This window comes from Trichosurus vulpecula, chromosome 8 (genome assembly GCF_011100635.1).
Source record: "Trichosurus vulpecula isolate mTriVul1 chromosome 8, mTriVul1.pri, whole genome shotgun sequence".
Lineage (NCBI taxonomy): Eukaryota > Metazoa > Chordata > Mammalia > Diprotodontia > Phalangeridae > Trichosurus > Trichosurus vulpecula.
The window spans coordinates 153,365,450-153,643,139 of NC_050580.1; the positions used below are offsets into that span (position 1 = coordinate 153,365,450).

Sequence of the window (277,690 nt, forward strand, 5' to 3'; positions counted from 1 at the left end):
CATTTGGCCACACGTGGCCTTGAGGCCACAGGTTCCCCACCCCTATGCCTTTCTAAATTAAGGTCTTTCACACTGCTTCTAGATTCTGCCCCTATCAGTTAACTGGAAAGCTTGCTTATTCAGAATGGCAGAATTATAGACTCCCCTTTGGTCTGTGACTCCCAAGCAGGTTATTCCTTTGCAGGCTGGGCAAGATATTAGAAGTGAGACCCTGCTTTGGGCCTGAGGTCTAAGTCATAACACTGCTGTTGCTGCTACAGCTGCTGGCTTCTGAACTTCCTCCTTTCTCTGTATACAGCCCAGGGCCTCCTTACTGGAGACAACCCTGCTGTGCACAGGTCCCCTTAACCCTCTGCCCTGGATCTGTGTCCTGGGACTGCGTGGTGGGTGACAAAGCTTCCAGTTGGCACTCATCACCCTGGCTGTAGCCATGGTGTGAGTTTGGGGGTGCCTCATTATGGATCTGAGACCTCTCATCCTGGTGCACACTTTCCCCTGAGTTCTGGAGGGTTCTGCTAGCAGAGTACTTCTGGCCTGGCTTGGCCTTGCCTGGCCTGGCCCTCCAGGATCCAAAGACCTCCCTGGCTATCTCTCTATGCCAAGATGAGCTGGACAAATGACTCACTGTGATTTTTTCTGGATTTCCCCCTCACCATTTGGTCTGGTACATTTTCTTGCTCTGTTAGGAAGATTTTGTGTAGAGCAGCTTGGCTACATTGCTTCCTATAAGTCTGTTGGCTTATTCTCCTCCATTCTACCTTTTAAAGTTCACAGAGTACTTTTCTATGCCCCAATTCTTTTGAATTATCGTTCAGCTTGTCAGCCTATCCTTTGTCTACCATCCAACCCAATCCAACAAGCTTTTATTAAGAGTATATTTCTACTATGTGCCAGGCCTGGGGAATATATAGTAAAAAATGGAACAATCTCTGCCCTTAAAAAGGGATGTCATCTACTTGAAGGTTTAGCTATTTCCTTTAGCCCTTTCTCTTGGTCTCTGGAGGAGCAAAGTCTTGTTCTGTTTGGGACTCAGGGCATCTACACTTTTTAGCCTCTGACCAGAATTATTATTTGATCAGCTGGCATCCTTTCAACTCAGCTGGTAACTCAGAGGTTCTGACCTTTCTTTCAGCTATATCCTTCCTGTTACATCCCTCCCTCCCTTTCTCCTCTCTTTCTCTCTCTCTTTCTCTCTCTCTCTCTCTCTCTCTCTCTCTCTCTCTCTCTCTCTCTCTCTCTCTCTCTCTTTCTCTCCCTCTCCTATTTATTCATTCATCAACTATTTGTTGAATGGTCTTCTATTGTGCTAGGCCCTGAAGGATAAAGATAATAATATATAGCTCCTGTGGTCAAGTTGCTTACAATCTTAAAGAGGAAAGAAGCCATATACAAAAATAACTAGAATTTAAGGGGAAAATGTGATAAATACCATTTGAATAGTATATATGAGGCTCTGCATTAGGGAGTTTTAACCTTTTTTGTGTCATGGACCCCTTTGACAATTTGACAAAAATCTACCGACCTCTTCAAATACATAAAATAAAATATATAGGATTACAAAAGAAACTGATCATATTAAAATTGTTATCAAAATATTTTTAAAAACAAGTTCATGAACTACAGGCTAAGAACCTTTGCTTTATAGGCTTTTAAAAGGAAACATCACTTCTGGTTCAGGGTATCAAGAAAGGCCTGATGAAAGAGGCTGCCTTTGAGCTAGGATTTTAAGAATGTATAGGATTTTAAAAAGCTAAGGTTGGGGGAATGAGATAGAGAATTCTTGGAAGAACACATGGTATAACCAAAGGTTCAGAGAGTGGAAATTGAAAGTTTTGGGGAATGAGTAAACAGTTTGGTGTTAACATGGCTACATAAAAGGAAGTCTAAGGAGCTAGGACTGGGAAAGGTAGATTAAGGCTAGATCATGGTGGATTTTCAATGGTTAGACTAGATGAACTCTAGGTCCCTTCTGGCTCTAGATGTATTATCTTGTGAATGACACAATAAAACGTTTAGACTTTATTCCCCATGTGTCACTGAAGGTTTCAGAGCAGGGCAGTGACATAATCAGAACATGTTTTAGGCCCATTAATCAATTGGGGAATGGCTGAACTATTTGTGGTATATGAATGTGATGGAATACTGTGCTATAAGAAATAATGAAGGGAATGGTTTCAGAGAAATCTGAGAAGACCTCTATGAACTGATGTAGAATAAAGTAAGTAGAACCAGGAAAACAACTTATACTATAACAACATTGTAAAAACCATACAACTTTGAAAGATAAGAACTCTGATCTATACAATTATAATTCCTGATTTCAGAACACTGATGATAATACTTCCTGAGAGAGAGGTGAGAGACTGAGTATGCAGAATGAAACGTGTTTTTTTAAACATGGTCATTATGGAAATTTGCTATACTTGACTATGCATATTCATTACAAGGGTTTTTTTAAATTCCTTTTTTTTTTTTTTTTACTGAGGGAGCAGTGGGAGGAAGGAGAGTAAACAAATGCCTGTTAATTTAAAAAACAAAATTTAATTTAAAAACTTTTAAGTATGTGGGGGGGGAACCTTGTGTTTTAGGCATATTAATCTGTCAGCTATGTGTATGAAGGGGCAGACACTGGAGGTAGGGAAACTGAAGTCTGCTGTAAGTAATCTAGACAAAAGGTAACAAGAGACTGACTCAGAGCAGTGAGAAGTAGAGGAGGGAACAGATCACAGTAACATCCTGGGGACAGAGTCTAGGACTTCCTTACTTACTTAAGTTAAGGATCAGTGTAGTCTGGGCAACCCAAAAAAGGGGATTACTGAAGAAGGCTTTAATGTTGAAAGACTTGATGCCTTGAAAAATGTGGTCCATTAACAAAATTGGATAAATCAGAAGGAGGAAGAGGGTTAAAGAGAAAAGGGGTTTGGTTTTGGCTTTCCTCGCTCCACTACCCTTATCTTACACTCTTATTAATTTGGATCATCTCCTTTTGTCTTCTTAGTTCAGCCCCTCTGCTGTCTGAGCAATTTTCCCAAGAACTTCTCTTCGTCCTTCATGAATCCATTCCTTTCATCATCAACTTACCTGCTCCAGAGAAAGATCCCATAGCCTTAAGGCATAGGACTATTGATTTGGGGCTAAAAGGGACCTTGGTAGACCTCTAGTCTAAATTATTCATTTTACAGATGAAGCTGAGACCTACTCAGGGAACATAAGTTGCCCAAGGTTTTCATAGCCTAAATCCTTGATAATTATCACAACATACCCTTTCTAGTATTAAAAATATTTATTTGCCTCTAAGTTATGCTTATCATAAGGAGTGTGGTATAATAAAAAGAGCAATGAACTTGGAATCTGGAAACCTGAGGTCAAATCCTAGTTCCAGTAATTAATAACTGTGTGATCATGGACAAATCACAGTGACTTTGAACATCAGTGTCCTCATGCATAAAATGGGGATTAATAATACTTCCACTACCCTATCATACTGGGTTGCTAAGAGGAAAGCATTTTGGAAGAAAGTATTATATAAATGTAATTTATTACGAGTCTTTTGACAAAAATCACAGGTCCTAGATATTTACTGGTATATTTTGAAAAGAATTAGAGTGTTATAAATATAAATTATTATGATGATGTCTTCTTTAAAAAACCCACCATTGTGTCTTATGTTTCAAAATCCTTAAGACAGCACACTTACATTTTGTCTACTCTAATGGTTCCTCAACCTACCATAACATTTTTTTGGGGGGGGGTGGAGTGAGGGAGAGTTCCTTTTATTAGTTTTTTGAAAAAAATCAAACCGTTCTTGCAATTTTATTCAAAAATTAAGCTTTCCTGGAGAGTTTTTAGCCTAGAAAAAAATAGTTTTTACATGCTAGAACTGCTCACTTAGGCTGGATGCCTCATAGACCTCTGTGGCATTGACTCAAGCCATTAATTTCATAAGCACCCACATAATGTTATGGGGGGGATATTTAAAAAGCCATAAAAAACCATGTAATTGCTATACATGTCCCTACAGTCCTGACACAGTAATAACTTGTCTACAAACAAATTCTTTGATAAGGCGTGTGCTACAGGCAAAGTGTATGAAGGGTGGCGTAGGGAGGCGAGCAGAGCTCAAGAAGTCAGAAGACCTAGGTTCCACACTTTCTTTTCACCACTCGCAGTGGCAGATATCTTCCAGTGCCTTGTATTTTGGTTATTTGTGTTCATCTTATCTTACCAACCAGACATTAAACTCCTTGAAAGCTGATTATATTTTAAATGTAATTGGAGGTGGGGGAGAAATAAAATATTATTTTTAAAAAAGAAAGCAGATGATATGTTTTATACATATAACCAGTAACCCAAGACCCTAAGCTCTGGTTTTACACAAACTGGGTTTAGTCTTGGAAGCTTCCTACAAATCCTGTCTTTGACTTGTTCTTCTATGCAGGTTCCCCCCTGGGAATATCAGACTACTCATGGTTAGGTTTCCAAAGTAAAATGTCCCTCATTGCTTGTGTAATCACTGGAACTATCATTCTATCTCTCAGTCTATCAACTATCTATCATCTATCTCAGCTCACATATATATTAATATATATGTATATATAGCTATATTCTGGTAAACGTTTAACAACCAGCTCTCTGAAAAAAAATGAACACGACACAATTTTACATTTAATCTTCATTATTAACACTTTCTCCATCACTTATCTAAATCTAGATAATCAACAAAACAATAACTCAAGTCGATTTTCTGAGCCTGGTTGGAGCTGACTCGGGCAGACCCCTGCTGATGGGGGTTGAAAGTACATTTAGCCTGAGTACTTGTTAGCCAGTCAGCATTTGGTTAGGTTAGGGTTATTGAAGTTTTTTTTTCCAGCACAAAGGTGAGAAAATCATCCATTTCTTTTGCTCTACTCACATAGCCTCTGCTCTCATTCAGATTCTCATCATTTTTTTCTCAGAGATTATTATAAAAGCCTCCTAATAGGTCTCCGGGCTTCTAGTTGGTCTCCTCTCTGACCTAACTTCTAATGCACCTGCCAAATTGATATTCCTAAAACACAGATCCAACCTAGTCACTTTCCTACTCAAAAATGTTCAGCAGTTCCCTAGGATCATTAGGCAAAATCTGCTGATGTACATTGAGACACAGATCACACTTCCCTGGAGAAAATAATAACAACAACTGACATTTGTACCATGCTTCAAAGTTGTAAATTTGCACAGCACTTCTAAATGCATTTCCTTACTTGAGCCTCACAACAACCTTGTGAGATAGTATCCCATTTTAAGATGAGAAAACCAAGCCTTAAAGAGATTAAGTGACTTTTCTGTGGTCATACAGCTGACTCAAGTCTTCTGAACTCCAAGTCCACTACACTATGACCTTCCAGGGAATTATGTGTTTCAAGGAGTCATATGGCCTCAGGAAAGGAAAAGAAAACCAGAATCTGTGTGTCTCTCTCTTATTTTTGTCTTTTTAAGCTGTTATTCTTTCCTGTAGGATCTGTACCTTGTAAAGTCTAAGTTTCAGGGTGTGGTTCAAGTATATAGTAGCCAGATTCAGTCAATTATTCTCTAAGGCAATGATTCAATCAGTCATTCTCCAATGCCAAAATTTAATTCCTCAATGAGGTATCAATCACGGTGCCTTGCTTTACACATACATGACACTTAAACAAAGGCATAGCGTAGTGAATAAAATTGATAGGTGCTGAATTGAGAATCTGAAAAAATCTGTGCTTAAATCCTGCTTCTGATAATAGTTATTTGATCATAGACAAGTCCCTTATCTTCCCTAAGCCTCAGTTTCTTCATCTGTAAAATGAAGGTTTAAACTAATTAACCTCTACAAAGCCTTTCTAGCTCTACATCATTGATCTTGTAAAAGTCAACCAGCCTCCTTCTGGCCACAACCTCAACATTTAAAGCACTTTGCTTGATTGGTAGTGCAATCATTCCCATTATTATCCCCACTTGACAGAGGAGAAAACTGAGGACCAGAGATGTTAAGTGACTTATCAAAGCTAATTAGTGGCTCAACTTAGAGTACAACCCAGGTTTCTTGATTCCTAGTTCATTGCTTTTTCTACCATAATATATTGTCTGCTGAATAGATAGGTTTTCCCCTTCCTTTCCCCAAACATACTGCATTGAATAGTTTTTTCTTCAGCATGGAGAAGCTTTCATGTTATCCTCTCCATTCATACAACCTCCAACTATACTACTCTGAGTCCTCATTACCTCTGTTGGGAGAGAAATACTGAGAGACAATTTCCAAGTGCTATCCATTTATTAGCAAGGGTAACAATTGCCAACAAACGGAGCAAATAGCATCTCAATGAACAAAGATCCCAAATTAGGGATGATAGGATCATTTATGGTGATTAACAAGATGACAGAGCCAAATTTCTAGCAACATAGATGTGTCTTCTCATTGTCTAGATGTTTCAATGAGGAAGTAGGATGAGTCATCTCAGCTTCTCCTTATTACATCACTGGAAGACGAGATTAATTTTTAGATGATAGGTTTAGTCTAGCAGGGGTTCCCAAAGTGGGCAATACTGTCCCCTGGGGGGTGCTGGAATGATCCAGGAGGCCAATAGTAGCCCAGGGTGCAATTGGGATTCCAAGAGGGTACATCTCATTCAATTCAATTCAGTTGTTGGAACAGGAAGCCAACTATGAGGTCAGAAGAATTGTACATCAGCTGTGTTTGGACATTTATTGTGGATGAATAGGGACATAATTCAATATGTCAAGAGCAAGGAGGTCTTGCACCTGGCGGGACAGGTGACATGTCTATCTGCCGTGTTGTGAATAAAAATAAGGGGGTGGTAGAAGCATAAGGAAAGAAGAAAAGAGGAGAAAATTTTGAAAAACCGTTCATGCATGTTTTATCTATTATGTTACAAAGTCATAATGATTACATTATTTTCCCAAAAATAAAACCAAACAAAATGCAAATTATAACTGATCAGTGGTCAAGCCCTCTGACAGTTCTTAACAAGCAAGTGTCAGCAGGCAAGCCTGTCATGCTTTATTGGTAAGTCCAGCATGCATAGGCAGGAATATGTGCATATAATGACTGGTTTACAGTATGATACTATACAGTTACATGACATAATATGGCATCATTAAAATTTCAATGCAGAAAAAAATACAAATTTAGAATAAATTATTAAATTTAAGATGTGTCATTTTTTAAAAAAATATTTTATACTTTTTTGAAATAATGCAAATTTTAAAATGTTAAAGGAGTGAAGATTTCTAGGGGTTGCTAAGCAATTTTTTTTGAAAGGGGATGGTAGGCCAAAGTAAGGAGTAGTTTGCCATTTCCTTTTCCTTTGCAGATGAGGAAACTGAGGCAAACAGGGTTAAATGACTTGCCCAGAGTCAAACAGCTAGTAAATATCTGAGGCTGGACTTGAATTCAGATCTTTCTGATTCCAGGCATGGTACTCTATCCACTGTGCCACCTAGCTGCCACTAAGGGTGGGGGTATAAGTCACAAGAGTAGAATCATGACCCAAGTGATCTGAGGTAACCTGGGTGAACTTTAAAGAGTGAGGAATTTAGGCATATATAATGAGAGAGAATATTAAATCTGTGCTAGCTTGACTAAGTCTTAACAAAATAGAATTGAAATCAATTTTCAATTTTGTACCTCTTTCCTGGATCTCCTAATTGATCTGCCTCTAGCCTCTTCCCTCTCCAATCTGCCCTCCATAAAGCTGCCAGGGTGATAATTCTATAATATAGATCTTTCCCATTCTCTCCTCTCCTCAGAAATCTTGAATAGCTCCAGTCAACATATAAAATTCTCAATCCAACATCTAAAGCTGTCAGCAGTATGGCTCCCACCTCCATTTCCAGTGTTATTTTATATTACTCTCCCTCATCTTAGTCTCCCAGCTGTTCCTGGTAAACAACATTCCATCCCTCTCCCCCATGCCTTTTGTACATGTAAGTGGTCCCTACCTCTTAGAATCCCTAGATTCCTTCTGAGCTCAGGTGCCATTTTCTATACAAAGTCTTTCCTGATTCCCCACAACTGTTAATACTCTGTCCCTGTTAAAATTACTTTGTATTTATTTGTCCCTGAACAGATTGTATACCCTGTCCCAGAATGTAATCTCCCTGATGAGAGGAACTTTTTTTCTCCTTTGTATTTCCGACATCAAGAGGTAGAGAGAGAGAGAGAGACAGACAGAGTGACAGAGAGACAGAGACAGAGTGACAGAGACAGAGACAGACACACAGAGAGACAGAGACAGAGAGAGAGAGAAGACAGAGAAAGAGTATAAAGCACTTACTATGTGCCCGTCTCTGCTATTTACAAATACAAGCAAGTAAAACAAAGCCCTGATTTTTCACATTATAGGGGAAGACGGCACAAAAATAGGAGTTGGAATGGGGAGGGGGTTGAGGATGACGGTGGGAGTGCAGGAAATATGGAAGAAACATGTAGAAAGAGGAAGGACATGATAGATTCCTATTAAATTTTGGTGAAACTGAATTGAATTATTAAAACGATTTAAAATCCTCTGAGGGGTGATCTATTTTTTTTGTATTGTGAAAAATTTAGATTATCTGAATTTTAGTAGCTCTATTCTGAGTTGAATAGTTTTGAATTTCTCAAACACCCTTATTTAAATGAACCCCTAACTTTTGCTATGGTACAGGGATGTTTATCAATTTTACAGAGACTTTGCCATAATTTTACCTTAAGAACAAAAATATCCTAGGGGTATTTTTGCTTTTGAACTCCTTCAAAAGTCTGTTCACTGATCAGATCCCACCACGAAGCCAACCACATAAATCCCTCTGATATCAGGACATCAGGTAGAATTTCTGAGGGTTGCAGACCACAGCTGTTTGTTGTACTTGTTCTGTGCCCTTAAAAAAAAGTGCAGAACGTGCAGACACCTCCACATGTCACCCTCCAAGCGCCCCATTGCTGTGAGTGTGGGGGTTATCTGAAATTGTTCAGATCCACCTTCTTACTATTGGCCCTATACCTAAGGGAATGACATCATGGAGAGAGAGGCTTTCAAGGGGGTACATCTCATTCAATTCAATTCAGTTGTTGGAACAGGAAGCCAATTATGAGGTCAGAAGAATTGTACATCAGCTGTGTTTGGACATTCGCTGTGGATGAATAAGGACATAATTCAATATGCCATGAGCAAGGAGGTCTTGCACCTGGCAGGGCAGGTGATACGTCTATCTGCTCTGTTGTGATTTCAGGGGTAACAGGGAAAGGAGCAGGCTTACGTTTCCTAATCAATCAATCAACATGTCCTATATTGTTTTAACTTGGAACAAAGCTTTTCATCCCATAATTAGAAATAAGGCTTAAAATGCCACACTGCTGAGAAGACAGCATTTTGCTTAAACTCATTCATGGTAATTATGTGTCATTGACTGATACCTCTTCAACAATTAATGCTCTCTCCTTACTAAATTAACTTTATGTAACTTTGTGCATAATTTGTATTTATCCATATATTTGTTATATTCCCCCTAGTAGAACATAAACTTCTTAAAAGTAGGAATTGTTTTGTGTGCCTGCATCTTTGGAGGACAATCTCCTCCACACCCTCCTGGATCACCACTTCTTGCCCATTCCAGAGTTGCCCTTGATGAAGGGGTTCATAACCTGGGATCCATGCATACATTTTAAGGGGTCTATGAACTTAAGGAAAAAAATACACATTTATTTTCACTAACTTCTAGCTGAAATTTAGCATTTCTTCTAATTATTAATAGGCAGCTAGGCGGCAAAGTGGATAGGGCAATGGGGTTGATAGGGCAAGAAAGCTCATTTTTATGAGTTCAAATCTAGCTTTGGACACTAGCTATGTGACCCTGGGCAAGTCACTTAACTCTGTTTGCCTTAGTTCCTCATCTGTGAAATGAGCTGAAGGAGGAAATGGCAAACCATTCTAGTATCTTTCCCAATAAAACCCCAAGGTGGGGTCATAAGAGTTGAACATGACTGAACAACCAATTGTTAATATATGCAACAAAACATTATTATAAGACAAGTATATAGTGTGTGTGTGTGTGTGTGTGTGTGTGTGTGTGTGTGTGTGTGTATATATATACATATGTATATAGGCTTCACAAGACTGCCCAAAGGGTCCATGACACCAAAAATGTTAAGAACCCCTGGCCCAGAGGAAATTCTGCCCAGTGGTTCCCTCTCCCTCCTGTCTGACTGGTACCTATTTTAGGAAAGCCCTAGTTATGATTTGCTTTGATCCTTTCCTGCTAATTCCTCTATAGTCTCCTCATCTTCAGCATTTCACCCTTCCCTCCTCTCTGTAGTTCCAGAATCTTGAACCATGTGGTCAAATCAACTCTGCCATTTTTCCTATTATTCTGTTGTATCAATAGAATATATGTGTCAATCTATCTTTTTTTAAACATTTCATTTTTTAATATTTAATTACTTATAAAAGTTTTTAACATTTGTTTTCTAAAATTTTGAGATCTAAATTCCCTCCCTCACTCTCCACCCCCCTCTTTGAGAAGGCAAGCAATTTGATATAGGTTATATATGTGCAGTCATGTAAAACATTTCTATATTAGACATGCTGTGAAAGAAAACATAGACCAAAAAAACCCCCCAAACCTCAAACCAAACCCCCAAAAAATAGAATTGAAAAAAAGTATACTTCTATTGTATTCAGATTCCATCAGTTCTTTCTTTGGAGGTAGATACCAATTATCAGTTGGGGAATGACTTGTATTTTTATAAATTTGATTTGGTTCTCCATATGCTTGAGAAATAAGGCCTTTATCAGAGAAACTTGCTATAATCTTTTCCCCCAAGTTTTCTGTTGGCTGCATTGGTATTATTTGTGCAAAAAATTTTAAATTTAATGTAACCAAAATTATCCATTTTACAACCCATAATACTCTCTATCTCTTGTTCGGTCATAAATTCTTCCCTTATCCATACATCTGACATGTAAATTATTCCATGCTCCCCCAATATGCTTATAGTATCACCTTTTATGTCTAAATTATGTACCCATTTTGACCTTATCTTGGTATATGGTGTGAGATGTTGGTGACAGTCTTTCTTTATGTATGTCAGTCTAGTTCCCTTACTTGCCATCTCATTACTTTTATGAATCAAAGTGCACCTGCCTGGTCACCAGCTTCTCCAGTAGAATGTGAGCTCCTTGAGGGCAGCAAGGAGCCAAGCCATCCTGTAACCTTCCCCTCTGCTGGGGCCTTCCTGTAAAACATTCACTCACAAATCCTGCTTGCCTTCATCCTCTCCTCCCGAAGTTCTGAGAGCTCGCAGTTTTCAGAACCCTTGCAGTTCTCTCTCTCAGTCTCTCCATCTCTCTGTCTTTCCATCTCTGAGCTTAACGGCTACCCTCAGTGTATATAGACCCTTCTTAGGGCCTGAGGGTTTCACACCTAATCAGCAAAAGGGTGTGGGCCTTGGGCCTCACACCTAGTTAGCAAAAAGCCTGGGGCTTCACTGCTTGTTAGAAAAAGGGTGTGGGCCTTCCTACAAACAAGCCTCCCCTAATCAAGCTTCCCTTAACTAGCTTCATCTAAGGCCTATTAAATGGGCAGGGAAGATCTTTAATCACATTAACACCACAGGCACATAGTAAGGACCCAATAAATGTTTTTCATTCATTCATTCTTTGTACTCCCATCATGGAACACAGTGCCTTGCATGTATTAGATGCCTAATAAATATTTATTGAATTGTTGAATGACATTAGCTCATAGGCAAAAAGTTAGCACAGAAAGATTAAGAAAGAGCAGAAGCAGGGTACTGGCAGAAGAGGTTGAAGACCAGAGAAAGGGGAAAAGGTAATGTAGGGAAAACTTGGGGGAAAACTTTATTGACTTTACAAGAACAAAGAATTCATTTCAGAAGTATTTGTAGAGAAACTTAACTTCCTTGCTTCCTTCATGTCCTAGCTAAAATCCCAAGTTCTGCCAGAAACATTACCTGATTTTCATTAATCCTAGTGCCTTCCTTCTATTGATTATCTACAATTTGTCCTGTATATGCCTTATTTGTACATAATAGTTTTCATGTTGTCTCCCCAATTAGACCGTGAGCTCCTTGAAAGCAGGAACTTTTTGTCTTTCTTTGTATTCCCAGCTCTTAGCACAGTGTCTGGTATAACATATTATAATAAGCTTAATAAATGTTTATTGACTAACTGCATGATCTCATTTCCAGGATTGTGGAGAACCGAAAAGGTGTATAGGTAGAAAAGGAATAACAGACAACATTCCAGTTTCCCTAAAATATCTCTTTGGTATGACCAGCCACATTTAAGAAAAATTTAAATAACAAAGAGCAGCACGATGTTGTTCAGTTCCTGGGACTCTTTAACACTCCATTTAGGGTTTTCTGGAGTGATTTGACATCTTCTTCCTGAGCACATTTTATAGATGAGGAAACTGAGGCAAACAGGGTTAAGTGACTTGCTCAGGGTCACATATCTAGTGTCTAAGGCTGGATCTGAACTCCATCCGTCCTGACTCTGGGCCTGGTGATCTAGCCACTGTTATCACTTGGCTGCCCCAGAAAGCAGTATGACACTATGTAATTAAAGGAGAATTAGAGGCACACAGGTACTATGTGGGAGATAGTTAATATAGTTAGAGGCAGTGAGGTATGCTAAAAAAGGGTCTGGAATCAGAAGACCCAAATTTGAATCCAGGTTGATTCCTGTGCTATGAGGGAAGCTTTTACTTAGGAAACCATAATCAAAACTCTTCTGTTAATACAATGACCTCACTTACATCTTAACATCTTCAATTTGTGTTCTGACTAACCCTTCCCACTCTGAGATTCTGTGATTGTGTATTCTATATTCAATTCTCCAAAAAGCTTGCTAAGCACCGACCACCTGGGTGGGCAAAGGCATTATGCTAGTTAGGTCCTGAAATTTAAAACAATAGAAAACTGCCAGGTCTCTGGCTCTTTAAGGTGTTCAAAGCTCCTCTGAGCAGTTATGCAGAGAGAACAGAGAACCGTGCATAGTGAGCTCCCCAAAACGACGGTTCGAGTCTTGCCACTGAAACATGTTGGCTGTGTGACCCTGGGCGGGTGCCTTTGTGAGTCTCCCTCCATCCCCCCCTTCCTGGAAAGTGGAAGCTCTTGGCCCCATGACAGCGGGAGTGATTAAGACTAGGGATGCCTCTAATTTTCAGAAAGCCTTCCCCACTCCCGGCCACGCAAGTCCTGATGTCTCTGCTACTGACGGAGGAGTCATTGATGTTCCCTTCCTGACATTATGGTTATTTTCATAGGACTTGCATGGTGACTTGTGAGTCCCAAAAACCAGCATCAGGGTTCACGTCCAAGGGAAGAAGCGGGGGGAGGAGAAAGGGGGGGGTTGCGCTCAGGACCTACACTCAGTCCCCCCACCCAGAACAGACTGATTACCTGGGGGGCGGGGCGGGGAGGAGAGGGGAGGGGGGAGTAACTGTCAAACCAGTCCTCTTGGCGCCATTATTTAAATAGTACGTGCCACACTCGTTGCTATGCGTGCCGGGGGCGGGGCTCCGAACGCATTGGGTGGGTCCGGGAGGTGGAGGGAAAGAGAAGGGGCGGTGACAAGGGCGGGGCCAGGCTAGGGGAGGGAGAGGGACTAGCCGCGGCCCCCGGCGGGGTTCATTGCGCCTGCGCTGACAGTCGCAAGATGGCGGACAGTGCGGAACTAAAGGTAAAGCGCAGCTCGAATTCACTTCTAATATTCGACTGCGGAGATGGCGCTGCGTGTGCCGGGGGGAATGGGGCCAAGCCCCAGGGCCCGTCCGGACCAGGCACACCTGAGCCTGGAGTGGGGCGGGCTCGGATCCGGCGGAGGGGGCCGGGCAGCGGCGGGCCGCGGGCCCCGGGCGGCTCGGGGGCGCTGACGGGTCCGGTCCCCGGCGTGTTATTGTTGTGGGCGCCTCGGGCGGGGGTGGCCGGGGAAGGAGGCGGGCAGTCCGAGAGCGGGGTGCGGAGGCGCCGGAGCGGGGAGCTTGGCCGCGGCGCTGCCAGCCCTCCTCTCCCCCACCCCCCCCGCTCCCGGGCGGCCGGGGTTCGGGGGTGGCGGGTCCGGCGGGGGTGGCTGCGGGTTTGGGGAAGCTCCCCGCCGCTTCCTCTTCCTCCTTCCCAGCCCCGGGCTCCTGTCAGGAGCTCGGCTCCGGCCCCTCTCCCCTCCCACGGGGAACTTGTCTCCGGCCGCCCCGCCCCTCTCCTCGCCTCCCCCTCAACCCGGGACGCGGCTCTCCCCGGCCCGCCCGCTGCCTGAGGAGGCGCCTCGCTCGGCCCCCTCGGATGCGGAGAAACGGTGCGTGGGGGAAAAGGAGATCCTCCAGCAAAGTTTAGCGAGCGCCAGGGCCCGCGCCGCCCGCCCCTTCCCTTCCTCCCTCGGGCCGGGGATTCCTGCCTGCTGTGGGCGAGCCCCCCGCGAAGGGTGCCTGCCTCCCCGGGGGGGGCGCGGCGACGCGACCCCCCCATCCTCCTCCTCCTTCCCCTTCTCCATCCCCCAGTCCCACTCGTGGTCCTCAGGGCGAGGTCAGCCTTTGGGGCGTGGGGGTCTGCGCCCACCATGATGGCGATGCTCTTGCTGGATGGAGGTGAATGGTCGGTGTTTATATCCCCGGTTGCCTTTTGTTTGTTGGGGACATCTTGCTGGCCATGTTGGTTGGAACGAGCTCCTCTCCTCCTCCCCTCGCCAGCCCCCTCGTCAACAGCGCCTCCTCCGCGCTCCCCCTCCCACCTGTGTCAATTCCTCCAGCTGCGCGAAATGAAAGGCGAAAGCTTGACTTTTTCACGTCATTATTTTCCCGATAGACCTCCCCACTCTGCATCTACTTCTTTACCTGGTGATTACTCCTGCACGGGAGCCAGTACAATGCTGCTCGAGGGGGTGGGAGGGGGTCGGTGGGTAGGTAGGTGGTGAGTAACCGGCTCCTGATTGGGTTTGGACTTATGCGGTTCTGCTCGAATAATTGTGTTTTAGCAGCTAGCCGTATTTAAGTTACAGAGCTGTATTTTGAGGCGTCGAACCGGATACTCCCTTTTCATAAGTGGCTTTGCGTATGCAAACCAAGAAGCCGGCTCTCCCCCGGCTCGGAGAGGGAGGCTGACAGTTTCTGTCAAAGAGTTAATATTGGGATGTATAATGGTAAAATCTTTGGTGGAAGCCTTATTTAGAATAATTGATGAGGTGAATTCCAGTCTGAGGTGAGAGACCAAGGGGTTACACTTATGTTTTTACTTATAAAATTAAGCTTAAAAAAGTCAAATCCTGTAATTGTTTTTTCCACTGACCAAAACCCTTGCTAGAAAATAATTCCCTCTCCCCTCCCCAAATTACTTGTCAGAATAAAACTTCCAAGTACATGTTGAGACATTAGGTTTGAGTTATCATTACATTCTTGAGTTTATTTCTGATCTTAAATTTATTTGAAAATGTCTGAATTAGAGAATGCTTTATGCTTTCAAATTAGGAGGAATTTGTGTTATGGGAACATCTAAAAGACTAATCAGGAAGTCTTGGGAATTTGAACATTTGGAGAACTTTAACTGTAAAAAGTATACTTGAGACCAAATTCTCAGAAATTTTTCTGTAGGTTTATATATTTGAAAGTATAGTCATTAGGTTGCCGTGATCTTTGCCTTCTATTCATCATTTGGGAACCCTTTTGAATGTTGGCTAATGAGTTCTTTTATATATGGATCACAGAATAAAGCAGGAAAGCTTGTGCTCTCTATATTGTCACCCTTGATGCTGTCCTAAGAAGCTAGTATGGAAAGCACATGCTGGGGAGGTTTCCTTCTTTGTTCTTTCCCATTTTAAGAAAATGCCTTTGGGGATAGAGCAGATCCCTGGTGTGATTCCTGTTAGGTAAAATCTCTATTTACAAAAATGAACCGGTATTTGATTGGAGCTAAATACCTGAAAAGGAACTGTCATTTCCACACCAAAAGAAAGGTATAAAATCTCTCTATGATCCCAGATATAAATTTCAGACTCATTTTGTGCAAAGGAATTGATGGTGCCATGATGCCTCTATTGTTTAATTTTAAGGAATTAATTGTTAGGATAAACTATTTGTCTTTGTAAGAAATACAGGAGCCTTAAAAATTGCAAATGCTTCATTGATGTAAAATCACACAGACAAATCATGTTAATATTTGATTACAGTTTAATTTGTCGACATTTTGGGGACTATCCAACCATGGTGTTCCTTCAACAGAAAAATTTCTGTGAATTGACATTCAGACTACTTTTAGGAGAAATCTTGATTTATTTTTAATGCTGGAGTTTTTAGAAAATGTTTCTTGATATTCTGTTTTTTGAGAATGTGCAATTAAATTTATGGCTTTCTGATAAGTCAAGGGACTTTTTTGGAATTCTGGGCAAAAATACTTTCTTAACAGAGTTCAAAACCTGAGGAGGTTTTGAGCCCAATTCCTTAACTCACAAACCCATGATAAATTTTTCTATTGACTATAGTCATGGTTATTTTTTCACCTTTCTCTTTTCAGTGACCTCTTTTTAACTTATAATGGACTTAAAAGATCAAATGGTTAAACCAGACAGATCTACATCACCATCGATATTGATATAATACAAGCTACAACACTTCAGAGTATTGCCAATAAAAATTAGATTGCAAATTGTTCTACACATCAAAATGAATCTTGTCTTCACATTTGTTCATGAAAGTTTCAGTCTTTCATTGGATGTCACTCATAAAAGATACTTGCAAAAATGTTGGGGGAGTGGTGAGAATTTTATGATACGGGCTCTTAGATCAGGAGGTTATAAGGGCCAGATTATTTTGGCAGTTAATAATCTGACAGCTTCATGTATCTCTACTTTGTACTTTAAAAATATTTGTACAGATGTTTTCAACTTTAAAACTCAAACCAAATAGTATTACTACTTTAACTCAGGAAAAGTAGTAGAAAAGGCAAGGCTTAACAATTTTTTTTAAAGGATAGAAAAATGTATGCATTTGGTGACAAAATTAGAGAATCTTTTTAGGACGACCTGTAGGAGTAGGAGTACGTTCTGTTGCTCAAACTCTTTTAAAGTAGTAGCCACTTAATTTTAATCTTTGTGGTTTTAACTTACTTGCTTTTAGTTTAGCTAGAAACATACATGTACATCTGACAACATTCATGGATTTTATTTAAATTTTCATAACTTGCTTTTAAGTACCACATTTGATCATTTTTATTCTGTCATCATTGTTAAGAACAATATTTAAAACAATTTCTAAAAACACTTTACTTTTCAAGTATTTCACATAATTGTTTTGAAATACCTCTTTTCCTTTCCTCCCCCTTTCTCCTCCTTGGTGATTGTATTGTCTTTCTCTTCAATGAGACTCTTGTAATCCCTGTTGATTGCAGTAGTGCTTAGTGCTGGGTCCATAGCTGATTAACCTTGGGTTTCTGCTGGTGAACTCCATCAACATGCTGCTCCAGGGTTTCTTGCTGAAGCTTTTGAAAGTTCAGGGTAATTGTACCCTTTCTTGTTGGTAGCTAGGGATAAAAATAAAGTGAGTCTGGTTGAAGTAGGAATTAGAAAGAATTATTGAGACCCCAGATTTGAGAGAGTCTGTGCTGGGATATAATGTTTTTAAACCTGCATTTTGCTTCTTCGTGATAATAGCTTATATTTCTTTAACGTTGCTCTGTATTATTTTATTTGATCCTCAGAACAAACCTGTGACACTGATTGAACAGATTGTTAATCTTTATATTACAAGTGAGGAAACTGAGGGCCAGAAAATTTTTTGACTTGCCCAAGATCCTGAGATAGTCATCTCCTTTTTCTGGACTGTTATAACATCTACCAAAACTGGTCTCTCTGCTTCTAAACCATCCTTCTTTTCCTGAAGTTCCCAAAGTGGGCCATACTGCCCCCTGGGGGGTGCTGGAATGATCCAGGGGCCAGTAGTAGCCTTGGGTGCAGTTGGAGGGCATTGAATAAAAATACGGCCTGTGGAAGCATATGGAAAGAAGATAAAAAAATTTTGAAAAACCATTCATACATGTTTCATCTGTTGTGTTGTAGAGTTAAGTCATAGTGATCACATTATTTTCCCCCCAACATACACAAAATATAAGTTATAACTGATCAGTGGTCAGGTCCCTGTCAGGTCTTAACAAGCAAGTGTTGGCAGGCAAACATGTTTTGCATTCCCAGGAAGTACAGGATGCCTAGGCAGGAAAATGTTCGTGTAATGACTTGTTTATCATACAGTTACAGGATACAATATTGCATCATCAAAATTTCAATGTAGGAAAAACCTCACAAAATTACAATAAATTATAAAATTTAAGATGTATCGTTTAAAAAATATAATTTTTTTGAAGTGACGCAAATTTCCAAAAAAAGTTAAAGGGTTAAAAAAAAATAGATTTCTAGAGGGGTGTTGAATAATTTTTTTTAAAGGAGGTGATAGGCCAAATAATTTTGGGAACCTCTGCTTTGTGTTTATACTCAGTAGATTGGTGGCATAGTGGGTAGAGGGATAGGCCTGGGGTCAGGAAGTCCTGAGTTCAAATTTGGCCTCAGACACTCTTGCTTTAATTTCTTCAAATGTAAAATGGGATAATAATAGCACTATTTCTCGGGCTTGTTGTTAAGATCAGATAATATTTGTAAAGCACTTAGCACAATGCTTATTAAATCCTTGTTCCTTTTCTCTTACTGGCACTTCCTTCCCCCCTGTTCCCTTAATAATGGACTAATTTTTCTAATGAACCACTATGATCAAGTCCTTCACCTGCTCTAATAGCATCAGTGAGTCTGCTAAACTCCTTAAGCTGACTTTCAAGACCCCTACAATCGGCTTCCCTATCTGAGGATTTTAGTGGGCTAAAAGCTCCATGTGGATCAGTAGTATAATATGACAGTAAAAAAGAATTAATATGACCATTTTTTGTATGGGCCATGAACTAAGAATGGTTTTTACATTTTTAAATACAATAAAATTTTCTTTCCTCTCAGGCTGTGCAAAATTGGGGGCAGCAGGCCAAAATGGGCTGCAGTTTGCTGACCCCTCTGTTCTTAGTCATAGAAGACAAAACTGAGTAAATGTGGAAGTTGCAAAGGTGGAAGGGCTGCCTTAACTGGCAGGGGTAACTGATGTTCAGTTGCAATCTGAGAGCTAGGTCTTCATGACCATTTATTAGGTATTATAGTAGAGATTCTAGGTTAGTTATGGGTTGGACTTGATGGCTGCTGAGGCTTCTGTAGCCCCAAAAGTTGGTGATTCTTGTGATTGTTCAGGCTTCTTTTCTGTTCTTTCCACTGACCCTGCACTACTTTCCAAAACACAAAACCTGTTTCCAACAATGGGCCTCCCCACCATGAAATAACACCCAAGCAACCATAGTGTCATAGGATGTAAAGCCAAAAAGGGACTTTAGATAATTGAGTCCAGGACTTCTTGACCTTCATCTTTAAATACACATGCGCGCGCACACACACACACTTGTGTTTCAGTATAATTGATTCCTTTTGTAGCCCTATGTATTTATTTTATGTATTAAAAAATATTAGTCTGAGAAGGGTTTACCAGATTATGAAAGGGGGTTTATGACACAAAAAAGGTTAAGAACTCCTAATATTGTTCAGGTCTTTCATTTTACAGATGAAGAAACAAAAGCCTGGAAATGTGAAAAGGAATAGTAGTGGTAAGAAGCAGAAGCGGGATTCTTTGACATTCATCATCCCACTTTTTATTGTTTAAGAAGATCCTGAATAATGGCTGTAAGGAGAAATAAAACTAACAATTTCTACTCTTCTCCTTGGACAGGCGTGCTGTATGCTCGTTGCATTGTAGCAATAAAATAGCCTTAAATCCCTGCTTTGGCTCAGGGACTCAAATCAGAGTAAAAAAAAATCCTGTATAAAAAGAATATTTAATGCATTACCTTCCAAAGTTTCTTTTTGGTTAACTTTTCATGGGAATCTGAGTAATCTCTACTTCTGGTTTGTTTGATTTTTTTTTTTCCCTGAGGTTGGAAGCTAGTAGTGTGTATGTGTATACATATACACATATATGTCTGGGTGGGTTGAAGTAAAGAAGAAAAATTAGTAAATGTTGATGGAGCTAATACAGAATTTGGGATATGAATGGAATTTTTGTGGGCCCAGTGACTTTGAAATTGATTAAAAGATGACTTTACAATATTTCTGCAAGTACATGTATTTTGAAGGTCCTTTTTTTCTGAACCCTTAGGGGTGCAAAAAAACTGGAACCATAAATAGAAGTGGTGGTCCAAGTGGCATGAACAGTGCTTCCCAATTGCCAAAGCCATTATGGACATTTCTTGAGCTGTCTTCACAAGAAAGGCCATGTGAATTTATAAGCAATAATCAGATTTTTCTATTTTTACATATGTGTGTCTCGTTTTAGGAGACTCAATGAGACTTTTTGGGAAGTATTGGTGGATGAATATTTTAATTAGATGAAATATTCTTGATGAGACTGAAGAATTTTCCTTAACTCTTGTTTTGCATATGGTGGTTTAACATTGTTGTTTCTACTACCTCTAAATAAGCCTGAGCTTTTAAAAATTATGAAGAAAAGCAACATTACAGAAGGTAAAAATAAACTTCCTTTATCATTTGGATGTACTTGACAGATTAAAAGAAAATTGAAATTGGCTTATTTAAGTTTATGTTAGCTTTGGAAAATTATTTAGTCAGGCATAGCAAGGTGTTTGTTTACTGTGTCTTAGATCAATTGATCAGTAAGCATTTATTAAGTGCTTACTATGTATCAGTCACTAAGGAACTGAAATAAAAAATTAAACGGTCTGCCCTCAAGGAGCTTATGTTCTATAGCAGACAACAGGTACATATAAAATATATATACAGAACAGATGTGTATGGCCCTTTCAGGATGTGTGCTCAGAATTTTTTTTAAGGCAGACGTTTAAGTACTCAGTCACAAAAGATGTTCTTTTAATCATATGGAAGAAATTAAAGCTTGATGAAACTTTATTTAAAAAATTAGTAGCTAAACTTTATTTTTAAAATATACTTTAAAAATGAGACACTGCCTTTTTTGAGGGAGGTAGTGGTGGTGGGGTGTAACAGAAGTTCTAAGCCTTTTTTTATGTCCTAGATCCCTTTGGCAATCTGTTGAAGCCTATATCGACTCATGAGAATAATGTTGTTAAATGCATAAAGTGAAATGCATAGGATTACAAAGGAAACCAGTTATGTTGAAATGCATTTAATCAGAATATTTTAAAAATGAGTTCATGAACCCCAGGTTAAGAACCTTTGCATTAGGAGTTGACTGAGCACATCCTGTATTCACACCTATCTACAAAACAAAATTAATTTAAGGTAATTTTAGTGGGGAGGCACTAGCCCCTGGGGTGGGTGGTATCTGGAAATGCCTCCCCATAAGGAGAAGTGGCAGTTGATCCAAGTTTTAAAGGAAAAGAGAGATTCTTTTTTTTTTCCATGCAAAACGTAATTCCATACTATCCATGTTGCACGCCCCCCGCTCCCCTCCCCCCCCCCCCCCCCCCCCCCCCCCCCGCCAAAAAAAGACCCAACAACAAAAAAAAAACAAAAGGTAATAAAATAAAGTGGAAAAAGTATGTTTCAGTCTGCACCGAGAGTTTATTAGGTCTCTCTCTGGAAATCAATAGCTTTTTTCATCATGGTTTCCTTTGGAATTGGATCGTTGTCTTGATGCAGTTGTCTTGTGATTGTCTTCTGAAAGCTTTGCATCTTTCACAATTGATCACTGTTACAATATTGTTACTGTGTCCAATGCTCTCCTGGTTTCTGCTCAGTTCATATGTATCTTCCCAGGTTTTTCTGAAACTATCCTTTTGTCATTTCTTGGTGCAATAGTGTTTCATCACAATTATATACCACAACTTGTTCAGTCATTCCCCACTTGATGGGTATCCCCTCAATTTCCAATTCTTTACCACCAAGAGCTGCTATAAAAATTTTTGTGCATCTAGGTGGAAGGAAGGATTCCAAGAGTCAGAGCTGAGGAGCCTAGGGTACAATTGCCTATACAAAGGTATTGAGATGAGAAATGATGGAATGTTCTGTCCAGTTGAGGTGAACCATATAAGTGTAGTAAGTCAACATGGAAAGTTAAAAGGGGAGCCAGGTTGTGAAATGCCAAACAAAAGGAGTTTGTATTTGGTCGTAGAGAAAATAAGGAGCCACTACAATTTTTTGTAGCTGTGTGGAGGATGAATTGGAAAATAGAGAGACTGGAAACAGGGAGATTAATTTGGAGGCAAATCTAGTCCTACCAAAAGGTGATCTGAGCTAGTGTAGTGGCCATGTGAGTGGAAAGAATTGACTAAATCCAAGGTGTATTGGCAAAAGACAGGGCAAATAATTGGATATATAGGGTGAGGGACAATGAGGAGTCAAGGATGAGGTTGTGAACCAGGATGTCACTGGTAATGCTCTTGATAGAAATAGGGAAATTTGGAAGAGGATTCCGAAGGCATGTATAAATGTGAAGAAGATGTGGGTTACTTTGGCATTTTAGATATTTACAGGACATCCAGTTTGAATGGGCAGTTGATGATGTGGAACTGGAGTAGAGAAACTAAGTAAGGTTGCATACATAAATGTGGAAATTATTTTTACCTCTCTGTTCCTCTATTTCTTATCTCTGTGACTTGGCTGTTTTCCATGATTGAAAATTTCCCCTCCTCTATCTCATAGAATCCTTGTCTTCTAACTATTTGCCAAAAGATAAATGGTAAGAGAACATAAAAAGGCAGTTTTCAAAGGAAGAAATTCAAGCTATGGATAACCATATGAAAAACGCTACAAATCACTAATAACTAGAGAAATGCAAATTAACGAAAGCTACTTTTTGGTTCTACCTCACACTCATCAGATAGGCAAAGATGGTGTACTCTTTGATCTAGTGACTCTGGCCTTCTTGCTGTTCCTTGAATAATATTTCATCTCCTCACATTACTCCTCCCAACCCCCTAGCATTTTCACTGTCTTCCAGCTTCCTTGGCTTCCTTCAGGTCTCAGCTAAAGTCCCATATTCTGCAAGAAGCCTTTTCTAGTCCTCCTCAATTTTGGTGCCTTTCCTCTGAGATTATCCCTAGTTTATCGTGTATATACATAATTGTTCACAAGTTGTTTTTCCCAATTAGACTTGAGCCTCTTAAGAACAGGGACTTTTTTTTTTTTTTGCCTTCACTCCCCAGTTGCCAAAGCCATTATGGATATTTCTTGAGCTGTCTTCACAAGAAAGCCCATGTAAATTTATAAGCAATAATCAGATTTTTCCGTTTTTACATGTGTGCCTCTCATTTTAGGAGACTCAGTGAGACTTTGTGGGAAGTATAATGGGTAAATATTTTCATTAGATGAAATATTCTTGATGAGACTGAAGAATTTTCTTTAACTCTTGTTTTGCATATGTGGTTTAACATTGTTATTTCCTCTACCTCTAAATAAGCCTAGCTTTTAAAAATTATGAAGAAAAGCAACATTACAGAAGGTAAAAATAAACTTCCTTCATCGTTATCATTTGGATATACTTGATAGATTAAAAGAAAATTGTGAAATTGGCTTATTTAAGTTTATGTTAGCTTTGGAAAATTATTAAGTCAGGCATAGCAAGGTGCTTATCCCTACTGCTTATTAGCACATAGTAAGTGCTTAAAGCTAACTGACAAATGTTGTAGGGGCATTGAGAAAATAGGCACACTGATACACTGTTGTTGGAGCTGTTAATGGGTCCAGCCATTCCGAAAAGCAGTTTGGAACTATGCCTCAGATGTCACTAAATTGTGCATACTCCTCCAATAACTAGGCCTGTACCCTGAAGAGATTTAAAAAACAAAAAAGAGAAAAAGGACCTATATATATATACAAAAATATTTATAGTAGTGCTTCTTATATTAGCAAAAAACCCCAGGAAATGAAAATGTCCACCTATGGAAGGATATCTAAATAACTTACACGTATGAATGGAATGGATTATTATTATGTCCTAAGAAATGACAAAAGGGATTGTTTCAAAGAAAGCTGGGAAGACATATATGAGTTGATGCAGAGTGAAATGAGCAGAACCAAGTAAAATAATTTCTACACTGACATCATTATTATAAAGAAAATCTTTGAAAGATTTCAGAACTCTTATCTATAACAAACCTTGATTCTGGAGGAACAAAGATGAAGCATGCTACCTACCTGACATGGAGATGAGAGACTCTAAAGGCAGAATGATACATAGCCAATGAGGAATTTGCTTGATTCTGCATACTTGTTATAGAGGTTCAATTTAGCTATTTGTTCAATTAGGTAGAATGAAAAGGAGAGAAAATAAATACTTGTTATTTGGGGGAGGGGGAAGGAAATATAGAAAGCAGAACATCTTTGGCAGTGAGAAAAAAAAATAGCTCTAGCTTCAAGAAGTAGCTCGAACAACATCTACATTTAGACTTTCCTAATTCCCTAGCTACTTTGTATTCATTTTGTATTTTATGTGCTGATATGTATATGTTTCCTTAGATAAAGTATAAGTTCCTTGAGAGAAGGGATAGTTTTATTCTTTGTATGGGGTGGGGTGGGATAGAATCAAGAGCTTCACAGAAAAAGCTGGAATCTAAGATGAATCAGGAAAGATAAAGATTCCGAGAGGCAGAGGTGTAGAGAGAGAGGGAGTATATTCCAGAGATGAAAAAAGTCTTGTGTAGTTCATGGAATTCCAGAAAATAGCTAGAGGCTAGTTTGACTACATGCATTTAAAATATGTGATTAGGAATAGTGTGAACTAAGGATGTAAATTTAGAATGGAGCCATATTATGAAGGGCCTTAAGAACCAGGCTGAGAATTTTATGTTTTGACCAGGAAGCAAGCAATAGAAAGGCTTTGAAGTGTTTTGACCAAAGCAGTGACGTGGTCAATCCTTTGTCACAAGAAGATTATTTTGGCAGCTATGTGCAAACTTTTTGATTGTGTCTTCCTAGCAGTAAAACATTTTGAACACAGGCCTCAAATATGTATGTGTACATTTACTTATTTATAAATTATTTCATGTAGTGCTATACTAATAATTGTGCACATCGTAAAACTTACACAAAAATAGTAGATGTTAAAGGATAAGATAATCCTAGAGTGAGTAGGGAAGCAACATGGACGAACATTGCTTTAGGAAATTCGTTTTGGCAACCATATGAAGGATGTATTGCATTGAGAACCTATTGCAGTAGTCCAAGAAAGAGGTAATGAAGGACTCAACTAAGGTGCTGGCTGTGTAAGTAGAAGGAAGGGATGTGGAGAGAGAAAAGAAAAGATGTAGCAACTGATTGAATCTGTGGGTTGAGGAGATAGTAAGGTGACAACAAAGTTGTGAACTTGACTAGCTCGTAGGATAGTGGGGCTCTGTACAGAAATAGGAAAGTTCAGAAGAATGGTAGGTTTTTAATGCTGATCCTGTAATAACACATCCATGTTTGTTCATCATATGGTACTCATTCTATTCCACCTAAAATAAAAGGGGAAGGCTCTAACCTGGTTACTTCCCCAGAGATCAACGTTCACTGCTTTTCAAGGGGTACCCACTGCAGTCAGCCAGGTGATTTAGGGAACAGGGGGTGTGTATGATTGGGGGAGGGGAGGATTTCCCCAATGGCATGTGCGTAACTGGTGCTGTGGGTTCCTGGGTGAAGAACTAGGGGATAACTGCCCTCTATGGCTGACTGGGCTCAAAAGCAAGAGACTGGGGGCCTTGCAGGAGAAGGAGAAAAGCGAAAGAGTAGAGGAGTATATGGAGGATAAGAATAGTAGGGTTGTATTAGAGACATCCCATGTTTGGGGATTGTGGGAAGGGTTGAATGCAACCCTCATTCCCATACTCCTCTTGGTTGGTTACATACTCCTTGGGGGGTTAGTCAGGTCACCCCCAAACAGCTTCCCAAGTCCATTTTGGAGACTATTGGTATAGAATAGTGGTTTTCGAAGTGTGGTCCTCAGATCCTTACAGGTCCCTGAGACTCAAAGGGTCCTTAAGGTCAAAACTATTTTCGTAGTAATACTAAGAAGCTATTTGTCTATTAAAATACTCCTTTCTTTTTCCATCCACCTATCTATGTGAGGCTTCTAAATAACTTATTGAGCATATACTTCAAAATAACATATTGAAACAGATTGAATATAGAAGTGTATAGGAAAATGTAGCTATCTTCTATTAAGCCGGACATTAAACAGATTTGCAAAAATATATAAGATAGTGCCACATTTCTCACTGGCTTATTTTGGAAAATAGTCAATTATACTATAATACATATTCTTTAAAATTGCACATAGAGCATGTGGAAAAATGAAATTAGGACTACAGCCTTCAAAAGCTTTATCAGCGACAAAGAAAGAGAGGAACCTAATAGCAATGGCAACACAGTTTTATACATGTTAAATGGTTAAGACATACATTATTACCATAGTAAATAGTGGTGGCAGGCCTTCAGGCTGGCAGAGTCAAAGTCAACATTGATAGCAAGAATAGAGGGCTCTGGGTTGGGGGAGGGGTGTGTGTTGGGCCTACCTTTCTTCCTGCCTACATCTCCTACTGCATCAGAAGATACATATTACCTTGATAAAGACCTGAAGTTTGCTTGTGGGAGAGGACATGGGAAGTGTTACACGTTGTGAGTTATTGTAAAGCGGTATAGCTATTTCTTGAGGAGGAAATCCTTCACATGCAAATGCAAAAATCACTTACACACATTATTTCCTACTGTATCAGTTGGGTTAGAACAAATTTAAGTTTTTAAAACAAATCTTATAGCATAAATGACTGTCGTTATTTTTTATAAAAAAATTAATGTTAACGGGTAGTGGGTTTATTGTTATTTTTAAATAAATAAAATTTCTTTTAAAATTGATCAGCTTTGGGGCAGCTAGGTGGCGCAGTCAGTAGAGCACCAGCCCTGGAGTCAGCAGGACCTGAGTTCAAATCCAGCCTCAGACACTTGACACATGTACTAGCTGTGTGACCTTGGGCAAGTCACTTAACCCCAACTGCCCTGCCAAAAAGCAAAAAAAAAAAAAAATTGATCAGCTTTAATTTCTAATACAGTTAAATATTTATTAGATATAATTCAAGTAAACAAAAGCTCTCAATTTTTTAGAATATAAAGGGGTCCTGAAACCAAAACATTTGAGAGCTGCTGGTATAGAGGATTAGATTGAAGAAAGGAGATACTGAAAGCTGAGAGCCTTGTCACCATAGGAAAGGTCTAGTTCTAATTTGAGGTCTGGTTAAGTCACTGAGTGAATAACTGAGTAGGTGCCTTACCCTTCTCTGACCCTCAGTTTTCTCAATTGTAAGATGAGAACTTTGGAATGATAACTTCAGAAAGTAAAAATGTTTTGAATTACTTTACTATACATAATCACTGACAAGCTATGAGGTACTCATTACTTACAATATAGGTTATTCAATTTTGACATGTTAGAGATGCATTGTACTTATGGCTTTATTTTTTCAATTTTATTCTATTAGGTATTATGAACTTAGTCATTAACAAACATGAACATTTCAGTATTCATAGAAGAGCAAAAGGCATATATGAAATTGTACAATATAAATTAACATAATTTTACCAAAATTGCTGTGTCCATTTCTGACCTTTTTGTTTTCTGTACTCTTAAGATATTTTATCAATATTCTTTTGAAATAATTTTTTTTAACATTTCTGTAGCCACTCAGTAATAAATATAGTCAAGCAAAGCAGTTTAATGCATTGGCCTGAAAATGTCTCATTCTGCACCTCTAGTCCATCAATTTTTGCCCAAAAATGGTGTTATAGTCTTATCAGTCCTCTGAAGTTATGACTTGTCACTACATTAACCAGTGTTGTTGATTTTTTTTCACAATTTTTAGAATGTTCCAGAGTTGCTTTTCTTTGCAATTTGTTATCAACACAAAAGTGTTCTCATATATCTGCTCATTTCACTCTGCATCAGTTCATATAGTTCTTCCCAGTTTTCATTGAATTTTCATTTTTCCCATTTCTAATGGCTATGGTTGGTTATTGTCCTTTGTTCTCAAAAAGGACCAAAATGACGTCACTATGCTTGAGTCAAGATTCAATGTGTCCGACTATGGCTGATCAGGCCAATACAGGCTTGGAAATGCTCTACCACAGGTTGGGCACAAGTAGTCCATGTGAACATTTGGAGTGGATACTCCAGACTTGAGCATCTTGTGTTTCCTTTCAGCTGTTTCAATTCTGCTTTGCTCATAGAGCACCTTCTCTGATGTGGGAATGTCATGCTGAACGGTCCTGTGGCAGCATCTTCTAAATCACACAATCAATTCCAAAGTTCTTGAGAGAAACCTTAGAGTGTCCTTGTATCACTTCTTCTGACCACCATGTGAATGCTTGCCCTGTGTGAGTTCTCCATGAAATAGTCTTTCTGGCAAGCATACATACGTTTTGCATTTGAACAACGTGGCCAGTCCATTGGAGTTGTGCTCTCTGAAGCATAGAGTTTGAATGCTTGGCAGTTTAGACACCTCAGTGTCTGGTACCTTGTCCTGCCAGGTGATCTTCAGAATCTTCCTAGGACAGTTCAAATGGAAGTGATTCAGTTTCCTGGCATGGTGCTGGCAGACTCTCTGGGTTTCATAGGTATACAACAATGAGGTCAGAACCACAGCTCTGTAGACCTTCAGTTTGGTAATCAGCATAATACTTCTTTTCTCTCGTACTTTTCCTTCCAAGCCTCCCAAACACTGAGCTAGCTCTAGCAATGCGTGCATCAACCTCATTATTAATGTGTACGTCCGTGGGAAGTACACTACCAAGGTAAGTGAACTTATCTACAGCATTCAAAACTTCTCCATTTGCTGTAACTGCTGGTTCCACCTAAGGGTGGTGTGGTGGTGGCTGATGGAGCACCTGTGTTTTCTTGGTGTTAATCGATAAGCCAGAATTAGCACAAGCAGCAGAGAATTGATCTATGCTTTGTTGCCTCTCAGCTTCAGAGGCTACATTGAGTCAAAATTTGGTCATCAGGAGAAGTTCATCAGCATTGTATGTCAATTTCATGGCCGCATGCTTGCCTGGTTCTAGATAATGGACAATGCTCTCCTGCCTTCTCAGTCACCGATGGAGTGAAACAAGGCTGTGTGCTTGCTCCCATGCTTTTTAGCATCATGATTTCAGCCATGTTGTCAAATGCTTTCAGTAAGTATGAACACGGCATCAAGGTCAGCTACTGAATTGATGGTAAATTCTTCAGCTTGAAAAGGCTACAAGCCAAGACCAAAGTGGAGGGAGTGTTGCATGATTTTCTATTTTCCCATATTTGAACTCAGGTCCTCCTGACTGTAGGTCTGGTGCTTGTGCCACCTAGCTGCCCCTAAAATAAATTTTTTTTTGAGCTTGGAATATAGAGGCGATGTGGCACAATAGAAGCCAGTAATACCTCTTTAGCTTGAGGAACTTTCAATTAGAAAACTCACACATTACCTAAACATAAAAGTTAATCACTACTGCCTGGAACTAGACTGGTATGAACATATTACTGTAGCAGATCACGGTGGCTGTAGTGATCAGAGAAAGCTTAGATTGGAACTTAAAACAGGTAGGATCTGATTAGGCCCAAAGGGAGAAGATATATTCCAGAAAGTGGACACAGCGTAAGTAAATGTGAGGAGACAGAAATGCACTAGTCAATCAGCAGGCTTTACTAAACACTTGTTATGTGCCAGACAACTTGCTACGCCTTGGGGATATGAAGACAAAGAATGAAACAGCTCTGACTAGTGTAGAAAGATTCCTAGTTCAGGTAATGAGTTAGACTAAATGGTCTCTGATTTCCTGTAATTCAAAAAGGACCATGCTGGAATATAGTATACATAGAATCTCTCAGAATTTGAGAGATTTAGTCAATTTCATCATACAGTTGAAGCAGCTGAGGCCTGGAGAGGCAAATTAACTCAAATACCAAATGAATGGTAGAAATGGAATGAGAACCCAGGTATCCTGATTACCTTGTAGTCCAGTGCCTTACTACTACTTTGACTCCCCCAGTGTGAGGTAAAATAGGAAAGATGAATGGGATTAAAATGTCGAGGCTTTAAATGCCAGACTATAGAGTATAGAATTTACCCTATCAGCCCTGGTAAAAAATTGAAAGTTTTTGAGCATTAAGAATTGAAAGAGAAAAGCAGCCTTTTAAGGTTTATCTGATAGTTTAATGGACTAGAAGAGTAAGAGCCAAGAAGCCCAATTATTATTACAATGATCTATCATAGATGGCATCAAAAATAATTTTGTGGTTTGTTTTTTATTTTTGGAGAACTACAAGTATTACCCATGTTTTACAGATGAGAAAACTGAGGCCAGAAGAGGTTAAATTGATTTGCACAAGGGAATATTTAGATTCAGGAAAGACCTGAAATTCAATTCTGCATGTAAATTAGCATCTAAAAGGGAACTCAAATGTCTTAACTGATAAATCGGGAGTCAAACTGTCCAGATTTATTACAGATTACCTCACAGATTCTGGTATAGCAAAACTAGACATGACATTTCAATCACCAGCTTTGCACGAGCTTTCCTCTAGGCCTAGAATCCATAACCTCTTCATTTCTGCCTCTGAGGATCCCTTTTTCCTTCAAAATTTACCATAAATGTCCCTTTTCTATGTGCATATCTTTCCTGATGGCTATCCCCACCAGATGTTAATGCCTTCCCCTAAAAGTTAACTTTGGCTCTTTCCCTGTTGCTGCTGAGTCGAGCGGGAGGCGGAGGCTCCCGGGTGTTTTCAAGATTTAGCTTCACCCGTGAACCGCTGCCATGGCTGAGGAAGGCATTGCTGCTGGAGGTGTGATGAATGTTAACACTGCTCTACAAGAAGTGCTGAAGACCGCACTCATCCATGATGGCCTAGCTCGTGGAATTCGTGAAGCTGCCAAAGCCTTGGACAAATGCCAAGCCTATCTTTGTGTTCTTGCTTCCAACTGTGATGAACCTATGTATGTAAAGTTGGTTGAAGCCCTGTGTGTGGAGCATCAGATCAACTTGATCAAGGTTGATGACAACAAGAAGCTGGGCGAATGGGTAGGCCTTGGTAAAATTGACAGAGAGGGAAAGCCCCGTAAAGTGGTTGGCTGCAGCTGCATTGTTGTTAAGGACTATGGCAAGGAATCTCAGGCCAAAGATGTCATCGAAGAATATTTTAAATGCAAGAAGTGAATAAATAAAAGCCTTGGTCTGATTTGGGGGGAAAAAAAAGTTAACCTTGAATTTACTTTGTATATGCTTAATAATCGCTAGGCAGCTAGGTGGCACAGTGAATAGAGTGCTGGGCCAAGTCAAGAATACTTACCTTCCTGAGTTCAAATGTGGCTTCAGACACTTCCTAGCCTTGTAACCTTGAGAAAGTCATTTAACCCCTTTTGCCTCAATTTCCAATCTATAAAATGAGCTAGAGAAGGAAATAGCAAACCACTTTTGGCCAAGAGAACTTCAAGTTGGGTCATGAAGAGTCGGACACAAATGAAAATGAATAACAGTAGAAAATATTAACTAACATTTCTATGGCACTTGCTATGTGCCAGGTGCTGTGCTAAGTGCTTTACAATTATTATCTCATTTGACCTTCACAAGAACCCTGGGAGATAGATGCTGTTATTCTCATTTTACAAATGAAGATATTGAGGCAAATGGGTTAAATGACTTGCCCAGGGTCACACAGCTAATGTCTGAGACTGGATTTGAAACTTAGAGCTTCCTGACTCTGTTGCTGTGCCACCTAGTTTGTATGTGTATGAGTTGTATCCCTGTAAACTCCTTGAAGGTTTGAGTGTTTGATTGCTCTTTTTATTCCCCACTTCCTAGCACAGTGTGCAGCATTTAGTAGATGTTTGTTAATTTATTTGTGTGTGTGTGTGTGTGTGTGTGTGTGTGTGTGTGTGTGTGAAAGAGAGAGAGAGAGCGAGCAGCAGTATTTAAGGTACTTAAGGGTAGGAATTTTTTCCTTTTTTCCTTTTGTAGCCCCAATATGTGATAGTACCTTACGTGTAGTAAGCATTTAATGTTTTTTTTTTTAATTTTAAGACTTTTTTTACCCCAGTTAACAGATATTTAATTCCCTCTCCTTCCCTCTCTTCCCCTTTGAAAAAAAGAAAAATAAATCCTTATAACAAATATGCATAGCCAAGCAAAAGAAATTCCTACTTTGGCTATGTCCAAAAACAGATCTTATTCTGAATCTTGTCAGGAGGTGGGTAGCATGTATCATCCTTGGTCCCCTGGAATTTTCATTACATTGATTGAGTACTTAAGTCTTTCAGAATTGTTTGTCTTTACAGTATTGCTATCCTTGTATAAGTTGTTTTGGTTCTGCTCACTTTACCCTTCAACAGAGTACAGCTTGGCAGCTAGGCGACACAGTGGATAGAGACTTGGACCTGGAGTCAGGAAGATCTGAGTTCAAATATGGCTGCAGACACTAGCTATATGATTCTGGAGCAAGTCACTTAACTTCTGTTTGCCTCAGTTTCCTTAACTATAAAATGAAGATAACAATAGCATCTACTTCCCAGGGGCTCGAGAAAAGAGACACTTTTTCTAAAGCACTTAGCGCAGTGCCTGGCACATACTAGGCACTATATAAATGCTTATTCCCCACTTAATAACAATTTTCCCAGGTTTCTCTGAGACAATCTCTTCCATCATTTCTTTTGGCCACTTGATAAATGTTTAAGCTGAATGGAATTAATTAAACTCTTTTATTTTCCTTGATAGCAAGGGATGAAATAGAATGGATCAATATAAATTCAAAGCTATACCTGACTTAATTTTAATAATAATTCAAACTAATGTTGTGTTTTTCCTGCATTAACTTGGTGAGGTAGGGGGTAAAAATATTATTGCCATTTTACAAATGGAAAAATTGATGTGCAGAGATGTTGTATTAACAATCCAGCTAGCAGCTTCTGTGGGGGCGTAAGATCCCTCCACAGCCAGCACCCAGGAGGCTACCGGGCACGCCGGAAAGGCACAGGTTCTTTTATCTGCTTAAACAAGGAAAGCACGGTGAAGGGGTTGACCAGCTTACTTTAATCCAGCATTCAGTTAGCATACAGACAACATTTATTTAGTTCAGGGGAAAAACGCCAGCATTCAGTTAGCATTCAATTAGTTCAGGGGAGCAAAGAGACAAGCATCAACAGACAGGCCAAATACAGATTACAGTCAGCTAGTTCAGGGGAACAAACAGACAGACCCAATACAATTCATAGTTACCAACATCTGGGCTCGGCCTGAGAGCAAGGACTGGCCCAGAGTCACTCTTCCCACCTGCCGCACCAACCGGAAGAGGAAAAAGAGCTCTTCAAGCTGTCCTCTCCCCTCCTACAGAGTTTTTGACATCATCAAGGGCCGCCTGAATGACCAGGGCCAATTGGTTCTTGAGTTGGCCTCTCCTCCTAGCGTAGACTAGGTTAACACCCAATAGGGCATGGCTCTGGAGTCAACACCTCCCCTCAGCCAGCCCCATGACTCATCACACAGGAAGTTCTCTGCTTCCAGGCATGGGTTTCTGGGCTTCCTGCCCTGGAAGAGGTCACACAGGAAGTTCTCTGCTCCCAGGCATGGCCCAGCAATGCTCAATGAGATAAACTGAGTCACTCAAAGAAAACAAAGGCCACTCTTGCTACAGATGTTAATAGATTTGCTAATGGTTCTCCTGGTTAAGTGTCAACATGGCATTTGTATCCCTTTCTTCTGACTTCAAGTCCAGGGCTCTTTCCACTTCACCAGTTTAATTCCCATTAAATTTGGGAGAAGGAAAATAAGGTAGAAGGCAAATTAGTCATTTTAACTTCTTGGTACTAGCTCTGGCTTAAAGCTCATAATTTAAGAAGGTGACTCACAGATCTTGAGAACACCACCATCTTTTCAGTGAGCCAGGCTCCCAACTTCACTCAATCCTTGACCTTTATCTGTTCTCTCAACCTGTTATCCAATCAGCTGCCAATTTTGTTGATTCTCCCTCCAGAATGTCTCCATCATCTATCCTAATTCAGACCTTGATAGCCTCCTAAGTGGTCTCTCTGTCTCCAGGCTTTCCCCTCTGCAGTTATTCTTCCACACAGGTGTCAAATTGATATTCCTAGAACACAGGTTTGACCATGTCACCTGCTTAAGAAGCTTCAGTGCCATTTCAAGCCTCTCACATCTTTGCTGCAGCCTACCTTTCTTGTATTTCTGTATTATTCTTTCCTTCACCCACTCTACATTCCACCCAAACATAGCCCCTGACTATGGCATTCAATCTCCCATCTTTGTGCCTTTGCACTGCCTATCTACTGTACATAAAATGAACTCCCTCCTCACCTCTGCCCTGCAGGAACTATATGGCTTTGGTTTTTATATTCACACATTATAGGGTAGTACCTAGCTATATTAAGACTTAAATGCTTTGTTGAATTAAATTCATTTTCCCCAATTTTACCAGTAAGGAAACTGAAGCCCATCTTTAAAATAAAAGGGTTTGGCTACACACACACACACACACACACACACACACACACACACGCGTACATATATTTCCCATGTAAATGCAAGTTATATGTACTTAGTCTTAGAGATTATATGTCTTACAGCAGGAAGTGATAAATTCCGTTCAGAATAATTAAAGAATGTACAACGTATTTAGGAGTCTATCAAGCCACACAGTAACTGTGAATACAATTACAAAACATTCATTACAGAAAGACAGATCCAGATAATTAGAAGAATATTAATTGCTCATGGTCAGGCTGTTCTAATATAAGAAAGTACTACTTAAATTAATTGACTTATTCAGTACCATATCAAAGTACCAAATAATTACTTTCTAGAACTAGACAAAGTAATAACAATTCTGGGGGAACAAAAGGTCAAAAATCTCAAAGAAAATAAAAAAAGTTGAGTAGGATGGGGACATGAACACCCCACAACATTTTCTAAGATAAGTTCTAAATAGATTTGTGACTTGAATATAAAAAGTCACATCATAAACATATTAATGGCACAAGGAAGAAAATAGCTTTTGCGACTTAGGATGGGGAAGAAGTCATGACCAAACAAGGGGTAGCTAGGATCACACAAGAGAAAATGGACAATTTTGATGACATGAAAAGCTTTTTGTACAAACCAAACCTGTTAAAGTTAAGAGAGAAACAATTAATTGGGGCATAAAAAATCTTTGCAACAAAGGTATCATATTCAAGATACATCTTTGTTTTTTATTTAAGAACTAGAGCCATTCCTAAGTGGCTAGATTGTTCGGAATGCTGGACCTGGAATCAGGAAGACCTGAATTCACATGAGGCCTTTGTTCGCCTAAGTTTCCTCAGTTATAAAATGGGGATGATGATAGCACCTGCCTCCCCACAGGATTGCTGTAAAGTGTTTAGCACAATGCCTAGCACATGCTGTTCTTCAGACATTTCTGTTGTGTCCGATTCTTTGAGACTCCATTTGGGGTTTTCTTGGCAAAGATGCTGGAGTAGTTTGCTGTTTCCTTCTTCAGCTTATTTTACAGTTGAGGAAACTGAGGCAAATAGGGTAAAGTGACTTGCCTGAGGTCACACAGTTGGTTCTAGTCTGAGGCTAAATTTGAACTCAGGTCTTCCTGACTCCAGGTCTGGCGTTTTATCCACCTCACCACCTAGCAGCCATCTGGCACATAGGTGCTTAATAAAATGTTTATTGATTGATAGATAAATCCTAGCCATCATCATCATTATTATTATCCAACAAATAAATGGTCAAAGGATATGGACCTGCAGTTCTCAAAGGAAGAAATTTCGTTTTCAACAACCATATAAAGATGCTCCAAATCTCTAATAAGATAAATATAAATTAAAACTCTGAGGTTCTATTTCACACCCATCAAATTGGCAAAAAAAAAAAAAGTTGGAAAGGCTGTGATAAGGCAAGTGATTTACCCAAAAAATCAGAGTTGTAAACTGTTCATGCCCTTGGTTCCAGTACTATCACCACCAGTTCCATTGCCCCAAAGAGATAAGAGAAAGAGGAAAAGGACCCATAGGACAAAAATATTTTAGAAGCTTTTTGTTATTGCAAAGAACTAGAAATTGAATAGGGTTGCCCATCAACTGGGGAATGGTTGACCAAATTATGGTTTCTAACGTAATGAGATAATGCGATGTGAGAAAGAATGGGGAACGTTTCAGAGAAACCTGGGATAATGAACTGATGCAGAATAAAGTAGGCAGGACCAGGCAAAAAAAAGAACATTATAAAACAATAATACCATTGTAAAGAACAACTTACTATCATCAGTGAAGTGACCATGGTTCTAAAAAACTGACAGAAGCATCATATGCACCTCCTGACAAAGAAGTGTTATTGAGGTGCAGAATGAGATGTATATTTTCTGATACTGCTAATGTGAGATTTTTGCTTGATGCTGCATACTTACTATAAGAATTTTTTTAAATGAGGGATGTGTAAGATGGGGGTGGGTTGGGATTGGGTTGCCAGAAAGAAAAGAAAGTATTTGGAGCAGTTTTTTTAACGTACAGAAGAAATCAGAAGGAAGGCTGGAAGGAAATAGACACAAGTAGAAGAGCTTGGAAAGTTATGTGTTGAATTCATTATATACTTAAAAGGAAAAGGAAACTATTTGATAAAGATTTGCAATTTCATGTACAGTCCTCTTCTATACAATTTTGCATATGAAAATGCTCATTTTATTAGGTAAGTTTATATGTCTTTTAAGTCTCTTTCTTGCTGCAGCATTTTTAGACTCTTAACATCTTAGACCTTAAAGCTGCTACTAAAGAGGTGAATTAATTCAACTACAGTCTCCCTTCTTTTTGCCTTTCTCCTCCTTCTTTCCAACATGCGAAGATACTGCCTTTTCTATCATTTTTGAACAAGTATCACTTTCTAATTCCTTATGTTTGTGCTTTGCTCTATAAAGTGAGTTCTTATTATTCCCCCATATCTTTCCCTTCTGGTTGGTGTGAGCAAAAACAGTAGAGGAAGGAAGGAAAAATGAAGCTGGGAAGGTAGCAGGATAAGGTCATACAGAGGAACTGTGAATATTATTGTATTTTGCAGGAAAAAAAATGCTCATCCCAAAGGTGAAAAACACTTTCTTAATATGGATTTTAGTCCTAGATGTTCAATTGCCTGAAGTCCTGACTTTAGAATACAGACACTTTTCAGTAATTCAGGTGACTTGAAAGGATGACAGGTTAAATAGTACTTGGAAACTTGGAATTTGTGATTTCATGAACCTGGGTACTCTGGTCATCCTGTGGATGTCCATCCATAATCCATTGTGGATGATCTCCAAATCATAATCCATGCCCACCTTCTTCTCTGGTCTGACTTCCTTTAAGTCTTCCACACTTCAGTAACTTGGTTGGAGGTGACTGTGTATTTTCACAGACTATCATTATAGTACAAAAAATTTTTTTAAAGGTTCTACTGTTTTGGAAGGACTACAGGCATCTAGCGGATTGTCTTCTTTCTGAGGACCAGCATAGCTAAAAACGGAGAGGCTTATCTTTAGTAGCCTAGCCACTTGTTGATGAATTCTTTAAGCCTTTGAAATTTGTAGAATCATAAATATGTTATTTCAATTATTATGGCAGCCGATTTTTAAAAAAGTTCTTCTCTCTCCAAATAGCAGATCTGCTATGCTGAAGTAAAAGAATGACTTACTTGTAATTAGTTTGAGTACAGTGCTACTGCCAAAATCTTTGAACTATTTATTCTTTTAAAAGTACCTTAAATAGTTTCTTTTGCAGTAATTTGCTTAGCCAATCCTTTCTTGAGGTACAAAAGCAAATTTTAACTTAAAATTAAATTCTGAATTAGAGACTTTAGTGTATTATGTATTGTTTTCTTGAATCAACAACTTTTCCTGAATGGTTGACTAATATTAATTGGGTGGTAGTGTTAGGATAATGTGGTTTTTCAGTGACTTTTTTTCAAGCAGATTTTTAAAATATGTAGCTTTTTGTAACTTTTCTAGGTTAGTCAAAGTACTTAACCTGGTGTTTGTTCATTATCAAAGCATATTTACTCCTGTAGCTGAATAAACTGGAGGAGGAACAGAATTCAAAAAGGTAGGGGTAGGTTCTGTTATCTTTTTGGTGATTGGGAAACTGAAAACAAATCTTAAGTGTGACCACAATTTAAGGCTGTTTCACAAATAGGTGAAATAGGTATAAATAGGTACCAAAAAATTATGCAAATTTAAACTACAAACAGGTAAACTGCAGCTTCTGTTAATTGTGGAGCTTAGAATGTTTAAATGTAGAAGTAGATATTTCCCTGCAGATGGTCAAATGCTTGCTTTTCTCTTGTTTAAAACTAGCTTTTCCTTAAATCCTTTGACTAGCATTTTTATCTTTGATAACTTATGGGAAAACATCCCTCGGAGGTAAAAATTGTGGGAACTAAGTGCCATTTTGACTATTCATTACTGCTCTAGCTCCCTACTGAGGCTGTTGATAGTGTTCTAGGTATTTTTGGTTAACTGGAAATAGCGATAGAGATGAGAGAGAGGAAACATGTTTAGCAGTGTCCGTCTCAGATTCTTTGCCATAGTAATAATAGGTAACTTTAAGCACCTATTACATGCCAGGCACTATGCTAAGCACTTTACAGATATTATCAATTTGATCCTTACAGCAACCTGGGAGATAGGTGCTGTTATTTTTCCCCATTTTACAGATGAGAAAACTGAGGCAAACAGGTTAAGTGATTTGCCCACAGACACACAGCCAAGAAGATACTAAAGCTGTATTTGAACTCAGGTCTTCCTATTTCCCAGTGTCTAGAACATTGTAAACAGTCAATAAATGCGTGAATCGGTTAGTTAACTGACTGACTGAAGTGCATATACATGTTAGCTCTTAAGTGGAAGACAGTATGCACCTTCTGACTCTGCATTTGCCCAGGTTGGTTCCTGGCCTAGCATACAGTCTTTCTCTGCTTCTTAGGATGCATTCTTTTCCAGGACTCAGCCCATCTGCTTCCTCCTGCTAGATAACTTTCCTGACAGTCTATTCCCAAATTACCTTATAAATGTATGTGTACACATTGTTTCCTCCTATAAAATATAAGCTCCTTTTGGGTATTGGGCTGTGTGTGGTCGTGCTGTCACTATTGTCTTTGTTTCTCTAGCACAGTACTTGGCATGTAGTGGTTTCTTAATAAATGTTTATTGATTGATTGGTAGTGCTGTGGGAAATACAAATCTAAATTAGAATTAACTTGAGGTCTTACGAAAGGGTTGTATTTCTAGCTGAAACCATATGGGGCAAATGGAGATAGTTATAGAATTTTAGTAAGTGTACTTCATACCCTATCTGTGGTAGGAGTTTAAAGGAGAGACAAATCACTTTTGAATAGGGTGATTCTGGGAAAGCTTAATGGGGTAGAAGCTGGGTCTTAAAGAACTGATATTGATGTGTGGCAAATCTCATTCTACTAGCATCAACAAGAACTCAGAGGTTGGGGGTGGGAGGGAGGGCTGTGAATAATCCAATTTAGCTGGATGTATATAGACAATAGTAAGAAATAAAAGTTGGTGATTTTGGTAATGTTACATGCCAAGTGAAGAAGCCTAGACTTAATTTGGCAGGTAATGAAGATTCTTGAAGACAAATGAGTTGGGAAATAACATGATCAGAATAAACTTAAGGAAGATTAATCAGTCATTATATGCAGGATAAATTGGGAGGGGAAGAAACTACAACTAGGGAGATGAGTTATTGTAATAGTTCAGATGCAAGGTAATGGGGGCATGAACCCAGAGTATTAACAGTAGGAAGAGAAAGAAAGGGCTGGATGTGAGACACTGAAGCAAGTAAAAGTGCTGCCTTGGTGCTTCTGGAAGACATACTATGATGAGAGTCAGTAGATTAGATGTGAGGAATGGAGACAGTGTTAGAGCCCAAATGCTTGGGGATAGGGTGGTACCACGAACAGAAATAGAGGAGGAGGAGCTAATTTTGTTTAAGAGATACTGAGAATGAAGGGTTTGGTTTTAGTCTTCGAATTTTTGAGGTGCTAGTGAGATCTCCAAATGACCCTGAAGACAGTTGAAAATGCCTTACTTTTAGTTATGTTGCCTGGAAAAAGAAACTAGGAGTTAATGCTCCTTGTCCTATTCCTAGACCGTTGAATTTGTGAATTATCTGGCACTTAGAGGGAATACCCCATTAGCACATACTTTAAAATTAGAACCATACAGAGAAGATTATCATGGCTCCTACACAAAGATGACATGAAAGTTCCTAAACTAGGTTATCTTTTTGAAAGAGGCAGCCTGATGAGTATTGAATGCTTTGTTGGAAAATTAGGAAGACTTGGGTCCCCGACAATTACTAGATGTGTGACCCTGGGCAAGTCACTTAACACTCTGAGAGCTTCAAGCATTTAAGACTTAACCCTCTATATTATAAACAGTTTGGAGGGAGTTCTCACTAATTAAATCATATTGATATGTAGGGATTAGGAAATTTTGAAAATTATTTTTCTAATTGTGGACACAGAATAATTTTATTCAATTGTTGGGTTACTTAGATACTTGGCTTTGAAATTTTCTCTTAACTTGAATCTATTTCCCACATTTTGTTAGATTGCCTTATATGAATGTATAATTGGAAAAAACAAAAACAGAAACCTAGCATTTTGAGGCAGCTAGGTGGTGCAGAGGATAGAGCACTGGCCCTGGACTCAGGAGGACCTGAGTTCAAATCCACCTTCAGATATTAGTTGTGTGACCCCGGGCAAATCACTTAACTCCGAGTGCCTTCCCTCCCCCCGCCCCCAAAAGGGAAAGAAACCTAGCATATCATTCAACATGGGTTCAAGTCTTTGCTTTGCTACTTCACTCGCTGTGACTGTGAGCAAATTACTTTATCCCTCCCTTGGCTTCAGTTTCCTCACCTGTAAAATGGGAATAATGCTATCTTTACTTAATTATGCTTACTATTACCTTTATCATAGAATTGTTGTGAAGAAGTTACTTAACTGTATAAATGAAATGTAGACGTTATTAACTACATTGGAGGAAATTGTATGCTTTAAAAATTTTTTCTATATCTTATTTTTATTGATAGCTTTTGTTTTTAGATTACTTTCATATATACTAGTAAGCATTTATTAGGCACCTGCTATGTGTAGGCATTGCGCATAGTTCTGGGGATACAAAGACAAAAAGCTGAAACAGTGCCTTCTCTCAGGGAGCTTATTTCTATCAGACAGACATGTTTATATATCACTATAGACAGAATACATTTATGCAAAATAAGGTTTTTTAAGTACAAGAGAGAAAAGGAATTGAATCTGGATTTGAATTCTTAGGTCTTCCTGACTTCAGCCCCAGTGTTCCATTCCCCTGGGGTCTCAGGAAGAGCAGAAAAGATTTAATAAAAGGTAAGGTGGGGCTTGAGATTTGAAGGTAAGGGAATTCTTTGAGTTGGAGATGAAGAGAGAATGCATTCCAAGAATGGGTTGTAGCTAGTGCAAGGCTTAGCTGATGTCATGTCTGTGAAGAACAGAAAGAAGCCCAGTTTGTCTCTGGAACATACAGTATGTGAAGGAGAGCTGTGTAATGTGTATGGTATATAATGTATAGAGTATGTATAATGAGGCTGGAAACTGCCTGACTTCTTGAAAAATTACCGTTCTTTCTCTCTTCAACCCCTTTGCAGCCTTTTACCCCCATCATTTACTAAAAGTGTTTTAGTTTTTTTTTTAGTTTATCAGAGATCGGTTAATCATCACATTTAATGGCTTAATTCCATTGACTTTCCTCCCTTGGCTTCAGAGCAGGATGTTTTCCTGATTTTTTTCCTTCCTTTCTAAACTGCTTTTTCTTTGTTACTTTGCCTTCTTCCTGATCCTTTAGGAGAGGTGCTTAAAAGGTTTCTGACCCTTTTTTTTTTGACAACTGTATTTCAATATAGTTGCTTTCCTTTGTAGTCCTGTATGTTTTGTACGTTTTAAAACATTGTTTTGAGGACCATAGACTTTATCAGATGACCAAAAGCTTCATGACACACAAAAAATTAAAAAAATTTTGCTTTGAGGTGTGTGTTTCCAGTTCTTTTTTTGGTTGTTTGCACTTCACATTCTCTTGATTAGTAACTTCGTTTATTCCAATGGATGAGTCTATGTAGATGACTTATCTATATAGCCTATATCTCTAAATCAGCATTGCCATCCAGGTGTTCACTATGCCTAAAAACCAAGGTGCTTATCTTTCCCACAAAATCTGGTCCTTCCTTTTTAGTTTTGCTATTTCTCTTAGCACTACTATTGAGCCAGTCTCCAGTGTCCAAAATCTTAGGTTTTATTTGACTGGGCTTCATTCAGTCCAAAACTTTATCAGTTCTCTACCTCCGCAATAGCTTTCAAATCTCTTCTATCCTTGCCTCTCACTCTGGCCACTACCCTAGTACAAACCTTCATTAACTACCCACTGTGGATTATTGCTGTAACTGTCTCAAATTTCTTCAAAACCCCTTCAGTCCATTTTTCATAGGGCCCCTAGGCTGACTGGAAACATAAATTGGGGCATGTCATACTGCCTACCAAGTAAAGTTCAGACTCCTTGACCTCATAGTACCTCCATAGGCTGATAGCACCCTACCTTTCCGCCTTATCTCAGCTATTTCCCTGTTCCACTCCCAGGAACAAGATGCCCCTCCCAGGATCAGCTCATCACCTTTAATCACCATGCTGCTAATTCAGACTTTGACTTGTCAGTCTCTTCAGCCTTACTTAGCCTCCTCTCCTCTCTGATTGGAGGGGCTGGAGAGTGGAGCACCAAACTCCAATGCCTTCCTTTTTCAAGGACAGAAACTGGACTTTTAAAAAGCTCATTCCATCTGCTACTCTCCTTGGTTTCTACTCCGCAGAACAAAATGCCCCCACTGCCTGGTACCCCCTTATGTGTCCCTACACCTCTGTCTTTCTTTTGTATTTTATTCGCCCTCTCCTCCCCTGCCCCCAATTAGATTATATGCTCCTTGAGTGCAGGGACTTTTCTTTTTATTAATTGTATCCCCAGAGGTTAGTTAAATTATTTTACCAAGGTCACAGGTAGTAATTAATTAGCAGATTAGATTAAAACCCAAGTTCTCTTGACTTCAAATTGGCATACTTTCCAGCGTACTAAAACTAGTAATGTTTGTTGAATTGCTAAATTGTTACAAGCCTAATTTGGTTTAAAATAATTGACATGCCAAAGACTTGAGAAATGTTGAGCTGTACTTTTTTTCCAGTCTATAGTAATAAGTAATACCTAGCATTTTAAGGTTTTCAAAGCATGTGAGATGGCTTACATGATATTTTGTGGTTACAAAGTGCTTTACAGACTTGGTTCTTTGTAGTAAATAATGAGGTGTAAATAATACAAGTCTTATCATTTACCCTTATTTCACAGACCAGGAAACTGAAACTACTTGAGGGCAAGTGGTTTATTTGAATCTAAGTCTTCTGACAGAGTTCAAGGCTCTTTGCATTTTACCATACTGTCTATACTTATTTTAAAGTAACAGATATTAACATTTCAGCATCTTTTTGTAATCCTTTTTAAAATTTGCAAATGACAAGTTGGCATGGCAACAGTTTGATTTCCTTGGTTTACTTGCATGTGCATAGGGAATGTTTTGTTTGCATTTTCTTCCATTTTAGAAATGCTGGATTTTCATTAATGTGGTTAGGGCTTAGCATAGATTTAGAAGTGAAAAGATCTCAGAGGGCACCCTAGTCCAACTTGCTCAATATTACAGATAAGGAAGAATTGCCCAAACTAGAATTTGAACCCATGTTTTCTGATTCAAAATCTGGCATTGTATCATACTGTCCTGGAGCACAACTGCTAAAAGAAGTGTCCTTTCAGAAATGTAAGAAAAGGGTTAGAAATGAATAATGTGAAAACAACACTGATTATTCGTGATAAATTTGTCATATAGTAAAGTCATATAGTAAAGTATTTCTTACATGATTTGTGGTGTACACTTTCAGTTTTAGCCTAGTCTACTTTAAAATGAGATCCATTTAATTTCAGGACAGCTTGTCTTCCAGATTAAATTTAGCCTATGATGTCAGGATCTAACTATCAGCAGTAAAAATAAGCAGTTTTGGTAAAGAAGTAAGTAATGTTGGTAGAGGGATTTTCCACTATCCGTGAAATCCCAGATTCAGTCCCTATCCCTAATCTCAAAGTTGGAATTTTTTAAACATGTCTGAAAATATTTCAGATTGTTCTTAGGGAGGACAGTTGTTTTAAATTTTTCTGCTTCTTAGTTCTTTGAAGGCAGGGGCTATGTCTTATTCTCATTTGTTTCCTCTTTAGCTCCTTATAGAGTACTTTACTTAGAAAGGGATTGGGAGAGAAAGTTAGCCTGTAAGGATTTATGATTTCCTGCTAAGGAAACACCGGAAGGAACCTCTTATCCTTCACAGGAATTCGCATGTTTATTGCATAAATGCATGATTACAGTTTAAATTAAAATTTTTTTTATTCTGAACTTAAACATCCCAAAAAAGATTTCTATGAGCATAGCAGAACGACAAATTTACACATTTACCATGTTTCCCCAAAAAAGCAAGAAAAAGAAAGAAAAGAATATAAACTTCAGCCTGCATGCTTTTTTTCTTTTTTAAAAATTTGTTTAGTATTTTATTTTCCCTAGGTACATGTAAAAAGTTTTAACATTCATTTTTAAAACTTTGCGTTCCAAATGCTCTCTCTTCCTTCCTCACCCCTGCCCCCCATTGAGAAGGCAAGCAATTTGATATAGGTTATACATGTGTACTTATGCAAAACACTTCTGTAATAGTCATGTTGTGAAATCAAACATGGACAAAAAAACTCAAGAAAAATAAAGTTAAAAAATAGTATGCTTCAATCTACATTCAGACACCATCAGTTCTTTGTCTGGGGATGGATAACATTTTTTATAAGTCCTTCAGAGCTGTCTTGGATCATTGTATTGTTGAGAATAGCCAAGTCATTCACAGCTGATCCTCCTGCAACATTGCTGTTACTTTGTACACATTTCACTTTGCATCAGCTCACATAAGTCTTTCTAGGTTTTTCCGAAACATCCTGCTCATCATTTCCTTTATATGCTTCTCTTGAGTCTTGTATTTGAAAGTCAAATTTTCTGTTCGGCTTTGGCCATTTCTCAAGAATGCTTGAAATTCTTCTATCTCATTGAATATCCATTTTTTCCCTCATGGATTATACTTAGTTTTGTTGGGTAGGTGATTCTTGGTTATAATCCTAACTCATTTGCCTTTTGGAACATCATATTCAAAGCCCTCCAATCCTTTAATGTAGAAGCTGCTAAATCTTGTGTTATCCTGATTGTGTTTCCACAATACTTGAATTGTTTCTTTCTGGATGCTTGCTATATTTTTTCTTTGACCTGGGAACTCTAGAATTTGGCTACAATATTCTCAGGAGTTTTCATTTTGAGATCTCTCTCAGGAGGTGTTCAGTGGATTCTTTCCATTTCTATTTTTGCCCTCTGGTTCTAGAATATCAGGGCAGTTTTCCTTGATAATTTCTTGAAAGATGATGTCTGGGCTCTTTTTTTGATCATGACTTTCAGGTAGTCCAGTAATTTTTCAATTGTCTTTCCAATGAGATATTTCACATTGTCTTATTTTTTCATTCTTATGGTTTTGTTTTATTGTTTCTTGATTTCTCATAAAGGCATTAGCTTCCATTTGCTCCATTCTAATTTTTAAGGAATTATTTTTTTCAGCGAGCTTTTGGGCCTCCTTTTCTGTTTGGCCAGTTCTGCTTTTTAAGGCATTCTTCTCATTGGCTTTTTGGACCTCTTTTACCATTTGGCGTAGTTTGTTTTTCAAGGTCTTATTTTCTTCAGTATTCTTTCAGTATTTCTTCAGTATTTATCAAGATTTTGACTCATTTTTTTCATGATTTTCTTGTATCACTCTGATTTTTCTTCCCAATTTTTCTACTATTTCTCTTACTTGATTTTCAAAATTCTTTTTGAGCTCTTCCATGGCCTGAGAACAATTCATATTTTTCTTGGAAGCTTTGGGTGTAGGAGCTTTGACTTTGTTGTCATCTTCTGAGTGTGTGTTCTGAGCTTCCCCATTACCATAGTAACTTTAGTACCGCAGAGTTTTTTTTTTCATTGTTTGCTCTTTTTCCCAGCCTGTTACTTGACTTTTTAACTCTTTATTAAGATAGGGCTCTGCTTCTAGGGTGGAAGGCATACTGTTCCAAGCTTTAGGGTTTTTGTGCAGCTGTTTTCAGAGATACTTCTACAGACCTGTATTTTTTTTGCTTCTTCCAAGTTGATATGATCTAAGGAGAGGTGTTTGCTACTCCCCCTGGCCTGTGTTCTGGTCTGTGAGTGGCCACAAGCTCTGCTGTGTTAGTGCTCCTCCTTGCCCTGGGACTGCCACCCAGGACTGTGACCTGGATCCAAGTATGGGCAAAGTAACAGAGTCCTGCTCCAGTGCTAGCAAAAAGACCTCTGTAATCGCCTTCTAACCAGTTATTTGACCCCCTTACCATCTGTGGGCTGAGAGCCGCTCCCTCTGCCCTGTTGATTCAGTCACTCTCTGTTGTAACAACTAGGCTAGCAGCTGCTGTGGGGGTGTAAAACCAACAACAACCAGCTCACGGAATGCTGCAAGCCCAGGTTCTTTTGATCTGTTTTACTAAGGAAAGAAATGTTAAGGGGTTAATGATCTCAGTTTACAGCATACAAATATCATTCACTTAGTTGAGGGGAAAAAGCCAGCACCCTGAACTCAGAGCAAATACAAACAAATTACAAACATACATTTATAAACAGACCAAATACAATTCATAATTACCAACATCTGAGTTCAGCCAGGAGCTTGACAACAGCTGGCTCAGAGTCACGTGTCACTATTGCTGCAGCTCAGAGCTCCGAAAAAAGAAAGCTAACCTCTGGTTTTATATATCTTGTTCATGGTCAAAGGCAAGTCACAAGTGCGACTCACCCATGTGACCTAAAATTGTCACGAAAATGCGACTTAAACCCGTGTGGTCTAAAAGCCTCTGATGTCACAAACATGTCCCTCAAACCTGTGTAAACTAGGCTTTCCCTTGAGGCAAGGAGGTCATTGAAGACTCCAAATTTAATCAAGGAAACAAAGACCAAATTCTTCAAGGGCACTTGGTTGAGTAAGTGCTAAGAGCCCATCTTGATTCCCAATACATTCCCAAGGCCTGCTCCTGGTTCACTGGGGCTGGGTCTGTGCTGGCATGGCCTGCACTGGACTGTGCGCTACTCCACTCACCCAGGTGTGATAGATATTTCCTGCTGACCTTCTAAATTGTCTTTGGCATCTGTGGGCTGAGAGGCTTGGAAACTGCCATTGCTTCCAGTGATTCATTTGCCCCAAGGCCTGCTTCTGGTTTGCTGGAATCCAGTCTTCTGTGCTCCTCATTCACCTTGGTGCAACAGACTTTCCTGCCAATCTTCCAAGCTGTCTTGGGCCGGAAATTTGTTATTCTATCATTTTGTAGTTTCTGTTGCTCCAGAATTTGTGTAGAGTCATTTTTTAAAGGCATTTGGAGGAGCTTGAGGAAGAGCTAAAACAAGTCCCTACCTTTACTCTGCCTTCTTGGCTCTGCCCCGCTTCAACCTGCATTCTTGAATCCATCAGTTCTCTATCAGGAGGTGGATGGCGTGTTCCATCATGAGTCCTTTGGTCATTGTATTGATCAGAGTTTCTAAGGCTTTCAAAGTAGATTGTCTGTATGATATTGTTGTTACAGTATAAATTCTTCTGTTTCTGTTTATTTCACATTGTATCAATTCATACAACTCTCATTAGGTTTTTCTGAAACTGTCATCATTTCTTATAGTACGATAGTATTTTGTATTCATATATTATCTCGTGTTTAGCCATTCCTCAGTTGGTGGACATCCCATCAGTTACCAATTCTTTGCTACCTCAAAAAGAGCTGCTATAAATATTTTTGTACATATGGGTCTTTTCACCCTTTCTTTGATCTCTTTGGGGTATGCTTCTACTAATGGTATTACTGGGTCAAAGGGTATGTACAGTTTAATAGCTTTCTGGGCATAGTTCCAAATTGTTCATCAAAATGACTGGACTAGTTCACAGCTCCACCAGCAGTGCATTGATATACCTGTTTTCCCATATCCCCTTCAGTATTTATCATTTTCCTTTTTTTATCATCTTGGCCAGTGTGATGAGTGTGAAATGTATCTCCATAGCTTGCTTTTAAAAAAATGTAATAAAATTTACATATTACTTTCAAAACTGGCCTGCTTGTCTGTGCTTCATTCTGACCTTCCTTCTGTTCTCTTCTGTGTATTTTTTTAAATGTTTCAATTTTCCTTGGCAGAAGAAACAGAAAGAAAAGAACAACCATCTTAGTCTTTTTTATTATTATTATTATCTGTTCTCTTTGTCCCATCCACAAACAAAGGTCTTGTCCCTTTTTTGATCCTACTTTTTGTCCCAATACAGCTTAAAAGTCCCATTTTGTTTCTGGCCTTTCCTTTTTCTGAGCTTTTGTTCTTAACACTATTTTTACAAGATGGCACCACACTCTTAAATTCAGCCTCTGTTACCTACTCTGGCTTCCATTTTCAATATACATTTCTTTTAAACACTTGATTGGTTGGTGAATTTCATGTGCTTCTACATCAGTCTTTTCACATAAATGCCATTTTTCCTCCACATGGAAATTTTTTCCCAGTGTCTTCAGCATTTCGGTCTTGAGCATCTGTCATTCTTCTTGGACTGATTTTTTTGTGTAGTAACAACAATGTTAGCATATGGTATTTTCAAGTTTTTCTTTTTCTTTTTGTGTGTGAGGCAATCAGGGTTAAGTAACTTGCTGAGGGTCACATAGCTAGTAAATGTCAAATGTCTGAGGTCACATTTGAACTCAGGTCCTTCTGACTCCAAGGCTGGTGCTCTATCCATTGCACCACTGCGATGCTGCTTGCTTTATGTTTTTCACAGCACGTATATTATCTCATTTGATCCTCAACAACCTTGTGGTGTAGGTGCTATTATTATCCTCATTTTACAAATGAGGAAACTGAGGGTGAGAGAGAAGTTAAGTGACTTGCCTGTTAGTAAGCATCTGATCTGGACTTCAAACTCAGATCTTCTGACCTGTGCTGCTTTATCCATTTACAATATGGGATCCTGCCAGTCTTTTCTTCTCTCCTCTAGCTCTACATTACTCTAGTGTAGGCCCTCATTATCTCATGCCTGGATTACTGCAACAGCTTGCTGGTGGGTCAGCCTGCCTCAATTTTCTCTTCCCTCCAATCCATTCTCCATTCAGCTACTAAAGTTGTTTTCCTAGAACATAGGTCCAGCCATGTCACTCATCTACTCAGTAAGCTCCAGTGGCTTCTTGTTGCCTCCAGGAGCAAATACAAAATGTTCTGTTTGACATTCAAAGCTCTTCATAACCTAGCCCCTTCCTGTCTTTCCAATTTTCTTATACCTTACTCCCCAAAACATACTCTCTTCAATCCAGTGATACTGGCCTCCTGGCTGTTGTGCAAACAAGACCTTCACCCATTGACTCCTGGCATTTTCTCTGACTGTCTCTCATGTCTGGAAATGCTCTCATTCCTCTCCCCTAACTACTGACCACCTTGACTTCCTTTTAAGTACCAACTAAAATCTCACCTCAGGAAGCCTTCCCTTGCCCTTTTTAATTACACTGCTTTCCCTTTTTAAATTATTTCCTACTTAACCTATATATAATGTTTGTTTCCTGTATATTTGTTTGCATGTTATTTCCCCCATTAGATTGTAAGCTCCTTGAGGACAAAGACTGTATTTCACCTCTTTTTGTGTCCCCGCTGCTTAGCACAGTGCCTGGCCCATAATAGGGGCTTAATAAAGGTTTATTGATTGTTTGATTGGACCCTTTGACATCTCCTTTCCCCAAATGTATACTCATATTTCCTCTCCTCTATTACAAACTTAAGATTACTCTTACCCTCCCCCCCGCCCCTCCCCACCACAGAGTTCCTAACACTGCCACCTAGCAACCAGTGTTTCCCAATTAGTAAGAAGCAGGTCCAGAATAGCATTTCCCCTTGTTGGGCTTCCTCCTTTTGAAGAATAAAATTATCACTAAGACAAATCAAGAAGTTATAATTGTTCTATTTTTGATGAGGAGAGAGAATTCCAGCAGATTTCTGGATAATTAAAAATTCACCTCACTATTATATTCTGGCTCTGCTCCACACTTGTGATGTTTCCCAAATGCTTCATCTGTTTCCTCTTTCTGTCCAGGTAGTCTGTTGTATGTTGCAATGTGACAAATGACAAAGTAAACAAAAATTACTTGTTTCTCTTCCCATTGATCATTACCATGCTTCTCTCTCTCTCTCTCTCCCCCTCCCTCCCCCCCACCCTCCATCTTTTCCCCCTCCCTCTTTCTCCCTCTCTCCCCCCACCCCCAACCCCATTTCCTCACATGAAAATGCCTATGTGATTATTTGGAAAACCGTAAGAGGTTTGAATCTTGCTTTACTGTGGTTTTTACATGAAAAATAAATACCTTAGGTATGAGTTATTTATTGTTTTTTAACTACATTATATGGTTCTATTTTGCTGTATGTTAGAGTTCCAACAAGCTATATTGTTCTCTTTTCAGCATAAGATGCATTCCTTTTTATTTTACTGTAACTTATACTTTAGGAATAAGTGCTGAAGAAAGAAGAAATCTGGAAAACTCAGTTATCTAGAAAACAGATAAAGTGCAGATAGCTGGTATTAAAAAAAATAGTAATATGATATTGTATGGCAACATTATTGATCCAGATAATAGTGAGTGACCTTGAAGGCTTTGTAATGTCCTGAAATCTTTTGATTGAATTACCAAAAATTGAATTATGTTTAACAGTTTGTTTTTAGTGTAAGTATAATGTTACATTCTTATTTTTTAAAAATTATTGTTCAATGTATATTATATCGTGAGTACCTCTCCCTTAATCAAAATGAGCCATTTTGAATAAGTTAATGTTTATTGTGTCATAATTAAAATTCTTCCTGATATATTGGAATTTTTGGTATGTGTTTTAAATAAAGCATGTAAGATTTTATCAGGTTAGTGATGAACTGGTTTTGGTGGCTAGTGTTATCTCTACTATATATTACAAAGCTCTGTTACAGTTTTAAAGGAAGAAGTGATCATACTTCTTTATGTACAAACATTTTTTTAATAGGCCTGAAATGGTAAGACTTAATCTTGCAACCAATGACACATTAAAATATAAGGAACTGTGACATTAATAAGAAAAGGTAAAAGTTCTTTTTTGAAAAAAAAATGGAAAAAGAAGTCTTTAGCCTCATTTTATGAAATTTTATATTATAATTTGTAGTATGGAAAAGATATGATAGGAAACAAGACACATTCTAACTGTTTTTCATGTAGGTTTGGTTTTAGAAAACTAGATAAATCTAAATGGAAGACATAAATAAATTTGAGCATTTTCCCACCTAATAGGTTTTCTTTTTTTATTGAGAATTTTTTTTGTACAGAATAAAGTTTTTTTAAAAAGTACATTTGACATATTTCCTTTTTTAAGTAGCAACAGGCTTTTCACCCATATTTGTACTTTTAATAATTAATCGTTAAATGCAGATTAATTTTAATTAGTAAAGGAATCTTTCTTAAATCCTATTCTGTGATCCCTGTCTTGCTGGGCTGTGTGCCCTTGAGGCCAAAAGGGTTTAGAGAATTCATTTCCACTCACCTTCTGCCTGGGTGGCAGTGCCAGACTGAAGAGTTCCTTAATTTCTATCCTATTCTTTGAACTGTTTGACCCCTAGATTTATTTTACTCCATTTGTAGTTCATCATCAAGCTCTGGAGCATCTCAGGGATTTAGTTTTCTTACGATTAATTAATCTTAGATTTCTTACGATTATCAAGGGGAATCTGCAATTCTGCCCCTCTAAACGAGCAGAACTTCCTAGCTGGCTGATAGAGGCAGAGTTCGGTAGCAGTCTTCTCTGATTGCTCAGACCAGGGGGATAGCCATCAGACTTTGCCCTGACTGAGAGCTTGCAAATCTCCACCTTGAATTGTTTCTGAAATCCTGGAATAACATAACACTCAATACCCTAGGAAAACCGCAACAGGAAAACAGCCCAGAGATTCCCTCCAGAAGTACACAGAATCCAGCCCTAATATCAAATCCAAAGTCAGAAAGTAGGCTGGAAGAATAAGCAACAGCCAAAAAATCTGACCGCAAAGAGCTGTAATGGAGGCAGGGTCATGTAAGAAATAAATCCAGAAGAGAATGACTTTAAAACATCTACAAATAAAATTTGAGAAAAACACAGCTTGAGCACAAATTAATTAGAATTCTAAGAGAGATGAAGCAAGTTAAAAATGTTTTTAGAAATGAAACAGGCTAGAGGAAGAAATTGGAAAATAAATGAAAACTATGGAAGAAAAAGATGGATAGAGAATTAATAGTTTGACTCACAAGGTGTACAAAACCTTGACAAAACATCAAACTCCCTAAAATTAGAATGGACCAAATAGAAGCCAAGAAAACAAGAAATTATATTAAAACAAATGCCCCCCAAAAGGCTGAAAAAAATAGAAGAAAATGTAAGGTATCTCACAGTAAAAGCAGCTGATCTGGAAACAGATCAAGGAGAGAAAATTTAAGAATTATTGAACTATCAGAACACCATGACCTAAAATAGTCCCCAGATACCATATTTCAAGAAGTCACAAGAGAAAACTGCCAGACCTCTTAAAACAATAGGGCATTGTGGAAACAGAAGCCCCCAAAATGAAAACTCCCAGGAAAATGATACCAAAATCTAAGGCTTCCTGGTCAAAGAAAAAAAAAATACTGCACACAGCTAGAAAGAAAGAATCCAAGTATAGAGGAATCACAGTCAGGATCACACATGATTCATCAACTACTACTGTAAAGGAACAGATAGCTTAAAGTACAGTATTCCAGAAGGTAAAGAATATAGACTTAAAGCCAAGTATAACTTACTTAGAAAACTGAGCATAATCCTTAAGGAGATAAAATGTATTTTTATGGAAATAGAGGCCTTCTATGCATTCCTGGTGAAAAGACCAGAGCTATGTAGAATCTTTGCTATTCAAACACAGGAGTTAAGAGAAACATGAAAGGTAAATGAGAACAATGATAAAAAAGGTTAAAGGGTAAATTGCTTACATTCAAATGTGGAGATATGATATGTGTGTCACCTCTAGCATTGTCCGGGGTCATAGTGGGAGGCCAGATACACGAGGCCTGAGAACGGTTCTCTTATGCCTTGGTGATCTTAAGGGGAGAAGAATACACTGGGGGTAGAGAGTAGAAAAGGAGAAAGAAGGTTAAGGGGGGGAAAAATGCCATAATTGGAGTGTGCAAGTACACATCTAGAAAATTGAGAGAGTAGGATTGAGGGGAGCTGCTGACAGTTGAAACCTCATTCTCATCTGAACTGGTCAGAGAAGTTGGGTTCAGAAATAGATTTCATTCAACAGGGAAACAGGAAAGAAAGAGAAGGGTAAATTACAGAGAGAATAGAATAAGGGAGGGATTAGCCCTGAACAAACTAAATCTCTTAAAGATGTATAAAACTATGTCCAACTCTTTTTGAGTTAGCACATAATGGGAATCTGAGGGGAATGACTGAATAAGTTATGGTATATAAGTATGATAAAACATTGTGCTGTAAGAAATGAAGAAATGTTGAAAATGGCAACAATAACAAAGAAATGATGAAGGGGATTGTATCAGAAAAACCTAGGAAGACTTCTGTGGACTGCTGCAGTGTGACATGAGTAGAACCAGGAGAACAGTTTACACAAAGCATGGTAAAGATAAATGACCTTGAAAGAATTAGGAGCTCTGATCAACCGTCATTCCAGAGCACCAGTGATAAAATATATTAATTTACCTCCTGATAGATTAAAGACTCAGAATGCAGAATGAGACTTTTTTTTTGACATGGCCAATGTAGAAATTTGTTTTGCTTGATAATACATGTTTGTAACAGGGATTTTATTTTTCTTTTCTTCTCAATGGTGAGGTTAGGGGCAGCCGGAAGATGAGAAGGAAGATTTTTCCGGCTTGAAAAAAATATAATTGAAATGCTGAAATAGTGTGATCTTCAAGTGTCATGGATGTTATTGCCGTGTTTATTTGACTTTTCTTGGTTGTTGCGTCCTTTATGTATTGAATTATAGCAACATTCTGTCAGTGAGAGACATTTAACTTTAAATTTTTGGTTCTTGGTTTACCTTTCTGTTCATGAATTTCAAGGAGAGTGATTTTAGCTTTATGGGTCTAGCTTACTAATACATTTATTCTTCTATTAAAGGAATTAACCAAGAAATTAACTTTTCTTATATCTTTTGTCATAATTTGGTTATTAGTGGTACAAATCTAAATGCTGTTACGTTTTATTAAGTTTAGTGTTATAATCACTTAAACCTTTATTCAAGGCAGCTAAGTATGTGCAGTGATAAGGTGCAGGACTTAGAATCAGAAAGATGTGGGTCCTTGTTTCAGATACTCCCTAGGTATATGACTGGGCAAGTCACTTAACCTTATGCCCCAGCTTCCTCCTCTGTAAAATGAGGAAAATAATAACACCTACTTCACACAGTTCTTGGGAGGATCAAATGAGTTACCTACCATATGTAAAGCACTCTATAAATCTTTAACCCACTCATTCTTTAGGATTAGATTATTTAGTTTCCAATTAATTTTTAGTCTATGCTTCTACAACCCTTTGGGATATAATTTTTATTCCACTATGGTCTGAAAGAGATGTATATAATATGCCTGCTTCTCTGCATTTGCTTGTGAGGTTTTTATGCCCTAATGCATGGTCAATTTTTGTGACGGTACCATGTGTAGAAGCTAAGAAAAAAAAGTATGCTCCTTTTTATTGCCATTAAGTTTTCTCCAGAGTCTATCATATCTAACTTTTTCCGAGATTCTATTTCTCTCTTTAACTTCTTATTTATTTTGTGGTTGAATTTATCTAGCTCTGAAAGAGGGAAAGTTGAAGTCCCCCCTCTAGTATAGTTTTATTGTTTATTTCCTCCTGTTATTCATTTAACTTTTCCTTTAAGAGTTTGGATGCTGTACCATATGGCGCATATATGTTTAGTATTTATATTACTTCGGTGTGGTACCTTTTAGCAAGATGTAGGTTTCCCACTTATCTCTTTTAATTAGGTCTGGTTTTGCTTTTGCTTTTGTCTGAGATCATGATTGTTACTTCCTGTCTTTACTACTTCAGCTAAAGCATAATAGATTCTGATCTGGCCCCATATTTAACTCTGTTAAAAGACAACTCTGTTGTCTTTCTGTTTTAAGTGAGTTTCTTGTAAACAGCATATTGTTGGATTCTAGTTTCTAATCCATCCTGTTATCCACTTCCATTTTATAGGTGAATTCATTCTATTCACATTGTTATGATTACTGTGTGTTTCTTTTCATCCCGTTTTCTTCTGTTTATCCTCTTTTTATCCTGTCACTCCTCTAAAGTTTGTTTTGCTTCTAACCACTGCCTTCCTTTATTTGCCTCCCTTTTTATTGCCACTCCCCCCATCCCTCCTTTCTTTTATCCCCTTTCCCTTTTTCTTCCCTATTTGGCAAGATAGATTTCTATACACAATTGAGAGAGACAGAGTGTAAGTGTGTGTGCGTATGTGTGTGTATTTCTCCTTTTTGGACCAATTTAGATGAGAGGTCATGTTGCCTGCCCCCCACCATTTCCCCCTCCATTGTAAAACCTCTTCCTTTTATGTCTCTTTTATATGAGATCGTTTTCCCCATTCTTTCTCTTCATTCCCCCTTCTCCCATGGCATCCTTCGTTCTCACCATTAATTAATCAATCAATTAATTAATTTGCATCATCCCAACATAATTGGCTCATTTTTGTGCCCTCTATGTAGAATCCTTCTTACTGCTCTAATGATGATAAAATTCTTAAGAGAAGTTATATGAGCATCTTCCCATATAAGAATATAAGCAGTTTAATTTTATTGAATCCCTTATGATTTCTCTTTCATGTTTACCTTTTTATGCTTCTCTTGAGTTTTGTGTTTCGATGCTTGGAACATTTTCTCTTTGCCCTGGGAGCTCTGGAATTTGGCTCCAGTACTCCTGGGAATTTTCATTTTGAGATCGCTTTCAGGTGATAGTTGGTGGCTTTTGGTTTCTATTTTACCCTCTGGTTCTAGGATGTTGGGACAGTTTTTCTTGATAATTTCTTGAAATATAATGACTAGGTAATTTCTTTGATTATGGCCTTCAGGTGATCCAAAATTCTCTCTTCTTGATCTGTTTTCCACCACTGGTATTGCATCCATGTGGACTCTAGGCTAACTTTCTCCACTTCCATGCCACAAGTCTCTCCTTCCTACCTCTTAAGTTGTCTTAGATTGGAAGAATGTCTCACCCTGACCTTTTGTCGGCTCTTCCACTCCAGAATTTTATTTGAGGCATGATCCCCATGGAGGGGAATGTTGGGAGAACTCACCTGAGTGCTTCCTCTTCTCTGCCATTTTGGCTCTGTCCCCAACACTCTACAGATTTTAAAGTGCTATATAAATACTAGCTGTTACTATTATTATTGTTGTTACAATTTTAATTAGGCTTCTACTATGTACAAATTGTAATAGGTGCTGGAGATGAAAATATAAAAGTGAAACAGTCCCAGCCTTCAGAGGGTTTGCATTACTCTAGGAAGGCACGACTTCTTTCCAGTTTTATAAATGTAAGATACATGCAAAATAAATAAGTTGTAAGACCCCTTGTTGTAGGTAGCGCTTTACCTGAGCCTTGAGGAGATCTACAGGATTCTAGGAGGCTGCAATGATATGAGAGCATTTTAGACATGATATGCACAATCATAGAGGCAAGTAATAGAATGTTGTCATCTGTCAGTCAACAAGCTTTTAAGTGCCTACTGTGTGCCAGACACTGTGCTAAGTGCTAGGGAATCGAAGTCAAAAAGGTCTCCGGACTCATGGAACTCATAGTCTAAGGGGGAGACAACATGCAAACAACTATGTACAAACTAAATAGATACAGGATAGATCGGCAATAATCTCAGAAGGAAAATGCTAGCATTAAAGAAGGATCGGAAAGGCTTCTGGCAGAAGGCAGGATTTTTATCTGACTTGAAGTATGTAAGCTAGGGAAACCAAGATGTGGAAACTAGGAGAGAACCCATTCTAGACATGGGGGACAGGACATGAAAAAGCACACAGTCGAGAGATAGAACATTTTATGTGAGAAATCACAAGGAGGCCATTGCCATTAGATCATAGACTATGTCAGTGGTTCTCAAATTCTGCCACCTCAGGACCCCTTTACACTCTTAAAAATTAATAAGTATCCCTTTAGATGTTTCTTGATAGGTTATACCTATAGATATTTACTATATTAGATATTAAAAGATCTTAGTATTATTACAAAAATAGGGTTGACTTTCAGACTCCCTGAAAGGGTACCCTAAGTACCCCCAGGCCACACTTTGCGAATTGTTGAATTATGTGGAGAGAAATTAGGAAAAGTGAGAGGAAGCCAAGTTATAAAGGACTTAAAAAACCAAATGTAGAATTTTATATTTGATCCTGGAGGTAATAGGGAGCTGCTGAAATTTATTGAATGGGGGATGGGGGAGTGTAAAACATGGTCAGACTTGTGTTTTAGGAAGATCCATTAAACAGCCGAGTGGAGGATGGACTGGAGCGGAGAGAGACATAAGGCAGGGAAGCCTTTTGTCTGTCTAGAAGGCTTTTGCAGTTATATAGACTTTACATGATAAAGGCCTGCATTAGGATGGAGGCAGTGTCAGAGAAGAGATGTCGATGTAGGTGAGAGATGTTATAAAAGTGGAATGGGACAGTATATGGTAACAGATTGGATACGGATTGGGGAGGTGAAAGTGAGAAGTTGAGCATGACATCTAGGTTGTGAGCTTTGGTGATCATGAGGATGTTGGCACCCTTCTCAGCAATAGGAATGTTAGGGATGTAGAAATACTGAGTTCAGTTTTGGACATGTTGAGTTTAAGATGTTTATAGGACATCCAGTTTGAGGTGTCCAGTAGGCAATTGGGGTGCAAAGATGTAGGCCTAAAGAAGGGGCAACTCCTAGTTATCCTTAGCTACCCTTCATGGTTCTATTAGGCAGCTAGGTGGCACAGTGGATAGAGTGCCAGACCTGGAGTCAGGAAGACTCATCTTCCTGAGTTCAGATATGGGTTCAGATACTTACTAGCTCTGTGACCCTGGGCAAGTTACTTTACCCTGTTTGCTTCAGTTTCCTTACCTGTAAAATGAGCTGGAGAAGGAAATGGCAAACCCCTTCGGTATCTTTGCCAAGAAAACCCCAAATGGGGCCATGAAGAGTCAGACATGACTGAAAGTATTGAACAACAACAAATGGAGACTAAGAGAGGGGTTATAGCTACGTAAGTAGATCTGAGAGTCATCAGCATAGAGATGATAATTTAGTCTGTGGGAGCTGGTGACATTGACAAGTTAAATAGTATAGAGGAGGAAGAGAAGAAGGCCCAGGATACAACCTTGGGGGACATCCAAAGATCTAGTAAAGGAGACTGAGAGGGAGTGGTCAGGCAGGTAGAAGAACTAGGACAGAGCACTGTAGAAAAAACCTGGAAGAGAGTAGCAAGGAAAAGAGGATGATCAATAGCATTAAATGCTACAGAGATCAGGAAGGATGAGGATTGAGAAGAGGCCATGATTTAGCAATTAAGAAGAAGCCATTGGCAATTTTGGAGAGAACAGTTTCTGTTGAATGTTGGAAGCTAGACTGCAGAGTTAAGAGAATGAGAGGAAAGAAAATGGAGGCACCCATTGTAGGCAACCTTCTCTTTTCTTTTTTTTTCAGAGGGGGGAGGCAGGGCAATTGGGGTTAAGTGACTTGCCCAGGGTCACACAGCTAGTAAGTTATGTGAAGTGTCTGAGGCTGGATTTGAACTCACATCTTCCTCCTGACTCCAGGGCCTGTGCTCCACTCACTGTGCCACCCAACTGCCCCAGTAGACAACCTTCTCAAGACTAACCAGGAAAATTGGGAGAGATAAAGGACTATAATTAGAGATGGGTGCATCAAGTAAGAGTTTTTTGAAGGTGGGAGAGACATGAGCATGTTCATAAGCAGTAGGGAGCAGTAGAAAAAGAGAAATTGAAGATGAGTGAGAAAGATGTGATAATAGAGAAGAAAGGTGTTGTGTGCAGGGATAAGTAGGCCAGTTAGGCAGGAATGCAGAATTGCTGAGTGGCAGTGATGTATAATCACCCTGAAAATATAGGCTTGGAGCCATATTGTGGCAGGCTTTAAATGGAAAACAGAGAAGTTTGTATTTTAGCCAAAACAGATTTGGTAGCCACTGAGGCTTCTTACATAGTCATTCATGATCAGATATGTGCTTTAGGAATATCATTTTGGCAGCTGTTTGGATTATGTATTGGAACTGGTTACAAGGAGACCAATTAAAAAGCTATTTCAACAGTCCAGTTAAGAGGTCATTAGGGATTAGACTGGGATGGTTGTGGTGTGAGTGGAGAGCAGGGGGTAAAGGTGGGGGGGGGTGGGGGGGCCGGGGAGGATGCTGAGAAGGTTATATAGACAAAATTTTGTAAATAATTAGATATGTAGAAAAAGAAGGAATGAGGTCATGTGATTCCTTGAATTTCAGAGTACGTTTTCTAGCTCTTTTGAGGCCAACTCTCAAGAGATCTTAGATTGGTCACATGAGATGTAAATTAAGCTTTGGACAAGAACAGTAAAAGAATTGGATAACCAAGGGAAATACTGGAAAGAAACTTCATATCTAATTTATTTATCTACTCTTCCATAATAGCATAGTTTAAAATTATGCCATGCTTCTGTAATTCTGAATTTTAGATCATAGTTTGAAATCTGTTGTATGAAACATTTCTTTTTAAATCTCTTAACATTAGCTTATATTTATGTAGTGCCTTATGGTTACAAAGCCCTTTATATACATTGTCTAATTTGATCCTTAAAATATCCTTTTGAGGTGGGGAGGTATTATAAATATTATTCTCATTTTATAAAAACAACCTCATAGAAACTATGATTTGCCTAGTGGTCTCGTGGCTGGTAGATGATAGGGCTTGCTCTTGAATTCAGGTTTTCTGAGTCCAACTGTCTCAGACTCCTCATATCAGACTGCTTCTGAAATCTAATAATTTTAGTAGAAAAATAAAAGCTCAGAAATCGGACCTTATTGGCATGTTTCTTCTGCTACATATTCTTTCATTTAATCTCTTGTAGTCCTGACTACAGGTATGTCTGTGTCTGACCCTTCCCCCAGCCCTAGAATTTACCTTATTTTTCACTCTATGATTTTTTTTTTTTTGCAAATACTTGGCCTCTTCCTTTTTCTAGGATTTTCCTCCCTAACGTTATCTATTTTATTTTTATTGCCTTTTGTTTTGTCTTTAGCATATATTAGATGGCATCTCAGTATTACAAATCCAGATTTCTTTTGAGGTTGACCTATGAAAGATTGTAAAATAAACCCCGATGCCTTAGAATTGTGCCTTGGGTATCATTTTCATATTCCAGAATTCATTCTAGAATAAATCTACGGTTAAAAAACTCAAGGAACAAAGCAACAAGCCAATAGAAAAAGAAATAAATAACTAAGATCAGATCAGGGGTAAATATAATTGAATGTTAGAAAATAATTGAAACTATAAATCAGGAACTTTAAAAAAAAAGTACTAACAATTTTAATAAACAGCTAAAAAAAACCAACAACACTCTTTCAAATTATCAGAATTAGAAATAAGAATAGAGCAATTTCAGAGAGGCAAAAGAAATTAAGAGAATTACCAGTAGTTACTATATGCTAATAAATTTGGTCATCTAAAAATTGAAATTATTGAAATGACAAAACAAATTGTAGATGGCCTAAAAACACCATTCTCAGGTTTAGATGTCTGACTAACTTTTTAAAAGTTACTCTGTGCCAAGTTGTTAGTTGTAAGAGAACTGCAAATGAAAATAACTCCTGAATTTCTCCTCATTTTTAGCAGATTGCCAAAGATGGAGACGTGATAGGAAGAGTCAATTTTGGAGGGGCTCTGAAAGACAAATATAATGAGTGGCATGTATCTTAAGTAGGAAGACCTGAATTCAAGTGTGGTCTCAGATACATACTAGCCATGTGATCCTGGACAAGTCATTTAACCTCTGTTTGCCCTCGTTTCCTCATCTGTGAAATAGGACTAATTGTAGCACCTACCTGCCAGGGTTGTAATGAAGATCAAAAGAGGTAATAATTGTAAAGTGCTTAGCACAGTACCTGACATGTTGTAGGCATTTAATAAGTGCATGTTTCTTACCCTTCCCCTCCCTCCCACCACCCCCGTCCATGTACTGAAAGTAGTGCTGTGAAGTACTTCCCAAGAAAGTAAAAAATGAACCAAAGTTTATGCCAGAATATTCAGAGTAACACTCTTTGTGGTAGCAAAGAATGTAATCGAATAGTATTGTGAAATCAGAAAGGATAAATATGAGGAATTTAGAAAAGCATGGGAAGATTTGTATTGATGCAGAGTAAGATGAGGAGAACCGGTTCCATGTTGTATGTACAATGACTACAACATTGTAAATGTTTTAAAAATTCCTAAAATGAAACTGAACTACCTTCCAGCTCTCGTGCTGGCTCTGGTGATCCAGTTGAAAAACTAATCAAGACACGAAGGACTGATGATAAAATATACTTCTTTCCTCACTGCAAAGAGGTGTAGAGGAGGGGCATTATTTGGGCAGAATATCATGTACAATGGCAGATACAGTTTATATATTGAAGGTTTTTGTCACTAAAGAGGGTTCAGTCTGATGGGAGGAGAGAATAATAACTGATATTTAGACAAAAGGCATCAATGAAACTTCTTAAAAACTGCCTTGCACAAAAAATTTGGCTAAGATAGAATCCCTAAAATTAATAATTGTTCTGTTTTGTGATCAAAAACTAATTTTATAAAGCCCCAAGTGATAGCTAAATTCCAAATTTTTGTAGTTTCTTCCTTCTCTTCATATCAATAAACATGTATTAAATTGCTTTTTGTTGCTCAGCCCAGAAGGGGAGAAAGAGATCGAAAGTTGAAATAAGACTCCATCCCATATTTATTAAGCTTGTGGTCTGGGGGAGGGTGGGAGAAACTGACTATAATACACAGTATTACCCAGTTATATTAGGTATAAAGTAGTGTTAAATGAAATTTGAATGGAAAGATATTACCAATAAGGAAGTCCTCCTGGAAGAAATGTAATTTGAGTTGGGTTTTAAAAAATGAATTTGGACTTTAGACTGAGCTTCCTATCTTGATAACCTGAGTGATCTTGGGACAAGACAGAACCATTCTGGGCCTCAGTTTCTTCATGTATAAAAGGAAGGAGTTGACATAAATAACGTCTAAGACCTTTCCAGGTCTATATTTGTGATCTTAAACCAAGCAAATTTTCTTTGGAATTTGACCACTTTCTTTGTTTCCATGGCAACCCTGCTCCAGGGCCTTATCACTTCACATCTAGAAACTGCCATAGCCTTTTAGCTATTCTCCTTACTTTCCGTTTTTCTCTGCTTTAAAAGATCTAATGTACAGTTGCTAGAATAATCCTCATATACTTCCTCATATTAAAGAATACATATTTTAGTCACTATGTGTAATCTAAAAATCTAGGATAGTACTGAAAGCCGTCTTGTTAACTGCTTGTTCTCTTTCACATCTCTTTTTATTCCCCAATGTAGAAAACCCCATTCCATGCAAAATAAACCTACATTATTATAATGGCCCTGGTTCTTACTTCTTTGCCTTTCCATAAATTAGTCCCTGATCCTATAGAGTGTCCTACTTAATGTATCTTGCCAATATGTGAGAAACCCTCAGAACTGAGGTCAGAACATGACTATTCCAGAAAGGATTTGTCAAGATAAGCATTCTGTATTCCCCAATACTTACATACATTTAGTGGCAGCATTAGATCATGGTATCCTAGGATATTAGAGCTAGAAGGGAACCTGGCCCAATTGTTTAAGTGATTTGCTGAAGATCATAGAAGTAGTTTAGGGTAAAGTTCTTATAAACTGATTCTGTTTTATAATTTAATATTATAAACTATTTCAGAGGAGTGTATGAATGAGAAATATTATGTGGTGCAACAGGAGATGTTTAATTTTTATTTAAAATTTTGGCTTGACCTTTAATATTTAAGGTCATAACTAATGAGTCAATAAAAGTGGCATTTTCTATTTAATAATGGGATGACACCGCCCCTAAAGCTTAAATTTACACTAAGACTTTTGGGGCAACGTATATATTGCTAAGACTTTTAACTTGTTTTACCTTTTGGTCTAGCGTGGAATACTGTTTTCTGCTCATAAATTTCTATCAATAGAATTTCACATATAGGAAAAATTATTTAGGAAGAATTATGCCTTAAAAAGAATCTTAGTTTTAAAATGATTTTTACATCATCACGTGAGTCTGCTCAGCTTGTTAGTTTATTTTACACATGATTTAGTTTTTAGTTTTGGTTGGTAAAGTGAACATTTTTAAAATATCTTAAATTTCCAAAAAGCAAAAAAGTATGAGATATGAGAAAGTAAAGAAACTGATTTTTGAATGTGATTAGTAGATTTAAATCAAGACTTATTTAAAGGGATACATTTTTTATATACTTTATATTAAGTACCAGGGACTGATACTAGAGAATGAAAAGACAAAGGAAAACAATTCCTGCTCTCATGGACCTTACTATGTATAGTCTTATTGAGGGTGACATGTACACATATAGGTATGTACTAAATAGATACAAAGTGATTTTCAGGAATTTGTTAGCAACTTGGGGGAGGATGAGACCAAAAAAGGTTTCTATAGGAGGAGATGTTTGAGCTGAGCCTTGAAAGCAACCATCATTTAATTCTAAGGGGTGACGGGGAGGAGAGAGATGCTTCCCAAAACTGGAGGACAGTCAGTGCAAAGGAACAGAAATAAGAGTGTTCTGTGTGAAAACAGTAAGGACAGTTTGACTGTGTGAAGGATTTAAAATGCCCAACATTTGATCCTAGAAGTAATAGGAAGCCCCCAGAGTCTCTTTGAGTAGAGGAGACATATGGTCACTTCACAAAATGCCTTTGGCAGTTGTGTGGAGGATGGATTGGGGCATGAAGAGAGTTCGAAGTAGGAAGACCAATTAGGAGTCTATTGCAATAATTCTGGCAGGAGCTGATGAAGGACTGAACTGTGTTGTACAACTGTTTTACATATGTATATTGTTTTGGGGCTCATAAGTATTTCTTGTTAGTGATTCAATATTGTATTATTTTGTGTTTCACCTCATCTCTGCCTTGAAGACTCTTAATTCTTAGAGGCACATTTCAAGAATCAGTTTACTTTCTACAAGAGGCCTATCTTGATTTTTCCTCTCCCTTAGAAATCACATTGTATTTGCTTTTTTCGTACTTGGCATTTTCTTGTCTATGTTTGTGTTGTTTCTTCCTAATGTAATGTAAGCCCGTGGAAGGACAGAGACTCTGTGGTTGTTGTCTTTATGTTTCCAGCACCTAGCATAGTGCCTAGTACATGGAATTTGTTTAATAAATGCTTGTTGAATTGGATTGTTTTTACTTTAGTTAAACTAATGCTGGATTGCTTGCCAGTTTTTTTCTTTATCTTTTATTTCCTTTTAACAATAGGCTAATATCCAAATAACATCAGGCCTTTATTAAAAATCTTCATAACAATTATAAAACCATTAAATTCACAAACATGGTTCCTGGTCTTTTGTTGTTCTTCCTCTGAAATAGAGGTGACCCTTTCACCCTTCATCATTTCTGCAAAGCAGCATTTCTCCTTCCAGATGTATTGGCCAGCATTTTACCTTGACTCCTGTTTGCCTACATCTCTTTATCTTACCTTAGTCTGGTTTGATTTTATATTTGTAAGCTGGGAGTAGGTATACATGTGCTTAGTAGTATGGTATAATGGAAACAACCTAAGATTTTAATTCAGAAGATCTTGGGCCAACCCTAGCCTTGACACACATTAGCCCTGTGATCTGAGGCAAGTTATTGAGCTTCTCTGAGGTTTTCTCATTAGTATGATAAACATAATATCTTAGTCTGTTTACTTCATAGAGTTCTGAGGCAAGCCCTCTGTAAACCTCAGTGCTATAATTTATGATGTACTGGGATTTGCCATCACCTCAGCTGGGTACACACATCTACCTATTCATATATGTAACAAATGAGAAAAAATTTTGCAAGTAGAATTTCACAATTTGACAGAAAAAAAGTCTTGCAGTACATACAGTACCCTGTGTGACCATGAATTTCCCTACCAGGAGTTCCCCGCATGGATAAAATTACATAGCCCAACAACAAAAAAACAAATATAGTGCATCTGTTAATGTATATAATCTTTCTTACCACATAAAATGACTTGACCTTATTGCTAAAACATTAGTGTTCAACTCTTGTGCTTTTTCTAAATTGAAAAATGTAAAATGTTCTATTAATTTAGTATTTTCTTGATGAGTTGGCAGAAAATAAAGTTTTCCTCTGGAGTTCCTATTGTCCAGCCCCTTCCTACCACCATTCCATTTATAGATGGCACCACTACCACATATGCCTAAATCATGAGAAAAAGCACTATCAAGTCAGAGGGCTTGACTTCAAATCCATCTCTGAAGATAATACTATCTATATGACCTTCGGCAAATCATTTAATAACCTCTTTGGACCTCAGCTTATTCACCTGTAGAAGACTGCCCATTCTGTTGTCCTATGACCTTACAGAACCCTAATTTTAGATAGTCTTGTTGATCTTGACTAAAACAGAGTGTCACAGGCTTCTTTGTAATTCCTAACCTGCCCAAACCACTGACTAGTGGAGAGAAAGGAAAAAGATGAAGAGTAGGCAGACAGGTGGCCCTGTTTTCCCCTACTCCAAGTATTGGTGCATAATCAACCCTGCTTGTGTTATTAGGTATTTATTGCATATTCTTACTAATGTGATATAAAGAGGATGGTTTTTTTAGTCACCAAATGCTCTTCCATTTAGAGTATATAAACTGCTCAGGCATTCTGATTTACCACCTCAAACATCAGGATTCTGAGAACTACATCAGTTGAGGCCATAGCATCAGCAGAATGCTGAGAAATTCTGGTTGCTGAGTTAATGATTTATTACGTAGTAGGTTGGTGTTATTCTTCAGTTGTAAATACTCATGTTATCCTAATAAATGGAGTTTTTAAACACATGACAATAAAATGCACATTGCATTTCAGTGTCCAAAATGGACTTGAATGTTTAATTTTCCTCTTTTAGATATTTATATTGTGAACTGACTGCTGAATATTTTTCTGTAGGTTTTAATGTTATAGATTTTTAGCACTACCTATTCCCCCCCTTTTTAATTAAAAGGTATATTTTTAATAAACAAAGATATACTTCCTCTTCCTTGTACCGCCCCCCCCCCTTCTCCCCACTGACAAAGAAAAATAAAACCCATGTAACAAAGGCAAAACAAATTGCGTCATTGGCCATGTCCAAAAAAAATGTCTCAACCTGTACTTCTTTGTCAGGAGATGTATCCTCTTTTATTTATTTTTTTTTTTTAAATGGCTTTTTACAGTCTTCTTAGAAGAATATAGAGGGAGCCGTCCTTGGAAAGGAATATTTCACCTGTGACTAACTACAGTGGCTAATTGAAATCCAGACATAACCCTTTCTTTATACTAATACAAAGTTTTCTTGTAGCCAAAATGTTGAACATTGAAATAGAGGCTACATATTAAATTAAACTCTACAGTAAAAGTTGTTTTCACTCCAGTTTAAATGTTATTTATTTTTGTTTATCTCATACTTCAGAGGCAACTAGAAGTATATTTTAATATTGTCAGGTTGCTACATTTAGTTCCTTTTACCTGGGCATCCGAACAAAAAAGGTCAACTTTGGAGTTTATTCTAATCACTGAATTTTGTATGGTAGTGTGTAATTCAAAATAATTGAATGGCAAGACATTGTTCTCTATACAAATTATATATTGTACTTGTTATTACAAATGAATCAGACCAATGCCTATTTAAATGCATTTTTAGCCCTTATTTGCTCTTTGGAACATATTTTGTGTAGTTATTTCATTAAAGAATAAGTTATCTAGTTTAATATCCTTTATTTCTAATCTGAAGGTTTTACTTCTTTCAAAATCATTTACTGAGGTTTTCAGCAAACATGTCTTTTTTTCCCCAAAAACTAAATAACATTTTGCAATTTGAATATCAAGGCTTGATTTCTAGCTAGTTCTAAATTGTAGATGATTTCATTATTCAATCAAATTATTTTCTAAGAAGGGCAGATTTATAGGTTTTTGGTGACACTTTAAGTTCTGCTACTCTCTTTGCCTTGATCATTCATGGCAGAAATACCAAAACTAAAGATATGCTTGAGTATGCCCGTTGGCTCCGTAAACCCCGGTCCTGTACTGTCTTGAATATGTTTGTATTATTCTCAAGATTATAGTCATTGCTCTTTGTCTTTCACTTATCACTGTCACCACCTGAGAGAGAACTATTAAGGATCTCAGTGCTGGGTTTTGGAGAGTGTTAGCAAGGGAAGAATTGGTAGGAGAGGAAGTAGTGAGCTTCGAGCCAAGCCCACAGTGTGTGAGGTCTACAAAGTTTGTCCTCAGTTTGTGATTCCATGTCTCTGGCTTTAGTTTTGACTTTTAAGTGTGGTCACTTGAGGGCTAGAGTATGGGAAATACACTGAAGTTTAAACTGTTCTATATATTTTTCTCCAACTTTTCACTTTGGTGAATTCTCTGCACTCTCATAGTCTATACCAGTGGTTCTCAAAGTGTGTTCTGTGGGAGTTTCTCTAGGTGTGCCATGAAATTTTTCATATATTACTACAGAGAAGAGAAAAATTTATAATAAGTAATTTTGTTTAATATAAATTTTACTTGTCCAGCATACATAGTATGATAAGTATAGTGTTCAGAAAATAAACAAAACTTGCCTATTACAGGTACACAATATCCTCAAAATACGCCAGACCTTGAACTCGCAAAGAACTCAACAAAAACAGCTGCTCTTTCTGAAGGGAAACTGCGCATTTGTGAGTCTCTAGACTCTCCCATAGTGTTGCCAACTTAAACAGTGTGCTTCTTATGAAAGAATACAGTGCCATGCCACCCTCCCCCCCCCCAAAAAAAGTTTGAGAAACATTGGCCTATGCCATGTAATCTAGCTCTTGGTTATATATTTTTCTGTATCTTTTCTTTGTTTTCTCTACTTATTTTCTAAGTTCTGTGAGGACATGTGGTTATCTCTTTTGTAATCCCCATAGCACCTAGCACTGTGCTAGACACTAATGTCTACTTAAATAGTTGATGGCTTGATTGTAACAGGGAAATATAGGAGAGATAGTGATGTTTTATATTAATGCTTGGTTTAAAATCTCTAGTTCTGGGCAGAAGCAGTATCTTTAAAAATATTAATTAAAGATTTTAAACATTTAAGTACTTGAATTTTAAGTTTGACTTTTCAATTCATCGTAAATAAACAACTCTTTTAAACAAACTGCAAATAGTAGGATTAATGAGGAAACAAAGCTTAATGTTGCAAATAAAGTTATTGCTATACTAATATTCTTTGCATTTTGTTTGTCTTCAAGCAAATGGTTATGAGCCTTAGAGTTTCTGAACTGCAAGTACTTTTGGGCTACGCCGGAAGGAACAAGCACGGGCGTAAACACGAACTTCTCACAAAAGCACTGCATTTGTTAAAGGCTGGCTGCAGTCCTGCTGTACAAATGAAAATTAAAGAACTCTATAGGCGGAGATTTCCCCAGAAAATTATGACACCTGCTGACTTATCTATCCCCAATGTACACTCAAGTCCCATGCCAGCAACTTTGTCTCCGTCTACCATTCCACAACTTACTTATGATGGTCATCCTGCAACATCACCATTACTTCCTGTTTCTCTTCTGGGACCTAAACATGAACTGGAACTACCCCATCTTACGTCTGCTCTTCACCCTGTCCATCCGGATATAAAACTTCAGAAATTACCATTTTATGATTTGCTGGATGAACTGATTAAACCCACCAGTCTAGGTAAGGTCTCAGTGGTCTTTAATAATGATTTGGATTATTTTGATTGCTTCTTTCTGTGATCATGATTAATTATCCATGAAAAATTATTTGGTTAACTTTTAACACCTAGCACAAGTATCAGAATTTCTCTTTTCATTTATGTAAAAATAAATGCATAAAAAAAGTTTTAAGGATTTTTATTCTTTAGTTTGGCAGTTTGACTTAGATATAATCAAGTTGTTGAGAGTGGTAGTTGATGACAAAAGAAAACACTAAAAAGATTAAATACAGGAAGAAAACCAAGCTAGAGCTTAATATTTAAAACTGCTTATTAAAATATTTACATATGTAAGCTTTACTGATTAAAAAGCTTGACTAAATAATATTTAAAATCAGTTTCCGCTGATACCAGTTTCTGTATTCATTTTTTCCTTTTTAAGATTTCATGACATCTATCACATATGGTAAATGGTTTTGATTATTCAAATAGGTAAATGGTTTCAGTTATGTGATAGAAGTTTTTATATTTACATATATGATCTAAAAAACTTGTGATCCATTGGAGCGTCTGTATTAACAAAAGAAATATTTCAAGTTAGTTCTCAAATTGTATGTGTGGATTCGTAGGTAGATGTATCCATATGTTGGCTTCTTATACAGAGTCATAATTATATATAACAAGTACGGTGAAATTTCATCCATTGAATTTTTTAGTCTTTTTTTATCATGCCCATCATATCATAGTTTATAGAATCTGAATTTGGAATTTTGATTTGTATAATACTGTTCTATATTAAATATAGCTGGTTTTATTTGATTGCCTTACCTAGGTAGATTACTAAAATATTTTTTTTATATCATTAAACAGTTGTTATTCTATAATACTGATAATTAGATTTAAGAAATATTAAAGTGCTATCTTTTAGCTGGGTAGGGTTTTATTTTAAGTTATAATGCATTTGAATGAATGAAGATTCCAGGAACTATTTTTAACATAATTTCTGCCCTCTTTCCTACTCAATCTTAAAATTGTTCAAGTACCAGGGTTTGTTGTTGTTGTTTGTTTTTTGTTTGTTAAGTATAACTGCGCTTAATTTTTCCTTTAACTCCCAGCCTTCAAATAATTTGCTGGTCTTTGTGTAAAACAAGATTCGATTCATTATTGTTGTAAATACCAGTTGACAATATAATCAGTTGATCTTTGACCCTAATATTTGGTATGTATATAGTAGAAATCTAATGTAATTATAGATTATGGGTTTTTAAACATTTTTCAACTAATTGTTAATAAAAGAAATAGATCCTATTTGCTTAAAAGTTACTACAAGTACAATTTTTCGGAATCCGAAAGGGGATTAAAAGGAGGATCATAAGACTGAGATTGCAGTTGCATATTGATTATCCTTTAGTGTCTAAATAGTTTAAAAAATCTATTAAGCTAATAGGAGCTGCATCCCAAAACAAGTAAAAAATATCCAAAAAGTCATAGGTGTAAACCTAGAAAGAACCTCAGAGGCAATCTATTCTGCAGTCCCCTAATTTTATAGGTGAGGAAACTGAGATACAGGCAGGTGAAGTGACCTTGCTCAAGGTCACACAGAATTAGAGTTGGGATTCAAACTCAGGTCTTATATCTCCAAGTTTCTTGTTTTTTTCCATTATACGGCATCAGCTCTCTAAAATTCATAGGATCATAGATCTAGACCTGAGAGGGACTTTAGAATCATCTGGTCCAGCCCTCTCAATATTACAAATGAGGAAGCTGAGGCTAAGAAACATTAACTTTCCTAAGATCATACAGTAATAAGTAGTAGAGCTGGGGTTCATACCCAAATCCTCTGACTCCACATGCATCGAGCTTTCTACTGTACTACATGCTTCATCCCTCTAGCCAATTTTTACTAAAATATTTTAATTATGCATATTGTGACTTCTGGTTGTGTTAAAGGCGTTGTGCATTTTTTATTTTCATGCATTAATGTAGCAGCAAGTACCCTAGCATACGCAAGATGGCCTGCTAGCACAGGTTCTTTAATCTGCTTTTAAGGAAAGCAATTTTAAAGAGGTCAAAATTACATTCACCAGTGCAGGGGAAAAGTCAGCACCCTGAACATCAGAGAAAATACAAGCAGAGAAATTAGCATAAAGACCAACAGACAGGGCTCTGACTGCCTGAACCAAAGCAATATTGCTATACACTTTACATACACCACTGGATCGAGAGAGCCTTTATATCTGAGCAGTGGAGGTCTGAACATATGGCTACTCAGAGTCTTGACCAGGGAATCACAAGGTCCTTCCCCCAAAGCAAAATCCCTACTCAGAGTGTATATGCACTTCTCAGAGCAAGAAAGCATCACAACCCTCCTGACTCAGTGCCTAATCAACTTAGTACCAAAAGGTATGAAAGCCTTCCTACAAGCAAGCCTCCCCTAAGCAAGCTTCCCTTATTGGCTCCACATGAGGCCTGATAATGGGTGGGGAAGATCTTCATATCCTATTAACATTATAATTAGCCAATGTAGCCTGACTTAATCATAATTACTGTCTTGCCATGTTACATTGCTTAAATAATACCACAAGTTACTTTTATTGGTTTGAACTTTTAATATCTTTAGAATATAATAGTAAGAAATCTAAAGCAAACATCCCATGAGAGTCTATTTTGATATTTCTGAAAGCATTTTTACTTTCTGTTCCTGTTAGAATTTTCTGTTTAATATTCTTGTATATGCCCTTATGGTGAGTTGGTAGCATACTTAACTTTTTCTTTTCATCTTATTTATCAGGAGAGATGGGAAAAAATCCATGAGGAGATGTCCACATATATAGGGCCTTAATGGATGCTTGTTGAATTGACTTGAATTGTAATGTATTGGGTTAGTCATTGGAGAAACAGAAATGAAAAGATAACCTGCTCTCTGTCCTCAAAGAACTTTGCAGTCAAGGAGGGAATTAAGGCATTTATACAGATCCATTATCTAGCATTAAGTGCTTGCTATGTGCCAGGCATTGTGCTAAGTAAGCACTGGGGATACAAAAGAAAGCAAAAAGAGTCTCTGTTCTCTGGAACTTGCAAACTAATGAAGAAGATAACATGCAAATAAATGGCTACATACATGAATAGGAAGGCATAATAAGCTTGATTGAAATAAAGGAGAAGTCAAACAGTGATAAATGAGAAATTGGAAAGGGAGGAGGCACTTCTAGGGCAATTAAAGAAGGGTTCTTGGAGGAAGTGGCTCCTGAAGTTATCTTGAAAGAAGAAAACAATTCCAATGGGATAACTTTCAGAAATATAGGCAGATAGAAGGGGGTAGGGAGGAGGATAAGATTGGAAAATGACCAGCAGTCCAATTTGGCCAGAACATAGTGTTTTTAGAGTATTTTGAGATGGAATCAGCAGGTTTTCAATACCTGGAAATACTCTGATATTAGACATTTTTTTAAAGAAAGATTTAATGGAAAACTCAATTAGAAAAATGTTTAAGGAAAAAAAAATTGTGTTGCCTAAGTATATATACATACAGAAAATATACTTACTTGCTCAAATGATCCCATTCCATCCCATCTCCTCCAACAAATTGCCTTATATGTCGTCTCCAGTCTTTCTCTTATTTTCTATCTCTACCTCTTTACTTGTTCATTTCCTACTGTCTCTAAACATTCCCATGTCTCCCCTATCCTGAAAAAACCCTCACTTGATCTTTCTGTACCCACTATCATCCTATATCTCTTCTGCCTTTTTATCTAAACTCCTTGAAAAGGCCATCCATAAAAGATACCTCCACTTTCCTTCCTCTCAACCTCTTATAGTCCTGCTTCCAGCCTTCTCATTCCACCAAAATTCCTCTATCTTCATTGCCAAATTCAATGGCCTTTTCTCCACTCTCATTCTCCTTGACTTCTCTGTAGCCTTTAATACTATTAATCACACTCACCTCGATATTCTCTTTTCTCACTGTTTTCTGGATACCACTTTCTCCTGGCTTTCCCCTACCCATCTGCATAGAGATGACATTTGGACCCACGGGAATTAATGAGTTCAGAGGGCATAATGAGCATGTAGAGAGAATGGAGCTCAGGACGAAATTGTGGAGGGCCATTCACAGTTAAGCATTGTGACATGGATGATGATGACCCAGAAAAGGAGACTGAGAGGTAATGGTCAGGTAGTTTGGAGGAGATCTAAGAGATAAAAGGAGGAAGGGGGTTGGGAAACAAGCATTTATTTAACATCTTCTGTGCGCCAGGCACTGAGCTAAACACTTTACAATATTATCTCATTTGTCACATCTCAGCAGCGTCACAAAAACTCAGAAAGTAGAGAATATCCAGGAGTGGAGAGTAGTTAGCAGTGTCAGATGCTACTGAGAAGTCTAGAAGAAAGATGAGAATTGAGAAAAGATCGTTAGATTTGGCATTCATAAGTCAGTGGCAACTTTAGAAAGAGCAGAAGCAGTTGACTAAGGTTGGAAGCCAAATTGCAGAGAGTTCACAATAGAGGAAGTAGAGAAATGGAGACATTGCCTCCACAACTTCCAAGGAGTTTGATTGAGAAAGGAAGATGTTTTTATTACAGCATACCAGATTTCTTAGAAACATAGATTTAGGGTTGAAAAGTTTAGCTGCCATTCACTTCAAGTCAATAATAATATATTAAATACCTATTATGTTGTAGACACTGTTAATCACTGCTCTCAAGGAGCTCACAGCCTACTGGTAGAGACAGCATACAGACAGCTCTGTACAAATAAGATATATACAGGATAAATTGCCAGTAATCTCAAAGGAAACCAGAAAGGCGTCTTGCAGAAGATAGGATTTTTAACTGAGACTTTACAGGAAACTAGGAAAGCCAAATGGTAGAGCTTAGGAGGGAGACCATTCCAAGCATGGGGGATAGTCAGTGAAAGTCCACCGTCAGGAGGTGGAATGAATGTCCTGTGCAAGGAACAACAAAGTCAGTGTCATTAGATCATAGAGAAATAAGGTATAAGAAAACTGGAATGATAGGAAGGGGGCAGGTTATAAAGAGCTTTAAATGCTAAACAAGGTTTTATATTTTTTCCTGGAGGTGATAGATAACAGCTGATATTTGTTTATTGAATAGGGAGGTGACATGGTCAGACCTGTGCTTTAGGAAAATAAATTTAACAGCTGAGTGGAGGAGGGGCTTGAGGCAGGGAGGCCAACCATCTTGTAGTAGTCCAGACATGAAGTGATTCAACTGCTAGGATGCCTGCTAGGATGGTGGCAGTGTCAAGAGAGAGGAGGGGATATGTATAAGAGATGTCATGAAGGTAAAAGAGACAGGATTGGCAACAAATTGGATATGGTGGAGTAGAGAAAGTGTAATGAGTTAAGGCTTGATGATAGCTGGATGGTGAGTTTGGGTGAATGGGAAGATGATAAGTGCCCTCTTTTCTCCATTAATGGGGAAGCTAGGAAGAGGGTTTCCATTTGCTATATCATTTGTTTCCCTGTCCTAAGGATCTCTTTCTTGCTCCAGTCCATACTCTGCACAACTACCGCAATGATTTCCCTTAGGTGTGAAGATATGACCGTGTCACTCCCTTACTGAATAAACTCCAGTGGCTCCCTATTGCTTCCAGAATAGAATTTGAATTCCTCTGTTTAGCTTTAAAAACCCTCACAATATGGCTGCAATCTATTTTTCCAGCCTCATTCTGTATTACTTCCCTTCCTATACTCTGTGATCTAGCCAGTTGATCTTCTCTCTCTTCTTCACATGTACCGTTCTCTCTCCCTTTTTTATACCTTTGTACTGATCATCCTTCTGTATATGGAGTATACTCCTTTCTCACTTCTGGCTCATAGAGTAAGATGTAGCTCAAACATCACTTTTTCTATGAAGCCTCTCCTGATGTCTCTCCAGCTGCTAGTGCCTACTCCCAAACTACTTTGTGTTTATTTACATTTTATTCTCTTTATATTATGTATATGCTCGTATATGTTCTTGTCACCTCCCGCATTAGAATGTAAACCTTCAGTTAGGTTTATTTAATTCTTTGTATTTGCTTCCATTGCCAGCACTCAGAATAGTGCCTGAAACGGAGTAGGTGATTAGTAAATGCTTGTTTATTTGAATGATTGTTTTTGTCATTGTATGCGTATCTATCTCCTGATTCTACTTAACTGCACTGACTAGTTCATACAGGCTTTGCCATGCTTGTGAATCCTACTCCATTACATATATACAGTGTTTGTTACCAGCTTAGTGATTTTTTTCTTGCATAATTCCAAATTTTTTTTCCAAAACTGCTAGAACAGCTCAGTTTTACCAGCAGCGCATTGGTGTGCCTGTTGTCCTGCAAACCTTCAATATTGACTATTTCCATCTTTCAACTTTGATAACTTGAGTATGAGGAAGAACCCCAGAGTTATTTCAATTTTAGTTTCTCTTGTTTTTAGTGATTTAGATCCCTTTTTATATATAACTGATAGTTTGTTATTTTCTTTTGGAAATCTTTTTGAGCAATCTGACTTATTTTTTATGTACTCTTAGTGATTCTTAGTGATCTCCATTTTCCTTTTTAAATACAAGAAATTATTTTAATCACAGTATTTCAGTTTTGCCATGAATTGAATTCAATCTCACCAGTTCAAATTTTTTACCACCCTCTGCTCTTTAAAACAAAAACAAAGCAAAATCAAACACTCTTTGTTTATGGTTCTGTGATACTTTCACCATTTACCATGATTTTTCAAAGATTACCGGCAACAGCTCAGTAATCACATCTGCCAATTCACTGAGTAGCCTGCCCCCTCCCCCCGTCAAATTGTTACATATCTGTGTGTGTGTGTGTGTGTGTGTGTACAGTGTCTGACATCCATACAGGCATATATACATGCATATATACACAGATCTGTGTTAATAATATGTCATTCCACTTCCTCCGTATGAAATCTATTCCTTTTGAATATTCTAACCATCAAGTGTCATTTATACCTAGAAGAAAACTAAAGTTCACAGATTTTAGGTATCTTTAGGTAATTAGAGCATCAAATGTTTTATGGTATTTTTTAGTTAGTCAACAAACATTTATTAAGCATCTACTGTGTGCCTGGCATTATGCTAGGTACTGAAGGCATAAAGAAAAAAATGACTCCTTCCTTCAAGGAGTTTATTCTATTGAGGGAGATAACCTGCACACATATAAGTATATGCAAAATAGTTACAAGGTAATGAAGAGGAAGACAAGCTAGTTGGGATCAGGAAAGACCTAATATGGGAGAGCATTAGAGCTGAGTTTTGAAGGAAGCTAGTAATTCTAAGAAGTAGAGGTGAGGAGACCATGCGTTCTATGCATTAGGGACAAACTATCCAAAGGCACAGCCAAACAGTAACTGGAATGTCATATGTGAGGATGAAGGTTAGTTTAGCTTAAGAGTACATGAAGGGAAGAATGATGTGTGATTAGGATGGTAAGGTAAGATGAGGCTGGAATGTAAAAGGCTTTAAACACCATATTAGGCTCTAGAATTCGTAAGAGGTAATGAGGACCTGAATTAAAGTGATAGCTTTGTGAGTAATAGGGAAAAAACTGATATGAGAGATGTTGTGCAGGTTAAATCAATAAGATTTATCAACTGATTGGATGTGAGAGGTGAAGTGAGGGACAGAAAGGATAATTTAGTTTACCAACCAACATTACTAGGACTAACCACCACCATGACTGGTGGCTTAGATAGAGAAAGGAAAGTCTGGAAGAAAGGTTTTCTGGGAAAGAGAATGAGTTCTGTTTTAGACATATTTGAACAACGTTTATTTCTTAGAGTAATTTGAATTCATCTATTAAAATACAGGTTGCCACTGATAGATTATATTAATTGGTTTATATATTTTGGAATCATATTTTGATGAGAATTTCATCAGCTCTTTTGAATTTGAAAAATACAGAGATGAATGCAGTTTTAAAATAAAACTCTTGCTTCATTTTGAGCCAATAACTTGACGCTCCCATGGCTTATAGGTGGGAATCCAAATTTTATTTCAAAGCCCATTTTAACCTCACTGCTATATGTGGGATTGAATCCACTCTTAGGTCTGTATCTACTTTTGTATGGCAATTAATTACATGAACTTAAGGGTACAGGGAATAATCAACAGTTCTGGCTGCTATCAGTATCCATTTGGTCATAAGGACTCTGGAACTATTTTTTTTTAATTAATGTATTTTTAGTTTTCAGCATTCACTTCCATAAGATTTTTGAGTTCCAAATTTTCTCCCCATCTCTCCCTTCCCCCACCACAAGACAGTATGTAATTTAATATAGGCTCTACATATACACTCATATTGAACCTATTTTCACATTAGTCATGTTGTAAAGAAGAATTAGAACCAATGGGAGAAGCCATGAGAAAGAAAAAGAAAAAAAAAGAGAGGGCAAATAATATGGTTCAATCTGCATTCAGACTCCATAATTCTTTTTCTGGATGTGGACAGCATTTTCCATCATGAGTCCTTTGGAGTTATCTTAAATCCTTGCATTACCAAGAAGAGATAAGTCTATCAAAGTTTGGAACTAGTTTTTTAAAGACAAAACTGGAAATGTTTTCATAGCATCTTATTAAGCAGTTTGGACTGGTTTGAGTAATTAGAGATATTTAAGTACCTGCTGTGTGCAGCATACTATGCTGAAGATACAAAGCAAAACTAAAGTCCCTCTTTTTATTAAGTTATATTTTACTGGAGAGAAAAGTCTAGACAGATACTAATAGTTCAGGTAGAATTGAGGTGGCGAAGAGAACACTAATGGGATAAGGGGAGTCTTTTTTTAATTTTTTTCTTTCTCAATATTTACTTTACGTTTTAACACTTTTTAAAACAAATTTTGAGTACCAAATTATCTCCTTTCCTCCAAATCTTCCCACACCCATTGAGAAGGCAAGCAGTATGATACCATTATACGTATGAAGTGTCGTGCAAAACATATTTTTGTATTAATCATGTTGCCTTCCCTTCCCAGCGTGCCCCCCCCCCAAGGCAGGGAAAAAAATAAGGAAAATGGGGGTGGGGAGATGCCTCAGTCTTTACTTGGAATTCATCAGTTCTCTCTCTCTCTCTCTCTCTCTCTCTCTCTCTCTCTCTCTCTCTCTCTCTCTCTCTCTCTCTCTCTCTCTCTCTCTCTCTCTCTGGAGTTGTATAGCATTTTTCATCATGAATCCTTTGGAATCATCATGGATCATTGTATTGATCAGAGTAGCTAAGTCATTGACCATTGATCATTGTTACATTATTGCTGTTGCTATGTACCCTGTTCTCCTGGTTCTTCCTACTTGGCTTTGCATCAGAAACCAAATAGAGGAGGCAGTGGAGGAAGGACAAATATTCTTAGAGGTAGAAATGAGGAAGAGAGTATATTCCAGGCATAGAGGAAGACTCGTACAAGTGTACAAAAGAAGTGGAATATCAAATTTAGGTAATGACTAATAATCTATATTTTCATAATGTATAATTTGTAAAGTAGAGTATTATAGAACACTAAGAATGCCAGGGTTTTTTTAGTGTTTTTTTTTAAAGAGATGGATTCTTAGGCAAGGATGGGGGTGGAGAAGGAATATATTTGAAAAGAAAAGTGATATTAAATGAAAGATAGCAATAATTTTTTTCAAAGCAGTATTTTGGTCTAAGTATTTTATTTCATAGGTCATCTTTATGTGTTACATAGCTATGTAATTTACAGCATATATTCCAAGAAGCACAATAAAAACTTTTGCTACCTTTTTTAAAAACACTTTTAAGCCTGTCTTAAAGAATATAGTGGCATTACTATTATGAGCAAAGGTTATGAAATATTGCATTTGCCTCCATGATTATCTTTTTCTATTCATAATGATAGGCTATTAATAATTTAAACTTGGACATACTCTCTTTTATCTTTTCTTATGTGATAGCATGGTGTAGACCAGACCTCTTATATAACAACCAAAATAACTGATGGCTCTTCTGGAAACAAGTGATTTGATTTAGATATGGGAGAACCTAATAACTAAATTTAGTACAGAATACTAAAATTGACTTGGTCCTTTTTTTTCCCTACTTGAAAGCAGAAGGTTCTCAAAGAGAATAGCAAAAGGGAGCTTTCATGTAAAATTGTATGATTTTTAAAGGCTACTCTGTGAAATCCTCTTCCATCAATCATGTGAAAAATGGCCTGTTTCAGGTTTTGCTAAGCTTTTAACCCATCAAGTGCAAAGTGTCAGCCCTTCAGGTTCTAAGGTACCTGAAGCAGATGGTAGATCTGAATTTGTTGGGAGTCATTTCAGTTTAGAAATGTAAGTTAACAGTCATGGACATAAACCACAGCACTTTATGAGTTGAGTGACATTTCATATTCTTTAATTAGGCTTTCTTCTAGTTGCCTTTGCAAGGTCTGTTACACATCATTCTTTGCTTTACCTCTAAAATTAATTGAAAACGTAATGATGATGAATGAAGCAGTGCCATTTGAAAAAATTACTCTCTTGATACAAGAGTAATTTAAAGTGATTCTTATGTCAGTGACAACCATTTATGACCAGAACACCATTTCCCCCCTGAAAGCACTGTGGATTGCCTTAACTGTGTGCTCTGTTTCCATAGCCCTACAAAAAATCTTTTCAAGTACCTACTATGTTACAGCGCAGTAATATTCCATTCCTTCCGTATACCTAACTGGGGAATGTTTAGCCATTCTACAGTTGGTGAGCATCTATTTCGTAGTTTTTTCTTGAATATTGAATTGAAATATTTCTTGAAAATATTCGGGTGTAGTAGACTGGGAAATCTAAAGAATTGTGCAATTTTTATTGACCATGTTTGAGTTTTCCTCAGCAGTGGAATATGTCTGTCTGTAACTGTGATATTTATCTATTTGACCTCTTAACCTTCCATTCTCTCCGGGCCTCACCCCTTCTAAAACTTTTCTTACCACATCCTCCAGTGAGTCATTCTTCCCTTTCCTGTTTTCCCAAGGACATCATCTTCTGGTTTCATTTTGCTCCCTTTGAAATCTTGACCCAGTAGTTAACCAGTTCACTTTTACACTTTTGAGTCTCTCCTTTTCCTATAACTACTTTCCCTTTTGTAAACTTAAAACAGATTATTCCCACACCTACTTTCTCTGTTTCTAATGTAGAAAAAAGAAAGAAGTCACATAACTGTGTTCCTTTACCTTCTCCCCAATCTATGCAGTATTAATTCACTTTCTACTGTATTCCTTCATACTCTACAGCTAAAGTCTTTGCCTTATACGCTACAAAAAAAAAGGGAGGCCATTCACTGAGAGTACTCTCTTTTATCGTTTCCTCTTCATCTTATGTCACTTAGACATCTTCCTCCACTATCCCCTTATTTATTCTTGTCTCTGATGAGAAGGTGGAGCTTTTTGCCAGATCCATCTTTTACGTGTACCCTTTTCCCCATTCCCCTCTCTGCCTTGCACCCTTTTTTCCATTCCCTTCCCTGCCTTGCCTCCATTATCATCTTTACTCTGATTAATTTTCAGTATCTCCCTATCTGCTAGGTTCTTCCTTGATGCCTACAAAAAAGGGTCATATCTTCCCACCCTTAAAAGAAACCTTCACAAAGCTTTCGTCCTAGATCTTTTCTCCCCTATGTAGCTAAGCTTTGACAAAGCTGTCTATAATAGTCACCTCTACTGCTTCTCTCACTGACTTGTGAATCCACTTTAAGTTGGCTTCCTACCTCATTATTCAACTAAAACCATCCTCTCAAAGTTACCAATGATCTCTTAATTGCCATAAAGCCAAGTGATGAGAGGTAGATAGGTGATATTCACATTTTACAAGTGGGAAACTGGGACTTGGAGTTAATGTAACTTGCTTAAAGGTCATCATATAGGTAGTAACTGCCAGAGACTGAGGTGCTTGATTCTAAATTTATTGTTCTTCCCGCTATACTATACAACCTAGATTTTGGGCCCATTTCTTTTCTATAGGTTATACATATATGTATGTGTGTGTGTGTGTGTGTGTGTGTGTGTGTGTGTGTGTATACACACATACATACATACACACACACATACACACACACACACACACACACACACATATATATATATACACATATATATATATATAATGGAGATTACTGAGAGATAAATGGATTATTGGAGTCATTATTGGGTCATAGGATTCGTTATGCAGAAATTTCAACTTTTCTGGGATAATACTTCACAAGTCCAAAGAAAACCTTAATTTTTTTCACTATGAGAAGTCTCTGAGCCACTTGAAAGAGAAGGAGCAAAAATTGGTAACTGTTAGTAATGCAGACTTTCACTTTTAACAGGACTGGACATATGTATAATTTATAAATGATGCAAACAATTCTGATGCATGATTTTTGGAGTGTTAGATTTTTGAAAGTATTAACATGCCAAATAAAATTGTTTCTCTTTTCTCATTGGTTCTGTCTCATGAAGGGAATCGAATATAAAATACATTCCATTTTAGCAAAAATGTAGGTCCTGCCATCTCTAGACTTTTCAAACTGATCTAAATCTCATGTTTCTACAGATATGATTCCTCAGGCTACAGATACTTATTTTTGTAAAGTTTTTTTTTTTTTTGTAAAAAATGTTTTGAACAGTATGCGTGCACAAGCAAGTAAAATCCTCCCTTGTAATTTCAGTATATTGTCTTATAGAATCCAGAAATTTTCAGAATGAAAAACCAAAACCAAACATAATTTCTAAACATAGAGACTTTATGGAGTTTCAGAAATTAATGTCAGAGCATAAGACTAACCACCAGGATGCCAAGGTTTTAACCCCATTTCTGGCACTGACTTGGTGTATTAAATCTAAACAAGTAGTTTAACCTGTCTAGGTCTTAGTTTTCCCACCTATAAATGGGCATAATGCTAAGATCTTTTAAGGTCCTTTCCAAACTTCATGACTAAGGTTCTTTAGAGAAGACAGACAGCAGTCGGTCAACTAGAATTTACTAAATGCCTACTTTATGCCAGACAATGTGCTAAGCATAGGAATATGAAAAAAAGACAAAAAATAGTCTCTGCTATCAAGAAGCTTAAGATCTAATGGAGGAGACTGCGCAAGCAATTGTGTACAAATGAAACATACAGATATATACAGGACCAATTATGGATAATTAACCAAGGGACGGCATTAGCGTAAAGGGATACTGGAAAAGGCTTCTTGTAGAAGGTTGGACTAGCAGAGACTTGAAGGAAAACAGGGGAAGCTGGCGGACAGAGATAAAGGAGAGAAAGAGATATGAAGAATAGCCAGTGAAGTAGCGCAGAGTCAGGAGTTGGAGTGTCTCATTCTAGTGACAGTATGGCCTGTCAGCCACATGTGGCCCTCCAGGTCCTCAAGTGTGGCCCTTTGAATCCAAACTTTACAGAACAAATCCCCTTAATAAAAGGATTTGTTCTGTAAAACTTGGACTTTGTCAAAGGCTGTACCCGAGGACCTAGAAGGCCACATGTGACCTCGAGGTCACAGATCCCCACCCCTGCTCTAGACAATACCCTAAGACTCCTAAGTTGCAGAGAAGGTACTAACTTGCTTTGGGTAGAGAGAATTTCCGCACTCAAGAATTCCTTAAACCAATGAAATTACCAGTAAAGTCTCTATCCCCATATAAGACCAAAAGCCATTCCTTAATGGATGTCAAAGAATATGAGCAAACAGTTCTCAAAAGAATTACAGGGGCAGCTAGGTGGCACAGTGAGTAGAGCACTGGTCCTGGAATCGGGAGGACCTGAGTTCAAATGTGGCCTCAGACACTTGACACATGTACTAGCTGTGTGACCTTGGGCAAGTCACTTAACCCCAAATGCCATGCCTCCCCACTCCAAAGACAAAAAACAAAAAAAAAATTACAAACCATTAACCGTACTGAAAGAATATTCCAAACCATTAATAATAATAATAAGAGAGATGCAAGTCAAAACAATAACGAAATTTCACCCAGCAAATTTACAAGAATGACAAGATAGGAATATTCAGTATTGAAGGAGTTGTAAAAGACAGGCATAGTAATATATTGCTAGAGATGTGAAATTGTTTCATTCTGGAAAAAAATTTGGAATTATGCAAAGAAAGTGACTAAACTATCCATACCCTGTCACCCAGCTATTCCACGTACCTCAGAGGTGTCAGTGATAAAAAGAAATGATCCATGTATACCAAAATCTTAATTTTTAACCCTTCATTGCAATAGTAGCCAAAATCTGGAAACAAAATAGATATGACATAATACATGCCAACCAGTTGGAGAACAGCAAAAAAAATTAGTATGAGAATGTAATGGAACATTGCGGGGCCTTATAAATAATAAATATAATGAATACAGAGAAGCATGGGAAAACTTATGAACTGAATTAAGCAGACCTAGGAAAACAACATAAGCAGTGGCTACAACAATGTACTTAAATGGAAGGAACAACAGGATAGTCAAAACTGCTGCCAGATGAAAAGTTCCAGGGGTGGGGAACCTGCAGCCTTCTCGAGTTTGGGTTCAGTCAAAGGGCCACACTTGTGGACCTAGAGGGCCACATGTGGCCTTGAGGCCCCTAGTTCCCCACCCCTGAGACTGTTAATTTGTCCAATGGTAACTGATATAGAAGAGGTTTTAGAAGGGAAGATATGCATTCATAGTCACTTCTAATTATTGCAAACTCATACTAACATGTAGAAACTTGAAGCTACAAAGAAGCATTTGCCAACTTGAAGGGAAAATAATAAAAGTCACTTAGAATATTTTTTAAATTAGCACAACACATGAGTTCCAAGTTATAACATATTCAGTGGGCCAAGCCTCCTTATTGGGAGGGATTTGTACGGTGGATAGACAGTGTTATGGTGACAATAATAGCTAACATATATGGTGCTTTAAGGTTTGGAAATCCCCTTTACATATTATCTGATTTGATCCTCAGAACAACTCTGTGAGATGCATGCTGCTGTTATTCTCATTTTACAAATGAGTAAGCTGAGAATGAGAGATTACATGACTTGCTTCCAAGGACACGGCAAAATTTGAATTCAAGTCTTCCTGATTCTTTATTGTTATCACTACTATCATTTTTTTTCTTTTTAATCTTTTTCAGTAGAGTTCAGATAGAATGGTCATGGGACAAGTCATTATCCTATTATCCTTTTATGTTTGTGTTGTATGAACTATTACATGGTTGGATAAAATAGCAGCTTTTTGTTGTTGAGTAAAAGTATTAGGATATAAATTTATTGTCTGCAGGCTCACTGAAAGCATTCTGTCAGTACAACTCCAGTAATTGTCCTCATCCTGTTCCTACATGAATTTTATTTCTTCTGGCAGGTCTCTGTTAGAGAACTTTTTTCAAGCAGCTTGGAGATTTGAATATTTGGTACGGCGACATTTCTTTTAAAAGCTCTTGTGTCATTTCTAGGATCAGTGTCATTTCTAGGTGATAATGGGCAACAGTTCATTTTTATAATATTCCAGTTCCCGTGCAGTTCATTGGTTGAGTTCTCCAGGATATTTTTAGTTCTGTAACTGTATGATGGGTGTCTGCTTGTCTGTCAGTCTATGAAAGATGTTGTTTGTCTGTTGTACAACTTTAGACACTAGGTTGTGTCTTGCTAGATTTTAAATTGGTGCTAAATTTTTACAGCCTAAAGTATGGTAACATTTCTACTGTTTTCTTATGTAGTCTTCATTGGTCACTATTCTTTAAGGATAGCACTTTTGTAATTTCTAGTGACAATTATCTGGCCCTAAATTGCTGTCATAAACCCTTTTTCTCCAAATGCTCTGTGATTGGCATTTACTTATTGCTTCTTTATTAGCTTATTTGTTGCCTGAGTTCATGCATATGTTGCCCATGGAAGGTCTTTTGACCTCATTCTTGGATCTTAGCTATTTTATAGGTTCTGTCCAGAGATAAACAACTTCAAGTTAATTTGACAAATCCTCCAGTGTCTTTTATTTGTCTTTATTACTATATAGTAAAGTGACATCTGCTTATTCCAAAAGTATTTCTTTAGGTTTTGGGGTTTTTTAACCTATTTATCATGTGCCCTAAAAAAAGTTTCTGCAACCTTTTCTTCCTTTTTGGCAAGGAAAGGTTCCCTTTCCCACATTAATTTATTTATAGAATTTTTAAAAAATATTTTTAGTTCCAAATTCTCTCCCACCCACCCACAAAGAAGACAAGTAATATGAGATCAATTATACATGTGAAGTCATGTAAAACATATTTCCATGTTAGACATGATGCAAAACAAGAAATATAAAGAAAGTGAAAAAATTATGCTTCAGTCTACTCTCAGAGTTCATCATGTGTCTCTATGGAGGCAGATAGCATTTTTCATCGTGGGTTCTTTGGAATTGTCTTGGAACATTTTATTGATCAGAGTAGCTAAGACTTTCAATCATTGTTACAATATTGTTACTGTATACAATGTTCTGCTAGTTCTGCTCACTTTACTTTAGTTCATATGCCTTCCCAGGTTTTTTCTGAAACCGATGCTGCTCATCATTTCTTATAGGACAGTAGTATTTCATCACAATCGTGTGTCACAACTTGTTCAGCCATTCTCCAATTGATGAGCATCGCCTCAACCTCTAATTTTTTGCCAACACTAAAAGAGCCACTATAAATATTTTTATACAAAGAGATCCTTTTCCTTTTTCTTTGATCTCTTTGGGATACAGACCTAATTAGTGATGTTGCTAGGTCAAAGGATATGCACAATTTTATAACTCTTTGCATATAGTTCCAAATTTTTCTCCAGAATGGTTGAGCCTGTTCCCAACTCTAGCAGCAGTGCATTAGTGTCCCTGTTTTTCCACACCTCTTCTAGCATTTGTCATTTTCCTTTTCTATCATGTTAACCAATTTGATAGGTATGAGGTGATACCTCAGAGTAGTTTTAATTTGCATTTCTCTGATCAAGAGTGATTTAGAGCATTTTCAATGTGACTGTTGATAGCTTTGATTTCTTCTGAAAACCTTGGTGAGGAAATGTTCATCTCAGCTGCCCTAGGATGATATATTTGGTGTTTCATTATTATCGTACAGGATATTGTGAGGATATTTGTTCAAATCTGCTATGATCCATTTTACAGTTCCAAAAATATATAACTAATTTGTATTGCATAGGTGTTTGTTGCTTTTTAACAAATTATAATCCATTCAGCTTTGATTTTAGGATGTTAATAAGTCTTAATATATTCAATCACAGCCACCTGATGATTTTATTTTCTTTGTGTCTTGCATGGAAGAGACCAAGGGATTTGTATGTAGGTATTACTTTGATGCACTGAATGATATAGCGTGTGCTCTATATTTAAACTAAAAGCTTTACTGTCTTCTTCCTAGGAGCACAGTAAGAGTTCTATACCTATCAAGGTAATAATGACATTTTGACATCATTGGAGAAAGATTCCGTGAGATAAAAGATTTGTTTAATGTGGTTTTTGTAGAGACTTAAGAGTTTGATATCATTTAAGTACATCAAATGATAAAATGTTTTGGTTCAACTTCCTTTTTAATTTGAAAATCATATTTAGTTCTCTTTAGGAAAGATGATAATGGATTTAAAGCAAGGTGGAACTGGGCTTAAATTGTCATGTTGAAAAATACCAATTTTTTTTTATCATTTTCTAATGTCATCGTACTGGTAGTGTGTTTTAAATGGAGAACAGTTTTCTATGTATATGTTAAACATTCCACCTTTCTTGGCATACTTGGGTCTATTTAATATATCTATAGTTAATGAATAAGTAATGAGTGCAGAACTGAGTCAAAAGCTTTCAGGAAATTAACAGATAGTATAAATGTTATGGTAGTTTTGAGCAGTTTGTCACTAATTACCACATTGATAATAATCTTTATATCCTCTGAAACTCTTTGGTACACTCATTTTGCTGCTTAGCTAAAATTTTTTCTTGTGTGGTAGAGTTTTTTTTTTAATGGTATAAGCTGTGAGTGCTTTATGTAAAGCACACAAATATATAATTGCCCTATATTTAGAAGATTCACTGGTGTTTTTGTCTTGGTTATTGAAATGTAATGCCTTCTTTTAAGAAAGATGAAATTAGATTTATATATGAAAGATGTTGCTTTGCTACTATTATTATTTATCATTTTTTAAAAATTTTATTGATAATTTTTGGTTTTATATCTTTAATTTCCCAACATATTTTTCCTTTCCTACAACTTTCCTTGTTATATACTTTCTCAAAAGGCAAACTGTTAGCTTTCTATTCGGTGGAATGATATCTTTCATTAAAGACTTGCTAACATAACATGAATTTAAACTTTAGGTTTCTGGTCTTTTCTTGAATCTTTCTCTGGGTTCATTATATTTAAATAGATCACAGCCTATATATAAACTGTGTGTTTCTTTTAAAAATTATTTATTTTAGTTGTCAACATTTGCTTTTATGAGATTCTGAGTTCTAAACCCCCCCCCACTTCCCCACCCCAAAATAGCATACAATCTGATATAGCCTGTATATGTATGATTATATCCACATTAGTCATTTTGTGAAAGAAGAATCAGAACAAAAGGGAACAATCATAAGAAAGACAAAACAAAAAACAACAAAAAATGTATGCTTTGATCTGCATTCAGACGCCATAGTTCTCTCTCTGGATGTGGATAGCATTTTCCATCATGTGTCTTTTGGAATTGTCTTAGATCACTGGATTGCTAAGAAGAGCTAAGTCTAACAAAGTACATTGCACAATGTTTCTATTACTGTGTACACTTAAACTGTGGGGTTTTTTTAAATTTATTTTTTTATTTTTAGTTTACAACACTCAGTTCCACAAGTTTTTGAGTTCCAAATTTTCTCCCCTTCTTTCTCCTCCCCTCTCCCCCCGCCAAGATGGCATGTAATCCGATATAGATTCTACATAAACCTTCACTTTAAATTTATTTACACAATAGTCAAGTTATAAAGAAGAATTATAACTAATGGAATGAATCATGAGAAAGAAGAAACAAAACCAAAAAAGAGAGAGCAAATAGTTCACCTCAATCTGCATTCAAACTCCATACCGTATTTCCCCATGTATAAGACACACCTTAATTTTGGGGCGTGAAATTTGGGGGAAAAATGTATTACATAAAGTTATTGAACTCAAGTTTTATTCATCTACTCATAGCTTTCAGGCATCTTTTGGGCAAGTCTGGTGTGTGTACACATGCTTAGTCCATTGCACTTCATGAACCTGAGGCACCAATTGTGTCCTCCTTTGAAATCAGTAACTTCTTTTTCATCAGCAATTCTTGCCTCATGCTGAACCATCTTTGTGGACACAGGAACTCTAATTGCCCTTTACTCTTCAATCCATATCTTCACTTCCCTCTCTAAATCAGGCCATTTTGCTGACTTGCCTCTCATAGCCGCCTTCTGCCGTGGCGTTTTCAGTAGGGTTTCTTCTTCCCATAGCCAGTCTCAGATTGTTTTCTCAATTGGAGGAGGACCAAATTTACATTCAGCAGCACAATTTCCATTCATTTTTGCAAACTGGATCACTTTTAACTTGAATTCAACCCTGTACGAAAATCTTTTCTGAGCCATTTCTGGGCAGAACATGGCAAAACATAACCTAGTATACCAGTAACAAATGCGAAACAATGAGTGCAAAGACAACAAGCTCAAAAAAGCGGGAACTGCAAGTAAAAAAAAAATCTACAACCACTGTATAAGATGCACCCAGTTTTTAGACCCCAAATTTTTCGGAAAAGGATGTGTTTCATACATGGGGAAATACGGTAATTCTTTCTCTGGATATGGATAGCTTTTTCCATCGTGAGTCTTTTGGAGCTGTTTTTGAACCTTGTATTGCTGAGAAGAGCCAAGTCTATCAAAATTAGCCATCACAGATACTGTGTGTTTGTAATGATCTCCTGGTTCTGCTCCCCTCACTCTGCATCAGATCACGTCTTTCCAGGTTATTATGAAGTCTGTCTGCTCCCCATTTCTTACGACACAATAATATTCCATTACATTCATATACCACAACTTGTTTAGCCATTCCCCAATTGATGGGCATCCCCTTGATTTCCAATTCTTTGCCACCACAAAAAGAGCTGCTATAAATATTTTTGTACCTATGGGTCCCTTTCCCACTTGTGTGATCTCTTTGGGATACAGCCCAGTATTGCTGGGTCAAAGGGTACATTTTTATAGTGCTTTGGGCATAGTTCCAAATTGCTTTCCAGAATGGCTGGATCAGTTCACAACTCCACCAACAATGGAACAGTGTTGTCATTTTTCCACATCTCCAGCATTTATCATTTTCCTGTTTTGTCATGTTAGCCAATCTGACAAGTGAGATGTGGTACCCAAGAGTTGTTTTGATTTGCATTCCTTTAATCAGTAGCGATGTAGAGCATTTTTTCATATGACTATAAATGTCTCTAATTTCTTCCTCTGAAAACTGTATGTTCATATCCTGAATTGGGGAATGACTTGTATTCCTATAAATTTGGTTCAGTTCCCTGTATGTTTTTAGAGACAAGGCCTTTATCAGAAGCACTGGTAGTAAAAATTCTTTCCCAATTTTCTGCTTCCCTGCTAATCTTTGTTGCACTGGCTTTGTTTGAACAAAAACTTTTCAGTTTAACATAATCAAAATGATCCATTTTGCATTTTGTAACCGTCTCTATCTCTTGTTTGGTCATAAATTCTTCCCTTCTCCATAAATCTGACAGGTAAACTATTCCTTGCTCTCCCAAATTGCTTATAGTATCAGTCTTTGTATCTAAATCATGAACCCATTTTGACTTTATTTTGATATATGGTATAAGATATTGGTCTATACCCAGTTTCTACCATACTGTTTTCCAGTTTTCCCTGTAGTTTTTGTGAAATAGTGAATTCTTAACCCAGAAACTGTATTCTTTGGGTTTATCAAAGAGTAGATTGCTATAGTCGTTGACTGCTGTGCCCAACCTATTTCACTGATCCACCACTCTATTTTTAGCCAATACCAAGTAGTTATGATGACTTCTGCTTTATAATACAATTTATATCTGGTATGGCTAGGCCACCTTCCCTAGCATTTCTTTTCATTAATTCCCTTGATATTCTGGACCTTTTGTTTTTCCAGATGAATTTTGTCATTATTTTATCCAGCTCTATAAAATAATTTTTTGGTATGGCACTAAATAAGTAAATTAATTTAGGTAAAATTATCATTTAAACTGTGTGTTCTTAAGAGATGCTTAATGATTTTTTATTAAAATAATACAGCTATTTTGCATATGTCTACAGAATAATTTTTTGAACTTAAGTTTCAAATTAAAGTTGTAAATCTTTTTTTTCTTTGAAGTTGTTCAATTAGTTTACTACTCATGTGCACACTTTTACCCAGATCTCCTTAATCAAAGGCATAGAGGTAAAAATCTCCCAGATCAGGAATGATCTCAGATTACTATTGCTAGGTAATACTGAAGAAATTTAGTGGTTACAGTATTCTTAAATAAGATTTTTTTTAAAATTTACTTCCTATCTCCTCTTTCCTCTTTCTGTCACATTCTCTCTCTTTCAGATAATATCTCCAGTTGTCATTCAATCACATAAATTAATCTTTCCCTCATTCTTAAAATGTACTTACCAGTGATCTGCCTAAGGTAGAAATACTTTATCCTTTTATGTGTTGTTTGTATACTCTTTAAAATATCTGTATCTGTGTTGCTTTTAAACTGTAAACAGTTGGAAGACTGGCATCCCAGCTAGCAGCATGCATAGTTGTTTTAAGAACTTATTGTTCTATTATACACATATTGCAAGGAGGTGATAAAAATCCTAGCTCTTTTAAAATATATAATAAACTCATTTTACTTTTAAAGCTGTCTTGCTTGTCTTGTGAATCCTTCTGGCTTTCCTTCTGTTCTCTTCTGTGCATTTCAAAAATGTGTTTCAATGACCCTCTTTTTTTTTTTTAGTAATCTTATGCCTTCCCCCAACTTGCTTTCCTCAGGCCCCCTCCTTGTTGAGAAAAAAGAAAATCAAAATTTTTGTAACAAATAGACGTAGTAAACTACCTGCCTAGGATGTGCCAATAGAGGATGGTATTGCTAGGTCAAAGTGTATATATAGTTTAGTGAATTTTCTGTTATTCCAAATTGTTTTCCAGAACAACTGAACCAGTTTCACAACTCTACCAACAATACATTAATAAACTGTTCCAGCAGTCTGGATATAAGGTGAAATCTCAAAGTTGTTTGCAAAGACTTCAGGAGTACCAGGAAGAAAAGCACTGAATTCATTTCAAATCCTGTCTCTGTTACTTGTTACTTACCTGTGTGATTCTTAGTCAAGCCACATCCTCATTAGGCCTCAGTTTCTTTATCTGCAAAGTGAGGGCATTGAACTAGATGACTTTTCCAGCTCCTAAAACCTATGGCCTCATCAAGAACGTCTTCTCAGTAAGTAAGTGATCAAAATATGATCAGTCATATGAAAAAAACACTCCAAGTCACTAACAATTAGAGAAATATTATTAGTGATTTGAAGCATTCTCAGGTAGGGCTGCCTTATTCTTTTTTCTCTGAGGCTCTGCTCACAATTGTTGTGAAGTTGCTCTCTTCGTTTGCCTCATTTGTGTTTCTAGGTTCATAATATTTCTTTCAAGTGAAATAAGCAAACATTCATTAAGCACCTACTATGATGGCAGGTACCTTCCTCTGTTTACTTGTATCTCCAGTGTCAAGTCTTGATTTGGACTTTGTGCCAGGCGTGGTCCGCATCCTCCTGTATTCTTAGATGGGTTGCTTGGGTCCTGTTTGGTCTTTATTGAAATTTCTTGGGTTCCTGCTACTGACATTTTTTCTGGTATGTCTGTTCACAGTGTAAGTTTCAGGTTCTCTCCCCTCCTCACCCCACCCTGTGTAACTCTACCCTCTATCCCCACCCCTAACCATTTGTAGTCAGGAGTGTTGTGGTTTCCAAAGCTCTCCGCAGTATCTCAGTTCCAAGTGCTTCTAATTTTTTTGTATTCCTGAAGCATACCAGTCAGAGAGATTTGGGGCTTCCATCCTGTTCACTTTAGCTCCTGTTCACTTTCCTGTCAGGAAGTCTCTTCTAGAGCTTGGGCTTCTAATTGTCTTTTTGCAAATTTTCTACTAGGTAAAGGCACTTATAGTTTCTCTTTGAATTTCTTGATAATTATTGGCCTAATGTTCTTTTTAGATCTTTGCTGGAGTATATGTGTCAGAGTTGTGTTTCTCTATAACCATTCACATAGCCTTCTAAACTGGCAGTGCCAATAAGAGGTATTCTTTAAGAGTCAATGAAAGCCTAGCAAAATTTTAAGCACCAAAAATATGAAGGAAGTGAAATAAGCAAATTTATATGTCTAGCAGTCTAGGAGCTCAGAATGGGAAAACAGTTAGAACAAAGACTCAGAAATTAGCAGAAATTGGCCAAAAGAAAGGAGAATCTCTGGTACAATTAGTATAATCTAGAAGACTGATTCTTCTCTTAAAGTCTGTGGTATTTAAAACTGGAAAGGACTGGAGAAATTTTCTAGCCTACTTCTTATTTTTGCAGATGAAGAAAATGATGCTCTTATTTCTCTTTTAAATGGTAAAGGTTGTATACAAGTCACCGTACTATTAAAGATCATCATATGACGACATGTTGATAACATATGTCGATAAGTATGTTGATAACATATCACAACATATGGAATGGTAAGTTACTTCACATTATCTTTGAAATAGTTTTGCGTGGTATTAATACCATAATAATTGTAGTGAATTAATAGATTCTATTAATCTGTTTCCATCTTATGTAGCTATATACTTTATACAAAAGGTACTTTTGTTCTAATTGCTATCTTACCATTTTTCCACATTTAAATTGACTTTCTTGAAAACATCTGCTGAGACCTATAAAGATAACGGGCACATTAAACACCTGATATAATTTCAATCTGAAAGATATTCTTCAGAATAGAAATGAGTCATACTTCAAGGCTTCCCCTCTTGCCTTGCTTAGAATAGAGTTCTATGAGTTTTATCTAAGAAAGTTCTACGGTTAGAATTTAGGGAGAACGTTTAGCATCTACCTTTTATGAACAATTTTCAATATCTCTAAAGCTGCTTTTACTCCCAAGAAAGTAGAAAAATCAAAATTTAGTCTTTTTGTGATACTTATACACTTTTAAATTATTTTTCCCTGCTTTCTATGCAATGTTAACTATAAATGAAAGAAACCAATGACATCAATATTAACAGATACAGCACTGTTGGAATTTCTGAGCAAATGCTTCATTTAAGAAGGAATTTTTTTCTAATATCACTCTGAAAAACTTTACTTTGGATACAGTCAAATTCACTAATACCTGTCAATTCAGTTCAAACTATAGAAGACAAAAATATTAATAAACAACTACAAAAATTAAATTTGGATAGAACACATATCCTTTTCCTTTACCTATGATATTTCAACATTTATCTTCACCTATTATCTACATAACCTCTTACCATTTTCCCTTTTTTGGGAATGATTTTTGTTGTATTAAATTAAGTTAAATTCTAAGTTAAAGTTAAGTTAAATTCTGTTCATCTGAATAGTGTCTGGCATAATGAAACCATAATGACTCTTTGAAACCACTTATTCCTTTTTAAAATGTTTCCTGACTATCCCTTTAATATACTATTTTCTAGAATTTGGCTAAAAAGAGAAGCCAAGATGACTGACTTGAAGCTTGAAAACTTCATTATTCCCCCCACCCCCTTTTAAAAAAAAAAAAAAACAGGATATTTGCCCTTCTCTAGTCCTACAGTATTTCTTATCTTCCTCACAGTGTTTCAAGGTCAGATGAGTAGTTCATCAACAATAACTGCCAATCTTCAGTTTTTTCAGATTCTGTCATCTAGGTCAAATGACCTGAACTCATCAGTGGTAGCTGAATACTATCTCCTTATTTACCCTGTGTATCAACTCCCTGCTGACCATGTTTATTGTTTTCTTTCTAATCCAGAGGCTATTCTCTTTAGCAAAGAAAATAGAAGCAAAATAAGAAAGGAGCCACACTGCCTTCTGTCATCTGTTACTGCACTATTCACCCTAAACAGAGGCCCAGCCCTGTGATTCTCTTCTTTCCCCAATATAGCTAAAAAATAATTTTTCTTGTCTTTAGTTTTCCTTTTCAACTTCAGTTCATTATGAGCCTTAGTACTAGCAGTGTTCTTATAAGATCATGTCTGATCTTTGTATTTAATGCCTACAACCTGTCTTTGTTTCCATCTTTTAAAATTAATCTGTTTGTGAGTTTCCTATGTATCTACATTAGTTTCTTTAGAAAATTCCCCCCCCCTTTTTTAAATCATCATCAGAATTGTTTCTATTTCTTCAGAATTTCATTTTCAAAAGCTTCCCGTTTTTCGTGACCTGACTCTCCATCTGGACTTTTAATCCGTATAGGCTCCTACCTAACCTTCCTCTAAAATCTGTTCTTTCCAACTCTAGCATGCCAATCAGACTATTCCTAGAGAAGAAGAGGAAAATTATAACACACTACATTTAGAATGGTCAAATTCACCCATGGTTATCACCATTTCCAATTCAGCAACATTTTCTCCGTCACTGAGAATCAGATTCAGAATAAAATTTCCCCTTCTTAGTTTTTCTACTTTTCGACAGATAAAATTATCATTAAGATGAGTGAAGATATGAATAGCTATGTTTTAGAGAGAAAATACTTATCAAAATCCAGGGAATTGAAGTCTTCCATTACACTATTTGATCATATTTCTATAACAGAATTATTATCTTTTCTCCAAAATCTTTGTCTATTTCCTCTTCCTGTCCAAGTAGTTGATAGTATACTCTGATGATAATATTGCCTCTTTCCACTTCTGTTGACCCAAAGGCTGTCTACTAATGCTTCTCCATCTAGTTCCTAGATTTCCTCAGATGACTATGTCTTATGAAAATGGTACTCTCTTCCTACTCTGTATCTAGAATTGAAGAAGTAGAAGAATGAAGGATGGATTTTATTTGGGAAACTGACATGTTTTTAGTGACCTGAAGCATTACCCTAATACAAAACCCATCTTTTTAATACCAAAGTCCTTCCAATAATACTACATATCTATACATGATGGAAAACAGTCCTTGAGAAATAAAAGTTCGGGTTCATCCAAAGGACAATGAAAACACACATAGTAGGTAAACATTACAAATGATGGATTGGTATAAAATACATCTAAAAATTTGCCAGCAGTAAAGAAGGTAGTTACATAGCAAGCATGAATAATAACATGACAGCCCATGCTGTAATCATAGAATGGTGAGAGATCAAGGAGAAGGCCCGCACCACCTTGGGTAGATCTCCCCAAAGATAGTATAATAGTATAGTGGAAAGATCACTGGCTCCAGTGTTTAGAAGCCCTGCATTCAATTCGTGGCTCTGATGCTTAATACCCTTTGTAACTGACCTCCCTGAGCTTCAGTTTCCTTATCTGTAAAATAAGGGAGTTGACCAAATGACCTCTGAAGTCACTTCCAGTTCTAGGTCTATGATCCTCTGATAAAAATTTACAAGAAGACAGAAATAATCAGAGTAGCACAAATGGATGTGGTGTGTTGAATTGAAATCTCTCTGTCTCTAAAAAGATGAGATAAGGATCTATTGAAGTACATTAGAGAATCGGTCATCATTTGGCCATGGAGGGGATCCTGCCATACCCTTAAATTTTAATAATATTAGTAGTTAACATAGAGCTTTGTAGTTTACAAAGCACTTTACATATATATTATCTCATCATATCCTTTCAACAAGTATGGGAAGTAGGTGCTATTATTAGCCCCATTTTACAGATGAGGAAACAGGCTGAGCAATGAGTGACTTCCCCAGGGTCATAAAGCTAGTAAGTGTCTGAGGCAGAATTTGAACTAAGGTTTTCTTGACTCCAAGACCAGAATTCTATCCATGATACCACCTAGCTGCCTCTAAGTAGTTCAGGCTCCTACATTTAGATTTTAATCCCCCCCCCCAAAAAAAAAAAACAAAACAACTTTAACCCTTCACCCAGATTCACCCCAGTCATCTTGAGGAAAAGGAGGGGATACATTACTTTTGCCACTGGTATCAGTTATTTAAATTTTATCCATAAGAAAAGGTTATGCCTGTGATAAATATGTTACAATCAAGTTGTGTATATATGACTATGCAGGAAAAAATATATACATTGGTTCTTTTTTGAATAATATTTTATTTTTTTCAAATTACATGTAAAAACAATTTTTAACATTTGTTCAAAAAAAATTGATTCCAGATCCTCACTCCCTCCCTTTTCCCTTCCCTAAGATGCTAAGCAATTTGATATGTTATACATGTACGTTTATGTAAAACATATTTCTATATCAGTCATGTTGTAAAAGAAAACACAATACATTGGTCTTTTTAAGTGTTCATTAATTCAGCCATGTCCGACTCTTTGTGACCCCATGGACCATAACATGCCAGGCCCTTCTATCCTCTGCTATCTCACAAAGTCTGTCCAAGCTCATGTTTATTGCTTCTGTGATACTATCTGTCCATCTCATCCTCTACCACCCCTTGCTCTTTTTTCCTTCGATCTTTCCGAACATCAGGGTCTTTTTCAGCGGGTCCTGTCTTCTCAGTATGTGGCCATAGCATTTAAGCTTCAGCTTCAGCATTTGTCCTTCCAGTGATTTGCTGTCAAAGGGACTCTCAAAAGTCTTCTCCACCACCACAATTCGAAACCATTGATTCTGTGGTGCTCACCTTTCCTTATAGTCCAACTCTCACAGGCATACTTACATTGCTACTGGAAAAACCTATAACTTTGACCTTTTAAAGTAGTTTTACATAAGCTTCATATTCAAAGCAAAGTATACTTGGATTAAAAAGAAAGAGTGAAGAAATTACTGACTTGATATAAAGTTCAAAACATGTCATTGTAACAAATTTGACTATACAGTGTAAGACAAATAAGGTTAAAATTCTAAGTAAAATAAACACTGTACTAAAATAAGTGGTTACATACTTCTCTAAAAATATTCTCCATTCTACCTCACCACCAGCACTAAAAGCTAAAAATAATCATCTTTCTGTAATGGAATATTTTTTTTTTTACTGTTTTGGGGAAAGTGAATCTCAGGTACCCATCCAAAAACATTAGTCTTAAAATCTTTAATATACTAACTTCTACATTCATTTATTTTTTAAAAACTTTCATACATAATTTTTATTGATATAGGGAATTTTATTGATATAGGCAGTCACATTACCAATGATTAAAAGTTTGAGTTTTTTAAAAAAAAACCCTCTAATTTTTCTTTAACAAGAACTCAAAAAATGGCTTATCAGCACTGAAAAATACTGTCTTGACTGATATAGCTTTGTTTTAAATGTGATAGTGTAATGAACACTAAATATAGAATATTACTGAATGTGTGCATTTGTGCTTTTAAAAATCTTTATTTCTGGGTGTTTTTAAAGCTTTGAGGCAGCAGATTTTAAGATAAAATTTAGCAAAAATAATTTAGGGTAAAAAAGTTTTATATTCATTCCTATAATTAAGGACAAAAGCAACATCTGTAACATATGGAACCAGAGAATTTCAGATTTGGAAGGAACTTCATCAGCCATGAGGTCTAACCCATACTCAACAAGTGGTTGGTTTTCTAGTCTTCACCTTAAGACATCTGGTGTGAAGAGGAACTCATTACTTTCTAAAGCAGCCTATTTCTCTTTTGGATAGCTCTAATTGTTATATTGTCTACATTTGTTTCTTTGCAACTTCCACCTTCATAGATCTGTCCTTTAGGAACAAACCAAAGAAGTCTAAAACCTCTTTCAGATATTGTTCTTCCAAAATATGAAGACACCTATCAAGACATGATTTTCCCTAAGACCTCCTGCCTCCACTCCTAGCCTTTTTTTTCCTAAGCTAAGCAATCCGCTTTTCTTCAACAAGTCCTCATGTGACCCGCAACTCTCCTCTGGATGCTTTCTAGGGCATCCATGTCCTTATTTTGTGGTACTCAGACATGAAAACAGTTACTCCAGCTGTGGCATTTCCACGTGGATACTGTACATACTATGTGCATATTGTCACCTTTACTAGAATATAAGCATCTTGAAATTATTTCATTTTGTGTGTCTCTCTTCCTAATATCTGGCACAAAGCCCAGCACATGATTAGTACTTAATAAATGTTTATTGATGGACTGACTAGACTAGGCCAAAGTACAGTGGGACTCTCACCTCCTTATTCCTTGAGGCCAACTTTTATTAGGGCTCCTCTTCTTTAGTAATTCCAAAATTTGTTGAAGTGTAACCTCTAGAGGCTAGAAACTTTGCAATCTTCAGACTTCAGAGAGGGCTGTGGTCTGAACTTTCCAGCTAACTCTGTATTTTCCATCAGAAGTTCTGCTTGGTCTGAACTCCACAGAACATTATGCGTTTGCACTGGGTACACCATGATGATGTCTCTTCTCACCCTCCCCTCCCCACCCCCCCAGCTTTCCAACTTCCTTTTATATGTTGTCTTCTCCCTTTAGTTTGTATCTCCAACACTTAGCACAGTGCCTGGCACATAATCATCATGCTGGATTGATATGCAGTCATTTATTTTGGGACCATTAGGCTCAGAAGTGGGGCTGGGCAAGGCAAGTAGCAAAAAAAAAAAAATTGCTGGGGTTTACCTGTCTATCTTTGATAGCATTCTAGTAGAAAACCAGTTAATTCCAAAAGAAAATGTAACACTCAATTGTGCTATATACTGACTGCATGTCAATTGGGATGGGTATAATAAATAGACTAGATTTGTTTTTTAGAACTATCCAGTTTTTAACCTCCAGGAACTAAGGAATTTGTTCAGTAAACCTTTGTTAAGCAATACTATGTGTCAGGAACTGTGCTAAGTGCTGGGGATACAACCTAAAGGGGGAAATTGATGCCCCCCAAAATGAAAACTACCCAGTTTCTAGTATATTCTAGTATGTCCCAAGTCCATGAAACACTTGCCACCGCCTTTCTTGTTAGCACTTTTTAAATACAATCTTCCATGTTAAATTTTGTCTTATGCTGTTATTTAAGCATATAGATATTTATACATAATTTGACAGTCATTTTCAAATCTACTTGTAGTGTTATCCTTTCTTATGTGAAGCACAAAGGAAAAAATATTAGTATTTGAACTGTGGCCCAGCAGAGTAGAAAGACTCCAAAGACTAAGGTTATCTAGTACAAATACCACATAGTTCAGAACTTCCCATAGAATGCCTTTGGGACAAATGCTTAATTATGCTTTTGAAACACTAGTTACAAGAACTCAATTCAGTTCTTTAGTCCAAGAACTTTTCATCAACTACCAAGATTCCAAAACTCTTATCATATCTAGAATTCCCACCCTAGGGCCCCAATACCTTGATAGGTAATTACCTCAGTCAACCAGTAACTGGACCTGGGTGATTTCTCACCATTCTTGTACATTTACCATATCACCTCACCTTCTTTACAGTTTTCTAGTTCTGGAACAACATTCAAATTAATTCTAATTGCTGAAACAATAATCAAATTAACTCTGATTGCTCTGGAAAAAGTATATCAAATATACTTCCCCACAGCTCCATTCTCTATAACTTTTCAAAACAAATTGTCCCTGCCCCTACACTCCCTCCTGGTTCCCCTCCTACCTAACTGACTACTACTTCTCAGTCTTCTTTTCTGAATCCTCATCTATAGGTGTCCCAGAGGGTTCTGTCCTGGGCTTTCTTCCCTTCTCCTTCTATAGTATTTAACTTGGTGATCTCATCACTTCCCGTGGATTTGGTTACCATTTCTATGCTGATAATTCTCAAATGTACCTATCCTACCCTAACTTCCCTGCTATCCTCCAATCTCAAATCTCCAACTGCTTTTCAGACACCTCAAACTGGATGTCCAAAACCAAACTCATTATAATCTTTTCCCCAAACTATCCTGATCTGCTACCTTCACTATTACGGTAGAGAGTAACAGCATTCTCCTGGTCCCTCAGGCTCATAATCTAAGAGTCATCCTGGAATCCTTACTCTCTCTTTCACCCCTCTATCCTCCCCATTCCCCGCATCTAATCAGTTGCTAGGCCTGTATCTTTCAGTTTTGCAATATTTCTTAAATATGCTCCCTTTTTTCCTCTGTCATTGCCACCACGTTAGTGCAGGCCCTCATCACTTCACGCTTGGATTATTGCAATAGCATGCTGGTGGGCCTGCCTCTAGTCTTTCCCCACTCTAATTCATCCTCTATTTAGCCACTAAAGTGATTTTCTAAAGTGTAGGTTTGATCCTGTCTCTCTCTCTCACACACATAAACTCTAGTTGCCTCCAGGATCAAACACAAAATACTCTCTTTAGTATTCAAAGCCCTTTATAACCTAGCCGTCTCCTGCTTTTCCAGTCATCTTATACCATACTACCCAACATGTACTCTTTAGTCCACTGACACTTGGCCTCCTGACTATCTCACACTCAGTCTCTTATCTCTGGGCATTTTTTTTGACTGTCCCCTATGCCTGGAACACTCCTGCCTCCTGTCTTACCTGGCTTCTTTTAAGGCCCACCTAAAACCCCACTGTCTACAGGAAGCCTTTCCCAACCCCTCTTAATTCTAGCGCCCTCCCTCTCTTATTTACTTCTATTTATCGTGTATATAGCTTATATATGCATATTTATTTGTTGTCTCTCCCATTAGATTGTGAGCTCCTTGTGGGCCATCTCTCTTTTGCCTCTTTTTGTATTCCCAGTGTTTAGCATAATGCCTGGTGCATAGGTAGGCACTTAATGTTTATTAACTGACTGATCATATATCATAATATTCATAGCAGCTTTTTTTGTGTCACAGAGGTACCCTAAAACAAAATGGGTGCCTACAGTTCAGTAAATAACTAAACAAATTGAGGTATATAAATGTAATGAAATACTATCGTACCATTAAAAATTAGAAATCTGAGAACTTAAGATACACTTGGGAAGACTTGTTTGAATTGATGCAAAATTAAGTGAGCAGAACCAAAGTAGCAGTATATATGATAATCCCAGTAAAGAAAGAGAAAACATTCCGAAGTCATCGTAATTTAGATCAATGTAATGACCAATCTTGTTTCCAGAGAACTGATGATGAAACATCTCTTCTTCCTTTTGGTAAAGAGACAGAGATAATGGGTTCCATGGAATGAGGCACTATAATAGTCACTGTGCCAATATATTTTGCCTAAATTTACTTTGTTACAAAAGAGGTTTTTATGAGATGGCATAGTTACTGAGGGGATGCGTGTTACTGAGCCTGGTATGTTTTTCTAAAGAATATGAAAAAAAGATTTTTTTAAGAAGAGTCATCAATGATTATAAAATCACTGAATTCACTTAGCTTTTTCAGTACTCCTTGATCCTCCTGCCACAAATAGTTAATCATCCCTCCTTTTTGGATATTTCATCATTCCAGTACCCTTGATTTTATTGTTCCCTATTGAGTTGCCTCAACTGTAAGTTGAACCAGATGACCTCTGACTTCCCTTCCAGCCCTGGATCTCTGTTCCTACGTGGTCTGGTATCAAAAACCATTCTCTCTGAGTTAACCTTCTATCTCTGATTGTTGCTATTCATTCTTCTTTTGCTAACTCATCATTTTCTAGAATGCATAAGGTAGGTATTCCCTTGGCTCTCCCTTCCCTTTGTTCGTTTCTTGGCTTCAACTCTCAATTCTACAAAGAGGCAGCTGGGACTTAAAGGGAATAGAGAACTGGGCTTGGAGTTGAAGACCCAGGCTCACATCTTATTTAATAGCAGGATGATCATGAAGAAATCAGTCTCTCTGAGCCTCAGTTTGTTCTTCTATAAAATGAGAATAATACCAGTAGTACCTACAGCACCAGAACCTTAAGGTGATGCATATAAAGCATTTTGTGAACTTTAAACTTTAAAGTTGTTATTATTACTGATTCTGGAAAGATAACTTCCAAATCTGTCTCCCAGCTGCCTATGGGACAGCTCTACCCAGATTCATTAGCACTTGAATTTAGAAATGTCCAAAACTATGCATGTTTCTCCTCTTAAACCTGCACTATTTCTGTTAGTGGTACCATCATTCACCCAGTCTTCCATGTTTGAAATGTTGTCTTTTAGTCTTTCTTTTCCATTACTTTTATCTGATATTCAAGGCTCTACATGACCAGATGTCCACATTGCAAGCCTTGTCATTCTATTCTATTCTATTCCACATATCTTATACTCTAGCCAAACTGGACAACTTTCTGTTCCCTGAATATACCTTGTGCTTTTCCACATCTGTTCCTTTGGTCGCACTGTTCCTTGTTCCTGGAATGTTCTCTTTCCCCAGTTCAGTCTGTTAAATTTCTGTTCATCCTTTAAGTTCCTACTCAAATGCTACTTTTTTACATTAATCTTTCCCTGATCCTGTCTTATGAATAATACTCTTCCAACCTGTACTCCCCACCCAGTTTCACAAAGTACTTTGTTTTGGACCTGTGTAATAACACATTTAGACCTCTTTTGCCTATAATTTTTTTTTTGCATGTTTCACATCTCCCCCAATTAGACTGTCATCTTTAGAGAAAGCGGGATGGGACACGACTTTGTTTTATTTAAACTTTGTATTGACTCCAGTAATCAACACAGAGAACTTAATAATTGAATTGATAGAGGAGAAACCCTTATCTTCCCAATACATGGAATAAGTAAGGAAAAACAAAACAAGATTTCAGAGATGCCCCAGTTTCATCATAGTCTCCAAAACAAAAGCTTATGTGATGATACTGCTTTACAGTGATACTATAGACAAGTGAAACAGTAGCCCTAAGTTGATGAGATAAAATTTAAGTTAAATTTCAAAAAAATTACATCCAAATTTAAACAAGCATCTAGGTGACACAGTGGATAAAATACTGAGCCTAGAGTCAAGAGACTCCTCTTCCTGAGTTCAAATGTGACCTCAGACATTTACTAGCAGTGTGACCCTGGGCGAGTCATTTAACCCTGTTTATCTCAATTTCCTCATCTGTCAAATGAGCCAGAAAAGGAAATGGCAAGCCACTCCAGTATCTTTGTCAAGAATACCCCAAACGGGGTCACAAAGAATCAGACAAGACTGAAAAACAACTGAAAATTTTAAATAAGCATATATGGATTGCTAAGCTGTTGCCAGTGATCTTTAAGAGTGTAGTGAATAGGAAAAATGCTATCGGGGAAGAAAAGGGCAAACATCCTGATTTTCATAAAAGAAAATGACATCTGTAGGCCATCAAGTTTGACTTCTTTTCCTGGAAAAGTTCTAGAACATATTATTAAAAAGGGATACTTTGTGAACTTTTAAAGGGAAGTGCTGATTACAAAGAGCCAGTTTGTCTTCATCAAGTATAGGTCATGGCAGACTAACTTTTACATTGTTGACAAAGTAACATGACAGGGAAATTAGGAAAATGCTGTAGATACAGAATATGCCAATTTCAGCAAACCCTCTAACAGTCTTTATTGCTGTCCTTGTGAACAAAACAGAAATGTAAGTTAAGTTATAGCACAGTTAGGTACATTTGGGACTTGTTGAAGGACCAGTTTGATCCAAAAGAATAGTAACTAATGGGTCAGTTTCAGCTTGGAGAGAGATCTCCAGTTAAGTCTTGTAGTCATTGCCTCCTGCTTTTCAACATTTTTGTTAGTCATTTGAATGGAAACATAAGAGTCATGCCTGTCAGATTTACAGATGACACAAAGTGCTGGGAGCAAGAGCTAGCACAGTAGATGGCAGTCTGAATCATAAAAGATCTTAAAGGTTGGATTGATATGCCAATCTAATAAGATGAAATTTAAAAGAAGTTTTCTATATATCCTATATTTGGGCTCAAAAAATCTAGGGATGGATAGTAGTAGGTTTCACTCACTTGAAGTTTTCAAGTCCAGTTGACTTGTGTTGGAGCAGTTTAATACTGCTCACTGAGAAAACAAAGTCTGAGGTATACGATTTATTAGCAAGGCATTCAGTCACAGAACAAATCGGGTCCAGGGCCCCCTCAGTAGGCACAAGAACTCTGAAGAGAGATTTACAAGGGTTTTTATAATAAAGTTACTATTTATAGTACTTACTATTTTAAGATTTTGGGATTTTCCAGAATTCAGGGATTCTGATTGGTTACATCCTTCTACATCCTGTAAAACAGCTAGTGATACAATAATAAAAGTTATTTCCCTGAAATTATGTGATTTACAGGAAAACTGAACTCAGGAAAACAAGATAGCCCCAGCAGCTGCACAAAATATGATAAAAGGTGGAATAGGTTTGGGTCTCTCACTTGGAACATAAGATTCATGGAAGAAAGTAGGAGGAGATAAGCTGGAAAAAAAAGTAGGATGGTACCAAATTGTGGATGAGCTTAAAATATCTGGCAACAGAACTTTACTTAGGAAACAACAGCAAGCACAGTGTTTGATCCTACTAAGGTCTTCTTGACCTGGAAAGAACTGGTCTAGCTAAACTTGTGATAGCCATGTCCAGTTCTCTGCATCAAGACAATTAGTCTAACAGCAATATGAAAGATGGGTTGGAGTGGAGATAAGACCTTTTAGAAGGCTACTACAGTTTCTTGTGTATCTGTTCCTTCCTTTCCCTATTGGAGTTGTATCAATAGGACTAGAGAGCAGGGGACTGGTATTAAATATGTTGCAGCAATCAAATTGACAATATGTGTTAACTTAGCTGGATGCGAGAAGCACAAATGTAAGTCTAAGATAACCCCAACATTTTGACCTTGCAAAACTAGATAAATGTTGTTACCACTGGCAAAGTGAAGTCAGAATGTAGAAACAGGTTAGGGAAAAAGAGAATAATTTCACTCTTAGATGTTGAGTTTAAGGTGTGGGTAGAACAGTGCTAATATCCTATGGGCTGTTGGAGATGTGGACTTGAAATACAAGAAAAGGGCTGGTGTTCGAGATAAATGTGAAAGTAATCTGACTTAAGAGGTGGTCATTGAAACTGGGAGTAAATGAGATTGCTTGGGAAGGGAAAGTATCTGCATGGAAAAGGTCAAGAAGAAGAAGAAAAGTAGCAAGTAAAAGAAAGAAAAGAAGTGGTTACTAGAGATATTAGGACAATATAGAGAAGATGGTTATTGAAACCAAGAGAGAAATCATAATCTCTTCGAGGGTAATGGTACCTGTTTTATTTCTTTGAACCTGCACTGTGCCTTCTATACCAAAGCACCTAGTCCTAGTATATGAAACATTTTGTGTGTCAAGACGCATTCATTCTTCAAACATACTACTTTAAAACTACTCATGGGATCTAGTGTACACAGTGAGGGAGCAAGGTGGGAGAGTGTAAAATGTACACACTTCCAAGCCTCATTCTAATAAGTATCTATTGAAAGGGCTCTGAAATTTTGCCTTAAAAGTGCTGTGACTTTTTGTACTTGTGACATTATTTTAGTACTGATCTAGGAACAGAGCCAAAGATCTAAAATAAGCTTGGCTTGCTAGATTAGATTGAAGTCTTTATACACAGTTTAAATGGGGCCCCTTTGAGAATCCAGGCTAGTTGTTATTGATATTTCTTTTGCCTCACGGAGAAGATCTGCTTTGTTACAGGCTTGTCTTCTGTTTCTATGTTTATATCTTTGAAACTAGACATTAAAGTACATTTCAGTTAAGTAGAAGACCTGTTGAAAGTTAAGTTGCAAAAGTTGTTTAATAATAAACTCTAATCCACGTGTCCAGTTATTTTCTCTAAATCCTACCTAGGTCACCAAACAAAATTCTGGTTTATAAGAAAATGGCAAAATAAATACAGCTTTTAGGTCCACTGAAATATGTTTCTCCACTGAAATTATAAGAACCTGGAGATGTTTTGTACTTTACTATAGTGACACATTTATGTTTTACTCTTTGTTTTTCTGTGAGTACATATGGTGGTGCTAATTGTTAGGGAAATGCTGATCATGAGTAGAATCAAACATTTAGAGTACATATATGGAGAACTTTTTTTTCTTTATAAAGTCATCAGGCTGTCACAGGTCTAAAATAGTTCTTCCTATGTCAAAAAGGCATCTTTTCCCTTCTAGAAAATATAAGTAGAATTAGTGAAATCTATTAATTTCCCGCCTTTCTTTCCTTCTCTTCCCTAAATATATCCTTTATCCTGCTGCCCAAATAATCTTCCTGATGTATGAATTTTATCATATCACCTCCCCGATTAAAAATCTTTATTGGCTCCTATTTGCTTTCAGAATACAAGATAAATTCTTTCATCTGCCATTAAAATCCTTATATAGTATACTTTAACCTACCTTTCTGTCTTGATTTCCCACTATTTTGCTTCATGCCTTGTACAATCCTGCTGTTGCTATCATCCTCTAAAACTTAACTCCATGCATTCGTGTAACTTATTCTGAAGGCAGTCCTCCTTTATCTCTATGTATTGAAATTCTTCCTTGACTTAAAAGCCTAGGTCAGGTGCTACCTTCCTTCATGAAATCTTTCTTATATTTGTCATCCCCAAGTGAAAGTGCTAACTTCTTCATACTTCTTATAGTACTTTTTCTGAGCCCCTCCTTGATCTGTATCATTCTACCTAATAGTAATTTGTGCTCAATCCTTATTCCTGTTATTCACTTATAAACACTTTAATGGCAAGAACTTTTTTATTCCCCATCTTGATATCCCCAGCACCTAACACAATTCCTCATATATACTAAATGCTGGATAAATGTTTGTTGACTGAATAGAATAGGAAGTTGCTTAATAAAAAACACCCAGGACCACTACTTCTTCAATACCTGTACTGAAGGGAAGAAAAAGGAAGTTGAGAGAAAGATTGAATTTCTGATTTAACTTTTGTTGTATTGGCTGTCTTCTCTGTTTAATCTTCAGTTTTAACAAGTGAATTTCAAGAAACTTGTCAGTCTAGAGTATTCTGTGGCCCTTTTTTGTTGTTATAAAGCAAAGCATAAATAACCAGTTACTAAATGACTTTGAAATAGAATCTATTTTGTGTTTTTATAGCCCTAGCTTGGATTGGAATTGGTTACCTGTAAATGGTATTTTATCCCTTTATCTGTGTATTATCTTGTCATTAGCTTTTCAGTTACTTCCCCGAGCCTCTTTCTTCCATAAGATGTAGTACTACATCTTATATTTAAGATAGTGATTATGGCTAAAATTTGAAAACAGCTGCCTTTTCATTAATGACATTGTAGGAGGAGAAATAATAAAATTATTTGTCTTAAGGACCAGGTATAATCTGAGCTGAATTAATTTTAAGATTTCTTTCTTATTCTAAAAAGTTTACTTCAAAAATCAACAATTTCTTATTCACCATTAGATTATTTAAATTTTAGTGGCAGTTTTTTTTTTATTTTGTGATAATGTATATGAGTACATGTATATCTGTAAAGCTGTATCTTTTATGTCTTGTTAGTGTTTTTTGACAATATATTTTCTGAATTTAAATTTCAGTATTTTGTTGTGATTCTGATTTTGAAAGCTAAAATTCTTTTACTACTTTCGTCCAGTTATGCAGCTAGGGCATTGTTTTTGTTTTAAGTACTTTGTTTGCAACTCTAAAACATTTTAATCTATTGAGAGAATGTCAGTGCTATTTTTTTCTAATGTCTGCTGTGTTGGTGTACGTGAAGGTGATTAAAACTATAATTCTTTCTTTCTTTAGCATCAGACAACAGTCAGCGTTTTCGAGAAACCTGTTTTGCATTTGCATTGACTCCACAACAAGTGCAACAAATCAGTAGTTCCATGTAAGTTGTCTTCCGGTATGACTTACAATATGGCATTTGAACTTCGTATTGAGTATAAGATGTGATTACAGCATGCTGTATATTGGATGAGTTTCAAGTATCCTTAACCTGTGCTGCAAAGACTATAAAAGAAATCATTTCTCTGATTATGTTTGTTCAGCAAACTTTTACTGAAACAAGTGCCTTTTGTAAATTTTTACTTTCACATGCATATACTATAATATTTCTGTTTCTGTCCTCTATTTTCTAGGGATATTTCTGGGACTAAATGTGACTTCACAGTACAGGTCCAGCTAAGGTACGTCTTAATTATAGCATAAAATACTTTGGTACTTTATATAATACATAAAGTAAAAAATGTGTAAATCAAGGTTTTTAGGGGTATTTATCTGCCTGGTAATAATTATACTGAAAGTGGGGATAAAACGTATAATCAGCAAACTAAACATAGTACAATTAAAAGATTCTATGTGAAACAGTTGATATTTTTTGCTAATGTTTTCCAAAATGGATGCTATAACTACCAGTTTTCCAACTTCTTTACCCATACTATTTTGTTTGTGTTATGATATCTAGTTTATATGTGACTAACACTAATAAAACATAATCTCATACATAAATAATTTTATCAGAAATTAACCCTTTGTTTTCCCAGTTTAATGCCAGCTCTTTTCATCTGTATACCATTTTTCTCTAAACTCTATGCTTTTGAACATTCTACTTATTTTCTTTCCTGCATCTTGCTATGGTTTTGATTTTTTGTTTTTGCCTAATTTAATAAAGTTTGAGTTGTCTCCTTAGGGAAGAGTCATCTAGATCGTCTTGGCAGTGAAATTACTATACTTTCATCTGTCAAGGGATTTATTTTCCATATTTTACATTTGTTTAAGTGATGGGTTATATACAATGTAATTAACTAGTTGAACTCAAGTTGAGTAGTTTCCAATCCACTTTATTTTTATAGTGTTAAGAGTTGATCCGATGGTATATAAGTAAATATATAGAGAAGATCATACATTTATTGACTTTTTTTTTGATGTTTCAGGGCTTGCTTTTAGAAGACTTCTTAAGATGTTGAGGGGAGGTTATTTGTGATGAAAATGGTCGAATGGATTCAGTATTAAGTGTCACAGGGCAAGGGAAAAAATGAAAGAAAGATATCTCATTTAAAAAAAAAAACTTGTTAGTTCCATAATGTGCTATGAATGTTTGGTAATGATGGAATGACTGGCAAGTTTGTGTTGTAGTTAGAGAAGTGGTAGCTTATAATAGATTGAAAAGAGTAAACCTCATAATTCACTTCTTAAATTTACATAACAGAGTAGAATTAGAGTTTATCCATTATGTAGCTATACTTCCTTTTTTTCCCCCAGAGGATTATGTACATAGTTCAGAGGTAAAGGGTTTCTGAAATGTTTTGTTTTGATTTAAATATGAATGCAGTAGAAGTAATGTTATTATATAGCTGCTTAATTATACTTTGTAATATAGAACAGCTTCCACTGCCAGTTTTTTAAATAACTGAAACTACTTTGAGAATCACTGTAAAAACTATTCTCTCAGATCTCTCATTTTTTTTTTCTACCAAGATCTTTATTGGCTTAGGAAACTGGAAACTCGGGAATATTATACTTCTGCCCTCTAAGACTAAAGCAGAGTTTTGGGAGGAAAAAACACTGCTATAATCAGTTCTCAGGAGGCAGCTGAGAATATGACCCTCACATACAGGATTTGGTTGTTCAGAAGGGTTATTAGAGCTACAGCTTATAGAAGTACTTTCTACACAGGCCACACATTTGTGTATAAAGTATTTCCCTTAAGAAATTAATGGTTTAGGATGATGAGAATTGTTGTGAAGATAACCATATAGATTCTTAGTAATGTCACTGAAGCTAATGGGCATGCAATTATTTTAAAAGCTTTTTTTCCATGAGCGACAGGTGTTGAAAAATCATAATAAATACTTAATATTCTTAGCCAAATTACTGGGTCATCAACATATTGTGAAAACTTCTAAGTTACCTATTGAACAGAAATCTTAATAAAGTTAGAATTTTGAAAGATGATTAAATCTGTTCTTATGTTTTTTAGGTTTTGTTTATCAGAAACCAGTTGTCCACAAGAAGATCATTTCCCACCTAATCTTTGTGTGAAAGTTAATGGGAAACCTTGTAGCCTTCCAGTAAGTCCAGAATTCTTAAATTGTGTTGTCAGCTTATCTGTCAAAGCGTAACCATCATGAATTTAATCAATAGTATGATCTAATTATGAACTTTTTTGACTGAGTCAGCAATTGAAACATTTGCATAGACTGTATACACATAGATAACACATTTAACATTAGCTGTTATAAGGCAGGGACTAGAGGAAAACATTAAAGAGACAGGGGCCATGATCAAGGATTTCAGGTTAGGTTGAATAAAATGTACCCGAGGACTTCTTTTTATGAATGTGTGGATTCATATTAATGTGTTTGTGAGAGAACGAGATTAAAGGAAAGAAAACTGTTTCGTGTAGTTTTAAAAAATTATCTCAGTTCTTTTGAAACTCTGGTACATGGTATCTTCTCATTCTTTAACTCTTACTGATTTCTTTGAAATGTAGTCAGTAATACTTTCTTGCAGGCTTGACATACCAAGCCTTTAGTCTTAAGAAAAAAAAGCATAAAATTATGGGAAAGAATGAATAGAAATTTTAAACTTTTATTCTCAGGGCTATCTTCCACCTACCAAAAATGGTGTGGAACCAAAGCGACCCAGCCGACCAATTAATATCACCTCACTTGTCCGATTGTCCACAACTGTACCAAACACCATTGTTGTTTCCTGGACTGCAGAAATTGGAAGAGTAAGTAACTTTTGGTTTTATCAAATTTGCATATAATAAAAAAGGACTCGTTGGTATGTCTGAGTTCATCTCTGAGCAATAGGAGCACATGTTTATATGGTGCTTTAAAGTTTACAAAGCACTTTCCTAATAACTTTCAGAAGTAGTAGCTAGTACAAGTACAGGTCCTAGTATAAGCATTATTATCCTTGTTTTTTTAAACGAGAAAACTAAGGTTCAAAAGGTTCACACAACTAGCAAATGTCAGAGCCAGTCACTAATCATCTCTTAATTGCTAAATCCTGTGGTCTTTTTTCAGTCATTATTCTTCTTGACTTCTCTGAAGCATATGACACCTTTTCCTCCTTGATACTTTCTCCTCTCCGGGATTTCATGGCACTGTACCCTTTTGGCCCTCTTCATACTTTTGTTACAACTCCTCTGTCTCCTTTGCTAGATCATTATCCTTATCCTGCCCCTCTAAATGTATGTAGCCCTGAAGACTCTCTCCTGGACCATCTTCTCTCCAAATTCTCACACTTGGAGACCTCATCAGCTCCAGTAAGTTCAAGTTATTATCTCTGTGCAGATGATTTCCAGTTATATATATTTAGCCTTAGTCTCACACCTGAGCTCCATTCCCTCATCACCAGCTGCCTATTTCAGCATAGATAACCTGTAGAGATTTCAAACTTAACATGTGCAAAATAGAACTACTCACCTTTCCCCCAAATCCCACCCCTTTTCCAGAGGTCTGAGTCATCATCCTTGACTCTTTATCCTCCTTCACTCACTGCTGATAATCCATTTAGTTCCCACGTCTTATCAATACCCAGTCTAACTTTCATCACTACATATACGTCCACTATCCTGATTCACACTCTCATCATCTGTTAACCTCTTGCAGCGAGCTCCTAATCAGTCTCCCTGCCACAAGCTTCTCCCATCCACACACAGCTGCCAAAATGATTTCTCTAAAGTATAGATCTGACCATATCACTACCTTGCTCCAGGGGCTCCGTCTTCTTTCTTCTGGGTTCAAATATAAACTTCTCTGAAAACATTGAAAACCTTTCAGAATCCAAATCCTACCCACCTGGCTCTTCTGCATATACTTTTACAGGCGAGCCAAACTGACCTTCTTGCTCTTCTTCCACAAGATGTTCTATTACCCATACCTCCTTACCTGAGGCTTTTTCCTGTTCATCCCAGTTTCTAATATAACTTGCCCATGAAATTGCTTTGAATTTACTTTGTCCATATTTTCTACATATTTTCATATGTATACTGTTTCCTTACTAGAATGTAAGCTCCTTGAATACAGGAATTATTTCATTTTTATTTTTTATCCCTAACACCATGCCTGACACATAGTAGATGCTTAATAAAAAGCTTGGCTAATTACTTGATTAGTTAATTAATTGATTAATTACTACCTTACCTGAGGTCAGTCAACAAAAATCTATTAAGCACCTGTTCTGTGCTAGGCATTGGAAATAGACTAAGAACTATGCGTATAGGGAGGCAATAACATCGATCTACAATCAAAAGCAAATAGCATATGGAATAGGGATACGTGAGAAGCTTTCCCAATAAATACAAAAATGAAGCAAAGACGACCATTATCCCCATAATTATTTGATATAGTTCTGGAAACACTAATAGTAGTGAAGAAATTAAAGGCAAAAAAAAGATAGATAAAAGGGAGATAGAGTTATCCCTATTCACTGATGACACGAAAGTTAGAGAATCAGCAGAGATACTAATTGAGACAATAATTTCAGCAAAGTTGCAAGTTACGAAATAAACTGTGAAAAATCAACAGCATTTTTGTAATAACAGTACCTAGTAATAAAATATAAGAAGCAATAATAAAAAAAAGGAAATATCCCATTCCAAAAACTATGAAATATCTCAAATATTTGTGGATCCATTTGCCAAAGCAAACAAAATACTTCTATAAATTAAATTTAAAAGTATCACTTAAAGAAGTAAAAAACAATTTAAATACCTAGAAGAATATTCAGTGCATGTTGCTAGTTTATGGCATTATAATAAAAATAACAAAGTTAATTTATAGTTTTAAAGCTTTACCAATCAAATTATCAAAGGAATGCAGAACTCAAAAAATAATACCAGAAAATCATTTGGAAAAATAAAAAGTTTAGACTATCAAGAGAAATAATGAAGAGAGTTAGTGACAAAGGGGGAATAGCACTTCTAGTTCTCATGCTGAATGATGAAGCACTAGTCATCAAAACGTCTTGTTAACGAAGGAGAAAGATCAACAGAACAGAGAATCAGAAACAGTGGAATACAGTAACATGATGCTCAATAAACCAAAAAACATACAGTACTGAGGAGAACTATTTCAGTAAAACACACGCACAAGGAGGAAGGCAAGGCAATTGAGGTTAAGTGACTTGCCCAAGCTCACACAGCTAGTAAGTGTGTCACATGTCTAAGGCCGGATTTGAACTCAGGTCCTCCTGACTCCAGGGCCAGTGCTCTACTCACTGTGCCACCTAGCTGTCCCAGTAGACAACCTTCTCAAGATTAGCCAGGAAAATTGGGAGAGATAAAGGACTATAATTAGAGATGGTTGGGTCAAGTAAGAGTTTTTTGAAGATGGGAGAGACATGAGCATGTTTATAAGCAGTAGGGAAGCAGACATTTGACACGCTAGCTGTGTGACCTTGGGCAAGTCACTTAGCCCCAATTGCCACCTTCCTCCTTCCAAAAAAAGAAACAGAAAGGATTTTGAAAAGTAAGAGAAGTAGAGGAAAAATTGGAAAATCATGAAAAAACGAGTCGACAGCTTGCTAAAGGAGACCCAAAAAAAATACTGAAGAAAATAATACCTTAAAAAATAGATTAGACTAAATGGCAAAAGAAGTCCAAAAAGCCAATGAAAAGAATGCCTTAAAAGGCAGAATTGGCCAAATAGAAAAGGAGGTCCAAAAGCTCACTGAAGAAAATAATTCCTTAAAAATTAAAATGGAGCAAGTAGAAGCTAATGATTCTATGAGAAATCAAGATAAACAAATCAATAAAAAAAATCAAAAATCAAAATCAAAACAATCAAAAAAAATCAATAAAACAAAACCAAAAGAATGAAAAAAATACAAGACAATGTGAAATATCTCTTTGGAAAAACAACTGACCTGGAAAATGGATCCAGGAGAGATAATTTAAAAATTATTGAACTACCTGAAAGCCATGATCCAAAAAAAAGAGCCTAGACATCATCTTTCAAGAAATTATCAAGGAAAATTGTCCTGATATTTTAGAACCAGAGGGTAAAACAGAAATTGAAAGAATCCACTGATCACCTTATGAAAGAGATCCCAAAAAGAAATCTCCTAGGAATATTATAGCCAAATGCCAGAGTTCCCGAATCAAGAAGAAAATATTGCAAGCAGACAGAAAGAAACAGTTCAAGTATTATGGAAACACAATCAGGATAACACAAGATTTAGCAGCTTCTACACTAAGGGATTGTGGGGCTTGGAATATGATATTCCAGATGTCAAAGGAACTAGGATTAAAACCAAGAATTATCTACCCAGCAAAACTGAGTGTAATCAATGAAGGGGAAAATTGACTTTCAGTGATGTAGAGGAATTTTATGTATTCTTGAGAAGCCAGAGCTGAATAGAAAAATTGACTTTCAAATACAAGACTCAAGAGAAGCATGAAAAGGTAAACAGGAAAGAGAAATCATAAGGGACTTATTAATGTTGAGCTGTTTACATTTCTACATGGAAAGATGATATTTGTAACTCATGAGACCTTTCTCAGTGTTAGGATAGTTGGAGGGAATATATATATATATAGACAAAAGGCACAGGGTGAATTGAATATGAAGGGGTGATCTCTAAAAAATAAAATTAAGAGGTGAGAGTGGAATGTACTGGGAGAAAGGGAGAGGTAGAATGGGGTAAATGATCTCACATGAAAGAGGCAAGAAAAAGCCTGTACAATGTGGGGGAAGAGGGAGGTGAGAGGGAATGAGTGAACCTTACTCTTGTTGAATTTGGCTTAAGGAGGGAATAACATACACATCAATTGGGTATGGAAATCTCGCTTGCCCTACAGGAAAGTAGGAGGGAAGGAGATAACGGGGTGGGGGGAGGGGAGTGATAGAAGAGAAGGCAGATGGGGGAGGCGGTAATCAGAAGCAAACACTGTTGAGAAGGGATAGGGTCAAAGGAGAGAATAGAATAAATGGGGCAAAGGGGCAGGATAGGATGGAGGGAAATATAGTCTTTCACAACATGACTATTATGGAAGTGTTTTGCGTGACTACACATGTACACCCTATATCAAATTGCTTGCCTTATCAATGAGGGTGGGTGGGTGGGCAGGGAGGAAGGGAAGAGAATTTGGAACTCAAAGTTTCAAAAAACGAATGTTAAAAATTGTTTCTATACACAACTGGGAAATAAGATAAAGAGGCAATGAGGTATAGAAATCTAGCCTACCCTGCAGGAAAATAGAAGGGCAAGGGGATAAGAGAAAGGGCAGAGGTTAAAAAAAAAAAAGGGGAGGGCAGATTGGGGGAAGAGGTAATCAGAATGCACGCTGTCATGGGGTGGGGAGAAGGGAGGGATGGGGAGAAAATTTGGAACTCAAAATCTTGTGGAAGTGACTATTGAAAACTAAAATAAATAAATTTGGGAAAACCCTACCATATTAAAAAATGCTCCAAATGACAAATAAAAAGAGAAATGCAAATCAAAAAAAACCTTGAGATTTCACTTCTCACCCTGCAGATTGGCAAAGATAACGAAAAATAGGAATAACCAATGTTGGAGGGATTATGGAAAGAAAGGCACAATAGTGCATTGTTGTTGGAACTATTAATTAATGTAGTCATTTTGGAAAGCAGTTTGGAATTATGGAAATAAAATTACTAAAATATCTATGCTCTTTAACCCAGAGATTCTACTACTAGGTTTATTCCCCAAGGAAGCCATTGATTAAAAAAAAAAAAATTCCCATAAATACCAAATTAGTTATAGCAAGTCATTTTGCAAAAGCAGAGAATTAGAAACAAAGTAGATGCCCATCAATTAAGGAATGGCTAAACATGGTTTTATATTATATTTACATTTATATGCAATGGAATATTACTGTGCTACAAGAAATGACAAATACGATAAATATTAAGAAACATGGAAATATTTACATGAACTGATCCCATACCTGGAACTCTCTCCTCCTCCAGTCAGACTGCTGACCTCCCTGGCTTCCTTTAAAGTTCCCACTAAAATCCCACCTTCTTTAGAAAATCTTCCTCAAACCCTCCTAATTTCAGTCCCTTCCCTTTCTTAATTATTTCCTATTTATCCTTTATAACTGGTGTGTACATAATTGTTAGCATGTTGTCTCCCCCATTAGATGTAAGCTCTTAGAACAGAGGTTACCTTTTTTGCTGCTCTTTGTATCCCCAGTGCTTAAAGGCACAATGCCTAGACCATAATAGGGGCTTAATAAATGTTTACTGATTGATTGGTAGTAAATAGTCAAGAAAACAATTTACACAGAATTATAAAAAATAGCATAGCTCCACAGAAAAAAATATCAGAAAACACCCACCTCCATCCCACTTTCATAGAAATAGGAGGTCTACGAGTATGGCACACTGTACCTTTTTCAGACTTTTTTTGATGTGATTAATTTTTCTGATTTTTTCTTTCCTTTTCTTTAAAATATTTGTTATGTGGATCGACTCACTGGAATGGGGAGGGCAAAGATACTATGTAAAAGATATTTTGATTATAAAAACAAAGTATAAGTAAAAATATATTTTAAAGATATATTTTATACAGAAAAAAGCATAAAGAGAATAAATGCAAAGGCAGTAGAATTTGATGGGACCAGAAAAGGCTTTATGTAGAAGGGATTTTATGAGGTGAAGGTAAAAAGAGTGTTCATTTTAGGCCTAAGGGATAGCAAATGCAAAAATGTGGAGACAAGAAATGGAATACTATGAGAAAACTATTTTGACTGAATTATATATAGTCAGGTGTCAGAGAATACTGAGAATGACCATGACCAAAGAAGTTGTCTTAAACTTATGGAGAAATATCCTTCACCCCATTCTCAGCGTCCAATACCAAAAACATTGCTTTTTGGTCTGAGTCCACCATCATGCATACCCTCTTAGTGAGACTTGGAGATTCCACTAGTAAAACAGAATTATAAAATTTCAGAGCTGGAAGTAACCTTAATGATTGTCTAGTCTAACCCATATTTAAAAAAAAAAACCCTCTACAACATAACCAACAAGTAATCAACAAGCCTTTACTTAAAAATCTCTAATAAGGGGTAACCCATTACCTCCTGAAATAGCCCATTCCACATCAAGAAAGCGCTATTTTCATTACTTCAAGCCTAGCATCTCAATTCCTTCATCTGATCCTCATGGCATGAACTTGAGGTCCTTCACCATCCTGGTTGCCCTTGTGAATGCTATTCACCTTACCAGTATCTTTCATAAAATGTGGTTCCTTAAAACTGAAACACAGTACTCCAGATATGGTTTAATCGATAAGAAGTACAACAGAAATAGCACTTCCACATTTCTGAAAGCTGTATCTCTAATTGCAGCCCAATTGGTTTTTTCGTTGCCATATCACACTATTAATCCATGTTAAATTTGCCCCTCATGAGAAAAGCCTTATGTTTTTCCTCCTTTGGTAGTTTCCTAATGGCTAGGCCAATGTTTATATGATCTATAGGACTTTATAAACCCTATTGAAAAATATTCAGCAATTTTTTCTCTTGAGGTGAAACTTTGATTTATCTTATAGTTATTTCCAACTTCTAAAATAGATAACTTGTTTTTAGGACTAAATTCAATTTTAATTTGGAGTTATAAATATCTAAATCCTCATTTATTTCATTGAACGGGTAGATACACCAGTAAAGTTAGTCTTCCAATGAAGATACATAAATTTCATGTTTCTCTTTCTAGTTGTAGTGTTTTGAATTACTTGGGTTTCATCATTGCCTTCATGTAATTATTTTATAATAGCTTCCTCATGGAGAGGTTTAGGATAGTTCGATTTACTTTTTTGTTTAGTTTTCATTAACTATGAAGAAAAAAGCTATTGATCTTGAATATGGGGAATATTATTTTTATTGGCTTTTAGCTATTCTAGAGAGACTCATCATCCTTTGATTATGATTTTTATGTGAATTTTTATTTTTGTGGCCTTAGTCTTATGAGAACACAAGAAATGTCAGTATTTTGTGTGTCCTTTACCTTATTTCTATGGAAGTCAGAAAATCTGTTTCCAATTTGGTTTTTACTTTGAAATTTGCCCTTGGTTAACTGAAATTATAAAGTAGTCACTTAAATATTCATGAATTGTTTTACAAAGAGATCTTAGTCACTTGTTGAAGCACATAATATCAAAATTAATTTATCACAAAGCATATTGTCATTTCATGGATGAAATAAATAGTTTGTTTTTTCCTTTATGATCTTGATACAATGTATACGGCTTTAAATATCAGACATGATTCTGAGGAATTATAAATCAAATTCTTTTAAATGAAACCATATTTTAAGTGTACTGGAAGAACTTTAATAGTGAATTCTTTAGTGAAACTAAGACACTTTTGGTAGTAAGTCAGCACTCCCTAATTTATCTGTTTTATCATTTTGGAATTTTGTACATTTGATCATTTAAAGGGGCACACTGATAGGATTTAGAGTTAGACAGAACCTATCAATAAAACCTACTGCCTTCATTTTACAAATGAAGAAATTTAAGGTTCAGAGTGGTAAAGTGATTTTTTTTTAATGGATGTACATTTTGTTTTGATAAAACATACAAACACCTCCCTCCCCACCAAAGTGCATTTCCCCAACACTGGTTGAACAAAACTATCTAAAGAGTAATTGTTAATGCATGTGACTTTCCACTTGGATAGTTTGTTGCTTTTTAACAGAAGGATATGTGCCCTAAGTTTAATAGCTTGGTACCAGCATTGGCTGTCATACATGACTTGAGGTGTGTTAACCATTTGATATTTTTTTTTCATTTTTATTGATACTTATGTATATTTTTGGAGGGTTCTGCTTTTTTTTTACGACATCATTATATCTTCCTATGTTTCTCTGAATTCTTTGTATTAATTGTTTTCCATGATACGCAACAGTATTCCATTCCATTCATATACCATAATCTAATTGTTCTCCAATTATTGAGTACACATAACTTATTTCCGGTCTTTTGTTTTGTTTTTTGCTATTACAAATAGTGCTACTATGAATATTTTTGCACATATGGGTTTCTTATTGCTATCAAAATCCTCCCTGGCTATAAAACTAGTCTTGGAATATCTGGGTCAACAGATATGAAGAATTAGTCGCTTTTATTCTGTAATTCCAAATTGCACCACCATCTCTCCTCCCAGGCACCCCAATTTAAAAGCTTAGAATTTTCTTATACTCTTCCTTCTTCTTTATCCAATCAGTTCAATTCAGGAGACCTTTAGTCTATTATTGTATGTTGTTGTCTTATCAGTTCCAACTTTAACAAATAATTGTTTAATTGGACTTTTTCCTCAGTGTCTCTGAAATGCAAATGTGCATTTTCAAATGTGGAAAGGAGAATAAAATAATAATTCACATTTATGTTCTAAGTTTCACAACATAATGAGGTAGGTAATTTAAGTCTATAATAGCCTTGTTATAGGTGAGGCTACTGAAATCAGAAGGTAAATGATTTGCCCAGGGTGATATAGCTAGGAAGTATTGGAGCTGAGAAACAAACTTGGGTCTTTCTACTCCAACATCATTGCTTTTTCCATTGCTTAAGTGAAGGTGGGGCCCTTCCAGTTAATAAAAACACTTTACCCCACCTTGAAAGATTCTTAGAGCTTTGAAGTCAAAGATTATTTATTTCATGGAAGGTAGTTTATTTGGGGTAAGAGTATCTTCATTGAAGACCAATTGGCTTCAAAATGTCCCTTGTTCATAGTATACTAGGTTCTTTGGAGAGATTTTTATTTCTTTTTAATTTTTATTTGTTTTTACATCACCATATTCATTTCCAACTGTTATCACTTTTCTCACCCACCCAGGGAACCTTCTGTTTCTACCAGATTTTTTTTAAGGTCATAACCAATGAAAACATTAGTGAATTTGATGACACATATAATGTTCTCTTACCTATCCAGTGAAAGAACAGAGTGCATTTTATCTTCTCTAGAGCCAGTTTCGGTCATTAAAGTTCTAATAATGAAGAACAGACTGTGAACATAAAGAGCATGTTCCAAAAATCAATATAAATAAATATGATGTTCTAAATACCGTATTAAGTCACTAGTTTGGGGCATATTTAATAGGGAATCAAGGATCAGTAATATGATTTTTCCTCTTAATAAAGATGTCACAGTTTTATATTATTTTGTGGGTAGGTGAACTAAACCCTGTTAGTGGAGAAATAAAAATTAGGTTCATACTATGGATATGAATGGCATTTTATTAATACATAGCATTTGTTTCCCACTTCACTGCAGTTACATGTCACAACTAGATAAAGCATACCTTTTTACTGAATGTGTAATTGTGGTTTCTATTTCATCTGTTTTTAAAGATTTATGTAAAAGTTGCCTTGAGCAAGTTCCTAACTGTAGATTCAAACTGTCAATAAATATTTTTATAGTGTTAATTAGCATTTCTTTATCTTTTGTCATAGTTGAAGCACTTAAAAACATAGTTAAGATGAATGCCAAAAGAAGCTTTTGTAATTGTATGTTAGATTTTGTGTGTATGTGTTTGTGTGTGTTCACATACCCAAACTGGAAGAAATTTTAAGGAAACTTTCCTTGTGATTCACAAATTGTGAAATCTAGTCGTTGAAGTTAATATACTTGAATATTTTGGCTTATCGTATACATGATATATGTATACAGTTATTTTTTTCATATATATAGATTTACTATTTTTTTTAACTAAAAGAAAATTATCATTCAGAAGAATATCTACACTTTAACTTTGAGGAGCAGCTTTTTGTAGTAGAAAGAGCATTATATTTGGAGTTAGAGTGCTTGAGTTCAAATGTAAGTTCTTCCACTTCCTAGCAACCCATGTGACATTTTTCCTTTCACTTAAGTTGTCTGGGCTTCGTTTTCCTCATGTGTAAACTTCCTGGTTAGGTTAGATCACTGGGGTCCTTCCAGAGCTAAATCCGTGAACAATCTATTAACAGAAAGATCATTTTCAAAATTGTGCATGTATTTTTCAAGAAAGATCTTAAGATGATTTCTGGTCCTAGAATTATTGTTAAACAAGTTGTATGACCTTGGGCAAGTCTCTTAACCTCTCTGTATCTTAACCTACTATTATATATGTTATAAAAATTTCAACCCTGTTTTATAGGACTTTTCTGAGGTGCAAATATACATGAGTACTTTGAAAACTGTTGAGTTTTCTTCCCTTTCTTGATATTTACTTTTGTCAAGAATACAGATAAGTCAAGTCAACTGCCAGCTCCTCTTTAGCCTTTCTTTAGCATCTAGTACCACATCGAAAGTTCTGTCTCTCCCTCTTCAGAAAGCTGTACTTCCTTACTAGTACCCTAGCCTTCTTTTCTTGCAATTAACCTACTAAACTTTTTCCAGTCTGACTTGGCTTGTTAGTTTACTATTTTCTTTGTTCCTTTTTCCTATATCCACCTCTGCATTCCCTGTGCTAGTATTGGATATGTCCACATTCATCCACCAAACTAAGCATCCTCTCCTATTTCATATCCCTTCTTAAATCTTCTTTGCTTGAAGAACTTTCCATTTGTAATTAATTCAAACAAGTTTTCTTCCTAAGAGCATAGAGAACTGGTTGGAAGCTGAAAAGGTAGGTTTGAGGGAAAAGAAACCAATCTCTAATTTTATAACATCTTTTTCAACTATATCTGTTACCTAAGAAAAATTTGTATATTGCAATTCTTTTCTCATACTGGCCTGTTTTCATTTGAAGGTAGCAGGGAACCATTTCATAGAGATGCTTTCAACTAATTAGCTTTAATTTTTAAAGAAAACATGCGTAGTGCAGATAGCCAGGCAGAGAATTTGACTGGTAACTTGTATTTTTAAATATGCATTTATGAAAAATGTATCTGTGGAAGCCTTTATTTTTGATCTAATTTCTCTGATTACTGCATATTGTGTGTTTTTCAGAACTATTCTATGGCAGTATATCTTGTAAAACAGTTGTCCTCTACAGTTCTCCTTCAGAGGTTACGAGCAAAGGGAATAAGGAACCCGGATCATTCTAGAGCTTTAAGTATGTATTATGCATTCTCTTTCATGAAGATGGAATATTGTAAACATGAGCGTTAGAGTGGTGTCATATTTTTAACTAACAGAATTTGTGTTTGACATGATTAGATTGTTATCCTTCAATTCTCAAATGATTTATCATTTTAACAGTGTGAGTACTCATTTGACACAGATATATGTGTCCTTCCTTAGCAGATGGTTGCGTAAGTTACTATGGCCAGCCTTCTGGTGATAAACCTCCTTGAAAAGAGCTAGTTTGGTGCTTCGTAGCAGTATGTTACCAGGTCTACACTTGAAATCTTTCTGCTTTGGTATAGGATCTGCCAGAACTTGTATTGTGCTAGCATAGCTTTCAAGAGCCTTAGGTAATCTCCATACCATGAAGAGGAATCAGAGTAGAGCTTTACTGGAGCATTGCTCTTTTGAGTACCTAAAACCATTTATTCCACTTATCTTCCATCAGAGAATGAAACAAAATATCCAAGAAGTTTTTTTTTTGTTTCAGTCATTTACTTAAGTTAAAATGGACATCATATTACATAGTCCATGAACACTAAAAAAAGATGTTATTGCCAAAATGTACCATAAAATAGGCATTTTAAGAATACCAGGAAGGAGAGACAGTGGCATAATGGACAGAGTGTTAACCCCCAAGGCAGGAAGGTTAAGGTTCAAGGCCTGCCTCTGACACATACTGGCTTTGTGACCCCCAAACAAGTCTGTCAATCTCTTGGTGGTCTGGGCAGCCATCTTTCTTAAAGCTATAAGTTGTGAAGGGCCAGTCTGCATTGGTAGAGGAAATTCCTCTATACCAATGAAATCACAGTTCTCATCCACAAATAAGTAAATACTAAGAAGAAAGGAAATTGGGGCTCTTTTGAGTTGAAGGGATGTTCTGGAGGAAAGCATGTAGTTAGGGGTATATGAAAGCAGTCATGCAGGTAGTAAAAAAGAATATGGCTTAGCAACTAAGGTTAAGTGTGTCACTGTGTTAAAACCTGCTATCTCTTTGAAATAATTACAATAATCGTAGAAATGCATTGTTGAGGAATTCTAAAAATGAGACATCCCTTTCAAAATGAAAACAGCAAAATAGAAGTAACAGATAAGAGTAGCAAAGAAGTGTCATACTTAGATCTAAATTGTCTTTACAAAAGACCATGTAGAACAGAGGTTCTTAGCCTATGTTTGTGTCACAGATTCATTTTGATGAAGCCTGTGGACCTCTATTCAGAGTGTTTTAAAATACATAAAATAATAGTGGATTACAGAGAAAACCAATTTTATTAAAATTGGGTCATTAAAATATGAAAAGGTCCAAGGTAATAGACCATTACTGTGAGCTAAGCACTCTTTAAGGTGGAACAATGGGTGCAAGGATTGACTGATAGCAGTTGGACTAGATGGCTTCTAAGGGTTTTTCCAACTTTTAAGATTTGATCATGAATCCTCCTTTATCCAAAGGGCAGCAAAAATTTGTTACTCATCTAGGGAATATAGGAAATTTCTTACAGATTTAGGTATCAATAATTTTGATAGGTTTGGTTGTTTTCTTGATTTGGGCAGAATAAAAATACATTAACTCCTAAAGACTAAAACTATGTCTAGTGAAAAAGGAGCCTTTTTAAATTTTTGATGCAGTAGTTGATCTGAAAAATACTTTTGACAACTAGGATAATTTCTTGGCCAATATATGTAGATACTACCTTTGGAAGGTGGAACCTAAATTTCAAAGTTGAATGAAATTTGCTCAATGCATATTGTCTTGTGCGTGTGGTTTGAAAAAAAAAATTAAGGTTAAAATTTGGGGGGGAATATCCAACTTCATAGCCTGGACTAGATCACTCCCTTATTCATAAAATTTCTGTGGTTTCTCATTGCCCACAAGTATAAATAAACTCCTTAGCTTAGCATTCAAGGCATTCCCCAGTCCTTCTTCAACCTAGTTTCACAGCCTTATTTCACACTGTTCCTCTTTATGCATTCTGTGGTCAAGCCAGACTAGACTACTAGCTATTTCTTGCTACCATCCTGCTCTTTCTACTACATACATTTATATGGGCTATCTCATTCCCCCACACATCCCTTCCAAAAATGGATTTCCTCCATTTTATTTTCTCATTGAAATTTTTCTCTTTCTTAGGTGTCAGTGTCCTTTCTCATTTTCTTCTCTCCTTTCCCCCAAATAGAAGTGATTCCTCCCTACCCAAATCTTCTGTTTTCCTTTTTAATCTTCACTATGCTCTTAATATATTCTAATTTATATTATAGTTGTATGTGTGTCTTATTCCAAACAAGTATAAATAAGCACAAAACCTGTTTCACCTTTGTATCCATAGATTCACATTCTATATATAGAAGGTGCTTAATAAATGTTTTTTAAATTGTACTATAAATGCATCAGGAACATTTAAGTGCTCACATGTATGAAGAGCTTATTGAAAAAACCTTCAGGAAAGCTTCTTGATTTAACTTGATATATTGAATTTGAGGTGGTGGTAGTAATGCCTATAAACTGAGCTGTTAGGTCACTTAGCTGCAATGTTTAAAGGTGCTGCCAAGCAAGGGGCTAGCAGCAAGCAGTGATGGTATACTAAGTCTCCCTATATTCTCACTATCATAAAGAGGAGGTAGGGGAAGAGTGAGGCAATGATGGGAGAGAGTAGTAAAGCACATTGCAAACTTCACAGAGCACTATGAATATCAGTTGTTGGTTCATTGTTTGGAGAAAGGTGGTAGAAATTGGGGGACAGAGATATAAATGGTGATTACCCACAGGTTATCCCATTAAGAACTCACTTTGATGACTACTGGCATAAACATCGTGGAGACGAGTTAATAAGCTAGTGGTCATTTAGGAGGAAAAATTAAGGCAACAGGGCAGGCTTTCCCTCTACCTCCTTATACAACACATCTTTAAATCAGAGTTTTATCTAGTTATGCTGGAATAGATTACCCCGTTGTGTTGAGGGAGTATTCATTTTCAGGAATCATTCTCTTAAGATGTAAGTGCACATACAATTGTGTTGAAAGTCTATCTGATATGGACACTTGAGCTTGTTTTTAGCTAATACCTTAATTTTTTTAGCTAGCAACTAACCAGGAACTAATTGACAGATAGCCAAAGACAAGAATCAGAAACAAGATAGCCACCTGGGCCAGGGTAGAGGAATAGAGAGAGTGGCAGATCCAGAAAGGAATCTAGGGGCCATGATAGAGGGTGCTGATGAGGGTCACCAAAAACAAAACTTGCCTACCATACAACTTTGTCTAAAGGTGACCCTGATTGTGCCCCTTGAGATCAGCATAGATTGCCACTTTTGCCATCCTCTGATGCAGCAAATCAGTGTTATAAATAAGTGAACTCAAGTAGGAAAATGAGTACCAAAAAAATAGAAAACTGCCTGTGTGTAAGCAAGCATTTATTAAGTGACTACTATATGCAAAGCCCTGAGCCAGGTTCTGAGAATACAGAAACAAAAATGAGATAGACCCTGCCCGCAGAGCCTACACTCCTTTGGGTAGGGGTGGGGAATGACATATACAGAGATAAGTAAGTACAAAATATTATCCAAGGTAATCTCAGGGATCGTGGGGGAAACACCAACAACTGAGGGTATCAGGATTGTCTTAAGATGAGGAAGGGAGAGCATTCTAGGCATTGGGAGGAGGATAAGCATTTATATAATGGTTCCACTGTGCTAAGCACTTTTACAAATAGGGGACATCCTGTGAGATATGAGAAAGACAAAGGCAGAGCTGAGTGACGGAATATAGTTAGTATGTCATTTTGGCTGGAGTGTAGAATGCATGAGAGGAAGTAATAAGCTGGACATAGATTATTAAGGGCTTTAAATGCTCAACAAAGATGTTCATATTTTATCCTACAACAGAGGATTGTTTTTTTTTTCCTAGAAGCATTAGGAAGCTACCAAAGTTCCTTGAGCAGGAGAATGATATGGTTAGACCTGTACGTTAAGATCATTTTGACAGCTATGTGGAGAATATGTTAGAGAGACACTTGAGACAACGAAACCGGTTAGGAACCTGTTACAGTAGTCCAAGGGAGAAGTGATAAGAGCTTCAGCTAGGGTGATGGCCATGTGAGGAGAGAGAATGTGATGCCAGAGATACTGTGGAGATAGAATCAACAAGATGTGGGGTGTGTGGCAGAGTGAGAACTGAATAATGACTGAGATTGAGAAATTGGTGGTAACCTTGACAAATAGCAGTAATTTAGAATGAGAAGTATTTTGCGGGGAAGGAAGGGATGAGTTTTGTTTTAGATTACTATGAAACATTCAGAGAGAGATGTCTAATCAGTAGTTGTGAGACTGAAGTTCAGGAGAGATAAGGATTAGATATATAGATTTGGGAGCTTTCTGTATAGGTGATCATTGAACACATAGGACCTGATGAGATCATTGCAAGAAGAGAGAAGAGCGCCTAATACAAGAGGGTGGGGTGGGGTGGGATATGGCAGGCAGTTCGGCAAAGAAGACTGAGAAGGAGCAGTCAAGCAGGTAAAACCAGAAGACAGTTTCCCATGGAAGGAGAGTTTCCAGGATGGAGGGGGTGATCAACAGTGTCAAATGCTTCAGATATGAGGGAGAAGGGTTAAGGGTGAAGAAAAGGCAACTGGATTAGCAGTTAAGAAATGTTAGTAATTTTGTGAAGACCAAATTCAATAGTATAATGGTGTGAGACGACAAGGGATTGAGGAATGGGAAGCAAGGAGTTAGGTAACTTTTTCTAGAGATTTAGTTATCAAAGTAGGAGAGATAGTAAAATAACCTGAGGACATAAGAGATTTGAGGGAAGAGTTTTTTAAGGATGGGTGAAATCTGGATATATTTACAAACAGCAGGAAAGGAGCCAGTGGATAATGAGACATTTAAAAGAAAGAGAGGATGATTGAAGAGGTAAGCTGCCAGCAAAGATAGGAGATAGATCAGGGCATACATAGAGCCGTTGGCCTTGCAAAAAGGACCACTTTTGAGACAGGAGCAAAGGAAAAGAGAATAGGGGAGTGAGTGGGGGTGATTTTGAGAGATTTTGAAGAGAAAGAATTTGTAACTTTTCACAGCATGGCATGTAAGTACTCTGTAGAATGAGAGTAAGGGTTAATAGGTGACCTGAAGAGAGAAGAGCAGGTTTGCAGCAGATGCTGAAGGGAAATGGGACAGTGAATCAGTTAAGAGGGATTGCTTTGCAGTGGTGAGGGCACAGTTGAAAAGAACGTAATTTTGAAAATATTCTTCACATGATTAGCACCAGAGGATAATTGATTTAGACCTAGAAGGGACATGAGCAGCAATCTAATCCCCAATCCTCTCATTTTACAAATGAAACCAAGTCTTAGAAAGGTAGGTAATTTGCCCCAAATCCCAAAATAGTAATAGGAAGGGTTTAAACTTAGGTCCTCTTATTCTAAAGTCTTTTCATTGTGCTAAAACAGAGGTCATTCTTAATAAGCTAGCTTGTTGTATAATCAGAACTTTGTTTGGGTGGTAAGTCTGTAAAGCTAATTCTGAGAGTCCATTGCAGAAAAGAGCTCTTAATACAGAAATACAGATTTGGAATCCATCGGTGGCGTTATTTGCTCCTCAGTTCAACTGAAACAAAGCTGGGTTTAAATTAAGATTCTATAGCTTTAAATTGGCGGGGGGGAGGGAAGGTGCTGTATATTATTCAAACACTGTATTCAAAATTCTAGAAGACATTACTTTCTAGCTTTCATTAGCAAAAATTTCATCTTCATCCTAATGTAAACTGCAAGGAAATTACAGTTATGGGAGAAACCAGGAAGTGAAGGTATTCTTTATCTTCTCTGTCTTTATTAGAACATATTTAGAAGGAACCCTTGAGAATTATTTTATTTGCACTCAGCATTTAATTGTTCAGTGGTAAATTGAGACTTGGTGCAAGCACATGAAAGATGAGAATTCCTATCATTTTTCAGAATTTTTAATCTCATCTTTTAAAATAGCTAGATATGAATTTCCTAAAGTCTCTTCCATTTCTGCATCTAAAGCAGAACTATGCACAGTCATTTTCATCTACTATTTGCTGAGTTGCCGGCTGTCCATTTTCGCTGTTTGCTATTAATGGACAAGACTATTTTTTTTTTTATCATGTATTATTCTGTTCCACTTGTACGTCCAACACCACCTCAAGGAATAGTGAAAAGGTGACTTTGGAATTAGGGTGTTTTCTCCAACAAACCACTGTTAGTTCTTGTCAAATAGTAAGCAATTCTCCTTCTCTTTGAAAATGTTGATGCTTCAGTTTACATTTATTTTATGTATTATAAACAGTGTTACAGGGAGGGCAACAGTGAATAGTCAGCCATTTGAATTGTACTAATTTATAATACTTTAAGCAGAAAAACAAACTTTCATTAGTATTATCTTTAAGGAAAGGTTTCGATAAGTCAATATCATAAACCAGATTATATTTGGTTCATAAGAGAAACTTTAAGCAACTTCTTTGGATCATTTTGTTGATGAGATAAGAATTAACTTTTAACAAATTTAGTCATCATATGTAATAGAAAGTAATGATAGCATTTCTAGCAAATATAAAAAATTTAGCTGTGTGTGTAAACCTGTAGAGCAAATAGAGGTATATAAAGCCCTTTACATTTGACCATAGAACCATAGAACTGTGCTACTTTTTAACTACTCCCTAATTTAAATGTTTTATTAGTATTAGCAAGAGGCTGTCAGTTTGGAGAGGTAATGTTTGCCCCTGTTTTGGTGTATACTAGAAGCAGCTCATAGAAAGCCCAGGACTGGGCATCATATTCTAATTTGAGATCTACTGCGGGCTATGTGATTTTGGGCAAATCACTTCCTTCATTAGACCTCAGTTTCTTCATCTGTGAACTGCACAATGATCTCTGGGGTCCTTTCCAGATAAAAATTTTTGAGGATCTAAATTAGTCAGACAAAGAAAGAGAATTAGACTTTTTTAAAAAGATAAGGGATGGAAAAAAAAAAGAGATGGTACATATGACAACTGTGATTATCTAGATTAATATTACGACAAATGAGAAATTTACCATAAGTAAAATCCCACTAAAATGGTTTTAAAATAAAAATGGTTATATGATAAGATCATAAAGTAGCTTCCCATTTGTCTTAGAAATTGTCATAGAGATGGAGAGGAAAACTAGATATATATAGGCTTCCATTCATCCCAGGTTTAGGGAAGGCAGTCTTAAAAGGTTCAGAGAAATTAGGATCCTGTGAGCTAAAATTCTGCAGGGAAACTCGGTACAGGAGAAATTTAAAACTCAAGAATAGAATTCTCAAAGCCAGAAAGAAGATAATTCCAATAAAAAGAGATCATCTAAAGATGCACAAGCAAGTTATTGTGCACCTTAGACCTTTTTAAAAGATAAAAGAAGCAAAGGTAGAGAGTGGTGGTGCGGGAGACTGAATATAGAGACATGCCAATAAAAAATAGATAAAATTTTTTTAAAACTAGGCTAGCAAAGAAAACTGAGCATACCAAAAAGGGGTTGGTTTGTTTGTTTGTTTGTTTTCGGTTATGTTGGAGAAAAGTAGAGGAGTCAGCAGCCAAATAGAATTACTCTTGGTTTGGTTGGGTGAGAAATAACTGATATGAGAGAGAGAAGGCAGAGATACCCAACTCTTCATTTTGCTTATTTTCTCTGCAAAGGAGAATGGTCTTTGAACTAGAGAAGAGCATATGTCCCACTTTTCCCAAAAGGAAAGAGGGTGGAGTCCCCCAATTATAGTGAATTTAACTTCAGTTCAGTGGCTTGGGGAAAGGTATAGATGGCATGTTTATCAAACTTGTAAATGATACAAAGATAAGAGGAATAGCTAAGTGAGAATTAGAATCCAAAAGATAAAATTTAGTAGATATAAGTATGACATTTTATGCTTGGGTTAAAAAAATCATAAATATAACATGGGAGACATGTGACTGGGTGGTAGTTAGTCTGAAAGGGGCCTTGGGATTTTAGTAGACTATAAACTCAGTAAAAGCAAAGAGTGTGCTATGTCAGCAGAAAAGCTACATTAAGAGAAGTATGGTGTTCAAGACTAGGGAGGTGATAATCTTTGCCTTGTTCATGTCTAACCTAGGGTATTCAGTTTGAAGTGCATGAAGAAGGCAACCTGGATAGCCAGAAGAGGTTGTTGGATTTAACAATTAAGACATCATTTGTAATCTTTTAGAGAGCAGTTTCAGAGTGGTGGTGTCAGAAGCCATATTCCATGACCAAGAAACAAATGGATGCTACATGGAGGCAATAAATCTAGACAACTTTTTCTGGAACTTCCACATATAAGGAAAAACATTGACAGGATGGATAACATCCAGAGGAAGACAGAGTAGTATGGTGAAGGTCCTTGAGCCATATGGGAATCACTTGAGGGAATTGGAGATGTTTGCCTGGAAAAGAGAAGACATGATAAGTGGTCTTCAAGTTATTTTTAAGGGTTGTCATATAGAAGAGGGATTAAGACATATCTGTGTGAAGACAAGACTAGTTGCTGTGGATGCAGGTTGCAAAGAGTCAGATTACAGAACTATTCAAAGGTAGATTTCTTCAAACAAAAGTTGGATGAACACTTGCCCAGTATCTTTTATAGAAAGGATTGTTGTGTAGGTACAGTTTGGACTAGATAGCTTCTGAGAGCTTTTCTGAAGTGGAATTGCTGAGGAAAATGTCAAGCCCTCCATAACAGCTTATGTGCTTTGAGCAATATTCATTGCAACCAAGAAAATTGTGTACTCCCTTGGAAGCTATTGTAATAGAATTTGACCTCTGTCATTCCTGTTTATTTCTTCTACCTTGGATTTTAATGCCTTTTTGCCAAAGAACATGAAATCCCTTTATATAGCTTATTTCATTTATGTTCAGAGCTTCCTTGCAATTAAAGTTATAATTTTCCTCTTTTGGTACCGTAGGGTTTTTGTTTTGAATTAAAAATGTCAATTAAAACTTTAGAAATATTTGAATGTAAAATAGTTGCATTTTATTTTAAAATTTTAATTCTATCCTAAGCCAAAAGCTTACACATATTAAATTCCTGTTGTGATATATAGTTAAAATTTTTATTATAAAATTTATTAAGTAATAAGACAGCATTCTTTTAAATCTGTTCTCTCATGTTCTTCTCCTACCTGTCTGCTTCTTCTCAATCTTCTTTGATGGATTTTTATATCATGTCCAGTCACTGTGGGTATACTTTAAGGCCAGGGGTGGGGAATCTGCGGCCACAAGGCCATATTTGGCCCTCCAAGTCCTCAAGTACAGCCCTTTGACTGGATCCAAGCTTCACAGAACAAATCCCCTTACTAACAACCAGGCCCTCTTCTCTTTTTTCTCTGTACTCTTTTTCTTAGAGATTTCATCAGTTCCCAAGGATTCAGCTACTTTTCTGAAGGTGATTCCCTAGACTGGGCCTGCACAGCATAAGGCCAGCAGGCCATATATTAGGCAAGCCTGCCCTAGTCTATATAACATATCCAAAAATCTTAATGCAGTTTTAATGAATTAAAGCTTTATGTAGGTGAGTGGAGCCAAGATGATGGAGTAAAGGCAGGAACTCACCTGAGCTCTCCCAAATCCCTCTCCAAACAACTCCAAAATAACACCTCAAAATGAATGTTGGAGTGGCAGAACCAACAAAAGGATGGGTGAAACAATTTTCTAGCCCAAGGCAACTTAAAAAGATCTCTTTAACTGGAGGGAGAGTGGGGTGCAGTCCACTGTAGACCATACCCCAGCAAGCCAGCAGTAGGTCATGGGGGGCAACTAAATGGGCAGTGATGGTAAGGGGGAGGGTCAGGCAACTGTTCAGGAGATTATTGGGAATGCTTTGCTGGTACTGAATAATACAGACCTGTTGCATTGCTCATACTCTGTTCTGGGTTGCAGGCCCAGGGTGAGGAGGAGTACTAGCACACTAGAGCTTTCAGCTGCAGGGATATAGGAGCCCTTGTTACAGTTCTAGGGCAAAGAAGAGTGTTTGTAGTCACTCACAGACCAGAGCACAGGCCAAGAGGGCAGTGACTACACCTCTTCTTAAATCATACTACCTTGGAAGAAATAAAAACTTACAGGACACCCCCCCCACCCCGAACTAGCTCTGAAAAAAGCAGGACAAAAGCCTGAAACTTGGGATAGTGCACCCCTCCACCTTGGGGTCAGAGCCCAACTTGAACATAAAGTTAAAAGTAAAGAAGTAGGCTGGAAATATGATCACTAGGAAAAAAAAAAGAATCTGACTATAGAAGGTTACAGTGGTGACAAAGAAGATCTTTTTAAAAGATAAAAGAAGCAAAGGCAGAGAGTAGTGGTGCGGGAGACTGAATAGAGAGACATGCCAATAAAAAATAGATAAATTTTTTTTAAAACTAGGCTAGCAAAGAAAACTGAGCAAAATCAAAACAGCTACATCCAAAGCCTCAAAGAAAAGTGTGAATTGGTCTTAGCCCCCCCCCCCCCCCCCCCCCGCCCAGGAATTTTTGGAAGAACTCCAAAAGGGTTTTAAAAATCAAATAAGAGAGATAGAGGAAAAATTGGGAAAATAAATGAGTGATGCAAGAAAATCATAAAATAAAGAGTCAACAGCGTGGTAAAGAAGGCACAAAAAAATACTGAAGAAAATAACACCTTAAAAAATAGAATAGACCAGATGGTAAAAAGAGGCACAAAAACCTACTGAAAAGAACAACACCTTAAAAAGCAAAATTGACCAAATGGAAAAAAATGTACAAAAATTCACTGAAGAAAAGAATTCTTTAAAAAGCAGAATTGGCCAAATGGAAAAGGAGATACAAAAGCTTACTGAAGAAAATCATTCCTTAAAAATTAGAACTGGGATAGTGGAAGTGAATGACTCCATTAGACATCAAGAAACAACAAAACAAAATCCAAAAAATGAAAAAAAATAGAAAAACATATTAAATAGCTCATTGGAAAAACAACTGACCTGGAAAATACATCAAGGAGAGATAGTTTAAGAATTATTTGATTGCCTGAAAGCCATGATCCAGAAAAAGAGCCTAGTTACCATCTTTCAAGGCATTATCAAGGAAAACTGTCTTGATAGCCAAGAACCAGAGGGTAGAATAGAAATTAAAAGAATCTACCAATCACCTCCTAAAAGAGATCCCCAAGGAATATTGTAGCCAAATTCCAGAACTCCCAGGTCAAGGAGCAAATTTTGCAAGCAGCCAGAAAGAAACAATTCAAGTATTGTGGAACCCACAATGAAGATAACAAAATGTAGTAACTTCTATAGTAAAGGATCTAAGGGCTTGGAATATAAAATTCCAGAGGGCAGAGAAGCTAGGATTACAATCAAGAATCATCTACCCAGCAAAATTGAGTATAATCTTTCAGGGGAAAGTTCAACCATTCCTCAATTAATAGACACCCCTCAATTTCCAATTCTTTTGCCATTACAAAAAGAGCTGCTCTAAATATCTTTGCATATGTAGGTCCCTCTGCTTTTTCTTTTAAATCTCTTTGAGGTATAGACCAAGTAGTGGCATTGTATATAGTATGTAGTATATGCAGTATATGATTGTGATGGAATACTATTGTGCTACAAGAAATGATGAGCGGGGCAGCTAGATGGCGCAGTGAGTAGAGTCAGGAGGACCTGAGTTCAAATCCTGCCTCAGACATTTAACACAGTTGCTAGCTGAGTGACCTTGGGCAAGTTACTTAACCCCAGTTGCCCTACCTTCCCCCCTCCAAAAAGAAGTGGCGAGCAAGATGGTTTCAGAAAAGCCTGGAAAGACTTACATGAACTGGTGCAAAGTGAATTGAGCAGAATCAGGAGAATATCATACACAATAACAGCAATATCGTACAATGATCAACTGTGAGTGACTTAGCTACTCTCAATAATACGATGATCCAAGACAGTTTTGAAGGACTCGTGATGAAAAATGCTATCCATCGACAGTATGAATGCAGATCAAACAAACTTTTTTTTAACTTTCTTTTTCTGTTTTTTTTTTAATCTGTGTTTTCTTTCACAACATGGCTAGTATGGAAATAGGTTTTGCATGACTGCACATGTATAACTTGTATCAAATTGCTTGCCTTCTCATTGAGAGGGGAGGGGATGTAGGGATGAAGAGAATTTGGGACTCAAAAATTTTAAAAATGTTAAAAGTTGTTTTTATATTTAATTGGGAAAAAATTTAAGTATTTCAAAAAAAGTTATGAATTATTTGTATAATATAATATGTGTTACATGTAATGATAATGTATAACATAGTATTATACATGTTATTATAATAGATAACATTAAGGCTTTAAACTAAACTAAGACTTCTGGGACATCCATTATTTGCAGCTCTAAATCTCTCCAGTCATGCTGGATACGTTTCAGTCCACATGTCCCAAAGGCATCTCCACCATATCTCTCACATAGTCTCTTTCTTTTCACTTAGCTATGAGGTCTTACCACTTTCCACCTAATTGAACTCCCATCCTCAAGGCTCTCCCCACTTCAGGCCATCACCTACATAGCTGCCAAAATGATTTTCCTACAATGTCAGACTGACCATATCACCCCTATTCAATGAACTACGATGAGTCCTTATTACCTCTAGGGTCAAATATAAACTCCTTTGTAGCATTAAAGTTCTTCACAACATTGATCTCTTTCCAGTCTATTGGGAATTGTTCCCACTTATTATTACCACTCACTTTCTACAGTCCATCTACACTGGCATCCTTGACATTCTTCACATACAATGTTCCATCCCCTATCTCTGGGCCTTAGAATTGATTGTTCCTTATTTCTGGAATGGTCAACTTCCTTCTCTTTGCTTCTTAGTGTCCTTCAAGACTGCTAAAGCACTGGTCCCTTAAGGAGGCCTTTCCTGTCTCTCCTCCCCACCTGCTAGTGTCTTCCTTTGTAAAGAAATTTTCCTATTTTTGTGCTGTATTTTTATCCTAACTTCTATTTCATAAGAAAGATTGCAGAGAACAACTAATGAATTAATAAGTTATGACCCTCTTTAAGCACCGATTGTGAAAAGTTACCTTATTAATTAGTTACCTCAAGAGTTATATAATCTCCTTACAAGAAAGTATTAGTTTGAGATTGGCCTTCTGGAAGTTGAGGTCCAATGATATTTAGACACTCTGGTAACAAATCCAACAAATAGTACTGTATTAACCTGCACGTTTAAAAATTAAAAATCAAGGCTGAAAAAAAAATTGACTAGTCATCACCAGATTTTTAATATAAACTATTGACTTTTATCTAAATTATTGTTGTAATTTGCCTATGGACACTATTGTCTTTAAGGAAAGACCATAAGGTGGTAGGACTTGAGCTGACTTTGAAGGAAGCCAGGTTTCTTAAGCGGTAGAGATGAGGAGCTAGTGCATTCCAGGCTTGGCACAGATAGATGGTTCAAAAGCAAAGAGATGGAGGAAGAAATGTCATTTGTTAGGAACAGCAAGAAAACCAGTTTGGCTGTACTATAGAGTGTATGCAAAAGAGTATAATATGATATGTATGATATGTATGATAAGAATAGAAAGATTGGTTGGAGCCATATTGTAAAAGGCTTTAAATGCCAAAGAAAGGAGTTTGTATTGACGCCTAATAGGGAACCACTGGATTTTATTCAACAAGGGAGTGATATGATCCTTTGCTTTAAGGAATGTCTGAGTTATAAGGGATCTCAAAAGCATCCTAGTTCAACTTTTAAAAAGAGGCACCTCTACCTAAGCCCTTAATTGGTGGTCTTCTAGCTTTTGCTTGAAAACTTCTAAAGTGGGAGTAGAACTGAGGCAAAAGATTTTCTTCCTTTTATTTAATTTGTAGGTCATAAGTTATTTCAACATCTTTTTATTTGAGATGTTCATCTTAAGAGAGATGTAATCTTAAAACATTATTTTAAACTGCTTAATTATATCACAAAAGTGAAGAAACTGGAACAAAGGTAAAGTGATTTGTCTGCTGTCACTCAGACATTTGTAACTAAATACAGTTTGGTTCAAGTTTTTTAAATAATTAAAGCTTTTGCATTATTTTATAATGTGAAATTGGAGTAACTTTTTTATACAATAATTTCATCACAAATTTCTTACTTAGATGTCACTAAAGGGATTTTTGTCATGGTATCTTATAGTCACCATTAATATCTGGAATTATAATAAAAAAGGAATCTATCTTTAGTTTGGCATATTACCTACCGTAGAAATTCCTTTTTTTGTGTTGCTGCATTGTAATTTTTGGTTCCCCAGGGTAAAAATTAGGAAACCTCACAGGAATTGTAGTCAGACTATAATACACAAATGTTTTCCTTTTTTTTTTATCATGTGACTTGTAGGCCATATAATTATTTCTTTTCATTTGAGATGTTTAATGCAAGTCCTAAAACGGATTTTCTTAAAGGTCTCTGATTATGTTAAACTGATGATGTATCTTGTTCTGTTTATGTTTCCCCACCCCTTCAATGAATGACAGTTAAAGAGAAATTGACTGCGGATCCAGACAGTGAAATAGCTACGACCAGTTTAAGGGTTTCTCTACTCTGTCCAGTAAGTATTAACTGGCAATTTTTTTCTTATTTGGACTCGTTAAGACATAATTTTATAAACAGAACTACAAAAATTATACAAAGAGCTGAAATTGGATGTTGGTTCGTTGTGATGACCAGGCGTGGCCCCAGAGAAAAGACAAGGAATTCTATTTCCTACCTTCTTTGCAGAGGTAGGAAGGGAACATTAACGATACTACCGGACTGTTCTGCTAAACTGCTTTTTTCCTTTTTTAAATCTTAAAAGGGCTGACTCACTGGGCAGGGGAAAGAGGAAATAGATATTCAGAAAGAAAATTTCAGCTGGGGCTTATCAGTAGGTTTCATGGAAGTGGTGGCATTCTAGCAGGGAAGAGGATGGAGTCAGGAGCCTCATTAGGGTTCATCTGGATTGTAAAGTATAGTAGAGTTGACTAAGGCAAGAGAAGTAGGCTTTATTCAAATTGTGGAAGACCATAAATGCCAGGCTAAGGAGTTTATTTTTTCTACTTTAGGTGGTAGGGAGCTACTGAAGGTTTTTGAGCAGGGAGGTAAGTAATATTATAAGACATGTGCTATTTGAAAACTGTATTGGAGAAGGAGACTGGGCCCAAGGAGACCAGTTAGGATTATTACAGTGTTCAGGAAAAAGTTAATGAGGACCTGAACTTGGATAGTGGCAAGATATGTGGAAGTAATAACCGGATTTGAATATGGTGACATCACCAGAAAGAGGTAATGATTTTCAAGGACAGTGGTAAGTTCATTTTTTGATATGTTGAGTTTGAGGTGGCAGCCAAATATCCAGGTAAAGATGTCCAGTAGATAGTTTGGGAACAGAGGATTGGAGCTGAAGAGAGAGATTAAGGCTGAATATATAGCTCTGGGACTTTACAGTGTGGAGAAGGGTACATGGTAAGTGTAATTATAGCTTTGAAAATAAATGAGATTGCCAAAGGAGGATTTCAAAAAAGAGAAAAGGGCTGAAGACAAAGCCTTTTTGTCAATAACCATATGGAAAATGGTCAAAAAGATATTAGGAGAAAGAATACAGTGTCATAGAGAAGCCAACAGAGAGAGGACAACGAGGATAGGAAGAGTAGGGTGGTTGTCAGAGAACTCAAGGATGAGGGCTGAGAAAAAGACATTGAATTTGGTCATTTATAGGTCATTGGAGAACTTAGAACATTTTCAGTAGCTTTTCATGTAGAAGCCTTCTAAATAAAGAAATTTTTTTATGGCTAGCACACATAGTAGATTACTATGAAAATAAACTGGTTGGAGATTTAATAATTACAATCTGAATTTTTTTTAGCCATCAGTGATTGTTTTTTAAATCTAAAAAAGTTACCATATTAAAAGCATATTAAAATTAAAACACATAATTATCATTGTCCATGGCTTACCGAAAGACGAGATCTGAAAAATTTGGTATATAGTGAAAAGCCTTAAACTTTAATAATTTTTTACTTTAATATTATTTTTTAGTAACAATAATTGCCATTGGGCATGCCAGTAGTTTATCTCAATTGTGTACACATGTATCAAAAGTTCATAGCAAATTCAGTATTTTACCTTATATTCGATTTTCAAATTAATCCTAGTTTAATAGGTGGGAATGGAGGATGGAGAATGAGAAAATACATCTGTTTCCTGCTTGAAACTGTTCAGGCCTAAAGTTCAAAGTTCTTTATATTGAAACTTCATTAATTCTAAGATAAAAAGTTGTTGTTCTTGTCTCATAAAAACTTATGATTATGAGGAAAATAAGTGTATTCCTTAAGTATCGTAATTAGTCTTGTATCTCTTGCTTTGTTGTTTAAAAAAGTTTCTGATCAGTCAGCAAGCATTTATTAAGTGCTGAGGTACAAGTACAAAGAATGATACAGTCCTCACAAGGAGTTTACATACTGATGGGGGAAGACAAGCATATATTAAAGTTTATATAAAATAAATATGTAGTGAATAAATGCAGCTAAGTGGCACGTTGAATAGAGTGCTGGACCTGCAGTCAGGAAGACCTGAGTTAAGATATGGCCTCAGACACTAGTTATGTGACCCTAAGCAAGTCACTTAACATCTGTCTGCCTTAATTTCCTCATCTATAAAATGGAGATAATAATAACATCTACCCCCAGAGATTATTTTAATAAAATAAGATGATATTTGTAAAAACACACACATATATATTTGTGAAAAAAAAACCAAGAATTGCTTTACAAATCTTAAAGCATCATATAAACACTTTGGGAAGGAGGATACTAGAAGTTGGAAGGATCAAGATAAGCTTTGTACAGATAATGGTGATTGAACTGTATCTTACAGGAAAATGAATCTTTGAGGCGCAGTATATTTTAGGTATGTGGGATGACCGGTGACAAAGGAGGCTAAAAAGATAGGTTACAAATAGGTCATGGAATGCTTTAAAAGTTGAACATAAGAGTTTATATTTTATCCCAGATCTATCATGAAGTCACTGAAATTTGAGTTGGGAAGTCATATGGTCAGATTGACATTTAAGGAGAATGACTTTAGCAGCAGTATATAGGATTGTTTAGGTTGATGAGAGACTTGAGGCAAGGAGAACAGTTAGTAAAGGAGGCTTTTGCAAGAATCTAGGAAAGATGTGATGAAAACTTGAACTAACTCGATAGCTGTGAGCCTGGAGAGAGGGAAGGAGCCAAAGGAGAGGGATTTTGTTGTGGCATAAATGTAAAGATTTGTCATTTGGTGGTATATTATTCTGAAAAGGGATCCATAAGCTTCACCAGACTGCCACAGGGAATTCATGAGACAAGAAGGTGAAAAACCACTGGTATTGAGGAAGAAAGGAAGAAGCAGTACAACAGAACCTTTGAGAACACCTACAGTAATTAAGAGGCATGGTGCAGCAAAGGATCAGTTAGGTTCTCAAACCAGAAGAAGAAGAAGAAGAAGCAGATGGTATCACAAAATCTCAAAATCAAGAAGAGCATCCCCAAGGAGAGCGTGGACAGTAATGTGAAATGTAGCAGATAGGTCAAAAAAGATGAGGTCTGAGACAAATCATCAGACTTGACATATAAGAAAGAGGTCGTTGCTACTACCTTTGGAGAAAGCAGCTTTAGTTGGGTGATGATTGGAACCAGATTGCAGAGGGAACAAAAGCAAGTGAGAGAAGTAGAAGCAGCAGAGTGTAGACAACTTTTTCAAAGAGTTTGGCGGAGAAAGGGAAAAGAGACATAGGATGAGATGTTGAGGGAATGCTAGGGTCTAGTGTTGCACCTAGGAGTTTATCAAGGAGGAGGCAAAAATGTTGGGCACGTTTGAAGGCAGTAGGGAAGAAACCAGTTGATAGGAAAAGGAAAAAGGGTACTTGTGAAATGGCTTCAATTTTTTCAGAAAAGTAAGAGACAGAATCCTGTGCTCAAAGAAAGGAGAATGAGGAGAAATGGAATACTCTACTATGTTCATATGGGAAACTTGAGGAAGGAAAAAAAGGTTTGGAGTAGCTTCTTTGGGGAGTGAAAGAAATAATGAGGGAGGAATAAAAGAACTAATTTATTGCAGGAAGGGCCCAGTTGAGGTTGGATAATATGAACTTGTAATGTAGCCTCTTTACAATAAGCTTTTTCTCAAGGAAAAAACAAAAGTATTGGTCTGAGTTTTTGCATAGTTCATAAATTAGTAGTTAACAAAGTACCATTCTTTTTTTCCACAAACAGTTGTAATTAAGAAAGCAATAGAATTGTTTCCTCTCCTTCCCACCTCTCTCCCTATTTGAAAAGAAAAGAAAAACCAATTTATCACCTCTCTGTCAGGAAGTAGAAAATATTTCACCTTCAGTCCTCTGAAATTATAGATGGTCATTGTATGGATTATAGTTCTTAGAACTTTCAAAATTGTTTGTCTTTATAGTGTTGCTATTGTCTTAAGTTGTTTTCCTGATTCTGTTCATTTCATTCTTCAGCAACTTATAAAAGTCTTCAAAATTGCTAGTTTTTATAGTAATTGCTTTTATTATAAATTGTTCTTCTGGTTCTTCTTATCGGCTTTTGCATCAATTCATGTACATCTTTTCATATCTCTTTGAAATCATCTTTTTCCTTATTCTTAAATAGCACAATAATATTCTACCACACTTCATATACCACAATTTATTGAGTCATTCCTCAGTTGATGAGCTGGTTATCCCTTTAGTTTCCAGTATTTTTGCCACCACAAAAAGAGTTGCTGTAAATATTTTTGTAAATACAGAACCTTTTTCTATTTCTTTGATTGAAGAGGGGGTTGTTATAGTGGTATAGCTGGGTCAGAAAGTATGTAGTATTTAATAAATTTCATATATAGTTCCTAATTGCTTTCCAGAGTGGTTTTACTCATTCACAGGTCCACTAAGAATGAATCAGGGGGCCTGATTTCCCATAGCCCTTCCAGCATTTATCATTTTCCTTTTTATTATCTTTTCCAAACTGACAGATATGAAGTAAAATTTCAGAATTACTTTAATTTGCTTTTTTTTTTTGCATTGTAGTGATTTGGAACATTTATTTTTATTTGGTTATAGATAGCCTGGGTTCCTTTCTTGAGAACTGCTGTTCATATCCTTAGACCATTTATCAATTGGGGAATGGCTCATAGTCTTATAAATTTATCAGAGAATCTCGCTGCAAAGATTTTTCCCAGTTTATTATTTTCCTTTTACTCTTGGCTTTATTGAACTTGTACAAAAATCTTTTAATTTTATGTAATCCAAATTATCCATATTAAATTCTGTGAACCTCTGTCAATTGTTTGGTCGTGATCTTTTCTTCTATCACTAGATCTAGTAGGTATCTTTTTTCCCTGTCTCTTTATTTTCTGCTTTAGTCTTCCTGTTTGTATCTCCTTCATATGTGCATCCATGTTCTCCAAAATTATATGTTGCCTCTCTAGTGTACAGAGGAGATAAGACTCTTTACACAGTATTTTGACAAGTCTGGATATCTGTGTTCTGGTCTTATAGCGAATTAGAAGTAAGGAAAAGCTATTGGACACACTGAGGCCCAATAATTGATGAATAGTTAAATAGTAAAGATAGTAACAAAAAAAAAATCCTTACTCCATAGTTATTTAATCCACTTGTGAATTTGACCTAAAAATTTGAGCCAACTCCCATATTTTGTGGAAGACTGTATGTTCTCATAGGCAAGAGTAGTTGCTATAGTCACTGTCAGGACAGACTTGAGATTCTTTTTTTGAGCCCCCTTTTAGTCTTTACAGTCACTAAAGAGTCTTAGGCAGATCGTTGGGGTTTGGGGATAGTTAAGAGGTGTGATATCAATGGTTCCTGTGTCTCCAGAATTGACACTTCATCTCCCTTTGCTCCCTGTCACCTCATCCAATATGAATTCAAGTTCGTATATGTGTGTATGTACATACTCATATCCTCTAAATCCTGAGCCAAAAATATGCTATATTTAACATATATGAACCTTATCTGTTACTGCCAAATTTATACACAGTGATGGCTATGTGTTTTTTATTTAGTATTTTATTTTCCCCCAGTTACATGTAAAAACTATCTTAACATTGTTTTTAAAATTCCAAGTTCCAAATTCTCTCCCCTTCTCCCCCCCTCCCATTGAGAAGGCAAGCAATTCAATATAGGTTATACATGTGTAGTCATGCAAAACATTTCCATAAGGGGCAGCTAGGTGGCGCAGATAGTAGAGCACCAGCCCTGGAGTCAAGAGGACCTGAGTTCAAATTCAGCCTCAGACATTTGACACACTTACTAGCTGTGTGACCTTGGGCAAGTCACTTAACCTCAATTGCCCTGCCAAAAAACAACAACAAAAACATTTCCATAACAGTCATGTTGTGAAAGAAAACACAGTCCAAAAAAAAAAAAAAGAATAAAACCCTCAAGAAAAATGGAAAAAGTTAAAAAAAGTATGCTTCAATCAGAGTTGTCTTGGATCTTTGTATTGCTGAGAATGGCTAAGTCATTCACAACTGATCATCTTTACAATATTGCACACGGTACATTTCTTTTTTTTTTCATTTATTTAAATTTATTTGATATATTTAGTTTTCAGCATTGATTTTCACATGAGTTTGAATTACGAATTTTCTCCCCATTTCTACCTCCCCCCACTCCAAGATGGCGTATGTTCTGGTTGCCCCGTTCCCCAGTCAGCCCTTCCTTCTGTCACCCCACTCCCTTCCCATCCCCTTTTCCCTTCCTTTTTTGTAGGGCAAGATAAATTTCTACGCCCCATTGCCTGTGTATATAACTTCCTAGTTGCATGCAAAAACTTTTTTTTTGTTTTTGAACATCTGTTTTTAAAACTTTGAGTTCCACATTCTCTCATTCTCTCCCCTCTTCCCTTCCTACCCATCCTCCCTAAGAAGGCACACACAGTACATTTCGCTTTGTTTCAACTCATGTAAGTCTTTCTAGATTTTTCTGAGAGCATCCTGCTCATCATTTCTTATAGGACAATAGTATTCCATCATAATCACATGCCACAATTTGTTCTGTCTGTGCTTTTATTAGCATAATAGAAATTAAATATTGCTTGTTACTTTCACTTGTCAAGTAAATAGAGCCTTGGTCTTAGATATGGGCTGGAAACTGTGTTGTCTCCTAGTAGCTTGCTAAAAGATTTGAAAGAAATTTGTTTTTTTATCTTAATTCACATATCTAATAAAATGAATAGGATAATCCTCCATCTAAATATTGGCTTATAAATTTGATGAGTGACAACTCATTTAGATCCTTTCTTGTAAGAGACTTACAGACTTTAAAAGACACTGTCTAATTTGATGTCACAATATCCTTCAGATAATGTGGGGAGAAGCAAAATGTGTTACTGCCATTTTGCTGGGGAAGAAACTCAAGGCATTCAGTTGATTTAAATAGCTAGCAAAGAGTTGATTTTAGCAAAATAGTTTTGGGCTCTAAATTTTAGTTTATATCCTTAGTGAAAGAGAGAATTCTATACATCTCTGAAACTGATGATACTTTTACAGGCCTGAAATCATGCTAATTCTTTTTCCTAAAGGAATTCTTACCTTTTTTCCTATATCGACAGCTAAAACTTCCTTTGAAGTTAGAGAAAAGCTGAAATATGATACCAAAGCTCAAAGTCATCTGCTGAAAATAATGCCTCATCTTCTCTCCCCAAAGCACACTCTTTCCTCCTGACTTCCTTCTTTCTCAAAAGCTTTTTTCTTTCCTGCTACTTCATCTTTCATCCATATTCAGTTACTACTCCTATTGATTTTAGCCTTCACAGTATTTTTCAAAATCATCCTTTCTTTTCTCACTGATACTATCCTTGTAAAGGCCCTCATCATCACCCCTCCTGGATTACTAATTAGTCTCTCCACTTCCAGTCTTTTCCCCTTTCACATCCCTCTCCTTGAGTGGCTCCCTTTTGTCTGTTTCTTAGCCTAGTAGTCAAAACTTTCTACAGCCTTTCCGCTCCCTAATTCTGTATCCTTTCCATCATACTGCTGCCATTCATGTGTGCTTTTCTACCTCTGTGCCTTTGTTCATGATATTTCTTGTGCCTTAAATATGCTCCCCATCTCAATCTTTTAAAACCCTACATATCCTTCAGAATTCAACCAGACTTTACCCTTTGCACCCTCTCCCACCTCCAAGTCAGAAATTATCTTTACTTCCTCTCACTTCACATGGGATGTTATCCTATTCTGTGCTGTGTTTTTTGTAACTATAAATATTTTAGTAGATCTGTGATTTCATCTGTGTGAGTATACCTTCTCTAGAACAGAGGTTGCATCTCCTATATCCTCTCATGCTGTGCCATTATCCATGTTTTCTCATACATCCTGCATAAATGTTATAACATGCTAGAGGCCTTCACCTTATTCTTTTAATATTATGCCACGTTCCACTGGAGCAGTCCATCTTTTCTAAACGTCCATTTTAACTGAGTGACCATTTCATCTCCTTTTTTGGTCATTCATGTCCTTAGTAATATCTTTTATATCAGTTCTCCCTTATAAGTAATCCTTAAGGTGAATTTCAAATTGGAATAATTTAAATTATTGCAGCACATGTTATTTAGCCCTGCATATCTGTATGTGTCTTATTAAGTTGTAAGTTCCACGAAGGCAAGGACTTATGTCCTACTTAACTTTATATCCCTCCAAGTACCTAGTATACACAACAGGGACTTGATAAATGGCTCTTAAATAGCTGTAGAGCATTTTCTTTGGAAGCAGGAGAAATTTGAGGCACTAAATAATACAACGATCAGATGCAGTAGACTTGGTATGCCGTGTGGAAGATGGAGAATAGTATCCTCTGTCCACATTCTCAGAATGTGGTGGAATTTAGAAGTAGATCATCTGTGTGTGTAGCAGGTCGGCTCTCTCCCCAGGACAAAAGGACAAAATAACAGTTGGTCTGGGATAGGTGATAGAAGAGAAGCAACAGCAGTTCCTGTTAGACTCACTTTTTTTTAGCCCCAATAACAGGGAAAGAAGATGTACCCTACAGTTTCTACAAGTCCAAAGGTTTCTCCTGGGAGGGAGATCTCTAGTTTGTACCTGACATTTTCTGGCAGAGACTGGAGACATCTTGAGATATACAAGCTTGGAACCATTTATTCCAGAAGTCAAAAGTTTAGAAAGATGTGTTTCTTATATAGTCTCTGAAAGTTCCATTAGCAAATGACATATTACAATGCAATATAGTAATCAAATTTTTAAAAAATGTTCACTCGGCCTTTCCAAAGCCAGTATGTCTGTATGTGATGAAATGCCTTAGGATGTTTAAAACTAAATAAGTTTTACAAACTAAGTATTTGTGTCATTCTTCATAGTGAAGCATTTTCTTTTAGCCAAGACTGTTGAAATGGAAATTAGAACCTGTATGTGGTATTTCAGAAAACTTCATTTGAAGTTTAAACCGTGAAAAAAAACACTCTTGGATTTTTGTTTTGTTTTGTTTTCCCTTAAAGCTTGGTAAAATGCGCCTAACTATTCCATGTCGGGCACTGACGTGTTCACACCTGCAATGTTTTGACGCAACTCTGTATATTCAAATGAATGAGAAAAAGCCAACTTGGGTTTGTCCTGTATGTGATAAGAAGGCTCCATATGAACACCTCATTATTGACGGGTAAGCCACTTTGGAGATAAAGCTTATATTTACAACTTGAAAATGGTCATCTAAAACATTTTTAAAGCTTTCATTTTTCAGCTTGTCATCTTGCTTTGGAAGTGCACATTTTTCTATCTTTACTCTTAGTACTTAGAAATAATAAGCTGTAATTTCGATGCATTAGTAGTTCTATTCAAGGGTATATTTTATGTCTTTAACCAATATATCATGCTACCTACCCCTAAACATATGAAACCCTAGGAAAGAAGGGGTCATACAACTCTTCAAAAGAGAACAGTTGACCTTTCAGTTACCCCATTTCTGTACCTTGCCCACTCACTGAAGAAACTTCCCTTTTTTCCCCACACTTTTTATTATTCTCTTCCTCAGATATATTTCCTCATTTTTTTCCCCATAATACTCTCAACATCCCCAGCATAAGTTAAATTTTTAGTTCCTTTTGTGTGATGAACTTTGTACTAGGTGCCTACTTGATCTGTAATACCTAAAGTTCCCTTTCTTCCTCTTCTGTATTCTTTTTTCTATTCTACCTGGTACTTTGGATTCTTCTGAATTTGTGCCCCACTTGCCTTCCCCCCACTCCCAACTATTTCCCCCACTGACACATAGTAAAAGCATGTAAGAAATGTTGATGACAAAGATGATGATGTTCATAGATACTGTAACAAAGAAGTACAATGAAGCGAAACAAAATGACATATTGACCATATCTGACATTGCCTGTTGTCTCTTCTCTACTGAAGGGAGAGGTGGAGTATATTTCATTACCAATCTAGAGTCAAGATTAGACATTGCATTGATTGGAATTCTAATTTTTTAAAAAGTTTTAAAACATTATTTCATTAAATATTTCCCAATTACATGTAAAAACATTTTTACCTTCATTTTTTAAATTTTTGAGTTTTAAATTCTCTCCCCTCCTGATCTTCCACAACCTTTTAAGAAGATAAGCAATATGATATTGATTAGATATGTAAAGTCATGTAAAACATAATTCCATATTAGCCACATTGCAAAAGAAAACAGACACACACACAGAGAAATATAAAAAGTGAAAAAAGTCTGCTTCCATCCTCACTCACAGTTCATCAGTTCTGTCTCTGGTAGTGGAAAGCATTTTTCATCATGAGTCCTTTGGAATTGTCTTTGATCCTTGTCTTTATCAGAGTAACTAAGTCTTTAGCATTTGCTTATCATTACAGTATTGCTATTACTGTGTACAGTGCCTCCTGGTTCTGTTCGCTTCACTTTGCATTAGTTCATATAAGTCTTCCCAAGTTTTTCTGAAACCATCCTGCTTGTCATTTCTTATAGCACAGTAGTATTCCATCACATACCACAGGCTACAACTCATCCAGCCATTCCCCGATTGATGGGCATCCCCTCAGTTTCCAATTCTTTGCCACCATAAAAATTTGAGATGCTATAAATATTTTTGTACAAAGAAATCCTTTTTTCCTTTTCTTTGATCTCTTTGGGATACAGTGGTGGTATTGGATCTAGTAGTGGTATTGCTGGATCAGAGGGTATACAGTTTGATAGTCCTTTGGACACAGTTCCAGATTTTTCTCTAGAATGGTTAGACTAGTGCACAACTCTGCCAACAGTGTATTAGTGTCCCAATTTTTACATATCCCCTCCAGCACTTGTCATTTTCCTTTTTTTTGTCATGTTAGCCAATCTGATAGATGTAAGGTGGTATCTCAGAGTTTTTTAAATGTGCATTTCTCTAATTAATAATGATTTTGAGCGTTTTTCCTGTGACTGTTGATAGTTTTGATTTCTTTTTCTGAAAATTACCTGTTCTTATCCTTTGACCACTTATCAATTAGGGAATGGCACTTACGTTTTGAGAAAAAAGAAAAAAATAGAGTTCTGTTCTACTTCCCTGTAACTCATGAATATTTTCAGATACTGCTACAATATACAGATTTTCCATTTTTGCTTAAAATTTTCAAAACAGTAGTATTTCTTTTTACTCTTTTTAATTGTACTGAATTTTCACTAAGAGCGTGATACCCATAACTGAATTTTTTTCTCTCTATAGTTTATTTATGGAAATCCTAAAGTACTGTACTGATTGTGATGAAATACAATTTAAGGAGGATGGATCTTGGGCTCCTATGAGATCAAAAAAGGAGGTCCAGGAAGTTTCTGCTTCTTATAATGGAGTTGATGGTGAGTATTTAAAAATTTTATGCTGATGTAAGCATTTTAGTAAAAAAAAAATTTTGCATTAAAAATTGAAGTTTATGATTATCTCAAGCATTTTGTAGAAATTATTTAGTATTCAGAAGTAGAAAGATTCTTTAGGTTAACTTTTTGTCTACCTTTTCCCAGATTTTCTGATAAAAATTTCAAAATAACATAATCCAGTAACTCATTGGCAAAATTGTGCTTTTGAAATAGTATACTTTTAACAGACTCATTTCTCTTGCTTTCTGTCATGGCTTTTGTTATATTGTCCCCAGGAAGCCACCATAACTTGGATGTAATCTTTACTCACATTTTTTAATCACCTGAAACATGTTGAATACTGTACAGGTAATTTGGTATAAGACAGAGTACTTGTTTTCATCACGAAGGGTCAGTAAGAAGCGCACTTAAAAAAAATTGAATCATAAAAGTTTTAGCAACTCATAGTAAAACAGCATTCAAACTAAAAGGAGCAGCTTACTTTTCATTTTTCATGTTTATAATACTGCCAGTATAATGAATCCAAAGTGTGACTGATGATTCATTAGATTTCTCAAAGAAAGAAAGAACAGAAAATGTTAAAAATCTATTTTCTTTTTAAATTAAACTGTTCTGTTTCCCCCTCAGGATGCTTGGGTTCCCCCTTGGATCACCAGGTATCTTCTCACCACCAATCTTCAAACAAAAATAAGAAAGTAGAAGTAATTGATCTCACTATAGACAGTTCATCAGATGAAGAAGAGGAAGAACCATCTGCCAAGCGAACCTGCCCTTCAGTATCTCCTGCATCACCATTAAATAACAAAGGGTAGGTGTTAGTGTGATAAAGAATTCAAGTACCCAAGAGTTAGAATTAAAATTTATCTGGTAGATAGACTAATAGAATTAAATTTTACATTTTATGTACGTTAGTTCTTCGTATTTTTTAAAACATTATTAATCAAGGCTGTGTCCAGGCTTCTAGAAAAAACTATCAACACTCATAACCTCTATTTCCTTACCTCTCACTTTCTTCTGAGCTTTTAAAAATCTGGCATCTGACCTCACCGCTGGTGAAACTTTGTTATTGAAAGACAATCTCTTAATTACTATATTCCATGGTCTTTTCTCAAATTTCTTCCTTCCTGACCTCTTTGATACTATTTTTTTTTTTTTTGCAGAGGGGAAGGCAAGGCAGTTGGGGTTAAGTGACTTGCCCAAGGTCACACAGCTAGTAAGTGTGTCAGTGTCTGGGGCCACCTTTGAACTTGGTCCTCCTGACTCCTCTGCTCACTGCGCCGCCTAGCTGCCCTGATACTTTTGACATTGTTGGCCACCCCTGGGTGCCCTGACCTCCATGGTCTCTCATTCTCTTCATTTATGTCTGGTTCCTAATCAGGGCTGATCTCCATTGCTTTGTCCTGGGTCCTTTTTCTCTTTTTCTCTATACTCTCTATTGGTAATCTTAGAAGTTTCTATGTATTTTATTATTCCTTCTATGCCCATAACTACAAACTCTGGATATCTACCCATCGGTTCTTTCCTCAGCTCCTATCCTTGATTACCAATTGCCTGTTAAACATTGAACAAGGTGTTCCGTAGCCATCTTGAGCTCAGCATCTCCCAAACTGAACTTACTATCCTCCTCTCTGTTCCTGGAGTTGCAGTCCCAGATCATCTGTGTCTGCTGGACATTCCCATGTGACTATCCCACAAGCAAAAAATTCAGCATGTCCAAAATGGAACATTATCTTCACCCTAAACCTCCCCATCCTTAGTTTCCCTCTTTCCATTAAAGGCAACATACAGCTGTACAGATTATCTATTTTTACTTAAAGTTTTCGTGACAGTAGTAAGTCTTATTGCTCTTCATTTTTAATTATGTTAAATTTTCATTAAAGCTTGATACCCATAAATGAAATTTCTTCTTTATAAGTACTAAAGGGCTACATTAATTATGATGAAATACAGTTTAAGGCCTCTGGATCTTGGGCTCCTGTGAGATCAAAAAAGGAGGTCCAGGAAGTTTTTAATTTAATTCCTGCTTGTAACCTTGAAGTCATCTTTAATTCCCATTTCTCCCTCTCCCTACTGTATACAATCATTTGCTAAATCTTACTAATTCTAACTATGACTAGCCTTTATGTAATCTTTTAAGGTTTGCATAGTGTTTTACATAGTTTATCTCATTTGAGTTTCACAGCCACCATGTGTTGTTTGGTAGTATGCTAGAGGCATTATCTTCTTTGTAGATGGGAAACTGAGGCTCAGATAAGGTAATTAGTGTTAGAGGCAGGGATATCATCAGCATCATTGATGCCAAGTACAGCTTTATCACTAATCCATGCTGCCTTTACAACATCTCTCTACCCAAAAGATTAAATACAAACTTCTCAGTTTACCATTTGAAGTTCTTTTTCATCTGTCTCCTATTTACCTTTCCAGTTGCTTACCTTCAAACATTATGCAGCCCCAATCAGATTGGCTTTTTTGCTATTTCTCACCCATGAAAGTCCATTATCTATCTCCTTGCCTTCTCACAGGCTATTACCAGTTCCTGGAATACATTTCCTCTTTATCTCTACCCACTTAGAATCCCCCATTTCCTTCAAGTTCAATTTAAGTATAATCACATATATGAAGCCTTTCCTAGTCCTCAATTTGTTTTGTCTATGACTTATGTATATGTGTGTACATGTTGTCTCCCTTTGTAGAATATAAGTCCCTTAAGGGCAGGAACTGTTTGGTTTTTTTTTTTTGTCTTTGTGTCTCCCACTGCCTAACATACTGTAGATGTTTGATAAAGGCCCGTTGATTGAGTGTTTAACCTGTATTATATCTCCTTTTCTCCAGTTAGTCATCATGCTAGTTCAAACCCTCATTACTTTGCATCTGTATCTATGATCTCCAGATTCTTTTAAGTGAATACACTGTCAGTTTTTTTTGAAATGGTGGTGGCTCATGCTTTCCCAATATATTTTTATTTCCTTATTTGTAAGTTATTTACACATATTACTGTACACTAATAATTATGTCCTGTCTTCTCCAGCAGACTCCCCCTAATCATCCCCATTCATTCATTTACCTTCAGTTCTCTTTTTCTATTGTCTGCTTCCCTGCTGCCTACAAACAGGCCCCAAAAAAACCTCACTTCTCCATCCATCCATCCCCACCCCCACTATATTGTCCCATTTCTTTCCTCCATTTTGTAGCTAAACTCCTTGAGAAGGCTGTCAACATCTGGTGCCTCCACCTCTTTTCTTCTCACTCTCTTCTTAACTCTCTACAGTCTAACTTTCAACTTCATTATTCAGCTGAAACTGTTCTCCAAAGTTCCTAATGCCAAATCTCAATGTCTTTTCTCAATCCTCATCCTCCTTGACCTCTTTGCAGTATTTTACACCATTGATCACTCCCTCCTCCTTGATACTCTCTTCTCAATAGGTTTTTGTGACACTGCTCTCTCCTGTCCAACCACTCTCTTTCAGTCTCCTTTGTTAGATCTTCATCTAGACCTCACCCTCTTAACCAGGGGTATCCCCTCAGACTCTCCTGAGCCCTCTTCTCCATCTTTGTTATTTTTCTTGGTGTTCTCATCAGCTATTATCTCTGAAGATTATCAGATCTGTATGTCTAGCCCTGACTCCTCTTCTGACATCCTGTCTCACATAACCATGGCCTATTGGCCATCTTGAACTGAATGTCCTATAGACATCTTAAACTCAACATGTCCAAAATTGAACTCATTATCTCTCCCCTCCCCCCAAAAATTCCTCTCTTCCTAATTTCCTTATTAGTGTTGAGGGTATCACCATCCTCCCAGTCACTTGGGCTCATAGCCTAAGTATCATCATGGACTCCTCATTCTCTCTCACCCCCGATATCCATCTGGTCTGTCAATTTTACCTTCATAACATCTTTCTGTATATTCCTCCTCCTCTCCTCTGACACTGCAAGTGCTCTCACATCTGGACTATTGAAATAGCCCACTGGTGGGTCTGCCTGCCTTAAGTCTCTCTGCTCCAGTCCATCTTCCACTCAGTTGCCAAAGTGCTCTTCCTAAAGTAAGGGTATGATCACATCACCCACTCCCCCTACTCAGTAAATTCCAGTGGCTCCCTATTACCTCCAGGATCAACATGTGTTTGACATTCAAAGCCCTTCATAACCTGCCTCCCTCCCCACCTTTCCAGGCTTCTTTCATTTTATACCTCTTCCCCCTCATATTGTGTAATCACATCTGGCCTCTTTGTTGTTCCTTGCACAAGACACTTCAGGCATTTTCTCTAGCTGTAACCCATACCTGGAATTCTCTCCCTCCCCATTGGCTCCTGGCTTCCTTGGTATCCTTCAAGTCCCAGCTAAAATCCTTCCATCTACAGGAAGCTTTTCCCTTTCCCCCTTAATTCTGGTGCCTTCCCTCTGTTGATTGGTTCCAGTTTATCCTATATATAACTTGTTTCTACATAGGTGTTTGCATTTTGTCCCCTCCATTAGATTCTGACCTCCTTGAGAAGGGACTGTCTTTTGCCTTTCCTTCTATCTCTATCACTTAGCACAGTACCTGGCATGTAGCAGGTATTTAATAAATGTTTATTGACTGACTGACTCTCCCTCTCAAAATGAAAAAGGAAGATGTGACTCTTAACTCATTAGTCACTTTTCCTAGGGGCAGAACCTACTCTCTAGGGAGGCACTTCCCACTCTGATGAAGAGAAAGAATTTTTTCAGTGGCATCAGTTCAACTACCACTGTGGGTGCCCTGAAGCCCTGAGAATCCAGTGACTAGACTATGAGGGAATTTTGGGATTTACTCAGCAAAGAGAAAGGCAAAGTGTTGTGGGGTAAGAGTAGTTGCAGTTGTATTAGAAATAAGTCCCAACAATTGGCTAGTGCTTTGGGAAGGCCCCCGGGATAAGCCCCAACTTCAGAGACCAGTGGCCTACACTGTTGCAATAATTTTTCAATTTGTTTCCCACATCCAGTATCTCCTATCCGTTCTCCAAACAACTAACAAGATAATCTTCCCAAAATATAGATCTTACCATTGTTCTTCCTCTGCTCAAGAAAAGAAGCTTTCCATTGCCTCTATGAAAGGCGAACTAACTCTTGGCATTTAAAGCCCTTTGAAATCTAGCTCCAGGCCCTTTTTCTGGACTTTTTTTCACATAACTCCCCCTTGTACATTCTGCCTTTCAGCCAAACTAGCCTGCTTGGCATTCCATCTTCTCACACTGTGCTTTTGTAATCTTGTCACCTCATTACCTACAATCTATTACACCTCACTTCTACCATTTAAAATCTTTAATTTCCTTCAAAGCTAAGTTCAGGTGTACTGAAAAGCTGTCCTGAATTTCCTAGTTGTTAATGTTCTCTCCCACCTCAACTTATTTTACTTTGTTCTGTATACCTCTAAGTGACCCATCCAGAATGACCTTAAAGACCTCCATTCCTCTGAGCCAGCATTGATAGACAAAAGGAGGTAACTTCATCCACTTTGAGTGAATGCCCTATTCTCCTCTCCAACATAATCTCTTCTCCTGGAAGCTACTGCTGCTCTTGCCTTACTTAACAAACAATATTACACTTTCAAGAGCCATTGACCCAGGACAGGGCAGAGGTAATACCTCTGACACCGGGCATTCAACTCCAGGACTTTGCTCAGGACCTAGCCTCAGACACTGCTATCAGCACCCTATCTTATAGGACCCCTGACACTAGGCTCAAACATTTTTACTCCTGCTTCTATGCTACTGGATAATGTTGGAGGAAGTCTCAGAACTGTGTCCGTACAAATTTCTTATTTCATCCTAATTGAGCCATCACTTCTGCATAGCAATCCTTTTTTTCTTCTCCAGTTGACTATGTGTGATACTTCCTTCTTCCCTGGTGTTAGAGAGAGAACTAAGTGATGCTCCTCCCCACCATCACCGGACCTGTTAGGAATAGAGCCCCAGGCAAGTGGTAGGACATTACCTCGTAGCAGCTATCCATTGTAAGTTCCTACTTTCTCCTGTTCAATACATCAAAACCCACCTAAGTTTCCATTCTCTCCTTTCCTCTAGTCTCTAATGAAGAGGTGGCCCTTTTACTTGCCAAGGCCATACTCTCTTCTTTTGCTCTTGACCCTCTTGTCTCTTCCAGCAGTTTCCTTTCTCAGTCATTCTATCTAGTCTTCAGTCCCCTGCCCCGTTCCTCCTCTTAACCCCCACGGGCTACATTCAAGCACTACCACATTTCTCCCAACCTTTGAGAAAAACAGTAACAACTACAACAAACCTTAGTTGACTCTCTCATCTCCCTTAAGCCGTAGTCAGGTGTCTCTTCTTTCATTGCTAAAAAAGCCCCCTCTGCTTGTGTATCAACAAGGCAATAATCACAATATAGCAGACACCAGAGGACCGGATCCCATAACCAACGAGTCCACAACATCACAGCAGAGAGCCACCCCGTGCGACAACCTCACTCACAGCCACCACACATCTGCTCTCTCCCTCGGCTCTAACTGTAGTAACTGCTCTCTCAGCATTTCCTGTGACACAATTTCCTTCTCCTCCTACCACATGTGACTTAGACTTCCTGTGATGTAAGCAGGTCACATGGCCCATTAATGGGTGGCAAAGATCTTCAAATCTAAACTGCTATTACATCTTGTTGTTGTCTCCATTCCTATCTCCCCCCCGCCCCTTTTACTCATTTCACAACTTTATTAGAGTCTGGCTTCTAATCCTACTGCTTAATTAAAACTCTACTCTTCGAGGTTACCACTGGTCTCTCTGCTTCCAGGTTCTCCCTTCTCCATTCCATTCTCCATACAGCCTCTCTTTCTGGGACACACACACACACACACACACACTCACACATGCTCTCTCCCCTCCCTCTTATGTACATCCCAGTTCCACTGGCCTACTTAGAAGTAGAGGTGAGGAGGAAGTAGATCTAGCTTAGGGGACAGCCTGTACAAAGAAACATTCAGGAGATTGGATACTAAGTTTGGGAAACTTGTAGTACTGCTTATACTTGGGAGCACTTAGAGTCAATAGATCCTTCACAGGTTATAATATTACACGGAAGCTAACAAGATAAAATTTAGTTAAATTGAGTTTAAAAATTAACTTCTCAAGATATGGCAGGGGAGATACGATTAGATAGAAGTTCAAACAAAAAAAGACTGTAAGTTCATCCTGAAGAGGCATTGTGGCATAATGAGTAGAGGAGGCAGTGTTACAATCAGTAACATTTAGATTCAAGTCCTGCCTCTGAGCCCGTCTGACTTGTGGAGTGAGAAAGTCACTTACCCTCTCAGTGCTCCCAGGCATCTCTCTGATTGTAAATGTCAGAACAGGTGTGAATCTTCATTGTTAGAGTTCCTTACCAGGAGTTCCATGTCTAAAATCACAGTATGAGCAAGCAATATGGTACAGGAGCCAAAAAAGCTAACAGGGTTACTGTACTAAAAGTTGTGCCAGTGTCCTAAAGACATTGTATCTGCTCTAGTGTGTGATGTTTACCAAGAAACTTATTTGATTAAATTTAATAAATGTAATAAACTTTAATAAAATTTAATTGAATAAAACTTTAAAAAGAAAAGTTGTAGCCTAGCTATCTGGTGTCTCAAATGATCAACAGGTTTGGTAAGACAGAAAATGAATGACAGCTGTTTTAGGAGTTGATGACCAAAAGGAGCAATAATAGCTGTGTAAAGATACATATATCACTTCCTGGTTTCCAGACTTGTTTGCCTTTAATTAGCTGTCAATATTTGTGACGAGGTTTGCTCAGGTCTTGAATAGCTGAGAATTCTGGAGATTCTTTTTCCTCTTACTCTGGTGTGTACTCAACAAACATTTTGCTACTACCAGTTGCAATTTTTGACTTTCTTTTTAACCCTATAAACATAAAGCATCCAGGGTGTTGTGCAGGTTTTGTTTTATTTTTAAAAATTTTGATGGGCAAAAATCCATATTCGCTCTTTCCCAACATCACACTCATTGAGAAAGAGTGAAAAACAAAATCCCTATTACAAACATGTATAGTCAAGCAAAACAAATTTATGCGTTGTGCCATATACAGAATATGTATTCGTCTGTCTCATTCTCTGAGTCATTCACTTCTCCATTAGTCTTATGGACTTGTGTGGTTGGTCTGAACTGCTAATTCTCTAATTTTTCTTCCATAGCTCTCATCTATTTTCCAGTTTTTTCCTCTAGTGTTTTCATTTTTAAATTCTTGCTTCATTTCTTCCAACAATTCTAGTTTAATTGGTGCCCAAGCTGAGTTTTTCTTTGAGGCTTTGCTTATACATGTTTTGGAGTCATTCTTTTGGCAGGTTTGTGTCTTGAACACCTGTATTACCCTGATAGCATTTTATAGTGAGATTCTTTTCTTTGTTTGCTAATTCTTTCAATCTGCTTCCTGACTTTGGACTTTTTAGGGCTAGGCTTTAAATATTTCCGGAGAAAATGTCTGAGCTGATCTAGCTGTTGTTTTCTAGGGGTATTGACAGGTCTGTTATTCCAGGATCTCAGGGACAGCTCTGGCTGAGGACCTACAAGTTTGCAGTGCTCCCAAAGTGGCCTGATTGTTACTCCCATGTCTCACACCCCCCAGTCTGACCTCTGCAAGTTCCTGACCTGAGTTTGGATCTAAGAACCAAGTCTGTGGGCTTGCCCCCTTTGGAGTTTCATAGATTGATGGCGGACATGGCCACTATCAGCTAGTTGGAAAGCTCTGCTGGTTTAAAGTGATGGAGCTATAGGCTTCCCTTTTGTCTGGGATTCCTGTCCCAGTTATTTCTCTGCAGGCTTCAGACTGGCCTAGAAGCTGGAACTGCGACCCCACTCTACTCCTGGGATTGGAGCCTCACAGATCTTGCTTGTTTCTGAACTTGCTCCCATGACTGAGGGTCCTATACCTTCACACTGGAAGGCTACCCCTGGGCACAGATCCCCTCATCAGTCTGCCACAGCTATAGGTATGGCACATTCCATACAAAACAAGGTTTGGGTGAATAACCAGGTACATTGCCAGACTTATTCTTGGACCTAAACCTGACCTTGCCCAAATTCACCTCCCTCACCTCAGCCTTCCCTCCAGTTTCACTCCTCAACAACCAGGGCATATTTATTATCACCTCCTAAGTTCAAACCTCTGTGCTAGGTCTTGGTTATTATCAATTTTGGGCGACGATGGCTCTGTCCTTGTGAAGCTTACATTCTAGTAGGGCAATAGGTCATATACCCAACTGACCTTTTTTGGTCCCTACGCTGTATATCCATGATCGAAGTAGTATGGATGAGCACCTTTTCCATCAATGAAGATTGCATGCTCTCTTCCTGTGCCTTTGTTATCAGGAGCGTTCAAATGAGTTAACAAACATAAAGCACTTTGCACACCTTGAAACAAATTCTAGGTATTGTTTGCTCTTATAAATGCCCCATTGTTCATTCCCCTCATTCTTTTACTACTTCAAGAATATCATAATACCACTGAGGCTGTCTGTCCCATTTTCCTATGGAACCAATACATCTGTTTCTGTGGTAAGGCTCGCTTTTGATTCGCTAAAAGCTGCAGTACAAAATACACATGACATGTTTTAATGCGTTTTATTATGAGAATGATGTAAGCAAAGTGTGCCATGAGGTCTGGCCTAGAGGGAGAGGTGAGGTAGACAACATGTTATTGTCAGAGCTGGGCAGCCTTCAGCAATGATGTGGCACAGGGAAGGTTTTTGGTACTTCTTGCTGGCTAACAGACAAGAGACTTAGAGGGAGTAGCCAGAGAAAAAAGGAAATCATGTGTTTCATGACACAAGGTGTCACTAAATTGAAATTGTTTCTATGTTTACTGTTAAAGATCAGCAATTCTCAAAAGATTTCATATTTGGCCATATTTGCAATTATTATAGATGAAGATTCCTTTATTATCAAGATGAATTGGTACCAACAAAAAAGCATTATTGTGTTCTGGGTAGATTTGTGCTATTTCCCAAATCATAAAGGATACAGATTATTTCGCAACACCTCAGTGATTATTATAGCAAAGTTTGATATGCAGAATAACAATGTCATCCCAAAGTAACTCATCAGTCCCTTAAAAAATAGAAGTTAGAGACATTTAAAGCAATAGAATTATGCTAAACAGAATGGATATGTGTACTATTTTGCTTCTTTGAATCTTTTGGGTGTTTTTCTGCTTTCTTCATGGGTATTAACTTCTGCTAGCAGTCCAACTTTATGGTTGTTACTGGGTAACATGACTTGTGAGAAACTTAGTTTATTGATTTGTGTAAGTAGAAAAGAAAACAACATTGAATTTCAGCTTGCCTAAGGCTAACATAGTTTAAACAAATAACCTGCAAAGCTTTTATGGTAGGATATTTCTATTTAATATAAAACCATAGTGTAACCAAATGCATATTCTAAAACCACAATGTTTGGAAAGAAAGTACAGGGGTATCATTTTATTTCTTCAGCGTTAGCAACTATGACTTTTAAAATGTATATACATATTTGTGCATAGATATGTATTATGTTGTATGAAGTAAATTCCACTTTTAAAAATGTTTGTGGACAGATACATGTAATGATTTGATAAAATATTCATTAGTATCATTCAACTGGATATTTTTCCCTTTGGATGATTTATGCAGTTAGATTTCCAAGCTTTTTTAAGGACCGTATTTTCTTTATTTCTCCCCGCAAAAGCACCATGTTTATTCTTGGAAAAAATAATTAACTATATGAACCACTTCCTCAGTTGCTCAGGGATTGGGTGGCTCCACATTAGTATCTGTACAACAGTTCTATCTAATATCAGATTTGAAACTGTGAAGTAGTGAAAATGTGTGGTAACTTTAGAGGTCATATAACTCCATGTTACCACACTAAAGCTTACCCAGGTTACTATAGTGGACTATAGTAGATTAGCAGTTTACAGGAGAACTCAGTCTGATGTGCTGATTGTTCTAGTATTCCCATGCATTGTGAAAGAAAGAAAACTGCCAAGAATTAAAGGCAAGTACGTTGAACTGAATATAATAAAATACCTTTTCTGTTTGCATCTCCCATAACTGACTCTTCCAGTTTCATATGTCTTACAGAAATTTCTAATACCTTTCTGTCACCATACCAGATTGGAATTTCAACTTTTTTTTTCCTTTTAATCCCTTAAGTACTGTCAGAGGAGCTAGCTAATGGGAAAATGTTACTTATGATAGACTGAAGAAGTTTAATTAAAGTTCTCATCAGACAGTACATTTTTATGAAGAGGAGGAAAGAATGTTTTATGCTTCATCTGCAATTCATAAAAATGTGGTAAAGTCTTATAACTAAGATTTCTTTTCCTGGAAACAAAGAGTAGCTGGCTAGAGTTTAAGTTCTTACATAATAGCTTGTACTACTGAAATTGTATTGCTATATATCCCCTGTTTCATCAAGCAAGACTACATGAGTGAGGCAGTACTTTTCTTTCCCTGTTCAAATAACTCTGGCTCCAACACTGTTTCGGTTAAGTTTTGTCTTTTTCATCTCAAATCTCTAACATTTCTTCCCTGTTTTTAATTCTTAATCTGAACAGTTGGGGGATAGGGTGAGGGGAACTTATTTATAATTCAGCCATTTAAACTCTCATCTTGTAGTGTCTTCTCTCCTTATTTTCCATTGTTGGACCTTTAGTTCTCCCTTTCGGGACCTTCCATCATCCCTCAGTGTTTGCCGATTTCTTCACTTTCATGGCTGCTAACCATTCACTTTGTTACCTTCACATGGTTGTTTTTTTTTTTTTTTTAAAGAAAAACGTGCTTTATTCCAGGGGTAACCTCTACTTCTGGGCAGCTAGTTGGCACAGTGGATAGAGTACCAGGCCTAGAGTCAGGAAGACCTAGGTTCAAGTCTGGCCTCAGACACGAACTGGCTCTGTGACCCTGGGCAAGTCACTTAATCCTATTTACCTCAGTTTCCTCATCTGTAAAACAAGTAGGAGAAGGAAATGGCAGACTCCAATATCTTTGCCAAGAAAACCCAAATGTGGTCACAAAGAGTCAGACACAACTAATGTACCAAACAATAACAAGGAAACCTCTACTTTCTTAGCCACCAAGCCTGTTTTCTTTTGTCTCAAAACTTATTTTTAATCTTAACGTTTTTCACTGAATACCTCGTGGAGACATCACACAATTGCATTTTCCCTTGCCTACTCTTAAGTGTAAGTTCTGCCTTTTTAATATCTGGTTAGTGGTGTGTGTGAATGTTTATTATCAGAGTTATAACAAGGGCAAGGCATAGAAAAAACATGACTTAAGTGTATGTTTTCCCAAAAATGGTGTGCCATTAGGATAGAGAGATACCACTTTATGTTCCTGCCTCAGGCACAAAGTACAATGCTATTTATTACCATTACACCTGTTTCTCTCTCCTTATAACCTTTGTAGTACTGTAAGGTTTACCGAGTTAGATTTTAAAAGCAGAAGGAACTTGTATTTCAGGCTATCTGTGATCAATAGGAAATTTAAGTGACTTGAACTGTGGACACTTTTCTTTCTTTTAGCATTTTAAATCTGCCTCATCAAGCATCTCCAGTGTCAAGAACCCCAAGCCTTCCTGCTGTAGACACAAGCTACATTAATACATCCCTCATACAAGACTACAGGCACCCATTCCACATGACTCCCATGCCTTATGACTTGCAAGGTTGGTTTTACCTATATTTGCAAATAATATTGTGGATAAAGCGGATCCAAATAATCCTCTTCTGAATGGAGCTTAAGGAAGAATTGGAAAGTTGCAAAATATTTAAGCTTTAGATCAGATGAGGCAATAAGTTTCTGCACTTCTGCTGTAAGTTGGGCGTGTGTACATTTCTGTACGATCCATCTATGGCCACTATAACCAGAACTTGTAGCTATTAAAATGACCTCTGGGTATCACGACCAGCCACAGCTTTTGGAAGGAACAGTTATTTGCAAGTCCTCAAAGAATCAACAGGCTGTATATACAGTCTCCCAAAAACATGTTATCATTTAGAGTTATAAATCTGAATTTTCAGTCAACTAGTTTAGATAATGTAGCCATAGGTGGTTATCTCTCTAATGATGTAAAATCTGATTTTGAACAGTAGCTAGAATAAATGTTTCTAACTTGATTTTTTTCCACGTGGTTGATCTGGTTCTTATTCTGAAGAAATACTAAACTATTTCCACAGCTGTGTTTTTAATTTTATAAAAATTATTTACATTATCAAATAGCATCTAGCACATTGTTTTCTTTTTTAAGTTTGTGATTAAGTGCGATTACTAGATTAACAGTGTTACTCCAAACCTTATGGTTTCTAGGACCACAGATTACAAAAGACCAAACTAAATAATTTATTTCAAGGCACTATGAATTGGGATTCTGCCAAAAGCAATCTATTCCCCCTTATTTAGTGTTACCTCTGGAAAGGTTTATATATTTCATAACATCAAGAAAAACCAACCATTTAACCAAAACATCTTCCAAAGCTTAGAATGCCTTTTACTTAAAAAGTAAGGCCTTGAAATCTGCTAAAAGAAAAATCAGAATGATATATTTGTTGAAAGATTTTCTGAATATTTCTGTTTATCTTCCAAAGTGCAACTGAGTCTTTACCTAGTTAGAGCTTTGTCCTTAGTACTTTTTGTGGGGCTACTTTTTACTAATAAACTCCAGAGGCTACTGTTACTATAGTGCCTACACTGTATGGAAAAATTAGATGTAAGGGGGAAAATGGGAAATTTTGTTTTCCTTTAATACATTGTATCTTTGTCAGCATTTATATATTAATGATGTTTCATATATGTATCTGTCAACCAACTTAAAAAAAAAATTCTAGTTTTTTGAAAAACTTTTTGTTAGTTGTCCTGGGTCTGCCTCTGCCCCCTCGTCCCCAAATTGTGATTTTAGCATTTTATGTTTGATGCATGTTTATTCACTTGTTCTTCAACTACTCTCTTTTGAATTCCAAATTAGGTTGAGAACAGGCATGAAGATAAGCATTGGCCAGTTTAGATAGAAGGAGGCCCTGGTGGACAGGTGGTAACTTTTTGTAGGTACTAATTACTCTTGTCACTATTTTGAACCCGGCACAGGAGTAAGGCAGCTAGTGTAACAAGTTTTCTTGTACCAAACTTTCATGTAACCCTTAATACCCTACTCCTACTGCTCTGAGTTTTACCTCTGGATAACTACTTTGAGTAATACTTGCTTCAAGTACCCAGAAAGAGACCAAGAAAAGTAGTATATGGGTGAAAGGGTTTTTGTTTTTTTTAATTTCTTGAATTTGCATTGAAGCCTGGTGACTTTCAACAGCCTTTTAGAGAATAGGAATATAAAGTCTTATACAATGTATTTGCTCACATTCGTATAGGGTATTCCAAGAGTCTTAGTGCAGTTTTATTAGCTTCTAACTGCACTAAAACTTTTGGGACACCCTGTATATAATTTTGATGGTATTTATTAAAGAGCTTGGGTATACTGAGATAATATTTTTTAAATTTAAAGACATTTAAAAATTTCTAGTTTTTTTATCTTTAAAGATAATAATGTTTTATTTTTATTCTCAACAGGTTTAGATTTCTTTCCCTTCTTATCAGGAGACAATCAGGTATGTTGCAGAAAAAAATTATTCTGTTAATTTTCTCTACAAATTATTTCTTTTAGAAGTATAACTATTACATCTGAAATAAAATGGCTTTCCTTGAAAGGTTCTGAAATGGTAGTACCACATACCACAACCCTCATTTTTTAAAGGGCAGTACTTCAAAATTTTTGTTTCACTTGTGTTTAAGTGTAGTAAAAGTAATTCTTATTTGCTGCCTTTTTCCAGTGCTGCTTCATGTTGTGCCAAGAGGTAGCAAATTATTTTGGCTCATAAATTTCATAGTCAGTGAATGTCTCCTCACAAGGAGGGAGGACTATACTGCTCCACTTTATAATTTGGCTTTTTGAGATTTGATTGCTTTTTGCATTTGAATGAAGAGTATTGGTGCTTTTGCTTCCAGTTTTCTTCTGGTTTCAGAAACCAAGGTCTCCAGAGGTAAATGATCACTACTTCATGAATTCACTTGATTGTACCAATTGTCTTACTAAGGAATATTCAGATATTTACAATATATTTCAATTTCCTACTTAAAGTTTGTGTTGCTGGGAAGAAAACTTAATAATTCAGAAGTATAATTTTAAAATATTTGTCTTTTTTTCCTAGCATTACAACACCTCCCTTCTTGCCGCTGCAGCAGCAGCTGTCTCGGATGATCAAGACCTCTTACACTCGTCTCGTTTTTTTCCATATGCCTCTTCACAGATGTTTCTTGATCAGTTAAATGCAGGAGGTAGCACTGCCCTTCCAACCACGAATGGAAGCAGTAGTGGCAGTAACAGCAGTCTTGTTTCTTCTAACAGCCTGCGAGAAAGTCATGGCCATGCAGTTGCCAATAGAAGCGGCACAGACACAGCATCCATCTTTGGCATCATACCGGACATTATCTCATTGGACTGATTTCCCCTCTCCCTCTCCCTTCTTCCTACCCCCCAGACTCAATGAACTTGGCAGAAAGAAGAGAACTTTGTGCTCTGTTTTACTTTATTCTGTTTAGAAACGTACACAAGTGTGTGGTTTTTTTTCCTTTTTTTAGGGAAAAAATTAAAAGAAATGTACAGAGAACAAAACTATATTTTCAGTTTTACTTTTGTATATAAACCTAAGACTGCCTGTCTGGTAAAACACGTGAAAAAAAAAGAAAAGAAAAAAACAGCCACCCACAAACCACCTTCTATTCATTTTACTGGATTCTGAAGATTTTGTTTTCAACATTTACATTTGTCCTGTGGTTTTATTTTTGTAGTTTGGACATAAAAGACATTATTTTCTTTGCAGTAACAGAAAATGAATTGCATGTATGAAGTTTTAAATTGTAGGCAGTTGTGTTTTGTTTTGTTTTGTTTTTTGTTAGGGGGAAAAATACCTTTAAAAAATGCCATTTCCTGATAATGGCAGAATTGAGTTCTGTGTTTTGCATAGACTTCACCCAACCTTAAGTTATATAAATCTCATCTGTCCTGATGCATTCATTCCCTCTGTGTTTCAGAACGTAGTTTATGGGAGTGTGTTGTTAGTGTTAGTATGTGTTCTTGTCACTTCTGATTTTATCCAAGTTTGTATTCAGTTAAAATATCAAGTTTTCCATTTCCCCAAACCTGTTAAAGATCTTAAAGTTGACATTTAAGAATCTTTGCAGAATTTTCCAGTTGCTTATATTCCATCACATACTTCTATCTGCTGCACACACCCTCAGTCAGTATTTCCTTTTGAAGATACCAGGTTAAAGCTGACTGGGCACAAAAAAAAAAAAAAAAGGGCATTAGTGGGCCTATGAAAACCATTTTTACCTGAAAAGAACTGACATACTTTCATTCTAACTCTTAAGTTGGAATGTTAGAAGTTGGAACTCTTTTAGTTGCCAGAATTATTACTCATGTAGTCTGTGAACACCTGCTTTGGTGGAAAGGGCAAGTTTTTATGAAAAAAATTTTCACCAGGCCAAGGAAGTAAAAATAATTTAAAATGCTCTGTTGCTTGGTTTGTGCAGCTAAGGGAGGTCATGGTTCAGCATAAAAAAAAAAAAAAAAACAAAAAAAAAAACAACAAACCCTGAAAAAAAAGTGCAAGAGAAATAATTCTGTAGCACCCAATATGTCTCGTCTTGTAGAAATCCTCTATTTGATAAAGGGTTTGAAGATAATAATGTTTTTTTACTTTGTCACTTTTAATTTCTGGCTATCAGTATGTTTCTATTCTTAAGCTTTGGGCCAAACTTAACCCCCACCATTTAAATTTTCTTTGTTTTTTTTTTTGGCTTTATTTTTCTTCACCTTTTCAAGACATGCATGACATAGGAAAGACATTTTATAAAACTATGGAATCAGTTGGCCTGAACCATTCTTATTAAATAGTGAAATGTGTAAATAGATTGAAAGCTGTTTTTCAGAAAGGGGGTGGGGGTAAAAAAAAAAAGATGAAGGGGGAAAAGTGATTCTACTTGTGTCCCAAAGTCACCATCAGAGAAGATGTGGTATTCTCTGGTGTACAGAATATTTTTCTAGCTGGTTGAGAGTGCAGGGAATAAGTTTTATCAGGAAAGATAAGGAATATTAAGTTTGCCAGTTTTCCAGTCTGGGTTTTTATGTTCGAACACTTGATGTCAGCTAGTTGTTTTCACAGTTGATCAAGGACCACCTTTTGTGTATGAAGTTGTCTTTTTAAACCTTGCATTGATAACAAAATGACCTACTTTCATTCAGATAGAAGTCAAGATTGCTGTATGATCAGTTGTATGATAAATGTATTGGTTCACATGAATATGTAGCATCTAAAAATAGTCTTTGTGTTTTTACAGCCTCCCTCTGCCACTAAATTGTTAACTTGAATTTGGGGAAAAAAAACTGAAACAAAATGTTTGTGTTTATATGTATATGTGTGTGTATATATGTATTTATAGATAAGTGTGTGTGAGCTACAAGTGAGTTAAATAGTCTTCCCCTGAGCATGTGTATTCCACACATAACTTGGCTGAGTTATATTCACTATATGACCGTTTATAATAAAAGTCTATTAAATGTCAGTTAAAATAAAACATCATAAAATGGGAAATACTTCAGTTATAAATTGAATCTCGTATTGAGGTGTTTGTTTAAACACGTTTTAGAAATATTGCTGGCTTATTCATTTAGACTAATATATTTAGTAATAAAATCATAATATATTTCTAAATTTGACCTTGGGGTAGAAATGATGGCAAAATATATGGGGAGTTCTTATTTCACATCATAATAAAGCACGTTTCCATTCATTTAACTATTTTTAAGGTAAATTTAAAAGTTGTTTTTAAGTTTTCAGATCAATACCTTTGTGTATGGAACTGAATTACAAACATTTTTTTGGTAAGAGTTGAAAACCACTCAGCACGTATTCAACAAGATTATCTCTTAGGTTCCATTTCCCTCAGTCCGAACCATTGCTCCAGACCTAAATAAACAAGGGCAGAAAATGGGGGCGGGGAGGGGGGAGAGGGAGTACATTTCCATTCACCTTTCATTTTACTTCATCCTTTCACAAAAGAAGTTAACCCTTCTCTTACCTTTGAGTATCGGTGTTCATTCCATTGTACTTGGTTATATTTTTCTTGCATTGCATTTTTTTAACATTGCATATGATAGCAATTTTTATCATTTCCTATCAGATCTGCATCAGTATCTGCAGCTGAGCCTTTCAGTTCAGTAAAAAAAAAGTATTAATCATATCACTGCATTTCTGTCTCAGAGGTTAAAAAAAGTAAGTCCTTGTTTTGTCTGATTCTTTCAATTTTGGTGAACTATCTATGAACAAATTCAGTAACTCTGATCTTTAGGCATTTGGCTCCCATCCCTATTGCCTGAGTCTTTCACAGTAGGTGTGTATGTTTGTGTGTCTGTATATGTGTTTATGTATAGTACTGTATGTGTGTATGTATATATGCACACAAATATGAGTAAATAGCTGTTGTTTGAATAGCAGGGTCGAAATGGCTTTTAATTGCTTTTGTGGGCATTATTGGATACGTCTTTCACAAACAAAATCTGAACTTTAACCATGCCAAGGCTGGTTGATGATAATTTATTTTGAGCATTAAAAGATTTTTTATTCTTAATATAAGCACTATCACAATTCTAGATGATTACCTATTTAGCGAAGATTCACCTAAGCCTCCTAAGAGTGTAATTTGCTTCTTTATATTGGATGTCTAAAACTGGTTGGAGTCATAGCCCAATTTTAAAATTAGTTGTCTGTAGAAAGAATTTTTTTTTAATTCAATTTTAAACACATTCAGCATTTCAAGGTTTTAAAGCACATTTAAAATTATTTTAGGATTTTGTTTTATCAATGTAAGTGTTGTTAAATTCTTTAAAAAAAAATAAAAATAAAAAATAAACAATTTAGATGCAAAAGGGGGGGTGGAGAATAGCTGGTGGTCCCAGAGTGTGCTGCTGTTAATTGTTTAATTAACAAAGGGAAATGTATATAAACAGATATAAAAGTTACCATAAATTCCATGAACTTAAATCTGTGACTCATTGCCTTAAAAATTTCTCTTTTAGAATTTCCATACCGCATGCCAAACCAGTAAAATGGCTTTTAAAAATGTATAGTAGACCAATGTCAGTTTGTATAAAAGTACCAAGTGAAAATATTTATTACATGCATTTGAAAAAATTGTTTACCTATTGAATGTTACCTGTTTATGTAGAGCTCTTTAGATGTAATTAAAAAAAGCATTCAGTTAATTGTCTTCTGTAAAATGTACTGTTGGGCATATAAGGTGATCATCTTTCCAAAGTACCAGAGATTTAGAAGAAAGGCAATTTCTCCATAAATGGCTTTGTGGTAAGTTAGAAATGTTGAAGCATCCTTTCCCCTGTTACTGTGATGTGACTGGCAAAGAAGGGTGGGGTGCAGTGGAAAGAGCCCTGGATTTGGAGTCCAGAGACCTGGATGTAAATAGATCCTGGCTCTGTAACTAATGACCCACATGACCTTGGGCCACTTGCTTTCCCTGTCAAGGCCTCAGTTTTCTCGTCTTTTAAAATGAAATGATTTGACTTGATTCTAGGCTTCCTCCCAGCTCTAAATACTGTGATAGTCATTTTTTTTAACTTTGCACCCATATTTTGAATAGTTAAAGAGTACCACCACTATTCTGTAAATGACACAAGAAAATAAGTAGACCACATGCAGTCCTGTGATTTACTGTAAGAAGAGGATATGGGCAGTATGGCAGGCTTTTTGTTTGGGAGGAGAGGGGGCAGAGATTTTTTTTTTGTCTTAGAATCTTTGGTTGAGAATTCTTCTGGAGTTGGCACATCCATTTGGAACAGCTTAAATGGTATAAACATGAGAAGGTTACAGGGCTCCATAAGGGCCCTATGGTAGAATCTAGTGAAAAAGTGATTTGAGTTCTCATGAATTTGGCATGTATTTAGTGTCTCCTGTGTGTTTAGCACTAGAGCATCCTAAAAGTTTCAGTGCAATTTAATGTGATTGGCACTGTTCTTGAAATAGCTGCTATGTGCAAGGAGATTAAATTCTACTGTAGGCAGAGAAGCAGGTTATAAAATGTACAGAAATACTTCTAAGACAGTAAAGACTAAAGGAGGAGAAGGAGGGATCCAGACAGTACATCCAGAATATTTGAGAAGGAACATGAAGGGGAGGGGCAGTGAAGGATCAAAGACTGCTATGCAAAGCAGGCAGCACCCGAACCGGGCCTTGAAGGTCATACAAGGAATCTAAAAGTCAAGACTTGAGGAAGAAGGGCTACCTCCTAGTGATTGGCATGATTTCAAGAGGACATGGCCAAGTTTAGAGAACAACAAGTGACAGTTTGGCTACAACACGAATTGCTAAATAAGTCTAGAGAGGGTGGGAGCCATGTTGTGGACAGCTTTAAATGACTAGAGGTTTGTTTTTCTTTTTATCCTGAAAAGGCTAGAAAGAGGTGGTCATGCCTATGCCTTAGGAAGATTATTTTAGCAAGTAATGCAAAGGATGTATTGGAGAAATTAAGCCAAATAGGGAAAACTGAGGAAGAGGAGTTCTATTTTTGAATATGTTCAATTTGAAATTCCACTGGGCCATATGGATGTTCTGTGTAGGGGTGAATGTAGATGTGTAATATTCATCAAAGCAAAGATTAGAAAATCATAGAACAAATGGGTTCTGGAAGGTGTAGAAAAACGATGGTCCCAGGGTAGAGCTTTGGAATGCCCTTGTTTATGGAGTAAAAATTAAAAGGTAATTCCACAAAGAGAAGCGAGTGGGTGGCAAGGGATAACGTCTTTATGAGTTTCATCTGTGAAAGGGAGGAGAGCTTGAGATGAGTGGGGTCCAGGGAAGGGTATTTTTTTTTAATACAAAAGATACAGCTGGTGGGTAAGGAGCTCTTACCTAGAGAGAGATTAAAAATTGGAAAGCTAGAGAAATGAGTGATCCAAGGTGCGCACAAGCTCCCTAAGGAGGTTGTGTCAAAGGCACATTTTAGGGGGCTTGGCCTACTTAACAAAGAGAAGAACTTGTCAAGTTTTGGTGTGTATAGGAGAGAGTGATGAAAAATAAAAACAGTCAAGTTCTTGGGGGTATGATTGAACCTCTCTTCGTAGTGAAGTCTTCAGTTTCCCCCAAAGCCCATGCTTCTAGTAGTGGGTAGCATCAAGTGCTTTACATTTTTATAAGTGTCAGAAATGTTGTTGAAAAGCTCGTGTAGGATGTCCAGCGATTTCAGCATGTTCTATCTGCAGCAGAACCTCAATACGTCAGCTTAATTATTACGCACTGTTTTCCTCAGCTTAGCTGGTAGATCCACAGCAGTGACTACTTTTGTGTGCGTGCGTGTTGAGAAATATGCTGGAGGTGCAACACACACACGGACCGGAGATGTGTGACTTACCTTATGATGCAATGTGAAACCTCACCAAGAATATTTTAAGTTGACGTTGGAGTAGAGGTGAATTTTTCTTTTTGTTTGGAAGATGGTTGCTGAGCTTTAAAGGTAGTGGTTGGTGTTTAACTGTTTGGTTATTTTTCAGTAGTATCTGACTCTTTGTGACTCCACTTGGGGTTTTCTTAGCAAAGATGCTGGAGTGGTTTGCCATTTTACAGATGGGGAAACTGAGGCAAACAGGATTAAGGGACTTGCCCAGGGTCACACAGCTAGTAAGTCTCAGCTGAAGAAAAGGAGTCTTCCTGACTCCAGGCCCAGCACTCTTTCAACTTTGCCATCTAGTTATGTTTTCCTCTTTAATTAATGGCCCCATTTAAGTGGACTCAAGGTCATGGCAATGTTAAAACAATTTTATTTGTATCATTACAGAGAAGTCCTTGTGTCTGCATCAGAGACATAAGGTAGCACTCTTGGTATGACACTGCCATTCCCCCTAGAGTAGAAGGATACGTTTTGTAAAAATCCAATCAAGTATGAGAAGTTCTCTGATTTCAAACATGACTTCCTTGTATCCATATATATCCAATTCAGTAATCTGGTGGAGGAAGGGTGATCATTTGGATAAATTCATTGTATTTCACTTTGCCGTTTGGTCCAACATTAGCTTCTCTCAGGAGATCATCCACTGTAATGAATCATATTAATTTCTGAGTTCAGTTTCAGTGTTGTTTGTACGCGTCATATTATGCTCTTTTCAGAAACTGAGATTCCCCCCAAAATCTTTTCCATTATATCAGAATTCTCATATAGCATTTCCATTCATTGAAGGACGCAAGGTCTTGAGTACAGAATAAACAAGAGGAGTGTTTGGTCAGATTCTACGCCTTGGGAGCTCAGTCAGTTCTCCCTCTGCCCTCACTGAATATGGCTTTGAATTTTGCCAATCTTAAATTGTTTTAGTCTGAGTTTAGACTATTCCCGGAGACTTTCTAAGGATTTGGGAAAGTGAAGTTAAGGAAGAGGAGGAAACCATTATGAGTGAGAACCTTGTTCTCCAGCCTTTATTTGAAAAACCAGTTTGAATCACCATTTTAAACTCAGGATTGGCCCAGTCTTTTCAGGATTCCCTGGCTTTGGGATTGAGCTTAATTTAACAAACATATATCAAACACCTACTGTATCTCTGTCCCTAAACTGGAATCATGTTGACCTTTATGTACACAGTGTGAGGGCAAAAAATTGCTTCTTTCTCTTCCTTCTTATTATTCCATGGTATCAATAAGATAATTAGTACTGGGTTATCATTCTCCTAAATTCTTTGCTCTTTTTTAAATAAGAATGTTAGAACTGAAATGAACCTGCTATTTACAAGCCACAAACATAAAACTATATGAGTTTTTTTGTTTTTTAATTCTTGTTTCCAGTATTTCTTCTGGTTCTAGATGCCTGGGCAAAACATTGGTTTGTCCATGGAGACTCACCAGTATACCTTTTCACCCAATACCATCTCTTTCAGAATATCAACTCAACTTAATCCTTTTTGATTTCTTTTCCACATCCTTTCAGCTTTTGCTCTAAGGCAGGGGTTCTTAACTTTTTTGTGTGTCATGAGCTCCTTTGTCAATGTGGTGGAACCTATGGATCCCTTCTCAGACTTATGTTTTTAGACACATAAAATAGGATTAGAAAGGAAATCAATTATATTGAAATACAGTTATCAAAATATTAAATAAGTTCACAGATACCATGTTCTACATGAGGGCAACCTCTTTCCCCACCATAGGTTGTTACAGTTTAGGGTTTTATTCTGTACTTTTCAAAGGATTCAACTTGGAAGAGTCAGATCAGGATAAGAAAATTGTCACCTACCGTAGTCAATTATCTGGGACAGAGATACCATATATTCACCTATTATTCAGGGCAGTTAGAAAATGTCCTGTGATTCTCTGTTCAGCCATTCTTCCCCGAAGTGTAATCATCATGCTTAGTACCCAAGCTGGTATCTAGTAATAGTAGTTCTGGGTATTTTTAGGAAGTTGAGGAGACCGTAATTTATCTTCCTTCACCGAGAAGTTTCCTACAAAACAGCCGGCTAGTTGGAAACAACCCAGTATGTTGTCCCTGAACATCAGATCCCTCTACTGCTGGGGGCTCTGAGTCACTTTCTAGCAAGATGAAGGCTGCCAGCAGGAGACTCCCTCATGCCCATTTTAATGGGAAACACGATTTTCCAGCATCGTGCCAGTGCCTGACGATACCATCTGGGTAGAATTCGGGTCATGCTCAGTAATGATTTCCTGTCCCTAATCTGAAGATTAGTAAAGAACCAAGGTCCTGAAGTAGGCCAGTGCCAGATCTTGGGAATGCCTTCAAGCCTGAGTAGCTACTCAACATTTAAAAAGGGAAAAAATCATTCAGCACCTGGATTGCCAGGCTCTGATGTCCTTTCTGCCTTGCAGCAGAAGGAGATAAAACTGGTTCTCTCCATTTGTTGGGAACACTATTTTCTTTGCTGGCTAAACCAATGATAGATGTATGTGAGTTTGGTGGCATGTGTTGTTTGCTTTAGATACAGACCATTAAGCACATGAATTAGGAGAATAACAGCAGCCTACTTGCTAACTCTCCATATATTTTTTGGAACCAGACCTGTGATTTCATTGGTAGAATTATTCTACAACTTGGAGTCCCAGAAAGGACTTAGGAACACTAAGTTACACAGTCACACAGCCCTCATGTGTGGCAGGTGAGACTTGAATCCAGATCTTCCTGGATCTCCCTCCACAACAATACTGCCTCTCAATCCTATATAGCCTGCAGATAAAGGACCTAGGTGAGTCCCTCAGAACCTGGAGGGAAAAAAATCTGGGTGCTGTATCTGTCACAATCTTGATGGTTGCTGGATTGAAAAAGTGAGGAGAAATATTTATTTTATCCTTAAAGCCATTATGGTCATTTTAAACAATCTTGCGGATAAAAATAGCATACATCTCCTCACTGGATCCAGAGATTTGTAGACTGGTACAGCTGTGATGGATGAGAGATCATCTAAACCAGTTTCCTTATTGGAGATGTAGGAAGCAGAGAGAAGGGACTTTGCTAATTCGTGGCAGAAGATGGGACTAGAACCCAGGCCTCCTGACTCCAAGTCCGCCAAGCTAACTCCTTTTTCAACAAAGAATGGTAAAGAAAAGTTTGTGGCTATTCCCTAGAGAGAAAGGAAAAGGAAAGGAACAAGAAGATATTCAGTACGTACTATGTGCCAAGCACTTTACAAATATTTATTTCATGAGATCCTCACAACAGCCCTACGAGGTAGGTGCTATTATTATCCCTGTTTTATAGTTGAGAAAATTGAGGCAAACGGAAGTTAAATGACTTTACCAAGGTCACACAGCTCTCTCTAACTCTAGGCCTAGGACTCCACCATTTTGGTTATTGAAAAGAATCAAGTTCATAAATTCAGAGGCCATCTAGTGCAATCTCACCATTTTACAAATGGGAAAATGGGCTCAAAATGGGTTATGACTTGCCCAGCTAGAGTCTGAGGCAGGATTTGAATATAGGTCTTCTTGAGTCCCATATCCATCATGAACTTATCTCAGTGAGCCTCCAAAAATTTCTTAGTGCTAGACACTTCTAGCAGGGGTGAACCATGGAAGAAACTGAGCATTTCACTACCTAGGGAAGTTTATTTAGACCCCAAGGTTTTAACTGTGTTCTTGACATTTCTCTACTCTCCAGAAAGTGTTCTGCTTCTACTTATTATTTGTGATAGAATAGCCCAAAAAACCTGATGTGACCATGGATTACGTTGAAAAGCATGGTGTCCAGAGCCAGGGAAGTCACAGAACATTTCACTTCTGCCCTAGTTGGATCATATCTGGAAGACTGTTCTGTTCTGAGAGCCACATTTTAGTGAAGATGTTGATCAAGGCCATTGATCCTGGTGGACCAAGTCAAGAAGACGACAGCCAGGATAGTGACGGGTCTGAAAATTATACCATGTGTTGGAAGGGAGAGGCATGCTAGTCTTGTATCTTCAAGGATTTGAAGGGCTATGCCCAGGGAAGAGAGTTGAGACTTGTTCATTTTAGTCCCAGAAGACAAAACCAGGAGTAGGAGGTGGAAGCTACCAAGAGGCGTGATATAAGGAAAAATTTGTTAAGAGTCAGTTATCCAAAGGTAGAACACAAAGGTAGTGGGTTCTCCTCTCACTAGAAGATTGGAACAAGAAGACAGGGACTTCTTGACCCAGGAACCTCTGAGGTTCCTTTCCAACACTGGTATTCTGTGACATGCAAAGCCCTAGGCTTGGAGAAAAATATAATGGGGATATTTCCTTCAAGTGTGAGATCATATTTGGCTAGGGTGGGTCTTCTGGTTCCCAAGTTAGGAGATGTTCTAGAAAGGGCTTGACGTGTCAAGGAGGCTCTTCTGTTTGCAGACCTCAGTGTTAAGAGTCATTCACAAGGTTATCTGTTTATGACACGGTGGCATAAGGAAGCATTGGAGATGGAATGAGTCTTAGGCAAAATCTCTGGCTCCATCCTCCTTCTTCATCATCATGTTTCTTTCTGTCACTGGAGGTCTTCGAGCAGAAGGTGGGTGACTACTCTTCAGCAATATTGTAGAGAGGATTCTATTCCTATTGTATTCTCAACATTTCACGTTTCTTCCTAGGTGACAACCAAATTCCAGAGCCTATAAGTGAGGACAGATGACCTCAGAGGTCCCTTCCAACTCTGACATTCTATTAATGTTTATTCCCTTTTGCTTACTCATACCTTAATGCAAAACAAACAAAAAACCCACAACATTCTCAAATCCAGTTTCTGGAAAGGTGATAAGGATTTTAAGGTGTGAGCCTACCCAAAAGTTTTTCTATTTCATGGGGGATTCATAAAGACGTAGGAGCCCTTCCCTGAAAAATTTATAGATTCCAATCTATCTGGCAAGCATGCTTATCCCCTCTCCAGTTCAGCCTTTAGGACTGCCCAAATTAACTTCCTAGTAGAAGATTTGAGCAGAAAATCCCCTCGCTCAAAAATCTCCCGTGGCTCTTCATTGCCTGCAGGAGTTAGATGCTCCAACCTGTTATTCTTAGTTTTATTCATACTATTCCCCTTCTCTGCTATGTTCCAGCTAAGGTGGATGGAGTGCTGGGCCCGGAGTCAGGAGGACCAGAGTTCAAATCTAGCCACAGACAAGTACTAGCTGTGTGACCCTGGGCAAGTCACTTAACCTTTTTTGCCTCAATTTCCTCATCTGTAAAATGAGCTGGAGAAGGAAATGGCAAACCATTCCAGTATCTCTGCCAAGAAATCCCCGATGGGGTCACAAAGAGTCACACACAACTGAACAACAATCATAATTCCGTTCTAGCTAATTCAGAGTAAATAGCCACTCCCTAACCTCATCCCGCCCTCTCTTGCCTTTTTCAGTTTGTGTACCAGGGACATGGGGAACCTGTTCTGTGAAGTCTGGATTCAGTCAAAGGGCTGCACTTGAGGACCTTAGAGGGCCACAGGTGGCCTCGAGGCTGCAGGTTCCCCACCCCTGGACACCATCATCTGTCCCTGGAACTGTCTCACTGTAGATCATTGCTTCTTAAAAATCCTTTTTCTTCCAAGCCCATCGGAGGGACCACCCCACCCCCTTCAGAAAGCTTCCTCCCTTCTCGAGGCTGTCATACCCTTCTGTTCAAACACTACTACATACTTACAATTTTATCCTAATCATTGGTGCATATGTCTTATACCCTTCTAGAATGTAAGCTGCTCGAGGGAGAGGGATCCCTCCTCATACTGTTTCATTTCAGGCACCTTGCATACATTTCTTGGGTCTCATACATTTCTTGGTTATCTGGACATATAATTTCCTCAGTGTAGGAAACTTCCGATGAGAAAACCCCCTCTCCCAAGTTCAGCTCTGCAATTCATAGTGTTGGGGGCCTGAGACACAGACAGGTTAAGTAATCTGCCCCAAATCACACAACTAGTTTGTGTCAGAGGTAAAATTTGACCTAAGACCTCTAGATCTGCTCAGGCTGCCTGCCTCTCACCCAGTAACTAAGAAGTAGGTACTTTAAAAAAAATCTTTGACTTAAACTGAATGTCTTAAATCAACAATTATTTATTAAGCACCTGCTATTGCCAAACATTGTGCCAAATGCTGAGGCTATAAGGAAAGCCTCTCCTCCCTCCGCCCCCCAAAAAAGTGTGTTTTTCCCCCCAAAAAAGTGAAAAAAAAGCAGGATCTATTTTGGATAGCTAGTAGTAGATTTCCCACCCACCCACCTAGATTGGGCTTTCATTAAATATCACCTGAATTTTCTGTAGGGGCCTGAAAGAAAAGGGATTAACCAATTAGCCAGAAGGAAAATTATTCCCAGATTTCTGGCCTCAGGCTCTGGAATTTGGTTGTCACCTATAAACAAACATGAAATGTTCAGAATGGTGTGGTCAGGTAATTCCTTGAAGGGAAACATGGGCTAGGACAGACTGAAAGGCAGTTGGATCCTTGAATCACCCCTCAGCTCTCCAGCGTCCAAATCACCCAAGTGGGAGGGAGGACGAATGGTGGTTTGGGCTTGACCACCACCCCGTGGCTGTGGGGGAGGGGAGCCTCTAAGTGCAGAACTCGGAGCAGTGCATTCTGGAGCAGGGTCTTTGTTTGATGTAGAGGCTTTGAGTTGGAGCAGAGCCCAAGGAGGATCTGGTTTCTCAAATAAAAAGGCAAGTTCTTTCTTAGGAGGCAGAAAGGTTGGCCGTGATTCTGTTGCTTTGGAAAGGTTTCAACCGAGTCGAATCCTCCTGTGCATTCCTGACATACTGTATTTCCCTGGAAATTGCGTGGGTGTTAGACCAGATTACTCCTAGATATTTGCTTTCCTAGCTGTCAAGGACAAAGGTCAGATACCCGTGTGAACTTCAAGAACTGGGAGGGGCCTGAGGAAAAGTCTATGGTAGGTTTGGAAACTACCTTCCTGTGAAGGCTGGCTGATATCCTTGGAAGAGCAGATTTTCCTTAAATACTGGCAGGGCCACTGAGTCTGACTGATGGATTTAAAACATTTCAAGAAAACCCCTAAATTTTTGCTCCTGCTTGGAATGAGTTAAATCTCTTATCCAAAATTAGCACTTAAAAAAAAGTTGTGTTTTAAATTTATAGAATTTTAGAGATAGAAAGGTGCCTCAGAGATCATCTAATCCGGGGGTGGGGGGTTCCTTTTATTAAGTGAAGTTTGGATTCAGTCAAAGGGCTGCACTTGAGGACCTAGAGGGCCACATGTGGCTTTGAGGCCGAAGATTCCACACTCCTGATCTAATCCTACTGCTTTAAGGGCAACTAGGTGACTAGGCCTGGAGTCAGGAAGACTCATCTTCCTGAGTTCAAATCCAGCCTCAGACACTTCCTAGCTGTGTGACCCTGGGCAAGTAACTTCACTCTGTTTGCCTCAGTTTCCTCATCTGTAAAATGAGCTAGAGAAGGAAATGGCAAACCACTCTAGTATCTTTGCCAAAAGAACTTCAAATAGGGGCAGCTAGGTGGTGCAGTGAGTACAGCACCAGCCCTGGAGTCAGGAGGCCCTGAGTTCAAATCTGGCCTCAGACACTTGACACACTTACCAGATGTGTGACCTTGGGCAAGTCATTTAACCCCAATTGCCCTGCCTTCCCCCCTCCAAAAAAAACCAACCTGAAATGGGATCATGAAGAGTTGGACATGACTGAACAACAATGGTGTGTTTGGAGCTAAGAGGACCTGGGTTCAAAGTCTGCCTCTGCAACTTATTACCTGAGGTAAGTAACTTAAACTCTCTGAGCCTCAGTTTCTGTATCTGTTTTTTTTTTTAAATGAGGGGGCCACCCTCCATGGACTGCAAGAGTCCTTTTCACTGTAAATCTGTGATCCTATTTTAAGGAGATCGTGTTTGAGGTATGGAGAAGGTGCTGGAAGGACCTCAAAATAGCCAAGGCTGGTCCTCACACCTGTGTTAGCTAGCAGCTAATGGAGCAGCAGAAATGAGCAGAAGGCCATTGGATTGGTCCCTTGTCTTCTTCAGCTCTGACTGCTGTTGCTCGTGTGACCTTGGGCAAGTCATTTACCTTCAGCCACACACGGAGGTCCCTTACCTTCCTTGTTAGTTAGCCGTTCTCCCAGTTTAGTGAGTTTGGATCTTAGCTCTTCCGCAGTGATGTACCCCTTCTTCTCTTTATCAGTCATCAACATGGCCAATAGAATTTCTTTTTGCGGCTCTTCCTGCTGCATTTGCTTATGCATGATGGTAAGGAAAGTAGAGAAATCCAGCTCTGCATTTCTGTCTGGAAATGCCAAAGCGCAAGAGATAAGGGGGAGATTTTTCTCCAGTTAACCTGAGAGTGGCTAATTGGGATTTAATCAGCGAATCAACATAAGCTCAGGACAAAAAAAAAAAGAGGGGAGCTGCCTTTTTAGTTTTTCTACAATTGCATTCCCTGTGGTTTGGAGGAGGGGGCAGTTAGGTGGCACAGTAGATAAAAGCGTCAGGCCCAGAGTCAGGAAAACCTGAGTTCAAATCAGGCTTTAGACACTAGCTGTGTGGCCCTGGGCAAGTCACCTAACCCTGTTTGCTTTATATTCCTCATAAGTAAAATGAGCTGAAGAAGGAGATGGCAAACCACTCCAGCATCTTTGCCAAGGAAACCCCAAAAAGGGGTCCCAAAGAGTTGAACATGAATGAAATGACTAAACAACAACATAGACTGGAGGAAACATGGAACAGCAGGACAAGCCCAGGACTTGGAGTCAGAAGGTCTGACTCTCAGCTTTGCTACTTCCCAACTGGGAGACTTTGGGCAAGTCGTTTCTCTGCGATTTGGATTCCTCATCTACAAATGAGGGGATCCATAGTTCTTAGAGATAGAAGAGACTGGTAGAGAACAAGTCCAATGTCCTTACTTTACATATGGAGTCATATTAAATGATTCTCCAATATCACATAGGGAGTGAATGAACCTGAACTCAGAGCTGTAACCAGCAATTTTAATGCCTAGAGCAAAGGGTATAGAGGTTGGTGGGAAGGGAGATGTCTCCAGGGATCTGCCTGGGAAAGGAAGCGCATGGAAAAGCTCTAGGAAGCTGATCCTAAGAGATTGCAAGAACAGGTTATGATTTCTGAATTCTGATGCTTCGAAGCAAAGCTGTAGTTGCTCCCCCCTAGTTACTGCCTAGCCTGGGACCCAGCCTTCTTCAAATGCAGTGTTATTTCTACTAAATGATTAGACTAAACTAGTCATCCTCAGGGTCCCTTCCAACACTAACATTCTGTGATTCTGAGATTTGCCTCAAGGGTCCTTCCATTTCAGACTTGTATATGAGCTCCTATCTCATTAGGCAGTAGGCTCAGAAGCGAGCGTGTGAGAGAGCTGTGAGGGTCCAGGATGATCAGAAACCCTGAGGTGTGATGAATGAAAACAGAATGTTCCGTAAACTCTGACTTTCTGTGAAGAGAAGACAAAGCTCCAGAAATTAACAAGGACATAACCAACCGATCCCCCGGAATCAGAAACCCCCCAACAAAAGCCAAAATTCAGAACCACTCCTCCCAGCATTTGGGGCTTTGGTAGAGAGCACTTCCCTTTATCTCTTTGGCTTTTCCTGTGGTCCCCAGCCATTAAAGGCAAGCTTTCAGTTCAGTGGCAGTGACTGGTGACTTGGATCTCTCTGTCTGTCTCTGTTTCTCTGTATATGTGTGTCTCTGTTTCTCTTCCCCTCCCCCATGTCTCTGTCTTTGTCTCTCATTCTGTCTCCTCTATGTCTCTGTCTCTGTATCTCTGTCTCTCTTACTTTGGTCATACATATCACTTCTGAATTAGTTTTGAGGCAGTTTCCTTTCTGGAGGGCCAGTGCAGTATAGTGCATAGAACTTGGAGTCGGGAATGACCAAGACAAGGAATCTAGGCTTGCACAATACTTTTCCTTCCCCTCCCAAAAAGCTAGGGGATCTGGAGTCAGAGGGTCTGGGTTCGAATCCAGCCTCGGACATACACTGCTTGTGTGACATCGGGCACATCGCTTCATCTTCCTCACTTGTGAAATTTGAAGAATTGATGGCATGCAAGATCCCTTTTAGTACTAAATCTGTAATTTAGTAGTTGTTTGACCATGGGTGCCTCTGGACAGAGAGGAAATGGATTCAACATGCAGAAGGAAATATCCTTTATTAGATACAGCCGATACAAGGATATTTTTCTGCTTGACTATACAGAGTCAAGAGTTTCTGTTTTTGTTTTGATGGGGAGTGGGTGGATGGATGCATTAGAAGTGGGAAGGAGAGAAAATTCAATTTTTATTAATTGAAAAAAATGCAAATACAAATAAACTAACAGAAGGTCATGGTTTCATATACAATCCTCTTTTTTGTTCTTTGTATATGGAAATGTTTATATTTGTCCATAATTGTTAAGTTTATAACAAAGAACATCAAGGGGTTTTGGTTTTATTTTCTTTGATGGGGTGGTGCGGGGGGAGTGGAGGTAGGAAGAAGAGAAAATTAAATTTTTGTTAATTGAAAAAAAAATTAATTTAATTACAAACTAAACTAAGAGGTCATAGTTTCATATACAATTCTTTTTTTGTTCTTCGTATATAGAAATGTTTATATTTGTCTGTAATTGTTAAATTTCTAAGTCAGAACACTTTAAAAAGAAAAGAGAACCTTAGCCACAGGGTTTTTTTTTTTTTCCCTCCTGGTTTGGCTCCTGGCTCCAGTTTGTGTCTGACTGCTGTGCCCTAATCTCCTAAGGTCTAAGCCTTTCCCCATGAAAAACCTTCCCCACGAAGCTTAAGTACAAGATGTTCTGCTGCACACAGCTTCTATCATTTCTCCCACTGCCCTTCTCCTCTCACGGGCCCATGGGTTTGCTGTTCTTTTATATACTTCTCTTCCTGTCTCCAAGTACGACTTTTGTGACTTTTGTGTTGGGGGGCGGAGGGGAGGGGGCTGTGAGGGGGACACAGTGGGAGGGAGGGCATTGCTCAGGCCTAGAGTCGCCCTCCCCTCCAGCCTCTATTTCTGGTTTTCCTCCTTCCCAGGCTGGTTCTGGTGGCCTATATTCTGCCACCTCCGTGGTCCTCCCACTCCACTGACTCAGCTTCCCTACCAGGCTGACAGCTGTGGATGCAGGCCTGATTCTGCTTCTTACTTAATAACCTCTGCTCGGCTCCCTCCAGAGCTCCCTGGCTCCAGCTGACTTACCTAGTTTATGATCCTGCAGGTGTCTTCCAACTTCTCCTGGGGTCGGGCTGGCCCCCAGGCACCGCATCACCACAATTAGGTCGTTAGCTTTTATTCTCCCCCTTTGCTCCTTGTCGTAGAGGGAGAAACACTCCTTGAACTCTGTTTCAGGAAAGGAGAAAGAAACAAAAGAAGGACTCCTTCATCCCTAGCAGGGGATGGGGAAAAACTCAGACCACATTTATCCCACCAGCTGCCCACAAACTGAGAGCCGATGCAACCTGGATGGTGAAATACAACCCCCTAAAAACCGCAGCTTTCCCTTTGGGAAAACCACATCTGCTTCCTAGAACGAGCTTGGACTCGATTTGCTATCTGGCAACTCGAGGGGGCATCTGGTCCATGTCCCTGCTTCCTTCTCTATAAATGAGGGACTGAGACTAAAATACTAATAATAGCTTTATGTACAGCTGCTTGGTGCCAAACACCGTGCTAAGTAAGCACTTCACAATATTTATTTTCATTTGCTCCTCACAACAACCCTGGGGAGGTAGGTGATGTTGTCATCTCCTTTTCACATTTGAGGAAACTGAGGCAGACAGGTTAAGTGATTTGCCTAGGGTCTCACAGCCCTGAGGCTGGATTTGAACTCAAGTCTTCTTGATTCCAGGCCTGGCAATCTCTCTGGCCTTCCAGATCTAACATTCTGTGAGGTTCTTCTTTGGGTCTAAGCGAGCTTGGAGTCTCACTGAGGAGAGAAATTCTCACTTAACATTGCCTCCTATAGACTTGATGATGGCGATGGATTTCCTTTGTCTTCTCTTCCCTAGAGCAGGCCAATTCCAAACCCCCGAGTCTTTACTCCCAAGGTCTCTTAGTCCCTGTAATCTTCCCTCCGGCTGCTCCACCGTCATCTTACGGAACCAAGCTTAACTGTCCCTCTGAGGTCAGGCCCAGCTCAGGTCCCCCCTCTGACAGAGCCTGGCCCTCTTCGGGGAGCAAGCACCAGGCTGTGGGTGGGAGGCAGAGGGAAGAGAACCGAGCGTGCTGGCTACAAGGGAGCCGGAGGCCTCTTAATGTTCCCTAATTAATGAACTATGGAGTTCCTCAGCTTCGGAACATCCATCAGAGAGCCAAAGGATCTCTACTGGGGAAAGAGCTTTTGAAACATTTATGTGTGTAGGGTTACTGCCTGGAATACTAATGAAAGGCAGGATGGGCGGCGTTCAAAGTCAATTAGCTGCCTCTTCTGTAAACAGAGGAAAGTTGGGGGGCGGGGCTGGCTTGGCTTGGGGAGCCGCTGCTCTGTCCACAAACTGCCCCGATTGCACAGGCTTTTGGCTCCTGATCGTGGCGGAGGAGTTGCGGGGGATGCGGGAGACAGGGCCGGGTACCAGAGGGGCCGAACAGAGGGCTAATTAGAGGAGGCACCTCGTGGGGTGCAGGGGGGTGGGACTGTAGATTTTAAGTGGAACGTAAAGAAATCGGACGTGACACCTTCATTTCCTGCCAGAGCCTAATTCGGTCTGAGGACACTCGGCTCAGGGAGCAAGAATTAATGGTCTGAATTCCTGTCGCCCGCTGTCATGTTTGGTTGGGATGAGGAGGGAGATGGGATGGCGGGCGGGCTTGGTGTGGGGGGGCTGGTGGGGGAGGCGCAGGGAGGGTGGGAGAGAGCGTGGAGAGCTTGGAGCGGACACTCGGTGGGTGCCAGGGGGAGGGGCTGTCCATTTACTCAGCCTTGCTGTTTGGGGAGGGGAGCGGATGAGCGACCCTGAGATGGGGAGCAGGATGGCCTCTTGGAGGGCATGTGGCAAAGAGCCCCCTTGCACCTTCTCCCAGTTTGCCAAGATGAGAGAGGAAGGAAATGTACATCTGTTCCTCATTTCATTTCCTGAGGGGGTTGAGGGAGTTTGAGAGAGAGACCCTACCACAAACAATTAGACCAGTGGTTGCTCTGTGACCTTGGATGTGTCACTTCCCCTCTCGAGGCTTCACTTTCCTCCTCTTTAAAGGAAGGGAATTGGATTGTACGAGAGACCAAATGGAAAGAAAGAACCGCAGCCGTCAAACTTGACTTGGACTCTCAAACGTCCTTCATCTGGGCTGTTATGCGTGGCCAACTGGTTCATTAAAAAAAACAACAACAAAAACCCAACATTGTTCTCTCAAATGTTCCCTGGCAGGTTAGGGAGGAAGTACTTTAGAGGAAATCCGAGTAAAATCTAAGGATTTTTCCTCCTTCCCCACCTCTTCCTTCTTCCCCTTCTCTGCCTCCTCCTCTTCCTCTTTTTCCTTTTCTTCCTCCTTTGTTTTCCAAATCAAACAACTCCTTTTCTTGATGCTCCATGCTTTTCCCCAGTCTTGCCTTCCTCAACAAACACAATATTTCTTCCAGGGGTTGAGCGACTGTCCCAGGAGAGACCAGGAGGTCAGGGGCCGATGCCTGGGCCTGCCACAGTCCCAGCCCAGGTTGTGGACCACCATTCCCCTCAGCCACTGCCACCCCCATGCCAACCCCAGGACAAGAGTGGTTATAATCGATACAACTAACCTACTCAGAATGAGGTTTATTTTTACAATAACTACCTCAACCTGGTAAATGGGTTTGATCCTGCTAGTTAAAAAGCAAACTATACATACCATTAATTTGATCCTGGGACAGAAATTTTGCCTGTAGCAGAGAGAGAGAGAGAAAGTTAACAAGAAGAGATCATCCCTTCCTTGTTCCGTGCTGATCCCAACCTGAGACCTCAGTTCACCCACCATTCTTTCCACTGTTTGGGTCTGGAGCCGGCTACCTGAACTCTCAAGATTCCTTTTTCTTTGTTACTTCCCTTCTTGTTGATTCAATGCTAAAGTCCAGCCAATGCCAACTTGGGGTGGAGAGCGATGGTAATAAATACCCAGCTGCCATGGCAACCAGGCTCCATCTGTACAGCAGGGTCGGATTCCAACTTGCAGCGGCAGCTGACATGTCTGCCCAGTAGGGGCCTCGAATTAAAATGAAGTTTTCCAGGAAAATGGCTGAGAACATGGGGCCCTGGCTTTGCAGCGGTCCCGCCATTCCTGGGTGGTGGGGGCAAGAAGCAGCCACAGGAGTGGAAAGGGGCTCTCAGAGGTACACAGATTGCTATGGAGGTCTCCAGAACCACAAGGTGATCCCTAATAATGCAATAACTTGGTGTAAGAGGCTGATGGCCCTTAGACCAATGGGGTCTCATGCTGGCTCATATGCCACTGCCAAAGAGCTGAGCACGTGACAGGAGTTATTTAGGCCATAATGCAAGTAATGGTCAGAGACTCGATTTTTTGGCCAGAGAAATTCACCCTTTGACTCGGTCTGTATGAGGCTGTTTCACATGAAACTCTCCTTTTGTCTTCATTCTTCTTCTAGGCTGTGTGTCTCCAGGGGTTAGTGGGCATAGGGTAGGTACAGAGGGTCAGAATATATGGGAAAAATCCACAGATAATCCAAAACACCATTCTTAGGGACATGCCCATTAACAGCAAAACAGGCAGCGAAAGACAGGAAGACAGGAGGTATTCCTTCATCTGCTGGGAGAAAGGAAATGACCAGGAGAAAGGAAATGACCCAGATAAGTCCCAAACTGGCTAATGGCTCCCAAATGATCAGTACTTGACTGTCTTCCTTTGTATCCTTGCTAGGAAGGGAGGAAATGTACCATTCAGAAGAGCAATGGACCTGGAGGCAGAGGCTCTAGCCCTGGCTGTCATTTACTGTGTGACCTTAGGTGAGTTACTTGACCTCTCTGGGCTTCAGTCTCTATCTGTAAAATGAGGGGGTTGGGCTAGATACTCCCATCCGGTTCTAACTGTGATTCTTTTCCCTATTTGGTTTAGACACAGGGATCCTTGGGTGGGTAGAGGGGCAGATGGCGGAATGGGGCAAAGGCTGTTAGTTAAGACTAACCTTTTGTTGAAGAACCCCCCCCCCATTTGGGGTTTTCTTGGCAAAGATATCAGAATGGTTTGCCATGTCTTTCTCCAGCTCATTTTATCGATGAGGAAACTGAGGCAAAAAGGGTTAAGTGACTTGCCCAGGGTCACACAGCTAGTGTCTGTAGCCAGATTTGAACTTTTCTGACTACAGGACTGGTGCTCTATCCTTGGCCATGTAGCTGCTCAGAGACTAGCTAGTAAGAACTAATTAGGTCCAGTGTATTGGTAAGAGGGCCCTGAATGGAAAAAAGCAGGGGAAGGATTATTCTGTCCTATCTGAACTCACTGGCCCCTTAAAGGAGTTTGTGTGTAAGATGGACTCCCCAGGGGTTGGGGTTGAGAATAGGTAGGGATATGTGTAAGCAGATCATACATCCCAAATTTCCCTGGAACAAATTTCCTTGTACCTAGTTCTGGTTTCAGATATTCTGTGCTTTTCACAAATTAGAAAAAAACCACTGGCCCCAATTTGGGGCTCAGAAAATATGGTTGCTGAAAGTATGGGATCTAGGTTAATGAGTTCACTGTATCTTGGCCTAGGGTAGTAAACTGAACCTATGCTGTGGAGCTGCTGGCTGATACCTTTAGACACAGAGCCTGCTATATCCTGACCCTGATATCCAGATCAGATTCAGTGCTAGGAAGCTCTAGGAAGCTCTTCCTCAGGATCAATTCCTCCTACCTGGTCCTCAGAACCCATAGGGAGCTACTAACCAAGCAACCCAGCCCACAGGCTGAGAAGGTACCATTTTTCTGTAAATTGGCCCAAACTCGAACCCTGGCCCCAAAATTTTGGATGTCTCATGCGCTTCCCCTGCTCCCTAGCTATCTTGGCCCCAGGATCAGTCACCAGACCCTTCCATCTGGTTCCTCTCACTTCCCTGTATCATCCCAAGGAACCTCCCCTACTAGCCCCGGCAACAGCTTAGTATGTGGGTCTGAGCTTTGGGTCGAGTCAATTAAACATTTCTTAAGTGCCTACTGTGTACCAGGCATGGTACTGGGGATGCAAAGAAAGGCAAAAGACAGACCTTGCTCTCATCAGTTTATAGTCTAAAAGGGAAGATAACATGTAAACAACCATATACAAGATATAGGTTAGGGAAGAAAAAATGGAGAAAAATCTTTACATAATTTTGTTGTGTATTTTGAAAGGAATAGCAAGTTGTGCATAGATTTGCAGTTTTGTATGTAAACCACCTTTTTTACTGCACTGTTATGGAAATGCTTGTTTTATTCCATAAATTTTAAAAGTAAAATAAATTTTAAAAAAAGATAAATAGGAAATAACAGAAGGAAGGCACTAGAATTAAGGGGGATTGGGTAAGATTCCCTACAGAAGGTGGCATTTTTTCAGCTAGGACCTGAAGGAAGCCAGGGAAGCCCAGAAGCAAACCAGATTATTGTTCACTAAGAGGGGCTGGGCATGTTAACCTCGACTATCAGTAACACTGTCAGCTCTCAATTATTTAGACTAGTAAAGGAAATGGGGTGTGGGTAATCTAGAAGAGAAGCCGGAAACCTTCTAATTCTAATTAGGTTTTCTCTTCTAGCAACAGGTAAATCTAATTTTGCTTGGCATAGGCTGATATGGGAAGGCATTTCTGGGCACACAGCAGAAGGCAGCAGAGGAAACAACATACTATCTTACATTTCATCATTTGCTGTTATCTTGACAAGCTGTAGAGGGGCAGCTGTTGCATAGTGGAGTGAGGCTTGGGTTCAAAGCTCACCTCTAAAATATCCTGGCTCTCTCATCCTGGCTAAGTTACTTAACCCCTCGGGTGCCCAAGGCAATTTTCTAAGATCAAGAGGAAGAAGCAGATCTGCATCATTTGAGGGGGTTTGGGAATTCCTTGTATCAGTGAAATCATAGGTCATGGCCCATCCTCAAACTACACTCGGAAAATGGAGTCATGGTTTATGAATGAAGGAAGCACAACATGTAGGTGGCTTATTTTAACTGTTGTGACCAAAAGCCCAAAAGAAAAAGTAGGCTCCAGAACGGGAAGATGTTCCCGCTATTTGTTTGGGTATGGGGATCAGAGAAGGAACCAGGCACAGGGAAAGTATGCATCAGTTCCACAAACACTTATTAAGCACCTACTATATACGGAGGACTCCAACATAGTGATGTGAGAAACTAGAGATAGAAAATCAGAAACGAATTAATCCTGTCGTGGAATTTATGTTCATATAGGTATCTACTTAGCAAAATAATAATAATAATAAATCAGATTTAAATAGCGCTCTAAGTTTTGCAAAGCACTTTTTACATATTCAGTTTGATCCCCACAAGAATCCTAAGAAGTCAGTGCTATTATCATCCCCATTTTACAGATAAGGAAACTAAGACTGAGAAAAGTGAAGTGACTTGCCCAGAGTCACAAAGTTAATGCTTAAGCAGGGTTTGAACTCAGATCTTCCTGACTGCAAGCCCAACCCTCCCTCTACTATACCGCCTTACTGTCTCAGACAGGTGAGTATCATTGGAGAAGAGGGTAGGTTTTAAAATTTTTAAATAAATGCACATTTAAAAAATGATTTATAGTGGATAGAGTGATGGATGGGTTTGTGCATACAACAGGGTTCAACGAAGCCCATTTCTGATCCAAGTTTTGTGACACTAGGCAAGAAAATGAACATACATGCATACATACATATATGCGATGCATATATATGTATGCATACATACATGTGCACTCATGTATATACATGTATGTGTACTGTGCATGTGTATATAAGCCTTAGATAATATTTATATCATACATTTATACTTTATATACATTTATATTTTCTATGTGTATATACACACACACATTTATTATGCACCTATTATGTGCTAAGTGGTGCAGTGGATATAAGGCCTGGAGTCAGGAAGACCTGAGTTCAAATCCAGCTTCAGATAGTTGCCATGTGACTTTGGGCAAGTCACTAAACTTATTTGCCTCAGTTTCCTCATCTGTGATGAGGACCTACCCCCCAAGGCTGTTGTATCAAAGGAGGTAATATTTGTAAAGTGCTTGGCACGTTGTAGGTGCAATACGTTAGCTGCTATCGTTGTCCTGGAATGTCTCAATACCTTTTAAGGAAAAACTAGACTAACTTGCATGGGGGGCAGGGTTAGGCTTCTAACTGCTTCTACCACAAAAACTTTCCTCCATCCTCCTTGCATCTTACATGGAACTTAGCTCCTCTCTTATGCATTTATCATATATTAAAGTCTATTAACGTTTTCCTTCCCACTACTCTGTAAGCTCAATGAAACCTGGGAAAAACTGTTAGTGAGACTGATTTCTCCCCAGAACAAAGCTTTGCATACAGTAGATGCAAGCTATGGCCCTTAACAAGTGCTTCTTGAAATGAGCTAACAGATGTGAGTCCTTGAAAAGCAGAACTAATTAGGGCGCTGGATTTCAAGAACTTGGGGTTGTAATGCCTCAAATTCAACAGCCTCTTACAGTTACTACATTTGTGACCATGGGCAAGTCACTGAACCACTCTGAGCCTGTTTTCTTGTCAGCCACTAAGCATTTATTAAGCACCTACTGTGTACCAGGCCTTGGGCTAAGCACTGGAGATACAAAGAAAGGTAAAGCCAGTCCCTGCTCTCAATAAATTCATTATCTATTGGGGGAGACTAGAAGCAAACAGGATAAAGGGGAAAGAATGAAGAGGGGCTGGGAAAGGCGTCCTGTAACAGACTGAAGGAATCCAGGGATCATCACGAGGCTCAAATGAGATAAGGCGTTAATGTTAGTTTTTTGTCACCATTTGTGCATAGTTCATTAATGGTCATCCTGAGGCATGGTTTAGTCTAATTTCATTCACTTTAATCCAACCTCTGTTTTCCAATGTTCAACACCTGTATGGATTTACTTTTCCCAGTTCTGTGTCTTTACCTGTAATGTCGGACAGGTCTTAGTGACTCTTTCCAAGGCTGATGGTCAGTGTTCCCCACTTGTGTCTCTTTGTCCAGCCATCTTTTATGTTTCGAGGGAGGTTTCTTTCCCCTTGAACAGTGGTCTCCAGAGTTTTCCAACCCATACCTTTATTAGTAAAACGTGAGCACCTTCCCACCCCCCACCCCCAGAATGTGTTCATGCTTGTTTATTATACACACATAGAACTGGACTAAATTATGTATGTTACAGACCTTACACAAAATTAGAAAATGTAAAAGAATACGATAAAAATGAAATAGCATTTGGTCCTAGAGTCCACAGGGAACCACAGGACTTAGTACTGAGCCGATGACACGGGCAGACCCGTGCTTCAGGGAACTCCATTTACCAACTGTGTGGAGCACAGACTGGAATCAGGAGAGATCTGAAGCAGAGACCACTTAGAAGGCTAGTGTGTGCATGAGGTGATGAAGGCCCGAAGGTGGCTGTGAGAAGACAGCCAAGGAGTCACAGGGCAGATGCCAGCAGTGACAGCATCTAACACGTGGGGGGTACGTGGGCTGAGGGAGAGCAAAGAGTTCAGGATAATGCAAAGGTTGGCCATCGGTGTCCTTAACAGTAAAGGGAAGCTTGGAAGAGCATGGGTAGGGTGACAGATAATGTAATGTGATCTAGGACCGAGATCTCACTGCTCACCCTCCCAATCAAACAAAATGGAGGCAGGTTGGGCTTTCACTAGCCAGTCATCACCTGGAGCAGAATGCAGCCTGCCTCTGACACCACAGGTGTCTTCACATCCTGGGACTGCTGGTCACACACTTGAGGTCGGGCTATGACCCCCCCATTTTGGGGTCTATTTTGAGAAAAGTTTTTTTCAGCCATCAGCTCTTAGCAAAATGAACCAGGAGTTGCTAGGTTAGATGGGAGACCATGCGGTCAGCCAAGTCAGATGATCATTTGAAGAGAGGAAGTGGTTTTTGTAGAGGGCCTACCCCTCCCCCACCCCCCATACACCTACACCCACATCGCTGAAACCTGAACTCTTAGTCCTAGCTTTGTGATTTTAGGCCACACTAGAGGTAGCAGAGCTCGAAGGTTAGAGTGTTGGGCTTGGAATAAGGACAGACCCGGGTTCAAATGTCACCTCAGACCCTAAGTCTTTTAGCCTGAGCCTTATCTGTAAAGTGGAGGTTAGAAATAGCAACAGCTTATTGAGTGGCTGTGAGGACCATGAATGGTAAAGCATTTTACAAATTTAATGACCCATATTTACAACAGTGTTTTAAGGTATATCAACAAGGATTGTGCTCAGAACAATCCCATTTTAAAGGCAGGAAAACATTAAGCTCAGATGAGTGACTTGTCCACGGTCACAGAACTGGTGTGTCAGAACCAAGGTTTGGAACCCTGGTCTTCTGACCATCTGTGATGAAGGGGTTGGACTAGATGACCACTGGATCAGATTTAGAGTATGGGCATGTAAGGCCCCTTCCAGATTTAAATATTCTGTGATATAGGTGAGGGAATTCCTGCAATCTGTTAAAGCTGATACCTCCCCTGCAATTCAGAGGGCTGCCTACAGCATGGAGAGTTCTTAACTTGCTTGGTGTCACACAGCCGGGTGTCCTTGGCTTTGCCCTATCTGTTCCCGATGCTGCTTCTCCTCAGCCTTGATGCCAATGTTTGGCTTTGAAGGAACACTGCTCTCTCTCAACAGCTGTTAAGTTCTGAGCCTTCCAGGCTGAAATGGGCCTCCCCCAGTCCAGAACTTGGGTGAGCCCTCAGTGAGATTCCATTCAGCTCCGACCCCTCGATCTGCGGGTGGGGGACTGAGACCCAACAAAGATGGGCTGTTTGCCCTGGGGAGGCCAGAAAGGAGAGGGTGCAGATAGGATATATGCTATTTCAGCAGCCTAGAACCCATACAAGCCCTTTCTGCAAAACCAGCATCAACTCCACTTCTCCATTACCTGAGAGCAGTCAAGTCTCCCTGTGATGCCAGCACGAATGAGACATCTTTTGGCCTTAAGATCTGGTCTTATTAGAATTGGGGAAAATCCTGGGCTCTCCCCTGGAGGGCTGATAAGAATCATTTTAACTGACTCCCAGGAAAGAGTCTATTTTAGAATTGTGGAATGAAGTATATTCCTCACAAAAGGAATTTCTGTCTCAGTAAGCCAGTGTCAATTTTTTTTTGAAGGGGGGAGGGTCCCACAGGCAGGAAGCCCTTCCCCACCACTTCTGAGATCTCACAGAAAGAAAAACCAGTCTTCCCAGGCCTTACTCAAGTACACACATTTATTTAGACTCCCATTAACTACAGCCATGGCTGCCAAGATATTTACAGCTAGGGACAGGGGCAGTGAGTCTATGCATGGGGGAGGAATCATCCAGTCTTGGGGCCCAGATGTGCCATTAGATAAGGGGAACCCTGACAGGGCATGGATCACCTGAGTATAATAGGAGGGGGAGGGGGAGCCCTTGCCTTGAGTGGGAAGAACAAGGCATGGCAGAGCCTGCCTGACCAACAGCACAAGGAGGGATCTGCCTTCAGAACGTGACGTGATTCCCAAGGAGGAAGCCTGAGGCCACTGAGTTGATGACAGGGGGCATAGCACAGATGGGCCAAGGCTACAAGTAGGGGGTGCGGGGGTGAGCTGAAAAGCCACCCCTTCTGAGAATCAAGTCTCTTCTCCACCCCCATTCCCTCTCTACCATTTTAGGATGGTGTGTAGCTGCCTAAATGCATCCTGGAAGAGTGAGGATAAACAATGAAGGTTTCTACCTATCCCACCTCCACTCCAACTTTTGCAACGAGTCTTTAGACTAGACATTCCATTTCTTCAAGTTTGGTTTAGGCTGAAAAGAGGGTTTACACCACTATTCTCAAGTAAAAGAATCAAGAATGGCTTCCATAGAAGGGAGGGGGAAAGAAGGGTTAATGCCCCCTGCTTGCCCTGGCCTGAGGGTGGACCAGGGGCCTCCAGGTGTCCCTGGGCTGGGCAGCAGCTCAGCAGTCCCTAAACTTCAGGGATAGCCCCCAGAGCCTCCCCAGCTTCCCCCAGCAGGAGGAGCAGAGGCAAGACTCACTTGTTTTCCTGGAACTCAAGATGATTTACTTCAAAAGATGTGAGAAGTCATCAGCATTACCATGTTCCACCCCCTTCGCACCTTAGTAGACTGTATTTACTAGTGGCCAAAACCGTTTAACCACCTGGTAAGGGTGGTCATGAGCCCCTCCCTATGCTTCCACTGGCTGGTCCTCAGACTGGGTGGCACAGCTCATTACCTTTCTGGTGTGGCAGGCCCTGTTAGAGCCTTCAAGAACCCAGGGTCACCTCCATCCCAGCAATGAGGCACTGGAAAACTCTTCTGCCAACTCAAAAGACCATGAAGGTTAAAAAGAAATATATTACAAGACCAAGATGCCCATGGAGTTGGGGAACAACTCTACAGACCCAACCCTCACCCTAATCCCCACCAAGGAGGAGAAGAGCTGGACCCCTTGGAGGGAATTATTTGGCTCATGGGTCACTTGGAGCTGGCAGACTGCCCAGTTCCTGTCATAACAGACCAGGACAAGAATCCTGGAAATGAGCCAGTGGTCCAAGCAAAACCTAATCTCTGACAGGATGGAACCTCATCCCTCCTCTTTACTCTTGTGTGCCCACCCAGCCTTCATCATCTCTATGCGTTTCCAGCTCCCTCGGGACTCAGGACTTCCACCACCAGGGCCAAGCTCATCCAAGGCACCACCTCGGCTTTAGCCAGTCCTTCTCTATTATCCTATGACTACAGGGGCATGACTACTCCATGCCTATGGAGAAGATGTACTAGAGCTCCTCAGGTCCAGGGCTGATGGGGCATGGCAGGATAATGGCTCTGGAGCCGAGGTTCCTCCAACCCCTCTACATCAGGCCGCCTGAGATGCCACTGGCCATGGGTCCCTACCCAGGCGCCTCTTGTTGGCTGGTTTTTACAATCACAACATGTAACACAAATACAGCAAACCCATTGGGCCTGGGAAGGCTTTTTGTACAAGGCAGATTGTTGCACAAGGCCTATTTTCAGCCCTGTGATGTTGTGTTTCCTAAAACTAAACCCAAGCCTGAAAAGACCAAAACAAAATATGGATACCTAACATTACACACATACACCACAAGCCCACTTAGTTTGCAGGGTGAGGGTGAGGTGGGGAGAGGAAGGGCAGAGGGAAGCATGTTTTGTTTTGTTGGGGGGAGGCTCAGAAGGGGGTGGCTTCTTCTTCACAGACTGCTCACACAAAATCCCTCCCAAGAAAACCCTCTTAGCTTCGGGCCCTGAGGAAGTCAGGGGTGCCTGCTGATATGAAGGGTGTAGAAGGCCCACGGTTCTGGAATGTAGATGACCCCGGGGTATTTCTTCCTGAGGGTGTGATCATTCCACAGCCACAGCACCCACAGGGCCACAAACAGGAGCGTGAAGAAGAAGGTGTAGAAGAGGAAGAGTCCGTTGCTGTCTAGGTAGAGGCGCTTCCGTTTCTGGTGCATCACAAATGCCATCATGGCGAAATAGGTGAAGATGAAGAGGATGAAGATCTGCCCTTCAGTGACCAGGTACCTTGGGTTTCCCAGGAAGACAGACAGCAAGTCAGAAGGCTATTCTCCTCACATCTCCCCACTCCTCTCCACAGGATCATGGCTCTAGAGTCAGGGCAACCTCAGAGGCATCTGATCCCCCACATTTTGAAGAGCAATCTCAGGCCAGGTTGCTAAAATTTGCCTCGAGTCCCTTGGGGATTGGAACTTAGGAGACAATGCTCTAAAGCCGTAGTGTCAAACTCAAAGAGAAAAAGATCCTGCAGCCACTTAGAAAACCACGAACTAACATTACCTATGTTGCATTGTATTTGTATTTAGTCTGTTAAACATTTCAATCTTGTTCACAAGTATTTGGGGGTGGGGGCGGCCCAGAGCCTTGAGTTTGACCCCTCTGCTCTAGAGCACTCCAGAGCTCACGCAACCTTCTCCCTTCCTCAAGAACCTAGGGTGTCTCTCAACTGGCATCAAGGCAACATGCTATCCTGGCTCTGCCATTCTTGAGGTGGGCAAGTTACTTTAATTCTCTGGGCCCCGACCTGCCCCACCTTCTTTACAGAGTTGTGGTGTCAAAAAGAATAACGTATACGTGTCAGACTTTGTAAATTGTGAAGGACCAGACCAACAGAGAGGTCTGTACCAGGTCTGGTCTCTTCTGCCTGGCTTCCAGGGTCCTCCACCCTCTCTCCAATCCCATCTGCCTGTTTCCCAGTCCCTGTCTGCTTTCTGCTCTAGCCAAGCTGGCCTTCTCCTCTCCCCAACTAGGCCCCTAGAGAACCGCACTAGTTCCTACCACAATACCTTTGCCTGTGTCCCTGAGCAGAGGCTTTTCTCCTCCTCCTCCTCCTCCTCTACTTCCTCCATTTATCTAAATTCTAATGAGAGGTTCACAGATTTAGAGCTAAAGGGATCTTAGAGGTAAAGTATAACCCCACATTTTACAGATACAGGGAAATGTGCTCAGGGCAGGTGTGAGCTATCCAAAGTCACACAGACAGCAAATGACAAAATTGGGATTCAAACCTGAGTCCTCTGAGCCTAAATCCTCCCTGAGGGATAAAGGCCCAGCTCAAGCCCCACCTGTGTATGAAGACTCTCCAGACCATGCCAGTTCCTGGTGCCCCCCGACCTTACAACATCAGAGCACACGAGACACCACTGACCATGGCTTCTCCTTGGGAGCTCCTCGGCGGCCAGTTTTCACCACCACAAACTCTGAACTTGTTACACTTGTTGCCAGTGCTGCAGTTTATTGCTTAATTGTTCATTTATATTATTTTCATAAGACACTAAGCTGCCTGAAGGCAGGGACCAGCCCTTGTGCTTCCTCCATAACCCCCAAGATCCTAGCACAGAGCTAGACACACGATAACTTCACTGGCTCAGGGTATCGTGAGAGGTCCTTTGGTCCATGCCTTTGGCTAGGTGCGCCCTCTGAACCATCTCTGCCCACGTTCCCAAGTCTCTTGTGTCCCCACTCATCACCAGCAGATCAGCTGCCCTACTCACCAATAGTACAGGCTGCTGGGCCCCAACAAGAGCAGAGCTGACCGAGGCATCCTGCTCTCCTTCTTTGCAGTGGTGAAGCAGCCGCTGAAGTACATAAAGAGGATGAGGAAGAAGGGGATGTACCTGGAAGAGATACGGAGCCTTGGAGCCTTCCCCAGCTTGGGCAGACCCATTCCCACCCTGGGCCTCTACTCCTCAACCCTGGCAGCGACGTATATGCTTGGAGCGTGAAGAAGGCCCAGGAATATGCTGGGGTGTCAGTCTGCCTTTGGCTTCTTCCTGTACAGAGAGCTGAGAAGGGTTTCCCTTTCCCTTCATTAACAGAAAAGCAAGTCACTTCCTCTCTCTTGGTCCTAATGAATCGGGCAGGATTCTAAGTTCCCCTCCCCTTCAGGAAACTGCCCTAGAAATGGGATACCTGGAGTGGGCAGAGCATGTGACAAAGTCTCCCGTAGTGTCCTTGTGGATGAGACAGAGACGTAGTAGTTAAATGGAATCGAAGCTGGCTGAATGACTGGGCCCAGAGAGTGTTGACTAATGGAACCAAGTCTCTAACACTGGGGAGCAAAGCTCTGTCCTTGACCCTGGTCTGTCCACCATTTTTATCAGTGACTTGTATGAAAATGTGAATGACTTTTTATCCAGACTGCCAGATAACCAGGACCTGGGAGGGAGAGCTAATACAAAAGAGGGCAGAATCAGGATCCAAAAATTACCTGTCCCTGGGCCAATGGGCCAGATCGAGTAACATAAACTTTAATAAGGAGAAATCCTACGCTTAGATTAAAACAAAAACCAACTATACAATTATAGGATACAAGATAGGGTAAAGGAAGTATAGTCAAAAAACAGTTTATGCAAGCTTATGGACCGAAAGTATGGTCTGTGTCCTATAAAGATCAGCTGAACGAACTGGACACGTTTAGTTTGGAGAAGGTAAGTCTCAAGAAGGATATTCTGGGTTTTAATACGAATTACTGGTGTGATATGACAGCCAAATGCAAGCTGAGTCTATGTCCACCCCACGGTGCTTAATAAGCGGCAAATTGGGGCAGCTAGGTAGCGCGGTGAGTAGAGCACCGGCCCTGGAGTCAGGAGGACCTGAGTTCAAATCCAGCCTCAGACATTTGACACACTTACTAGCTGTGTGACCTTGGGCGATTCACTTAACCCCAATTGCCCTACCTTCCTCCCTCAAAAAAAAAAAGTGTCAAATTTGTTGCATTTTTCTAATTGGCTCCCCAAAGTCAGGACTAAAACCAATGGGTGGAAGTTAATGGGAAATACAGATTTCTCTGAAATTTGTAGAAACAGAAATGACAAGATTTGACCATGATCATATGGGGAGGGGGGGAAGAAGGGAGAAGAGGGAGAAAGAAGAGGGGGGTGAGGAGGGAGAGGGAACACAATATAACAACTGGGCTACAAACCTGGTGGAACCCTGGGTTGGGGGGATGTAAATGCCACCCCTCCAAACCTGCTCATTATTTCACCCCAAAAATCTAAAGTAAGTAGACCGGGGTGACAGCTTGTGCCCATGAGGCAGAGCTGGTGACTGGGGAGGGGTTCTGCATGGACAGCTGTAGGTGCTTGGGTCTCAGCAGGTCTGAACCTCCCTGAGATTTTCCAATCTCAGGACAGCCACACAGGAGGCCAGAGGTGGAAGGGCAAACAATGGGGAGATGTTGAAAGGAATGTGGTCATTACTGGCTGTTAACACATGGCTCCACTGTGGAGACTACTACCTTACATGACCTGGCCTCCTAAGGAAGGGTCCAGGCAGGTTTGAGGAAGGCCCTACAGCTCAGAAAAGGCAGCACAAGACCAGATCTTTGAATAGTGACTCATACATTTCCTTTTCAAACCAAATGTGAACATGTGCATACATCACACACAAATACACATGATCCCTTGGCCCTAGGTTGGGCAGGAAAACTGATTGGAAAGACAGGGACCCACAGTGTGAAGAAAGAGAATCTAGGCCATGCAGGGCTGTGATCAGGGCAAAAATGAATTGAAAGAAAAAGCAAGCTCTGTGGGCAGCCTCTAAATTGAGGCTGTGCCTGCTCAGATATAGTCTATTCTCTACTTCCCCCCCATCCTCACTTTCTCCCTCCCTCTCTTACACACACACACACACACACATACTCTCACTCACTCACTCACTCACACACAAATACCCTATTGGTCTAAATATAAGAAACTTTTCTCTAGATCTAGCATAGATCTTACATAAAACTTAAGTGCAACCTGTCATCATGTTCTCCTTGCCGCTAGTGTTCCAGGATGGAGAAGGCAGATCTTCCCTGCTTCCAGGGTCCTAGTATCTCCCTGCATTTCAGTCCCAATACACTGATGTGATTAAAAAAAACATACAGTAATCTTGTACAATCATTTTTCAATGTATACATGTGTATGTTTTTATCTATGTGTCTGTATCTATCTATTCCTTTTGAAGCCATTTGCATCAGGGGTGTAGCCTATATTTGGACCAATATGGAAATCTCTGATACACAATCTCTCCTCTTTAGCATGCCCACACAACCTCTCCCTCACACGCCCACAGTCACACATGTTCTAGTTTCATCTCCCTGTTTCATGCAGTGTGTCACACTTCCTTTCGATCTCCTACTCTCATATGGTGGGCCTCTGGCTCTGCCTCCCCCTACTTTTCTTTTCCCTCCCTCCCCCTCTCATGCTGTCTCTTTCTATATCCTTCCATAACACATTGCTGAAAGCCCCAGCAAGGCAGGGAAGAGGGGAGGAAGCCCACTCAAACGTCCTGCTGTGGCTCTGGAGTTAGAGGCATTTACACCATAAACGTCCCCAAAACAGGCCTCCAGAAACACACCGTGTATGTGCATAGACTCTGTAAACCCACAGGCATCAGGGGACACAAAGAGGTGACCCCCTCCAAGCTGGAAACAACAAAAATCCCAACACCTTCCTGTGCTCTCCTAGCTCCTGTAACAAATGCATAGCACCCAAAACAGCTGTACACTCACATAACTGAACCAATGATGACCTGTTTGTGCTCTGGATCCCCTACTAGCTCACAAGTACCACAAGACTTGTTGATATCTATAGCTTCCCCAGTTTAAAGAATACAGGGAGTGGGGTTGGGCACTTCACAAGTCCAGTTCTGGCTCTGGTACCACTCACTAGTGACCCATTGGGAGATGAGGCTGTTTTCTCATCTGTGAAATGAGCATCCTATGACTGTGTGCTTCTGAGATAGGGTGGGGAGCATCGGGATGCCTGCTGGCCACTCAATGAAAAGAAACATTTATTAAGGACCCACTAGACCCCATACATCAGGTCTACAAGAGAGAGTTCCTGCGGTGCTTACAATCCAGGAGGGAGATATACTGAGCACAGACAAGTAACTGTAATACAAGACGGGAGCCAGCCAGTGCTGAGCCAAGGGGAATCAGAAGGCATCATGGAGGAGGTAGTACAGGAATTAGTCTTCAGAGCAGGGGTTCTTAACCTTTCTTGTGTCATAGATCCCTTCGGCAGTCTAGTGAAGCCTATGGATACCTTTTCAAAATGTTTTTAAATGCATAAAATAAAACACATAGGATTACAAAGAAAACCAATTATATTCAAATACAGTTTACCAAAATATTTAAAAAAATAAAGTCACAGACCCCACATTAAGAATCCTTTTAAATGAAAAGTAGGCTTCAACAGATGGAGATTACGTGGAGGGGGTCATAGGCACAGATGACAATATGAGCAAAGGCATATGGGACATTTATGAAGGATGGCAAGAGTAACCCAGTTTGGCTGGAACAAAAGTGGGAGATAATGCAAAAAGGTGATGACACAAGATTGTAGAGAGCCCTGAATGCCAGACTACCTGGACTGTATTCTGTAGGTGATGGGTTTTAAGTGAGATGACCAGTAGTGTGTCAGGCTAATCTGCCAGCCACTTGAAGGACGGATTTGGGGGAGGTGTCTATATGGCACTGAAACAGTGATGGCATTAGGTGAAAGGTGTTCTTGAGAGGTAAAATTAATACAACTCAGCAACTGATTTGAGAAATTTGAAGGAGAAATTACAGATAATACTGTGGTTTAGAACACTGGAGCCTGGGTACAATCAACCAAAAGAGATAAGTCAGAAAAGATTAGGTTTTGTTGGGAAAATATCAGATTGTTTTAGTGCTGTTGGGTTTGAGGTACCAATTGGTGATTCAAGTGCAAATGTCTAGTGAGTAGCAAGAAATTCAGGTATGGGAACTCCAAAGAGAGGGCAAGGTTGCAAGGTTAAGGGAGGTATCCATATAAAATTGGCAACTGAAGTTGTGAAAATGGATGAGACTGCCAAGGAGAGCTGAGAACCATGGGATGTCTACACAGTGGGCCAGTAAGAGTGGGCTTTAAAGAGACTGGAAGAAGTAGGAGGAGAAGCAAGAGAGTCTGAGGTGTCAGGAAAGTATCAAGAGGTGATGGAAGATGGAGAGTCAAACGCCACAGTGAGGTCCAAGAAGGTGAGGACTGAGAAAAGCCATTGGGTCTGGTGATAAAGGGGGCACTGCTGACTGCAGGCACAAGTTTCTGGAGACTAGTAGGGAAACAAGTCTGAATGCAAGGGATAGAAGAATGAAATGGCAGTGAAGAAGTCTATGCATCTTCAAGAAGTTGGGGGGAAAAGGGAAGAGAGAGAGAAGATGGCAATTTGAAATGACAGGAGGGTTCAGGGGAAATTTTTTTAAGGACTAGGAAGAAGATCCAAGTATATCTGTACAGAGGTGAGAAGGATCCAGTGAAAAGGGAAAGACTGAATATGTTTGAGAGAATGACTGATGGAGCAGAAAGGGATGGGGATCAAGAGCACAGATGGCTGTGGCTGAAGTCTGTGGTGTGGAGGAGTTGATGCTTATGATGGATAGCCACAATCTTCTCAGGAGTAGGAAACCAAATTACCTGTGGTGGGTGTAGAAGGCAGGGGCTGAGGAATATGGAAAAAAAGGTTGTTTGGTGCTTTTGGAGGATGTGATAGGAAATCAAAGAGAGTTGGGAAAAAGGACTGAGAAATAGCAAGGGAGGAAAGTCCAGCGGCTGTTATACAGCATGGACTGATGATGTCAAATTCAAATAGCAATGGATCCCTGCGGCTCACATACTGACTTAGAAAATCATAAACGAGCATTACCTATGTTATACTGCTTTTTATTTTGTTAATCATTTCATAATGGCATCTCAATCTGGTTCAGGCCACAGTGGGGAGTCTTGCAGCTGCATGTGGCCCTGAGTCTGAAACCTCTGACATAGATAATCAGCTCTAAAAAGCAGAAAGGAGCCTTCTGTCCTACCCCAGCCTTCCTAGATTCTGAATCTAGTTCTGTGTATTCTCACTACACAGCATGATCCAGGCTAGACTCACCCACCTGCCCTCACTCATCTCTCTATACACATAAAGTTATATTCAAACAACCCTTATTTACCATCACCATCCAGAGTCCAAGAGGGTAGGAGATTTTCTGTGTAATATTATCAAAGACCACTCAAGAACAAATCTTAAGGCTGGGGGGACAGGGAGAGGGCACTGCTATAGTGAGGCACATGAAATCTCCTTTTCCCTTCCCACACACACAGTGGACCAGTCACCAGCCCTAACCCTGGGAAAGGCAAGAAAGCCTCTTGCTGCCCTCTAGTGACCACCCATAGGTACTGAGGGAGCAGCATTGAGAATACCATTTATGGAAGTGAAGGACCTTTCTGAGAGATGGGGACATTTCTCGGGGTTTTGTGAACCCCATCTCTCCCCCAAACCACAAGACTATAATCACTCACCACAAGCAGTGCCCTAGATATTCATCGTAGTAGTAGAGCAGCTCGAAGGAGTCAATCTGCAGGGGAAAGGAAATAAACTGTTTACATACCTAATCCAGGCCCCCTAAGGGCTCATTATTTGGCAAAATGGTGAAGCTGAGCATGATGGGCTTCTGGAGTACCTCTGTGCCTTTTAGCGTCCACCTCTTCCTGCTCCAAAAGACCCAACAGCCTCATCTCATACCTGACTATGAATCTTTCCTTCTTTCCCACCTCCCTCCATGGAACCTTACCTTTTTTGCCTTTCTATCTTCTCAGGGCCCTGCCTTCTAATCTGATAAGCTAATTTGTGCTCAAGTGTAAATGGGAGATAATGGCTTCTTTTCCTAACACACAATTCTAAAAGATTTATGGAAATTGAATGTTGATTTGGCCACGGAATGCTTCTGGGCTCAAAATGCATGCACATACATCTCTTTTATGTTGTGCTGTTGGAATTTTTTGTTTTTTGAGACTGGCTTTCTTTACCTTGCCCAGGCTGAAAGCAGTGGTCACCCACGGACCCACTCCTAATAATGATTGGTACAAAAGTTTAATCGGCTCCATCTTTCTGACATGGGCTGGTTTTCACTTCTTTGAGCATACTGGTGGCCCTCCACTACCAGGGGCTCATTATATTGGCATCCAGACTTAGTGAGGGCACCCCATCAGCTTGAGCTCTATGGCAATTTGGAACTCCTGAGCTCAAGTGATCCACCAGCCTCAGGATCCCCCAGGGGCAGGGACTAAAAGGCCTGTGCCACCCCCTCCAGCTGCTCGAAACATAACACAAACAGTAGTTTGGAAGGTGGTCTAGGGGTATGGGACAAAGGACTGTCAGGGTGATTATGGTACAAAATAAAGGAAATAAATCATACTTTCGTCCACGTGTTGTACATACAAGTACTTCTGATAAAGACGTGCTGAATGCTACATAAGGTAATTTCTTGTAGAGAGGAAAGCATTGACCTGAGCAGAGGGGAATCCTCCTTACCAGGGTCTTTGGTTTCAAGTTCTTGATGATAGGGTTCTCTCGGACAGACAGGTGGTGCTGATAGCCACTGAAGATCAGGCGGTGGTTCACAGAGTCTCCCACCAGGTGAATGCTGGAGCCCATGATGAAGGTGATGATGCTGACGTACACAATGGATCGAGGCAGGGTCTTGGGGGACCTTTCAATGAGCTGCAATTTAGAACCAGGCACTCAGCATGCCCTGATCTGAAAACCTTCCAAGAGCCAGCTCCGGCCTCTGATGGACGGCCTTGAACCTTTTACTCCCCTCTCACTCAGGTTTCTCCCTCAAAGTTCAACCCCCCCCCCATCCTTCCAAAGTAACATATCCTTTGTTTTCTGGCTATGAACAACGTGGCAATTTTTTTTTCTTTGCTTGACTATGCATATTATACATGAGTTTGTTTTTTGTTTCTTTTTCAAAGGGAGGAATGTAGGAAGGAGAAAAATGGATTCTTTTTTTAAAAATTACACAACTAACAACAAAAAACTTTACCAAGAACTGTAAAATCCCAAAGTATATGTCCCGGCACATGCCATGCTCATCTCTACCTCTAAAGCACGTTGCACAGGGTTACCCTACTACCCTACTACCCTGAATGGCCTCCCTACCCATCTCTGCCTGTCCAAATCCTTCACATTCTTCAGGACAGAGCCTGAGTTCCATTTCCATGAAGCCTTCCCTGAAAGCTCCAGATTCCCCTTAACTCTCCCTTCTTGGGTCTCCCAGCACTTGATCTCCTTACCACACATGCTGACCCTTGGGATCATATATTTAGAGTTGGAAGGAAATTCTGAAATCAACGAGCCCTTTTTGGCTTGACTGCAAATCTGTTACAAAGTTTTGTTTTTCTTGCTTTTCCTTATCAATGTGGGAGACAAAGTGGAAGAGTGAGAAAAAAATGCTTGTTAACTGAGGAAAAAAACCTAATTTAAAAAAAGACAAAACAAGAAAACAAATCAATAAGCCCCCCTCTCATTTCACAGATGTGGAAACTGAGGTAAGAAATGAAATTATTTGCCCAAAGTCATATAGGCAGTAAATAGCACAATTCTAATTTGAATCCTGCTCCTCCAAGCCCAAATCTAGCATTCCTTCCACTTAACTACAACTGCCTCCCTTCCTTACATTCAGTTTTATGACTGATTCTATTTTGTCTTGTGTGGTTTCACTAATTATTCTTCAGGTAAACAGGTGTGTGTGTTTTTGTGTCTTGTTTCCCCTTCTAGCTTCTGGAAAGTAAAGACTATATATTACTCTCGACAACAGGTTCAAAGCCAGACATGAAAGGGAATTTAATTAAATTTCATGCTGAAGTGCCATTAAGAGTAAGAAGGAAGCACGTGCTCTCTCTCTCTCTCTCTCTCTCTCTCTCTTTTCATCTGCTCTAAGTAACCCCATGTTCCAGGATAGGTCTGACCCTTAATGAGGCATGTGACCCAGAGAGAGGGTGTGTGTGTGTGTGCGCATGCATATATATGTGTGTGTGTGCATGCATGCACATGCATGTGTGTATGTACATGTTCATGTGGTGAGCCTGTGTATAGAGGATGGGTTGGTAATGGGGGCTGGGTAGAGACCCTTCTCTCTGCTGACCCTTTCTAGGAAGAGTGAGGGAAGTGAAGGTCAGGTCTTCTGCCCTGGGGAAGTTGTCTGCACCAACTCTCTCCCTGGGATTGAGCAGTGGGGCTCCTAAACCACATACCACACCCTTCTTCCTGCCCCAGACCTAGGATTCTAAATGTCAATCTGTAGCATTATAGCCCTCCCCTCACCTTCTGCCTACTCTGCACCAGACACTGTGCTAAGTGGTGGGGATACAAAGAAAGGGAAAAAACACCCCTCAAAACCAAACCAAACCAACCAACCAACCCATCCCAGTCCCTGCTCTTGAGGAGTCCTCCACCTGAGGGAAAGCCTATCATGAAAAGCTGACAGAAATCACAAAGCACAAGTGAGCACCTGGAGATTACTGCACAGTGAAGAAGCTTCTCCAACAGCGAGCAGTGAGGGAGCCATTCCCTGGGCTGGGTGGAGTGGCTGCCACTTTGCATCTTCGTGTTTACATTTCCTTCCCAGCAGGTCCTGGGGGGCAGGGGCTGTTTGGTGTTTTGGTCACTCTGTCCCCAGGGCCTAGAGCCTGACTCAACATGGATCATCTGCTGAGGTGACAGCTTTCCTGGCACACCTCATGACTAAAGGACCCAGCCTGCACTCAGGTCAGTGACTAACCTGCTGCATCAGCCTCTATTAGTCCTCCCCAGGGGCGTCTGCTGCCAGGGGAACCCATCTGAAACTTGGGCCACTGAAGCTGGCCCTCCCCTCTACTCACTGGGAGCATGCCCTAAGTGCTTCTTGTTTGTCAGGGAGACAAGAATTCAAACCAGGGTTCAGGTTAATCTTGGTATCAGTTCTAGGTTAACTAAAACAGAATTAGGAGCAACTGTATATGATAAAGAGAAATGGATAAAGATCTGTGAAAAAGATTTGGGGGTTTTAGTGGGCCACAAAAGCTCATTAGATTGTACACACCTTGAGGACAGAAACTGTCTTGTCTCTTTGTATCCCCAGTGCTTAGAACACTGCCTGGCACATAGCAGGCACTTAAAAATAAGTCAGAAGTGTGACATGGCGGCCAAAAAAGTGAATGCTATTTATCCCTATGCTAAAAGGGCAGAGTATTCAGAACACTGTTCTCCCAACCCCTCTTAACTCTAGTGTCTTCCCTCTCTTAATTATTTCCTATGTATCCTGTATATAACTTGTTTGTACATATCTGTTTCCTTGCTGTCTCCCCCTAGCAAAGGGTCTGTGAGCTCCTTGAGGGCAGGGTCATTGTCTTTTGACTTTTCTTTTTATAATCCCAAGCACTAAGCACAATGGCTGGCACATAGTAGGTGCTTAACAAAGGTTTACTGTGTGACACAGCATTTTGTGTGGTCCTATTTTGGGAAGGGCATTGATAACCTAGAATGTGTCCCAAGGAGGGGGCAGAGGATAGTAAGGGCACCTGAGACCATGCCATATGAGGACTGATTCAGAAACCCGGGGGATGTTTGTCTGGAAAAAAGACTTGTCTTAGGGTGGGTGGGAGGATATGAGAAGTGGTGAGGGGATGACGGGACAAAACAAGATCCAAAGAGCTGCTGTGTGTAGGAAAGGTCAGCTTGCTCTGCTCGGCCCCAGAGACAGAACTAGAAGCAATATGTGGAGGTTTCAGAGAAGCCAGAGGCAGGCTGGATGTAAAGAAGGGTCCTGACAATGAGAACTGGCCTAGGATGGAAATGGTGCCCTCCCTTTCCCAAAGGTTTGTAACTGAAGACTAGAGCACCACTTGCCAGAAAAGTGGCAGGGATTCGTGGTCAGTATGGGCTGGACTAAATGGCCCAAAGTCCCTTCCAACTGGGAGATTCTGGGATTCTATGAAATCATTTTACAGGAAAATGAGGACTGGAGAGGTAATGTGAGCTGCCTGGGGGGTAAGGAGCAGAGCTGGGATTCAAACTCAGGTCCTCTCAGTCCAAATCCAGGGCTCCAGGGGGCCATTCTTTGGGAAAATATTTTTAAATCTCTCTTGTCCAACCCCTCCAGACCTGGTTGTTCCTTTACATGCCCTCAGCACTTCTGTTCTCCGCACCAAAAGTCAAGCAATCTATGCAAACAAAAGAATTGGCTTGGTCTTTGGAGCTGGGTGTAAAACTGTGGACTTCCTGGCAGAGTGTGCCAAATAATACATAGACTGTGTTCAAGAACAAGCTTGCTGTTTTTATGTCCTCCTCCCTGTGTGTCTTCTCTCTCCACCCTGTGGTAATAATCTCACGTCTTTGCATGACATTTTTAGCTTTTCAAAGTGCCTTCACTCCCATCATCTTGCTAGATCCTCATCAACATTCCTGTGAACATCCATTTGGAAGAGTACTATAATGAGGGTCAGAATGGCAATGTAACTTCCCTAATATTACACAGCATCAGTGGCAGAACCCTCCACCCAGAGCTCTGCTTACAACACCAGGGAACCTCCCAGGCAGCCGGCACTAGGGAGCTCCATCCTTCTGTCCGAGCATCCATATTGGTACTGTGCCCACAGTGGAGGCTGAGCAGTTCAGGGAGGAGCTTGGGAACTGTTCCAAGGGGAGAATGACCTTTGTGTCTTTAGGTTTTACCTTGAGTAAGAGAAATGGTGTGATGACGTTGTAAGCCATATGAAAGTAGTCTCCCACACTGGGTTTGTTCAGTGGAAACCACTCTAGAGGGAAAATTATCTGCAGGGAACAAAAGAGATGTCCGTAAGACTTCTGAGTTTTCTCTGTTAAGTCAAGCAACAGGATGCAAGAAGCTTGTCAAGTATCTCATTAATGTTTCTCTGCTTCAGGCCAAACCACCCCTACCCCACCCTAACCCAATGAGCAGGAAACCAATAAGAGTACTTCAGCTATTACTGAATCCCATTTTGATGCAACATTAGAGTTTATAAAGCACAACAATAACCCCATGAAGGAGGCGGGACCAACCCTCATTTTACGGATCAGGAAGTCGAGGCTTAGAAAGTTCGTGCCTTGCCCAGAGATTCATAAATGTCAGTGCTGGGGCTCTGAGTCAGCTCCTCGAACCCAACCTGCACTGATGCGCATCACGTCACTGTTTGTAGGGCAATGGTGGAGAAGGATACCACGGGCCTAAGGAAGGGCAAGAGTAGGAAGAGCTGCTGCTGACTCGCCAAAGTGCTTACACATACACCTTGTGCGGAAACGTCTCATATACACCCAAATATGTAGAGGAGCAATTTCTGTGGGATCCAAGAAGTGGCAACAGTGGAGATGCCCATCTGCTGGGGAACGGCTGTGTGTGAAGGCCACGCTATGCTAGAGCGCTCTAAGAAATTGTGAATATGATGGAGCCAATGAAGGATGGGACATGCTGCATGAATGCCAAGTGGAGGAAGTGAGAACGCAGGAACACAATATACACAATGACTACACTACAGTGTACATGGAGAGAACCACCACCACAAAAACATGAGGAATGAATGCTGAAAATTACAAAAAACAAGCTTAGGGGCACAATGGATAGAGCACTGGCCCTGGAGTCAGGAGGACCTGAGTTCAAATTTGGCCTCAGACACCTGATATTTACTAGCTGTGTAAGCCTGGGCAAGTCACCTAAACCCAAATGCCTTGCACAAAAAGGACACGCTTGGCCCTAAAAGAAGAGACAGGAGGTGGTACCTCTCTCTACTTCTTTACCGAGGTAGAGGGTCACAGGTGTGGAACTCCACATATTGGCAGATTTTTGGGGGGGAGGGGAATGAACTGATTTTCCTGATTGTGGATCACTGGCCCTTGAGTCAGGAGGACCTGAGTTCAAATTTGAAGTCAGACACTTGACACACTTACTAGCTGTGTGACCTTGGGCAAGTCATTTAACCCCAACTGCCTTGCCTTCCCGCCTCCAAAATTAAAAAAAAAAACAAAAACAATATATACACACACACACACACACACATATTCTTTGTTATATGGGATGACTCTCTGGGAGAGAGAAGGACACAGAAAAATGTAGGCAATGTAAAATAAAAGATATCAATCAAATCTGTTCTTTAAAAAAGTGAATGTGGCAAAATTACAAAGAACAAGGATGGCCACAAAAAAGATCTGAAAAGATATCTGAACCCATTCCTTTGCAGAGGTAATTTCCAGTCCCAGTTCCACAGGTAAGGAACATTACATTACATGTATTGTCATTTTTTTTAGTGAATCAATCAGTTTTGCTGATTTTTTCCCTCTGCTTTCTCTTTTTCTGTAAAAAAAAAAAAATTTGTTATATGGGATGGTTTTCTGAGAGTGGGAGGAAGAGGGATGGGGGGAATTCAGGCTATGTAAAGACAAAATATATCAATAATTTTAAAAAACAATAACCTTTTGAGGTTGGTGGGAACAGTTATTATCTATGCTGTATCCAGCCAAGGTAGCTGACTTGGGCCTTCTGCATGTGACACTTCATCTCCCGTCTCTGCTTTGGCACAGGCTGTCCCTGATCCCTGGCATGCAGGCCTTCCTCATCTCTTACACTTCCTTAGCTTCCTGGAAGGCTCAGCATGAGTCTTTTCTGAATTCTCATTCTACATGAGTCTTTTCTGAATTCTCCAGTTGTTAGTGCCTTACTCCACATTACTTTATATATTTATATATATTTTGCATCTTCCTTATCTGTATACATATGGGTTCTCTCAATGGAAAGTAAGTTGTATCCCCTTAACTCCTAGATCCCGGGCACCTATCAAAGTGCCTGGCATATAGCAGGTGCTTAATAAATACTTGCAGAGTGACTATTGCATCTCAGAGAGTAACTTGGCTAGGATACACAATCAGTAAGCAGTGGATAAGAACAGACTAAAGCTTAGCATGTCTGAAAGCAGTCTGGAGGCAGGGGAAGGCAAAATACTCAGACTCAAATAGAAACGGATCCTTGTACTGCACATTCACTTAGAAAACCACAAATCAACATTATCTACACTAGGCTCTATTTTTCATTGTTTTATTAGACATTTCCCAATTACATTTTAATCTGGTTCAGGCTCCATGGGACTTTTGCAGGCAGAGAGTTTGACCTGGAGTAGCGTGCTGCAAAGTTAAATGTCTGACGCAGCCAGTGTTTGTCAGAGGTGGGGCTTGAACCCAGGTCTTAGGGCAAGGCCAGTGCTCTATCCACTATTCCAAGATGCTTCTTACAAATAACACATTTTATAAACACAAGTTTTTAAGTTTCCTATGGTACATGTGAGGCCTCAAAGTCTCTGCTGGCCAGTGTGGCACACAGGTGGGCACACTATGTGGGGCCACAGAGAGGTAGTTGCTGGTTCTGCTGCCTAGCAGAGAACAAGAAAGTTGCCTTGTCCCTTCCTGTCTGAACCATTCGTCAACCCTAGTAACACCTGCTTAGTGATTGTCTATTGATGATGACTGCCAGTCCAGTGTCGTCCCTTCCCCCTCCCCCCCACAAACTGTATTGCCTGTTCCCCTAGGACAGCAAGGGCAACCAGGCAAGGACTCTCACCCTGGGATCCCTAGAGTTATCTTTGTTTTTTTTTCTTTGATAGTTTGATAACTATTTCAACATAATTGATTTCCTTCATAATCCTATGTATTTTGTTTTATGAATTATTCTGAGGAAGGGTGCAAAGGCTTCACCAGACTGGTTTAGGAGGAAGTCTCTGGGAAGTCACTGTCCAACCCATGGTGAAGACCTTCCTCACCTCACCTCAAATTCTAGTCCTCTAGATATGCAGCTCTCACTCATCAAAACTGAGCTCATCACCCCCACCCCCAACCCCCACCCATCCAAACATCCAACACTCCTCTTCCACTGCCTGCTGTTACTGTTAATGGCATCACTGTCCAACTTCAATCATATGACCACAGACATGCATACTCACCCATATATACTCTTCTTAACCCAACTGCTTACTTACTGAGCCAAGAAGCAAAATGAGTTAATTCTATAGGCAATTATATCTAATGTCTCTTTTTTCTGACACTGATGGCAGACAATTTGTTCCATGTAAACCTCCATGGTTTCCTACTCACCATGGCAATGGGGCGGCCAAAATCCAGAATCCAGTTCTGCAATGTCAAGTAGAACCATAGGTCAAGATGGAAAGGAGAGGTTCGAGATCCATCTTCAGCTTTGCCTGTGGGATGCCTGGGGAGAGATGGAAGAAGGGTGATTAAATTATCATCCTTCTCTTTTTTTGTCTCCCCTTCCAGGCTGCTTTTTATAGGCAGCACAGTATGGTAGATAGAGACCTAAGCCTTGGAGGTAGGAAGATCTGGGTTCAAGCCCTGCCTCTGACACGTACTGGTAGTCACTTACCCTCTTGGTGCCCCAAGGTAACTCCCTAAGAGTTACTGAACTGCATTAGTGGAAGGAATTTACACTCTAGGAACTCTTCACATTAATGCAATACTAGATCTGAATCTTCCTCCCCCTATTTTCAAGGGGACAAAAGACACACAAAAAGATATATATATATAAGAAGTAAAGAGAAGCAAAATTCCTTTAAATTTTGGGGGGAATCTTTTGCTGTACAACTTAGGGCCCAACACAGTAGCACTAGCCTGAAAGGAAAAAAACTTGAATTCTAGTCCTACTACTAATTCATTGTGTAGTTTTGCACTTCAAATTTCTCATCTGTCAAAATGGTGATAATATATAACCTCATGACTCACCTCACAGGACTGATATGAAGATCAAGTAAGGACTCTCTCTCTCTGTCTCTCTCTCTGTCTCTCTCTCTCTCATATACATACACACCCCTCAAAAATATTCATAACAACAGTGTAAAACACTGTTGTAAAACACTGCAAAAATAAAAGCACAGAAAAACTGGTAATAAAGAGGATGGCCACAGATTTGGGGAATAGTTCACTAAATCATTATGTATGAATGTAGTGGAGTATTAATGCGCCTTGAGAAATGATGACTATGATAAGGATTTCAGAGAAAAAGGAGAAGACCTGTATGATGGAAGCAGAGTGAAGTACACTGGACCGGGAGAACAATATCCACAGCGACTAGAATAACGTAAACAAAGCTGAGAGTTGAGTAACTATTATGACCCATCTTGGTTCTGGAGAAGAGATGAGGAAGCACATTCTTCCTTTAGGCAGAAGTAGGCAGGGGGAACTCCATGCATGGAATGCAGTATGTACAGTCTGATTACGTCACTAAGTTGGTTGGTTTTTCTTGGCTGTTTGTTTTGTTTGGTTGGAAGGCAGGTTTCATTTATGTGTGGGAGGGGAGAGGAAGGAGAAGCATAGTCAGAAATGACCATGACATTTTTAAAGGTATCAATAAAATTTATTGTAGAAATAAAATAAATTCTGGAGTCTACGGACTGGCTAGTAATTAAAATATTGTACTAGGACCATAAGATTTTAGATCTAGAAAGGACTTAAAGACCATCTGGTCCACCCCCTTCATTTTATATAGAAGAAAACGGAAGCCCAGAAAAATGAGTCAACTGTAACTTGTCCAAGGTCACACAGGTGGTACGGCCCAACTAAGCATGTCTCATCTCTCTGCTAGATATCAGTAAGATCAGAGACAGTGAGGGATAGATCCATTTATATTATAACTCAGATGAAACCAATGGAATGGGGAAAGATAAGCTTGAACATAGGGAAGTAGGAGTATTTTGATGTGAGTAGGATATACATGTGAATAATAGACTGAGTTACCCTCCACCTCTACCCCAAGATAGATAATAAGCACCCTGGTTAGAACACTAGACCTAGAGTTAGGAAGATCTGAGTTCAAATTCTACCTCAGATACTTACTAGCGTCTGTCTGCCTCAGTTTCCTCATCTGTAAAATGGAGATAATAACAGTACCTACCTCGTAGTGTTGTTGTGAATATTCAATGAGGCAATGTTTATAAGGTGCTTTTATAAGCCTTAAAGTTCTATATAAATGCTAGCTGCTATTTTTTATTATTATTATTAAGTCATGAAATTTATACATAAAGCACTTTATAAAGTTTAAGAGTTACATATACATCAGCTGTTATGTCTAAAAATTATATATATATTTTTAATCAGCAAAAAAATCTAACTATTCTCACTTCTACTGCTCACTTCCCCCAAACCTATTGAGAATTAAAAAAAAAATCCCTGTTACAAGAGGAAGGGGGTGAGGAAACAAGCTTTGGTAACAAATATGCATAGTTAAGCAAATCAAATTTCTCCATTGGTTATGTTCAAAAACCCATATTTCATTCTGCACTCTGAGGTCTCCGCTTCTCTATCAGGGGTGGGTTGCCTGTTTCATCATTAGTCCTCTGTAATAGTTATTAGTCATCACCTTGGTCAGAGTCCCTAATTATTTCAAAGTTGTTTGTCAACTATTATTAAGGAGCCTTGTTGAGTGTTAGCCACAGGCGAAGCCCTGAACTGAGTGAACTAAGGAATACAAAGAAATGGGATGCAGGAGTTTACATCTTAGTTGGGAAGACAAGGCATATATTTATGGAAAGGCAAATATGAAGCAGTATAATGTTCAAAATGAAAAGACCTAAGAAATCCCTGAATTACAGACTGTCACAGTTGGAAGACCTGAGAGGCCATCTGGTTCAACCCATGCCTGAAAAAGAATCTTCTGGCAGCCAACACACCCAGCCCTCACTTGAAGGCCTCTCTCTAAGAGGGAATCCAGGCCCTCTGGAAAAAGCCCATTCCACTCCGGGGCAGCTCTGGGACAACTGGGTCAGTTTTTCCGACATTAAGTTAACCCAAGCACTAAATCCGGCATTACCTTTCCTTCACCAAGATGCTTCCTCAACCTGGCTGAAGCTAAGTAGGGTAGGAATCGGGAGGCAGCGTGATGTAGTGGAAGGAGCCCTGGCTCTGGAGGCAGAAGACCTCACTTAAAATCCTTACTCCCTGAACCTGGTACTCATTACTCCTAATTCGTTTATGTATTCTCTCTCCCTCAGTTAAGAGTACTAATTAGCTACTTGTGAGCAAAGACCGTCTTGATTTTTGATGTGTGCTCCCAGTGCTTGTGCGTGGTACATGCTTAATAAACGTTTTTTTTCAGCCATTCATTTATCCAAGTCATTTATAAATATCTCCCCCATCCTGGGAAGTTGAATGGAAAAAACTGTGGCCAAGCCCAGATTCCACAGCATACTCTTATCAAGTTCTCCTTCCAAGCAGACAAGGAATCCTTAATGACTAATCTTTGAAACCAGCCCTTCGACCCATTCCCAATCGACCTACCTGATACCTAATGAACTACTAACCAACTAAACTACTGTCCTGCCCACATCTCTCCATCTTTTCCGTAAGAGGAGCATTTTTGTCAAATGTTTTGCTAAATTCTAGGTAATTATGTCTACAGCATCCCCCGATACATGTTTAACATCCTTGTCAGAAAAAAAAATGAAATGAGGTTAGTCTGGCATGACCTGTTCTTATGAAATCACTCTGGTTCTTGGGATCACATCTTCCTTTTCCAGAAGTTCATTAACCACCTCTTTAATGACATGTTCTAGAATTCTACCAGGAAGAGAAGTGGAGCTTATTAGCCTGAAGTCTGCCTTTCCTATTCTCTTTTCTTTCTGAAAATTGGGACATCATCTACTTCCCTAATTGTGTGGGTCCTCTCCTATTCCCAATCATGTCTGCCCATTCTTTTGACACTGTGGGATATAGTTCACCTAGGCGTAGTGACTTGTGTTCATTAAGGGTAACTAAGTGTTCTCTTACTATCTCCCTAATTAGCCTTTTCATTCTGTTATTTACAAAACAATTTTCCTTGGCAAAACAAACAGAAAACCAGAAGCAAAGTAATGGGTTTGGTAGTTCTTTATCATCCATCCCATCTATCCCAAGTATACAGCCTATCTCTTCTTTGGTCCTTTTCTTATCCCCAATAAATCAAGAACAACTTTTAGTTCATCTAATCCAATCTCTTCACTTTGGAAAGGCAGTGTGATTTTCTGGAAGAAGTGTTAGACTTGCAATCCAGAGACATAGGTTCAAATCCCACCTCTGATAATTTGACTATGGGCAAGTCATTTAACTTCTATTAGGTTGTTTCATCTATAAAATAGGAATACCTAGAGTATCAGGTTTCAAGGGCTGTAGTAATGATAAAAGGTGATACAGTATGTTGCTGTTGTGTTTGTCCTTTGTTTTGAAGAGGACGGTGGCATCAATGATGACATGACTTGCAGTTGACTTTGATTTGGGTGAGGGAAGACTGTGCAAGGTCACCAGCCTTACTTTCTCCTCCATGGCCATCTGGAGCCAGTGACCAGATATTCATCAGGACGACTGGCAATGACCCAGGATGCAATGGGAGACGCTGGCCCTCTTAGGACTTTTCACATACTCTCTTAGAGCAAGATAACGCCCATTCAGTGAATAGGTCTCTTTGAGAAACGAGTCAAGGCTAGTGTGTAAATTAATTGAATGCCAAGTTATACATGGAAGTTATATGGGGTTCCATGCTGTCTTAGGGAGGGAGGGAAGAAAATCTGGAACTCAAAATTATGTAGAACCATGTGTTGCAAACTAAAAATAATAAAATAATAATAAAAAAGAGAGAAAAAAAAGAAATGAGTCAAGGGATGCTCCCTTTAATTAGAAAAAAAGAAAAAAAAATCAAGCTGGGAGGGGAAGATGCTCAGGGTTGTTGTTTCAAAGAGAAACAGTTACCGCTGACATTCACTCAAAGCCAGGAGAGCCCAAAATAGAGCTACTAGGTGGAGCTTAGGTCCAATTGTGGTCCAATCTAAGAGGTTCAGAGTGAACTGGGTTTAAGGTTTTATGAAAGAACAGAGATAGCAGGAAAGGGTGGAGAGAGAGAGAATGTTTTTTGTAACCTTAAAGACTAAATGTTAGCTATTACTATTTTTATAGATGTAGAAACCAGAGTCCTTAAAAATTGAGGGCACTGGACTATTCAGAAAACCATTCTAGTAAGTGGCCTTGGGTAAGTCTCTTCACTTGAGACTCAGTTTTCTCATCTGTAAAATGAGATATCTGACCTTTCTCCTTCACGGAGATCCAGGGAGGCTCAAATGAGATAAAGGATACAAAAGTGCTTTATAAACCATAAGTTGCTATAGAAATGCTAGGCTACATTTACCACCATAAGTTCCACAGCATTAGTGACCAAACCAGCACTAGACCCCCAAGTATCCTTACGTCCAGTCCCGAGGTCCTTTCACCACAATGCCTCCCTAAGAGACAATAAATGACGGGCAGATTGTCGGAGGATGTTGGCTGCAATCTTCATGAACTTTCTCAACTATAAATGAAGAAGTTAGACTAGATGGCCTCTGCAGCGTCTTCCAGCTCTAGACCTGTGATCGTGTGAACACACACACACATGCATTTTCACACTTCTCCATCTGTCCTATTAGTCAAGGTAAGAGAGATGTGGAGGTAGCAGAGATAATAATATCTTAACACCTCATTAATCTCACATAGCTGGGTAGGGAGCTATTCCTGGAAGACCAGACTTTCCAGATAATCAAAACTAACCCCTCTTGGTACTAAAGCTTTTTGAATTAGAATTTTAACTATTTGGGAAAGAAATCATTCTAAAATATATTGCATTTTTCCCTCTCTTCTTAATAAAGAACCTTTCCTTGACATCTATTTATTTGAACAGTTAATGGACACAAACTGCTCTATTTTGCTAGTTCTGTTGCAGGTTTCTTATTGTTTTTGTCTCTCCCTTTACATTCAAATGTAACTGCTTCTTACTGTTATAGGTGGACTTGACTTTTGCAGACTCTTCATCCCCCCCTAATTTGCAACTAGTAATCTTCCAAGGTCTAGGAAACCAGATAACTAAGCTTGTTAGAAATGCATGTAAACAAATAGCCAAAAGGTTCAGAGTAAGGGCTTCTTCCAAAGAGGGCAAAGAGTACAATGAAGGCCTTGAAACAGTGATTTTGGTGGCCATTCTCACTTAGAGTTTGGGCTGTGTTCCAGACGACTGGAATTTCTGGAATTCTTACCTCTGCTGTACAATATAACAAACTAATCTCTTCTGAGATTCTCTACTAAGTCTTGTAGAAATGCCAACACAATCAAAGAGTTGATTTTCTTCCTCCTACTGGGCTAATCCTGGCTTCTCACACCTGTTTGGTTCACACAACCTGAAGCCATCCACCCACCCATCCATCTATTCAACAAATATTCAATAAACTCCTCCTATATATAAACTACTGGGCAAGGTTCTGGGGCGTACAGAGTTAAACAAGACCAGGTCTAGTAGGAGGAGATGTCACATACCCAAATAACTATAGTACACAAGAAAGGACCAAAGTGTCATCATTAACTGGGGATGTAATGACTCACATTTACATAGGGATCTAAGCTGTGTAAGCCCTTTTCTTACAGCTATGCTGTAAAGTAGATAGTATAAGTATTATCTCCATTTTGCAGACAAGAAAACAAAGACCGAGAGCTTAGTTGACTGGTGCAGCTGGTAAATGTGTGAGGCAAGATGTGAATGCAGGTCTAAAGTCCAAAACTCTACCTTCCTGCCTCACGGGGATCAACGAAGACTTCATGGAGATGGCATCTGAGATGAGTTTAAGGGAGAGGTAAAACTTCATTGAGAGGAACATAGAGACAGGCATTCCAGACACCATCCTTGTCATCAACAACCAAGTGCTTTGTGTGTATTATCTTGTCGGATCCTCAAGAACATCTTTGTTATTACCTTTATTTTGCAGATGGAGAGCAAGGCTGACAGAGGAAGAGAAGTGAACAAAGCATTACGCTACGGTGAGCCTGAAGGGACCTTGGCCCAACCTCCTCTGAGGCCCTGGGAGATGGCAGAGGTAGTCTGGATCCAAAGGCAATGCCCTCTGCATTACACTGCATGGGACAAGGCGTGTGGGGGCGGAACTGTCTACTATGGCTGGAGTGAGGGGCCCTGGTATCCTGATTGGTTAGAGTTCACTATACGTCACCAGCTGGGGCCACCAGCCCCTGCCTGCACACTCCTACCTCCACAGCCCCTTTCCATCTCTTGCTCTGGTAGTGATAATCAAATCAACACTAATGTTGCTTCTGGAAAGGCAGGTCAAACAATCTGCGGTACAGCTCCCCTCGCCATCCCTTTAACTCTCCAGACCGAAATAGCCTTCTCTGGCCACTACTCCCCTATGTGCTGCCCCCTCATGACCATGTAAGCTCTTGACAAGCAGGGACAGCCTCTCTTACACCTGTACCGCCTGGTTCTTAACACAGTGCCTGGCACAAAGCAGGCTGCTTAGTAAATGCTTTTTTTCATTCACTCGCACAGAGCCTAAGACTGAAAATGTAGAGTGGTGCCAAATTCTGGAAAGCACTGAGCCAAACGAAGGAGTCTGAATTTACTTTGGTAGCCAATCAGAAGGCAGAGACAGGACCAGAACTATGCATAAGAAAACATTCATCTTAGGTCAGAGAGAAATGGAAAAGGACTCAGATGTATAAAAATATTTAGAGCAGTTCTTTGTAGTGGCAAAGAACTGGAAAATGAGAGGGTGTCCATCAACTGGGGAATGGCTGAAAAAAGAATGGTAGATAAATGTAATAGGATACTATTGTCATGAAAGAAATGATGAAAGGGGCCGATTCAGAGGAACTTGGGAAGACTTGTACAAACTGACGCAAAGTGAAGTGAGCAGAACCAAGGGAACAATCTGCAAAATAGCAACAACATTGTAAAAGAAAAGAACTTCACTAAACTTAAGAACTCCGATTGATGCAATGACCAACCATGGTTCCAGACAACTGATGATGAATACGTTATCTACCAGGTAGAGAGCTGACAGAATCAAGGTGTAGAAAATGACATACTTTGGGGACAGGAACACTGTGGGAATTTGTATTGTTCAACTATGTATATTTGTTACAAGATTTTTTTCTTTTAAGTTGGAAAGGGAGAGGCTGGGAAGGAAGAAAAATAAATGCTTATTAATTGAAAAATGAAAGATTAAAAAAACAGTAATAGAGGGTGGAGGTGGAAAGACTGTTAGGAATAATAAGGAGTACCTGTCCTAGAATAGCGATGGTAGGGATTGATAGGAAGAGAAGGACACGAGAGAGGAAGATTCAATAAGATTTGGTGACTTACTGAAAGTTGGGAAGTGAGAGAAAAAATAAAGAGAAAACCAATGTTTCAACCCTGAGTGGTGAATGGTGGTACCAATGATAGAAAAAGAAAGTTAAAAACCAGGTCCGGTTTTTGAGAGAAGACAAGAAGCTTGGTTTGGGACATGTTGAGGTTGAGGTACTAGTGAAAGGGACAACTAGATGGATATTTCTTCTGTTAGCTGGAGATGTAGGCCCAGAGTTCCAGGGACAGATTGGGACTGGAAATAGAGATCTGGAGTAAGCTTTAGAGAAGAGATGCCTGAACCCTAAAGCTATGGAAGTGACAGAGGAACCAAGGAAAAGGAAATTCATTTCTTGAGGGAGAGCTGCTACATACATTTGCCTCAGCTGGACCAAAGCACACCTGTCCCCTTCCAGGGAGCTTCAAAATGAAAGCAGATGCAATCACCACAAAGTAAAAGCTGGAAAGCTTTTCTCTCTCCATCAAGGGGCTTTTCTTCCCTTTCTAGCCTTCCAAAGCTTCCTTTTAATTCCCTAACCCGCAACCCTGCTCCCTAGATTTAACCCAAGAACATTCTGCCAACACTGAAAGCCTGGAATGAAAAATAAATCCTTCCTTCAACTATTATCATGTGACAATTTTAACTTAAGGAAGCTGAGAATAGAGGCTAGAATATAGGGCTTGGAGTCAGGAATACCCAAGTTCACATCCTGCCCCAGACATTAAGTAGCTGGGGAAGTCACTTACCATCGCTCAGGCTCAGCGGTTAAACAGGGATAATAGCACCTACCTCACAGGGTCGTAGCGAGGATCAAATGAGACAACACACGTACAAGCGCCCCGCAAACTTTAAAGCGCTCTACCTAAGGGAAACCCACAAACAACTGCCAAGACATGGCTCTAGCTCCTCTAAATCATTCTGCATCTCTGTGTGCACTGTGCAACTCGTTTTTAAGTTGGTCAAATTGAAACTCCTTAAAAGCAGAGACTATTATATACTTCCATACCTCCACAGGAGCAGAAAAGGAAGAATATGGCAGAGTATACTGGCTTTTTTTTTTTTGGAGGGAGTGGGGTAGACATCTGATTTTATAGGTATGGGGAGCCTTCTCTCCTCAAAACAACAAGAATTTATCAAGTGCCTACTATGTGGCAGGTATTTTGCTTGGTACAGAGGATACAAAGACAAAAAACCAAAACAGCGCCTTCCCTCACAAAACTTAGAAAAGAACAGGACAGGATTCCTGTGGGAAGTGGTGCTTTAGGTTGAGACTAGAAGAAAGCCAGGGATTCTACCAATTCAGATATGCAGCTCAGCTTTCAGGTGAGGGTCTCTTAGGAAATTGCCTAGGGGACACTGAGAGGTTGGTTACTTAGTGACTTGCCCAGAGTCACACAACTAGTGAGAGTCAGAGATCACACCTGAACCTAGATCTTCCGATGCAAAGGCCAACCCTCCATCTACTACAGCAAGGGTGTCAAACTCAGGCAGAAATGGTGGCCACTAAACCATGTGTTAAGATCTCTGTGCTAAATTACACTAAACCACGTGTAAGATCTCAGCCACATACTGACTTGGAAAACCATATATTAATATTTTCTGTTTTGTTCTATTTTTATTTTGTTTTTGTTTTTTGTTGTATTTTTTATTTTGTTAATTCAATTTTTATTCATTGATTAAATTTTTCCCAATTACATTTTAATCTGTTTCCATCACAATCTGGAGTATGCCAAGAGTTTGACAACTGTGCACTATACCGTGCTGCCTTTTAAATAGAAAGAGAGTAAAAAAGTATTTACGTAGCACTTTAAGGTTTGCAAAGGGCCTTACACGTTATTTCATTCAGTTATAGCTATAGAGAGAGGCTGTGAAAGACAGAAAGATGAAGGGGGGAAGAGGAAGAAGGGAGCAAGAAACTGAGAGCATACTAGCTATCTCTCTATGTCAGTACTTGACCCAGATCTGTGGGTCACTGATTCAGTACTCACATTGATGCAGTACTCACTTTAGGAATGCACCTACCCTGCAACAGTTATCTTAGGGACTGGCTTAGGGGGCTGAGAGGTTAAGTGACTTTCTCGGGGTCACAAAGGCAGAGGAAAAAGTCACCTGATAGCTAATGAAGGTTTAATCTAGGCAAGAGAAAAAACTGTGTGTATGGGGGGGTGGCAAGTGGAGGAGGTGGGAGGCTGGCCAGGTGAGAATCCACTTGGATCCAGAATAGGCCTGGCTTTTTTAAATTTAAAAGTTTTATTTTAACAAAGAACAAAAATTTATTTTCTCTCCCTTCCACTGCACCCCCTACCCCAATGGATAGAGGGATGTATGGGAAGCACAAAACCTTTGAAACAAATAGAAACATTAAAGCAAAATGAATTCCCACTCTTAGGCCCTGCTTTTCAAGAAAACATGAACCAAACTAGAAATTAACATGCCAGACAAACCCGAGCGCTGAACATATTAATTTTCAATAAACATTTATTAGCCATTTGCTCTGCAGAAGGTAAGGAGAAGCCTGGCATAAGGGGGAGGGGGAATCAGCTTCCATGTCAAAAAGACTGTCCTGTCCAGTTTTCAGATGAAGAAATTAAAGCTATCTATAGTCATATGAAAAAATGCTCTAAATCACTATTGATTAGAGAAATGCAAATCAAAACAACTCTGAGGTACCACATCATACCTATCAGACTGGCTAACATGACAAAACGGGAAAATTATAAATGCTGGAGAAGATATGGGAAAATTGGAACACTAATGCATTGTTGGTGGAGTTGTGAACCGATCCAACCACTCTGGAGAGCAATTTGGAACTATGCCCAAATGTGTATACCCTTTGACCCAGCAATACCACTAGGGCTGTACCCCAAAGAGATCATAAAATTGGGGAAAGGACCCACATGTACAAAAATGTTTGAAGCAGCTCTTTTTGTGGTGGTCAAGAAATGGAAAATGAGGGGATGCCCATCAGTTAGGGAATGGCTGAACAAGTTGTAGTATATGAATGTAATGGAATACTACTGTGCTATAGGAAATGGCAGCAGGCTGTGGCCAGAATGGCCTTTGTTTTCTTTGGGTGGCTCAGTTTACCTCATTGGGCCTTGCTGGGTCTGCTGCTCCTCTTCCGGGACAGGAAGCCCAGAGACCATGCCAGGAAGCACAGAACTTCCTGTGTGATGAGTCATGGGGCTGGCTGAGGGGAGGTGTGTTAACCTAGTCTACGCTAGGGGGATGGGCCAGCTCAAGAACCAATCAGCCCTGGTCATTCAGGCGGCGCTTGATGATGTCAAAAACTCTATAAGAGGGGAGAGGACAGCTTGAAGAGCTCTCTTTCCTTTTCCGGTTGGTGTGGGAGCAGCGGGGAGCGTGACTCTGGGCCAGCCCTTGCTCTCAGGCCGAGCCCAGATGTTGATAACTATGAATTGTATTGGGTCTGTCTGTTGATATTTGTAATTTGTTTGTATTTTGGTTTTGAGGTTCAGGGTGTTGGTTTTGTTTTCCCCCAAACTAAATGAATGTTCTGCTGTTTGTTCCCCTGAACTAGCTGACCGCAATCTATATTTGGCCTGTCTGTTGATGCTTGTCTGTATGCTCCCCTGAACTAACTGAATGCTGGATTAAAGTAAGCTGGTCAACCCCTTCACCATGCTCTCCCTGTTTAAGCAGATAAAAAGAACCTGTGCTTTCCCGGCGTGCCAGCAGCCTCCTGGGTGCTGGCTGTAGGAGGATCTTATGCCCCCACAGGAGCTGCTAGCCGGATTATTAAAACACAGGCTGACTTCAGAAAAACCTGGAAAGACTTATATGAGCTGATGTTGAGTAAGGGGAGTAGAACCAGGAGGACACTGCACAGTTACAGCCACATTGCATGATGACTAACTTTGATGGACTTAGCTGCTCTCAGCAATGCAATGATCCAAGACAACTCCAAAAGACTCATGATGGAAAATGCTATCCACATCCAGAGAAAGAACTACGCAGTCTGAATGCAGATCAAAGCATATGATTTGCTCCCTTTTTTTGTTTTGTTTCTTGTTTCTCGTGGTTCATCGCATTGGTTCTAATTCTTCTTTACAATATGACTAATGTAAAAATATGTTTAATAAGAATGTACATGTAGAGCCTTTATCAGATTGCATGCCATCTTGGGGAGAGGGGTAGGGGAGAAAATTTAAAACTCAAAATCTTATGGAAGTGAATGCTGAAAACTAAAATTAAATAAATTAATTTTAAAAATAAATCAATTAAAAAAAAAAAGACTGTCCTGTCTCTGACACAGGGATGGTGCTGGTGAGCAAGTCATTTCCCCGTCAAAGCCACAGCCCTGCACAGGCAGAGGGAGCTCCTTCAAGGTATACTGGTAAATTATGTGAGACTCTTGCAGACAAATCACAATAATGACTTGATTTTTTTTTTAAACCTCTACACATACAGAACCATAACGACGTTACTCATTCTCCTCAAACAGTCAAGACATCTTTACCCTTTCCAACCTAGCCTCCAGCCTTCTGTCAGCCCACCAGCTATGAACAACACTGCCCAAGGGCACAAGAACTGACTGATTTCGGAAGATGCCTTCATTGGGAGTCTCCCCGTGAATGACCAAAATCATGCTCTATTTGACTAATCTTCTGCCTCCTCCTCTTCTTTATCACTTCTCTCCAATCACTGGAATCTACCTAAAAGCCAGTGCTTTAGAGCCTACCACAAGCCCAGTCCTGGGCTAGGGAAATAGGAACAAGAAGAAGATATGATGCTGCCTGAGGAAGGCTTCCAGTCCATTTAGTGAGACAAAGACAGGATGAAATCACTAGATAACAATTCTATTGACTAGCTGGACAGTGCCATGAGGTTAATTAACTTTTCTTCCATATAAAATGAATAGTTATGCTTCGGTGGGGTAGGAGATGTTGGGAAGTGACTATGATATAGGAAACACACGGCACCAATAATATTACTTTTTAAAATTGCTAACTTATGTTACCTACTTGAAATTCAATAGTTGAGAAATGTGAAAAATCAGAGTGTGCCACAAATAGGTGGGGAAGAAAAGACCAGAGTTCTCATCCTACCTGGTCCCTCTCCTTGTTACTGTGACCTTCTGGGAGTTCAAAAGCCTTTTCTACTGGAGGAAGCATTCCATGATCCCGCAGCCACACAGGCCTTTTCTTCTTGGAACATTTTTATCCGATCTCCCTTCCACTGGACCACACCCCTTCGCATTTACCTTACTTACCTGCATACTCTGATATTCCACTAGCAGAATGTAAGCAAGGAACGTTTTATTTCTGCTTTTGTATCCTCAGTCCTTAGTATATAAGAGCTGTTTAATAAACGTGTATTGGAATGAGTTTAATTGAATAGCCAGTGGCAGAGGCAGTGAGATGAGCAGCCTGGTAAGAATGAGGGCATATGCTGAGGGTGCTACGGGGTGGTAAGACTGGAGAGGGAAGAGCTGTGGGTAGAAATAAAACTTGTAATGATGCAAAGTGAAGCAGAACTAGGAAAACAATATATACAATGACTACAACAGTCTAAATGTAAAGGATAGGGGCAGCTAGGTGGTGCAGTGAATACAGCACCGGTCCTGCAGTCAGGAGGATGGTGAGTTCAAATCCAGCCTCAGACACTTGACATATTTCTGAGCTGTGTGACCTTGGGCAATTCACCTAACCCCAATTGCCCTGCCTTCCCCACTTCAAAAAAACAAACAAACAAAAAGGCTGGCTGCAATAGCTGCTTCCCCTTTAAATGAAAAGGATAGTAACAACAACCCAAACTAACTACTTTGTAATTTTAATATAATAAGTCTTCAGGTATGACCCTGAAGAAAAGGTAAGAATATGGGCCCAGTCAACCACATCTTCATTCTTCTCCAGGCCCCTGGCTCTCTGCCTGCTCAGCCTGGTTATATATGAAAGAGGGTGAAGCACCCTCTGCCCCTACAGCCCCTTCTTCCCAGAAGCAAAGTGTCTAGGAGAGCCTCGTGTTCACTCCTCTCCAGGCTCCGCTCCAGACTCTGAACCTTATCGTTTCTCAGTTCACTTCAAGGAAGGGTCCCCCACGGCAGCCACATGGTTTCCTTCTTTCCTTTCTGGGCCCTGCTCATGGTTCTCAGGACTGTTCTCCCCTGTACCCTCTCTTCAATCCTTTCAGCCTCCTGTTATTTTTTCCCCATTAGAATGTAAGTCCCGCAAGGGCAGGGACCATCTTTTTTTCACTTCAGTTTGTATCTCCAGAGCCTCACCCAGTAGCTGGCATGTATTAAGTGTTTAATAAATGCTTGGTAATTTGACCGATTCTCAGGAGCTTTTACAGTGCCATGGAACCTGGGCTGATGGTCAAGAGATCTGGGTTCTGGCTTCCGGAAAATTACTGAAGCTCTCCAAGAGTCAGTCTCCACATTTGTAAAATGAGGGTGCTGAACTAGAAGAACCTTGAGGCACAAGTTCTTTTTTTTTTAATGTGAAAAACCATTTAATAATGGCAGTAATAAAATAAGAGGGGTAGGGCTAGACTAGATCATCTCTAAGGTGATGATCTAGTTCTAGATCCAATGGTCCAAAATCTATTTAAAGGAGAAAAGGAAAATCCATATGTAAGTGTGATGATTCATCAAAAATGTCTACTTTGATAACATTACTTCAAGAGGAAATAACAGAGGAAGGACAGCTACTAAACTGGATTAGAGAAAAATAACAAGGCTTTTCCTTAAAAGTTTCTTTCCTAATGTCTTTTTTAAAATTGATTTTTTATTATTTAATATTTTTAGTTTTCAACATTGATTTCAAGTTACAAATTTTCTCCCCATTTCTACCCTCCCCCCACCCCAAGATGGCATATATTCTGATTGCCCCTTTCCCCACTCTGTCCTCCCTTCTGTCACTTCACTCCCCCCCTCCATCCCCTTACTTTCTTGTAGAACAAGATAGGTTTCTATATGAGGTACAAGTTCTAACATTCAATGAGTCTACAGAAAAATATCCTATGTGCTGCCTTCCATATATTGAAAATAGACTTTTGGCCAATATGAGTTGTGAATCTAGCAATGGGTAAGGATGGGCTGCATTTCCTGACCCCTGTTCCTTCATCTGGTCACCCCTGAAATCACTGGCACACATATGCAAGCTGGCTAGGGAGAGGAGACAATCTGTGGCTGTGATGAGAAGCTAATTAACCGAACTGAGCTCCAGGACCCCAAATATGAGCAGAATCATCAGAGTCTAACAATTGAACAGGTAATTCATTCAACCACCAATTTTATTAGACCACCATATTTATTAGAGAGTAGAGTGTAAGGTGTTAGAGGAGAGAAAGACTGAATAACATAGACACAAGATAAACTGTAAGCTCATAGGTGCAAACCAAAGGTTATATATGAAAGATGGGGAAGGGGGGAGAGGAGATCATTACTGACTGAGTGGAATCAGAGAGATCTCTGGATTCCTTGTTTGATGTGGGCTTTAAAAGAATGGTAGACTTTCAACAGAGTTGTGAAAAAACTTACAGAGAAGGAAATTGAGATGTAGTGAGAAGTAAACCTAGATCCTCTGACTCTAAAGCAGGGCTCTTTTCCTCTATGCCAAAATTTTGACTTTTGGGAAGAATACAAAGAGAAAAGAAAAAGAAAAGGAGGCTACTATGGTATATAGATAGAGGAAGGTAAATTAGGATGTGGCCACACAAGGGGAAGCAGTGTGTGACCAGACTCTGAAAGGCCTTGAATGCCAAAGGAGTCTGAACTTTTAATTAGTAGGAAATAGGATTTTGTTCCCTATGAGGTCATTGGTATCTTCTTTTACAACAGCTCAATAGCCTGCAACTGTGGCAGTGAACAAAGGAAGGCAATCACAATGTATTAGCTGGTATGAAACAATCCTTTCCACTCCATGGAAGATCTAAAAAGACTCTTTAGCCACTGAGGGAAAGCTGGTATCACTTGAGTCAGGTGAGTAGAATTCACCATAAAAATGAAAGATTCACTCAGATGTGTGTCCACTGTATGTGGAGGACAGACAGTCCAGTCCTGGCAGGCGTGGAAAGAAAATGAAGGACTGAGAGAGGATCTTTACTAAGGGAACTCTAGGATTAATCTAGGATAAAAGGTGGTGACAGAGAGGACTTTGGTAACATTCAAACCTGGGCAAACCAAGCCCACAGTCTCACATCAGGCCAGGCTAAAGGAGAAGGAAGACTTCCTGGAGCCTTAAGTTTTCTTCAGAGTTAAGATCCTCAAGGGCAGAGATTGTTCTTGGCCTTAGTTTCTTTAAATCCTCAAGCTTAGCACAGTGCCAGACACTTAAGTGCTTCATAAATGTTTGCCATTCACAGTACTTCTTTTTAATATGTCAAGAAACAGTGTGGGTGCTCTCTTGACCTTTATACGGTAGACGGTAGTCACTTAGCAGATAACTTCATCATACTGTAGCCAACCTGGTGATAAGTTAAAAGCTCAGTTATCAGACAAACAGACCCCTTTACCCACTGAACTCATACTTTAAGCCTTTTTAGCTTATTAGGACTTAGGTTCACCTCTGAGCCAGAAAAACTCTAGTGTCGTTCAAAGCAGCAAAGATTTAGAGTTGGAGATGCATTTAGTCCACATTTTACAGAAGAGGAACCAAGGCCCACAGAGGCTATGTGACTGTTCAAAGTCACTCAGGTAGAAAGAGACAGGGTCAGAATTTGAACTTAGGTCCTCTGCTTCCAAACCCAGCACTCTTTCCCAATGTATGTACTTCCTCACAAAGGCATTTTGTAAAGGTGGAAGTCAAGGCAAAAAAAGTTAAAATTATTTAGTCACATACTTGGTACCTGGTAGGGTCAGGAAAAGAACCCAAGTCTTCCAGCTTCAAGGTAAATAAATGCTCTTAACACTAGGTCAACCTGCCTAAGAGAGACTTAGGCTATCTCACACCCCTAGCTAGCAGAGGATGGGCAGATTGTCTGACAAGCATTGAATAGGAGGAGAAAGAGAAATACAGGCAAGACTGAGCAACACTTTGTGGCCAGTCAAAGGGTCAGTGAAAAAATAAGATGGAAATAACAAGGCTTACTTCAGTGTCATATTCATTCCTCTTTAATTTTAAAAATGAGCTGGAAGGAAAAAAAGATGGCTATGCCAACACCTCCCTGACTCTAGCGCTCTCATTTTTTAAACTGCTCTTCTCTATGGATAGAAACAAAAATGCCCTCAAATTCTAAGGTCACATCAAAAACACATTTAAATACCTACATATAAGTACCTCTCCTCACCCCTTTCATTTTTGAAGAAACAAATAACTATTTTATATCCGTCCTATTTTTGTTCTAACAGGAGAAGCTTCTTTAGCGCAGCTAGGCGGCACAGTGGATAGATCACCAGGCCTGAAGAAGAGTCATCTTCCTGGGTTCAAATCTGACCCCAGACACTTACTAGCTGTATGACTCTGGGCAAGTCACTTCACCCTGTTTGCCTCAGTTTCCTCATCTGTAAAATAAGCTGGAGAAGGAAATGGTAAACCACCCCAGGATCTCTGCCAAGAAAACCCCAGGTGGGTGACGAAGAGACATATACAGGGTGTCCATAAAGTCCGTGTGCAATTTAAAGTCACAACTATTTGAAATTGTACACGGACTTTATGTACACCCCGTATTTTCATAAGGCTTATGGTTCATTCATGCAATCAGTTACCCCATAGATTCCTAGCCAAGGCAGGGGTTTTCCATTACAAACCAGTGGCTCCTGCCTTTTTCTAGCATGAGGGTCAATTTTAGAACAGCCACATATGATACCAATGTACCATGACTCCTTGTTGAAGGAGGAAATCTATAATGACAAAATGCCAATGCTTGATATACTTTGACTTGTCAGACTCCTAGAAATAACGGCTTGGAACCTGCTGTATTCCAGATGGCTTCTTGTTTCTCACCATGATTGCATTCATTCATTGTCTAGGCCAGTATCGCATGTATGACAACAAAATCTTCTATTTCCATACTGTTTTAAGATTTGCAAAGCATTTTTGTTGCAACAACCACGGGAGGCAGAGAAGGTGAAGATGAGGCTGTAAGAGAAGAGAGGCCTGGCTGGACCTTTGCTTTCTGAGGCAAGAAGACAGACTTCCACAAGAAGTATGTAGGAGTCTGGGGTGAGGATGGAGCATCCCTCCTGGTCCCACTTGTTAAGGGACTTAGATGTAAGAAAGGGGGAAAGGGTTATTTTTGCCCCTTGTTTTGCCTAAGAAGAGACACCGGGGACAGACAGAAGACATGAGTTCAAGCCCCACTTGTGACACTGCGTGGATGATCTATGGCAGTAGAGGGCACAATCTGACAGAGAACTGGGCCTGGAATCACAAAGACCCGAGTTCAAATCTGCCCTGAGACACTTACTAGCTGTGTGACCCAGGAGACAAGCCACTTAAGCTCCCCTGATCAGTTTCCTCAACCCAAAAGGGTTTAATAATAGCAACCACCTCCCAGGACTGGACAGTGCCTGGCACACAGTAGGCGCTTAATGATTGCTTCCTTCCTACTTAACAGCTGTGTTTAGGCCTCCTTCTAAGACTTGAAGATGCACTAAAGGCGACGACCTACAGAAGGGGAAGGTTCCTGTGCTAATGAAATCACGGGGCCAGTTTAAAAAACAAAAGCCTGCCAAAACCTGCCGCGGCCCCCATTACATGAGAAATGTCAGAGGTCGTGGACAGCTCGTCTCCAAGCCAGCAACGGCTGGACGTGTAGCCAGTGGGTGAGGAGCGGTCTGGCTGGCCCTTGGCTCCCCTCCCGCACCTCCAGAGGGTCCCCGGATCTTGGGGGTCGTGCTCGCTCCTCACCCACAGTCACGTGTTTTTGTTTTGTTGTTTGGGGGGGGGGCGGTTCCAGTCCTGGACTCGGCGCTCAACGCTTCCCGCAGCCCGGCCTCTCCCGCAGCCCGGCCTCTCCCCCAGCCCCCGCCCCGCGGCCCCACCCCCGGCCACGCGCCCCGTCCCCCGCGCCCCGCCCACGCTCCCCGGCCTCCGCGGCCGCCTCCTACCTGCCGGGGTGGCCGCCACCCGAGGAGCCCGCGCCCGCGTGCGGCCTCCTCCGCGCCAACGGCTCCATGGCCTTCGGGCCCGCCTCCGGCCTTCGCTAGCTCGCTCCCCGCCCCACCGCGGCCTGCACGCCGGCGGCCTCTCCCTCTCTGCGGCCCGCAGGGCCGGGAAACGGCAACCGGCGAGCGGGATCCCGGCCGAGCCCGGCCTGGGAGCGCGATCCCGCGGGTCTGAGAGGGAAGGGAGAGCAGCGCGCCCGCGCACGGCCGAGAAGCCCGGCAGCTGCGCGGACAATGGGAGGGAGGAAGGAGCTGGGGCGGGGGGGGGGGGGGGGAAGGAGAGAGATAACCGGGAGGGGCGGAGGAGAGGAGGGAGGGAGGAGCTGGGGGGGGGAGAGGAGCGAGATAAACGGGAGGAGACGCTGGAGAGGAGGGAGGGGGCAGGGAGGGAGGGAGGAACTGGGTGGGGGGGAAGAGGGAGATAAACGGAAGGAGAGGGAGGAAGGTGTGGGGGGGAGGAACGAGATAAACGGGAGGAGAGGGAGCGGAGATGAGGACGTAAATAAGGGAGGGGGAGAGGTGAGATAAAGGAGAGAAGGCAGAGAAGGGGAAAAGTAGAATGAAGGAGGAAGAGGAGACAAAAGGGGAGGGAGGGAAGGAAGTAGAGAGTGGAGTAAGAGGAGCTAGATTAAGAAAGGGAAGGAGGAGAGGAAAAGGAGGGAAGGAACAATAGGAAATGGGGGGGGGACGAGGGAGGAAAGGCTAAAAAGGGAAGAGAGGAGGGGACATGGTGGGGAATGATCGAACAAATGATGAGGGCTTGGTTTTGAAACGCCGCAGGCTTGTGCCATGCTGGACATTTGGGGATTTAAGGCAGTAGCTGGGGTTTACTTGACCTCCTAAGTAATCAGAAAATAGTATTTAATGACTGAGGAACTCTTCCTGGGTCTCTGTGGAGGAGGAGGAGGAGGAGGATGTGTTCAGCTTAGAGGGTGGGAAAAGCTAAAGGGGGGAGGAGAAGGAAAATAAGAATTTCCAGATAAAATAGGGGGAAAAATCAGTAATTGGGGTTTTTGTTTAATTCCATGCCGCTCCTACGCTCAGCCTCTTACCATGTCTTAAACAGTAACAGCCGCTGACCAGGGCTTCTTGAACCCTAAGATCTGTTTGGTGTGTTTTAGAGGAGCTAGAACCTACTTCAGGTTAGGAAAACATCCCCACCACTGAGTATAATAAACATGCGGATTATCATATTGTGGATTCCAGCCGTTGGGATCCTGATTGGTTTCTTCTAAATCTAAGATGTGCCGCTACCAGTGTTGCAGAATGGACTCTCATCCCATCTTTTGCACCAGCCTATAAGGCAATATAACAAACCAGTTGGATTCTACATTACTCCTCACGAATTCCACCCGTTAGATAAAGCCTGCTTTCTGTTCCTGGGTCTGTCTTCATTAGATTCTCTTCTTTGCATTGGGTTTTCCACACTTAGAACCTTCCTTGCCTTTTGAAATCCTTTGCTTCCTTCCGCTCAAGTGCCATCTCTTTGAAGAAGCTAGATTGCCCAGTGGTTAGTGCTCCTCCCTGAATCACTGTATTTATTGTATATTTGTTTGTTTAGGCTCTAGTAGACGGCTGACTCCTTGAGGGGAGGGCCTAATGCCTAGCACAGCTCCTCGAACAAGTTGTTGTTCAGTTCTTTCAGTCATGTTCCACTCTTTGTAACCCCATTTTGGGGGTTTCCTTGGCAAAGATAATAGAGAGTGGTTTGCCGTTTCCTTCTCCAGCTCATTTTACAAATGAGGAGCCTGAAGCAAATAGGATTAAGTGATTTGCCCAGCTAGTAAAGGTCTGAGGCTGGATTTGAACTCAGGTCTTCCCGACTTCACGCCTAGCACTATATCTACCTTACTGCCTCTCTGCACAACGCAATAATATTATACTTTATTCATATATTACAATTTATTTAGCCGTTACCATCAATGGGCAACTAACTACTTTATTTCCAGTTCTTAGATGCTACAAAAAGAGTTACTTAGAAATATTTTGGTTTACTTCTATTATTTGATTATTTATTTCTTTGGGGTATATACCCAACAGTGGGATCTCAGGGTCAAAGGGTAGGGACAGGGACTGGACCTGTCATTTCATTGAAATTATTCAATTAAAACTGCTTTCTCCAAAGTGACGGGTCATCTCTTAATGGCCTTTTCTCAGTCCTCATCCTTCTTGACCTCTCTGCAACCTATAACACCCTCTTCTCCTGAATACTTGCTTCATTCTAGATTTTCCTGATGTTGCTCTCTTCTGGTTCTCCTCCTACTCATCTGACTGATAACTTCTGCTTTCTTTGCTGGACTTCCTAGTTAGTCCTGAGTCCTCCACTCTCTATTTTTTTCAGTTTATCTCTGCAGCTCCCATGGATTCAGCTATCACCTATATGCAGATGATTCCCAGATCGATTTATCCAGATCCATTCACTCTATGGAACACGGGAGATCTCAAATCACCAATTGCCTTTTGTACATCTCCAACAGGATGCCACATCTTAAACTCAGTGTATTCAAAACAAAGTTCATTTTCATCCCAAACCCACCCTTCCTTCCCAAATTCCCTATTATTGTCAAGGATAACACCATCCTTTCAGTCACCTAGGCTTGAAAATTTAGTGTGATCTTCACCTCATTTGCTTTTTTGCATTGCATATCTAGCCTTTTTCAAAGGCCTTTCATTTCCACCTTCAAGTCTTTTATATATGTCCCTTTCTCTCCACTCACACTCCATACCACTAGCCTGGTGCAGGCCTTCATCACCTCTTATCTGGACTTCCAATGGATTCTAGGTTGGTGTCCTTCCTCAAGTATCTCCTTATTACAATCCAGTCTCCATTCAACCACCAAAAGGATCTTCCTAAAGCTCAGATTTAACCATGTCACTCTCCTAATCAATAAATTCCAGTGGTTCCCTATTATGTCCAGGATCAAATATCCGTACTGATCAATGATGCAAAAAATGTGAATATTAGCAAAGAAGCTACAACAACCTATCACAAAAGATTATTCATGATAATATGCTGGATTTATAACGGATGGTTTAAATATTAGGAAAACTATAAACAAGCATATTTATAACAAATCTATCAATAACAAAACATCAATTTCTGTTAAAACACTAGAAAACATGGTGAATAAACCCTTTTTAACATGATTGTGTATGTGTGGCTAATAACACCAAGGTCCTGAGTTTGTTCACCATGGGTCATTTGATTTTTAAGGTCACCTAGGGTGTCACAGTGGATAGAGTGCCAGGCCTAGTTTCAAGGAGAATCATTCCTGAGTTCAAACCTGCCTCAGACACTTACTGGCTGTGTGACCCTGGGCAAGTCACTTAACCCTTTTGCCTTAGCTTGGAAGAGTTGGACATGACTGAAAACAGCTGAACAACAACAAATATATCTAAAACGAAGAGCCAGCGTTATGAGAGAAGGATAAAATGGAATCATTTCCAAAAAGAACAGGGATAAAATAGGGATGTCTCTAGTCACCACTGTCTTTTGACATAGAACTAGAAATGTTGGCTATAGCAAGAAGCAATAAGAAAGAGAATTTGAGGGAATAAGTATAGGTAAAGAAGATGATGTGACAATGTTCTTAGAGAACACTGGAGTGTCAACTAAAAGATTAATTGAACTAATAAGCAAAGTTGCTGAATATAAAATAAATCCGCACCACTCATTTGCATTTACGTATGATGCCACTAAAACCCAGCAGGGAGAGATAGAAAAAGAAACATCATTTAAAATAACTACAGAATGTACAACATATTTGAGAGTCTACCTACCATGATACAAACAAAAACTTTATAAATACATCTACAAAACATCGTAGAAACAAAGACCTATATAATAGAAGAAATATTAATTGCTCACAAATAGGCTGAGCCAATAAAATAAAAATGACAATGCTATATAAATGGATTTACTTATTCAGTATCGTCCCAATCAAACCACCAAAGGATTACTTTATAGAACTAGAAAAAAAATGATAAAATTTATATGGAATAACAAAAGGTCAAGAATCTCAAGGGAAATATTGGGGAAAAAAAGTAGAAACAGGAACTAGCAGAGCCAGATCTCCAACTATACGACAAAGTATTAATTCTTAAAAACAATTTGGTGCTTTTTTAAAAATAGATTGATCAGGGGTCAGTTTAGTTTCACAGCATTCAGAAGAAAAAGAATCTAGTGATTTAGTGTTGGATAAACACAAAGATCCTGGCTACCAAGGTAATCAAATACCATTTGATTAAAACTGCTGGGAAAATTGGATACAGTGTGGAAGACATTAGGTTTAGACCAACACCTCATACCTTATACCAAGATAAGCTGCAAATGGATAGGTGACCTAGATTTAAAAGGTTGCATCATAAATAAATGAGAAAGGAGATCTGTGGATAACAATAGAGTTCATTATTCAACAAGGGATAGAAAGAAGATAAAATGGATAAATTTGATTATATGAAATTTAAAAGGTTCTCTGATCCATTGATACTGGCATTTTTGCTGTTCTTCACACACAACATTCTATCCAGGGATGGGGAACCTGTGGCCCTTTGACTGAATCCAAACTTCACAGAACAAATCTCCTTAATAAAAGAATTTGTTTTGTAAAACTTGGACTCAGTCAAAAGGCTGTACCCAAGGACCTAGAAGGCCACATGTGACTTCTAGGATGCAGGTTTCCCACCCCTGTTTAAATCTATCCGCTGATTCAGTACCTTTTCCCTAGCTGTCTGTTACCCATGCCTTGAATAGTTTTCATCCTCATTTCTGCCTTCTAGCTTCTTTGGCTTACTTCCAGACTCAACTCACTGGCCATGTCTGCAGAAGTCCTTTCTAGGTCTTCCTGATTCCCTCTGCTTGTGCCTTTCCTTTGAGATAACCTTCCAGTTACAATATATATTTTTTACAATATATACAATACATATTTTGTATTTACTGAGTTATTTACAGATTGTCAGTACTTTTAGAATGTGAACTTTTTGAGGGCAGGAACACACTTTTTGCCTTTACTTGTAGCACTTAGCAGTGCCTGGCACAAAGTACTTAGTAAATGTTTGTTGACTACTGACTTAATTGAATTTTAAGGAAATAATATTTAGACCTAAAATCTTTTTTTTGCTTCATTTTTATCTAAAGCCTAATCAATTTTTTGAGGAGGCCTGATCAGTTTAGGGAGTAACCCATATTCTGTAATTGATTAGGATACAGACCAGACTTAGAGCAGGATAGTACTTTGGTTAATCCAGTTAAGAGCAGTATCTCTTAATCCTTGACCAGATCGAATGTTTTTAGGAATAGGATCAACTGACATTTCATGTTACTATTGTTCTGCTTAAGCAAATCATAAACCCTAGTCTAGATTCTTTGCCCTTTTAGCAGAGTTTTGTCTTTGTTTCTTAAGGCTAAATTGTAATTAGAAATAGCTTGGGTCAGAAAGATTTTCAATAAACAGGATAAATTCTATTTAGCTCTTATGCTTTCTCTCTCCCTATTTTTTTGTCTCAGTTTCTGTATCTGTCTTTCTATCAGCAGAAATGCTTGGGTTTAATTAATAAATTTCTCTCCTGACAGTCATGTGCCTGAAGAGCAGAATGTCAGGTTTTTCTTCCATATTGGTCTTCCTGCCCCCAGTCTCTGCATGTCTCTTAGTCATGTAGCGTTTAAGCTCCTATGTTTCAGACCCTGTGGTAACTCCTAGGGGGACAAAGGCAGGAGCAGTCCCGGCTCTTGAGGAGCTGTGGTAGGAATGTGTATGTTAAGTTAGCCTCCATTTTGTGATTAAGTAGTTGTTATATAATCTGTTTTTGTGAAATAGGTTAAGCACTTGAGCGATATAATATGGTAATGATACTTGTCTCCCAAATTTGATAAGCAATTACTGATGATATGTGTCCCCTAGATTTGGTAAATACTAATGAGGTAGGCCCATGTCCTCCAAATCTGGTAAATAACTGATTAAATACTTGCTAATGACATTAGCTTTGATAGCTTCCTTTCATTATAAACTTAGGTAATCAATTGCCAATCAGAACTTATATATAACCACCAGAACCATAAAACCCCACAGAAAGTTCCAACCATCAGCTTGCTCCTTGGTCTCCACTAGGCGGACTTGTTTTGTTTTGTTTTGTTTTACTTAATTAATTAATTTTTAGTTTTCAGCATTCACTTCCACAAGATTTTGAGTTCCACATTTTGTCCCCATCTCTCCCCTCCCCCTACCCCAAGACAGTGTATATTTTGATTACCTCTTCCTCCAATCTGCGCTGCCTTCTGTCACCCACTCTCCCCTTATTCCCTTCTCTTCTATTTTCCTGTACAGCAAGATACATTTCTATACCCCATTACCTGTGTATCTTATTTCCCAGTTGCATGTAAAAACAATTTTTAACATTCATTTTTAAAACTTTGAGTTCCTCTCAAAGATTCTCTCCCTCCCTCCCCACACACCCTCCTTGAGAAGGCAAGCAATTCAGTATGAGTTATACATGTGTAGCCATGCAAAACACTTCCATAACAGTCATGTTGTGAAAGACTAACTATATTTCCCTCCATCCTATCCCACCCTTCATTTATTCTCTTCTCTAGGACAGACTTCTTTGAGCATCCTGGGGTTGCTGGAGAGCAGTCCCAATCGACAGAGACTTGTCTGAGCGTCACCTCAGGAGACAAGCCTAGAGCTGGGCAGAGAAGGAATCTCTCAGTCACCAGGATATTTAGGAACGCTGGTTTGTTTCTAGACAGGTTCATATTTCTGTTGTTGAATAATCAATAAAGTTTGATTGGATGCCATGTGACAATACCTGTATGAGTGTGTTCATGCATTGTCAGCATATATAGTGGGAAATCAGTGGACCCTGTAATACGAGCACAATCAAATGGCAGAGACAACATGCAAGCAACTATGTACAAATAAGATCTATATAGGTTAAACTGGAAGTAGCCTGAGACTAAGGACCAGGAGGACCAGACTAAGGAGGACCAGGAAGATCTTCTTGTAGAAGGCTAGACTTTAGCTTACACTTAGAGGAAGCCTGGAAACAAAGATGGGGAGTGAGAGTATTATAGGCCTGAGGGACAGGCAGTGAAAATTCTCAAAGTGAGGAGTGTCTTGTTTGAGGAATAGCAAGGAGGCCAGAGTTACTAGATCATAAAGCGCAGAAGGAAGTGATATGTAGGGAGATCAGAAAAGTAGGAGGGAACCATGTTATAAAGGGCTTTAAATGCCAGATTCTCCAAATCATCTTTCACATAGCTGCCAAAATAATCTTCCTAAGCAATAGGTCTAACCAGGTAATTTACTTCCACCCAAACCACTAGTGCTCCCCCAACTTTACAATCATATTTAGAATAAAATACAAAGTGCTTCACCTGGCATTTCAGACTCTCTACAATTCCAACCTGCCTCTCAAGTCTGCAATGTTCCAGCCAGACTATACTATAAGCTCTTCTTCATACCATCCCTCACCAATTTACATTTGCTCACCTGAAGCATGAAATGAACTTTTCCCTCACATTCACATCTCAGAATCTTCATTTTCTTTTAAGGCTCAGCTTATATATCTCTTCCTCCATGAAGCCTTCCCTAATTCCCCAAGTTGTCAGCCTTCTCTCTTCGAATATTCCTAGAGCGCTTTGATCTCCCTTGCTCTTTTTACTGCCTACCTTGTATTAGATTTATTTCCATTCATTCATGTCTTACTCTCTCAAAGTAAAATAAGCTCCTTGGGGGCAAAGACTATTTTATTTCTATCTTTATCTCTTCAGTGCCCAGAAAATGTCTTATACATAGTTGGTATTTATTAAATATGTGTTGAATTTTAACTTATTGATCAAGGTTGTTGACTTTTCTATTGATGGGAAATCTGTTGCAATGGAAATTGGGGGTTTCACTAGTACTTCCTCCAGTGGTACAGATTATATTCTATCAATAATTTTTTATCCCATTCCATTGTTGGTCCATGTGTCTATGTAACTGGGTTTTCATCTAAATCTGTGCTATTTGTTGTGCTGATTCATATAAGACATGACTAGTGGAGAGAATTCACATAAACATGATATAAAGGCTGAGTACTTGCAAAATGGGTGAAGAAGGCATGGGAAATTTTTGAAGAGAGACACTCTTCACAAGAGATGAATAGAAAGACTTTGGCAGGTGCATACATGTAAGGGAATCTGACTCCTCAATACGTCCCTGATTTCTAGCTCTCCTCTGTAGGGACTTCAGAGACTTTCCTCTTAGGTGAGATTGGGGCCTCCCTCTTGGTTTGATCTGAGATCTCATCTTGTTCCCAGGAAAGATCTTATTCACTCTTGTGTATTTTCTAATATAGTATAATAGGTATGGGGTGTACCTCATTGTTACCATTTCCTTGGATGAAATTATCTATTGTTTCCATGATTTGTTTTTTGATTAACCAGGTTTTTAGGATTAAGTTATTTAGTCTCCAAATAACTTTGCTACTTGCTTTAAATTATTGGATGTTTATGGTTAGTAAGGATGTGTTTGATACTTCTGCTTTTCTGCATTTTGTAAGGTTCTTATACCCCAGTACATCATCATCAGTTTTTTTTTTCACGCAAGAAAGTACTGAGGATTTATTATACAGGTGTGCTACACTTAGCTACAAGGAAAACAATCAGTCCGGAATGACAAAAAAGTCTCATGGCACAAAGTCAAGAGTCAGGCTGGTGGAATTTTCATTAAATGATGGCATGTCCTTCAGTCAGGGAGGTGGTAAGATGGTGGTTAACAGTTCTTTTTCCAGATGGTGATGTCTCCTGATGGTTTCTGCTTTCCTGAGAATGTCACCAAGGGTCATTCCATCTCTGCTCCCGTGGCCTCCATGGTTAGCATAGTCTGGTTACTTGGACCTCTGCCTCATCTTTCTCCTCTTGCGTTTCAGCCTACGCATTCGCTTCTTCTTCCACTTGGCTCTCATGGCGCAATGGAAGTCAATAAGATGGCGCTAAGAAGAAGCCATCATCATCAGTTTTTATAAATGTGCCATAAACTTCTGTCATATATGCATACTCTTTTCTGTTTCCATTCAGTAACTGTCAGATGTCTATCATAGCTAATTTTTCTAAAATTCTGTTTAGGTACTTAGCTTCTTTCATATACATACATATTTGGATATAAATATAGGTAAAGATAAATTTGTCTAAGTCTGAAAGGGATATATTATGTCCCTCCATTAGAGTTTTATTCTCTCTCCTTGTGAATAATTTAACTTTTAGTTTGAGAATTTAGATGTTGTGTCATTCAGTACATGTATATTAAGTACTGATGTTCATTTGTCTTCATTGATATTAATTCATATACTTTTGAGGATAATGTCATTTAACTTTAAATAAATCTTTTCTATTGTAATCTTGTCTGAGATCATGATTACTACCCCTGTTCTTTCTGAGTTCACTTAATAATAAAGCATTTTATATTTTGTCCTGGGCTCTTATTTTAACACTCTATATCTTTATGTCTCAAATGTGTTGCTTGTAAATAACATATTGGATTCTTCTTTCTTATGTATTCTTTTAACTTCTTTTGATTTTGGAGTGAGCAGATCCAATTCATGCTTATGATCTTGATTGATAATTGTGTATTTCCTCTATCCTATCCTTTTCCTTCTTTTCTCCTCCACCTGCCCTCCTCTCAAACATCTCCCTATTGGTTACCAAATAAAGTTTATAGAATCTCAGCATTGAAAGGAGCTTCTGAGGTTATCTAGTTCAACCTCTAGCTGAAGAATATTCCCTTTTCTGACATGTAGGCATTTAGTCTCCACTTGGAGATTTCTAGTGATGAGGGATTTAGATATCCCAGAGTAGCTCATTCTACTTTAGAAAAGCCCTAATTTTTAGGAATTCTTTACTGAAATCTGCTACTTGGCAGCTTCTACTTATTTGCATCTTTCATATGATAGCCCTTAAGATACTTAAAGACAGGTATCTGATTGTCCTTGTCACTTGTCTTTTGTCTGTACTAACTACCTCCTGATCCTTTAACTAATTCTCAAATGGTATGGCATGGTATGGCATGGCATGGTTTCTGTTCCCATACTAATTTGGTTTCCCTAATTCTCTATTTTTCACTTTGGCTGTGGACCTTACTTGTTAGCACCTAAAAGGAGCTTTATCATAGCATGGAAGACAACTGGACTTTCTCAGTTAGGATAATTGTTAGCTGTGATGGGCAAGCTATTTAAACCCTCTGGGCCTCGATTTCCTTATTTGGATTTAGAGGACCTGGCTCTGGTATTTATTCCCAGTGTGACTTTGGGCAAACCGCCTAATTTCTCTCTGAGCCTCAGTTTTCTTATCTGGAGTCAGAGGATCTGAGTGTGAAACCTGGATCGATGTGGTACTTAATGCCTTTGTAATTGTGAGCAAGGGGCAGCTGGATGGCACAGTGGATTGAGTGCTGAGACTGAAATCAGGAAGCCACGTAACCCTGTTTGCCTCAGCTTCTTCGTCTGTCATAATGAACTGCAGAAAGAATGGCAAGCCACTCCAGTATCTTTGCCAAGAAAACCCTAAATAGGGTCCAGAAGAGTCAGGCACGAGTGAAACAACCAACCAGCAAGAATTTTGAGCAAGTCACTTAACCTCTGAGTCTGTTTCCTCCTTTAGGAGTCAGAGGACTTGAATTCAAATCAAAGTTCTGTTAATTCCTACCTGTGAAACCTTGACTAGATCACTTCCTCTCCCTGGGATTAGACTTCTTCATCTCTACCATGAGGGTTTTAGATTAGATGATGCCTGGGTCTCTGCTGGTTTCAAATTCTATGATTGTATGATTTGTAAGATATTTGGATAATAATATTTTCATTACTAACTTCACAGGATTGTTACGAGGAAGGCACTTTGTAGACCTTCCAGCAATATAAAAATAAGAACTATGACGGTGATGATGGTGATGATGATGGCAGTGACAGGACAGTATAATGGAAGTTAGATGATAATAGTGCATAGAGCACTGGACCTCAAGTCAGGAAGATGTGAGTTCTAATAATCCTTCAGATACTCGCTGTGCGACCTTGTGCTGCCTCAGTTTCTTTGTCTGTAAAAATGGGGGTTATTAATAGAAATACTTCATGGGACTGTCAGGATTAAATGAGATAAATATATATGAAGTGCTTTGTAAACTTTAAAGCATTATCATTATTATTATTATTATAGTGTAGAGAGAGTCAGGGAGCCTTGAGCTTAAGTCCTGCCTCTAATACATGCTGGCAGTATGACACCGCACAAGTCACTTATAGTATACCCCAGGCCACTCCAACACTCTGTTTGTCCTTGTTCTTGAAGAGGACCATGACATCAGAGAAGTGGTGCCATGACATGCAAGTGAATTGGATTTAAGTGAGGGAGGGCTTTGTAAAGTTGCCAGTCTCTCTCACTTTCTCCTCAGCAGCCACCTGGGTCCAGTGGCCAGATATGCCAGATATAGATCAGAACAACTGGAGATGGTCCTGGATGCAGTGGAGGACCTTGGTCTTCTCATGCTAAAGTCTTTAACAGGTCTCAGCCTGACTGAGGCAGTGCCCATTCAGTGATTAAGGCTTTTTTTTTTTTTGGAGGGGGAAAGGCAGGGCAATTGGGGTTAAGTGACTTGCTCAAGGTCACATAGCCAGTAAGTGTGTCAAGTGTCTGAGTCCAGATTTAAACTCAGGTCCTCCTGACTTCAGGGCTGGTGCTCTACTCACTGCACCACTGATCCCATCCCAGTCTGACCACTGCAGTTGAAATGAGAATAAATTCAATAGTCAACAATTTTTGTTCTTCAATTTCTAGTTATTTTTATACTTTTAGAAGCCCTGTCCTCAGTGGGACAATGACTACCAAGCAGGGTGGAGAGATTATTCTCTTGGCAGTCCAAATGAAATCAATTCACAGGCTAGATTCATCTTGTGGGCTAGAGGTTCTTCTTTCCTGTGAGATAAGAAAGATAATTATAAAATGGGTCATTCCCCCCTCCACCCCGCCTTCCTCCTATGCCCTTTCAAACCCCCCCCACCCCTTCTGTGCTCTTTCCAATACTGGAACCGTGTCCATGCATACCCATAGGAGAATTAGGCCAATAACCTCTATTCATAATGTATGTACTATCTTCTTGTCAAGTTTCCACACAGTCGAGGCTTCAGTTGTCGGTCTTTGAATCATCTCTTCTTTTGGCTCGCCATTGTAGTGTATCAGCCGTACAGCAAGGGACAAATGAACGTTCTAAACGTTACCTACAGACAAGACCTGGTTGGATGGTCGTGTTCAAAGTTAGTATCAGCTTTGACCCTTCTCTTTCCCTTACCTCTCATATCCAATTGGTTACAAGTCCCTGCCCATTCTACCTCTGCAATCACCTTCCAGCCATACTTCAGCAGTCTTCTGTCTTCTTTCTTCCACATTCTCCCCTAAGCTGGACCATCCTCCATACGGCGGCTAGATTTTTCTTCCTTATGCAGGATATCCCAAAAGTCTTAGTTTTAAGCTTGAATAGGTTAAAACTGCACTAAGATTTTTGGGACACCTTGGTCACATAGGCTCCAAATTCTTTGGTGACTCTTTGTTGGGTACTGAATAAAGTTCTGACTCATTAATTCTGGCATTTAAAGCCTTCCACAATCGGGTATCGTCAAACCTGTCAAGCTTTATTTCACACCATTCCCATCTGTACTTCAGTATATTGGATGGTCCAAAATCCTGTAATTAAGGCAATTTGTTTTGTGAAGTTTGGATTCGGTCAAAGGGCCTCACTTGAGGCCCGAGAGGCTGCAGGTTCCCTACCCTTGGTTCAGTGACCTATGCAGCTTCTCATACTGTTACTTGTGCCTGGAATTTCCTTCCTTCATCCATCCTCCCTTCCACCTCCCACATTCTCATCTTTCCCTACTACCACTTCCCCTTGGCCCCCAAACACGGAATTCTCCCCAGTTTTTAAAGTCTAGATCAAATTCTACCTCCTCCAGGAGGTCTTCCTTGCATTCAAGTTGATTACCATGTCGTTGGGGAGATAAGACACGTGCAGAGGGGTGCTAGAACCAGCTCATGGCAGCTCGAGAGAGAGCTGGATTGTTAAATTTTCAGCATGATCGTTCATACCTTGGAAACCCTCCAAATCAGAGTTTGATTTATTGTTTTATTGACTGTTTAGACTTAAGAAAGTGATGGAGGTGTGGAGGTCAGATTCAGGACTGTTGTTCAGGTGTGAAAGAATTCACTTAGACTCTCTTTAGCCATCAGGCACTTTAATATGAAAGCACATGGACTTGTACTGTAGCAATGGGGTTTGAGTAAAGGTGACTGGTATCTGGGGGAGCTAGGCTTATAAAGCAAAATTCTGACAGAAAGCTATACAGCCTGTAGATGTTCAGGATGATGACGTAGTTTTAGAGGTCTATGGTAGTTAAAGATAAGGATAAGGAAGATGGGGAATTTTATGACACATAATGAGGGAGACAGAAGGAGTTTTTGGGGTATTTATGGTACAAGATAAGGAGAAGTTTTATGTTTCAAGATAAGGGGAAAAGGACTTTAGGAAGCTTTCAAGTTACAGAGTCCCGCCCCCCCCCAAGGGTCTCACAAAGTACTGGAAAAGCAGTCCTTAATATTCTCTTTAACCCCTAGGATACTGTATTCTGTATCCACATCAGAGGAAATATTAATAATGCAGGTTATACTTAGAAGTGTGTTGCACTTGCTTTTTTTTTTCTGCTAGAAAGTCAGTTATTAAGCATTTATGAACATACCCAATTAACGAACAAGATAGTCCCTGCACTTCAGGTCAAAATGCAATCCTAAAATCAGTCCCATGAAGTGGATCACTGTAAAGTGTATCATATTTCCCCACAGAAACAACAATAAGGGGTTTTATTCTTGACCAAGGACTTATAATCATATAACTTATAGACATTACTAGTCATAAATAGTATGTCAAAAAGAATGGACACACAAAATATAAACTTATGTAATTGTTTACTTATATACTTAGAGAATCTGTGATTTTATTCATAGGAGCACATCTTTCACTCGTGTAAATTGCAACCCTTCACTGGCTTCCCTTCCTGTACAATTTTCATCCAGTTTTCCATCATTCCTTCACAGAGGATACAGGCACTGTATGAAAGGCCTTCCTCTACTTCTTTTTAATATCTGTAGGGTACCATTGCAGTGCTTGGGTTGTCTACCAATTTTCTTTCATTTTGCTACGTGACTAGTTCGATTCTTTTTCTGGATTTACATGTCTGTTTTTAAGCATCTTTTAAGCCATTTCTTATGGATCAAATCATCACTGATTATATTATACAGTTTGCTTATGCCACCCAGAAATCATTCCAATGCTTTTTAAGCCATCTACAATTTTGATAAGTTCCAGGCAGATAGCATCACTGGCAGATGCTTGGAGTTAAAGAGGTAGATTTTTGCGTCATGAAGGTTAAGCATTATATAATTGCCCAATCAATGGCTCAATAAATCAATAAGCATTTATTAAGGACTTTGTATGTACCAGGCATGTGCCAAGTGCTCTGTTTACAAGGACAAAAGTAAAATAGTCCCTGCACTTAGGGAGCTCACACTCTACTGTGGGATCCAACATGCACATATGTAGGTATAAAGAAGATGTATATAAACAAAATACTCCTTAGTGGGGAGGCCCAGCTGGGATCCATCTTGTCACTTGGCTTCATCTAACTCATTTCAGATTCATAATTTCATGTTGTGGGGAAATCTTTGTGGGGAAACTCCTTCTACTGATGCAGATCAGCAAATAACTGCAATTTATAATACTAAAGCTTTGCCTGAGTTACTGAGGGGTTAAATGCCTTGCCCAGGGTCACACAGCCAACATGTGTCAGAGGCAAGATATGAACCTTGGGCTTCCTGGCTCTGCAGCCAGCTCTCTCTATCCACCATAACTGATGCTTTCTTCTTCCTTCTTTCAATGGAATAATTAAATTGGCTATCACAGTACATGTCCTCATACTCTGGGCAATAACATTTTTTATCCACTTTGGTTTTCCAGTGTGGATAGTTGAGTTTCTTTTGAATTATTAAGAATTGCAATGAGAAGTCTAGTGGGCCTTGACATGATGAGGACAATATTATTTATGATATTGTAGCACTTTTGTAGAGCCTTGTCATCAACAGGGAATTCTTTTTTATTTGGATCCTACAAAGGACATACTTCATGACAATGGCAAGCCTTACCTTAGGCCAGGGCTTCTTAACATTTTTGTGTCTATATTATAGGCAGTCTGGTGACACCTACGGACCCATGCTCAGAATAATGCCTTTAAATGCAGAAAGCAAAGTACAAGGATTGCAAAGGAAATCGGCAATCAGAATATTAAAAAAACAAAAACAAAACCAAGTTCCTGACCCCAGGTTGAGTACCCCTTCCTTAGGTGATGTATATCTCCCTGGCATCCCTTGCTTGCTGTTCAATGACATGCTGGGTAAAATCTTTGAAACAATTTAAAATATAGTAAAACCTCAGGTCCTATAAGAAAGGGAATAACTATGCTATGCAAATACAGCCTTCCTGCCTCCTGTCACTCAATGTACTTAAACGTGCTTATATATGAAAGGTGGTGGAGTAGATCAGAAAATTCCAAGCTTTCAAGATTTTCCCCTACAAAAGAGACAAAATAGCTCCTCAAGGCAAACAAAGTACATGTAAGAATAAATAAGAATGGGGTAAAACAGGGGTCCTCCTGGTTCAATCCAAGGAGATCAGAAGAAAAATCCCAGGGGCAAGAGGCACCGTCCCCATACCCCAGGACTAGAGGTCATTACAAAAATTAAGTTATTACTACAAAAAAAATGCACAGGTGAAGGAGAAAGAATCTAACTGTGTGGGACAAAAAGCCACTGGCTCAAGTAAAAAAAAACAGAGATGTCTCAGTTTCTCAAGGTAGAAAAAGAAAACAGAAGCTTTATTTGATCAAGTCTCAAGAATTGGGCATCTCTCACTACCAGGGCAGAGATAGCAGTGAAGAGACGCAAGGCGGGGAAGGCAAGCAGGGAGATATATACCCTTGTACAAACAATTGTAAGAAATCCCACCCCAGAGGCTGGACCCCCGTCCCCATTTGCGGAGACGAGTGGCCTCACAATCTAACCAGGAATAAGTTTTTACCCAATACAAGCACAGAAACTACAGAATTACCTTATAGGGAAACTTTAATGCTAAGATGGCCATTTGTAAGTGGGCTAGGGGAGGGGGAGAGGGGAATATCATCTGGTTTCCCCGAAATCATATGATTTACAGGAAAATGAAACCTAGGCCTGGTGAGGTTCACATCCTAACTAAATTTGTACTATCTCTACTTGAATATTGCCTTGCCTGAGTTATTCATAGGGAAGCTTTCACAATCTTGTATTCCATTCACAGCTGAGGTGACATCTATAAATCTAAAGAAGAAGGGGGAGAAAGACATTCCTAAAGGCTAAATAATCAGATTCCCACAGACTCAATTTATCCTATTTCCCTTTTCTCTAAATATTGATTCTCAAACATTTTAGATATAAATACATACATACATATAATATATATATATATACACACACATATACCCTGTGAAGTCTTCACGCTTTATTCTCTCACTACCTCACACATAACCATAGAAAGTTATTATGGAAATAGAGAAGACTGGGGTTCATCTTTAGAGGAGGATATTGAAGCAAAGAAACCCTTTTGTACCCCAAAGAGTAATGTCAAATAGTTACCTGCCCAAAAAGAATTTATAGAAGAACTTAAAAAAGACTTTAACAATCAAATGAGAGAGATTGAGGAAAAATAAAAACAAAAAAGAACAAGAAGATTATGAAAAGAAAGTCAACCAATTAGAAAAGGAGATGTAGAATCTTAAGGAAGAAAATCACACCTTAAAAATTGGAATTTGGCAAGGGGAGTTATAAGAGTTACAAGTTATGAAGTTATAAGAGATCAAGAAATAATAAAACACAATATAAAGAATAAAAAAATAGAAGAGAAAGTGAAACATCTTATAAGAAAAACAACTGATCTGGAGAACAGATCAAGAAGAGAGAACACAAGAATAATCAGACTACCTGAAAGCTGTGATCAAAAAAATAATCTTGATATAATAATACAAGAAATAGTTAAAGAAAATTGTTCTGAGGCATTTAAACAAGGAGGGAAGTAGAAATAGAAAAAAAATCCATTGATCACCACTTGAAAGAGGTCCTATGAGGAAGACTCATAGGAATATTATAGTCAAATTCCAAAACCCCCAACTCAAGGATAAAATATTAAGAGTAGCAAGAAAATAAATTTAAATATGAAGGTGCCACAGTTAGAATCACACAGCAACAGAGAGACTAAGGAACCACGGGTCTTGGACACTATATATTTAAGAGCAAATAAACTGAGATTCCAACCGAAAATATCATACCTAGCAAAGTTAAGCAGAATTCTGAATGAAAAAAAAATGGACATCAGATCAACTGTCAGACTTTCAGGACTTTGCTAAAAAAAAAACAAAACAAAAAAACCCAAAACGAACCCCTGAACTTGACGTACAAGAGCCAAGAGAAACATAAGGTACATACCAAAGACTGATTACAAGGGATTTAATAGGGACAGACTGTTTATTTTTATATATATATATAAAATGTAAAACATATGTCTAAGATTATCATTAGTAATTGGGTAGTTAGTAAGAAAGATTGGGGTAGACCTGAGTATGATGTAACTTTAAAAAGTAACACCATTTAGGAACAGCTAAAAAGAGTAATTATTTTATACAAATGACATGCGAGAGGAAGAATCGACACAGAAGAATTAGATGGGAGAGGAGGGCTGGTGGTTCTGGTAACCTGCTTTCATCAGGAATGGGTTTAAGAGGGAACAATATGTATATATCTTGAACAGCATAAAAGTCCTCTAAATTCAGAAGAAATAAAATGGTAAGGGGATAGGGAGGGGGAAAAGGATAAAGGAGGGATCTCTTGAGAGGAGAGTGAGGGAATAGGTTATGGGGGTTATAGAAGGGTGTTTAGATTTATGGGAATGGAAGGATAGGGGAGGTATTTTTGGGAGGGGGGGTAGGCTAAGTATTAGGAGGGCAAGTTGGTGGGCAGAAGTAAAGTAGAGGAGTCAGGAGGAAGAGGAAATAAGAGATCCAAACAAACATAAAAACAAAGATCAGGTGTAGAATTTGTTAGGGAAAGTATATATCTATATATGTATGTTTGTGTATATGTATATATATATATGTATATATATATGTATATGAATATGTATATATCTATGTCTATATATAAATATATCAGCACTTAATTGTAACCTTCTGGGTGGGTGGACGGAAGTGGGGGGGGGAAGAACAAAGTAAAAAGTGCACAGCAGTGAACAAAAGAAAACTTACAAGGAAGCAAAGAAAAGATGGACAGCTCTTAACACAATGTATAGTATTTATCATATAGGTTTTCTTGAAATGAAAATTTTGAATCCTCTCTGTGCTGTGCACATGACATGCTTTTTTTCTTTTCTTACTGTGTATTTAAGTTTCAATATTTAAGTTTATGTTATGTTTCTTTTTTCTCTATTCTGTACTTGAGTTCTGGTATTTGAGTCTAAAATAAAAAATAAAAGTGCATATGTATCACATCTGTTGCCCTACCTGGTATCAACTCCACAGAACAAGGCCTGTACCTCTGGTACCCCTCACCCCCTTTCCTACTTCCTTTTGTGTGTTGTCATTAGATGGTAAACTCCTTGAGGGCAAGGACTGTCTTTCTTTTTATTAATTATATCCTCATCACTTAGCACATTGCCCTACATATAGTGGGTGTTTAATTTGTATTAATTAATTAATTAATTTTTAGTTTTAGTTTACAACATTCAGTTCCTCAAGTTTTTCAGTCTCAAATTTTCTCCCTCTCCCTCTCCTCCCCCCTCCCCACCCAAGATGGCATGCAATCCAATATAGGTTCTACATATACCTTCACACTAAACACGTTTTCACAATAGTCAAGTTGCAAAGAACTATAACCAATGGAATGAACCATGAGAAAGAAGAAACAAAACGGAAACAAAAACAAACAAACAAAAAAAGAGAGCAAACAATTTGCTTCAATCTGCATTCAGACTCTGTAATTCTTTCTCTGGATGTGAATCACTTTTTCCATCATGAGTATTTTGGAGTTGTCTTAGAAGCTTGCATTGCTGAGAAGATCCAAGTCTATCAAAGTTAGTCATCAGAGATACCATGTGTCTGTAATCGTGTATAATGTTCTCCTGGTTCTGCCCCCCTCACTCAGCATCAGTTCATTTAAGTCTTTCCAGGTTTTTCTGAAGTCCTCCTACTCATCATTTCTTATAGCACAATAGTATTCCATTACATTCATATACCACCACTTGTTTAACCATTCTCCACTTAATGGGCAGTAGGTGTTTAATATTTATTGGATTTGGATTAATTGCCAGGAATGCTTAGCATTGAAGTACTTGCTGAGTTCTTTCAAGTGCAGGGTCAGAATGTCCCAGAATGCCTGTTTTAAGTCTGTTCTTTTCATCTATGCCCCCTACCACATAAAATATCTCTTAAGGGGGCTAATGGGAACTGCTTTTTACTAATTTGCTCCAAAAAAAAAGGTGGATCCCTCCCATTTATAACCTCTCTTTCCTAAAGCTCAGACAATGGCCTTCCCGCTTTGGTCAGCATCCCACTCTCAAATTCTTTTAGGTATATTCTTCTCTTGGGAGCCTTTTTTTTGAATTGTTATGAGGGTAAGATAACATTTGTGAAGCACTTTACAAACCTTAAAGCACTGTGTACATGCTAGCTATTATGTGGCAGCTACGTGGCAAGGGGGATAGAGCACAGGACCTGGAGTCAGGAAGACCAAATTCAAATACAGGCTCAGGCACTTACTGGTCGTGTGACCCTGGGCAAGTTTAACTTCTGTTTGCCTCAGTTTCCCCATCTATAAAATAGGGATAATAATAGTACCTACCTCCCAGGGTTGTTATCAGGATAAAATGAGATAATTCTTGTAAAGCATTTTGCAAACCATAAAGTGCTCTATCAATACTAGCCGTGATGATGATGATAATTCTGAAATACATTTTCCCCCTCTGTCTTCTTTTCTGCCCACCATCTTCTTCCAAGGTAGCAGACCAGGTGATGTAGTGTAGACTGAACTGCTTCTCAGAGGTCTCTGAGAAGAACAAGAGGGACAGCTGGTAGCTGAGAGAGACAACCATACTGCAAGGCTGATGACTCCTATCCCTGGGAGATTATACAGTAGTTTAGGAAATTGACAGCTAAGCCTTGTTTAACACCCTTTCTGGTCCCATTTACCCAATCTGGCACTGGCAAGTGAAGGACAGCTGCTACCTCAGGTTCTAGGGGGTAATCCTATGGGTGTCTATCCTAACATTGTAGCTTAGGAGTCCTCACTGGTGGGATTCCTCTTAATAATCACTCAGTAGTGGTTGTGTTTTGTTTTTTATTTTTAGCAAAGACATTTACTCAAACATCATAGCAAGAATTACGCAGTATTTCCCCCCAAACATTGTGCGCACTCTCCCTCGAATACACGTAGGATTTGTAAGGGGAAAAATGTGCATATAAAAGTATAACGTCTGAGTAAACAGCTAAGTGAGGTATGGGTGTAGGGCACCATCGACCAAGTACAATGGTACTGAAATACATGTGTAGGGAACATATGTGGAGAAGGCAATTCACAACTACGGAACAAGACTTTGATGCCCTTTCTTTCTCTCGTGGGTCCTTATGAAGTCTGTTGCCAGGCATGGTTTCAATGACAGATAGCTTCCTAATTGATAAGTGCTGACTTCTTGCAGGGTGCAGAGTTTCAGCTGAATGGATCAATCTTCTCTTGGGCTGAGTATGGTGCTGACTCTTCAGTGGTATTGGCTGCTGCTGGGATGAGCGAGTCATTTGGCGACTCAGTTATGGCTGTCAACTTGGGCTACCACACCACTGCTCAATCACTGCCAGACTTTTGCTTTTTTCCAATAAATTATTATTGGCATCTTCTGTTTTTATATCAACTAAATTTCCCCTTTTTATCCTTCCCCCTGCCCCTTCCAGAGAGCTATCCCATATAACAAAAACTTTTGAAGAATAAAAAAAGGAAGAAGAGAAAAAAAAAGTAGCAAAACCAATCCATATATTGAAAAAACTGCTCATCTTTTCACAGGGCATGGTGTCTGCTGGATGCAATGATCTGCTGCATACCCTGGCCTCATTTTTTGATGGGCAGCTGCAGTCTTTGTCACATCAGCTTCCTGCTTGGCAAAGCATTACAGCTCTCTTTCCAGGTGGAATATCCCAATGGCCTTTTCAGTAAGGGCAAAGATCCTTAGCCTGAGTTTGGAAAACATACTCCTCTCTGACTCCTTTGGAGGGGATTGTCACCTCCAGGTGGAGACAGAAGTCTAGCCTCTCCTTATGGACAAACCTTCCAGGTTCACAGATGGCTTTCCTCAGTCCAGTGTCCCAACCTGGACCCTAGTTGGGTCTTATTATGCAGATAGGTAGATGAGGACAAAGTTATTAAGGGGGTTATTTAGCCCTAAGGCAAATTCTTCTCCCTGGCTTCTTCATATGCAGTTTTACTATTCAAGTCTCAGACATTTTTCTAGGTATGGAATGTTTCCTTCCTATACGAAAGGCATCCAGCTTTACATTTCAATGTCCATGCCTCCTAGACATTCAACTTCTTAGAAATCAGAAACTGGCATAATCTGACAACCATATTAGGGTGGAGGTACTGGAAATACAGAGGAAACAGAAGTGAGAAATGTTACAGAGTTGAAATGGATTGGTAGAGAATTAGATATGACAAGGGAAGGAGAGAGGAGAGACAAAGATATCCCCAACATTTTGAACGTGGAAGCCTAAGTGAACAGTGATCCCAGATAGATGTGAAGTCAAAAGAAGGAACATGTTTAGGGGAAAAGATAAGCTTGGGATTGGACATGATGAATTATAGATGCCAGTGAGACATCCAGCTGGGGATGTTCTGGACGCAGTTGGAGGTGTAGGCCTGAAATCATGTCTGGGCTAGAGAGAGAGATTTGAGAGTCATCTGTAGAGAGCTGGTATTTTAAGCTAGGGGCAGCTAGGTGGGGCAGCGGATAGAACACCAACCTTAGAGTCAGGAGAACCTGACTTTAGACACTTAATAGCTGTGTGACCGTTAGACTAAAGTCCTTGCTAACAAACATTTCTGTGACCCTCTGATTGGAGTTGAGGAGGAAGGAAACATTGGGAAGATTGGAGTTGAGGTGTTGGGGGAGCAGAACATGGCATGGGTCAAGTGTCAGGTCTGATAGATGGCATGAGGATTGAGATCATCAAAATCCAAGGCAGTGTTTAACTACACGCTCCTTGCAGCAAAGGTCAGCAGCAACCTCAGAAACAATGAAGTAAAGCAACTTATTGATAAGTTAGAAGAACAATTCCAATTCAACTGAAGAGATCTAATTGGATTTGAATCTGAAAAACTACTTGTTCTTCAGTATTGTCTGACTCTTCATGAGCTCATTTGGGGTTTTCTGGGCAAAGATATTGGAGTGATTTCCTTCTGTATTTTATAGGGTTAAGTGACTTGCCTAGGGTCACACATCTAGTAAGTGTCTGAAGCCAGATTTGAACTGAGAAAGATTGAGTCTTCCTGACTTCAGGTCCTGCACTCTATCTGATGTGCTACTTAGCTGCTGTAAAGGTTAAGTGATAAGGTCATAAGGTCATAAGAACTACACACTAGAGGTGAACATAGGCAAGGTTGATGTAGGGTGGGGTTTGGGACAAAATCAGGCAGTTTGGTCAGAAATAGGTATCACCACTGGATTAGTTGGTAAGACAGGCAATTGATTAACAGAGGTTGCATTCTTCTGAGGACCTTTATCTAGGACCTTCTGGACTTCCTTTGTCAGCACTTTTCTGGAGTTGTCCTTCTAGGCTTTAAAGGGTATGTACTAATCCCTTTGCCTTCTTCTATCCAGGAATTTGTGACCCCAGATAGCAGTGCCACTGTTATCTTTTGCATGAACTCACAGCACGCTCCTAGTAGGTTGGCTTCTCTGTGGGGTAGTTATCAGCTAATTCTTCTGAGTCCTGGGAATTATTTTCTAGATTACCTTCTGGTACCATGGCTCACCTCCTGGAAATTTGCCTTCTGACCTTAGCCTTGCTATTCCTTCTTCTTAACACCAAATACTATCTGTCCTTCAAAAATTCTACTTCTTCCATAAAGAAGTTGACCATTGTACTGACCACTTACACCTACAGTAATCTTTCTCATTCTAAACCAGGAAAGTATATAGTATAGCAATACAGGCAATTTCCAGCAATGGCACTTAATCTTACAGTGACTAGCATCTTGCTTGGCATGTTGTAGGCAGTTAATGAATGCTTGAGTCTTTTTTCAGGGTAGGGCCATATGTTATAGCTCTGTGTCCTTCGTAGCACCTAGATCTACAATGCTAGGGGTATAGTAAATGCTCAGTAAATACTGAAACTCAAAGGATTTTAGGGTTGGAAAGGACATTAAAGATTACCTAATCTATAATGTTGACTTTCCTACTCTCCCATTTTACATTTGAGAAAACTGAGAAAGGGGAAGTAATTTTTCGAATGTCCAGAGATAGTAAGTGGTAGAGGTGGGATTTGAAGCCTGGTTGTTGGACCCCACATCCTTTGTTCTTTCTATGGGCCATCCTTGTTGAAATGAACTATCTTTATTTCTGCAACTGAAACAATACACATCTCATCTCCCTTCCCTATAATTTCAAATCCTTACAATACTAATTTTTCAAAAGTGAGCTAGCTCACAGGGAGGCTGAAGCTGGTGGATCTCTTGAGTCCAGTAGTTCTGAGCTACAGTGGCTAAACCAATAAGGGTCCACACTAAGCCTGGTGAGCCATGGAATTGGGATGGGGCTTCAGGCTGCTCAAGGAGGGGGTAGAACAAAGCTAAAGTTCCTGAGCCAATCAAAAGTGGAATCAGGCCTGTGAGTAGCCCCTGCATTTCTAGCCTTGTTAGGACAGGAAAACCTAGTCTTAAAACAAGCAAATAGCAAACAAATGTACCAACCCTTCCTCCTCCCCCACAAATGACTTTGTGGGTAAGTACTTTCTTGTTTAATTAATATTTAGCAAGCACCTAGAATGTGTGAGACTTTGTACTAGGCTACACTGGTTACACTCCGGTGAAATTTGCATATGAAAAGATAACTCCCAATACAAGGCTGGATGTGCTAAGAGCCAAAAAAAGTGGCACAATTAGAGTGCTGAGAGAGACCCCAAGGAGTTGGAAGTGGCCAGGCAGAAGGGCAAACTTTTTGTAAGTTAAAAAACAGCATTGCACCTGCTGGGTCATATTTTATTTACTACTTTCCCACTTCTTTTCTCCAACCCAGGTCATTGATATTTATTAAAACTTCAACTAATCAGTACTTCAAATAACTGAAATTTGTTGGTTTTCCTTCATTCAACTAATGTTTATTATGTAAAGTATTATATTAAGTGTTGTAGGGGATACAAAGGAAGAAAAAAATTGAAGTTACAATAGGAATTTTATTATTTGAGAAAACGGTTTCTAGGCTATATGGCTTGGGGGCCATCGAACATAAAGCAAATGTCCTACATCTTAGAAATCTCCATCTGGGGGTTCTTGACCTTTTTTACATCATGGACCCCTCTGGCAATATCAAACTTATGGGCCCTTCTCACAATAAAATTTTCAAATGCATAAAATAAATATACCCAAATATAAAAGAAATCAAAGGTTAGTGAAAATAAAGATGTCATTTTTGCCTCTATCCAAGTTCATCTACTCTGATATCCATAGGAGGGTCCTTGGAGCCCAGGTTAAGAAACCTTGATCTGGTATCCTGCACAACTGGGAAAAACTATACCTAAAACAATGTTACCTTAAGATCCTCAGGGATTCTCAATCACCAGAGAACTAGTTTCTTGACTAAGACAGGACACTGAACAACAGACTTTTTAAATAGATTTTTTCCCCAGTATGAGTTGAAACCCAAAGGTTTTTGTTTAATTTTTAGGTAGCCAGAAAACCCCATTCCCCTGACCTCTTCATTCCCTAAACATTCTGATTAATAAGGCTTTACTGGATCAGAATGAAAGGGATGGATACCCAGTATTCCTTGATGTTCTCCATAGGGTTCCTGTTGCTTTTCGCTTTAGAAATACATTTCAAAAACTCAATTGATCCAACATTTATTATTATCCTCTGAGGGGTATACAGAGATAAATAAGAGGACCCTGTCCTCAACAAGTTTGTTGTTGTTCAGTTGTGTCTGACTCTTCATGACCCCATTTGAGGTTTTCTTGGCAGAGATCACTTGAGTGGTTTGCCATTTCCTTCTCCAGCTCATTTTACAGATGAGGAAACTGAGGCAAACAGGGTAAAGTGACTTGCCCAGGGTCACACAACTAGTGTCTAAGGCCAGGTTTGAACTAAGAAAGGTGAGTCTTCCAGACTTCAGGCCTGGCACTGCATTACCTAGCTACCCCTCAATAAATTTATAGTCTATCAGAATTTAAATTTGAATGCAAACACTGTTAGATTCCCACTTAAATTAATACATTATACTGAGGCTAAAATAAGTTCAGCCATAGGTAGCAAAATAAAAAAAGGGGCATCCCCCAAATTAAAGCTATTTCCCAGTCACACCTTAGCCCCTCTTGCTTCCCGGTATTCAGGAATGTGAAGCATGTGTATAAGTCATAGGTAAACTACTCATTTATTTGTTCTCTTTCTTCGGTCTCTACCACCCAACACTTTCTTCTTCTTTTTCGGGTTTGTCTGGTCATGTTCCTTGGAATGAATCACACATTCCTAAAGGGTAGGGCCTGTCTTTCTCTACCAAGTTGGAAAGCTTTGAGTCAAGTATTGCCTACTCCATCAGTACTAATAATAAACGCTTTAGAAGTTGGTAAATTCAGGGTTAGAGGTGAGATGAGGAGTGGCCTGCAATTTATGGGCATCTTGAACATGACCTTGTCTCCAGAAGTAGCATGTAAAATTAAATTTTGTGCTGGCCCTAAACAAGATGATTATTTACTTAGAACGATTTAAGGAGTGCCACAGCCCCCTTCCTGACCCAAATAATCTAATTTCTAGCCTTCTCTGGGAATCATGCTCCCCAGTACCTGACCAGAAATACTCACAAGGGAAAATCACTTTGTGTTACACAACAAAGGATGTGTGGCACTAGGCACTGTTTCCAGAAGGCTCTTATTTAAAATGTAGAGAGGTAACCTGGGAGGGAGATTCTTGGTGGGGGTGGGGGGAGTGAGGAGGGAGGAAGGAGGGGGAATCTCCTTTAAACCGCTCTCATTAGTGCAGGTTAGTTGATAAGATTAGGTAATTAACATCTTGAAAAGCACCAAAGGCTGGCCCAATGGGGATGAAATACAGGGCAGGTAAGTTTCCATCAGCATCCTATCCATCCTTACCCTCCCCTTCACATCCCTGGTAATAGATACCAGCATCTAGGCAGCCACAGAAATTCTAGATTGCCTTTGTTTCTGAGTCTCTGTTGGAACTTCTGGATCCTCATTCCTGATCCCTTTTGTCTCCAACTACTGCTAACGTGTGTGTGTGTGTGTATACACACACACACATATCTATTATGAACTTCCCAAGTGGGTAAACTTGGAAAAAGCTTTTTTGCATTAAAAAAAAGCTAATAGTATGGTGGAAAACCATAAAAGGATCGATATGTGATCAGTAGTAGGGGATGGTTTGGGAATGTAGTAAACAGTTTTAGTTCCAAAAAAAGCCTGATCTGTTGTTCTGTCAAAGAATAAATTTGCATATCATTTGCATAATGTAGCTGTAATTAATGTACAGTTCAAATGCACTAAAATTGTCCTTTACTGTGGATATTTATCTATTTTCTGTAAAGTGGGTCAAACTAATCCCCATACCTCATGAATAATGAAAGCGCCACCCCCCCCCTTCAACTTCTGCCTCCTGTGCCCTGGCAGACCTGGGAAGCAATATTCCTCTTTACAATGGTCTGGGCTGTCACAGCTGAGGGCACTGACCTGTTGCACTCCATCCATTTACCCAAGCTCTGGTATGCATTTTACTTTCACAGGGCTTAAGCAGGGTTCAATTGCTAACACTTAGTTTCCATGTATCAGGTCGGGTCTGAAATTTGAATGGCATGAAGGAAGGGATGGGACCTTAGGCAAAATTAGAAGGATTTCTTTATCTAGTAAAAGTTGAGCTGCTTATTGCCCTGTCCCCTGCTCCCTTATCTCCTAAATTTAGAGAACCCAAATGCCTGGAAAACAACTGTTTCCCCAAGACTAAAATAAAATGACCAAATCTCCAGTTAATTTGCATTTACGCAATATCACCCAGAGACCAGATACAAATGAAACAGAATTTACTCTCCTTAGGTGGCTTGAAGCTTTAAGGCAGGTTCACACTTGTGAAAGGGAATCGGGCTGAGTTGAGAAAACCCATTTTGTGGTATGCCTGGTACAACCTGGTACAACCATCTTTTCATGCACCTGCATAATTATATCACTAAAGAGGAAGAAGGGCAAGAGGAAGAAAAGTCTAGGTATCTTGCTGAATCAGGTTCCTAAAAGGAACCCATATAGGCATGAACCTCGTATTTTGTTCATTGTTCAGTTTTCCAGAAGTGGGTTGAAATCCTTGGATCTAAGAGAAGATCTATGCTTGTCAGTTCTTGTTGAGGAAGTCAAAACTGACCCAAAGTTAGAAAAGACTGTGAAAACTTTTCTAAGCTTGGGGTGTGGCTATGGAAACAATCCAGTGAAGTCCATCCAAAAGACAGTACTGGGCAAAAGTGTAGCTTTTAGGGCCATAGGATAACAAATTTAATTCTATCTTAACCTCATGAGCCCAAGTCCTCACCTCACCCAGTCTCTCCTCTTGTCTACAAGGTCTCTTCAGCAACACCAACCTCTTATTTTTTAAATTAGAAGCCACTGACCATGCTCCCTATTCTCTTGGTACAGAGGTCTGGACACGGTGTAAAAGGGTGTAGTATGGCCACAAAATGTTTGCCTTGGTGGATCCTGCCCTAATCATAGGACACTGGGGTCTGGGGCTAGTAAAAGGGAAGACATGAGAACTTTGCTTTTTTGGGGGTGGGGAAGGGGCAAGGGGATCTCTAAACTGTAGTTTCCATTATTATGGTTAAACCACAATGCCCTGCCTGGTATGAATGAATGGATGACAAAGCATTTGTGTTAACTATTTACCTAGCACTATGCCAAGCCTGGGGTATAATGAAAAGTGCATTGGATTTTGAGTCAGAAGACCCGGGTTCTAATCTTGATTTGCGGGACCTCGGGCAAGCCATCCTTCTCTAAGCCTCAGTTTCTTCATTCAAAACAATGCGGGGGGAAGGAGGGGGGGTGGAGACAAGATGGCGGCTGGAAAGCAGGGACTTGCCAAAAGTTCTCCTCTAGGACCCTCCAAACACCTATAAAAATGGCTCTGAACAAATTCTAGAACTGCAGAACCCACAAAATAGCAGAGGGAAGCAGGGCTCCAGCCCAGGACAGCTTGGATGGTCGCTGGGTGAGGTCTATTGTGCATGGAGCGGGGAGTGGAGCAAAGCAGAGCCCAGCATGGGCCTCGCCTGGACCAACCAAATCAGGAGCTGGGCAGAACAGGCCCTAGTGCCCTGAATCAGTGAACTGTGGCAGTTACCAGACTTCTCAACCCACAAACACCAAAGACAACAGAGAAGGTTAGTGGGAAAAAACTGTGGGGACAGAGTGAAAGGAGCTGGTGGTTGGCCACTGCCCCATGGGCAGTGGAGGTGGTGCAGCTACAGAACTATAGCTGCAGTTGCTTCTGGCCCTAGGCCCACCTGGTGGGAAGAATTAAGTGGCGCATCCCAGCGGTAGTGCAGAGCATGCTCAGATCTGAGTCTCCTTCTTGGGGGAGGAGGAGCACTGGTGTGGCAGAGCTTGCTGTGTAGAAATAGCTCTGAAAACAACAGCGCAGCCCCTCAAGCTTAGGACAAAGTACTCTCTACTCTACAAGCAGTCATACCCTCACAAAAAGCTCAAGGGTCAAGTAGTTGGCTGGGAACATGGCCAGGCAGCAAAAATGCACTCAGATTCAGTCTCAGACTTTGGAATCTTTCTTTGGTGACAAAGAAGATCAAAACATACAGACAGAAGAAGTCAACAAAGTCAAAGAGCCTACATCAAAAGCCTCCAAGAAAAACATGAACTGGTCTCAGGCCATGGAAGAGCTCAAAAAGGATTTGGAAAAGCAAGTTAGAGAAGTAAAGGAAAAATTGGGAAGAGAAATGAGAACGATGCGAGAAAACTATGAAAAACAAGGCAATGACTTGCTAAAGGAGACCCCCCAAAATACTGAAGAAAATAACACCTTAAAAATAGACTAACTCAAATGGCAAAAGAGCCCCAAAAAGCCAATGAGGAGAAGAATGCCTTGAAAGGCAGAATTAGCCAAATGGAAAAGGAGGTCCAAAAGACCACTGAAGAAAATAACACCTTAAAAATTAGATTGGAGTGAGTGGAAGCTAGTGACTTTATGAGAAATCAAGATATTATAAAACAGAACCAGAGGAATGAAAAAGTGGAAGACAATGTGAAATATCTCAGTGGAAAAACCACTGACCTGGAAAATAGATCCAGGAGAGATAATTTCAAAATTATTGGACTACCTGAAAGCCATGATCAAAAAAAGAGCCTAGATATCATCTTTTAAGAAATTATCAAGGAGAACTGCCCTAATATTCTAGAGCCAGCGGGTAAAATACAAATTGAAAGAATCCACAGATCACCTCCTGAAAAAGATCCCATAAAGAAGACTCCTAGGAACACTGTTGCCAAATTCCAGAGCTCCCAGATCAAGGAGAAAATATTGCAAGCAGCCAGAAAGAAACAATTTCAGTATTGTGGAAACCCAATCAGAATAATCCAAGATATAGCAGCTTCTACATTAAGAGATCGAAGGGCTTGGAGTACGATATTCAGGAGGTCAATGGAGCTAGGATTAAAACCAAGAATCACCTACCCAGCAAAACTGAGTATTATGCTCCAAGTCAAAATATGGATTTTCAATAAAACAGAGGACTTTCAAGCCTTCTCAGTGAAAAGACTAGAGCTGAATAGAAAATTTGACTTTCAAACACAAGAATACCCCGAGACTCCTTCTGAGGTCTCTTCCAGCCCCTATCTAGGATGCTAAGACCCCTCCCCTCTGAGCCTCAGTTTCTTCATTGTGAAAGTCGGGGTTGGGCTTTGGGGTGCTGTCATCCACCATCCTGCGCTCTAGGTGGGTGGGAGCTTCCCCGAGCCCAGGGCGGGGTGGGTGCGCGAGAATGAGGGGCAGGTGGGGAGGCCTGCGCCTCCGATGGTGTGGTCCCCCTTAACCGCGGACCGTCCTCCCTGGCCAGCGCCCGCGTCCCCCAGCGCGCCGCGCTCCCCCTCCTCGCAGGTCACATTGCCCGCCGCCCCGGGGCTCCGCTGGCTGGACCTGCAGAGGTAGGCACGCGGGGAGTGCTCTCCACCTCGAGGCGTCGAGGATGGGGAGGGGGCGCGTGCCGGCCCCTGGAGGCCGCCCTTGTGGCCCGCCCGGCAGGCGCTCGGGCGGGCGCTGGGGGAGCTGGGTGCGAAGGGCCGGGGCTGCGGGCAGGAAGCCGGCGCCGGGGCAGGGCGGACTCTGCGTCCCGGAACCTTTCTTCTGCAGCATGCGGTTTCCTCATCGGACAGCATTGGGGGTCGGCACCGAGATTAACCGTCCCCCCTCGGCCTCCGCCCCTTCCCCGCCCTCCTCCCCTCCCAAGGCTTCCCTTCCTCCCGTCGCGGAGTTCTGGGGGCTGCTGTGGCGGCACCGTTCCGCTCCGCGAGCCGGCCCTTCAGTCTCGGCACTGGACGCTCTGCTAATCCCCGCCGCCGCCGGTCCCTGTAGGCTAGTGCAGGCCTGCGCGAGCAGGGCGGGCTCCTGCTGGATACTGGGGGTTGGGGGGGGGGGCAGAGTAGAGAGGAAGGAGGAGCAGCGCCAGGAGCCGGAGCCGGATCCGGAGCCGGAGGCCTAGGACCGGACCCTCTCCGAGCCCTCCCTTGGAGCCTTGCGCTCTCCCCCGCCCCCTAAGCCCTCGGGTCCGCCCGGCGATCCGTAGATTCGGCGCGAGCCCGTTGGACCGCTGGAGGGGGAGAAGGGGAGAAGGGAGGGGTCCGGTCCGAGGCCCGGGGCGACCGCCGCCATGGAGACCCCTTCAGCGGGTGCCCAGCGCCTCGGGGCCTGGGGGCGGCCCTGACGCTGTCCGCCCCGTCGTGGAGCCGGTCCCGGGACATCCCCCCGCCCCCCGCTTCGGCCGTCCGCTGCTCCCCGTGCCCTCGGCCGCTCCCTCCCCTCCTCCGGCCTCCGCTGCTGCCCCCGAGCGGCGGCGGCGGCCCCGTGTTGAATGGGCGGTGCGGAGCCGGGTCTGAGGCGCTGGCGGAGGCGGCCTCGAGGGGCAGGCGGCGGCGGTGGAGGAGACGGAGGAGGCGGCGGCGGCGGCAGCGGCGGCGGCGGGGGCGACCATGGAGGGCCTGGCCGGCTATGTGTACAAGGCAGCCAGCGAGGGGAGGGTGCTGACCCTGGCCGCCCTGCTCCTGAACCGGTCCGAGAGCGACATCCGCTACCTGCTGGGCTATGTCAGCCACCAGGGAGGGCAGCGCTCCACGCCGCTCATCATCGCGGCGCGCAACGGGCATGCCATGGTGGTGCGCCTGCTGCTGGAGCACTACCGAGTGCAGACCCAGCAGACGGGCACCGTCCGCTTCGACGGGTACGTACCCCTGCCCGCGCCCCCCGGGCCGCCCAGCCCCGGGCTGCGCCTCGTCCGCCTCGCCCCGGCCTGGGTGTGTTGTTTGCCCGACAAGTCTGGCCCCGAGGTAGGAGGAGGTGATGTGGTCATCAAATGACATGGTCCTCCATCCCGGGGCTGGGCGAGACCGAGAACTGACCACCAGTGGAGTTGACAAGTCCCCGAGTTTAGATGTTCAAGGTAAACGTTAGCACTCCCTTTGGGAAGGGGGATGTGGAATAGAGGAGGAACTGGTGAGGGAGCGAGGACGCTGTACTTCGTACACTGCTGGAGACTTCATTAGGTATTTCATAGTTACTTGGGCCAGGTATTTATTTTGAAGTTAATTTACCCCAGGTACTCAAATATCTTTCTGTCTTTGATTCTTACCAATTAAAAACAGTCTCTTTAAAATTCTAACAAAATTTACATTTCCCCCCCACAACATTCATTGAATTTTTGGTAGTTCTTCCTCAGTTTTAGGAAGGAAACTTTTCTTACAGGTTTTAGATGAGAGGAAAATAGTTGAAAAAGTTATCGTTGAATGAAATGAAACACTTGAGAACTGAAGCATTTCCCTGGTGTTTAATCGTGTATGGTTAATACAAAAACAACGTGGTTGTAGTATTTTTTATACTTAGTCTTTATCTCTTTAGATAAATGTTTATGATGATGACTTGTCACACCATTTTCAGCGTCTTTCCTTCTTTCTGTCCAATGGCAAATCAAGCTTGGTGACGTGGAAAGAGTATTGGACTTCTCCTAGGTTCAAATCTTGTAAGCTGTATGATCCTGGGCAAGTCATTTGATCTCCTCTGACCTCAGTTTTTTTCCCTGAGGATGTTGGACTTGATGAAACTGTCAAGGTCCCTTCCACCTCTTTACCTCTAGGAAAGCAGAATAACAAAAAGGGGTGTAGTCCCTGGACCTACTTTATACAGCACCTTCTCAGCTACCATCATCCATCCGTTCCAACATTCCTTTCTACAGTGACACACCATTAAGGACATAATTTGAATCTGTTCTGATGAGTTTAAAAAATGGATGAATGAAAACGATATGAAGAGGGTTACTTGATTACTTGTGCATTTCAAGTTCTTCAAAAAAATATTTTGAGGTGGTTTTAAAAAGTAATGAATACCAGATCGAGATAGACCCATAGCCACCTATCCCCCATAATTTATTGGTATCAATGGATATTTTTTGAGACTGTTGCTTTTTCAGTTTCCTCATTTGTAAAATGAAGGTTTTAGACTAAGTAGCCTTTGATTGTCCCTGCCAGCCGTACATCAGTTATCCTAAATCTCAAAAGGTTAGGGTTGTATACTTCATTTAATAACTCATTATGGATCCATTTGTGAATTTATCTAAAGCCTTCTAGAGTGTATACATCTATGTTTCAACCTGTAAAGTTGTTTTTACTAATTTGCTAGACATCATATGAAGCCATTTTGTACTTTTTTATCAGTCATTCAGGCAAAAAGCATTTATTGTGTGCTTGTTGTACTTAGACCTCTCTTTTAGTGTGGAGGTGTGCTAGATAGAGATACCTGGGAAAATAAGATACTTGCCCTCAAGAAAAATGCAGTTTAATTAGAGAGACCCCTTTCTGAGATGTAACTCAGATCTTAAAGAACATGACTTTATTTAACAAATAGTAATCATCTTCCTCTTCCAGGAAGGCTTGCCGTATCCCAGCTGTTTGAGCTCTCCTTTTTTGCCTCTTTTTCACTTTTCCTGTTGTGTGCTTTCTTCCTCCCCTCCCCAATTAGAATATCACCTCCTTGAGGGCAAGTAGGTAAGATAGATATTTGTGTCTGCTCAATTGCAAGGGGAGGACCAGCTTTGGACAATTTATGGGAAGATTAGTATAAGACTTGAACAAGACGAGAGTGCTTGTCTGGACTGTGGCTTGATCTGTAGAAAGGAGTAGAGATGTCATTGTGATCGCAGATTCATTGAAATTTTGAAGCATTTTCCTAATGTCTACCTGACACCTACTGGCGGTAAATAAACATTTATTGAGTTGAATGGAATTGTGTGTAGACCATGTTGTTAGGTGTTGGGTATGATACAAAATTTAGATAGACGTGGTCCTTGTCTTTGTGGAGCTTAGTCTAGTAAATGTCTACGTATTGTTCTGACAATTGGAGCTTGTAGACATTTTTTGCCTACTCATACAACTCTAAGCTCTTTCTGCAGTTTTATAGTCATCTTGACATTCTGCTATTTAGAAAAGGTTAACCCCCATCTCCGAATTTCATAGTTCTATTTTACTGTCTTCTAGACTACTTACAAAAATGTTAATATGAGCAACATGTAAAGAACATGAGGCTCACTTACCTACCCCCTCTGTGGATGACTTTTGAAAGGTACTCAGCAAAAATTTCATTCTTTTATCCAGGTGGCACTCTTAAGATAGATGGCCAGGCTGAGTTTTTTGGTTAATATCCATGCATTGGTTTAGTGTAAATGATGAATGTTGTAGTTGACACTCAGAGCAGTAACCTTTGGAATTTTCTCCCCGTTATATGCCAGTAGATAAAGGAGTAGGACTGAAATGGGTATCAGGAAAGATTTCATTAGTAGGAAGTGAGAAGAAAAATTCTTAGGAGGGGAAACTGTTAAGTAAGAATGTTATAGAAAATGAGCAGAACAAAGGGAGGGTGATATGTCATGTGACCCCTGGAATGTTGTGATGGCTATGAGTTCTGAGGGACTGTTGTTGGGTTGTACTTTAAAAAAAAAGCATGTGGTAGGGAACTTTGTGAGGAAGGGGGGGCAATAAGATGAAGTTCTGACGGCTTTCTTTTAGGTGTTTTGACATCACTAGCACTGATAATTGAAATGAACTTTTATAGAAGGAAGTGGTGAGAGCTCCATTATTTGAGCTCTCTAAAACTAGGTTGAAGGAGTCAGTGAGCAGGGTATACTTCAGAAAACTTATGATCTAATAAATTATTTAATAAATGATTGTTAGTCTTTATTAACATTAAATACTGACCACCTACTAAATAATAAAGTTTTTCCATCTCAGATTCTTGTGATATGAAAGAATTGAGAAACAGACTGAATTTGTAGGCAGAGTATTATCTTCTGCCTTGGAAGTTTTTGACATACCCAGTAAATCCTTTTTGTTTGAAAATTTGAATACTAGCTTATAAAGTCTTGAATCCAAAATAAAATGCATAACCCAGAATTTGCAGTGTAATTTTGGTTTAATTTTAGAAAGCTGATTGTTTTTCAATAAGGACCACATCACATATATGAATTTTCTGTTGTTAAAAATACTTGTAGAACTGTATTTGAAGCAATGTGCACTTTTGAATTTAAAGCTAATTAGCATAGACCGAGAAACATCCTTTGTATAACCCACAGATGTAGTTCCCTATAATCTGCCTCTTCTCTATTATACTTCAGATTTAGATATTTCTAAGTTCTCCAAGGCTTTAAGATTTATAAAGGGATAGCCTTTTATGAAATATTATGTAATAAATTTTATATTCATTTACCGTCCCTCATTTTCTTTAGATTTCCTTTTTAATCTTAACCAAAGATATATAATTTAAATATATCTTTTGTGATTTGCAAATAAAGCATCTTGAGCTGATGCAGCTCAAGGAGCAAGCAATTGAAATGACAATGAATGACAAGAAAAATTTAAATCAATTTGTTTTCATCATTCTAAGCTTTTACATTTTGCATAACGTGAAAGTCAATTTTAAAAATAGATTTCCAGGCTCATGTTCCTAATAGTTTAAAGTTAATTAGCTGGTATGTAATAAATTTAAGGTAACAGTACTTCTGGATAAATCCGATGATATTTTGAAGTAAGATTTTCTAAGAAAATGTATATGAAATGTAATGATAAATTTGGGGATATGTTATGAGAATGTATTTTTTAATGGTAGAATGTTATTCAGTAAAATTCAGTTATGTGTTGAGTGAGTATACGCTTGTGTTCATTTCAAATAAGTAAAAACATTTTTTCTTTAAAGCAATTTGTTTCCTTTAATCTGTAAAGGAAAATTCAGAAGCTTTTTGCTTTTGAACAGTTTGTTTTATCCTTTGTTAGCTGAAGAAAATAGTATAAATTTATTATAAAGTTTGTACTCTATTTGTAGTAAAATTATAGTAGATTTTGTTTTGCTCCTATTTTGGATTGGTAGTAATATCCATGGTAGTGGAGTCACACATTTTTTTGGTTTGTTTTTTAACTATGCTTAAGGAACACAATTTGACTGGTGGTACTAAATTAATGATATAGTGAGATGCTTTATAATCAGGCTTATTAAGTATGTAGTTTTAAAAAACTATGTATCATGATATGACAGTAAATTTTACCCTTTAATGTTATTTTTCTTATTTTCTTCATAAAAAATTAATTCTGATTGGTCTAATTACAGTAGTGTTCTTGACAGAGTTTGGAATTTTCATATAGAATCTTACCTGTTAGGTCTAAAAGTCATTAACTCATAAATTGGGGAAATTGGCCGCATAAGTAGAAAAAATGATTTAGCAAGCAAGAGGTCCAATGGCTAGATAGAAGATAGTTTGAGCTCACTCATATTTAGGCTTATAAACTCCTTATCTAGGTCAGGAGGACCTGTTATGAACTGAGGTATGTGGTATGAGGTATCCTTTGCTGTTTATTTTCCAGCCATTAATATTTTTCCAAAGGTAGTTTGACTTTTGGGGGAAGCTGGAATAGGAAGAGTTTGTATATTCCAAACTCTTTTTAAGGAAAAGAGTGGTTGTACTGATTACATCTTTATGCTCAAGTGTTCCTGGTGTTGCAGGTTGTGTTAAGGAATTGGGTGGCATTAAAACTGATCTTTGGAAAAGGAAGCACTGAAAAAGAGGAAGATTGGCACCCATCCCTATCTTGTTTCCCCTATGTCAGCCTCAGGGGAAATTGTGTTAGGTAGTTGTTGATCTCCAGAAATAGTTGAAGATTTACTGTAGGCTTTCCAGAATTAATTTTGATTTTGCCATGGGGAAATTTGAGACTCAAGTCATTTTTCAGGGCTTCAGTATATTCATAGATAAGTTGAACACTGGCCTAATACATTTGTCTTTTTGGTGTGGAGGAAAGAGCAGTTGAATTTGGAGTAAGAAGACATTTATTCAAGTCGCAGTTCTTCTACCAGCAAAAATGACCACGGCAAGTTATTGAACCTTTCTAAACCTCAGTTTCCTTAGCTGTAAAATAAGGGGATTCTGTCCAGCTCTAGCTGTATCTTTTGGTTTTACATAGGCTTTTCTGTAGGATCTTTCAAAATGTGTACCATTTAAATTAGGAATTTGTGTTGTACTCGGAGGTATTGAACTTCTAATTGTTTGCCTTTTGCGTTTATAGCTATGTCATTGATGGAGCCACCGCCCTCTGGTGTGCAGCAGGAGCTGGACATTTCGAAGTTGTCAAACTTCTAGTCAGTCATGGAGCCAACGTGAACCATACTACAGTAACCAACTCAACACCCTTGCGGGCTGCATGTTTTGATGGCAGATTGGACATTGTTAAATATCTGGTAGAAAATAATGCCAACATCAGCATTGCCAACAAATATGACAATACCTGCCTTATGATTGCAGCTTATAAAGGACACACAGATGTGGTCAAGTATCTTTTAGAACAACATGCAGATCCCAATGCCAAAGCACATTGTGGGGCTACGGCGTTACACTTTGCAGCAGAAGCTGGGCACTTGGAGATCGTTCGAGAATTGGTAAGGTGGAAAGCTGCGATGGTGGTGAATGGTCACGGAATGACTCCGTTAAAAGTAGCTGCTGAGAGCTGTAAGGCAGATGTTGTTGAATTATTACTTTCTCATGCTGATTGTGACCGAAAAAGTAGAATTGAAGCTTTGGAACTTTTGGGTGCCTCATTTGCAAATGACCGAGAGAACTACGACATAATGAAGACGTACCACTATTTATATTTAGCGATGTTAGAGAGGTATCAAGATCGTGAAAACATTATTGAAAAAGAGGTTCTTCCACCAGTTGATGCTTATGGAAATAGAACTGAATGCAGAAATCCTCAGGAACTAGAATCCATTAGGCAAGACAGAGATGCTCTTCACATGGAAGGCCTGATAGTTCGTGAACGGATTTTAGGCTCAGACAATATTGATGTTTCTCATCCTATCATTTACCGTGGGGCTGTTTATGCTGATAACATGGAATTTGAACAGTGTATCAAGTTGTGGCTTCATGCTTTGCATTTAAGGCAAAAAGGTAACAGAAACACTCACAAAGATCTTTTAAGGTTTGCTCAAGTTTTCTCACAGATGATACATCTGAATGAATCGGTAAAGGCCAAGGACATAGAAAGTGTTTTGAGATGTAGTGTTTTAGAAATAGAACAGGGGATGTCTAGGGTAAAAAGTACTCAAGACGCTGATATCCATACTGCCCTGGACAACTATGAATGCAATATTTTTACCTTTTTATATTTGGTGTGCATCTCCACCAAAACACAATGCAGTGAGGAAGATCAGTCAAGAATTAATAAGCAGATTTACAACTTGATTCACCTTGATCCCAGAACTCGAGAGGGATCGAGCTTATTGCATCTTGCTGTCAACTCTAATACCCCGGTAGATGACTTCCACACAAATGATGTCTGCAGTTTTCCCAATGCACTTGTCACTAAACTTCTTTTGGACTGTGGTGCCGAGGTGAATGCCGTTGACAGTGAGGGAAATAGCCCCCTTCACATTATTGTTCAGTACAACAGGCCCATCAGTGATTTTTTGACCTTGCATTCTATCATCATTAGCCTAGTGGAAGCTGGCGCTCACACTGACATGACAAATAAACAGAAGAAGACTCCGCTAGATAAAAGTACAACGGGGGTGTCTGAAATATTACTTAAAACTCAAATGAAGCTGAGCCTTAAGTGCCTGGCTGCCCGAGCAGTTCGGATTTATAACATTAACTACCAAAACCAGATCCCCAGAACTCTTGAAGAGTTTGTTGAATTTCATTAGGTGACTGGATATGTAAAACCTTTAAATGTGGTGCTAAAAAAGTAAAAGACTTTAATCACAGACAATAGAATTACGTGTTTATAAATTCTACTTCTCTATCCACTACCCTTCCTTACCCTTGGTCTTATCCTCAGTTCTATATTTGGTTCCTCTTGCTCAGACGAGTCAATTACAGATAACATCCCAAGGAAAACCTTGGTATAACCATAATATAGTATCTTTGGATATTGGTCAGGTTACCTCTCCCTGCCTCTTTTTTAAAGGAACAAATATTTTGTTTAATTGTACTAAGGTACATTTATGATTTGCAGTTGATAATGTTTTAAACAGCTATGTACAAAGGTATTTCTGTTTAAAAGCCTATCTCAACATGTGATCTATGCAGCAGTTTTGAGGATTTAAAGTTTTCTTTTGGAGAAAAGGAAGAAATAGAAAATAACATGATAAAAGTAACCCAGTGATTCAATGCAGTTGCCCATTGTGGTTGTCAGTTCACACTAAAACAATTGGCAGACTTTTTTTTTCCCATTCTTCCAGTAATCTTTCTTTTTTGAATGAAATATAAACAATACATTAAAACATGAGGATTTGGAAAATACAGGATTAAATTATTGTGGATAAATACTATGCTAATCTAATAATGGTTGCAAATTATTATATTTCAGTCCATTGAAATTGTTGTGCAGTTTGCTATGTTGAATGTGAGAAGGAATGGTAACAAAAACCGATTTGAATCGAACCAATTCCTTTTAGAGAACATTGGGCTTTCTAAAAAATAAGCAGGCTTTTGTTCTTGAACTTCTTTTCCAATAGGTTGAGTTCTAAAATTCTTTGCTGACATTTTCATATAATTTGTGCAACTTGGAATAGGCAGCATTTGACCTAGAATTTCCAGTAATATATGAATTATGAATGTTAGCCTTTATAATGAAACAGATTGTCACAACATGATCGTAGGTCCTGTTTCACGCCACCTACCTTCACTCCTCACTTTACCCTCCTGTGGTGTCTTCCTTTTGAATATGAAAACCACTTTTCTGGAGGAATAGCTAGTGCCTCCCTAAGAAGATGCTTACGACAGGTGAAAGGGAACCTGGATACTTTTTAAAAAAAATGTTTCTTTTATTAGTCTCTGACAAGGGTAGAAAAATCACAAATGTGGTGTGAAATGAAATTTTTTTATGATGAAAAATGATTTGTATAATGTTACTTTGAAAGGGTACTTCTGTCTGAGAGCTACAGATTTTTCAACAACGGAACATTATATTTGTTTTGACAGGCTACTTGAAATGTTTGTTGATTGTTTTTAACTGCAATTTTTAAAACTGTCAGGTTAAAAGAATATTTTGTGATTAAAAAAATAGTAGACCAGAAATTCAGAGGGTGAGTTCACATCTGAAATGTGAATTTAGCTTGTAATAACTCCATTTTCTGTGTGGTGCCAAATGAGTTACTCAGCTACTATAAGTTGGATGTGTAACTTTTGTTTTAATGAAAAATGTTTTGGTTTGTCGCAATTCCAAATCCTCAAATGAAAAAAAACAACTAGTGTTTAATTTGTGTTTTATATATGTATGTTGCCTTGTGTGGGGTAATAATAAAGGTTCCAATTTAAACAGCGTAGAACAGAATGACCAAGCCAAACTTAACCACCTGGGGCCTTAAATAGTGCAACACCACAAAATGAAATGCTTGTTTTTTTGGTGGGGGGAGGCAGGGGAGGGATGTTAATTCTTTTTTTCCTTTCAAGAATGTTTGGGGGAAAAAAGTGCAAGGTAATTTTACAGTTATGGCAATTTTGTATTTTGTGTGTCTTTCTGCTTTATTTAGAATTGTATGGATTATGAATCGGGCAACAGTAATTATTTTCTATTTTGCTAAACTAAGATTTTAAGAGAAGAGTTTTCAGTCTGATGTGGTATGAAGGAGGTATTTTAATGAATATTAATTTAAAAAATCACAGATCTTGATTCTACCAGTGAGTAGGTAGCACTGGCCCTTGTTTTTTGGTGCTCTGAAAGAGGTTACAGTTCCTAAAGAGGATTAGTCTACACCTTCCTCATTGTTAGGATCAAGCACTTTATATTACAGACTTAAGGACCTTCTTGTTTCACAGTTCCAAGGAGCAAATCTTGCCATTTATTTGGTGATATTATTAATGTTGATAAGCTAGTAAGACACCAAAATTAAAAATAGCAAATATATTGCACTTCTTTCACTGTATTTGTTTTAGGAACTTATTCTGCCCCTTTTCTTGCCCTGGACCACAACTGTTTTATACTTTGCGATTTTATGGTGTCCCTATAAAGTAATACAAATGATTAGTTATGGATACACAGGCTTCTATAGGTTTTAATAACCCCCAGTTATTTTAAAAAGGGAGGACTGAATACTGAGAAAAAAAACAAGGCTGTATTGATTACAATGCTGGCAAAATAGGAGAAGGATATTTGATAACGTTTGAATTGCTTCAATGTTAATTGGTAATTTCTGTACTGTTATTTACAGTAGAACTTCATTGCACTATATTGCTCAGGATGTAATTCCAACTTGTAAAATAAATTAAGATATGTATTGTAAAATATCTGTATAAAACCGTTCTTGGAACAAGTGATCTATAAGCCTGTTTTTGCTTTTCTTGTTTTGTTTTCTTCGTGCAGCTGATATGAAGTATGTTTGGCTTAACTCTTCCCAAACTCTCTCAACTTACAGGAAAAAAAAAACCACCAAACAGAAAATAAAGCTGGTATTTATTGGTACCTTGGCTTTTTTCATACTGCATGTTGCCCATAAGGATGTCTTGTTTGGTCAATATTCTTTAATACTATCACAGATCTCAGAATCGCTTTGTGCTGCTCAGCAGTTGCTATACATGTTTGCACACACTAACGGCCTAGACGTACTTTCAGAAACCACAAGAAACTTGTTGGGATTTTGCCTTATTTTAACACATCTGGTAACAGAATTTTGTATTTGAATGGCTATTTAACCTGAAGTGTGGGAGGGTGTGAAGAAAAGGTCTGTCCTTAAAGCTGAAAACATGGGTTCTCCAGTGCACAATTTGGATTTTTCAAAAAGAATTGGTGTTGTCTTCCCAACAAATAGCCTTGAGCGTGCCACCTGATCCCAGCTGCTATGTTGAATGGGAGCTTTTAAAAATGACTGTCATTAAGCTTTGATTTTTCTTCTCCCTCTGTATGTGGTAAGAGGTTTATTTCCTTATACTGGAAATTTAATGACAACTGGTAAATTTTAAGGATGTTCTCATTATACATTAACTTTGAGTAGCGAGATTTTTATTAGATGTTAGAGGTTTTTAAAGAGACGTGTGTTTTGGAGACAGTACCTATGTAACAGTTGATAAATATCTTTCAAAGAGAAACCTAAAGCAAACAGAATACCTACCCAGTGGCCAATTCTTCACTGGAATCGAGACAATTATTTGGATAGTTCAAGCCACTTCCTTTTATTTGTACTTTTCAAGCAAAAACAGTTTTTTGGGAAAAAGGCCTAAATTATCCACATAATTGCATTAGACCTCCATTTTGCTGCCAGGAAAGCAGCTTGTGGATGAATTAATAAGAAGATAAATACAGGTAAAACAAATATAAAGGGTTTATTTTTAGGACAGCTTGTTTTTGTGCTTAAAAAATTACTGTCGAATATAATCAGCATGTCAGTGAACAGCAGATAACCCTTCCTTTTCAGCCAAGGTACTAGAACACTAAACAGATCCCTTTGCCATTTGTTCATTGGAAAATTATTCTGCAGTATCTTAGTTCAGCCGCCCTTTGAAAAGCTATGGAGCTCAGAGAAAGATTTTCTAAAAGCAGAAAATTGCTAATAGTTTAATGATAACTCCTAAGAAAGTATGCCAGGTTTCAAGGCCATCTGTGTGGTAGGCTTTTTAGCAGAATTGCTCACATTTGGGTAGAGTACTTACTGTTTGCTCCCCTTCTTACATGAAGATAGAGCTACTCTTCTAGTCTTGTAAACTTTCCCTGTTCCGAGATCTACAGTAGGTGTTACGCTGGGACTGGTGGGAAGAAGGTATATTAGTTTGTAAATTGTAAAATAAATATTTTACTGTATTCATGTTAGGATAGTTGTATTTCAGTTTTGTATTACTGTTTTAGGAAGGTACAGTGACTTTGTAAGTTGTAGAGTGTATCCTGACATCTGTGTGCCAGGTTATGATAATGCTAATGATTAGCACCTTTTCAATTTTGGTCTCATGCTGGGAATACAGGGTCCAATATGTTGTAGAGGTCAGGATCTAAATCAACTAAATGTTAAGAAGGCATCAGTGGAGACAAGATTAAGCTTGCAAGCTATAAAGTGAAAAAGTCTTATTTTAAGTTTGTCCTTATATAACATTGTTTATGGCTCTTAAAGGCCTCTTAAGAGTTGGAATGTTAGGAGAGCAGGGGAAATTAAAACTGTTCTTTCCTATGTTGTGTACCTTTTCTTTGCTGCAAAACTTGGGAGTGGGAGAGACAGGGAAACTGTACAGGCTGAATCCCATCCCTTTTGGAAAGAATCTTTTGTCCTCTGGCTTCAAAATTGCCTCACCCTTGATACCCTGTTAAGATGATCTGCATTGCTGTACTCCAGTAATTACACTGTGATTTATAACTTACCAATGATGTCATTCTGTTGTGCACTTTTGTCAAATTGTTTACCCAATTTTAATAAAGAGAGTAAACCTGTCAACTGCGCTAGAGCCCTGTTGATAATTTATATACTGGATAGTAATTTTTATTCGAGTTTTATGATACCTAGGAACGCTTCCATTCTTAATCACTTTTATGCAAACAGATGGCTTGAAGAGCTCAACTAATTAGGAAAATAAAAATGTTCTGTAAAGAAAAAAAGTACCTAATTCAGTAAAGATAAAAACTTTTTGAAGGTGGTCATCTTTTTTCAGAATGCTGTAATTGGGATCACTTATGTGACAACATGATATTCAAAGTGGCCTTTACAGCCCTTTTCTCAATCTTATAACAAAGAAGGACATCTCACATCCAGAATTCAGTTTACCCTCCAGTTAGGCTGTCAGTTTCTGGTCATAATAGCTACAGGAAGCATCTTGATAAATCTTTCAAAAGCATTATCTGATTTATTAAGTGATGTCTGTTGTGTTAATGTAGCATATTACTAGACTAATAAAAAAAATTTTGGCTTAGTTCCCTCCATATTCCTAACTCCTAGGTTTTTTTGTATGTGAGTTGGATAGTGAATGAGATTATATAATTCGAACCTATAGTCAGACTTTAAGGGAAAAACAATTTTGAAAATATAGTCTGCACATTTGCCATTTGTCGAAAGACTGGTCAAGTTGGAGAACAGGATTGGAGCTTTACTGTTGTATCTGAATCAATGGGAAGATATCTCCAGCACATAATCTGTAGTTTGATTTTCAAAGCCTTATTCCACTTATAATGTTCCTTCTCGCCCCTCCCCACCCCCCATCATTCCTTTTTCAAAGCCAATTTAGGAACAAGAATAAATTTTACATTTGATACAGCCTTTTTTTATATGAAAGTTCACAAAGTTGCTCTCAGGCTGATCTGGAAAATACCCAAGTGACACTCTTATTGGTCTATTTTGTATTTAGGAGTTCTTGAGGGATTGTGGAAATGCAGCCCTGGTGAGACAGGTTGGTTTGCGTTTGTGAGTAGTTTTAAAAAAATACTGTAAATAGGTTTTTTAACATCAATTTCCCAGCAGTGGGAAATGTATCTTAACATAATGTCAGTCCTGCTTTTTATTGAATATAGTGACTTGGCTATGTTCAGTGTAGCTTATATAAGAAACTTTTAAATGCAAGGCCTCTAAGCGTTCTTGCCTAGTGGGAAAGTTTTCACAGTTTTTCTGTGCCTCAGTTTCCATCTGTAAAGTTAGTAGAATATATACCACCATTACTGTATTATGGTCAGTTAAACTGCCTCTAATGTCTTAAGTGCAGTACGTAGTTGATATAAATGGTAATCTGAGAATGATTTCTGGGGAATTTTAGATCCTGAGTACCTACCAATCTACAATAGAGAACTTCTGAACTATAGGCAGAGGTGAAAAATATGGGCTGGCCAGTCTTTTGGCTAGAAATAAGGGATCATTCAATATTAGTGGCTGTATTCACTTAGCACAAAAGAATACCTTGTGTCAGGGTTGAGTATGGTTAGGGAGAAGCCTGGCCACTTAGTGCCTAGTATAGCAGAGATGATGGTTTGTATTGAACCATTATACTAGAAAGAAAATACAAATAAGCCAGCTCCCTCTCAAGTATAGCTTTTCTGGCATTTTCATGGCATGCATTTCATGGCATGAAACTTGTGGCACTGACTGATGATCAGAGATAAGGGAGGATTGTACCCCAATGCTTTTGGACAAAGATCGAGGCAGCACCCAGCTTTTACATCTGCATACAGCAGTGTCCTACGTGTACCACAGCTGTCCCTTCTGATGTGCGAGGAAGAAGTTAGACTCATATACACTGGGAATGAGTTTGGGGAGTTGAGCAAATGACTTTTTGCAGCTCTGATTTTTTGGGTTAGATTTCCCTTGTTTCTAGAAACTATCTCAGAGTTTCACAGTTGTAAGGGACCTCAGAAGCCATTTAGTCAAACCCATATCTGAAAAGAATCCCTGCTAACATACTTAACAGTGGTTATTCAACCTTTCCTTGAAGTTGGGGAAACCCTCTCACTACCTCCTGAGGCAGCTCATTCCACTTTGGGGCAGCTCTGATCCTTGGGAAGTTTTTTATGACATTAAGCCTAAAATTGGCTCTTTGCAGCTTCCATTCATTGGTCTTGGTTTTGCTGTTTGGAAATAGGACAAGTTTAATTTCTCTTCCACATGACAAGCACTAAAGATTCTTAAGGAAAGTAATCATGTCCCCTACCTTGTCAGTCAGCTTTTCTTCAAACTAAACATTGCTAATTCCTTAAAGCTCTCCCCTTAAAACACCATCATCTCTTATCTATAGATCTGTTCTTAAAGGGTCTTCTGTCTTGTGTCCATTAGATAGAAAACATTTATGTCCTCTAAAATGTCTGATTTCGTCAGTTTGGTTACTCCATTAGCATAGATCACAATGCCTTAGTCTTTATGAGTTGATGACTGAGTTCAGGAATAGGAGAATAATAAGAGTTAACATTTCCCAATGGATAAGTTGTTCCCCACTTTAGTACTTTTTAACAAGGAATTTTTTTCCTCCACAAAAAAATTTATCACCTAATGGCCAACCTTTTGTTGATGAGCTTTTCTGAAATGAAATACATTTTTCCTCAGACAGTGTTTATATACTACATCACTAGGTCCATACTTGAGGCTTTTACAGTTCTGTAAGACACACCAAAGCTTATGTTCTGCCTTTAAAGGCAGAGCCTTTGTAGGATCAAAGATTTAGATCTGGAAGGCCATCAGAGGCCATCTAGTTAAACCTCTTCATTTTAAAGATGAGGAAATGAGGCCTACAGAGGTGAAATAGCTTGTCTGAAATCAGGTAACAAGTACCAGAATCAGGAATTGAGCACAGTCCCTCCGACTTCAAGTATGACTTCCTTACTCTGCTTTCAAGCCTCCTGGATTATCAGCATAGCATAATAAGGCATCAAATTTTAAACCTAATGAAAGAGGTAGTTATATATAACATCAGTAGTACTTCACATTTGTATAGCATACTAATGACTTTTTGAAAATTTATGTTCATAGCTTCTGGGTGTACTTCTCCCTCCATTCCCCCCCACCAATATCCCAACAGTCTAAACTAGACAAGACAGTTAAACATTGCTTTAACTAAGGTGGAGATGGTGACGTGAAGGCATTTTTCAAGTCCCAGATTGGTCACAGTTCATCTCCATGGGGGATACTAGTCAAAGAAGGGTTACATTTGGGGAACAACTTGTAATCCATTAGAAGATAACACTATGTAGGTAATATTTGTTGCATTAATTCTTTTCCCCCCAAGAAATATTCTGGGAATTGGAGGAAAATGTTATAAAAATGAGCGCAAACTCTCTATCCTGAATAGAGCACATGTTAGAAGACAAAGGTACAGTCAACTACATCAGCTATGGGGCTATGTCCCAACTAGTCCTATTACCAGATGTTTAATCTTTGATTTGGCTCTTGGTTTCTCTTTCTAACATGGTTACCATTTAAGAATGGAAGAACGGTTTGCTGATTTATCCCATGATAATAGTGAGAGGTAAGTGTGTATCATCCATATGATTATGATTCTTTGTTCTCTGTAACTCCCTTTGTGTGCACTCTTCCTGCCTCAAAATGTTGAAGAAAGTCAAACTTTTGCATTGATGATCCTGAACTTTGGAAGGCTTGGTAAGAGCAATGGTGAACTCTGTTTAATTAAACCCTGTCTACTGAAAGTAACTATAATAGTTACAGCCATTATTCATTCTCCTTCAGCTGTATTTATCAAATTGTCGAAGACTCCCTTCTTAAAAAGAACTGTTACTGAAGATCTGAACAGTTAATAGGGCTGGTGGAGTAGAGTGGATGGATGCTACCTGTCTGAAAAATTACCTTCTCAGTTGTAGTGCTATGGTGTGACTAGAGTTGATTGCTATTGAAGCAATGTAATCACATAATTCACCCCCCCTCCCCATTTTGACAATTAAACAAATCAACACAGTAGATTAGATAGCATAATGAATCAAATCAAGTATTCTTGTATGTGGGGGTGAACTCTAGTTGCCCTTGGGAGTTCTCAGAATACACCATGAGCAGGATATCACAAAGACAACCTCTGTGTCACAAGAGAACTATACTTAAAATAATCATATTGTTTAGAAATTAGGGGATGTGTGTGCGCAGATTATTAACGTTATATAAAAAATTACCATAGGGAACTCATTAAATAGCTGTTACTATGTGTAAAATAGAATTAAACTTATATGCAACTTTTCAGGAGGGCACCCCTTGTATAAAATGAGGCCCACGTAGAACAGATAGTAACATGGCCAAAATCATTGAAATTAAGGTTGGCGGAAAGTAAGTGAAGAATCGAGTCACTGTGGTAGCACTCCGTTGGTGGGGAGAACAAAGGCTAAACTTCAACAGAGGATAAATTCAATAATGGTAGTATAGCTTAAACGTCATGACTATAATTAGTTTAAATCTAAAAATGATATTTGATTGCATTTTGGCCAGTCCCACGCATATCCATACCATGCATGCTAAACCACTTATACATAGCTGCAAAGTGAATCAATATCCATGGGGTCTAGCTGAAATCAAAACAGCCCACTCAGTTTCAGAGTTCTGGACTAGTCAAAAGTCAGCCATAACATGCTGTACCAGCTTATTTGGGGAAGCAGTTTCGGTGTCCTAAAGGTAAGTTAAGAGTGCTAGATTAAGTCCTTTATGATAAATACCATCCCAGACAAAGAAGCCTATGTAACAAGATATTCTTCCCAGCCTGAGCCTTTAGTCTGCTTGTTCTGAGGAATGTCTTATTCACAGGACTCTTGTACGACAAAAAAAGTTCTAACTGGCTCTTGAAGTTGTTGTGGGAGACAATTTTTATGTTTGACACACCTGAACTCTTCTTTTCATAGCCTACATCTATATAGACCTGCCAGAATAACTAGTTTAAATTATTTACAAAATTTGGTCAGACTGCTTTTTTTCTCTCATGGGAATGACTCTACTATTTGTTTATGTTGGAAGTTATTTTGATGTCACATAGGGAATTTTCTTTGGTTTCAAGAAGTGGTGTCCTTATGTCCTGGCTATTCATTTTGTTCACTGAGAAACCTTTTAGAGCTACAGGTACTTATATTTGCACAGCCATAGGAGGGATTTCTGGCTCTGTTGTGTATGATATGAAATGCCACTTTTTGGATGTTTGAAAAGGAGTGTGGCTGGGACAAGGAGGGTGAGGCAAATAAAGCTAAGCATGTTCTTCTTTAAACAAAGTCCTGGTATGAAATTGTGTTGAAATATCATAGCTAAAATGAAATAGTTAGATCCCTTTAATAGGTCTCTATACTGGAGAGTATAAATGTTCACTATTCCTTGAAGGCCAGGGTTAGACCATATGGTCTCTCATGGTTCTTTCTAGTGCTCTGATTTGATGACTTCTAATAATGCAGATAGGTGCAAAATAAATGCTTTCTTTTGAAGATAGGTGCTGCCTTTTGAGACCAAGCAAAATCTGTTTAATCTTTATTCTGTATAATCTTTTCAATATTAGGAAATAACTAAAATGTTACCCTACACAGAGATTGAAAGTTGGAAGAGACCTCAGAAACCTTCTGATCCAATCCCCTAAATCCTTTTCCATGCAAAGTCTCTCCTGTTTTCTAAGTTGATTCTTATGTGGCTTGGTTTTTAAAGCCCCCTTGCCATCTTGGTCATTACTGGAGTACGGAGCTGACACTGGGCAAAACAGCTCTGAATTTTGTGATATAATGTGTGAAATGAGGCTCTGGACTAGACAGATGACCTTTGAGCAGCCATCCAGTTCTGAGTTTCTGCGGCTTTGTTAAAGGTAAGGAAATTGACAGCCCTTTTTATGCCGTCCCTCCTATAAGGGAAAAAAATGACAGATGGAGTCAGGGTCATCCTGATAGAAAGGACCTTGACCCATAGGATATTAGATCAAAACTATTGGTATCTTAAACATTATATTTTTTAATTCT

The 277,690-nt window shown here is 39.1% G+C and overlaps 5 protein-coding genes and 1 non-coding gene across 7 annotated transcripts; 4 read left to right on the forward strand and 2 right to left on the reverse strand.

Annotated features, from left to right (window-relative positions):
• Positions 1-13,525: 13,525 nt before the first annotated feature.
• PIAS1 (protein inhibitor of activated STAT 1) lies at positions 13,526-165,850 on the forward strand. 2 transcript variants are annotated; one of them, XM_036734769.1, is made up of 14 exons: positions 13,526-13,715; positions 68,822-69,266; positions 107,942-108,026; positions 108,277-108,324; positions 110,118-110,208; positions 110,739-110,873; positions 122,049-122,154; positions 136,640-136,713; positions 145,649-145,809; positions 147,860-147,990; positions 148,636-148,816; positions 160,534-160,676; positions 162,569-162,606; positions 163,207-165,850. In XM_036734769.1, the coding sequence occupies exons 1-14, from the start codon at positions 13,692-13,694 to the stop codon at positions 163,498-163,500; spliced, it is 1,956 nt and encodes a 651-aa protein (XP_036590664.1). In that variant the 5' UTR covers positions 13,526-13,691; the 3' UTR covers positions 163,501-165,850. The 2 variants fall into 2 exon arrangements, with proteins under 2 accessions (XP_036590664.1, XP_036590665.1); XM_036734770.1 differs by lacking the exon at positions 13,526-13,715 and adding an exon at positions 68,180-68,263.
• On the forward strand, positions 30,846-31,270 carry LOC118828270 (40S ribosomal protein S12-like). The gene has a single exon (XM_036734771.1). The coding sequence runs from the start codon at positions 30,846-30,848 to the stop codon at positions 31,242-31,244; it is 399 nt and encodes a 132-aa protein (XP_036590666.1). The 3' UTR covers positions 31,245-31,270.
• Positions 40,242-40,344, forward strand: LOC118830361. Its single transcript, XR_005009011.1, has one exon. It is a non-coding gene; the product is annotated as a U6 spliceosomal RNA (small nuclear RNA).
• A 4,021-nt stretch (positions 165,851-169,871) lies between the features above and the next one.
• CALML4 (calmodulin like 4) lies at positions 169,872-183,515 on the reverse strand. Its single transcript, XM_036735714.1, has 5 exons — positions 183,462-183,515; positions 183,339-183,369; positions 180,717-180,857; positions 177,613-177,801; positions 169,872-170,159 (listed from the first exon to the last, which is right to left on the reverse strand). Exons 1-5 carry the CDS (start codon positions 183,462-183,464, stop codon positions 170,062-170,064), a joined length of 462 nt encoding a protein of 153 aa, XP_036591609.1. The 5' UTR covers positions 183,465-183,515; the 3' UTR covers positions 169,872-170,061.
• A 7,334-nt stretch (positions 183,516-190,849) lies between these two features.
• On the reverse strand, positions 190,850-228,405 carry CLN6 (CLN6 transmembrane ER protein). The gene is made up of 7 exons (XM_036736327.1): positions 228,125-228,405; positions 209,066-209,180; positions 205,646-205,744; positions 201,464-201,652; positions 200,452-200,507; positions 194,650-194,772; positions 190,850-193,162 (listed from the first exon to the last, which is right to left on the reverse strand). Exons 1-7 carry the CDS (start codon positions 228,190-228,192, stop codon positions 192,892-192,894), a joined length of 921 nt encoding a protein of 306 aa, XP_036592222.1. The 5' UTR covers positions 228,193-228,405; the 3' UTR covers positions 190,850-192,891.
• A 31,327-nt stretch (positions 228,406-259,732) lies between these two features.
• Positions 259,733-269,646, forward strand: FEM1B (fem-1 homolog B). The gene is made up of 2 exons (XM_036735420.1): positions 259,733-260,007; positions 265,385-269,646. Exons 1-2 carry the CDS (start codon positions 259,760-259,762, stop codon positions 267,018-267,020), a joined length of 1,884 nt encoding a protein of 627 aa, XP_036591315.1. The 5' UTR covers positions 259,733-259,759; the 3' UTR covers positions 267,021-269,646.
• The last annotated feature ends 8,044 nt before the right edge of the window (positions 269,647-277,690 follow it).

Excerpts from the sequence above, each read along its gene's own strand:
- PIAS1 (XM_036734769.1), top strand. The coding sequence starts at position 13,692 with ATGGCGGACAGTGCGGAACTAAAG. Across the intron at positions 13,716-68,821 it reads CGGACAGTGCGGAACTAAAG|CAAATGGTTATGAGCCTTAG; the intron begins GTAAAGCGCAGC and ends TTTGTCTTCAAG. Across the intron at positions 136,714-145,648 it reads GGGTTTCTCTACTCTGTCCA|CTTGGTAAAATGCGCCTAAC; the intron begins GTAAGTATTAAC and ends TTTCCCTTAAAG.
- LOC118828270 (XM_036734771.1), top strand. The coding sequence starts at position 30,846 with ATGGCTGAGGAAGGCATTGCTGCTGGAGGTGTGATGAATGTTAACACT.
- CALML4 (XM_036735714.1), bottom strand. Across the intron at positions 180,858-183,338 it reads GTCCCAGGATCAAATTAATG|AGTTCAAGGAGTGTTTCTCC; the intron begins GTATGTATAGTT and ends TTCCTGAAACAG. Across the intron at positions 177,802-180,716 it reads CCTGCAGGATCATAAACTAG|ACAGAAATGCAGAGCTGGAT; the intron begins GTAAGTCAGCTG and ends TGGCATTTCCAG.
- CLN6 (XM_036736327.1), bottom strand. The coding sequence starts at position 228,192 with ATGGAGCCGTTGGCGCGGAGGAGGCCGCACGCGGGCGCGGGCTCCTCG. Across the intron at positions 209,181-228,124 it reads GGTGGCGGCCACCCCGGCAG|GCATCCCACAGGCAAAGCTG; the intron begins GTAGGAGGCGGC and ends ATCTCTCCCCAG. Across the intron at positions 194,773-200,451 it reads TATCTAGGGCACTGCTTGTG|GTACATCCCCTTCTTCCTCA; the intron begins GTGAGTGATTAT and ends TATCTCTTCCAG.
- FEM1B (XM_036735420.1), top strand. The coding sequence starts at position 259,760 with ATGGAGGGCCTGGCCGGCTATGTGTACAAGGCAGCCAGCGAGGGGAGG. Across the intron at positions 260,008-265,384 it reads GGCACCGTCCGCTTCGACGG|CTATGTCATTGATGGAGCCA; the intron begins GTACGTACCCCT and ends TTGCGTTTATAG.